Here is a 209,839-nt window from a genome sequence, read left to right on the forward strand (position 1 = left end):
ATCCTCCTCCCCCACCTCCCCCTTCTCGTCCTCACCCTCATCCTACTTCTCCTCGTCCTCCTCTTCCTCCTCCTCCTCGTCCTCCTCCTCGTCATCCTCCTCGTCCTCGTCCTCGTCCTCGTCCTCGTCCTCCTCGTCCTCGTCCTCCTCCTCCTCCTCCTCGTCCTCGTCCTCCTCCTCCTCCTTCTCCTGCTCCTCCTTCTCCTCCTCGTCCGCCTCGTCCTCCTCGTCCTTCTTGTCGTCTTCGTCCTCGTCCTAGGCCTCCTCCTCCTCATCCTCCTCCTCGTCCTCTTCCTCCTCATCCTCTTCGTCCTCGTTCTCCTCCTCGTCGTCATCGTCGTCGTCCTCCTCCTCTTCATCCTCCTCCTCGTCCTCCTCCAAATCCTCCTCATCCTCCTCGTCGTCGTCCTCCTCCTCTTCATCCTCCTCCTCGTCCTCCTCTAACTCCTCCTCATCCTCCTCCCCCACCTCCCCCTTCTCGTCCTCACCCTCATCGTGCTTCTCCTTGTCCTCCTCTTCCTCCTCGTCCTCCTACTCCTCGTCCTCCTCCTCCTCGTCCTTCTCCTCGTCCTCCTCCTCGTCCTTCTCCTCGTCCTCGTCCTCCTCCTTCTCCTCCTCCTCTTCCTCCTCGTCCTCCTCCAACTCCTCCTCATCCTCCTCCCCCACCTCCCCCTTGTCGTCCTCACCCTCATCCTACTTCTCCTCGTCCTCCTCTTCCTTCTCGTCCTCGTCCTCGTCCTCATCCTCCTCCGCCTCCTCCTCCTCCTCCTCGTCCTCGTCCTCGTCCTCGTCCTTGTCCTCCTCGTCCTCCTCGTCCTCCTCGTCCCCCTCGTCCTCCTCGTCCTCCTCCTCCTCCTCCTCCTCCTCCTCCTCGTCCTCCTCCTCCTCGTCCTCCTCCTCGTCCTCGTCCCTGTCTTCGTCCTCCTCCTCCTCCTCCTCCTCCTCCTCCTCGTCCTCGTCGTCCTCCTCCTCCTCTTCGTCCTCCTCCTCCTCCTCCTCCTCGTCCTCCTCGTCCTCCTCATCCTCTTCGTCCTATTCCTCCTCCTCCTCGTCCTCCTCCTCCTCCACCTCCTCCTCCTCGTCCTCCTCATCCTCCTCATCCTCTTCGTCCTATTCCTCCTCCTCCTCGTCCTCCTCCAACTCCTCCTCATCCTCCTCCCCCACCTCCCCCTTCTCGTCCTCCCCCTCATCCTACTTCTCCTCGTCCTCCTCGTCCTCCTCGTCCTCCTCGTCCTCGTCTTCATCCTCCTCCTCCCCCTCCTCCCCCTCCTCACGCTCCTCACCGTCCTCGTCCTCACCCTCATTCTTCTCGTCCTCCTCGTCCTCCTCCTCTTCGTCCTCGTCCTCCTCCTCCTCGTCCTCCTGCTCCTCGTCCTCCTCCACCTTGTCCTCGTCCTCCTTGTCCTCCTCCTCCTCCTTCTCGCCCTCCTCCAACTCTTCTTCGTCCTCCTCCCCCACCTCCCCCTTCTCGTCCTCACCCTCATCCTACTCCTCCTCGCCCTCCTCCGCCTCCTCGTCCTCCTCGTCCTCCTCGTCCTCGTCCTCCTCCTCCTCCTCCTCCTCGTCCTCCTCCTCCTCCTCCTCCTCCTCTGCCTCCTCCTCCTCCTCCTCCTCGTCCTCGTCCTCCTCATCCTCCTCATCCTCCTCATCCTCTTCGTCCTTGTTCTCCTCCTCGTCGTCATCGTCGTCGTCCTCCTCTTCCTCCTCCTCCTCGTCCTCCTGCAACTCCTCCTCGTCTTCCTCCCCCACCTCCTCCTTCTCGTCCTTACCCTCTTCCTACTTCTCCTCGTCCTCCTTGTTCTCCTCCTTGTCCTCCTCGTCCTCCTCCTCCTCGTCCTCCTCCTCCTCCTCGTTCTCCTCGTCCTCCTCCTCCTCCACCTCCTCCTCTTCCTCCTCCTCCTCGTCCTCTTCCTCCTCGTCCTCCTCCTTCTCGTCCTCGTCCTCGTCCTCCTCCTCCTCCTCCTCCTCCTCCTCCTCCACGTCCTCCTCGTCCTCCTCCTCCTCCTCCTACTCCTCCTCCTTTTCCTCCTTCTCCTCGTCCTTTTCCTCATGCTCCTCATCCTCCTCCTCCCCCTCCTCCCCCTCCTCACGCTCCTCACCTTCCTCGTCCTCACCCTCATACTTCTCGTCCTCGTCGTCCTCCTCCTCCTCTTCGTCCTCCTCGTCCTCCTCGTCCTCCTCGTCTTCGTCCTCATCCTCCTCGTCCTCCTCCTCCTCCTCGTCCTCCTCTTCCTCCTCCTCCTCCTCCTCGTCCTTTTCCTCCTCGTCCTCCTCCTCATCCTCCTCCTCCTCCTCCTCCTCTTCGTCCTCCTCGTCCTTGTCCTCCTCCTCCTCCTCCTCCTCCTTCTCCTCCTCCTCCTCCTCTTCATCCTCTTCCTCTTCATCCTCCTCCTCCTCCTCGTCCTCCTCCAACTCCTCCTCGTTCTCCTCCTCCCCCACCCCCCCGTTCTCCTCCTCGCCCTCTTCCTGCTCCTTCTCGTCTTCCTCTTCCTCTTCGTTCTCCTCCTCCTCCTCCTCCTCCTCCTCCTCCTCCTCCTCCTCCTCCTCCTCCTCCTCCTCCTCCTCCTCCTCCTCCTCCTCCTCCTCCTCCTCCTCCTGCTCCTCCTCCTCCTCTTCCTCCCCCTCCTCCTCCTCCTCCTCCTCCTCCTCCTTTACTTCCTCCTTCTGCTCCTCCTCCTGCTCCTTCTCCTCCTCGTCCTCCTCCTTTACTTCCTCCTCCTTCTCCTCCTCCTCCTTCTTCTTGTCCTTCTCCTCGTTATCCTCCTCCCGCTCCTCCTCCTCCTCCTCATGCTCGTCATCCTCTCCTCCTTTTCCTCGTCCTTCTCCCTGTCCTCCTCGTCCACCTCCTCCTTCTCCTCCTCATCCTCTTCTTCATCCTCTTCATCCTAGTTCTCCTCCTCCTCATTGTCGTGTTTGTCATCCCCCTCCTCCTCGTCCCCCTCCTCCGCCTCCTCCCCCTCGTCGTCCTCACCCTCCTACTCCTTCTTCTCCTCATGCTCCTCCTTGTCCTCCTCCTCCAACTCCTCGTCTTCCTCCTCCTGCTCTTCATCCTCCTCCTACTTGTCCTCCTCGTCCTCCACGTCCTCCTCCTCTCCTCCTCCTCCTCCTACTGCTCCTCCTCCTTTACCTCCACCTACTCCACCTCCTCCTCCTCCTCATCCTCGTCTTCCTTCTTCTCTTCCTCCGCGTCCCCCTCCTCCCCCTCCTCCTTCTCTTCGTCCTCACCCTCATCCTCATCCTCATCATTTTCATCTTCCTCCTCCTCCTTGTACTCCTCATCCTCCTCCTGTCCTCCTTCTCCTCCTCGTCATCATCCTCATCGTCCTCCCCGTCCTTGTCCCCCTCCTCCTCGTCCTCCTCCTTGTCTTCTTTGTCCTCATTCTCTTCCTCCTTGTTTCTATGTGCCTCCTCCTTGTCCTCCTCCTCCCCCTCCTCATCCTCCTTCTCCTCCTTTTTCTCCTTGTCCTCACCCTCATCATCGTCGTTTTCATCCTCCTCCTTCTCCTCCTCACCCTCCTCCTTATCCTCGTCCTTCTCCCCCTCCTCCTTTTCCTCCTCGTCCCTTTCCTCATCCTCCTCCTCCCCCTCCTCCCCCTCCTCACGCTCCTCACCGTCCTCGTCATCACCCTCATACTTCTCGTCCTCGTCGTCCTCCTCCTCCTCGTCCTCCTCATCCTCCTCCTCATCTTCCTCCTCCTCGTCCTCATCCTTCTCCTCGTCCTCTTTGTCCTCCTCCTCCTCCTCTTCCTCCCCCTCGTCCTCATCCTCCTCCTCATCAAAAGAAAAAAATTACCTCAGGTACCTGATTGGGAGCAGTCTTGTGATCCCATCTGGGATATGAAGCGCCTAAACCAGAGATGGGAAGACTCTGGGAGATTCCAGAAGGCGTCTCCAGTGGACCTCAGAACAGAGAGCTGTTTGCTGTCAGAGGGGTATAAAAGGCAGGATGGGCATTTTGTGGGCGAGCCTCTGGCCCCCAGCCACGCTGCCAGCGCTGCCCCTTTTGCTTTGCCATATTTTTTGAGTTCTCAGTAAATTTTAAGAACTCCTTTCCATATCGGATCTGGGTCGTTTATAACAGTTCCAGGGGCCCCGCAGTGTCACAGTGCTCCCTGCGCACCCTGAGGCCCCACATCAGCCAGCCCAGGCCATTGCCACGCTCCCAGTCACTCCCAGCATGATCCCAGTGACTCCCAGTCTCTCTCAGCATATCCCAGTTGCCCCCAGCATGCTCCTGGTCACTCCCAGTATGATCTCAGTCACCCTCAGTGTGATCCTAGTTACCTCCAGCATAGTTCCAGTCACTCCCAGTTGCCCCTAGTACAGTCCCAGTCACTGCAAGTATGACCTCAGTGGCCCACAGCACAGACACAGTCACTCCCAGTTGCTCCCAGTTTCTCCCAGCATGCTCGTTCAGTCACCCCAGTTGCCCCAGCATGGTTCCAGTTGCCCCTAGCATGATCTCATTCATTCCCAGTATATCCCAGTTGCCTCCAGCACACACCCATCATTCCCAGTTGCTCCCAGTAGCTCCCAGCAGCCCTCAGTGCGGTCCCAGTGGCTCCCAGTATTTCCATGTCCCTGGTCCCAGTGCTGCTCCCAGCCCTGATCCGTGGGGATGGGAATGTCCCGCTCCCTTCCTGGGGCAGGCTCCCACCTGAGCCAGGTGTGCAGGGCAGGACCTTGCCCTGAGCCCAAGCCCTGTCTCCCCTGCAGGATCTGCTTCCCATCGGCCTCTTCCTCCTGCGGCCCCACGCCCAGCTCGGTGCTGAACGAAGGGCGCTGGGCCGGGGTCATCCCCCGGCGGGGGCTGCGCACCCCCTCTGCCCCCTCCCCAAATTCCCTCCCGGGGCAGCAGGGGCTGGCTCAGGAGCCCTGGGGCTCCTGGGGCTCCGTGCTTTCCTTCCTAAGGAAAAGAACCGTCCTTCTCATCCAGGCTCCCATGGCCAAAACTGAGATTCTACCTCCCAAATTCTGTCTCTGTCCCAGGATTGCTCCCAGACAAAAGTTGCCATGAGAGACAGGTCTGGCTGCCCTCACCCATGGTGGCCACCTCTCATCTTCTTCCAAAACACCGGGACTTTGTGCTTTTCTTTCATGTGGAAAAACCCATCCTTCTCAGCTGTTGCTATGAGCCAGCCCACTGCTGGGCTGGGGCAGCGAGATGCCAACCAACCCCTGACCCTCCCGTGGATCAAATTTCCCTGGGACACAGACTCGCAGGGTGGGTCGATGGGCGGCTCAGAAGCTTAAGCCACATCCCCCTGGGGCTGCGCCCGGCTCCAAACTGCCTTTCCCTGTTCGGGAGAATTCCCTCTTACTCGGTTGTTCACTGGTTCTTTGTTGTATCTCCCAGTAGTTCTTGTTGAATTGTATCCTCCCCCTGGCTTGTAACTCATTGGTTGTTTTCCCCTTTCCCCACGGTTTCCAACCCCCCTCTAAAACTGAGGGAAAAGCCTCTAGACGGGATCCCGGATTAAGATCATTGCCATGTTCTGGTTGCTAAACTTCTGACAATAAACCTGTTGGAAGCCAGACCAGAACCCTCTCTCTCTTCCTTTATCTCCCAACTAACGTGAGCCGATAGCATCAGCTCCTGCCGTGTCTCCTCTGCACAGAAGCCAGCGAGCTCAGCCAGCAGCACTTTTCCTGATGCCGAAGTCGCTTCTGCGACGCACAGAAGTAACGCAGCTGGACTCTCTGTGACCGAGGGCACGCCAGAGCTCGTGCAGCGAGCACAGAACTGCGTTACTCGACAAGGTGCCCATGGCCAAAACTGGGATTCCACCTCCCAAATTCCCAATATCCAAGGGCTGCTCCCAGACAAACCTGGCAGGACAGACAGACGTGGCTGGCCTTGGCCTCTGGTGGCTGTGTCTCATCTGCCCCTGAAACCCTGGGGCTCGGTGCTGCCCTTCCTCTGGAGACCACTGTGACCTCGCGTGGCCTCGTGGAACCCAGGGGCCGTTGTGACCCTGCAGGGCTGGTGGCACCAAGGGAACCATTGTGACCCTGTGGCGTTCCATGGAGCCAAGGGGCCACTGTGGCACTGCTGGGCCCAAAGAACCGAGGGGCCTTTGTGACCCTGCAGGGCCCACGGAACCAAGGGAACATGGAACAGCTCTGGCTGCCTTGGGCTCCTGGGGCCGCCTGGCAGCTCCGGCTGACCTTGGCATGGCGAGAGCTGCTTCTCACCTGCCCTGGAGCGCTGGGGCTCCGTGCTTTCCTTCCTGTGTGTGTTGGTTTGGCACGGCCTGGTTTTTGGTAGCGGGGGGGCCACAGAGGTGGCTTCTGTGAGAAGCTGCTGGAAGCTTCCACCATGTCCAGCAGAGCTGATCCCCGATGTCTCTGAAGATGGACATGGCACTGGCCAAGGCTGGGCCACTGAGGGAGGCTGGTAACGCCTCTGTGATAACAGATTTCAGAAGGAAATGAAAACAAAGTGGGACACGGTGTTTTTGTAGTCAGAGAAGAGGAGGAGGGGAGAACATGTGAGGGAAACAACAGGGAGACACCAAGGGCAGTGGAGAAGGAGGGGGAGGAGGTGCTCCAGGAGCCAGAGCTGAGATTCCTCTGCAGGCCGTGGTGAGACCATGGTGGAGCAGCTGTGCCCCTGCAGCCCCTGGGGATCCACGGGGGATGCAGAGATCCACCCGCAGCCCCTGGGGATCCACGGGGGATGCAGAGATCCACCCGCAGCCCCTGGGGATCCACAGGGGATGCAGAGATCCACCCGCAGCCCCTGGGGATCCACGGGGGATGCAGAGATCCACCCGCAGCCCATTGGGGAGGTGCCCACGCCGGAGTGGGTGGATGCCTGCAGGAGGCTGTGATCCAGGGGCAGAGCCGGTGCAGAGGGGCCCTGCTCCCAGGCTGGAGCAGCCTGGCCTTGAAGAACTGGCCCCATGGAAGAGTGACCCACGCCGCAGCTGTTTCGGGAGGACTGCTGCTCGTCAGATTGGACCCACGTCAGAGACGCTCACGGAGAACTGTCTCCCGTGGGAAGGGACCCCACGGTCTCACAGGGGAACAACTCCTCTCCCTGAGCAGCGGGAGAAGCCACAGGAGATGAACTGACCACAGTCCCCATTCCCTGTCTCCTGCACCATCGGTGGGAAGGATGGAGGGGAGGGGAAGGTGTTTTGAAAGCTCTTCTTTCACTTCTCATTATCCTGCTCTGATTTTGTTATTAATAAATTCACTTTATATCTGTAAGTTGAGCCTGTTTTGCCTGGGACAGTGTTTGATGAGGGATCTCTCCTGGTCCTTATCTCAACCCATGAACCCTTTGCTATATTTTCTCTCTCCTGTCCAGCTGTGGACAGGAGTGAGAGAGCAGCTTTGGTGGGTGCCTGGAGTCCAGGCAGCATCAATGCACTACAGACCTGAACAAAAACTCCCTGGGCAATGATTCCCCTGGGATCTAAAGCCCCCACCCCTCACACGACAGCCCCGTCCCACAGAAATGTCAGCCACTGAGCCTCTCGCTCTCCACGGCTTCACTGCTTTGGTGCCCAGTGGTTGCCACAGGGCCACCATGGCCCCTCTGAGCTGGGTTTGGGTGGGGTTTTGGTGGGTCTGCAGTCCCTCTTGTAATGTGGCTGTCCCAGTTCACAGACCACGATCTCTGGGCTGGCCACTCTGGGGATTTATTTTTAAGTCACGTTTAAGCTGCAGCTTTGTCCATTCTATTATTCATGTTCAGGTTGGCAGCTCCAGGACTTGCTGTGATCCACCTGTGACTCACATGCCAGGGCCATAAAATTCTGAAAAACTTCACTGATCAGCCCAGCAATTCCAGCCACTGCTGTCTACTTTTAAATAACACAAATCTGTCAACCCCTCCTGTGCTCACAGGACAGCCACAGAGCAGGACAGCAGCGCAGCAGCCAGAGCTGAGGACTCCCACAAGGACAGAAGGACAGCGTGGAAGGACAAACAGAGCAGCTCTGCAAGCCCTGGCGGGGCCGGAGGCGGCTCTGGGGGCGGGGCCGGGCTGGGGGCGGGGCCCAGCGGAGCAGCGCGATGGCTCCAGCGCTGGGGCCGGGGGCGCTCCTGGGGGCGGCGAGGGGCGAGTGGGACCCCCGGCACGGGAACCCCCGAACCGCAATTCCCGGGCACGGGAACCCCCTGAGCTTCCATTTCCGGGTACTAGAACACCCTCCACTGCCATTCCCGGATACTGTGAGCCCCCTGCCTCCCCTTCCCCAGCATCAGGAACCCCCTGTTCCCCCTTGTCTGGCCCCGCGGCCTCCCTGAACCCCCCTGAACCACCATTCCTGGGTACTGTGACCCCCCTGCATCCCCCTGCCCAGCACCGGGACCCTCTGTTCCCCTTACCTGGCACGAGGACGTCCCTGAAGCCCCATTCCCGGCAAGGGGACTTCCCTGAACCCACATTCCCTGTCCCAGGACACCCCCTGAGCCACCGTTTCTGGGCCCCGGGACCCAACTGAAACTCTATTTCCGGGCCGGGGACCCACCCCGTCCCCCCCGTTCCCGGCACCGGGACCACCTGATCCCCATTCCCGGCACCGGGACCTCCTTGCACCCCCATATCCAGATCTGAACCCCCACTCCCGTGCACGGGGACCGCCCGGCACCTCCATCCCCGGCGCTGAGACCCCCCCCGAGCCCCCTTATCCCGCACCGATACCCCCTCGCACCCCCTCTTCCCCCGCCCCCGCGCTCCCTCGGGCACTTCCGCGGCTCCCAACCTGTGCCACCGGGATCCGCCCGGCGAGCGGTGACTGCCCCCGGCACCGGGACCCCCCTCCCGCCCCCGGCTCCTCCCGGGGCCTTCTGGAAACAGCAGCGGGAAGAGTTCAACAATTCATCATTATTTCAATTGATTTCGTTGGTTTCCGGGGGAGAATCGGTGGGACAGCACCTCACCACAAACCTCCGGGAGGGGAACAAAGGCTGGAGGGGAAGGGGGGGGGGGGGGGGCGGGGAATAGAGGACAAAACCGATGTAGTAGAAGGAAAAAAGAAAAACAAAACTAAAAATAGATTTTACAGTAAAATATCATAAAATAACTATGGGAAAAAAATAAAATAATAGCAGAGCTTGTTCTGTTGGGATTTTGGATTTCTTCTCCAAGCTCCGAGCTCGGTCTGAGCCAGGAGCCGGTGGGCTGGGATACTATCGCTGCTGAGGGGCTGAATATTTCCGACACTAAAGTATCAAGTGCCACCTTGAGGTTCCAGCAGTCCCCGCGCACACGTTCGATTCCCTCCTTTCAAGCTGAAAGCTCAGCTCCACTCGTGACTCTGCTTTGTAGCGATGAATGGAAACATTCCCCGCAATTCCTGTAGAAACAGCCCGGGAAGGTTCGCGTCGGGAGAGCTCCCTCGGGGAAGCCCCGGCTCCTGCCCTGCTTGAGTCCCTCTCGAGCCCGCTGTGGTTTCCAGCTGCTTCGCTCCAGCTGCCCCAAATGCCCGTGAATTGCACGGAACTGGAACAGATGCGAGTCCTCGTGGCTCGGGGTAAGGGCACGGAGAGGTCACTCAGGGATCGCCATCGCGGCCACAAGAGCCCCGACGTGGGGAATGAATTGGATTTGGGACGGAGCGGATCAGAACAGGAGAGTGAGGAGGAAAATAAACCCTGGTACAGAACCTTCCCCCGACCTCTTTCTCCTTGCCGGAGTTCACTTTATCCCCGGCTCCTCCCTGCTGTGCCCAGCGGGGCAGGGAGAAGGGATGGGAGTCGCGCTCAGTTCGCGCCGCTGCTTCCCCCTCGGGGACAGGAATCCTTCCCTGCTCCGGCGCGGGGTCCCTCCCATGGGGTCAGTCCCTGCCCTGGCCAGCGGGGGGTCCCTCCCCAGCCGTGTGGTCACTCCCCGGCCCGGCCCTGAGGCGCGGGGCAGTCGCGGGGCAGCCGCGCTCCGGCCCCGTCAGCAGCAGCGCCGCTTCGTGCCGGGCAGGAGCGGCAGAAGGAGCCGGGCGGCGGCGGGGGCTGAATCCCGGCAGCAGCGAGGAGGAAGAAGAGGAAGGGGCCGGGGCCGCCTGCGGTGTCCGATGGCCGGGGAGCAGCGGGGAGGCCTCGGGCAGCGGCGGCGGGTGGGGCCATCTGGAGCCGCCCCGAGGGCTCGGTGCCGCCCCCGGCCCGTGAAGGAGCCGCTCGGCGGGACGGGCGGGCTGGGAACGAGAGAAAACCCCGAGAAAAGAAGAAAATCCAATCAAACAGCCGCACCGAGGGGCGTCTCCGCCGGCCCGTGGCACTGAAGGAGCTGCACCGAAAGACCGGCGAGGAGCCCGGCGGTGAAAGAGCCGCAGCGGAGGGCGTGGGATGGGAGGTGCGAATGGAATAAAATAAGGAGAATGGAATAATAAATTATAGAAGAAGTGCACGGGGAGTGGCGGCTGCGCAGCGACTGAAAGAGCTGCAGCGAGGGAGCGTCGGGGCAGCAGCGCGGGGTCTCGGCCGCTCCGTGTGACCGAAAGAGCCGCAGCGAGGGACGGGCGGGGCGCGGCTCGGATCGAGCCCTCCAGCTGCGCCAAGAGCGGCGACCCCGCGGGACCGCGCCGGGGCCGGGCGGCGGCGGCAGCCGGAGCCGGGGAAGCGGCTTGGAGCGGCGGAGACGAGCGGGGTGTTCCCGTCAGCTCCGCTCAGCCCTCGGGCACCGGGGGGTTCCGGGGCTTGTTCCCGTCAGCTCCGCTCAGCCCTCGGGCACCGGGGGGTTCCGGGGCTTGTTCCCGTCAGCTCCGCTCAGCCCTCGGGCACCGGGGGGTTCCGGGGCTTGTTCCCGTCAGCTCCGCTCAGCCCTCGGGCACCGCGCTGGGGCCCCGCGCACTTTTCCAGCCCGGCCGCCCCCACGTCCTCGGCCCCGTGGAGCCCAGAAATCCCCGAAAATCGCTCCCATGCGCTAAAGAACCTTTTCGTGCGCATCCAGGGGTGCGGAGGGGGGATCCTTATGAAGTCCCCTCTCCTCAGTCCCTCCTGGGCACGGCCGGGCATTAGCGCAGCTCCCGGGGCTGTGTCCCGGCAGCGGCTGCTGCCACAGGGCACGGGGCTGCCGCGCTTGGGCATCAAACGTGACAGATTTGGGGAGCAGGGACAGCCACAGAAACCCTCGGGGAGCCCTCGGGAGCCTGGAGCTGCACGAGGGCCACAAAGGATGCCCTGGACACAGCGATGGCCCCAGCAGCGGCTCTGCCCCCAGCACGGGGCTGTGTCCCAGACCCCACGGTCCAGCCCGAGGTTTGGGGGCGGCAGCGGAGCCGCTGGACGGAGGACGGATGGAGGAGCAGAAGCGGGAGGAAGAGGAGGGATAAAGGGGGAGGGGTGGGAGGAAGAGGTGGGCCAGATGAGGCAGGAATAGGAGCCGCCACGTGCATCCATCGCTCTGTGTGTCCGCAGCTGTCGGATCCGGGAGCATCCCTCCCCCCATCCCGCAGGTGACCGGGGAGGAGCAGCTCGCCCCAAATATCTTGGGCGGTGCCTGGGCTTGTTTTGGGAGAGGGGATTTTTGGAGCTTGGAGGACTCCAGCACCGAGCCCCAAATATCTTTGTTGGTTCCTGGGGGAAGGGGTTTGGTGGGCGGGGGAGGCGGATTTTTGGATCTTGCAAGGCTCCAAATGTGAGTCGCAAATGCCCCTTGGGGGACACCGGGGAGTCCCCGGCACGCGGGGTTTCGGGGGGTCCCGGTGGCGGCTGCCGGGAGAAATGGGATGGGGCGGGATGGGGCCCGGGAAGGGTGGGATGTGGATTGGGGTGTGGGATGAAGTCTGGCGGAGGGGGATGGGCGGGATGGGGCCTGGGATGAGGCAGCCGAAGGTTGGGGATGATGAGGCCGGGGAAACTCCACTCCTTAGGGACCCGCAGGGTATCCACGAGCTCTGAGGGAGTTTTAGGGTACCCCTAATCCTGAGGGGGTGGTGCTGGCAGCGGGGGACACGTGGCTCCGGCACCTCTGGCCCCAGCTGAGCCCCCCCCGCCCCCAGCGCCCCCCGGAGCGGAATTTGGGGAGGGGGAGGTGGGGGCGGCCAGGCCGGGCCCCCCCGCGCTGTCCCGGCGGGGGCCGAGTGCGGGCGGGAGCCCCGCGGGGCCCGGCCCTGCCCGGGCACGGCTGATGCCGCCCGCCCGCGCTCCGCACTGGTCCGGACTGGTGCTCCCAGTGCCGTGCGGGGCGGGGCCGCTCTGGGGACCCCCCAGGGCACAGCGCGGCTGCTTTGGGGCTGTCGGCAGCGCCCGGCGCTGGGCATGGGGCGTGTGGGGACAGCTGGGGCCGCACTGGTGGCACTGGTGGTGCTGGGAGCCCACCCGGCCGCGGGCAAGGAGCTCTGGGGTGAGGGGAGCGGTGGAAAAGGGGGGACCCGTTGGAAGGAGGGGGAGAGCAGTGAAAAAGGGTCGGACTCCTCAAACTGAGTGGGAGAGGGGACTGAGAGCCCCAAACCAAGCGCGTGGGACACTGAGGCTTTGGGGGAAGATGAGAAAGGAGAGGGGGATAGGGGAGAGAGGGAAGAAAAAGGGAGTGGGATCCTTCCCCTTATTGGGGTCGGTTGGTGGATGAGGATTGGTGGATGATGGGAAAAGGGTGAAGGAGGGGAAAGAATAGGGGGTGGGACCTCCAGATATGTGGGAGGTTTGTGGGGAACCCCAAAGTTGCTGTCATGGCAGGGGACTGATCTCCTGTGGGAAGAGCTTTGGCCAGAGCACGGAGCTGATCTCCCAGCGCAGGATCCAAGTGGGGGAGAAGTCCTGTGTCTGCCCAAGCTTCGCCCAGAGGTCCCATCTCAGAGGAGAGAGACCCTACAGGGGCCAGGAGTGCAGGAAAAGCTTTGGTAGGAGCCCCAACCTCAGCAGGCACCCATCGATCTGCACTGGGGAGCCCCTATGGATGCCCAGACTATGAGAAGTGCTTCACCGTGAGCCCCACGTCCCTGGAACACCTGTAGGAGCCACCTGGAGGAGGGTCCTGTCACGATCCGCTAATGCAAGCGGGAGTCGTGATGGTTCGTTTATTGATCTCAGAGTGTAAAAAGGACACAAGAAATTTCAGTTTAAATCAAAACAGTGCACCTTTATTAAGTGCCCACAACACAGTAATGCAATAGAAGAGAGAAGAGAGAGAGAGAGAGAGAAAGAAACACAAAGTAGGGAGGAAGAAAAAGAGGGGGGGGCAATAGCTACCAACGGATGAGACGAAGTCCTCGTGGTCTTCCGCCAATAGATTCGTCTTCTTTCTGTGGGGGAGATCTCTCCGACTTGGTTATTTCAGAAAGTCCCTTTATAGTCCTTTTCAGAAGCGAGGGGCAACTGGCCAAGAGGTTGGGAAATTTACAGCCATTGTTGTGGAGTCCGTTGCTTTGGGAAACAGGTACAGGACAGACGCACAAGACCGGTGTGCAGGACAGGTGTACAGGACAGGTCATTCCTTTCCGCTTCAGCGCAGTCCTTCCCGCCTGGGCAGCAAGAACAGGGCAGTCCATTGCAACCTGCACTAATTTTCCTCAGGAATGCGTACCAGTTCCCAGCGGGCACACCCGTAGGCAACACTTGGCAGACATCCCACCTCAGCTAGGCCAGGACTCCTGTGCTCAGTCTCTGTTCTCGGCGATGATCGTGAGGCAGATGAGGGATCTTCGGACCGTCTCTTACAGGTCCCTACAAGTTCTTGGCTGCAGGAAGAGCCCCAAGGAGCCCAGGTCCCCCCAGAACCACCACCTGAAGCAGAAGGTGGTGACAACTCTCCATCCTGGGGCCCTGGGAACACTCTGGGGTCTCCAGGCTGACCCACCCCAACCAGGGGCTCACACCAGCCCTCATCCTGCCCCTAAAATCCCTTGGGATCTCCCGTCAATCTGTGCATTCCCCGCTCCCATCTCTATCCTGAGATGAGACCAGAGGGGTGGAAGTCCCCACCCAAGATGACCACAAACTCCAAATTTTGATTTCCACCCACCAATTTTCCCTCTTTTTCCCTATCTGGATTCCCCCCAGGGGGTGGAAGCAGCCCAGAGCCCTGCACTGCCCATCCTGACCTGTCCTGGCTCCATTCCCATTCCTCCCGTGGGGTGTGAGGGGTTTGGGGGAAGAGGGGAGGAAGAGGAGGGATGGAAGAGAAGAAGGGGGGAAGAAGGAGCGGGAGAAAGGATGGAGAGAAGAGGAGCAGAAGGTGGGATTAGGGAGGAGGAGGAGGACAGATGGAGGAAGATGAGAAGAAGGCGGAGGAAGAGGAGGAAGCTCGTGGGTCCAGCGCTCCCAGAATTTGCAGGCCCCTCACCCCAAGGAGCATCGATCCCCCCATCCCACAGGTGATGGAGGAGGGAGAGTTTGGCCCAAATATCCTGGGGACACCCTGGGCCAGTGTTTTTGAGGGGGATGTTTGGATCTTGCAGGAGTCCAGAGCTGAACTGTAGGTGCCCCTTGGGGGGACCTTGAGGAGTCCGAAGGAGGTGTTTTTGGGGGGTCCCTATGGCAGCTCCTGGCAGAGCCCTGGCGGGGGTCGGAAGCAATTGGGTCCCTCCCAAAGTGGGGATTGGGTCTGCCTGGGTCAGGCACTGCTGCCTCCGTCCGGGAGCCAGAGGCCTGTGGGACCCCCCAGTGGAGCTGGAGGGGGAAACCTTGGGACCCCCAGAGTGAGGAGAACAGAGAGGGGCAGTACCGGGACCAGGGGAGCCCCAGCAGTCTGGAGGGGCAAACCCCTGTGATCCCCAGGACCCCAAAGTGGAGAGCCCAGAGAGGGGGGAGCGCTGTGATTCTCAGGACCCTCAACAGCCTGAAGAGGGGGAGGGGGGACTCCTTGGACCCCCTGCACCCCAAAGCAGAGAATAAGGGGAGAAGGGACCTGGGGACCCCATAACCCCCAGCATCCCTAAGTGGGGAAATGGAAGAGTGGGGAACTTTTCAGATTCCTGGGACTGCCAGCAGCCTGGGGAGGGCGGGAACCAAGTAGAGAGGGCGACTCCCAATAAAAGAGGGACCCCCAGGAGCTGGGACAGGGGAGAATCCCCAAATACCAAAAGGGGAGAGACCAGAGACAGGGAACTTCTGGGTGGCTTTTTCAGGGCTGAATCTTGGTGTTTGGGAGGTTTTATGGATGGCCAGGTTTTACACGATGCCCGGTGACTTCTAGAGATGGATTTGGGCAGAGGGACCTTCAAACTCAATGTGCTCATCCCTTGTTTTCCCCCAAAACAGGATTTTCCATTCCCAACCCTTGGCCGGATGGAGGAGGAGGCTGTGAGGAAGAGGAAGATGCCCCAGGACACCCTGGCAGGTGAGGAGGAAGTCAGTGCCCCTTTCCCCCTCTCTCCTGCTCCATCTCCCAGCCCAGCATCGCCCCCGGCTGCAGGACAACCCCGCTGCCGACGCCGTCCTGCCGGGGACGGACTGGGGGGATCTCCTTCCCCTTCCCTGTGGCACCGAGGCAAATCCCATCCTCTCCTTGTCCTTCCTCCCCAGACAAGGAGCTGAGCACGGAGCCCAGGGAGGACAAATCCCTGCGGCAGAACCTGGTGGAAGAGGCCGTTTTGAGCAGCTCCATGGCGCAGGAATCCAACGGGGAGGAAAAGCCCTGGAGATCCCACACAAGGAGGGGCTGTAAACACAGCCCAGGGTGCTCTGAGGAGGAAAGACCCACCCTGTGCCGGGAAGGTGGCCGGAGATCCAGCCAGAGCTCGGACCTGGTGGTTCACGAGCAGCTTCATGATGGGAAGAAGCCCCACAAGTGCTTGGCATGTGGGAAGAGCTTCAGCTGGAGCTCCAGCCTGATCCGCCACCAGATGATCCACACTGGGGAAAGCCCCTACAAGTGTTCTGAGTGTAGGAAGAGGTTTCACACCAGCTCCAGTCTCCTCCTGCACCAGCGGATTCACACGGAGGAGAGGCCCTTCCGCTGCCCCGACTGTAGGAAGGGCTTCTGGTACAACTCCGAACTCGTCAGGCACCGGCGCATCCACACCAGGGAGAGGCCCTACGAGTGTCCTGAGTGTGGGAAGAGCTTCTCACAGAGTTCTCACTTGACCCAACACCAACGGAGGCACCGGTGAGGGAAGCCCTGCGAGTACCCTGACCCTGACAAAGCAAGAGCTTTGTCCTCTGCTCCAACTCCATCCCCCATCAGAGGACCCACATTGGGAAGAGCCCTGGTGACCCACATTCCCAGTAATCCATGTTGGGAAGACCCCTGGCTGGTGCTCTCCACGTTCTCCTGGATCCCCGTAGGCACCTGGGTGAATGCAAGGGCAGGAACATCCATTGGGACTCAGATCAGCATTGGAAATTCATTGGGAAGAGCTATTTTTTTACCTTTACACTCTAAAAAGTTTCATCTGCTCTGTCCCATTGTTTCTTCTGGTGGCATCAAGCAATCCTGGATGATCTTGGAGGTCTTTTTCAACCTAAATAGTTTCCTCCTTCATCCTGTCAAAACAACCAAACTTGGGGTAAAAATAAAGAAATTAAACAAAGGTATCTAAAGCTGCACCATTTAACCAGGATTTAGGGTTTAGGGGAATATTTGGGAGGATTTGGGTGTTGGGGCTACAAATTCGAAATTGTGCTGGCAGAACGTGTCCACCTGAGCCCGTCTGTTCTCCAGGAATTCCGGTTGTCTGTCCCAGTCCCAGCCCTGGGTCTCCCCCTTTGGGGTGTCCCCCCCAAAGTGCCCAAATCGCTGCTGAAGTGCCCAAGCTGCTCTGGGCTGTGGTTGTTCCTGTCCCCCAACCTGTCCTGGTCGGTGCCATGGGGGGTGGGAGGGGGTCTGGGGGCTCCTTGGGGGATTGGGAGGGGCTTTTGTGGCTCTTGGGGCAGTCTGTGAGGGACTTTTGGGGGTCCAGGCAGGGCTTTGTAACTTGGAGAGAATTTGGGTGGGTGTTGGGGGAGATGGAAAGGGGTTTTGGTGGCTCTTGGGGCCATTTCTATTGCAGGGAATGGTTAGGGGAGTCCTGGCTGGGAGCTGTGGGGTGTTTTGAGGGGTCTGGGAGTGGCTCTGGGGCTGGGAGGCGGTTTTAGGGCAGTTTTGACCTCTCCCCCAGACCCCAAAGCTGCCATGAGACCCCACTCCCAAAATGCTGCCGTGGGTTGGGGGTTCCATGTTGAGGTGCATCATCCTGGCACTGTGGGAGAAGGTGAGAGGGGGTCCCCAGGGGTTGTGTGTGACCCCCAGAGCGTGTGTGACCCCCCCATCCCGGTGTCACCCCCTTCTCCCTGCCCACAGGGCTCCTGAGCCAGCCCCTGCTGCCCCTGGGAGGGAATTTGGGGAGGGGGCAGAGGGGGTGTGCAGCCCAGCGCCCTTCGTTCAGCACCGAGCTGGGCGTGGGGCCGCAGGAGGAAGAGGCCAATGGGAAGCAGATCCTGCAGGGGAGACAGGGCTTGGGCTCAGGGCAAGGTCCTGCCCTGCACACCTGGCTCAGGTGTGAGCCTGCCCCGGGAAGGGAGCGGGACATTCCCATCCCCACAAAGCAGGGCTGGGAGAAGCCCTGGGACCACGGACATGGAAATACTGGGAGCCACTGGGACCGCACTAGGGGGTGAATTATTCCCCCCAGCACCTTTCCAGGCCGCCCTGCGACCTGAGAAATGCTCGCTGGGCCTCAGCCTTGGCCAAGAGCCCTCGGGCTCAGCTGCTCTGAGCTCAGGCGCTGCCGGCTCCCGCAGCCCGCCCAGGGCCGCCCTGCCCGTGCTGGGGCTGTGCTGGAATTCTCTGCTGCTGCTGGGCCACTCGGGGGGTCTGGCCCAGCAGGAAAGGTGACCTTGAGCCAGGAGCTTTCCTTGGCCGCAGCAAAGCCTCGGCATGGAAAGACCTTCCCAGCGCTGTGCCCTGGGCCGGGAGGGATTGTGCCACCAGAGCTGTCCCTCCATTTCTTCTACCAGGCAGCTTTAGCACATGAAAAGTGGAGAAGCCAGAGCTGCGTCTCAGCTTTCCGCAGTCCTGCAGAGGAATCCTGTGTGGGAAGCACCGTGGGAACAGGTTTTAGGTGCCAGGGCAGGGGAATTCAGAGCCCTTTCCTCCCCCGTGGGCTGAGACTCTGGCCCTTGCCCTTTGCAATGGCCCTGCAGCTGCCAGAGGGGCCTTTTTGGCTCAGCTGAGAGCAGTCCTGCTGCAAGGCTGTCCTCGAGCTGCTTGGGCTGCACATGTGCCCAGGAAATGCTCATTCCTTGCAGTCTCAGGTGCTGTGGGTGTGCAGGTGTAACTACTGCAGGAGGGAACAGCTCTGCTGGGGGGAGTTCTCTTTTCCTTGGTGGTTTTTATGTTGAATGAACGTTCCCTGCCAGCTCCGGGCAGAGCTCTGTAGCTGTATGTGCCACTTGTCTGTGGCACTGTGGCTCAGGAGGTGGCCAAGGGGAGCTTGGCCGAGGTGTGGGCAGAGGAATGGCCATCAGGCCAGGCTGGGGGGTCAGCGGCCGGTCAGTTGCGTTGCGTGGCCGCGGCTCTGGACGCTTGTGTGGGAGCGTGTGCAGGGCTGGAAGGCTGGGGCTGCCGCCGCTGTGTCGCAGAGCCGGGAAGGCCGGGGCTGGCCCGGCCCTGGCCCGGCCCCGCCAGCTCTGCCAGCTGCCGGCGGGGACACAAAGGGCAGCTCCGAGCTGCGGCCGCTGCGCTGCGGCCGTACAAACGCAGCGCCCGCAGAGCTCCAGGGCAAGGTGCTGGCCCTGGCTCGGGGCTGGGCCGGGGCCAGCGGCAGAAAATCAACTTGCAGCTCGGGCCCCGCAGCAGGGAGGAGCAGCAATTGCTGGGGGAGAGAGACTCTTGCCAAGGGCCTGCGGGGCCGGGCCCCAGGGAACGGCTTCCCGCTGCCCGAGGGCAGGCTGAGATGGGATGTGGGGCAGCAATGGTTCCCTGGCAGGGCGCTCAGGGCCTGGCACAGGCTGGCCCCAGAAGCTGCGGCTGCCCCCGCATCCCTGCAAGTGTCCCAGGCCGGCTCGGCCATTGGAGCTTCCTGCCCAGGAGGGCTGGGCTGGGCTGGGGCTGCTGAGGGCGGGATGGGCTCTGGCTGAGCCAGCTGAAGGCTGCGCATGATGAGGCCGGGGGGACCCCGTTGCCGAGTGGGTTCTGGGGTATCCCACATTCCTGAAGGGATGTCAGGGTATGTCCCGTTCCTAAGGCAGTTTTGGGGTCCCCCCAATGCTTCGGGAGGTGTTCTGAGAGGGTGGCTCTGGTGCTTGGAAGGGGGACCTATTGGCAGGGAGCCGGGGAGCCCATTTTGGGAAGGATGCTGCTGTTTCTGGCAATGTTGAGAGGTTCTGAATGGGCTGTGGGGCCCTGGCTCTGATTTTGGGACTTGAAGTGAGCCCATGGGCACAGCAAGGGCTGAGGAGAGGTTCCAAGCTCCCATTTGGGATGGAGGGATTGAGTGGGTGCCTCCAGTAAACTCAATGCCAGCCCCAATGTGTCGATGGCAGCCCCAAATGGCTCGATCCGTCAGCCCCAAGGCCCGGCTGTGGGGAGTCAGGAGCCACAGAAGGGGAATTGGTGTCCAGGAGGGATGGGATGGCATGGCATGGCATGGCATGGCATGGCATTGGATGGGGGTGGCATTGTGGGATGGTATAAAGTTTGGGAGGGATGGGGGTGGTTTGGGCACTTGGAGTGGGGCATTTCAGGGAGGGAAACCAGGAGCTGCTTTTGCAGAGGTTCCTGCTGCATTTTGACAATTTTGGGGCCTCTAAGTGGCTTCTGGGAGGTTGCAGTGAATTTGGGGAAGGTGCCGTAAAGCCCCCGCAATTTGAGGGGCTGAGGTGAAGTCCCACATTGTGGGAGGGGGAGGGGACCCCAGTTGAGAGGGGATCCTGCTGCTTTGCACCCCTTCAATGGGGTGGGAAGCGGCTTGTGATGGAGGGAAGGAAGGAAGGAATTATGGAAGGAAAGAAAAAAGGAAGGAAGGAAGGAAGGAAGGAGGAATTGAAAAGACAGAAATCAACAAGAAAATGAAAAAAGTGAAGACAAAGAAGAGAAGAAAGAAAGAAAAATACTCAATGACATGAAACCAACAAGAAAAATGGAAAAAGAAAGAAAGAAACAACAAGAAAAAATTTTACAAAAAGGAAAGAAAAATCATTTAAAAGTGAAGAAAGCAAGGAAGCAAAAAGATAATAAAAATGAAAGAAAAGAAGAAAGAAAGGAAGAATATCAAAAGAGAGAAATCAACAAGAAAATGAAAAAAGGGCAGGAAAAAGAAAAGAAGAAACAAAGAAGAAAGAAAGACTAAATAGCATGAAACCCACAAGGAAATAAATGTAACAAAAGACAAAAAAAAGAAGAAGGAAAGAAAGAAACAAGGAAGAAATACAAAAAAGAAGAGAAAGAAAGAAGATGAAAGAAAACAAAAAAGAAAACAAGCAAAAAGGAAAGAAAGAAAGAGAGAGAGAAAGCAACAAAGAATAAAAAGAAAAAAGAAAGCAAAAAGGAACAAAAACAGAAAAAAAGAGAAAAAACATAAAAAATGAAGCAACAAAGAAAGAAAGTAAAAAGACAGAAAAAAGGGAAGATAAAAAAAGAAAGAGAAAATAAAGAAGAAGACAAATGAACAAGAAATTTTAAAAACTGAAGAAAAAATAAGAAAGGAACAAAGAAACAAACAAAGAAAGCAAGAGCACATAACATGAAACCAAAAAGAAAATAAAAGAAGAAAAAAAAAGAAGACAGAAGGAAAAAAGGAAGAAGGAAAAAAAAAGAACAAAAAGAAAGACACAAGAAAACAAAAGAAGAAAAGAAAGAAAGCAAAAGGAGAAAGAAGGAAAAAAGACAGAAAGCAACAAAAAAAAAAACAGGAAAAAGAGAAAAGATAAAAGAATGAAGAAAGAAAGCTAAATGAAATCAACAAGAAAATGAAAAAGCAAAGAAAAGTAAAAGCTAAAAGAAAGACTCAATAACGTGAGACCAAGAAGAAAAATGAAAAATAAGGAAGAAAGCAGTAGAAGCAATTAAAAAAAACAAGAAAGTGAAAACATTCAAAAATTAAGAAAGAAAGAAAAAAGCAAAAAGAAAATAAAAAGGAAAGAAAGAAAGGAAGAAAAAAAAAGACGGAAAACGTGAAACCAACAAGAAAATAAAAGAAAGAAAGGAAATGAAATGAGAGAAATCAACCAGAAAATGGAAACAGAAAAGAAAAAAGAAAGAAAGAGAGACTAACTAACATGAAACCAACAAGAAAAGGGGAAAAAAGGGAAAAAATAAAGAAAGCAAAAAAAGAAAGAAGAAAGAAAGCAACAAAAAACAAGCAAGCAAAAAAACAAATACTAAAAAAAATGAAGAAAGAAATGCTCAATAATCCAAGAAGAAAAATGAAAAAAAAAAAGAAGAAAGCAACAGAATATAAAAAAAAGAAAAAGAAAAAAAAGAAAGAAAAAACATTCCAAAAATGAAGAAAGATAGAAAGTAAATGAAAGAAAGAAGACAGCAATAAGAAAAGGAAAATGAAAAACAGAATAAAAGAAGAAAGAAAGAAACAAGAAACAGAAAAAGAAAAAGCAAAAAGGTGAAAGAAAGAAGGAATAAAAAAAAAGGGAGAAAATCCAAGACAGAAATCAAAAAGAAGAAAAAAGAAAAGAAGAAGAAACAGAAACAGAAAAGAAAGCAAACAGATGTAAAAATGAAAGAGAGAAAGCAGGAAAGGAAGAAAGGGAGGAAATGAAAAGACAGAAATCAACAAGAAAACGAGAAATGAGAGGAGAAAAAACAACAACAAAAAAAAAAGAGAACAAAGAAACAAGAAAGAAAGAAAAAAAACCCCAGAAATAAAGACACAAGAAAAAATAAAAGGAAAATAGAAAGAAAAAAAGTAAAAAAGAAAGAAAGATGAAAAACAGGAAGCAACCAAAAAAAATACCAAAAAAAAAAAACACAGGAAAAAAAGAAAAAAGATAAAAGCACTGGTGGCCACCATCCCCCTGGTTTTGCTTGTCTGGGTTCATTGATGGCTGGGGCCCTGGGCAGAACCCTGAGAGCCTGGTGTGGCCCCAGGGAAGGAGAAGGAGCCCCTGGAGAAGCTGTAGCAGGTGGGGCTGCTGCTGCTGGAGACACCAAGGATGAGCTCAAGGACCACAACCTCTTCCTGGAGCTGGCCAGCGGCAGCTGAAGATGATGGCCTTTGATTCTGGCACCTTCTCCAAAGACACGCTCCACAGCCAGTGTGCAGGTGAGTCCAGAGCCAGGGGGATGCTCCCAGAGCTGGGCATGGCACGGCCTGGCCGGGCACCAAAGGTTCCCCCTTTGCTGGGGCGGCTGCAGCCAATTCTTCAGTGGCTGCCAAGCTGCTTTTGGGCTCTGGGCAGCTGCTGAGGAGGTGGCTGTGCCATGGCTGGCTGCAGGCTGGGCACATGTCCTGCCCTCCTGCTCTGCTCCCAAAGGCAGCAATGCTGGGCAGCTTTGGGCCCTGCTCTGAGCACGGCCAGCACGGCCTGGGCACTGCAGGCGGCTGGGACAAGGCCGTGAAATCCAACGTCTGGCCTTGTTTGGGGCTGTATGGTCAAAGTCAGCTCCCTTGGCTCCTCCTTGAGCCCTGGCCAGGCTTAGGAGGAAGCCAAGAGGAGGATGAAAGCAGATGTTCCTGCACTAGAAGTGCTGTCAGTTTGTTTCTCCAGCACTGTCAAAGCTGGGCCCTCTCCCAGCGGGGTTGGAGCCTCAGCTGTGGCTGGAGGCAGCTGCAGGAATTCCCAGTGTCCGGGAGTGGCTCTCCAGTCCTTGGCTGGGACAGCTTCCCCCAGCTGATGGGTGGCTCTGGGTGATGGTAAAGTCTGAGGCTCACTGGGGCTGGATCTTGGTTAATCACTGCAGGCAATCTTTGGCACTGATGATTGGGGGCATTGCTGAGCTGCTCCTGCTGTGATTCTTTGCTAATGATTATGTGCTTTGCTGAGCTTATGCTTTTGTGACTTTTTGCAGCTTTGCATTCTATAAATTGCACAATTCCTTCAGTTGGTGTCTGTGTCTTTGGTGCTGACCCTGCCCACTGGCAAAACAGGGCCCCATCCTGCCTGAGTGTTACCTGGGAAGATAAAAACCCTCACTCCAAATGTCCCCCCCCCTTCCTCCTTGCTCCCCCACTTTATACACTGGCCATGATGTCCTGTGGCCTGGGATATGCCTGGGGTCAGTTGGGGTCACCTGTCCTGGCTGTGACCCCTGCCAAGCTCCCCCTCACCCCCAGCCCCTCCCCAGCGTGGCCGGACGAGGGGCAGGAAAGGCCTTGGCTCTGTGCAAGCTCAGCAAGAACAAAACCATCTCCGTGTGAGCAACGCTGTGCTCAGCACAGAGCCAAACACAGCCCCAGAGAAAGGCCTGGCAAGGAAATTCCCTCTGCGCCAGCCCACAACAGCACCCCATGGCCATCCACCATCCCCACGGCTCCACAGGTTCCTTTCCATGCCCCTGGCCCTGGCCACAGGACCTTGGGCTGGTGGCCACGGCAGCCGACTGTGGCCCAGGGCTCCGTGCCCGTGTCCATGGCAGCAGTGCCCAGCCACGGGCCCTGAGTGCAGGTGAGCGTGCCAATCCCCATGGCAGCAGGGCCAAGCGTTGGTGTCCGTGGCACCAAAGTGAGGAACGGGTCCCTGTGGCCGCTGCTGTGGCACCTGAGGGCATCAGCGAGTGTCAGTGCAATTGTAGCTGGCACCAGCCCCGGCACCGCTCTGTCCTGAGGGCTGCCATGGCAGCCGAGGGCAGCCACAGGTCTGCGGGCAAGTGGCCACGGACCCTGAGTGCAGCAATGGGTCCTGGGGGGGTTTCCAAGGGAACTGGAACTGATGAGGGTTGCCATGGCATCCAACCCCCTGGGATGTCACACAGCCACCCTGGGATGTCACAACCCATTCTGTGATGTGACACCACCCATCGGTGATGTCGCACAAACACTCTGTGATGTCACACAGCTGCCCTGTGATGTCACAGCCCTATCTATGATGTCACAACTCTGCACTGTGCTGTCACACCAGCACCCTGTGATGTCACAATTGCTCTGTGATGTCACAATTGCTCTGTGATGTCATACTCTGCTGGATGATACCTGACCTCTGCCCTTTGATGACAGAGCCCACTCTGTGACATCAGAACCAACCCTATGATGTCACAGCACCACTCTGTGATGTCACAGAGCTTTTTCATGATGTCACAGTAGACTCTATGATGTCATACACCCACCCTGTGATGTCACAACCCACTCTGTGCTGTCACAGCCTCTTCTGGGACTGCTGGGACTGGGACCTCTCTGTGATGTCACACCAATAGCCTGTGATGTCACAGCCCACTCTGTGATGTCACACAGCCCCTTTCTGATATCACAGCTGCTTTGTGGTTCTGTGACACAGGAACAGAGGTGTTACCAAGACTTCAGTGAAACACTACTCCAGAGTGTGCCAAAGCCAAAAGAAGTGGCCCTGATGCCCTTATAAAGCCCATGGGTTTGGAGACTCCCCAGTTAATACAGGGACTCCATTGGCTGACCAAACAGCTCAAGAGGGTGCTGAAAAAGCTCTCCTTGCACTAATACCTGGCAAAAACTTGAATGTTCTGCAACAGAAACCAGATTCTAGATCAGGACAGGCAGTCAGCCCCATCAGCAGCAGCTACGGAAAATCCCAGCAGGTGATTGGTAACCCCGTGTGGGCAGGTAATTGTAGCTCCACAATTAATGTATAATGGAACTAAAACATCAGGAAACACATGAGGAAATGGAGAATATGGTGTCCAGTTTACAAAGACATCTAGGAAGCACAAAAATGGCAAAAAATAATAGCTCAGTTGTTGAGAAAGATGTGATTGGTCTTGAAGGAAGAAGGCTGCCTCCAGGGCTCGTTAAATGGGAATCACCAGGTGATTTTGGCCAACTGATTTTGCAGAACTGCCCAGGCAGAAGGGGGACTGGCACATTTTGGTATTGGTGGATCCTTTTTCTGGATGGCCAGAAGCTTTCCCATGTGGCACCAACAAGACAAGGGAAGTCTCAGAAGTTTTGCTGAAATGAATATTTAATAGCACTGGGACTAACTCTTGTAAGCCTTAAAAGGTGCATGGTTCTCAACAGATCACTGGGGCTGGACTCGCCTGTACATCCTTTCCAACCAGGAGATGCGGTGTGCATCAGAACCTGGAATTTTGGAACAATCCAGCCAAAGTGGAAGGGACCATCTCAAGTCCTCCTGGTAACCTACCCTGCACTCAAGGTAGAAGGAATCAAACTCGGGGTTCATCACGTGGGTAAAAGCAGTGAGCACACGTTAAACACAGCAGAAACAAGACTGACTAACACCGTGGAGTTTGGGGTTTTACATAAATCCTATTGGTTTAGGTATTGAATATGATTTTCTAAGAGGATACTATTTATTACATCTAGATGAAGATGATCAATATTGTGTATTTATAATAATAATAGAAATGATGTTCCTGACTTCTGGGAAGGGAAATGCGGTTTTCAAAGTCAGTGCAAGATGTTGGCAGATGACAGAATGTAACCCCTGTAACAGCTTGTTTGCCAACACCAACCTGTGCAGAAAATCCAGTTCTGTGGGGAGCTTCAGTCAGCAATTTGACAAAAATCTGGGAGCACATGTGGGAAGAAAATAGCACCCAGGGCACCTGGACAGGGATGGAAGGAGAATATTCCTTACCATGGACACATCAGAACAATAGTGCTGAGAACTGTAACATTTCCAAACCGGATCTGGAAATTACCTCAGGAAATATTTATCAGCTGACAGATTGCACTGATAGCCCCTGGGGCTGTCAAATTCCAGCAGTATGGAATCATCCTCAGACAGGACAATGGGAATGTTTCCAGCCAGTTCAGGGGTGTCTGGGCTGGGAAGGGAGCCCAGGCCTCCCACAGGACCCCTTACAGGTGGGTATAAAATATCCTGATTTAACAAGGTCAAGGCCAAAGGATCCCAGGACAGAGGAAAAGTGGGATTGCCCTGGGACAGACACTTGAGCTGTTTGGAATCCTGAGGTACAGCGGCTCCTGGCTGTGGCCCAGGCTCTAAGGCTGGGCTGTGTTTGTAGAAATGATTCTGCCTTTCTCAGTGACACCTGGGCTCAGCCAACAAACAGCGAGCCTTGGAGAGGCACAGAGTGTCAGCAGGACACGGTCAGATCCTTAGGAGCCACAGGATGGGTGGGAAGTGATGGAATTTGGAGCACACGTTTGCCCCTGGGAGAATCAGGAGCACCATGGACACTGGGGGTATTAACGTTCCGTCCCTCGTGCAAGGAGTCACCACCGGGAACCCGACTGTGGGGAAAGGTTAAAGGGGATGGAACTTGGAAACATCCCAGTGCGGGAACTACAGCGGGATGGATTTTAGAATCCATCTCTGCTCCACAAAGATCTGCCTTTAGGAACAGAGCAGCCACACACCATTGGGCTCTGCAGATGGAAACTTTAGTGAATGCAGCTCCTTTGGGGTTTGCTGAAATAAAGGAACAATTGCCAGCCACAGCCAAAATGACCTTACAGAGCTGATTGACTTTAGCCCTATTGCTGTTACATGGACAGGGAGTATGTGGATTCTTGAACTGAAACAGCAACACTTGTTGTGTGCACATTCCAAATGTGATGCTGGATTGGATGATCGGGTAGAGAGGATAAAATCAGTTGCTGCATCCAGCAGGGATTTAAGGGAAGGGTTAGACAGTAACTGGTTGGATAAAATATTTAAAGGACTTGGATTTTCCCTGACTGATGGTTGGCCTCACTTTTGCAAAGTCTAACAGGGATCACAGCAATACTTGTGCTTACGACACTTGCTTTGAGCTGTATAAAGAACATGGTTGTGAAAGCAGCTGAGGAACTCGTGGGATGTGAGTAAAGGAGCAGAGTGAGGCTTACGAAGGCTTGAAGGGAAGAGAAGCTTCACAACCCTCCAAGGGGGGGGAAATTTGCCAGATGAAAAACCATTTGCACCTGGTGGGTTCATACAATGCTTATTCTCCAAAAGCCACTGGCCATGGAACCGCACAAGGCTGATTCTGTAGGCAGCAACCAGCCCAGGTGTGCCAACTTTCACCAGTTCACCGGGCAGTCAGGGCTGGCTTTGGGGTCACCGACCACCAGGGACCCCCAAAGAGACCCCCAGGGCAGAAGAATGGATGTGCAAAGGGGTGGGGGAAATATGCAGGGATTTTGGGGAAATGATTATCATGTGTGTAGGAGCTTGGGTGGGTTGGATGGTCGGGACGGACGGAGACGAGAGATCTCTGAAGTCAGATCTTGGAACATGCAGTTTATTGCAAAGGGTGTGGGTACAGGGGCACTGCTCAGAGCTGCCAGCCGCAGCTCGGAGCAGGCCCAAGAGAGCAAGAATGTAAAAGTAAGAGCAAGTAGGTAAGAGCGGAGTAAGAGTGAGCGAAGAGGAAGTAAGGGGGGGAGAGAGAGAGAGAGGGCGAGAGGCCTAAGTCCTCGTTACAATACAATAAATCCTCTTCTGTACTGAATATTCTAATTCTCACTAGCCAATCTAGTACAAGATACAAATCCTATAGCATTTACATACAGCCTATAAGAGTTATTACATTACCATAGAGTGTTACATTTTAACTCGTAAAAACTACTCTTTGGACCCCTTCTGCTGAGCTAGTAGGGTCTGCTCTGACCCTTGGACTTGTCTGCAAGCAGAGGGCATTGTTCAATCAAGAGGGGATTACCTTCAGCCGGCCACACCATTGTTTTTCAGTTGTCCAGTAACTAAGACTTGGTATCTCAAAGGTGGCCTTCATTTCAATGTTGCTTATAGTTTTCATATTCCCAAAATCTTTTGTTAGGCAATCATATTTATAAGGCTTTCCTGTTTCATCTTCCCCAACAGTGTGTGTGTTTCTTGCAGGACAATCTGGGAATGTGTCTGTGAAACACAGTCTGCAAACAGGAACATTCCTGAACTCAGCACACATGACTTTGGGAGGGGCTCTCCCCTCATGCATCTGGCCCAATAAAGAATGCTGCTGCTTCGTGCTGCACTGGTGCTGAGGAGGTTTTGTTTCACTGAAGTTTTGGTAACACCTCTGTGCCTGTGTCACAGAACCACAGAGCAGCTGTGATGTCAGAAAGGGGCTGTGTGACATCACAGAGTGGGCTGGGACATCACAGGCTATTGGTGTGACATCACAGAGAGGGCTGGGCAGTCCCAGAAGAGGCTGTGACATCACAGAGTGGGTTGTGACATCACAGGGTGGGTGTATGACATCAGAGAGTCGACTGTGACATCATGGAGCAGCTCTGGGACATCACAGTGGTGCTGTGACATCACAGAGTTGGCTGTGACATCACAGCTTGGGCACTGACATCACAGGGCAGAGGCCAGACATCATCTGGCAGACTATGACATCACAGAGCAATTGTGACATCACAGAGCAGGCTGTGACATCACAGGGTGCGGGTGTGACAGCACAGTGAAGTTGGGACATCACAGATAGGGCTGTGACATCACAGGGCGCTTGTGTGACATCACAGAGCGGTTGGATGCCATGGCAACCCTCATCAGTTCCAGTTCCCTTGGAAACCCCCCCAGGAGCCATTGCTGCACTCAGGGTCCGTGGCCACTTGCCCGCAGACCTGTGGCTGCCCTCGGCTGCCATGGCAGCCCTCAGGACAGAGCGGTGCCGGGGCTGGTGCCAGCTACAATTGCACTGACACTCGCTGATGCCCTCAGGTGCCACAGCAGCGGCCACAGGGACCCGTTCCTCACTTTGGTGCCACGGACACCAACGCTTGGCCCCGCTGCCATGGGGATTGGCACGCTCACCTGCACTCAGGGCCCGTGGCTGGGCACTGCTGCCATGGACACGGGCACGGAGCCCTGGGCCACAGTCGGCTGCCGTGGCCACCAGCCCAAGGTCCTGTGGCCAGGGCCAGGGGCATGGAAAGGAACCTGTGGAGCCGTGGGGATGGTGGATGGCCATGGGATGCTGTTGTGGGCTGGCGCAGAGGGAATTTCCTTGCCAGGCCTTTCTCTGGGGCTGTGTTTGGCTCTGTGCTGAGCACAGCGTTGCTCACACGGAGATGGTTTTGTTCTTGCTGAGCTTGCACAGAGCCAAGGCCTTTCCTGCCCCTCGTCCGGCCACGCTGGGGAGGGGCTGGGGGTGAGGGGGAGCTTGGCAGGGGTCACAGCCAGGACAGGTGACCCCAACTGATCCCAGGCATATCCCAGGCCACAGGACATCATGGCCAGTGTATAAAGTGGGGGGAACAAGGAGGAAGGGGGGACATTTGGAGTGAGGGTTTCTGTCTTCCCAGGTAACACTCAGGCAGGATGGGGCCCTGTTTTGCCAGTGGGCAGGGTCAGCACCAAAGACACAGACACCAACTGAAGGAATTGTGCAATTTATAGAATGCAAAGCTGCAAAAAGTCACAAAAGCATAAGCTCAGCAAAGCACATAATCATTAGCAAAGAATCACAGCAGGAGCAGCTCAGCAATGCCCCCAATCATCAGTGCCAAAGATTGCCTGCAGTGATTAACCAAGATCCAGCCCCAGTGAGCCTCAGACTTTACCATCACCCAGAGCCACCCATCAGCTGGGGGAAGCTGTCCCAGCCAAGGACTGGAGAGCCACTCCCGGACACTGGGAATTCCTGCAGCTGCCTCCAGCCACAGCTGAGGCTCCAACCCCGCTGGGAGAGGGCCCAGCTTTGACAGTGCTGGAGAAACAAACTGGCAGCACTTCTGGTGCGGGAACATCTGCTTTCATCCTCCTCTTGGCTTCCTCCTAAGCCTGGCCAGGGCTCAAGGAGGAGCCAAGGGAGCTGACTTTGACCATACAGCCCCAAACAAGGCCAGACGTTGGATTTCACGGCCTTGTCCCAGACGCCCGCAGTGCCCAGGCCGTGCTGGCCGTGCTCAGAGCAGGGCCCAAAGCTGCCCAGCATTGCTGCCTTTGGGAGCAGAGCAGGAGGGCAGGACATGTGCCCAGCCTGCAGCCAGCCATGGCACAGCCACCTCCTCAGCAGCTGCCCAGAGCCCAAAAGCAGTTTGGCAGCCACTGAAGAATTGGCTGCAGCCGCCCCAGCAAAGGGGGAACCTTTGGTGCCCGGCCAGGCCGTGCCATGCCCAGCTCTGGGAGCATCCCCCTGGCTCTGGACTCACCTGCACACTGGCTGTGGAGCGTGTCTTTGGAGAAGGTGCCAGAATCAAAGGCCATCATCTTCAGCTGCCGCTGGCCAGCTCCAGGAAGAGGTTGTGGTCCTTGAGCTCATCCTTGGTGTCTCCAGCAGCAGCAGCCCCACCTGCTACAGCTTCTCCAGGGGCTCCTTCTCCTTCCCTGGGGCCACACCAGGCTCTCAGGGTTCTGCCCAGGGCCCTGCCCAGGGCCCCAGCCATCAATGAACCAGACAAGCAAAACCAGGGGGGATGGTGGCCACCAGTGTTTGCCAGAGCAGGCCTCCAGCTCAGCTGCAGCCCAAGAGCTGCGTGTTCCCTTCTGATGCTCCCTGCTCAGAGCTACAGGCAGGACAAAATAGTCTGCTTTGCTTTGCCACTGATTGCCAAGAGCTGTGTGGGGCTGTTACCTGCCAGGCCCCTGGATCACACTGTGCCCGTGGGTCCCTGCCATCCTCTAGGGCACATGAACACCCTGCAGCCAAGGGGCACTGAAGAGCTCTTCCAAGGACGGCCTGTCCAAGGGCTGCATGGACAAGCACCTCTTAAGAACATCCTGGCACTCTGGGCAGAGAAACCAGCAACCACCAGGCAGCTGCAGAAGGATCCCGCCCGCTTTGCCCCCCGTTCCCGTGCCCAGGCCATGCTGGCTGTGCCCAGAGCTGGGCCTAAACTTCCCCATGCATTCTGTGCTTTGGAGGGCCGCAGGAGAGCAGGACATGTGCCACCTGCTCAGAGCTGCCAGAGCAGGATGCTCCTGAGCCCGCTGCTGGCTCCCAGCACTGCTATTCCCCCCGTGCCACAGAGATGAGGGATCCACACAAAAGGAACCAGACCAGGAGCCGACACTTTCATTGCCTGCCAGAAATGTGTCTCATTTTTCTGTGCATCCCTTTGCTAGCAGGTGTTATCTATTAAAAAACAGAGAAAAAAGAAAAGAACCAGAGAAAGTATGAGAGATAAAAACAAAACCCAAATGTGGAGTGGAAAGTCTTCTGCAACTTTGGATTCAGAGGTAATTGATATTTTTTAAAAGAGAACTCAGTTATTTACCTTTTTTTTTGTTTCATTCAGTACTTACATTGTTTTCCTTCCTTCCTTCCTTCCTTCCTTCCTTCCTTCCTTCCTTCCTTCCTTCCTTCCTTCCTTCCTTCCTTCCTTCCTTCCTTCCTTCCTTCCTTCCTTCCTTCCTTCCTTCCTTCCTTCCTTCCCTCACAAACCATTTCTCACCCCATTGAAGGATTGCAAAGCAGCAGGATCCCCTCCCAGTTGGGGTGCTCTCACCCTCCCAAAAGCATGAGGGACTTCACCTCAGCCCCCCAAATCGCAGGGCGTTTATGGCACCTTCCCCAAATTCACTGCAACCTCCCAGAAGCAACTTAGAGACCCCACAACTGTCAAAAAGCAGCAGGAGCCTCCCCAAAAGAGGCTCCTGGTTTTCCTTCCCGGAGTGCTCCGCTCCAAATGCGCAAACCCCACCCCATCCCTCCCAAACTTCATCCCACGCCAACAATGCCACCCCCAATGCCATCCATGCCATGCCATGCCATGCCATGCCATGCCATGCCATGCCATGCCATGTCATGCCATGCCATCCCATCCCATGCCATCCCATCCCATCCCATCCCTCCTGGACACCAATTCCCCTTCTGTGCTTCCTGACTCCCCACAGCCGGGCCTTGGGGCTGACGGATCGAGCCATTTGGGGCTGCCATCGACACATTGGGGCTGGCATTGAGTTTATTGGAGGCACCCACTCAATCCCTCCATCCCAAATGGCAGTTTGGAACCTCTCCTCAGCCCTTGCTGTGCCCATGGGCTCACCTCAAGTCCCAAAATCAGAGCCAGGGCCCCACAGCCCATTCAGAACCTCTCAACATTGCCAGAAACAGCAGCATCCTTCCCAAAATGGGCTCCCCGGCTCCCTGCCAATAGGTCCCCCTTCCAAGCACCAGAGCCCCCCTCTCAGAACCCCTCCCGAAGCATTGGGGGGACCCCAAAACTGCCTCAGGAACAGGACATACCCTGACATCCCTTCAGGAATGTGGGATACCCCAGAACCCACTCGGCAACGGGGTCCCCCCGGCCTCATCATGCGCAGCCTTCAGCTGGCTCAGCCAGAGCCCATCCCGCCCTCAGCAGCCCCAGCCCAGCCCAGCCCTCCTGGGCAGGAAGCCCCAATGGCCGAGCCGGCCTGGGACACTTGCAGGGATGCGGGGGCAGCCGCAGCTTCTGGGGCCAGCCTGTGCCAGGCCCTGAGCGCCCTGCCAGGGAACCATTGCTGCCCCACATCCCATCTCAGCCTGCCCTCGGGCAGCGGGAAGCCGTTCCCTGGGGCCCGGCCCCGCAGGCCCTTGGCAAGAGTCTCTCTCCCCCAGCAATTGCTGCTCCTCCCTGCTGCGGGGCCCGAGCTGCAAGTTGATTTTCTGCCGCTGGCCCCGGCCCAGCCCCGAGCCAGGGCCAGCACCTTGCCCTGGAGCTCTGCGGGCGCTGCGTTTGTACGGCCGCAGCGCAGCGGCCGCAGCTCGGAGCTGCCCTTTGTGTCCCCGCCGGCAGCTGGCAGAGCTGGCGGGGCCGGGCCAGGGCCGGGCCAGCCCCGGCCTTCCCGGCTCTGCGACACAGCGGCGGCAGCCCCAGCCTTCCAGCCCTGCACACGCTCCCACACAAGCGTCCAGAGCCGCGGCCACCCAACGCAACTGACCGGCCGCTGACCCCCCAGCCTGGCCTGATGGCCATTCCTCTGCCCACACCTCGGCCAAGCTCCCCTTGGCCACCTCCTGAGCCACAGTGCCACAGACAAGTGGCACATACAGCTACAGAGCTCTGCCCGGAGCTGGCAGGGAACGTTCATTCAACATAAAAACCACCAAGGAAAAGAGAACTCCCCCCAGCAGAGCTGTTCCCTCCTGCAGTAGTTACACCTGCACACCCACAGCACCTGAGACTGCAAGGAATGAGCATTCCCTGGGCACATCTGCAGCCCAAGTGTAATAAATGGTTAAAAGTTTTTTTTTCTTTTGGTTAAAAAGAAGTTAATATTTACTTGTTATATACCGTTAATAAGTTGATGATTATTGCGACTGTGCGGGTGTAATGCTGCTATGTGATCGCTAGATGGTGACACCAATGGGGAAGAGTGGTGGGTCTATAGAAAAGAGGGGAACGTTCTGGAATGTTCTTAAGATGACTTAATGATCTATGAGGTAAACATCTTGAAGAATTATTGGTTAGGGGTGTTATAAATAAAGTATGTAATTCGTGCTGTTATATATAAAACTAGAATGTAATCAGACCATGTAGAGACAAAGTTTCAAACCCCCCCCCCCCACCGGTTTGGCTGAGAGAAAAATTTCACAACACCAAAAGAAGTTCTCTCACAATAAGTGAGGATTCGACCTAGGTGGGGTTGGATCTTATCACCGGGACATTTGCACTATGACGATTTGATCACCACCTTCTGGTATCTACATCTCATCTGAGAAGGAATCGGACATTCCGGGAACTAAAAATAACTGTTCCAGGAACCAGAGATGGCCCATCCATCAGCAGAAATGACCCACTCATCACCCAGGATGGACGATTCATCAGACCCAGGAAAGGCTTTGTGCAGCCCAACTCCGGGACAAGAAAACTTCATGAATACGAGAAGAATAGAATTAATTCGGACTTCACCCAAAAACTGTATAAGAAGGGACCAGCCAAAGCAGCAGGCGTGAACTTGGGATGTCTGGTGCGATAGAGATCAGATCTATGCGTGTTCACCCAGCTCCGACGCCGGGCTCAGAGCTGCTTTTCTCGATCGTGGCTTTTGAAACCGATATTTCAGTCGCATAATAAATGTCATTTCTTTATAAATTTTGATTGGCCATTTCATTCCTACCAGGGGGCAAACCAATCACTCGACGCCCCAAAGACTGACGGAGCAGACCACCAATGAGGACCCTAGCAACAAGCCATCAGAGGGAGGATTCCAGCTCCACCAATCAGAACATCAGAGGGACTATAATACCGCCCCGGGGCTCAGCCCCCGGGGTCTTCCTGAGGAACTTGAGTCTGAAGGAACGCCCTGTGCGTCGCACTTTTGTTTTTTCCTGGGTTGCCAAGTGGGACTCGGGCTTATCTCGAGTCTCCGCTCCTGGTTTTTCTTTTTAATAAACGAGCAGACTTTTACCCCACCCAAAAGTCCACGCCTCGTTTATAACAGCTTGGGGGGGCTCGGCTGGGATAAGCCACGCCCCCTGGGTGGTCCCGGAGCAGGACAGGTTCAGAGAAGGCACCTGGCAGAATGTTTTTTTCCTTTCTGCCGCCTGGACTTGGATTTTTTTGTGACTGTCAGGAGGACTGTCGGCTGTCCCGAGGGAAGATCAGGAGCCCGGCAATCCAGAGGATACCCCTCCGAGGAGCGGGGTGCGCAGGTGAGGTCAGTACTGCAAGTGGGGTGAGGCATTAGGGGGTACGAGTGTGCGTGAAGTGGCGACAGCGTGAGACGGGGGCTGCGTACAGCAGACCCCCGAAGCGAGTGAGGACCTCCAAGTACCGCGGTTCCGGTCCTCCGCGAGGAGCCCGGCCAGGAAAGGAGGGAAGCGAGTGGTAGTGTGTGGGTGTTGTACCCCTAGGGACCCTTAAAGGTGGGAGACGGGGGAGTACCCTCCTTCTAGCCGCCCCGTACCCGTGAAGGCTCCTACTAGAGGTGGCTTGGTCGTTGCCAGATCGGGGGTGGAATCGCTAGAAGTCCCAGAGAAGTAACGATTCCATCAGCCAAGGCCACCTGGGAGGAGGGGGTTCCTTGGGGCAGACCCCGGAGAGTCTGTGCCTGGGGAACTAGGACCCTTGTGGGCTGGAAGAAAGACTCCAAACTGGAGATTTCCAGAGTAAGGGGAACCACCAGTCTGGAGATTGCCTCCTTTCGGGCAGGGGAGGAGGGGAAGGTGCCCAGCGCAAGGGGAATTAGGACCCCGAACTAGGAACCCCAAGTGAGGTTCGTAGGGGGGGGAAGTTTCTCACAGCGCCTCAAGCTGGGTTGAGGGAGTGAGAAAAATTCCTCGCAGCGCGGTGACAAGGAGAGGCCACCGGCTGTGAGAAGCTCTTTGACTCAATAGGAGTGAGAGGGAGTATTAGAACCTGCCAGGATAGGGCTACATTTTATTCTTATTTTATAAATGTCTAAGTAATTTTTAAGTTAGAACTCAAGACTACTTGGGTGTACTTTGTTGGTCCCTTTTTTTTGTTATTCAGAAGGTTTTTTTTGGTGCATATTAATTAAGTTTAAAAGTCTTATAAAATTATTTTAATTGCATGATTGCTGCGGTAGAAGTGTATAGTGGCATTTGAAAGTCTTATATTGCTGCGGTGAGCCTGGCCGGTGAGGTTCTGGGGTGAGGATCGATCCAATAGTCCCCAGACCGCCTGTCAGGCAGAGAAGTGTCTAGTGGCGTCTGGCAAGCGCCATTTTGCGATATAAAATTGTTCTGATTATTCTTTGGTGGCATTTTTCTGTTGGCAGTTTGTGCTTTAAGTTGGAACTCAAGAGTACTTGGATGTATTTTGTTGGTCCTTTTTGGTTATTCAAATTAATTTTTAGTGCATATAAATTAAGTTTAAAAGTCTTATAAAGTTATTTTAAATTGCGTGGTTGTTGCGGTGAGCCCGGTGGTGAGGTTCTGGGGTGAGGAGGGTCCAATAGCCCCCAGGCCACCTATCAGGCAGAGAGGAGAGGGTGCCTAGTGGCGTCTGGCGAAGGCCATTTAATTTTTAACTGCCAGTGCCTCAGCCATTTTAAGATCTAGGCTGCAGAGGAGAGGTGTTCGGTGGCGTCTGGCAGGCGCCATATCAATTTTTTGGAGAACTCCCCGGAGGAGGGAGGGTTCTCCCCCCCGCTCCAGCGAGGGATGGAGTTTAGAATTGAGTCCTAGGCGGGCCGGAAGTTTCTGAGGGTTCATCCGGTTTCCGGTCGTGTCGCCATTTTAATTGTAGTTTTTTGAAAGGGTTTATCCGGCTTCCGGTCGGGCCGCCATTTAAGTTGTAGTTTTTAAAAGGGTTCATCCGGTTTCCAGCTGAGCCGCCATCTTAATTGTAGTTTTTGAGGTCTCCGGTCGGATTTCCCATGATCGGTAGATTTTCCCACAGACCACCATTTTTTTAGTTCCCACGATCCCTTTGAGGTTTCTACACATAAGTTCTCTTTTCCCTTTTCTATTTTGTATTATTGAGACGCTTTGTGTTACCATTCGAGACCAGCAATCTTATTAGATTTCCATATTAGGGGATTAATTACTTGTATTATTTTAGTAATTTATTAAATATTTAAATTATAATTCAATTTTGATTAAGGAATTAAAATTGGTACTATTTTAGTAATTTATTAAATATCTATATTATTATATTATATTAAGGAATTAATTTAAATATAAAACTTGAATTCTTTTAGTAATTTATTAAATATTTAAATTATAGCCTAATTGTGATATTAAGGGATTAATCATTTGAATTATTTTGGTAATTTATTAAATATTTAAACTATAATCCGATTATTATTATTAACTATTTAAATTATAATTCCATTATTAAATATTCAAGTTATAACCCAATTTATTATTTAATCATGGGTCAGTGTGCAGGGAAGAATTCCCAGAATACAAAGAAAGAGAAGAAAGAGATAAAAGACATTCCTCCCAACAGTCCCTTAGGGGAAATGATGCAACTTTGGGATACTGATAAAAATTTAAAGAAATTGGACAGAATTAAAATGATTAATTATAGCGTTGAAATTTGGTCAAAGGAAGTGATTCAGGAAGGGCCTGTTTATTGGCCCTGGTATGGATCTAAGGAAAAGTGGATGTGCAGGGCCTTAACAGACATGTTAACTTAAAAGAAAACCAAAATGAGGAAGAAATATTATATGCAGCCTGCTGGCTTGAAAATGAAATCTGGGATAAGAAAATAAGAATATACAAAGTGTCCAAAGAGAAGGAAGCAAATGAGAAAGAAACACAGGAAGCAGGAGAGAAAAGGAGTTCAAAAAGATGGGACCCTCTTGACTGTCTCCCACCCCCTTCTCCACCCACTCTACCTGTGGCTCACCCTCCTGCTCCTCAGGTGCTTCCCCTGCTCAGCCAGTGTCTCCCCCATCCCCTTCAACACCTGCTCCACACACGTCTCAACCCCCTCTGCTGCACCCTATTCCATCACCCCAGACCCCATCTGCTCCATCTTCTTTCCCTACCCCCGAGCCAGTTCCTCCTGCACCCCAACTAAGTATTCTTAATGTCCCAGCCATACCACAGAATCTGCCTACACCTCTTCTGGTCCCTCCTACGTCTCAAACTATACCCCTTAGTTTCTCCTCAATACATAATGCCCCTGCTGAAGGGAATACAGTGCAAAGTTGCGGCTGAGGGGGGGGAAAGGAGTCAGAAGTGAAAAAGGGCCTAGATGAGATGGAAAAACATCATAGTTATAATACTAGGCTCCAAAGCCAGAAGGGTGGGCCTCAAAAGGAAACTGTGGACCGATTATTCCCCCTGAGAGAAGTGCCCATGGGAGGTGCTAGAGGAGGAATTGGGTTCGTGAATGCACCGTTGACGGCGTCCGAAGTGAGAAATTTTAAGAAAGAGTTAAAAAGTTTGCTAGAGGATCCACTGGGTATATCCAACCAAGTTGACCAGTTTTTGGGTCCTAGCATTTACACTTGGGAAGAGTTAAACTCTATTATGGGTATACTCTTTTCCCCAGAAGAAATACAATTAATCAGGGCAGCTGGCATGTGGATCTGGGAGCGAGAAAATAGGAACGGACCTCAGGGGGAGGAGAAAATGCCGCATGTGCAGCCAGACTGGGACCCAAATGATGAATTAGGAAGAAGAAATATGAGAGACTATAGGGCACTCATAATAAAAGGTATAAGAGAGGCTGTGCCCAGAACAAATAATGCCAGATTGGCTTTTGATAGCCAGCAAGAAAAGGATGAGACCCTGAGTGCTTGGTTAGAAAGGTTAAAAAGGAACTTTCAGTTATATTCTAGCGTAGATCCAGATAGCCCAGAGGGGCAAGTATTAGTGAAGACCCCGTTTGTCACCAAGGCGTGGACAGATATTAGAAGGAAATTGGAGAAGATAGATGACTGGCAGGAAAAGAGTTTGAATGAATTGTTGAGGGAGGCACAGAAGGTATACTTGAGAAGCGAGGAGGAGAAGACAAAAACTAAGGCGAAGATCATGGTAGCAATAGCTAGAGAAAGCACTGGATTTGGAAGGGGAGATTTAAAAGGAGATGGGGAAGAGAAGGAAAAGATGTACAGGCAGAGAAAACAGAACTGGGACAAAATCATATGCTATTATTGTGGTGAAGAGGGACACACAAAGAGAAACTGCAAGAGAAGAAATCTGGATAAAGTAATTGCAAGAGAACAGGATACATTAGAAAAGATTTTAAAGGAAAATGATTAGGGGTGTCAGGGGCTCTTTGCTCTGGGGGAAGGTTTTGAAAATCACACAGAGCCCGTGGTAAATCTAGAAGTTGGCCCCCAGAGCGAAGAATATGAGTTTCTTGTTGATACTGGAGCAGACAGATCATGTATATCAAAACTTCCAGAAGGTTGTAAGTTGAGTGATAGGAGATGTAAGGTTAAGGGAGCTAAGAATGATCCATTTGATGTGGCCATGATTGAACAGGTACAAGTAAAAGGCAATTCCCGAGAAAGCTGTGTAGATTTATTATACATGCCAAAATTGGGATGCAATTTACTAGGCCGGGACCTGCAATTACAGCTGGGGATAGGGGTAGTCCCTGAGGAAGGCAGAATGGTGGCTAAAATAATGGTGCTAACAAAGGATGAGGAGGAGACTATTAACCCTGCAGTGTGGGCAGAAGGAGGAGGGCATGGATTACTAGACATCCCACCCATGGAAATAAAGATGAAGCCGAATATACCACCTATAAGAGTTAAACAATACCATATATCAGCTGAAGGAAGACAGGGATTAACCCCTGTAATTAAGGAATTAATTTTAAGTGGTATACTTGAGCCATGCATGTTCCCCCACAACACCCCAATTTTGCCAGTTAAGAAGCCAGACGGGACCTACTGCCTGGTACAAGACTTGAGGGAGGTGAACAAACAAACCATTGCACGTTATCCAGTTGTCACTAACCCATATACCTTATTGAATAAAATATCATCACAACATGCATGGTTCAGTGTAATCGATCTGAAAGATGCCTTTTGGGCGTGCCCACTTGAAAAAGAGAGCAGAGGGTGGTTTGCCTTTGAATGGCACGATGTGACTACAGGGAGGAAACAGCAATTACAATGGACTCGACTACCTCAGGGATTTACAGAATCCCCAAATCTATTTGGTCAGGCCTTAGAAGAACTGATGCGAGAATTTTTACCAATTGGACAGGTACAGATATTACAGTATGTGGACGATTTGTTAGTCTCAGGGGAACAAAAAGAAGAGGTCCAGGAAACAACAAATTATTAAATTTTCTAGCAGAAAAGGGTTTGAAAGTATCAAAAAGGAAGCTGCAATTTGTAGAACCAGAGGTGAAATATTTAGGTCATGTAATTGGGCACGGCTACAAGAAACTAGACTCAAGTAGAATACAGGGAATATTGTCATTGCCAGCACCAAAAACAAAAACGGATGTGAGAAAATTGTTAGGGTTGATTGGATACTGTAAATTATGAATAGAGGGACATATTAAATTAGTAAAATTCTTGTATGACAAATTAGTAGAGCAAGAACCCTTAACCTGGGATGAAGAAGACAATGACAGGTTGGAAGAATTGAAAAGAAAACTGATAACTGCTCCAGTATTGAGTTTGCCTGATTTAGAAAGGTTATTTGAGTTATTTGTGAATGTTGAAGAAGGAGTGGCTTATGGAGTGCTTGTGCAGGAGTGGTGTGGAGTGAAAAAACCTATCGCTTATGTGTCAAAGTTATTAGACCCAGTGATAAGGGGATGGCCAACCTGTCTCCAGGCTGTCGCAGCCACAGTAACCCTGGTGGAGGAAGGATATAAGTTAACTTTTGGTAACAAGATTAGAGTGTACACTCCACATGATTTGAAAACCATATTAAGTAAAAAAGCTAGCCAATGGATTTCTGACAGCAGGCTTTTAAAATATGAACTGATTCTAAATAATATGGAAAATTTGGAGTTAACCACAACCAGAGCAATAAACCCTGCCCAATTTTTATATGGGGAACCAGACAGGGGACTTGAGCATATCTGCATCGAAACCATTGACCTGCAAATGAAAGTCAGGGAGGACTTATTGGAACACCCCTTACTGGAAGGAGAGATCCTTTTTGTGGACGGTTCGTCCAGAGTAATAGAAGGAAAACGAGTTTCGGGGTATGCAGTGATAAATGGAAAAGACATGAATATTATAGAAAAAGGAAAACTTTCAGAACAATGGTCGGCGCAGTGCTGTGAACTCTATGCTTTATTATGAGGACTACTGTGGCTTAGTTATCAAAAAGGAACTATTTATACTGACTCAAAATATGCATATGGAGTTGTACACACTTTTGGAAAAATGTGGACTGAGAGAGGATTTGTAAATTCAAAAGGAAAAACGTTAGTGCATGAGAATTTAATAAAAGAGGTACTTGAAGCTTTAAGAGGCCCAGTGGAGATAGCCATAGTGCATGTAAGGGGACATCAAAGAGGAGACTCCCTGGAGATAAAAGGAAATAATTTGGTGACCAGATAGCAAAGAAAGCAGCCTTAGGAGATGAAGGAACCATCCTACATTTATCAAGTTTAGAAGACAAGGGCAAAGATGGAGACATCCCACACATTAGGGAGGAAGAGCTAGAAGAATTCCAGAAGCACAGGGCAATCAAAACTGAGAAGGGTGAGTGGAGGATGCCAGATGGGAGACAGGTACTGAACAAGGCCCTAGCTAGGAAAGTGTTAGAAGAGTTACACTCCTCAACACACTGGGGAACCCAAGCATTGTGTGACCACTTTCTGAGGACATACGTGTGTCTTGGAATTAGTACAATTGCAAAAGTGGTAACACAAGACTGTATAACTTGTCAGCGAGTGAATAGAAAAGTGATGCAGAAAATGCCTCTTGGGGGAAGGGAATTAGCAAGAAGACCCTTTCAGAGTATTCAAGTTGATTTCACTGAGTTGCCCCAGGTGCAAAGATTTAAATATCTGCTAGTCATAGTCGACCACCTAACCCATTGGGTAGAGGCACATCCTACAACAAGAACAACAGCTGAAGTAGTTGGGAAGATCCTGTTAGAGCAGATAATACCTCGGTATGGTATAATACACACTATAGACTCAGATAGAGGTCCTCATTTCACAGCCCAAGTGTTACAACTGCTAGTTGAGGCCCTAAACATCACATGGAAATTACACACTCCATGGAGACCACAAAGCTCTGGAAGGGTGGAAAGAGTAAATCAAACATTGAAAGTAGCCCTTACCAAGCTAGTAGAAGAGACTAAAATGAACTGGGTAAAATGTCCTCCCCTGGCCCTAATGAGGATCTGAACAAAACCTAGAGCAGACAGAGGGGTTTCGCCCTATGAAATAATGTTTGGACTACCTTTTCTCACTACTCCGGACTATCTTGGAACTTATGAAGAGGGAGAACAGAGTGTGACGAAGTATATACAAACTGTTGCAAAGACTCTCAAAGAACAGAGAGAAATGGGGTATCTTCCCCAAACTATGCCCATTGATTTCGATATTCATAAATTCCAGCCTGGCGACTGGGTATTAATTAGAACTTGGAAAGATCAGCCATTGACCCTGAAATGGGAAGGCCCTTTTCAAATTTTGCTGACCGCAGCAATGGCAGTGAGAACTCAAAAAAAGGATGGACTCATGTCTCCAGGGTGAAAGGACCTGTAAAAGCCCCAACTGAGTGGACATTAGTTGACTCGACTGACACCAAGCTGACACTAAAGAAGAAGCCATGAAAGGACAGATAAAGATGGAGTTTTTAAGATGATTTATACTTTATTAACTGCTTTAGTGATATAAGTTTTAAAAATTAGAAATTGTTTATTGCACAATTAATACTTGTTAATGTTTAAAATTTTAAAAAGTTATTTATTGAAGAATTTAAAAGAACTTTTTAAAATTTTTTTTTAATGTGTCTCATTACAGATCCAAAGAACTCTGAAGGAATAGAGCATCCTCCCACACACCTAGCAATCAGACCCTAAAAGGAAAGAAAATAAGTTGACACAAAAGGGAGATTGTCACCGCAACAAGAGGGTAACAGTAGCCAACGGGTAAGAATACTGCAAGGGGGCAAGACCGGATCAGGATACACTCTTGCCACAGACAGAGAGTCGCGGATCCTCTAATTGGGATTAGAGGGGAGATGTGCGTGGGAGAGTGCCCTGTACCGGAGCCCTGCTAATATGGGTTCTCCTCACGATTAACATCCAAGCGGGAGGAGCACCATCCTGTGATAAATGTTACTACCCTTTGTATGCGGGAGACTCTCTGACGGCCGTCCTAAGAACCCATTCGAACCCGAGCCCTAATTGTGCCAACTTTTTAGAGCTGCAAACTTGCATAGAGGATGGCCGAACCTATTGGCTTTTTGAGAATGTAGGGACTTTTAAACAGAAACTGCTGGGAGAATGCCCTATGAAGGAGAAATGGATCTGCTCTGAGAAAGACCCGGTAAAGCAAAAAAAAAAAGCAGGAAATTGGGAGCCAGACTTGATTAGAGAAAAGGAGGTAAAAGGGGTAATTAAGAAGGGACCTGAGATCAGAATGATGGGAGGAAAGAACTTGTTCCTGGATCTAGTTGAGAAAATAAGCCATGAATGGAATATAACTGATTGCTGGATTTGTGGAGATACCCGGATGGCAGAGGTTTGGCCTTGGGAGGGGATTGCTTTGACCCCACAGGAGACCCTAAAGACAATGGAGAAGGAATCACCAAGACAAGACAAGAGGGAGGAAGAAGAAACTTGGAGCTTGAGGTCAGGAGTCATTGGAGAAGAATGTCTGTGGAGGAGAGGTCCTAAATACATAGCGTATGTGGGTGAGCTTCCCTGTAAAAGGTACTTTGTAACAAATGGTACACATCAGTGGTGGATCCCTAAGGCTAAGGATTTATATTGGGCGAGAAAACAAAAACAAGGGTGTACATATGTGGAACGAGAAAAGTTATATGAATGGGAACCCAACCCCTTCCAAGATGAACCAAAAATCTCAAAATTTTGGAGTAAGATTGGCATAAACAATGTAAAATTTCATAATTATTGGCGAGCACCAAAAGGACTCTTCTGGTTATGTGGGAAAATGGCCTATGTTATGCTTCAAAAAGACTGGGCTGGAAGCTGTACCCTAGGCATAATTAGACCCTCCTTTTTCCTACTTCCACGAATCGAGGGACAAAGTCTTGGGGTTCCTCTGTATGATGAGTTGGCACGGACAAAAAGGGACATCCAGATAGGGGGAACCCAGAAGTGGGGGGAGGATGAGTGGCCACCTGAGCGGATCATAGCCACCTATGGTCCTGCAACTTGGGCCAAGGACGGATCATGGGGGTACAGGACTCCAATATATATGTTGAATAGAATTATCCGCCTTCAAGCACTGGTGGAAATAATATCTAATCAATCCACCCTAGCTCTGGATTTACTTTCTGCACAATCCAGACAAATGAGAACTATGATATACCAAAATAGGCTGGCACTGGATTACCTGTGAGCAGAGGAAGGTGGTGTGTGTGGAAAGTTTAATTCTTCAGAGTGCTGTGTAGAAATTGATGACCACAGTGAAGCTATCAAGAATATAACTACTAACATCAGAAAATTGGCCCATGTTCCTGTACAAAGGTGGACCCCGCTGTTTAAATCTAACTGGTGGGACAACCTACTAACCGGAGAGTGGTGGAAGAAGGCATTGATAATTGTTGGACTCTCGTTTGCTGGTTTCATTTTCCTGCCGTGTTTAATCCCCTGTTTTGTTAGACTTACAACTTCTGTTGTGCAGAATATGCCCCTCATTCAGGAGTTACAGACACAAAACCGGGAGAAAATTGCAAGAATTAGGGTGCTGCAAGCGGATGGATTGGAAGAGGATCAAGAAGGAAAGAAAGCCCCTGAAGTGGCGAAAGGGATTTATAAGAAATACCAAAGACTGCGAAAGATTTATAAGGGTTATGAGGACACTGCCTAATAAAAAAATGTTGTTAAACTATAAGATGGTTGATGCGGGCAAAGGCCTGATCAAAGTTTTAGAGGGGGGAGTTGTAATAAATGGTTAAAAGTTTTTTTTTTGGTTGAGAAGAAGTTAAAAGTTGCTTGTTCAAAGATTGGGGATATGTAGTTAATGAGTTGTTAGTGCGACTGTAGGGGTGTAATGTTGTTATGTGCCCACTAGATGGTGACACCAATGGGGGAAAGTAATGGGTCTGTAGAAAGGAGGAGAATGTTCTAGAATGTTCTTAAGATGACTTAATAATTATGATGTAAACATTTTGGGGAATTATTGGTTAGGGGGCAAACCAATCACTCGACGCCCCAGAGACTGACAGAATTGAACACCAATGAGGACCCTAGCAACGAGCCATCAGAGGGAGGATTCCAGCTGCACCAATCACAACATCAGAAAGACTGTAAGAATTGCCGTGGGGCTCAGCCCCCGGGGGTCTTCCTGAGGAACCTGAGTCGGAGGGTACGCCCTGCGCGTCGCACTGTTTGTTTTTTTCTGGGTTGTCGAGTGGGACTTGGGCTTACCTCGAGTCTCCGCTCCTGTTTTACTTTTTAATAAACGAGCAGACTTTTACTCCACCCAAAAAGTCCAAGCCTCGTTTATAACAAGGTAGCTGAATTGGGGGTGGGAAAAAGAGGTCGCCAATGGAGGGAAGTTGCTCCCACTGTCAGCTAAGCTCCAAGTTCCCCATCCCTTACGTCTTACTGAGGATGGGCGGTGTGAAAAACAAGGTTCACTATTTGTAAAATTTTTAAAGAGTTTAACAAAAGGGACAATTAGGAGAAAATAGCAAAAAAGGTATTATGGCCAGGTGCTTTGGCAGAGCCAAAGGCACATCTCCAGATCCAAAAGATCGTCTTTAAAAGTACATCTCTTATTGCATATTCATCACAATCATGCATGATTCATAAATTCTTTAGAGTTTCTATGTATCATCCCATCAGCCTTATCTTCCTCCTTGGCTCCATTATGTCCCTGCTCCATCCATAAATTCTCTCTGGTTTTGAGTTTTATTCTCCTCTGATAAGATACTCCAGGAATGTGAAGGTTTTCTCTGCCTATCTCTTCTAAATTGACTCCATAAACAATAGATATTCTATATCATGTATTACATTACAGAATCTGCGTAGTTTTTCTAAGGTTATGTAACATGCAAAAAGCCAACATCACAATACATTCATAACAGGCGGGAAAACGCCTCGGCGGAGCGCAGCGCTGGGCAGGAGCGGCCGGCGCGGCACCGAGCGCGCTCCCCACTCCCTCCCGCCCGCGCCGCTGCGGAGACCCCGGGTTCGCCGGAATCGGCCACATGCTGCACGGAGGGCAGCGCGGCAAAGGCGGCCTCCCCTCGTCGCCCGGGGAAGGCCGGCCTCGGATCCCCGCTCTCTCCACCGGCACGGGCAGTGCCAGCAGCCTCTCGCTGTGGCCGCCGCTGGCCGAAAGCCTCGCCGCGCACCGCCCGGCCGGCCCCGCCGCTCCGCGGGGTCACACGGCACCTGCCGTGGGCGGCCGCCGAGCGACAGGAAGCAGAAGCGCTCACCGCCGCGCCGCTCGCCGCCCCGCCCGGGCGCTCCTCTCCTCGCGCTACCACGATGGCGCCGGCCCGCCCCGCCTTCCCCGTCGCCTGCGGCGCAACGCGGCTGCTCCGAGCCACGCAGCACGCGTGCGGCCGGGCCCTGCCGAGCTGCCGGCGGAGCCGGGGCACAGCCCGGGCGGGAGAGCTTCCGGCGAGGCTGGGCGGGCGGCGAGCGCGGCCGAGCGTGAGCGCGCCAGGCGGGCGGCGGGCGGCGGCGCGATGGAGAGCTAGATGGAGGCGGCAGCACCGCGCGGCATAAAATAGCTGATCGTCCGGCAGCCGCCCGCTCCGCGGCCCCTCGGCTGCTGTCGAGAAGGGCCCCAGCCCTGGCCGCGCAGCCGTCTGTAATGTGCGGTGGGAGCCGCCAGGAACTATTTTACACCTCCCAGAGTGCTGGGGAGGAGCACGGAGACCACGCGGCAGGTCGCTGCCGTTAGGGAAAATTAATCCACGATGCCAGAGGTTTATGTCCAAACAGGAGACAGAGGAGTCCTGCAACATTCTTCAGCTACAGGGAGAGGCCATGGGGCTTTTCCCGTGGAGTTTCTCAAACGGTTGCAGGACGCAGTCCCCTTTTGATGCCAAGTTCCCGGCCACAGCACCCTCTTCCTTTTCCCCACTGGCTGAGGTACTCGGGAGGTACAGACTTCCGGAACTGCCTAGTCTATGACCCCCTCTAATATGCACCCCCCTTTTGCTATGGAAAAGAAAGAAAAAGAAACTTTTCCTAATTTTATTAAGTCTTTGTTGCCTTGCTCTAGGTTCAGGAATTTAACAGGGCCTTGATTAATGAACAGTCTCTTAACAACAGATCTATAGAACTAATAGTTTCTTCTGTTACTTCACTACCCATAAGTTCCTAGCCTTGTCTAAGGGCAGATTCACACAGTCTGTTTGTAAAGGCACATTCATCTTATTCCTTTTAATCCCTCCTCTTTTTATTTTATCTGTATTTGTCTTTACAAACCTTAATTGCCATTGATTTAATTTTTTCTTCTTGAGTCTTCTTGGGTTTTGCTGTTATTTGCAGTGACATCCTTTTCTGTCCTTTTGTAGTCATTTCTGGATCAGGTAGGCATGGCTGCTAGCGGCATCCCCTTGAGCACCTGCTGAAAGAGCTGCAGCCAGCATGGTGTCACGCATGGTAAAAAGATGAGAGTTGCTATAGCATATAAGAGGAGTTATTGTATTCATTTAGCCCATAGCTGGCCAGTTAACCACGAAAACATGTCCCATTACCATCCTTTCAACATTTGGACAGGTCCATGAGCTGACGTTATTTCCTTTGTTATTTGTTTGACCACTTTTCCGCTGTCATCTGCTTGCAAACAGCAGCTCGAGTCATTTAATTTCCCACAAACTCCTCCTTCTTTTGCTAACAGATAATCTAATACCATCCAATGTTGAAATACCGCTTTCCTCATTTAAGTGGGTTGGTCAGCAAGAAGGTCAAGAGCTGTGGCTGGCTGGTTGGTAATTATTTCTGAGACAGCTTGTAACCTAATTATCTCATTCAAATGATAAATGGGTTCCCAGGCATCTGGGATTAATTCCTTCGGTTTCCAAGGGGCTGGTCCATCGTGTTGCATAACTCATTCTGGTGGCCATTCCTCTTTTCCCCATTTTGGGGTGCTCCCTCCAGCCAGGGCTGCATCAGCTGACTGCTTTTCTCTAATTAAATCATCACAGATTTTGATTCCTAAGCGATTTCCCTGGACTTGTGGTAGCAAAAAGAACAACAGTCTAATAAATATACCATATCCCTGACCAGTTTGGAGGTAACCTGAGCTAAGCATGTTGGCCACAAATCCAATACTGTCCTTTCAAAGCCCGTGTTCCATTAGCAAAGGGGCCTTCCTACCCTTGGTCATCAATTGGTGGGTCAAAATACAGCAGGATTCCCGGGCCTAACGGTCCTCCAACCATAGTTGCCCCACCATAAGGGTCACAGTATTTGCATTTCCAAGCTCCCACACAGAGTTCCCATCTACATTTACATCTGCAAGCTGCTTGGTTGGATTTGGAGCAGAATTCACTAAAAGGGTTTGAGTTCCAATCCGGTGTTGCCATTCCCATTGATAATCACAAACAACATGTCTTATACTTGTGGAATTTTCGTGGGGACAGCTTAAAAATAGGTGGTCAAAAAAACCCCTTGTCCCTCCCCATTGCTTTACAGGCTTCCAAATATTTTTGGTAAGTGTGGTAAGAACACCTTAGGCAGCTACCATTAGTGAGCCGAACAGGTATTTGATTGCATTTGCCTTGATATATTGATTGCATTTGCCTTGAACAATTGGAAGGAGGGCAATTGGGGGTCCAAACCCAATTGTTAAACCCAGAGGGAAAGTCAATCACAAACACCTTTTCCTACACAGACACACCCTGTCCGGTTTAGGCAATAAGTGCCTGTTGGAGAAGAATGAAGTGGCCATGGACTTCCTTCTTTGGCCCAAAATCCCATCCTAGTATGGACCTCACGTTGGGTGTTGACCCACCATTTAGGTTCAGCTGCGCTAGCCAACCATGGCCACTCTTCAGATCCTCCTGGCCCTCCGCAGTTGCTAAGGTTAAAAACTTTTGCTACTTCTTCTCCTAAGGCTGCAAATTGATTCTCGCACTCCTAGCCTAAACTTAACTGACCATATAAAAGTAGAATTATTAAGGAAAATATTTTAATAGTGTAATCGAATTAGCTAGTCTAATTTTCATGTTGTCTTCTGCACTACCTGTGGCAATTGAAGACACAGAAACCACTTAATGTAAAACAATGGCTGCAAATATTAGCCCCCCAGTGAGTGGAGATTCTAGAGGAGGGATGTCCATACAGACTATTTCAGCAGATGGTCTGTGGGTAAGCACGCAGGGCTTCCTCCGATGTCGAAGCACTGGCTACTGCTCCAGCCCACTCCTGCAGAGTGTCAGTCACAGCCTCCTGGCCTTCTCCTCCAGCTGAAATGTCCAAATCTCCGAGGCTTCAGAGACCTTGACCCAAGTGTGATGGGTCCACCTGTGTTCAGCTGTCTTGATGGCTGTTTCTGTCGTCAATGACACTTGGAATGGGCCACGCCACTTCACTGCCACTGGCACTTCTTTCTACTCCTTAACTAGGACTCAATCTACCGGTTGGATATTACAAGCAGCAAAGTCCAAAGGCGGGGCTTGTGCCAGCTGAGCTTCCTGTTGAAGGGGTTTCACGAGAAGCAGTATCCTGGCCACAGATGGTTTTAAATATACATCACTTACCTCTACCCACTGACGGGGTTGAGAATTACCAGGGTAATTCCAAACGATTGAAAGGGAGATAACTGAATCTCTCTTCTGGGTCGGGCCCTCATTCTCACCAAAGCCAATGTCCAAAGCCCTACCCATGGCATCTTGGTTTCTATTACCAACTTCAAAAGGTGTTTATTTCTCGATTCATTTTTTTCTACCCGAGCCAAGCTCTGGGGGTGCCTGGGACTATGGAGGTTCCATTGTATTCCTAAAGAAGCCATAACCCCTTGAAGGATCTTTCCTGTAAAATGAGTTCCCCTATCTGAGTCTATTGCTTCTACAATGCTGTATCTTGGAGTTATTTGTTCCTGTTGGGGTTTTAGTTTAGTCCTAGTTTTTTTCTGTTAAAGGAATTTTTTCCCATAGCATGTTGCTAGGAGATAAATGGCCATACTTGAGAGGAGATAGCCGTACTTAAGAAAGACAAAAGGGCCCGTCCAGGCTTTTGTTCTCACCTGGCGGGCAGTTCAGTTCGCTCTCAGCGTCTGGAGGGAGAAGGTGCAGAGAAAGGAGCTGCTGGTTCCCGTTTTCGGCGTCTTTCCTTTCTGCTGGAAACAACACCGGGGATCCCAAAGCTGCTTTCCCTGCCCTGCTGGAGGCCGGGCTGCGGCCGCCCTGCACCGCTGCTGCTTCGAGCCTTCGCTGCATTGTAGCCGTGCTCACCCTGCCTGCCTGGAGCCCCGGGGGGTTCCCCTTTTGGATACATCTCGTCTGCCACCCGGGATTTGTGTTTGTGCCTGCCGCTCCAGCCTACCAGTCCAGCCTGCTGTTTCCGGGAACCCGGGACCAGCTGCCCACTGGTTTGTGGAGCTCCTTTGTTCCATCCTTCCCCGGGATCCCAGGGCACCAGAGCAGCCGCATGCTCCCCGAGCTCGCTCCGGAGCGCCCCCTGCAGCCGCGGGGGAACCATCGCACCTGCCCTGCTCACCGGGAGCCGCCAGCACCCCTGCCGGCTGCGAGCGGAACTGCACCCGAGGGGAAAGGGCCTGACAGCCGAGAAGGCTGGGACTGGGTTTGTGTTTGCTGTTACTGCCATAGTTGTTGTTGTTTTGTTTGACTAGTTATATATATATATATATATATATATAGTAAAGAACTGTTATTCCTATTTCCCACATCTTTGCCTAAAGACCCTTGATTTCAAAATTATAATAACTCAGAGGGAAAAGGGTTACATCTGCCACTCCAAGGGAGGCTTCTGCCTTCCTTAGCAGACACCTGTCTTTCAAACCGAGACAGTTCCAAAAATGCCTTAATAAGAGATCCTGTAGTTGCTGAAGCAGTTGGAAATGCTTCTGTGTCATGGGTTAGCAAGCATAGTCCCAGAAGTGATGTTCTTGCAAAGGGATGTTTACAGCTTCCTCTATGACCTGACAGAACCTATCAGCTGGCCAGTTTGAATATGGACAATTACTTAAGCCACTTCAAATTGTGACCGCCTCTGTGATGCACACTTAAGAATAGAAACCCCCCTCCGGAGCTCTGAGTCTCGTTCCCAGTGCTGGGACAGGTGGCTGCGGGCCCCGTGCGGGGGCCAGCAGGCCCAGCCCGGCCCGAGCAGGGCCACGGCTATCCTGGAGCTGATTGGACCTGTTCCACCCACAGAACCCCCCCACAGCAGGGCTGTGGGCAGCCGGAGCGACCTGGCTCCCCCCCCCTCCACTTCGGCCAAGATTCAGCTGAAGCTGTTCACGATTTCTGGCAGAGGTCATGTGACCGACAGTGATAAGCCACATTCCAGCTGCAAGGCTGAGGTGAGATTAACCCTTTTAGTACTGTGAAGAGCTGAAAAGCTGAGGGAAGAGAAAGAGGAGATGCTTAAAGCTGAAATTCTGTTGTAAAGCTGATATATCAGAGTATCCCCTTGTAATTTCATGAAGGCATGGGGGGTTGTTGGGGTTTTAGCTTAGTCCTAGGTTTTTTTTCTGTTAAAGGAATTTTTTCCCATATGCATGTTGCTAGGAAATAAATGGCTGTACTTAAGAAAGACAAAAACAGCTGCCCATTGGGGGCAGGGTGGGCCTGGCTACTCCTTTGTTTCACCTGGGTGTGGGGTCAGTTTGCTCTCAGCGTCTGGAGAGAGAAGCTGCAGAGAAGGCTGCTGGTTCCCGTTTTCGGCGTCTTTCTTTCTGCTGGAAACAACGCCAGGATCCCAAAGCTGCTTTCCCTGCCCTGCTGGAGGCCGGGCTGCGGCCGCCCTGCACCGCTGCTGCTTCGAGCCTTCGCTGCGTTGTAACCGTGCTCACCCTGCCTGCCTGGACCTCCAGGGGGGTTCCCCTTTTGGATACATCTCATCTGCCACCCAGGAGTTGTGTTTGTGCCTGCCGCTCCAGCCTGCCGTTCCAGCCTGCTGTTCCTGAGAGTCCAGGATCGGCTGCCCAGGGGTTTGTGAAGCCTTTGTTCCATCCTTCCCTGGGATCCCAGGGCACCGGTGCCACGTGCTCCCCAAGCTCGCTCCGGAGCGCCCCCTGCAGCCGCGGGGGAACCATCGCACCTGCCCTGCTCACCGGGAGCCGCCAGCGCCCCTGCCGGCTGCAAGCGGAACTGCACCCGAGGGGAAAGGGCCTGACAGCCGAGAAGGCTGGGACTGGGTTTGTGATTGTTTGCTGTTACTGCCACGGTTATTGCTGTTTGTTTGACTGGTTATATATCTATATATACATATATATATATAGTAAAGAACTGTTATTCCTATTTCCCACATCTTTGCCTAAAGGCCCTTGATTTCAAAATTATAATAACTCAGAGGGAAAGGGGTTATATCTGCCACTTCAAGGGAGGCTTCTGCCTTCCTTAGCAGACACCTGTCTTTCAAAACTGAGACAGGGGTGGAGCATTCAACTCGTACTTGTGAACAAAAGCACCTGCGCTGAGATAGGCAGATACTGACGCAGCTGTAATTTCATGAGAAGTTTAAACAGGGAGAGATGGAAGCGATGAGGACTTTTGTTCCAAATGGGAAAGGAGAAAACCTCAGTTCCTAGAGATGCTCCCAGAGATAGTCCTAGAGATGAAGATGAGGAAGACCCTTTGCTCCCAGGGAAGGAGAAGGGCCTCTATTCTTAGAGATGAAATGCTCCCAGAGATGGGTGAAGAGAACTTTTGTTTCTGAACAGCTCAACCTTAAAATTGTACCCCAAAAAACTTCAAGAGTGGACCCTTGAAAGCAGTTGCAGGAAAAGCTGCAAGTTGGGGGAAGGGACTCACATGCGAGCAGAGAGACCTCTTCCTAAATGGACTGAACAAAGTTATTTGGAAGTGGGCGGCTGTCTTCTTGTGATACTGTTTTCATAGCATGGGCAAGAGAGACTCCTCTTCCTAAATGGACTGAACAAGGTTATTATGGAAGTGGTAAACAGACTGAACATCTCAAGGGTTGTCTTTTTACATTGTCAGTGGGAGAAGGGAGAAAGGTGGGGGGAGGAGAAGAGTTCTGAAGGTGTGGTATGATTTTTTTTTTCTTCTTCTTTTAGGTCTGTTAATAAATTTCTTTATATTCTTTCAAGATTGGTGCCTGCTTTGCATTTCTCCTAATTCTTATCTCACAGAAGATAAACAGTAATGAGTATTTTGGACCAAACCACTACATTCTGGCCACCTTGTTAGGTGACATACAATTACCAGAAGATATTAAGCCTTGCCCTTTGGGGCATCTCAGGAAAATCCACCTGGCATCTTTGGAAGGGACATACAGCCCACCAAGGCCTCCCTCCCCTGGCAAGTTACTTTGTAACTTGGCTGTTTGCTTTTGCACAGATCAAGCAACCTTCAACGGCTCGTTTTGCCAGTCTAAAAAGACCCACAGCAACATACATCATGAGATAGGCTTCTGCCAATCCTCAGGAAGTGCAAGGACTCTCTTCACAGAGTTGTTTTAATATTGGTAGGGCCAAAGTTCTGGTATCTCTTGTTTGCCATCCCTTGTAAACCAATTATTGCCTTTTTTTCTCTGCCACACGACTTTTAACTGTATCTCAAACTGCTCTGGTAGAAAAGACAGCTTCCCGGCCAGTGATGGAGTCACTGGGAGCAAAGGGGGGATCTTGGAGAGTTCTGGCAAAAGTGTTGCTTTCTGAGTTTCTTCATCCACCAAAAAGGAGACAGAGGAGTCCGGTAACATTCTTCAACTCCAGGGAGAGGCCATGGGGCTTTTCCCATAGAGTTTCTCAAACGGTTGCAGGACGCAGCTCCCTTTTTATGCCAAGTTCCTTGCAGCACCCTCTTCCTTTTCCCCACTGGCAGAGGTACTCGGGAGGTACAGACTTCCGGAACTGCCTACTCTATGCCCCCCTCTGATATGCACCCCCCTTTTGCTATGGAAAAGGAAGAAAAAGAAACCATTCCTAATGCTATTAAGTCTTTGCTGCCTTGCTCTAGGTTCAGGAATTTAACAGGGCCTTGGCTGAGCAACAGTCTCTGTTGATTACTAACAGTTTCTAGAACTAATACTTTCTTCTGTTCCTTCCCTCCCTGTAAATTCCTAGCCTTGTCTAAGGAGAGATTGACACGGTCTCTTTGTAAAGACACATCTATCTTACTCCTTTCACTCCCACACCTTCCTTGCGGTGGAACGGCTCTCCCCGGCACAGCACCTGGGACAAAACCCCCGTATACGCACACACACACCTGCACTTACCCTGCACTCCACTGCACACACACACACACACCCCTCCCACACACTAACACCCCCCTCCACATCCCCACCATGCTACTTGCAGTGGCCCCGCCCCTGCCATCCCGGCCGGCTGGCAGCACCCACTCCTCGCATGCTTCCCCATGCCTTGCATTTCCTTGCTGCCCCCTCTGTAGCCTTCCCTCAACCTGCCTTTTCTCCCCTGCCTTGCATTGACTTGCTCACCCCTCCCCCACCTGGAATTCAGACCCCTTTTCAATGACATTTCATGACCTTGCCCTGCCCTTTCTGCTCCTCCTAGGAATCTCAAAGCTCTCAAGCATCTCCGGTGTTTCAGGATCACATGAGAGGAAGACCAGGGGAGGACGAATGTTGCCATACTTATCTCTGTGGGCAGCCTTTGTCTGGGAGCAATGCTTGCATGTCTTGAATCTTGGAAGGGAAATTCACATTTTGCCCTTGAGCTTGGGACCAGAATGAGAGTTCATTTGCATACAGAGGAAAGCAGGTAGCTCAAGTCTTTTAGGTGAGGAGAGATGACCCATGCAGGATCAAGGCCAGACAGAGCAGTCCGTCCTGGCCACTTTTGTGTACCAGCAATCCTTGAATGTACTTCTCACCTGCCTTGCCTTGCCTTGGCAACACAACAGTTTCCTTGCCTTGCCCTGCTAGCACTCCATAGCCTTGCATTCCTTTGCATGGCCATGCCCCACCCTTGACCTGCCTACTGCTTTCCTCCAGGGCCTTGGCTTGCTGAGCCCTTCCTGTTTCTGCCTGGCCTTCCCATCAGTGGACTTTCCTTCCTACAGCCAGCCTTGCCTCTACCTTCTGGGTCTTCCCTTGCCTACCACTCCATTTGCTTTCCCCTCACTGCTCTGGCCTTGCCTACCTCTCCCTTGACTTGCCTACAGTTGCCTGCACTTGGTTTGCAGTGCCTTGCCTGCATGGAAGGCAAGGTAAAGACTGGTAGGCAGGGCAAAGCAAAGCCAAGAAACTTGGAGTGCCTTTCCTTGGGAAGGCAAGGACATAGTGCCAGTGTTGCTGGAGCAGATGTTAAGGTACCATGGGGAGGAATAGTCCAGCAAGACATTTCTCTCCTGGCCCCTTCCGTATAGGGGCAGTTGTTGGACACATTCAATACTGGAGGTGGATCAGTCGCTGGATGTGTTGTATTTTGGAGGAGGGGATGCCGTTTCTTTGGAGATGGGCTTGTAGTTGCTCTCCTTGGCAAGGAAAGCAGGTTTGGATGCGCACATGAGGTCCTCTTAGGGATTTTAAAGGCTTTTCCCAACAGGCAGAGCTCTCTCTGGGTTAGAGCTGTTGAGCTGTCCGTGGGAATGCAAAGGCCAAGCTCGTGAGCCTTTTGTCCTGGTGCCTTCAGTGTGTGAGCAGTCCCTGGTGCCGTTGTCTTTGGATCCTGACTGTGGGAGAGGGAAGGCTTAGGATGGTACCTAGAGCTGAGAAGGAAAGTGCTGAGAGCAGCGTGTGTGCTCCCAGTTTGAGGGGTGCAGGTGAAGTTGTAGGCAGCAAGATCTTCCTCAGCTGGCACTGTTTTGAGCTCTGTTTTTGCCAGATGGTTTCAAGTTGGTGGGCAGAATCTGCGAGAGGGAAAATATTTATTTGGGCCAAAGAGGATTGTCTGGTTCTTGGAGTGTGGTGTAAAGAAGAGTCTGCTCTTGGAAGGGGAAGATGAGGGCAATCTTTTTGTCCTGACACCGTTGATTTGAGTGCAGGGCCGTTTGCAAGTTGCCTCTGTCTGCCCTTGGGGTGGTTTGGAGCTGCGCCAGGTGCTTGGCCTTCTTTTGCAAGTCCTCAGTGCCATCGTGTGGTTGTTTCCATGAGCGCTGACAGTGCCCGGCAAAAAGCCAAGCGCTTGGCTGGCGCGGCCCCGGTCGTGTGGAAGGAAGCAGTTGGTGGAAGAGCTCCACTGTGCATCCTGCCTCTTGGAGACATAAAAGAATGTGATCCTGCCCGTAGCGGGGAAGCAAGAGGAATCTTTTCATTGTTGGCCGTGCAGCTTCTAAGTGGCAAAAGTAAAGGCAGTTTCAGCACGGCCTCTTTCTTTCAGAACCTTTTCTGGGCCATCATGAACATGCTCAACATGTAACTCACACCCACTGAACTGCATCAAAGGCCCTGGAGATACGCACTTTCCTTCAAGCTCTATGTACCATCCTACCCTCCACCTCTCGCGGATCCCAAAGCCCTTCCAAACATCCAGCAACTGCACGCAGAGAAAAAGTCCTAGAACAAGAAGCTGGTGCTGGCCTTTATAGTCCCTCTAAAGTCTGTAAATTAGGCAAAAGACACCAGTGACCTGCGCTTTCCTTCCCAACTATATACAGAGCAGCCTCATATTCTCTCAAAGTGGCAGAGTCCACCCTTACAGCGCAGAGTTTCCAACTGCAGATCGGACTGAGAGATGTGCCAGGAGAGAAAGCATTTGTTGACTTTCCCTCTTCTCTGTAGAACTTGATACTTGCAGTGCAATCACTTTCACACACCTTCAGTATCGCCGAGTTCAAGCAGCTAGAGCTCACATACATGGGAATGTCAGGATAGGAGATGTTCCAAAAGTACCCTATTTTTATAGCAGTATTAAAATTATGCCCTGCCCAGCAGTCTGCAGCACTGTACCTTCCTTCTCCAACCATCCCATTGTTGGCTCTTGCAGCTCGGTTGCTAGCTGCTCTCATGAAGAAAAGAACTAGAAGAAAAAGCCAGTTCTGGGTTGCCCCTTCCCCTTGCCTCACGTAAAGCCACCTAAACTCCCTGCTGCACTCTCTACTTCCCTTCTCCTCGGCATCGACCACTGTGTTTTCTGCATCTCGGAGCCTAAAGGTAAGCACATGTGTTTCCAGGGAGGGCTGGAAGAGGAATAGGTACCAGCACAAGTAGCTGCCGTTGAACTTCCTCCTTCCCAATGCTAACGCGAATTCAGCAGGCAGGCGAGTGGCAGCCACGCTCCTTTCTCAGCTTGTACACTGCACACACGAGCCCGGTGCTCTGCGCCTCCGTTCCTCCTCCTTAGTACCATGTCACGCTTTTATTCAGCCAGTGTTGAACAGTCGTCTACTTATCGCACAGAGCACTGTGCCGGCAGTGAAACGCTCCAGTCTGCTGCTTCTGCTGAAACACACCTGAGCTATGCACTTTCCCTCTCAGCGCTATATAGCAGCACATTCTGCCTCTCTTGTCATCTGAATGTAAAGATTCTTGGCTACGTCTCACACAGAGAACTGTGCCAGGACAAGAAACCTACCCAGAACTTGCCCCCGACGCATGGAAACTTGTATTTGCACCACATTCCAGTGGTAGCCCTCTTCCTTTACAGCCTGCACAGCGCCGGCAGATGGCCGTGCTCTCTGCACCTTCCTTCTCAGTTCGAAGTACCACCGCGCACATTACAGCCTCGCAAGGACCAAAGATCCGGACAGACGTTGCGCACAAAAAGATGTTCTCCCTTTGTCCTCCTCATCGCCCAGATTGTGGAGCTGTGCTGAAAGTCTTGGCCAGCAAAAGTGCTTCTCTCCTGACACATTTCGTGGAGTGAGAGATACACAGACAGTTTGGACTCTCTGAAACAGAAAGAAAATGATTATACCTCGAGCTGAGGTAAATCTGTGCACAGCACACTGAGGATGCGTGCAGTATCCACGCTGAAGCACGGCAAAGCTGAATGCCATCGCTGGGCTTGAGTTCTGTCCGGCCCACAGAAGGCGAAGAACAAAGCAGCTGGGCACTGGGCTTGTGTGCTCAGTGTACCAAAATTGAGAAGTCCAGCCAAAAGTTGGTTCACAAGCAGATTCAGCTGGGAATAGTGTTCCTGCTGCTTCAGAAAGTAACGTGCAGCCATTGCACTCCATCACACAACCTGGCCAGAAGCCGTTTCTTACACCTTCAGTGTTGCAGAGTCCGTGCAGCTTGAGCGCACCCAGAAGGATGCATCCAGAAAGAAGGCGTTCTTCAAGTACCCCTTCTCCAAGCAGCCTTGAAACTGAGCACAACACACTGCGGCTCGGGAGCTTTCTTCTCAGATGGATGTGCCGTCACATTATTCACTCTCGCAGCTCTGTTGCCCACTTGCAGCAGCTGCTACCAAAGAAAAAGGCTCCAGAAGTAAAAGCCACTTCTGGGCTGCACCTTCCCCTTGCCTCACGTAAAGCAACATAAACTCCCCACTGCCCTCTGTACGTCCCATCTCCTCTGCATCCTCAACTGTGTTTACTGCATCTCGAAGCCTAAAGGTAAGAGCAATTATTTCCGGGTTGGGCTGGAAGAGGAATTGGTAGCATCACAAGTAGCTGCAATTGAGCTTTCTGTTACTGACTGGCTAACGTGAATCCGGAAACAAGCAAGTGGCAGCCTTGCTTCCTCTTGCAGCCTATGCAATGCGCACACCAGCCCAGTGCCCTGCTGCTGCGTTCTTCTCCTTACCTGCGCTGGACAGAACTGAAGCCTAGCGATGGTGTTCAACTTTGCTGCTCTTCAGCGCATGTACTGCACACATCCACTGTGTGCTGTGCACGGATTTTCCTCAGCGTAACATTCAAGCAGAGTCTTCGCAGAGTCCAAACTGTCTGTCTAGGGAGAGAAGCATTTGCTGGATTAATCTTTCAATGTCCAAGACTTTCAACACAGCACCACAGTCTGGGTGACAAGAAGGGGAAATGAACAAAATGCTTTTGTCCTGGAAGAGTTCTCTGTGTGAGACGTAGCCAAGAATCTTTCCCTTTATTCGGATGACAAGAGAGACAGAATGTGCTGGTATATACTGCTGAGAGGGAAACTGCATACCTCAGGCATGTTTCAGCAGAAGCAGTAGGCTGGAGCATTTCACTGCTGGCACAGTGCTCAGTGTGAGAACACCAGCAACTGTTTGACGCCAGCAGAATGAAAGTGTGACATGGTACGAAGAGCAGAAGAATGAAGGTGCAGAGCCCTGGGCTCATGTGAGCATCACACAGGCTGCAAGAGGAAGTCTGGCTGCCGCACGCTTGTTTGCGGATTCACATTAGCAGTCAGAAACAGAAAGTTCAACTTTCCAGCTACTTGTGTTGCTACTTCCAGCCCTCCCTGGCAACAACCGCATTTAGGTTTATGCTTTGAGATGCAGAGATCACAGTGGTAGATGTGGCGGAGAAGGGAAGTACAGAGTGCAGAGGACAGTTTATGTTGCTTTACATGAGGCAAGGGGAAGGTGCAGCCCAGAAGTGGCTTTTACTTCTGGAGCCTTTTTCTTTGGTAGCAGCTGCTGCAAGTGGGCAACAGAGCTGCGAGAGTGAATAATGTGACGGCACATCCATCTGAGAAGAAAGCTCCCGAGCCGCAGTGTGTTGTGCTCAGTTTCAAGGCTGCTTGGAGAAGGGGTACTTGAAGAACGCCTTCTTTCTGGATGCATCCTTCTGGGTGCGCTCAAGCTGCACGGACTCTGCAACACTGAAGGTGTAAGAAACGGCTTCTGGCCAGGTTGTGTGATGGAGTGCAATGGCTGCACGTTACTTTCTGAAGCAGCAGGAACACTATTCCCAGCTGAATCTGCTTGTGAACCAACTTTTGGCTGGACTTTTCAACTTCGGTACACTGAGCACACAAGCCCAGTGCCCAGCTGCTTTGTTCTTCGCCTTCTGTGGGCCAGACAGAACTCAAGCCCAGCGATGGCATTCAGCTTTGCCATGCTTCAACGTGGAATCTGCACACGTCCCCAGTGTGCTGTGCACAGATTTTCCTCAGCTCGAGGTATAATCATTTTCTTTCTGTTTCAGAGAGTCCAAACTGTCTGTGTATCTCTCGCTCCACAAGATGTGTCAGGAGAGAAGTACTTGCTGGATTAGCCTTTCGCTGGCCAAGTCTTTCAACACCGCACCACAATCTGGGCGATGAGGAGGACAAAGGGAGAACATCTTTTTGTCCTGGCACATTCTTCTGTGCGCAACGTCTGTCCGGATCTTTGGTCCTTGCGAGGCTGTAATGTGCGCGGTGGTACTTCGAACTGAGAAGGAAGGTGCAGAGAGCACGGCCATCTGCCGGCGCTGTGCAGGCTGTAAAGGAAGAGGGCTACCACTGGAATGTGGTGCAAATACAAGTTTCCATGCGTCGGGGGCAAGTTCTGGGTAGGTTTCTTGTCCTGGCACAGTTCTCTGTGTGAGACGTAGCCAAGAATCTTTACATTCAGATGACAAGAGAGGCAGAATGTGCTGCTATATAGCGCTGAGAGGGAAAGTGCATAGCTCAGGTGTGTTTCAGCAGAAGCAGCAGACTGGAGCGTTTCACTGCCGGCACAGTGCTCTGTGCGATAAGTAGACGACTGTTCAACACTGGCTGAATAAAAGCGTGACATGGTACTAAGGAGGAGGAACGGAGGCGCAGAGCACCGGGCTCGTGTGTGCAGTGTACAAGCTGAGAAAGGAGCGTGGCTGCCACTCGCCTGCCTGCTGAATTCGCGTTAGCATTGGGAAGGAGGAAGTTCAACGGCAGCTACTTGTGCTGGTACCTATTCCTCTTCCAGCCCTCCCTGGAAACACATGTGCTTACCTTTAGGCTCCGAGATGCAGAAAACACAGTGGTCGATGCCGAGGAGAAGGGAAGTAGAGAGTGCAGCAGGGAGTTTAGGTGGCTTTACGTGAGGCAAGGGGAAGGGGCAACCCAGAACTGGCTTTTTCTTCTAGTTCTTTTCTTCATGAGAGCAGCTAGCAACCGAGCTGCAAGAGCCAACAATGGGATGGTTGGAGAAGGAAGGTACAGTGCTGCAGACTGCTGGGCAGGGCATAATTTTAATACTGCTATAAAAATAGGGTACTTTTGGAACATCTCCTATCCTGACATTCCCATGTATGTGAGCTCTAGCTGCTTGAACTCGGCGATACTGAAGGTGTGTGAAAGTGATTGCACTGCAAGTATCAAGTTCTACAGAGAAGAGGGAAAGTCAACAAATGCTTTCTCTCCTGGCACATCTCTCAGTCCGATCTGCAGTTGGAAACTCTGCGCTGTAAGGGTGGACTCTGCCACTTTGAGAGAATATGAGGCTGCTCTGTATATAGTTGGGAAGGAAAGCGCAGGTCACTGGTGTCTTTTGCCTAATTTACAGACTTTAGAGGGACTATAAAGGCCAGCACCAGCTTCTTGTTCTAGGACTTTTTCTCTGCGTGCAGTTGCTGGATGTTTGGAAGGGCTTTGGGATCCGCGAGAGGTGGAGGGTAGGATGGTACATAGAGCTTGAAGGAAAGTGCGTATCTCCAGGGCCTTTGATGCAGTTCAGTGGGTGTGAGTTACATGTTGAGCATGTTCATGATGGCCCAGAAAAGGTTCTGAAAGAAAGAGGCCGTGCTGAAACTGCCTTTACTTTTGCCACTTAGAAGCTGCACGGCCAACAATGAAAAGATTCCTCTTGCTTCCCCGCTACGGGCAGGATCACATTCTTTTATGTCTCCAAGAGGCAGGATGCACAGTGGAGCTCTTCCACCAACTGCTTCCTTCCACACGACCGGGGCCGCGCCAGCCAAGCGCTTGGCTTTTTGCCGGGCACTGTCAGCGCTCATGGAAACAACCACACGATGGCACTGAGGACTTGCAAAAGAAGGCCAAGCACCTGGCGCAGCTCCAAACCACCCCAAGGGCAGACAGAGGCAACTTGCAAACGGCCCTGCACTCAAATCAACGGTGTCAGGACAAAAAGATTGCCCTCATCTTCCCCTTCCAAGAGCAGACTCTTCTTTACACCACACTCCAAGAACCAGACAATCCTCTTTGGCCCAAATAAATATTTTCCCTCTCGCAGATTCTGCCCACCAACTTGAAACCATCTGGCAAAAACAGAGCTCAAAACAGTGCCAGCTGAGGAAGATCTTGCTGCCTACAACTTCACCTGCACCCCTCAAACTGGGAGCACACACGCTGCTCTCAGCACTTTCCTTCTCAGCTCTAGGTACCATCCTAAGCCTTCCCTCTCCCACAGTCAGGATCCAAAGACAACGGCACCAGGGACTGCTCACACACTGAAGGCACCAGGACAAAAGGCTCACGAGCTTGGCCTTTGCATTCCCACGGACAGCTCAACAGCTCTAACCCAGAGAGAGCTCTGCCTGTTGGGAAAAGCCTTTAAAATCCCTAAGAGGACCTCATGTGCGCATCCAAACCTGCTTTCCTTGCCAAGGAGAGCAACTACAAGCCCATCTCCAAAGAAACGGCATCCCCTCCTCCAAAATACAACACATCCAGCGACTGATCCACCTCCAGTATTGAATGTGTCCAACAACTGCCCCTATACGGAAGGGGCCAGGAGAGAAATGTCTTGCTGGACTATTCCTCCCCATGGTACCTTAACATCTGCTCCAGCAACACTGGCACTATGTCCTTGCCTTCCCAAGGAAAGGCACTCCGAGTCTCTTGGCTTTGCCTTGCCTTCAGTACCTTGTCTATCTCTTCCTAAGCTACCCTTGCTCAGCTTCCTTTACCTATGTCTGCCTTGCCTCATACTACCTTCAACTTGCTGGCTTTGCTTTGCCCTGCCTACCACTCTTTTCCTTGCCTTCCATGCAGGGAAGGCGCTGCAAACCAAGTGCAGGCAACTGTAGGCAAGTCAAGGGAGAGGTAGGCAAGGCCAGAGCAGTGAGGGGAAAGCAAATGGAGTGGTAGGCAAGGGAAGACCCAGAAGGTAGAGGCAAGGCTGGCTGTAGGAAGGAAAGTCCACTGATGGGAAGGCCAGGCAGAAACAGGAAGGGCTCAGCAAGCCAAGGCCCTGGAGGAAAGCAGTAGGCAGGTCAAGGGTGGGGCATGGCCATGCAAAGGAATGCAAGGCTACGGTGGGCTAGCAGGGCAAGGCAAGGAAACTGTTGTGTTGACAAGGCAAGGCAAGGCAAGGCAAGGCAAGGCAAGTGAGAAGTACATTCAAGGATTGCTGGTACACAAAAGTGGCCAGGACGGACTGCTCTGTCTGGCCTTGATCCCACATGGGCCGTCTCCAATCTGCACCTAAAAGACTTGGGCTCCCTGCTTTCCTTCATATGCAAAAGAACTGTCATTCTGGTCCTAGAGCCCCAGGGCGAAATATGGATTGCCTGTCCAAAATTCAAGGACAGGTGCCAGAAAAAAGCTGTCAGGACAGACAGGTGTGCTTGTATGTGACCTCCTCTGGGCTTCCCCTCACATGCTCCTGAAACACTGGAGGCACATGAAGGCCTTGAGAGTCCTAGGAGGAGCCGGCAAGGCAAGGAGGGTTGAAGAAATTCCACCAAAAGAGGGGTCTTGAATTCCAGGTGGGGGAGTGTAATGATGCAAAACAACATGGACCCTCCAGTCAGGTGCAAAAAGGAATCAGTTTATTGCAAAAAAACAGGCTTTTTTAAGCAATTAGGTGTTTATCAGTTACATACCTTTGAAACACAACAAATATAATTCAACCAACCACTGTAAACTACTCTGTGAACATGTGATGGTTATATAACTTGTTTTCTACCTCTAATTCAGATGAGTCATTCCCAGAGTCCTTTTCTACTTAGCTGAAGTAACAGGAGTGAGCCATGATTTTACAAGGGTGACAAGGCTGTTATTCTTTAAGTTTTTGCTTATCCGCAACAGGGGATGAGTGAGCAAGGTAATGCAAGGCAAGGAATGGACTCAAGGGCACGGTTAGAGAAGTGGTAGCTTTCCAAGGCAAGACAAGGGAGGGGTAGGAAAGGAATTGAGAGTCCTAGCAGGAGAAGGAAAGGCAAGGCTGGAAGTGGACAAATGGGTAGGGAAGTCACAGTGGGGGATGGATGAGCAAGTCAAAGCAAGGTATTGGAATGGTAGGAAGGGCAAGGAAAGGACATGGATGGGTCAGGAAGGCAAAGGAAAAGAGTGGTCAGAAACCGCTAGGAAAGGCAAGGAAACACAAGGGAGGAGTAGGCAACACAGTGGGTATCTTAAGAGGATCAGTCCATGCACGCCAAGGCCAAGAGAAAAGCAGTAGAGAAGTCAAGGTGGGGAATGGGTGAATGCAGCTAAAAAACAAAGTGCACTCTGTGTGTGTGTGTGTGTGTGTGAAGTTTGCAGGACATAAAGGGAAGAAAGCTGTCATTTAATTGACATTTTTGAACATAAGTCACAAGGTCCTAGTAACTTTTCCTGCCTGGCACATCTGTGCATGCGAGATGTCGCCAGAAACCTCTCGGTTTAGATTCAGACTGCAAGCGTGACAATGTGACGTGCGAATAGCTGAGAAGGAAAGCGCGTAGCATGGGCATGTTTCAAAAGAAGCAGTTTGTCTGGGCCAGAAAGAGATGGATGTATGGGACTCTGACAATGTGACAATACACTCAGCTGAGAAGCAAAGTGCATAGCTTCAGTGCATGCTCTGAAGAGGAAAGGCTGCAACGAAAAGGCAAGGCAAGGTCAGTGAAAGCTTTCTGTCCTGGCATATTGAGCTGTTTGAAGTGGAACCACTGCTTGGTTTTGCTAAGGACTCTGTGACACTGAGAGCATGTGCTTTTACATGTGGCTGAAAAGGAAAGTGAGAATCACCCGAACGTCTGGCAGAGATTGTAGGCTGCCAAGGGGAAGGTGAAGGCCAGGCCTGGCTTTTGGCTGTGGGACTTGTTGCAAGTAAGCAGCTGCTGGATGTTTTAAGCTTTTGGGATCTGTGAGACTGAAAGATTGGTTGGTATGGCTGGTACATAATTAAACTAATGATTGTTGATCATCAGGCTGAAAACCCTCACCATAGCCCTAACCCCAATCCAAACCCAAGCCTAACCCTCACCTTCACCCCGACCCCTAACCCTCACCCTGACTCCTAACCCTGACCCTGACACCTGGTTCTGCCCCCTCCCCACAGGCTGGCAGAGGCCAAATGACACAAAGGTGTGGTGAAGGGGGGACCCTGCACCGGCTCAGCACGAGGGGGTTCCTGAGGCTCCGGATGCACAGCTGGCCGGTGATGTTGCCAGAGTGAATGCCAATGGTGGCAGACCAGCGACAAATGCAAAGGTGGCAAAAAAGAGGGGCCGGCGGAAGGGTGGTGCCGCAGGGCCCAGGAGGGGGCCGTGTTGGCACTGGGCCGAGGGCAGGGTCGGAGGACCAAGGGTGGGGCAGGCATGCAAAGTCTCTTTTGAGTGTCGATGCGAGCGGCCTGCTGGCACCACTCAGTGCGGGGCATTGCAGCCCTCGCAGGGCCGCGCGCAGGCGCAGCACCGGCCACAGGCGCGGGCTGGTCGGGGGAGGCAGCGCGCCAAGGGCCGGGCCGGGCGTGAGGGGGCCCGGGGCTTGCTGGCAGGTGATTTAGTGTGGCTGGACTTGAAGGTGCCAGTATGCCGGGGCTCGGCTTCCTGGCTGACGTGAAGCGAACCTTTGGGCTTTTAAGCTGTGCAAGAGCACAGATGGCCTCGAGGACTTTCACATTCTGCCCTCTATTGCAGGGCAGGAGTTTACTGTGGAGCTTGCTCCCGCCCACCTTCCCCCCTACCCCCTCACCCCAGATTTGCTCCCGACACAGCAGTGACTATAGGAAAGGGGCACCCCCCAGTGGGACATTTCTGGCTCAGCTCTAGATAGAAATGTCAGGGGCAAAGTCTCTGGCACTGACCTTTGGGCCTCAAAGTATCCAAAGCCGGGCCTTGCAGGGAGCTGCGGGATGCACGGCCCTGCCTGTTTCCCAGAGAGGGCTGCCTTTGCACAGGGGCTCAGTCTCAGCCGGCAAGGAAAGCTGCAGTGTGTGGGGAACTAATCCTTGCTGTCCTCCTGCCCCAGGGCATCCCCCGGGAGAAGCCGTGCTCCAGGCCGTGACGCCAGCATCACATAAAGACTCAGGGCCAGTGTTACACACCATGGCTGTGGCAGGGACAGGGTTGGTGTGGGGACATGTAGTAATGAGAAATGAAGACATAACGGCGATTGAAACACACGCAGACTAAGCATCGGTGATGCAAGGACGTTTATTGAAAAGAGGCACAGATATTTGTACTGTTTAAGTTTCTGCATAACAATTTCCATTTGTTCTGTCTGCTAATGCACAGCAAGCTATAATGTTACTTTTTCTTTCGTGCACTCGCTTATCTTGCTGCAGGATGTTCTGTGCAAAAGGATATGATTTTTGCAGTTTCTTCTACCTGCATCTTTCTCATAGCTCCTGATGTAGCATTTTTTAACAAGTTAGCCACGCTGTTCATGTTTAACTCATTCTGTTCTGCAACGAAGACACAGATCCTCTTGGTTCTTGTTCTGAAGAGAACGAGTTTAGTGCCTTCACACATGGCCTTATATACTGTATGAGTATGCTAGACTTTTATACTATGTTAAAAATACACCATGTAGTCTTTATACTGTGCTAAAAATACACTAGCTTAAATTGTACCTCTTAGCATTTTTCTTAACCAAAACAAACAATACCTGGCCACATGCCAACACCTGTGTTGCTGTCCACGTGTTCCATTAAGCAGTCAGCAGTCTGGTTACGAGGTGGTCACACAACTTATTTTTTATTCATGCCATTTCCCCAATGGCATTTTTTATTCATTCACATTTCCCAAAGTGCTTTTTGTGAATGAACAGAAGTGATCAGGTATTACCACAGGCCTGGTTCCTACGGTATAGCACCGTGTCCCGCAGCCAGAGGGAGGAGGAGGAGGAGAAGATCCAGCAGGCAGGAGTTGTGCAGCAAGATTGATCTATTTAATTATTTTACAAACTCTTTTATAGACTTTTTTCTTCATAGCCTAATTGGACAAAGGGCCAGCAACCCCTTGGGGGTGATTGGCTAAAATCCTAAACCATCCATTGTCAAAATATTTTTCTACTATACCATAAACAAGACTTTTCAAGGTTGCAGGTGTCTGGGTTGTTTACATTCCCTGCTACCTCTTCTGTGAGAGAGAAAAGTCTCTCACGGACTTAGAAAATAACAAGAAAATCCTCGCTAGCAGCATTTTTGTAACTACAATTCCCCCTTTTTGTTTTATAAGATAACAACTCTACTATTAATGCCAAATAGAAATCTACATCAGTTATTAATTCTAAATATGTCCTTAAGGCTTTAACTATCTGACTCCATAACAAGAAATTTAAAGTTCAGTCTCTGCTTGTAGAAGGACCATCCCAGTCTCTGCTTGTAGAAGGACCATCTGCCTGATGGTTGACATCCTGGTCATCATCAGAAGAGTCATTAGGCTGATGATCTACATTCTGGTCGCCATTTGGATGATTGGCGTTCTGGTCATCATTCAGAGGTTGCCTGTTCTGCCTCTGGTGCCGTAGGTCAGGGCGAACGCATTTTGAAGGTAGCCACTGTATCCCAGTATCTGTGGAAACGCAAGCATACCCATGACCCCAAACGATGAGCTCATGAGGGCCTTCCCACTGGTTAGTGAGTAAATTCCGCACCCAGACTTTTGCCCGGGGCAGTTGTCTGTCACCTGCAGACTGCAATGAGAAAAAATGATTCAGAATAACAGGATTATTTGAATTTTGTGGTACTGTAAGGTGATTAATTGTATACAAAGCTTTTGCTAGTTGGCTCTGTGGGGTTTCTCCATGCATTCCCCTTTTCTGTTTGTCCAAAACAAACTTCAAGGTACCATGAGCGCGTTCAACAATGGCTTGGCCAGTAGGAGAATGTGGGATACCAAAGGTATGGTCTACACCCCATAGGTGTAAAAACTGCCGCGTCTTCTCCGAGGCGTAGGCAGGACCATTATCGGTTTTCACAGAAGCTGGCACGCCCAGGACTGAGAAAGCCAATTTCCAATGGGCAATGACATCACGGCCCTTCTCTCCAGTGTGAGCAGTAGCCCACATAGCCGAGGAGAAAGTGTCAATAGACACGTGCACATATTTCAGCCGACCAAATTCTGGGACGTGAGTTACATCCGTTTGCCAAATCTGCAAGGCTTTTAGCCCTCTGGGGTTTACCCCCGCTGGCAAAGGCGCAGCGAGTCCATGACAGTCAGCACAAGCGCTGACAATGTCACGCGCCTCGGTTGGCATTAAATGAAACTGCTTCTGCAGGGTATGTGCACTTTGATGGAAGAAACCGTGCGATGCCTTGGCTTGTGCAATTTTGTCAGGCTGAGGCCCTACCCATGCAGGGTTGGCCAGCATGTCAGCCCTGGCATTGCCTTCCGTTAGAAAACCTGGTAAATTGGTGTGGCTTCGAATATGCAGAATGTAATACGGATGCACTCGAGCCTGAATTGCAGACCACAAGGTTTGCAACAGCGAAAACAGAGCCGCATTATTCACCTCCTTCAGAAGGGAACAATCTAAGTGTTGGGTGATATCTGCTACGTAAGCAGAGTCAGTAACCAAATTCAAAGGTTCCTGTGAGAATCGCTGAAAAGCCATGGTAACAGCCCTTAATTCAACTAACTGAGCAGAGCCTGACTCGTGTTCCTTCAGCACCTGCCATTCCGATCCCTCCTTCCAGGTAACAATGGCTTTCCCAGTTTTCCCTGAACCATCCGTAAAGACGGTGGGTCCTTGCACCGGCACTCGGCTATTTTTCGGCCGCAAGGAAAGTACGGTCGATTTTGCCAACTGCAGTAATTTATGGCTGGGCAGATGGTAAGTGATCTGCCCTGAGAAGTTTTGAAGCGCGCTTTGCAAAGGAGCACTATGGATGAGGCTCCACTCAAAGTATTCCTTTGAGATCGGAATGACAATTACTGCAGGATCTGCAGCCATCAGTTGCAAACACCGTTGACGGCATTTGATTATCAGAGAAGCGACCAATTCAAACACTGTGGTCACAGTCCTTTTTGGCTGATGAGGCAAAAAGACCCATTCTAGGATATGCAAAGGATCAGGCCATTGTGCATTCCACTGGCCAATGATACCTGTAGGATGGAGGTCTGGAATAGTAATGAAAACAGTGATAGCAATGGAGGGATCCACTCGATAAACCTGGCGAGCGGAAACAGCCCGTTGGACCTCCTGCAGTACTTGTCGCACCTCCGGAGTCAACTCCCGAGGTGAATTCAGACCAGGATCCCCTTTTAATGTATTAAAAAGTGGGGAAAGCTGCTTTGCAGTTAGACCTAAATAAGGTCGTAACCAATTGATGACACCCAACAGCTTCTGGGCATCATTCAAGGTTTTAATTGAATCTGGGAATTGCACCTCTTGGCGTTGGATAGTTTGGTCCAATATTCTAACTCCTAAATATTTCCAAGGAGGAAGCTGTTGAACTTTCTCTGGAGCTACCTCTAATCCATAGGCATGCAGAACAGCGAGCAGCTGAGGCTGTATTCTCAGCAGCTCATCCCAGGTGGACGCTGCCACCAGGATATCATCCATGTAATGGTAGCAGCGTGCATCAGGAAACTGCTTGCGAACTCTGGCTAAAGCTTGGGCGACATACCACTGACAGATAATTGGGCTGTTCCTCATCCCTTGAGGGAGGACCTTCCATTGGTATCTCTTAGCAGGTTCAGCATTGTTAATGGCAGGCACAGTAAAGGCAAATTTCGGTTTATCATCAGGATGCAAAGGAATTGTGAAAAAACAATCCTTTAAATCAATGATCAGGATGTCCCACCCCGTAGGAATCATGGTGGGAGAGGGCATGCCAGGCTGCAATGCCCCCATACCTTCCATTACTGCATTAACTTTCTGGAGGTCCTGCAATAATCTCCATTTCCCTGATTTCTTCTTAATTACGAAAACAGGAGTGTTCCAGGGGCTAGTAGAAGGCTCAAGATGCCCCTGTTGTAACTGTTCCTGAACTAGCTGATGAAGGGCGTCTAACTTCTCTTTTGGTAGGGGCCACTGCGGCTCAAAGATTGGTGTGTTAGTCAGCCACCGCAAAGGCAGTGTAGGATGATGTGCGCCCTTACACACAGTGACCCCTGCTAAAAATTTGTCCCAATCCGTACGCCCCAAGCTGCCAACACATCCCGTCCCCAAAGGTTACAGGAAGTGGTAGCAACATAAGGCCTAATTGTAGCTGTGTGTTCCTCTGAGTCCTTCGCCACCACAGGCCGTTCGCTTGAATAGCTCTATGTGGTTCCTCCTAATCCTGCGATGGCCGATCCCACCGGGGCTAAAGGCCATGAGGGAGGCCACACAGAGAAGGAGATGATAGTTACATCAGCACCCGTATCAATCAAACCTCGAAGCTGAATCCGGGGTGGTTGGACGCTTGGCAGGATCAGGGTACATGTCATCTGTGGCCTTTGGTCAGAGATGTCTGCAGTCCAGAAGGCCTGCGGAAGTCCCGTAGATCCACTGCCGTTATCTTCCTGAATTTGTTCTACCCTGGGGACACAAGACTTAAAGGCACTAATTTAGCAAGGCAGGTCTTTTCAGGAATAGTTACAGGGGGTTTTTGCGTGGAGACCATAGCACAAATCTGACCTTTAAAGTCAGCATCAATAACTCCTGAGTGCACTAAGATTCCTTGATGGGCAACATCAGATTTTCCCACCAGCATTGCACTGGATCCCTGGGCTAAGGGTCCATATGCATCCAAGGGAACCTTATAAATACCGCTAGAGTCTAAGACGACTGCGGCTGCGGTGTGGACGTCAAACCCGTCTGATCCCTGGGTGCCGTCTGATCCGTGGGTGCTGTCTCTAGGGTGGCTGGGTAGGCCTGTGCCTGTACCTGTGCCACTCTCTGGGGGAGCTACTGCATCGGAGAGCAATTCCCCCTCCTTGCACCCCGGTGGAAGTTTCCCGACAAAGGCCGACCATCAGCATGAGTCCAGGATCTACAATAGTCTGAGCAATGCCCTGGCCTGCCACACCTCTTGCACTGGGGGATCGCTGTGTTCTCTGTTTGGCTTGGCTTAGGCCGCTTCCGTTTCTTCACCTGTTTTGGTGGCTTTGGTTCATGACCAGAAGATGCGTGAACAGGCTGCAGGAACGCAGCCAAGGCAGACCTTTTCTGGTTCCCAGATCCCACCTTAGCACAGGCCTCGACCATGTCTGTTACCTCAGGGTCCCCTGGTAAGGCATCTATGATTTTTCTGCACTCCTCGTTTGTGTTATCTCTCACTAACTGCCTTAACAACATCTGTCTTAACCCATCATCCTCAACCTGCTTCTCGAGAGAAGCAGCGACTTTCTCTACAAAGGAGAGGAATGACTCTGATTTCCCTTGAACTATTTCAGTATATCGCTTTCTGGGCGCAGACAACTCTATGGTTTTCAACAGGGCAGCCATGCCGACCTGTTGAGCTTGCTGCAGGATGCTAGAGGGCAAGTTACCCTGTAGACTGGGATCAGAGAAGGGACCAGTCCCCACCAAAGCATCCACTCCTGCTGTCTGTCTAGGATCAGCAGCAGGGAGCTGCATATTTGCTAATGCAGTCTTGCCGGCCAGCTTTCTCCAGGTTTTCTCAAAAACTGTAAATTGTACAGGTTGAAATAGAATTTGACCTACGTGTCTGATATCAAATGGAGAAAGCAAATCTGTATTTATCACCCTTATTATCTGCATAACCTCAGCAGAACCTAGTCCATATTGTGCCACCTTGGATTGGAGGTCCTGGGCAACTTTCCAGGCAATTACCTCATGCTTGTCATGCTCCCCTGAATCTGGGAGAGCCTTATACACTGGGAAAGCTTGGATCTCCCCTTTAGGGGAAGCACTACCATCCTGAACTTCTCGCACCGCCTGTGGATGGAGTGTAACAGCTCCCCGGTTACCCCCAGAATCCTCAGATCTATATGGCATTCCAAGGATTTCTAATGACCTCCAGTCACCCTCCTCCAATGCTCGCATCTTAAGGGACTCTAAGAAGCGATTATAATGCATCAGACGCACTGTTACTGTGCAGTCCTGAAAGGTCCAAGGGCGAGACCGGCGCAGCCTTTTTCTTCGCCGTGCGGCTACAGCCGCCTGACGACCTGGGGCCAGCACCTCATCTGCCTCACTGCCTGACGAGGAATCATCAGGCAAAGGCAACTTTGGGGTGCTGGGAGTGAACAGAAATGTACGTGGAGGGGCACTTTGGCTAAGTTCGCTAGAGGCAGAACAGACAGGACAGACTGCAGCTGGCTGCGCGGCAGTTTTTGCACCAGTTTCTATACGGGAGGCCGTCTCGGCCAGCCCCGACCGAACTGGTACTGGAACCGCTGCCGCCATCTCTGGGGCTACAGCTGCTCTTGGCGCCGCCGCCTCTGGCACAGCAGCTGCGTTCGGCGCGGTCGTCGCTGCCGCTGCTGTTCCGCGCTCCCCAGCTGCACCCGCCGCTGGCGCCGCTGGCCCGTTCTCGGCAGTTGCTCTGGGCGCTGCTGCCCCCGTCCGCCGCTCCGCAGCCGCCGTCTCTGGCCGCGTCTCCGCAGCCGCCGCCGCTGCCGGGTTTTCCCGCGGCTGCGCCGCTGCCAGGTTCGCCGCCGGCCGCGCCGTTTCTCGGCTCGGAGCCACGTCTCCCGCAGATGGCGGGCCCGCGCTGGCTCGGGCATTCGCCGCTCTAGCAGGGTGAGGAGTTCCTCCATCCTTCGGAATAAGTTTGGCAGCTCCATCAGCAAAGGCAAATGCTGCACTAAGAGGTCGATGGCTCGGTTCTGCGACTGCGCAGAACAGTCCAGCGCCAGGGAGGGCAGCGGACCACACCCAGGGAGTCCCGGGGCAGGCACGCCCGGCGCTACGCCGGCTAAGAAGTTAGATCCAGGTCCATACGGAACCGAGCTAGGAGCCTCTCTGGGCATCCAAGTGGCTAAGCCGCTGATCTGCAGCCCTGGATAAGCCGACGCCGCTGCCCAGCCGAACGGCAAGGCAGGCTGTGCGCCCTCCTGCTGCCCTGACCCCTCCGCCTCTGGTGGCGCGGGGTTCCTGGGGGCTGTGGAGTCCTGCGATTGTGCAGGGTGAGCCATCGCAGGCTCTGCCTGTGGAGCCGGGGGGGGTTTTCTGAATCCATTATCATTTTCCCCGGAAACCGAGTCAACGGGGCCCCCCTCGGACATTCCTCCGTCACTCATCACCGAGATAGGCGAGCCAGCCCTGCTATCACAGTCAAGGTCTGTCAGCAGGATAAATAATGAACGCCAGGTTTTGTATAATTCTAACGCTGCTGAGTCCCCAGTCGGGAGCTCCTGTCGGACAGTGCATCTGAGTTCCTGCCATAAGGCAAAGTCCAGGGCACTATCTCTGTCCATGGAAATCCCTTTTAAAGTAGCCCAGTCTAATAATTCCCGAACTGAGTTTTCAGGAACGGAGGTGCGCAATATGCTAAACACACCTTTCCAGACCAGCATCGCAGCTTCGGTTTGTGAGCCGCTGTTTGCCATTTCTCAGTTCTGTCGGACCTCCCGGTCCCGGGGGGCAAAGGGGAGCAGCGTACCTCTAGAGGAATTCAGCTTGGCTCGCAGCAGCAGGACACGTCAGAGAGGGCAGATCACGTCGGGCAGCACCAAATATTACCACAGGCCTGGTTCCTACGGTATAGCACCGTGTCCCGCAGCCAGAGGGAGGAGGAGGAGGAGAAGATCCAGCAGGCAGGAGTTGTGCAGCAAGATTGATCTATTTAATTATTTTACAAACTCTTTTATAGACTTTTTTCTTCATAGCCTAATTGGACAAAGGGCCAGCCCCCCCTTGGGGGTGATTGGCTAAAATCCTAAACCATCCATTGTCAAAATATTTTTCTACTATACCATAAACAAGACTTTTCAAGGTTGCAGGTGTCTGGGTTGTTTACATTCCCTGCTACCTCTTCTGTGAGAGAGAAAAGTCTCTCACGGACTTAGAAAATAACAAGAAAATCCTCGCTAGCAGCATTTTTGTAACTACAATCAGGGGCCTATAAGGCCCTTATTCTATAACATTTTTCTTATCTGCTACAGGGACAGAAGGGACCATGGCACTGTCTGCAAGCTATCCCTGCTTCCTTTCCTCCAGCTGCCAGGGGAGGGGCAGGAGTTCCCAGCCTTTCTAGGAGGGTTCTTTTTGTCCACCAGCTTTTTTCCCCTTTTTCTCCTGGACCGCACGGTTGACTGGGGAATGCCATCTTGCACAGAGAGCTAATGCCATTTTCCCCTTGCCTTTCAAACCATGAGGTCACTTGGAGGGCACTATCTTAGCAAGAGAGTTTGCTGTCTTCTTGTCCCTTCATTTCCCCAGCCCTGTGGCTGCCCATGGTGCGCACTATCTTAGAAAAGGTCTGGTGCCATTTTCCCTTTGTCTCCCAACATGCAGTCATCGGGGTGGGCCACCATCTTGGAAGGGGGCAGTACCCCACCATTTTGGGTGTCTCTTTGCTCCTGAGGAGTTACTGAGCTTTAGCAATTTTGTGTCTAGTGATTATTCACTGGGGGGGGGGGTGGTTCCTGTTGCTGTTTTGCTTGTTAGTAAACTGTTGTTTTTTCACTTATGTCTGGTAGTATTCATTCCTTATTTGTGGAAAGGAATTGGTTGAAACTAAGGGAGGGGGGGGTAAATCAGAGTGTTCACCTCTTTAAATTTTCATAAACCAAGACAACAGGTCTGGCTGGCCTTTACCTCCCCTCAGCAGCCTCTCATCTGCACCTGAAACACTGGGTATACGTGTGTCCTGGGTTGCAGTGTATTCTATTAGCATCCTCATGAGCTGTTGAAATCAGGTGGGGCAGTGTTTCCTTGCCTCCTCCCCCCAGACTATCTTGCTGTTAATGGCCCATCATTGTCCTGCCGCATGACTCAGAGATAACTCCCTCCGGAATATCTTCTGTTAATGAGCCTAATCAACACTTGGCCTCATGACTCATTACCCCATTGTGAGATGCTCCACCCAGAGGGAGGAACCAAGCCATCCCATCGTGGATATAATCTGAGACTCTGAACACCAGAGAAAAAACCCTTCCACTGGATTTCCAGAGGACAGGAGCTACACAGCCACCACTGGACCTGAGGAAGAGCAGCCCCTTTTTCTACAGGATCACCACTTCAGAGGACTGTAGCCACCATTCTACTTGACTGCTACCACCACCCTGACTAACAGGGTGTCAGGTTGTATCTTGACTCTATCAATTTGAACCAGTGTTTTCTTTTAGTTTTTCCTCTTCTTTAATTTCTCCATTAAATTGTTATTCTGACTTGGTGCCTCCCACTGGTTTGTTTTCAAACTAGTACAGTGTGCTTTCCTTCCTATGGAAAAGAACTGTCATTCTCTTCCCAGAGCCCACCACCAAAATTTCAATTAGATTCAGTACATCCAAGGACTGCTCCCAGAGAAGAATTGCACAAAGACCAACAGTTCACAAATGGTATGCATATGCTTCAGGAGTTATGAATCAGATGGATATAACTGAAGGACTGACAAAACCTGCAGAATTATAGATGACTGTTGTTACAATTTGCTTAATCACAGAGGAGCAAAGAGAGCTCTGTGTGAATTGTGGAAAGAACTTCAGGTTCAAATATTCTCCGAAACAAGATTAAAACTCAAACAAAGTTGATCCCAAAGCCACAATATTTTACTTTATTAACTGTAAAAGAGGCAAAGAGAAAGAAAGGGAATTAAAGAATTCTTTCTTTCTTTTTCTTTCTTCCTTCCTTACTTCCTTTCCATCCTTCCATCTTCCATCCTCCCTTCCTCCCTTCTTTTCTCTCTCTCTCACTTTCTCCTTAACTTTTTTACTCTTAAATAAAATATATCAATTTTTAGGTATCAGCATCTAGCCTTGTTTAGTTTTAATCAAGTTTTTGGGTATATTTTGAATCTTTCAGTGTTTTACCCGTTTTATTCACAAAGAGTTAATTCCCTTTGCTCTTCTGTGCTTAGACCAGATTGCAACAGGCAGGCAAGGCAAGGCCAGGCAAGGGGGGGCAGGCAGGCAAGGCAAGGGAAGGAAAAAAGCACAAGGAAAGGCAAGAGAGGGGCAGGCAGGGCAGTGCGAGGAAGGCAGAAAAAGGAGAGGCAAAGCAAAGCCAAGGATCTGTAGCTTTCCCTGCCCTGCCTTTGTCTGCCCTTGGCCTTGCCCTTGCCTTACCCTCCCATTTCCCCTCCTTCCTTTTCCCTTCCCCTTCCTTTTCCCTTGCCTTTGCCTTGCCTACTCATCTCTCGTCTTGCCTTGCCTACCCTGCCCTTGTCTTGCCTGCCCCTGCCTTGCCTTGGCTACCCCTCCCTTTCTTTGTCTTGCCCACATATCTCTTATCTTGCTTGGCCTACCCCTCCCTTACTTTCCCTTGCCTTTGCTTTCCTATGTGTGAGGAGCCAATTTAATTTGATTTGCCTCAACAATGGTTGTCAGAGGCATGTGGGGGAGGGGTTGCACATGTGCCAAGTCCACGAGGCAGCTAGGAGATGCTAGAGGAAAGCCTTGTCTCTGGGGAGACTTTGCCTGGCAACCAGTTCATGTCTCGCATGGGACAGGCAGTCAGCAGGGGAACACCAGAGACACTGTACCCCATTCTCCAATTAGATGGTGAAAGGCCTCCACCAATGAACTGCCATGGAAGGTTGGACTGGGCCAATGGTCTCCTGCCAGCAGGCAGACTTTGGGAGGGGCCAGGGGGCATAAAAAGTACCCCAGGCTCTGGGAGCTTTTGGGTGTTGTGTTTTTGTCTTTTTGGGGGCTTTGGAGACTTGCTTTTTGGCTTTGGGTCTTTTGAGTCTTGTGGTTTTGCCCTTCCTGCCCTGGCCGCAGCCTGCCCTTTGGCTCTCCTGCCCTCGCTGGCTCTTGCTCGCCCTCGCATCTGTCCTGCCTCCCTTTGTGTGTCCGTGACCAACGCCCTGCCTTGCTTCATCTCTGTGTCCCTGCTTGAGCCACCTACGTCCAATCCTGCCCACCTCCAAGCCAGCGCACCACCGCGATCGTCGCTGCGACCCTGTCCAGGCTTCTGGACCTCCCCCCCCTAACCTTGTGTCTGGTTACCCATCACCACAGGAGCCATCCACAGGCAGGCAGCGTGCACACCCCCTGCCTCGTGGATGTTGATGGCGCTCCCTGACCTCTGGTGGTAATGCCCTCTTTTTCTCTCTCTCTCTCTCTTCCCCCCCCATTCCCTTCCCATTTTCTTTAGTCTTGCTCTGTCTTTTCTAGCCCTCTTTAGTAGGGTAACTCCTTTTTTTTTTGTTTTTCATTACCAATAAACAGTTCTCAGATACAATGTTTGCCTTGTTTGGCTTAATTTTGTTCCTGATCATCCATTTTTAAAAGAACTCCTCGCAGTTCCCGACAGAGGACTGTGACTCCATGCCTGTCCATCACTTGCCTTGCCTTGCTTTCCTCTGTTATGCCTTACCTTGCCTACCCTTTCCTTGCCTTGCCTGTTGCTCCCTTGCTCTACTTTGTCTTTCTTACCTCTCCATTGCCTTTCTATGCCTGCCCATGAATTGCCTTTTCTTGCATTGCCTACCTCTCCCTTGCCTTGTCCTGCAGATGATACAACTCCTAGGGGAGGTAAAGGCTGACAAGATCCTTCTGTCCTGGAACATTTTGTGTGGGTGCAATCCTTAGATGTATCCATTATTGAAAGTGGTATTCAAATATTGATGATGGGCTCCTGAAAGAGAATTACAATTCCTGTCCATGGGAGAGAAAGGATTTATCTCCAGTGTTTCCAGTACAGATGAGAGGCTGCCCAGAGGAGGTAAAGGACAGCAAGACTTCTGTGTTCTGGCACATTTTGTATGGGAACAATCCCCAGCTTTATTCGATATTGGAGTTCAGTTCCTGTTGGCAAATAGAATTATTGGGATCAATAAAAGAACTGTAGCAAGAGCCTGCAAGCAAAAGGCCTGTGTGAGAAAAACTCTCCATGACAAAATTCTTGTGTGAGAAAAGGCCTGGGGAACAAAGAGGAAGTTTGAAGACTTGCAGCTGTTCAGATAAGACCCAGAGAAGGGAGGTAAACTTTGAATTCTTTTAATCATAACATAACTAATAGAAGCTTGCCAATGTAAGTCCAATTAGGTAGAAGTAGAAATGCGCTTTGATAAGCTTTAAGCCACTTAGGAGTTAACAAGCTGGTATACTATATAAGTGCCTTTGGATTGCTAATAAACGGAGTTTTGCGCTTATCAACCAAATTGGTTTTGGACTGCTTTTCTCCCCCTGCCGGGGCCGGCCCTCTCTTCTTTTTACCATTCCAACAAGTTCCTAATGTCGGAACTGGGCTCTTGAGTGTAAATGACAAGTACCTATCCTTGAGAAGGAAACCAGACCTACTTTTGGTGCTGCAGATGATCATTTTCCCAGTGGGGGTAAAGGCCAGTAAGACCTTTCTGTCCTGGCACCATTTGTGTAGGAGCAATCCTTAGACACAATCAGTATTTGACGTGGTATCCAAATATCAGTGGTTGACTCCTGAAAGGGAAGGACAGTGATGCCTTAGGTTTTAACCTTTATATTTTTCAAATTCTGTACTGCTTCGTGTGTGACTCTGAAGTTTCTTGTAGCCTGTTAATTTCTGCTCTCTCATGCTAGGTAGACATAACAAAGCCTCTCCAGCCCCGCTTTCCAAGGACACCAAGATTGTCCTAGGCCAAAAGTATAAACCAAAGAGATGCTAAGGGGGGGGGGGGGGGGGGGGGGGGTAGGGGGGGTAAGCTGTGGGGAAAACTGAAGCTTTAATTGGAGAATTAACCCTGCTATGCAAATGAACCAAACCTAGAAAAGAGTGAAGAACTCGTGACCTGGGGTCCATCTTGGGGTCCATCTTAAGAATAGCTTCAGGCTGCCCAGGATGTACCTTTGACGGCCTTTCAAATAAATACCTCTTTTATTCCCTTACTCCTGTGTAGTCTCTGTTTCTAGGAGGCCTCTTAAGACATCAACAGTGCTTTTAAATGGGGGAGAAAGCACCAGTATTTTAGGTGTAGATGATAGGCTGCCTCACAGAGGTAAAGACTATGAAAGCCTTTTTTTCCTGGCACCTTTACTGTGGGAGCAATGCTTGGACATACTCGATCGTGGACATTGTATCCAAATTTCAGTGATGGGCTCCTATAGAGTTTTAAAGTGCTTCTCTGTGGGAACAAAAGCACCTAGCCCCAGTGTTTCAGGTGCAGATGACAGGCTGCCCAGTGGAGGTAAAAGCCAGCATGACCTTTCTGACCTGGCACCCTCCATATGGGAGCAATTTTTGAATGTATTGAATATTGGAGGTGGTATCCATATTTACATGATGGACTCCTGGAAGAGAATGACAGTCCTTTTCCATAGAAAGAAAAGCACCTAGCTCCAGTGTCGCAGGTTCAGATGAGAGGCTGTGCAGGGGAGGTCAAGAAAGGCAAGCAAGACCTTTCTGTCCCTGTTTTGTGGCAGGGAGCAATCCCCAGCCATATATACATTATTGGAGCTCGGCTCCTAATGGTGGAACTGGTCTCCTGAATATGAAGGAAAGTGCTAAGTGTGTGCCATGTACAGGCTGCAAAGGGAAGGTGACTGCCACTTCATTGTGGTGCTAATATGATTTTGCAAATGGAAGGAGAAGGTCAGGAAAACTTTCTGTTCTGGCACATTTTGTTTGCCAGTAGTGACTAGATGTTTTCAACTTATGATCACCACATTGGGTGGTTTAGAGATATATACTGCACATTCAAATGATTTTGCAAGTACACTGTCATCTTGTGGAGTTGTTTAACCATGACAGTGGGAAGGTAAAAGCCAAGAAGAGCTTTTTGTCCTGGCAACTTTACTGTGGAAGAAGTTCCATTTGGGATCATGGCTCTGAGAGAATGAAGTACAGTTTACAGACTGTGAGAAGAAGGTGATAGCCAGCACTGTGGTTTTGTTCTAAAACCTTATTTTTTGGGAGCAGTGGCTTGAAGACTTGAAATCAACAAGTTGACTTGAGTGACCATAAATAATGTCATAGTACTTATAGCTGGGAAGAAATGTGCATAATCCTAATATGTGTGGTGCATTGATACACTGCAAGGAGGATTAGTCAAGCAATTGCTTCTGTCTTGGCACATTTTTCTTTTCAAGCTGTAGTAGGAAACGTATCAGTTTAGCTTTGTAGTCTATGGGATTGAGAAAATCCTGAGAAGGAGAGTGCACAGTACTGTATGTTTGATGTAGATTATAGGCTGCAAGGGACAGGTGAAGGCAACAACTGGCTGTTTGTTCTAGCCCCCTCCCAACTACTGCAAAAACTAACCTGTCCAGAACCAGGACAAGCTGAGAAGAATTGTGCATAGCCCCAGTATGCTGTGTGTAGCTGAAAGGCTGTGAGTTATCCTGCAACGGCTTCTGTCCTGGCATGTTTTCCTGTGCGAGATGTAGAAGGACACTTTGTGAAATTGAAAGTATATGATGGTACATATAGCTGAGAAGGAAAGTGCATAGTTCCAGGGTGTGTGATGGAGTTTAAGGGGTGTGAGTTAGATGTGGCGCCAGCAAGAACTTTCTCATCTTTGCATTTTTTGTGACTGAGATTTTTGCCCAGCATTTAAAATTTTGCTCCTTAGTTTTGCAGCAGCTTGGAGAAAAACAGAGACCATTGCTTCTTCAAGCAGAGTCTATCTTTATTACACTCCTGTATTTATATGTTTCTACCATGGAGAAGTTTTAAGAAAGTTTTGGAAATGGGCAGAGCAAAAGACAAAACAGCTACACCCCCAAACACCTGGCAGGGCAGACTTTTCTGCCCTTTATCATCCGCTCACAAAAACATGCTATCTCCCAGCATTCTGGGAGATAAAGGAAAAACATTCACACCTGGTGCTTATAGCTGTGGTCATTTCCCCAGTATGCATCTTCCCAAGAGAACAAAAGGCATTTATCAAAGTTAAGATAAACAAGTAACAAGTTGCTCTCTACACGGGGCTCTGGTTAAAGGCAGGATAGCCACCGCAGGCCTCTGCACTTAGCTCTTTGAGAGCGAAAACATGTAAGAGTACATACAGCTGATCAGGAAAATGCAGAGTACCATGGGATTTGTGCAGTTTACAAGCTGCAGGTGGGAAGCTGACTGCCTCTTGATTGTGGTTCAAATACAAGTTTGCAAAAGGAAGTGGGAGGTAAGTGAAAGTTTTCTTTACTGGCACATTTTATTTGCTAGTAGTGCCTAGACATTTTCAACTTTGGATGTGCACATTGTGATGGTTTAGAGATAACCATGGAACGTTTACTTCTTTTGCAAGTACACACTGCCATCATGTGGAGCTGTTGAACAGCAACAGTGGGTGGGTAAAAACCAATCAGAGCTCTTTGTCCTGGCATCTTTACTGTTCGAGCAATTAGGTGGGTGTTTCTTTGTGATCCTAACTCTGAAAGAGTGAAAGACTGGGACATCACCTTCCCCTTTCAGTCTGTAAACTGCACAACAGACACACACTGGTGCTATGTTTTTTCTTTCCAGATGAATGTATGATCACATTTTTTTCCCTGTTGCAGAGCCCAAAGTCTGCTGCAAGGGACTGCCCCCGCCAGGGGACGGACGTACCTGGACATTGCCACCTGGCCTGAGCATATATTAACCCATCAGATTCTCTGCTTTTCAGGGGGACCATCAGCACCAAGAAGACCAGCTGGAGAGTATCAACGGAATATCATTGTGATCCATGGATGGTGATGTTTTCTTTATTCTGTCTCTGTCACTCTTTTTGTTCCCCCCTACCTCTCTTTCTCTTTCTTTCTCTTTCTCTTTCTCTTTCTCTTTCTCTTTCTCTTTTACTCTTTCTCTTTCTCTTTCTCTTTTTCTCTTTCTATTTCTCTTTCTCTCATATTTACTATCAAATAAAACCCATACTGTTGACTTTGGCATATGGTCTCTTTGCACCTTAATTTGGGCACAGGCATTTCTAAGAGGATGGATCATGACAATTGCCTACATCTTTTGTCTCTTAATGGATGTCCATTTGCCATCTCCATGACAACACATGGGAAGAAAATGCCCTGAAGAAACCTAACCCCCAACGGTATCCAAATTTCAGAGTTGAAATGCCAGCCACAGCCAGTGTTTGTTGTGCAGATCATAGAATGCCCGGGACCGTTAGGTCCAGGCACAGCTTTCCTGTCATGGCATCTTTTGTGTGGGAGTGTCTTGGAGTGAATTATTGTGATAGTGTATTCCATGATCCTCTGCTTTGTTCCCAAAAAAATGGTTGCTGTATCTTTAAGACCCAGCAGCCCGGGAGCCCGGTACAGGAGGTGTGTGGGGCCAGAGGGGGAAGAGTTTTTGCTTCTGCGTGGGCGTTTTGAAGTCTCGCCGCTCAGGTTTTCCGCAGCTCTGTGCGGCATGATTTTTCCTTGGCTGACTTGGTTTGTTGGCCCAGGCAAAAAAAACTTTTCCTTTCCCAGCCGTGCCGGGTAAGGGTCCAGAGTGGCTCCCGTGTGTCCTGCCGGGGAGAAGACACACTGAGTGACTACAACCCAGCTGCTTCGCCTGTCTGACTGTCTCGCTGAGCTCTGCCGTGCAGAGGAGATTGATGTTGGACGAGCCACCGGGCCTTCATCTGCTGCTGGAACTTGTCCTGTTTATCCTGCAGAGGGAAAGCTGGCGCCATCTGGTATCATGTGTCGAGAAGGGGTATCCTCCGGCATTTTGCGTCTTCGTTCCGGTGTGTGTGGGGGTAAGGTCTGACACTTTAATAATTAGCAGTTATTTACCTTTTTCTTTTTCCTTGCTTGTTAGTAAACTATTGGGTTTTTTTCACTTTGATCTATTAGTATTCATTTCCTATTGGTGGAAAGGGATTGTTGTGACCCTTTTAGAGGAGACAACTCATTCCAGAGGGTCCTCTTTTAAATTGTCTCCAAACCTAGACAGGAGCCATCTCTGGATGCCTTATATTTTGGAGGAGGCATAGTAATTTTTTGAGAGGGACTTCTCAAAGTGGGTGACTGTTGGAGAATAGAGTTATTGGGATCAATAAAAGAACTGTGCAAGCTATTGAGCTGGAGGTTTTTAGGCCTGTGTGTGTGAGAGACATTTTCCGTGGGAAAGTCCCTGTGTGAAACTAAACAGTTTCAGCCTGAGAAATTTCAGGGAGTAAGAACCTGCAGCTGTGTTATTTGGGAGTATACAGAGGAGTTAAACACAAAATTCTTTTGATCATAACAAGACTGTGGAAAACTGCCAATGTAGTCCAATTATGTAGAAATAGAAATGTGTCTTGATAAGCGTTAAGCCACTTAGGAGCTAACAAGCTGGTATACTATATAAGTGCCTTTAGACTGCTAATAAATTGGAGTGTATTTTTCAACCATATTGGTTGGCGTCTGTTTTTCTCCCCCCGCCGGGGATCTGGGCTCCCTCTCCCGCGCGGCTTCCAACAGGTGACCACGGCTTTCCTAAGAACAGAAAACACCTAGCCCCAGGTTTGGTACGCAGATAATTGGATACCCAGAGGAGGTAAGGGTGAGGAACACTTTTGTGTCTTTGCACCTCTTGTAGGACAGCAGTCCACACAAGTATAGAATTTTTGTCATGGATTCCAAAATTTGGAGGTGGTCTCTGGAAAGTGAAAAACAGAGCCTTTTCTTGGGAGGGAAAGTACTTAGGCCAGCTGTCAGCAGTAGAGATGATAGGTTGCCCAGGGGAAGCAAAGGCCAGTCAGAGTACTTTCCTGGCACTTCTTTTTTTTTCTTTTGTGGGAATAATTCACCCTGACATATTTTAGAACTGGTATCCAAATTTCAGAGCTGGGCTCCAAAAAATTATGGCAATACCTTTATTTTGGCAAGGCAAACAGCTAGTCCCAGTATTTGCAGTACAATGATAGGCTGCCCAGAGGAGGTAATTGTCAGAAACAGCTTTCTATGCCGGCACCTTTTATGTGGGATTAATCCCCAGACATATTCTAAACTTCAGAGGTGCATTCTTGAAAATTATAGCAGTACGATTATTTGTGCAAGAAACCTCCTAGCCCACATGGTTCAGATGATAAGATACCTCGGAAAGGTAAAGGTCAGCAGCAACTTTCTGTGCTGGTACCTTTTCTGTTGGACTAATTCCCAGATGTATTCAATTTTGAAGGTGGAATCCAAGAGCATCCAGTGTGGGTTCCATTGGGAGGGCCAACAGGTCCTTGCCACTGCAGCACAAGCTTCCCACAGGGGTCACAGATTCCACCTTGGGCTTCACCTTGCCCTGGCATAGGCTCCTTCATGGGCTGGAGGTGGAGCTCTTCACCCGCCATGGACCTCTGTGGGCTGTAGGGACTCAGCTGCCTCACCATGATCTTCACCACAGGCTGCAGGGGAATCTCAGCTCCAGCACCTGGAGAACCTCCTGCCCCTCCTTCTCCACTGACCTTGGTGTATGCAGAGCTGTTCTTCTCACATGTTCTCACCCCTCTCTTTTCTGCCTGCAATTGCTTCTGTGCAGTAACTTTTTTCCCCCTTAAATTTGTTATCCCAGAGGCACTGTCACCATTGCTGTTGGACTCAGCTTCCCATTGGTTCTATCAGATGGTATCATTGGTTTCTAGTAGCTTTGCAGGGAAGCACTCCTGTAGCCCCCCTCCCCCCTACCAAAGCCAAACACACAAACCAAATACAGATGCAGATCAAAGGGATGGAGAAATAAAAATAGCAATAGGCTGTAGGACAGAGATGGAAGAAGAAAATAAAGGGACAGGGAACAGGACAGAGTGAAAGAGAGAAACAAAAGGACAAGGAGCAAGACACTGAAAGAGAAAGAAGCAACAGGGACAGGGAGCAGGACAGAGGGATACCCAGCAGCACACTGGATAAGAGAGAGGGCCAGGAAGCAGGTTAGAGAAAAAATTAGTATTGGCCAGAGGATAGATGGAGCATTACGAAATAGGAATGGGGAGCAGGACAGAGGAAGAGAGAGACAAGAATTGTGGGCATAGAGAAAGAATGAGACAGGGAGCAGATGGGAGAGGCAGAGAGGAAAGGGACAGGAAGAACGGTGATGGAAAAGGGACAGGGAGCAGGACAGAGAACAAACTTGAAATGAAAAGAGGGCAATGGAGCAGGACAGAGATGAAGAAAGGGCAGAAGGACAGAGAAAAATAAGGGACAGAGCAAGACAGAGATGGAGAAAGAAAGAATTGTGATGGGCAGGAAGGTATGTAGCAAGAAATGACAAGTTGATGAACAGAGATAGACAAAAAATAGGGACAGGAAGGTGGACAGAGAGACAATACCAGGACAGAGAGCTGGAAAGAAAAAGCAGTGGCAGGCAATGGGACAGGAGAGAGAGAAAGAAAAAGAAGGGTAGAGAAATAAACAAAAAAGTTGAGGGACAGAATGCCAAAAAATGATCCCAGAGAGAAAGACAGTGACAAAGAAGACAGTGGGATAGAGAGAGAAATAAAGAAATGGGGAGAACAATAGAAAATTAGAGAAATAAAGGACAGGGAACAGAAGGATAGAGGTGTAAATAGAGGAATGAGGAATGGAACGGAGAGATAGAGAGAAAAAAGGAAGGGTAGGAAATGAATCAAAGGGATGAAGAAATAAAAAAGCAGTGATAGGGAGCAAGGCAGAGGGATGGAGCAAAGATAACTAGGGATGGAGAGAGGGACAGAGAGATCAACAGGGACCAGGACTGGGGGGTAGAGAAAGAGAGGGAATGGGACTGGGATGCAAAACAGAGAGAACAACTGTCGTGCAAGGAAGTTGACAAAATTACAGAAAGGGAAAAAGATGGTGGGGAATCCTGACAACAGGGAGCCAGGCAGAGAGAGATGGAGGGACAATGAACAGCACAACAGTATCTGTATCTTCCAGTACCTGATGGGGGCCTCCAGGGAAGCAGAAGGACACTTCATCAGGCACTAGAGTGATGGGACAAAAAGTAATCACAGAATCATAAAATCTTCTGAGTTGGAAGAAAGATCATCAAGTCCAGCTCTTAAGTGAATGGCCGATATAGGGACCAAACTCACAACATTATTAGCACCATGCTCTCACCAAATGAGCTTACCTCAGGTACAAATTGAAAGGCAAAATTTAGACTAGACATTAAGAAGAAGTTCTTTACTGTGAGAGTGGTGAGACACTGGGACAGGTAGCCCAGAGAAGCTGCAGCTTCCTCATGCCTGGCAACATTAAAGACAAAGTTGGGTAAGGCCTTGAGCAACCTGGTCTAGTGGGACCATATGGCAGGGGGATCAGGAACAGATGATCTTTAAGGTCTATTCCAAACCCTTAACATTCTGTGAATAGAAGAGGCAGGGACAGAGGGCAGTGATCTAGAGATCTAGGGAATACAGAGTAGGGCAAGGAGAGACTGGGGGGCAGAAGATGAGGACATGGCCCCAAGGACCTGGGACTTACTGCAGTTCCTGCTTTTAATGCCACCAGAGAATTTTACAGTTCAGATGCTTCTCCCTCCCTCTTTCTCTCCTGTAGGGTCAGATCTGAGAACCTATGAGAATACTTTGGTGTCTTACAGCTCTAGAAATACAAGGCTTTATAGATACATATTGTGACCCAGACACAGTACATGGACATACTACACTTTTGGATACACATACAGAGCCTCTTTTATATGTTGGTGATCTAGTCTGCTGAAGATACAAATGGGGAGCCAAACAGAACCAGGGAGAGAAAAAGACAGATAAGGAGCAGAAAATAGAGGGAGATCATGAGATGGAGAAAAACCCATAAGGATGAGTAGCGGGATAGAGAGATGTAGAAGAAGAGGAGCAGGGAACTGGACAGAGTTCTGGGGCATACACAGCTGGAGCACACACTTCCAGGAAATCCATGGACATGTCCTGGGGGTCCCCCACCCTCTTACCCACTAGGCCAGAAAAATGGCACTCTGCCAATCTGCACAGATACCAGAGGAAGGTGCTTCCCTGCAGGGGCCGAGAACCCAGGCAGTGAGAGAGCAAAAGGTAGGAGAAGAAAGGGACTAGGCAGGGCTCAAGGCAGGCACAGCAGCAGTGCCCAGGAGATAAGGATAGACCTTGAGGGGCCAGCATATGTGGCCAGTCCCTGCCCCAGAGCCCTGAGCAAGCATGCTCAACAGCACAGAGCTGGGAGCAGAAGACATTTTATGCAGAGCTTTAACCCTGCCAGCTTGGGGAAAACAAGTCCTACAAAGATGTCAGGGTTTGTCAGGAATCCATGTCAGCAGGGCAGCAGCCTCTCACTGACCAAGGCCAGGGTCTGTCCCAGGCAGTGTGTCAGGCAGGCACTGGTAACACCTTCTAATAAGTGGTAGCTCTGCACTGGTAACACCCACAGGCAGACATAGGGTCATAATGTGAGCCATGAACACTGGTGCCCAACACCAAGATGCTAGCCAGCTGCAGGCAGGCAGCAAGCAGGCGGTGTCCTGGGGAACAGCACCAGGAAAACCCACCCCCAGGGAGTTCCCATCTGCAAAGCCCACAGCTGGCCAGTGGCTCCCTTGCAGTCTGGGCACAGCAGCCCAGCAGGAATGAGGTGTCCAGCCCATCCCAACCATCATGAGAGCCCAGATGCTGACCCTGCACAGGTACAGTCACTGCAGCCAGAAAGTGACACTGCATCTTCTTGCCAGCATATCCCTCTTCTGTGGTCCAACAGAGAGTGGGGACACGTTGGGTCCTAGACTACCAGTGATAACTCTGTTGGTTGGAGGGCTCCGTATGGGACCACGCAATGTCCCTCTGCCTCTGTCCTGCACAGTGCAGAGCCCTGGTCTTGGCCAGGTGCTGCATGGAACCCTTTTGCTGGAGAGATCCTGTCAACTGGGGCAGGGCGGGTGTGGGCTCTTCCTGTAAGAGCTGGTTAGCTGCACTTTCCATCACCTCTAGCAGTACAGGCCTCCTGCTCCATCTCCTACTCACTTCTGAGTGAGTACAACCCTCCATCCTACCTGCCCAGAGCCAGGAAAGGGGGCTCCTGCTATACCTCATTTTGAACAGACCTTGCACCCCTCCCCAGTGGCACTATCCCTCTGGATGCTGCAGCGGCCCACAACACACCACAGCAGCCACAGAGGCAGGGAGGGAAGGCGAATAGCCATGAAAATGCCCCTCAGAAGAGGGGCTGGAAGCAGCCCTGCCATGACCCGGTGGCTGCTGAGGGTCTGAAATATGTGTTTGTGTGTGTCCTCGAGGAGCTGGGTCCTCCCTGGGCATTCTCTTAGAGCCATCCAGACTCTGCCCAGTGCTCCAGCTGCCCCTCCGGTCCCCAGGAACCCTTGGAGCTTTCCCGGGCACCAGGGACAGGAAAGCGCTGTCTGGTGCTGAGGGATATGCGTGTGGATGTGCAGGTGTGTTGTTGGGAGGTGTGTGTCAGGCTGTTCTCAGTGTCAGAGCATCCACCAGAATGCACTACCTCTGGAGCACCGTGTGAGCTCGGAGGCAGCAGTGTGTGCTGAGCACAATCTGTGTGTGGAGGCGGATGTTGCGGGGTACAGGGGTTCCTGTGCGCGCGTGTGTGAAAATGAGTGCAGGAGCAGGGACGCGGGGCCGGGGCGGAGCCATCGCCGGCACCAGGCTCAGCCCGAGCGGCACCAGCAGCGGCTCTTGGCAGCAGGGACAGAAGTGGCCCCCGTCAGCAACTCTGCCCGAGCGGTACTGGCAACGCAAGTGAGTGACACAGGCAGCAGCATTGAGCAGAGCCCCAGCTCTGCCCGGGCGGCACCAGCACCAGGCAGTGGCTCTGCTAGAAGGGCACTGGCAGCGGCAGCTGCCCTCAGCAGGGCGAGCGGTGGCACGAGATGGCCGGGTGAGTGAGGTCCCGCCGGCGCGGTGGGAGTGTGGGGTCCGGCCGGAAGCGGAGCGGGGCGCTGGGGACCCCACACCAGGGTGACCAGCTGCCTCTGGCAAGGCGGGACGGACGAAACGGGTGGTGAGCGGCTCCGGGGGCTTGGGCAGCCCCCCGGGGCACCAACATCTTTGCCCACCGCGAGATGAAGCAGTGCTCGGGCTGCCCAGGTTGGGCAGAGCGCAGCTCTGCCTGGCAGGAACCAGGTCCCAGAGCAGCTCAGAGGCCCTCCCGTGTCCCTGCAGAGCAAGTGAGGCAGCTTTACTGCACGAAGCAGAGGCACCCTCAGCCACGGCACACCCAGAACCAGCGCCAGTAACATCAGGGAGTGCAGACTGCCTGGTCCTTGTCCCCCCTCTTCTCTCCCTGCTCCTTTCTGATCAGATCAGTAGGGTCTCTGTTGTCTCCACCCAGCACTGCTGTCTGTTCCCTTACACTGCCTTTCTTGACATTTCCTTGCCAGAGGAGCTTGGCTGTACTGGCCCACAGCATGCCTGGCATGCATGATATACTGCCTGCCACTACTAGGGCTCTGTGTGGGGCTTTTTGTCAACCCCACCAGCTATGCATTTGGAACAGTTCTCCCGGCCAATCCCTATTACTAGCTAAACCAGGTCTCCTGAGCCCCAACATTGCCACCGATTGGGATCTCATCCCTGGGAATTTCTACTTCTTCCATCACATCACCTCTGCCCCTGATAGCTCAAAGTAGCAGATGTGGGAGAACCCGGCTGCCCATGCTCTCCATCATCCTTCCTGTCAGAGCAGCTGTCCCTTTCACTGTTCTTGAGGCTATTCAGAACTAAGTGAAACTCGGGAGCTTTTAAACACATCTGTTCACAAAAAGGTAAAGTTGCTGTTGTTGCTGAGAAAGTTGCAAAAGACTTCCAAGGGCAACAGAGCCACATGGGTAGGTGGCAGCTTCCTGAGAAGACACTAAACAGGGACCTGGAGACTTCCCACTCTGCCAGAGATGTTCTGAATGACTCCATGAGCTAACCCAACCCAGTCTGAGGGCCTACAGCCTCTTCCAAAACATGACTGTCAAGGCACGTTTGGAAAACTACTTCAGGTAGTGCTCAAGTATCAGATGAGCATTTGGCTGAGGCTATGCAAACAGGCCCAGCCTTTGAAGAGCTGCTCAGCTGTGCCCCCAGAAACCACTACTGTCCTCCCCCAGTAAAGCAAAAGACATAAAAAAAAGCATGCATAACCAAGAACAGCCACTCACTTGTGAGAGAGCACAGGATCTTAGATACTCATTCACAGCCCACATGAGCATTGCAGGTCTGAGGGTCTTTATTTCAGTTATCAGTGGCTAAAGGGATGAGTTACATGTTGTAGCATCCATAGGCAGCAAATCATAGTAGCAATGGGGTACTCACTTTGCGTTTAATGACAAGATGAAAGACTGCACAAGGTACACCAAGGCAACTCCAAAGGCTGGCAGTGAAAACAAGATACTAAACCTGGAAAAGACCAATTGGCCCAACTAGGGCTTAGGAAAAAAATAATTATCACATTGATGCTGGATGGGGGGAAAAAGAATTCAAACAGCAGCAAGTAAGAGCATCCCCAAAGGGGAATCAGTAACATGGGGATGGACAGAACAGCCAGGGGAGGGAGTCACTCAGGGTTAGTCATAAGCACAGCTGAACCAGATAACAGAAACATATTTCACTACATGGAGCAACATGCCCTACCTATTAAGAGGTGTGTTAAGTTAGTCTGTTTTCCCCCCTTCCAGCTACTTCACAGTCCAGGAGTTAGTTACAGCACAATGCGCAGATCTAGTTAGTGAGGGTGGTCCAGAGCACCCGTCCTTTTTAACAGACCTGTGTAACTCACCAGGCCCTTGGGAAGCATGAGCCACACAATGCACAAGAGGGACCGGTGGAAGCTCCTGCCAACCACCCAGCACTACTTAGTGCTCTGCTTATGCAGCAATTCCAGACAAGGCTACTAAAGCTGTGTCTCTAGGTACACTGACCCTGCCCTGTGGAGGGCATCTGGCAGTGAACCCCAGCATTCCTCAGGCTGACCTGGACTCAGATGGCATGAGAGAACAAAGAGAGAGACACTGGAAGTACTGTAAAGGCTTAGACCATTCCACAGAGAATTAATATGGCCTGTAGTTCCAGTAACTGGAGAAAACGGAGATCTGGAAAGCAAGAAGAAAAGCAGTTAAGTTCCTATACTCCTTGGACCACAAAAAAAAAGAGCACAAAATGTGTGAGGGAGGACTGAGCTTCACAGCATTATACACTTCAGCACAGCACTACTGAAGGGCAGGTTTGCTGCTGCTGCTGTCACTCAAGGAGCATAAAGTCACTTGCTCAAGGTGGCAGCCAGGCCAGTTGCAGAGCTGGAACTGAGCACTGGTCTACTGGAATCTAGGTTGCTCCTCTCTAGTACTTGGTGTTTCCTCTCATCCACCTCATGACTGAGAACACAGAAGTGTCTACTTGGTCCTTTCCATCTAGTCACCAGCTCAGCAGACATCTGCCACACCACTATACTTATCCTATGGCTGTCTGCTAGGCAGTGCCAGCCAGCTCCCTGGCTCCAGAACATTGACTCATCCCTTGTTTTCATCAAGTTGAACAGAATAACATCACATCAGATCCGAGGTCCTCTCAAAATCCAGAGTTGAAAACAAAGCCCCTTTTCCAAGGCCATTACCTTGTCCTTCAGTTGCTGGCAAAGCTGCAGTGAAACTGTGAAGAAGACAAGGGCATCATTTAACCACGGGACAACACATTCCACTTTATGGACATGGCTGACTTCATATCGCTGGCTGCCAAACTCACTGGAGGGGGGGAAAAGAGCACAGCTTCACACACAACAGCATAGAACACAACTCAACTGTCCTACCTTCCCATGGGAGAGATTATGATGATTTCTATCACATTTAAATCAGCACCTGGCAAAGTTACAGAATGCAAACACTCAGACCACCTCTGACCAGATTTAGAGTTAAGCTAAAGGGTGAAGGTAGGAACTTCACCTCATTCCAGACAGGCACAGGCAGGGAATGCAGACGGCAATGCCAATAACCAAAGACTCATTTTGGTTGTAAACTCTCATCTCTAGATAAACTCTAGATAAACACTGTATAGATGGGCTGAATCCTGGAAATTCACATCTTTCGGCCTTTAGGACCAAGTAACTAAAGAGACACAGGAGAGCATTCACAAGCACAGCAAGTGACTCAGTCCAGCTTCTCCACTTCAGAGATGCTACAATGGAAACTGCACACAGCTGTCTGGATTTCACCCTCAAGACATACCAACACCTGTTACCCAGGTACACCACCCTTGTAGTGACTGTACTTACAACATGGCCCCAGGGTTGTGCAAAACAGACCCTCCAGCAGGCTTGAAGTTCTAGAGAAGGAAAAGATCATTAGGATTTTGATGCAGTAAACAAACCACTTAGAAGAAAGACATTTGAGGTTTACACTTTCAGTAGCCTGACATCAAGAAATACCCACACTCTATTTTCCTGGACACTTGATCAATATGGAATCCCTTTTGTTAGAACCCTTCCTGCTCCTTCAATGAAAAGAAATTTTACACACTGGCTAAGTTCAACGTAGCTACAAATTTTATCACTACAGAAATAAGATGAGAAGATCCAGAAGAAAAACAAAATACAGATTTTTAGGAAAATCTTCCTTATGGAAGGACTGCACTTCATAAAGCTTAAGAGTTTAATGCTCTTTTTACAGGACATCAAGTTGACCCACGCAACAGGTGAAACAGAAAAGTATCCATGAAAACTACATTCAGGGAACCCAAGATGCTACTTTGATGTACACTGGATTAATATAATTATGCCCTTCCAAAATTACAAAGAATTATCAAACTATATTTAAAATACTTGGTAAAAAATGGCTTACTCCAGAGCACTGGTATGTTCTTCTGGGCTAAGCAGCCAGGCCCCAAACCAGATTTAGAGCCAGTGCTTTGTGTGTGCAGCAGACCTAAACACAGACACTTAGCACCAGCTGAACTCATTCCTGCATTATCTTATGAATGTAACATTGCACCAGGTAGCAGTGCAATCTCCTCCTCATAGTGGGATGCAAGGAGAGGAAACTAAACAAGGCTCAGGAGATAGCAGGCATCACCTTGGTTGTGCTGGGCTGCAGCACATGGAGCTGGTAGACAGTGAGGCACAGCTTGTTCAGGTTAATATAGAAATTCACAAGGATGTCTGGAGGCAGCGTAGGGGTGAACATTTTCTGGCAAGAAAATTAGTTTCTTTGTCAGTGGAAAGATCATAATTTCTAATGCTGGGAAATCATTCCCTTTTCCCAAGCCACACTACAATTACCCCATGGCAAAAAAAAACATTAGGAGAGAAACAGACTCAGAAGCTGCAGGCAATGGTTGTTGCTCCTGCTGCCCATGACAGTGACAACAGAGGATGGAGCAGTGTTCACAAGGGCAAATCATCCCTGGACAAGACTCTTGGGCAGAGAACAGAACTTAATTACCAGAGCCCTCATGCCCAAGTCACCTGCATTCCCACAGGAAGACACAAAGCAGCCAAAACCACTCAGGATTTGCCCTTGCTTCAGTTCTGCCACAGGAGATACTTCAGAAACCCACTTTCACCAGGATGCAGACCAGTACCCAAACTGTTCAGGCTGCTGGACCTGTACAGAGATCTAGACCACCACATACTTACTGTGAGACCACTGGAGGCAATTTCTGGTAGTGTCAGAGTGGCAGGAGTGGTCAGCCGATTTCGGGCTCTGGAGAGCTGCAACATCACAGCATCCATAAGCTACAAGATAATGTACAGAACCACTGCTGAGTGTGATTCCTGGACAGCTCTGGACACTGTGCTGCAGAATCCTACAGCCTTCTGCAAGCATTAAAACAACAACCGCCACCACCCTTCACCCTTCCAAGAATTCAGGAACTTATTGGGGAGGGGTGGCTCCCACATAAATGCAGTTTAACTGGTACCACTATCAGAGACTTATGAGACAGGTCAGGAGTGTTCAATACCTGTGACTGATGAGAGAACAGCTATTCATGACAAGAATACCAAGGCAACATAAGATCAATTACTGATGCCACAGAAGCATCAGCTCTTCAGAAGAGCAGGCATTAAGGAAAAAATGACAAGCTGCATTCTCGGTCTTCCCACTCCCACATCACAGGTACAACTGCTGAATGGGCTCCCCCTGTTCATAACCAGCTATGAGCAAGGCAGTAGAAAAAAGAACCAGCTCATTGTGAGGTCAATCCTGCCAGAAACCACAGTTCAAAGGCTCTATTCAGGTAGACTTCCTCTTCCAGAAAAAAAGGGGGAAGCAACATATGTCTGCTATAGAGCTCATGACTGCTAAGATGAAGGCACTTTGTATTATGACTAATATCTCCCCCTACTTCCACCTGAAAGTAAAAGGAAATAGTTTTATTACCTAGCTTCTTCCTATGAGCAACCCTTGCCCATATAGAAACTAAAAAAGTATAGTTTTCTCATGTTTGATGTTGTGATGGATTCTAATGAGCAAGCCGAAATTCTGGTGCCTTCAGAAAGCATTTCCAAGCAAAAGATTGGGCTTCACTGCCATGCAGCAGCAGGTACTCTGTATTAGACCCCAGCAAATACTACTGGCAAGAGAGAAGTCACTTTCAGATAATCACAAGTACTGTCATCTTTTGTTTGCTGATGGCTGCCTCACTGCTGCTTTCTCGCCAGCAGCACCGATCAACAAAGAGCATAAATTATGTAACAGCGTTATCCACAGAAGATCAAGGAAGATCCTCCCAGATTATCACTGGTGTGTAACAGGGCACAGACTGCTCAGATTATTGTTCACCAGGGTGTACAGCCCTGTTACTAATGCTAAACTAGTACAGATTCATATAAAATATGAGGTCACATGGATACTTCTTGACATGGGTATATATAGGTACAGCTGTGAAGTCTGTTTCCCCTAAGAGATTCAGACAGTAATGTGCATTAACTGTGTTTAAAACACAAATGGAGGGAAAAAAATGCATATTTCTACCCATGCAGCAGGGGCTTTCTCCTCACCTTGAGCACTTCCAAGCCTGTTTTGAACTGGTAATTCACATCTCTGTTCATAAGCAGGTAAATGGCTTGGTTCACATGGTTTCTAGCATCCTGGATCTGCAAAGGTACAAATGCAGCCCTATGAAAGAAACACTCTGTAATAACACATGCTGGAAAGTAAAGGTTTCCCCAGTTATCTCACTGACTTTAAGAATGGTGTCTTCTCAAATGTTAATGCCATGTCTAAATGTCAGGCACACTCTAACACAAACCTGCCACTGCTGCCCAGAAGCATTACTGGATTCTCCACTCACGGACTGGAGATGCAGAACAGTCTGACAGCTACAACATGGATTGTCAGTACAAATATTGTTGAATCAGGCACTCTCATCCTGGGAGTGCTCTGACCATGACTGCTTGGTAGGAATTCTCACTGCTAATAGCATACAGCAGTCAGTTCTAGCACCATGAACAGCGATTCCATCCTATTAGAGCTAAAACCAATGACATCAATGAGCAGCAAGCACTGACTTCTAATACAGTGTCTCTGGCAGTATCCCAGTCCTTTTAAAGTAAAATCGTTGGGATTGAGAGTTATCTCCAGCATCAAGAAGCTGTGCCATTGTGTGGGACTGGATCAGACTAAGGACACAGCTGGCTCGAATTCCTCTCAAGCAGGAGGAACACAGTTATCAAAGCAAGGTTGATAGGTGTATCCTTGCTTTCACTGAAGCAAGGACAAACCAGAGGAAGACAATAGCCCTGGGAGAAACTGACTTCTGTTCAATTTCAGGCAGCAGCACGAAAATTGAAAAACAAGCCCAAGGAGTAAATCAGAGGGTGCAAATGGAAGAGCTACGCAGAGAAGCTTGTATGAGAAGTGTCTGCTGGGAGACAGGCAACACAGCTTGGGGTATTTGTAGTTTGATAAATCTACAGTGCCCTCCAGCAATCGCAGCTCCCAGCTCTACATCCTTGTAGAAGCCTCCCTGGCATAGATCTGGCTCCGATTCTTTCTAATGCAGAGCTCAGGGAACACAGAACAACCTTGCTTTTAGAAAGCTCTTGCACTGGAGGCTACAGAGAGGAGTGAGAATGATAAGCCCAGTGTCAGACTGCAGAAAGACTCTGCAGGTACTTGGGCATCTCCAAACATCATCACCTCCAGCCTTTACATCTCCCAGAGGCTTCCTGAGCAAGCAAAACTGTTCCTGGCAGCGTTACCCAACCAAGCAATGCCAACCCTGCTGTTATGATTTGCTTCATTCATATTCCCGCTTGATTTTGCTCCGTTTTCTAATCAACTTCCTCAACATTTATGTGCCTGCACTTGTGTTCCTCAAAAACGTGCCTATGCTACAACTTCTTACCCATGACTTCACTTTGTACAGAGAAACAAAACTCCAGCTGACATCACTCACTAAGGGAAGGCAACTGTGATCCTTTGAGATGCTAATTTTTAATTTAGACAGGGCAAAGATCACCATATAACCACTTTAAATGCTTCTGCACTCATTTCTTTAGGCACTCACACTCCATATCTGAACAACGTTAGAACACATAATGCAAGTAAATAAAGGAAAGTGTTTTCCATAAAAGCTGGTAGAAGTCTATCAACCAGGCAGCAGTACAAAACAGCCACAAAAGCAGAGGCACTGCTGAGTGTTGTCACAAAAACTTCCTTGCTTTGTTGCAAGGCATAAACAAACTCAGTCAAGTTTGGCATTAGCGTCCAAGTACACAATTTTCTAGATTTCTACAAAGTTACTAGGTAGAGCTTTCACTGCCTAAAGCAGGCGTTAGGAACTGCACTCAATGCCAAATGCACTCATCAACTAGAAAAACCTGAGCTACCGCACAGGGAAGTACATTGAATACATCTCCCTTCAACCTACTCAGCTGTGACAAAGGAATTGAGGCAAACCATGTCTTCAGACGCTAGGTCAGGTCCTGAAATCAGGGTATCTCCCAGCAAAATGATGGGAAAGAGATTCTGGTTCTGGATAGCTGTGTCCTTTTAACTCCTTACCTGAGGGAACTCAGACATACTACTGGAACACAGTAATTTGTTCTCAGTGTAAACAAATGCATCTGCAAGAGAATGAGAACAAGCTACTCAAAGCCCCTGAAGCTGCTCTTTGCCCTGCTAGCCTGGGATGACATGGGACAGTCCAGCTCAGGCACCTCAGGCACTCCTTTAAAGGAGCATGATTGCTAGCAGACAGCCTTCAGATCAACTGGCGTGTCTGGAAGGAGCCCACCCAGGAACCCCAACTGAATTTAACTGATTTTAATTGCACCTGCTTCCTCCTTAGCTTTTACCACTGTAGCTCATGTGGAATGGACATAACAGGTCTCTCTCAAAGGACTAAAGTTGCTGCTCAGAGAGCACTGAGGCTATGGACGGGCAGGCATCTAGAGCCAACAGGTACCTGCTGCAATTTCCACTGCTTGTCTTCCCGGAATGCAAAATGCAGGAGCTGATTGTTTCTGGGCATTTTCAGATTAACATCCTTGAAGAAAGAAACGAACACATGAGAGTAAGAAATGCCTATATGCAGAAGATGGGGGCTGGCAGTCATATTCCATTCTTCCAGACCATCTTGGCAAACTGCCTTCTGCAGCCTCGGCAAAGCCAGAATCTCAGTGCTCCCACAGGATGATATTAATACAAAGAATAGGTTGAAAGGCATTGAGTGAATTGGGATCCAGGCAGGACACATGACCTCAGCCCAGAAGGCCCCCAAGTAAACTTGTTATTACACAACAAAGGTGGTAAAGGCAAGGAATCCCCATGGAAGTTGACTCCAGCACTTACCACCATGTGGTGGTGGTAGGAGGGGGTGTCAGATGCTGGATCTTGACAAATTTCAATGGTTGCTGAAACATCGAGGCCAATTAGGGAGGACTGACAAAGAACACTGATCATAGGTAACACATAAACAGGGTAACCTCCCTCCCTGAGGTGATGAAAGGGTGATAAGGACAACACCCACCCTTGTAGTACAAAGCAAGAAGTGTGGCAAGTACTCACAGCTTGACACAGTGCATCTCCCTGCAGCGTCATCACACCTTTCACCTGGTCTGTGCTGGAATGAGAGGAAACATCTGGGCAACATATGTCACAAGAGGCACCTATCAACTGCCAACCTAACACCTCCCCTCCTCATCCTGTGTAGCCAGCACGGTTCCTCCTACCCAGGGTCTGAACACTTCACACACTTTCAAGTCCCCAGTTCTTGGCCTGTGGTCAATTCCTGTCGTATTCTTTATGGGCCACCTCACCCTAACTGCTCTGCCTAAAACATTACCTTCATTTCTGATCCCGTTCTTATTCCTTTTATCACCTGTCAACAATTTGGTTGCTGTTACAAACAGCTCTAGCAGGCACAAGAACAAGACAGTAAATTAATTACTGACACTGGAATGTTAGGTGATTCCTACAAGAGTTGAAAGCTACAAACAACACTCCATTCCAAGAAAAAAGACCCTAAATAAGTAAAACCCCACAACCTTAAATAAATAAAAAATCCACACCCCAAACCCTTTGTAAGGTCCTGCAAGATGACTCACATCTACAATGAACCGTGTGAGAAGAAGACTGAAGCACCTGGTTGGGCTTATATCTTACATTTTCAGATCAACTTACTTTTCAGATCAACACTGCAAGATCCACCTTACAACAACAACAACAAATGAAAACTAAATTAATTTTAACTAAGATCTGAAGAAGACAACCTTCAAACTAAGTACAGAATTACTGCATGATTCTTTGCAATGCTGTGACATTCCTAAGGACTAAGGTGAACTGCTTTGTGACAAGCTTGTGGCCTCTGCCACAGCAGCTACTGAGTCCAAGGGACACACTGAAGATCAAAAAATGGATATCAATTTCAGAAGAACTGCTCGTCTATAGCACCTTCTGCAAAAGCCTCAGTTTGCTTTGTGTGAAGGAGATTTACTATTGTTATTTTAGGGAGATCAGGACAAAGGTTAAGATTTCTCCACAGTCAGGGTCAGAAACTGAGCCAAGGGTAGAGTTCGGGTCTTGTAACTGCAACTCCCTGTGTCATAGTCAGAAAAACGCCCCTTGGCAAACTGCCCACAGCACTGAGGTAACACATGAGCATATGGTCAGGAATCAGTGACTACGTTATAGCAGAAAATGGCAGAAGGCTGGCTCAGGCAGCCCTGGAACACAGCTATGGACTGTTACCTTCACCTCCCATGAGAGTTAGTTTGTTTTCCTCAAGGCAAAATCTCCTATTAAAGAAAACCCACTACACCAGGGCTTCTGCAAAGCCCTTCACCACAGATCCTCCAGGACCTGCACCCTTTGCTGCAGAGGGAAGTGACCCGCTGACCATCACCACTTACCCTGACGTGCTTAGTACATAGTTCTCCTGCTTGACAGCTCTTCCTGAGCCACTGGTGGGCAGGGCAAAGCGGTGGGAGGCCTCCTGCCCAAGAGAGGACACAGTGAGTGCTGGAGCATCTGCCTGGGCCCAGCACACCATGAGCCAGGAACAAAGATAATGTGGACACCAGCAAGTGGCTGAATATGTAGCAGTCACCTCTGCCAGCCTCCTGAAGTCCACCAAGCAGAGCACTTGGATTTCATCCTACTGCAGGACTGGTGCAGCCCAGGAGAAGGCTCAGCGCATGCAACCTATAGCGAAAGGCATTTGGAAATCCCACACCCTGGAGCTGGGCAGTGCCAGCAGGATCCCCAAGCTGCCCACAGAAGGAGCAGCACCCAATAGCTCAGCTCTGCACAACCTCAGGCACCATGGTGCTGCCCCTTATCACAGCTAGTCCTTACACATGAAGGAAGTCTGGAGTGAAAACCACCCCGCCACCTGGTTATCCTAGCTGGTGACTGCCCTTTACACAGTTCACCCTTAAAACTATAATAAATTCTTCAAAATGGGTACTATATACACAGGTATTGTCTGTTGTCACCTGCTAGTGACTCCAGTCCTGGGGATCTGAGTCAGCACTATGGCACTCTTACCTCCTCTGGCACGTGCCCCTCACCTCCACATTTTTGGCCCTGCTCTTCCATCACTCTATAACCTTCCAAAACCACTGAGTTTTAAGGGGCTGGGCCTGTTGAACACTGAGCCAGCGGACACATGGTGCATTCTCAGTGCACACAAGTCCCTTTGGCCAGATCCCCACTGTCTGCTTGTAAAGAGTCGACCCTGCAACGCATGCTCGGGCTGGAGAAAGGTCAGAAAAGTGCTGCCCATCTACTTGAGCTCAACACATTAGGCCTCTGAAAGGGGCAGGTACCAGCAGAGGAGTGGGCATGTCAAGGAAAGGATGATTATGAACAAGGAGAGTGCATGCTAGTAATTACTGCACAAGTAGCAGCTGTCAGCTAAAGGCCACGTTGCTTGCTTCCACCAGCACATGTCAGAATTACAGGCAGATCCAGATTCTCTGTTTCAGAAAATATTCATATCTCAAGCAAATGCCTGGCAGATAGGTCTGGCTGCCTCCATGTGCCTTTTCAAAGCAGCTCTTAGCAGAGGATCAAGAACAGAGCAATCTTGGGGAAATCAGCTTTACTGGGAGTCCTTAAGAGCAGAGGGCAAGCAAGCACTAGGGACAGAACTGGACATGCATGGATGACCTTTTTGTGCAGCCTCTACCAAGAATTTTTTCCTCCAGGGGAAACCTATCACCATTCCTTACATAAAAGGTCAAACAAAGCCACAACACAAAAACCAGACAAAATTAACCTCACCTTCAAAATATCCTGCAGCTGTCTCAAAACAGCATGGACCTCTTCTTGTAAAAGCCATTTAAATTCTTCTTCCTATGTCGTGGGAAGATAGCAGTGGAATCATTAGAAATCAAACACCAGAAGCAAATCTCTCAGACACATAAGAAAATTGTTTAAGTTCTAAGTCTACTGCTGTTTCCATGCTATTTAAATAAAGGAGGAGAACAAAAGATTTCTTCCTGATTTGTTGAAACACCTCAGTCTCCCCATCTCCACTCCAGTCCAATGAACTGTCCTCATTCTTGCCTTGTCTTTCTTTAAGAAAGTAACATTTACACAAATCACTGTACCAAAAAACCTAGAATTGAATGCGAATTTCAGAGCAAAGTAAAAATCCTGTTGCTTCAAAAACTGGGGCATCTTTTTAAGCTGTTGGGATGGACTCACCTGGCTGCCAGACACCCACTCAGCCTCCCTCACTTCCCCTTCATTGATGGGTCGGGGAGGAAATAAGATCATGGGCCAAGGTAAAGCTAGGGAGATCCATTACCAACTCCTGGCAAAGGCAAAACTGAATCAGCTTGCAGACAAATTTGTTGCTAATTAGGTGGTGAGAAACAAAGACAAAAACTAAAATGAGCATCCCCCACCCCCCACCCCCAGCATTTCCCCAAGCAATAACAGTCTACAACCAAACCAAGTTAAACTGAAAAGGGGGTGGGGGGGGCACAGGCTGGGGACTCCCTATCACTGGGGCAAATTCAGTAACAAACAAGCTTGGATCTGATGACTCACTGCCTTGAGCCTCCATCGGTTGCTGCCACAGAGAAGCCTGTATAAAGCAGACCCTCAAAGCACAGCTAATGTTCCTGTTAAACCATAAGACCCCATGCAGATCATCAAAGAAGTGGGGAACAGAAGTAAGCATGGGACAAAGAAAAGATTGCCACTTGTCATCCTGTAAGAAAAGAGAAATTTTCCATGGGGAGAGTTCTGAGCAGATTGCCCATAAAAATAGGAAAGGTATGGTCAACTCAGAACTTCAGGCTTGTGGTTTCTCTGCTAGATGGTTCCTGTTCACCATGAGGAACGCAACCCCCCCACTGATGTGTCATCACCTTATGCAAGAGTTATCCCAACAACCAGTAGGACTAAATCAGGTTTGGTTCAGAAAACATTTATCCAAGGCAGGCACACACAACAAAGCCAGGCAGGATTCTCTGTTATCCTTCAAAGCAGTTTGGGTGCAGGACCACTGACTTCGACCCTTTAATCCTGTTTTGGGTTTCTGGGAACTATACTGATCATAGAACATCCCTAACTGGAAGGGACCCACAAGGATCATCAAGTCCAAGTGTGGGCTCTGCACAGGACAGCTGCAGGAATTCCACCATGTGCTTGAGAGTGTTGTCAAAACACTCCTTGAACTTTGTTAGGCAGGGTGCTGTGACCACTGCCCTGGGGAGCCTATTCCAGTGCCTGACCATCCTCTGGGTGAAGACACTTTTCCAAATGTCCAGCCTAAACCTCTCCTGACAGAGCTCCATGCTGTTCCCTCAGGTCCTGTCACTGATCACCAGAGAGAAGATGGATCTGCAGCTCTTTCACTCTGTAATGTTTGCCCTCCTCCAGGTTCCCAAAGGAACAGTGATCCCATGGGTGAAGGACATGTCTTTAGTACCTCCAAAACCCACCAGCACCATGCAGGTGTTTCTACTCAAAATCCCCATTAGTGTCTTTCCTCCCTCTAGTCACAGCAAGAAATCTCCCTTCCCCTGCCCATTAATTTTGGACTAAGCCAAGTTCGTGCACATCTGTGCACTGCACAGTTGTATTTTTGGGGAGTGCTGGTCATACTCTTCTAAACCATAGGACATTAGTAAAACCTGTTTTCCTATGCCGCTTTCCACCCAGATCGATGGATCTCTGAACCCCTTCTCCAGACCGGAGATTTCACCCCTCCTCGGAGCTCCTGTCCCGGGGAGGCCGCAGTGACGACTGCTCTGCGCCGTCCCCGCTGCTACCAGGTCACTAGGGCAGCTCAGGCACCCGCCATGTGCGGGGCCGGTCAGCGGCACACCAAGGTCAAAGGGCACATTCACGGTGTGCTGGGAGCAGGGCGGCCCCGGCCTCGCCACCCCACCAGGCCCACCGGAGGAGCGGCGCCGGTGGCAGAGACCCGGGCGCCGCTGGTGAGCGAGGCGGGAGGAGGCCGCGGCCTTCGAACCACGCGGCGACGGGGCCCGGGCGCCGGTCCGAAAGCCTGGCCCGACAGCACGGCCGGAACTTCGGCAGCGCCTGCAGTCAGGGCAGCCGCCCTACGGCCGGGCCAAGGCGGACCCCGTACAGCGCTCGGCCCGGACTCGGGGGTAGGGGACGGCCTTGCTGCCATTCCACGGCTCCCCAACCGAGCAGACAGAACGAGCCTGCGGGGGCCCAGCAGTGCTGTCATAAGCGGGGAGAGGCCGCTGCCGCTCTCCCTGGCCCCGCCGATCGCCCGCCCGACTCACCAGCACCGCCCGCTCCCCCTGGCTGGCCATGGCCGCCGCCATCCCGACACCGCCGGCCCCGCCCCCGCCACCCGCGCGCACGGCCCTGCAGCGCCTGATTGGGCACCGCCGCTGCCGCCGCCGCCGCGCGGGGCGGGGCCCTGTGGCTGACGCCGAGGGCGGGGCCATCGCCCCCACACCCCCCGAGCCCGGCGCTGCTGCAAGGTGGGTCTGAGCTGCCGGCCCCCAGCCCAGCGCAGATGGGCGAGGATCAAACCGAGCTGCGTGCAAGAATACTCAGAAATGAATGAACACGTGGAAGTTTCATTACTTCTCAAAATAAATACATGTATCCTGGCAGTGAGGTCTTTGCACAGAAGTCGGTGAGTTCACTTTTACAGCGGCTGTACTGCGAGCGACACGTGCGGGCCATAGCACCTTCACCGAACCAGCCGCTGGGGGGTGGGATATGGGAATGATCCTTCACGCCCAGGGCAGGGAGATCTTCCAACAGCACCAGTTCCTGCTGCAAGCACAGCTCTCGACTTTCTATCTGTTGCTTTTAATGACATGCTCAAAAGGAGTGCTTCCTTGGGCACCTGTAACTCACTGCACCTAAAACCCACTCTCATCCACACTTCATTTCATCCTCGTGCCTCAGGGCAGAAACAGCTACTGCTGTCCAACTATCTGATTATCCACAAGCCAGAGCTTGTAAACATTTCAGTTAAGGATCATGTCTTAGAATACCCAGCTCACTACTGAGTTAGTGTTCACAGAATCATAGGATGGTTGCGGTTGAGAGGAACCTTAATGCTCATCTAGTTCCACCCTCCTGCGATGGACAGGCATCGTCCACTGCTCCTAAGACTTAGTGCTCAGAAAAACCGAAAGGCCAGAAGGATGGATACCCCAGCCCAAAACTTAACACAAGTTGTCATCAACACCAGAACATTAAAACCAAGCACCCTTCTCTCATCCCAGATGCATGCAGCCCTCTGCACACAGAGACTGGAATTTATCCACACTCATCCTCTGTAATGCCTGACAGCTCCAGCCTTCAGCAATGACCAAAGTGCTCTCAGGATTACTTGGTTTTCAGCAGCTCTGAGCTTCTAATGTTCTAAGAAACACATACTTCCTTTAATGCCCCAAGACAGCTCTGACAGGCTTTAGAAAATGCCACAAGAATGTTGTGTTACCAAGAAAGGTTTTATTCTTTTTGCCAGTAGCTTTGTTAATTGCACAAAAAAAAAAAAATCGTTGCCATTTAAACATTTTCACACATCCTATTCTGAATGACAAATGTTAATTAAAAACAAGGCAGGAAAATAAAAATTCACAATCTTAATGAACTACAGGATCTATCATTAAGGATAAAGGAAACTGCTTTTCTTACAAGCTTTTCACAAGTGTCACATTTTCTCTTTAAAAAGGAGGGAGTCAAAAAAAAGCAAATTGCTAAAACAAATCCTCATAAAAAGAAACTTTACAGAATTGCCAACAATATTAGGACAACATTGACTAGCCAGTTTTATTAGAGCATCTCTCAATCCACTGCTTCCCCCATTTCCCTCCCCCAAATCTCAGGCCTAGGAACAGACTGAAATCCACGTTCAGAGGCTACAGACATAAATACAAGAATCTGAGTGAGACTGACAGCAATCTCAACCGGCATCTGGAACAGTCCGGATTCCCCCATTTCCATCCCTCCTCTTCACAGCCACATCAGAGCTCTTGGTCTCCTCCTGCTCCTCCTGGGCACACCTGTGACTGTACAGCTGTCCAGGCAGCACTCTACAGCCACCCACATTGGCTGAAAGCTGCAACCAAACCTTCCCAGGATAAATTACAGTGTTAAACTAGTCCACATCTGCCACTCCCACAGAAATAACCACCTCCATTCTGGGAACTACAGTATTTCTAGAAACAAACTCTGCAGCAGTGAGCTGCCTAGGGAATGGTTCTTTGAATTCAGTATGGAATACCTGTCACAGGCCTTGAGACCTCCTTTGGTATTCTCTCTATATCCAGAGGCACCACAAACTAAAAAAGATCCTCCATTACCTTTGCTCACACCCATTCACCTTCACTCTGGCCCAAGAGGGCAGGGACAGGTTCAGCACAGTTCACTCTGAACTGCACATGGGACAGTACCTCCTTCTTCCTCCCAAAAGATTTTTTCCTGTAGTCTCATCTCCTGCCCTCAAACCTACAACTTCCCTCAGATGCCCTCAATGCATAATTCATATGAGAAATTTTTTTTACTGTGACATGTTTAACGAAGGACTTCAGATGTTAACAGCGGAGTTCTGGGTGGAGAACAGTGTGCAAAAGCAGGTAAATGGCTAGCTATCCTGGCAATTTTATGTGCCTTTATTGTGAATACCTACATGCAGGATGGCAGTGGCATTGCCAAAGGAACATGGGTGTAGAACTATTATCGCCCACACACAGTGGCCAAGAGGCAGTGAGGTCTGAGAGCTCTGTTGCCAGGTGTTCACCACATGACGTAAGTAATGCAGAATACAGTATTAGCCCACAAGGAACAGTCATCACAGGAGGTGAAATACTCAAAGTAACATTTACAGCATGAGGCATTAGATGTTGTGATTCAAAATGAGTATCTGACACTCTGTTTCTTAACAAGGTGCCCCTGAACCATACGTACATGCTGCACAAAGCAGAACTGGTAAGGAATCCTAACCCAGGGGCAATTTCTTTACATAGCCATTAAGTTCCTAGAAAAAAAAATAAGGTGGCAGGGGCAGATGTCAGGAACACAGCCTAATTTGAATCTGTCTTCTTTCCTTTCAGAATCCCAGCCCAAGGGAGGAAGGAGATTATACCACTGAGAAGTGATTTTAGCCAAAGTTTCTCACTGGCATTTTTCTAACACTCAAATTTAAAATGCAAGAACACTCCCAAAAGGCTAATACTGAGAATTGGAAAAGAAAAACCCAAACAGACCAAAAAACCAAGCCACACTCTGTGCATTTTTAGTGACAGGCATCCTTTGGACTCTGGGCTGCTCTGCTATCTACACTGAGAGCATCTCTGATCTCTAGCCTCGGCATCTGCAGTTCATGTCGCCCATCTCTAGACTAAAGCTCAGCAGTGGTCTTAGCCTCCCCAATTTCAGTTACTGGTCTTTCTAGAAGTTGGTATCTGGCCACAAGCAGAGTCACAGATACAGGGAGAAGGCTCATGCTGTGCTAGCTTGTACCCAAAGTAGTAACACTAAGAACATGTATGGAAAATCTGACATGTATAAAGATCACTAGTCAGTACACAAAAGTATCCCTGTGAGGTAGGTAACCATCACCCACCTTTATAGATGGGCAAACTGGCTGACAGATGTGACAACCATGCAAAGGCCAGAGAGTGTGGAAAGGAGCTCAGGAATTTCAATCTCTTGAATCATTCTTCTCTCCCCTTTCAGACTCACCACTCTGCTTGTGACACTGCTATAATCCAAGACACCTTTGTAATTATTGACTACAAGGGTCAAAAAAATAAAAGCAAGCAGTAACATAACATAAGCTAAGGCCAGGAACAAGTAAAATCTCTAGCCCAGTTTTTAGGCTCTATGTTTCTCTTGCAGTTTTCTATGCAAACATGTTACTTTCCAATCATGTTTTGGATGGGCTGTGATAAACCTTTCAGAGCCTCACTGACGTTGGCATTCTCCTACTTTCAGTACAGTTTGCGTTCCCTAAGCTATAGTTGTCTGTACAGGGGAAGACATGGATGCAATGTGTTGTCTTTAACAGTACAGGAATTCTTCCATCAAGGTGCTGGGGAAGTGGAAGTTTAAAAAGAAACAGAATCAAGACACACGAAACTCCCCTTACCCTCTGGAACTGCCCTTCTCCTCCATGGGAGGTGCTTTGTTCTCTAACAGTGGCTAATTAGCAGGAATGCTCCTCACCTTACTTGGGACCAAGTGATGTTCACAGATAGATGGGATGTATGTCACCCTGTCCCCTTGATGCAGAGAGTCCAACATTTGCATTATTTCACAGCAAAGGAGAAAAGGGATTGTTAGAAACAGCATCTTGGACTAGCAAACAAAGAGGAAAATTAAAGCAGCCAAGCAGCAGATTTCTGGCAGAGTTGCCTCAGAGCTTCTGAACAATCGCCGCTGTTCCGTCTCATGACTGTCAGTGCATGGCATGGATTTTTCTAATTAGACTGCAATAATCCGAGCCCCCTCCTCCCCCCTCCTGCCACAGTGGAAGGCTCACAGCAGCAGCTGCCTCCATGGCAGGTCTCAAAGTCTGTGTATAAAAGGAAATGGAAAGACAGAGATGGACTGGTCCAGAGTTAAAACCCAGTATAATAATATTAATCAACAATCATCGTATGAACAGTAAGAAGGGTGCAGCCTAATGGATGTAGGCCCTGTACACTGCAGACATGTCGTTGTCAGATTGGTCCAATGCTTTTGCTCGTTTATAGACCTAAAGAGAAATCAGAAAAGGATCAGAGCCTGCTCTTGTGTGAAGCCTTTTCCCAGCAGAAAAACTCCTTTGCTGACCACTGCAACCAGAGAGCTGCACAGTATGCCAAATAATTCAAGTGCAGATCAGAAAATGCCAGCTCTTTCTGTGTTTCCTGATGTAGGGTTCTAAGGGTTTCTACAATCAAAACAAATCCAATGCTACCCTAGTCAAAATATATTTCAGTCACTGTTCCCTTGTCTTAGAGATGATGTAATTCTTAGATCTGTGTCTCTGGTTGACAAATGGCTCTGCTGAATAAATGTTGAAGAACACATCTGAACACTGAACAACTCTTACCTCGTTGGCAGCAGCTGCCATGGGAGTTGGGTGGTTGACAGAATCGCCCAGTGCAATAGCTAATCTAAGATCCTTCTGTATGTATTTCAGGTAGAAATCAGGTTTAAAGTTTCCTTGCAAGATATCTGTTGAGAGGAACCCATGCAAAAAGTAAGCATGACAAAAGTAAGCCAAGCCCGTGCTGCAAGGGACTGCAATTCAACACCAATCTCCCTTTCCATTGCTGATCACTACCTTTAGCTCTCCTGTTTCTCTACTCTCTATCTTCATCTGGCCACAGCAGATGATGTCATTACTGCCACTGACAAAGTGAGCTCAGATTTCTAAGCAACTTGCCCTCCATTTTACTTGTTACCTTGCCCCAATGAAATCCTAACTTAAGCCCTAAGCAGTGCTAATTCAGATTCTCAGAAGTCCTAGCTACGAAGGGGAAGGAATGGGAACTCGGCTCTTGATTTCTAGAATGCTTAAAATAACCGTAATCCCAGACTGATGAAGATGGGACTGTTATTTTCTAACTTTTGCCACTATCTGAAAAGCTGCTAGATTGCAAAAAAAGCCCTGTGAGAAAACAATGTAAGAGAACTTTACTTTGGCACTTCTGGTCCAGAAAGATGCTGGCAAGTTGTCCCTGATTGAGGATATCCAGAAGGGTCTGCTGGGACTGGCCAGTCACTTGAGCCAAAGTCAGTCCTTCTGCTATTGTTGCCATGAAGCTGCCTTGGACCATGTTCACGATCAGCATCATCTTGGCAGCATTGCCTACTTCACCTGGGAGCGAGACACACCATTGGAATTCCTCCAGAAGAGAAATAGCAGCCCTGCTTCCCCAGCCCACACAGCAGTAACACTACTAGACTCCTGGCATCAAGCACTTGGCAGCTCTCCCTTCCTCTGAAAGACTTCACAAACTATTCCCATTTTCCAAGCACTCAAAGGAATGGAGAAATCATAAGAAAATGATTTAAAACCAAAAGCATCACAGATCCTCCAAAATGAACCAGCATTCAAAAAAGAAACTTTAGCCTGCAGGCTCTGAAACTGGCCAAGTTCCAGAGGAGCAGGCCAATTTCCCACACTGCCCAAAGAAAAAAGAAAAAGATGACATATACATCTCAGACTCCTTGCTGAAATTCCCAGTCCTTGCACTAAGAAACTGCTGTCAGGCCCTCCATCTTTCAATTACCTAGGAAAAAAGAGGTCTTCCCCATGGCTTGGAAACAGCTGCTGCAGTCCTCATATAAACCCCTGTCACCAGCTGCCAGGATCACAAGCATTCCATCATTAGAGAGCTGCTGGTTTCCTGAGACTGGTGCTTCCAGAAAGCGACCACCTCGGGACACTATCACCTGGGAGAAGAGCATCTCTGGTTAGCTGTGCATGAGCAGCAGCAGGAACATCATTTAGGGCATTCCTGCCCCTGAGGACAGAAGTTTAAAGCAGAACAAATAGCTCCAACATTTAAACAGGAGAGGAAAGCACTAATGTGATGTATCACAACTGTATCCTGCAAAGGGTGCTTAAGACCAAAAGTTGACCTCACACTCCAGCAAGACCCTCCTGCACCTATCACTGCTGTGTATGTTTTAAGCAGCTGAACTGACATGCTTTAGTCATGGCATTCTATATTCCCCAAGGGATCAATGCTGAAGGTATATATGTGGCATGGGAATTCCAGAAGATTAATCATTATATTTTCCCCTCTTTCCCAGAGAGGAAAGGCCTTTGACAGATCTCTTCAGGCAGAGGTTTACTAATATGGGTGATTTGCATTCTCCGAATTGATGTTACACAATAGTGCATCACCAACATGTCTGCTTAAAACTTCCCCAAAACCAACTCCTCTTCATCGTGCAACCACAAACGCTGCCTTAGGGCAGTGGGGAACAATCACGATGCCAAAAAGAAATCATAGATACCACAGCAGAAGTAATCAGAACACTTCTATGGAAATCGTATAATAATATTTCTACAGAATGAAATATGAAGACATTCCTTTTCCCCAACCAGAGCATTTAAACTAGGCAGATTATGCATTTTATCAGTCATTAATCCAGACAGGGTTTTACCCTCCAGTTTGCTACAGAATACCAACCTGTCTACAAATATTTCTTAAGGGATCAAAATTTGGCTGTCTGTTTGCACTGGTGCCAGGTAACAGCTCTGCCGGTATCACCAGGGAACATCTCATCCAACACTGTTTGGTAGTCAAGATCTGACACGCTATTTTGTCTTGTTTGCCTGGAACTTGAGACTCTCCCAAAAGAAGCCCAAAGATCTCTAGAAGCAGTTTTATTACCAACAGGTAATAAAGCACCTGAAGCAACACAAACTGCAGAACTGCTGCTGAATTACAGCCGTTAAGAGGCTCAGCTCAGTGATTACCTGGGCCAGCTCTGTGACTGTATCTGCATCCACGGTGGACATATCCACGTAACACTTCCCTGGGCGAATCCCCTGCAACACTCCACTTGGACCAAGCACCAGCTGTGGAGAACAGAAGAGCGGTAAAGCAATAGGGTGTCTGCAAAGAAACCCCAGTTCTGCAGGAGTCCAGCTGAGCCTGGCACTGCAGTGGCAGACCCCCAGAGAGCTATCATCATTTTTGTTGGGACATTTATTTTTACACAGCTGCACTGCTCAGGATGTAAAATGACCCAGGCTACTGTGGTTAGCAGGAATCAGAACTGGCATTCAGTGACTGCCATCTCATAGTCTAACCAGCAGAGGTAAAATAAGAGCTAATCCTTACATCCTTTGCTGCTTTTGGATCTGATACACAGGCAAAGGTGATGTCACAGGTGGAGACTACTTCAGCAGGGGTTCTTCCCAGACGTGCACCCTCCTGGATGAACAAATCACACTGCAAAAGGCACAAGTCCAAAGGTAAGACAAATTAAACACAAAGCAAATGGATTCTTTGCATTTTGCTGGAAAAACTCCACTGCTAGACACAACTCCAAAGGAGTCAGGCATGTTAATTACACAGCAATGTCATCTTCTGTTGCTTTGTCTATGCACGCACGCGCACACACACATAGCTCTTTTGCAGCTTTTCTGAAGAAGAGATGAAAAACTTTGAAAGAAAGACACAAAAAACAAAAACCCTTAGGTGAAACGATAAGAATGTTGTGGATTTGACAAGAAATTATTACAGAAAAAGGGAGATTTAGGGAAAAAAATTGGTAAAAGGACTTTGCAAAATATGTTACTGGACAGGGATATGCACAGCTGAAACGGACATGTTTCAGTGGGCTGCTGCTTCAAAATCTTAGCTCCTTCTTACCCTATCCCCTCATACCAGCCATGTTTTGCTCTTGAAAAAATAAATCTTTTCATCCCCTTTTAACACAGTAACCACAGCGCCCTACCTGCTTTGATATTCCACAGCATCTTAAAAGTACCACATCTCCCCCAGCTACCTACTTCTCCTCCTCCACTACAAAGAATAACACTCTCTAGCATATAAGTGCAATGCAACGTAAGCTTATTTTTCAATCTGAATGCCCCTATAAAGCCCTTTCTCCATCCTGGTCTCATGACACAGTAGGTCTTTGACAGAATCCTTGTTACCACAACATGACTAGCACAGTAGATGTAGACTAACCTGCGGCTGAGCAGCACATCTTACCACACCTCAATCTCCTGAGATAACTCCCCGCACCTGGCCTTTTCGGCCAGATGCACGACATACTGACATGGCTATTCACATCAGCAATATTTTCAGAAGCATGTTACATCCCATTCTTCAACACATATATATTACACAAGGGTGTAATTTTTCTGACAACTCTCTCCTCTTACACAAAAAGGCAGTGGGGAGGGACTGGTGACATAAGAGTGACCACACTAGAACAGACCACAGCTGCACCCAGTCACAAGCGCCCACCAAGCACCTAGGAAATGGGACAGAAAGAAGTGGCAAGCGTATCCTGGTGTTTCTTTGGCATCCTCTCCCAGGCACCACTGATGGATGATTCCATGAGATACAGGGGGTAACTGAATGTTTAGGAAAGGTTTAAATGCATGCCTACCTTCTCGGCAGTCCGGTTCCAGACAGTGACAGTGTGACCCATCTTCAGCAGGTTGGAGACAATGCCACTTCCCATCAGACCAAGGCCCAGAAATCCTATCCTGAGGGTATAGATAAACATTAATGCAAGAGAAAGCAATCAGTGTCAGTTTCTCATGGTGCTGGAAATGATGAAGAGCAAACTGGAGCATCACCAGCAAAAAATACCCAAACAAATGTGTTCCACTGCAGTCACAGCTACAACGGGCAAATACTGAGCTTTAAAAGCAAGCTGAAATTTATTTTGATTACCAAGCATCCCTAACAATTTCCTGAAAAAAGACTTTAGCCTACTTCAGAAGATCACCTAAATATTAAAGGTTTGGATGGTCTGGGTTCTTTTTGTTTGCTTGGGGTGGTTTGTGTGTGGCTTTTTGTTTACTAAAATTACTGTTTGTGTGCTTTCTGTTGCCAGTCATTGCCTTGCTGAAGGGAACATTTAGAAATGAGCAGGTGCTTCTCTAATTAATCTTCTGATTAACTAAGTCACACATACAACGCTTGCTTGTGTAATTGAATGATACATTACCATTTTTATTTTAATAAAGCCCAGCAAGGACTCCTGGGCTAAGCATCATGGCAGACCAAAGACCTAGTCCCGGCTCTACAGCTGCCATTTCAGACACAGGAAGAAAGGAACCATTAGGCCAGTATAGGTCACCATCAGCCCCAGAAAACAGCCTTCCCCTCCTCCCGCCAGCTGGAAAGAGCTTTGCTCCCTCCATTCAAAAAAAAGATAGTATGCCAAGAAGTCTCTACAATCACCTGCAACAGGAATTCCTTTTCAGATACTGCTGCAAGAACCCTTTTATCCATCATGCAGCTTCCCACAAAACCCAAAGTTTTCAGAGAGATTCTGAAGCCTTCAGTTACATCCAAGGTAACTTCACAACGAAATCTACCTGGCAATTCCGCAGTTAATTCTGCAGAATTAGCCACACTACAGTTGCACTGTGGCTTTCACAAGCCACCTGTCCTCCAGCATGCTGCCTTTTCTCCAAGTAAACTAATTTAGACAGGGCAGAGCAAATCACTACAGGCTCCTTACATGGCCCAAATAAGGTCTACCTATTTTCAAGTCTCTAAACCAGCAGAGATATTCCTTCCTTCCCAACCCATCTCTGAGACACACTTTCTTGAGAGACTGTTTTACCTGAACAGCTTCACTGTTATTTTTGTTCCCCTGCAGTACAGGTAAGAACTGACATCCCATGAGAACTGCCTGAACAGCAAACAGCAAGAGCGGACTGAACTCAATTTGAACAGAGCAGAAGTTACAGAGCAAAACAGGAAGCGCAAGTTAGGTGTCTCTCCTCTAGAAAGGAGAACAGGGGTGTTAGGAGAAACCAGAAAGCTCATGTGCTATGCAGCAATGTTCTTGTGATGGCAGAACACACCTCCCTCTTCCTCTTGTCTTCTGCATGCTCAGGGAGAGCAATTAAACAACCCCAGTCAACTGCCCGGCACTACTGGAGACAGATCCCCTTTTATCCTCCTACGTCATGAGACACTCCGGAATACTGCTGCTAACATCCTGCACTGGGACCTATTGAAAAGGGCAACTGCAGAAATACCCTGAATTGCAGATGTATCCAAGACAGAACTTACTCTGAATTTTGTGTTGTACAGCCCGCTTTGTTTTTAGCTGTCTCCCTCCCATCTTGCCCCCCCAAACAGTTTCACACAAGGACAGAAGGAATGTGCAGTTGAAGGGAAATGTTAGGTTTATTCATTCTCAGTGACAGGCTGGAGAGTGGCTGTATGTGTGAGCCGGGAAGGAGAGAAAGGGAAAGGGCTGAAGTATGTTGGACATCTTACTTTTTGTCTGTAGGCGTGATGTTGCCATTGACTGCTGTGCTGTCTGCTGCCTGGATGGAGGTGGATCCTGTCTCCTGAGGGAGTGGGGTGGGGGGAGGTGGGGGAAGAGAGGTGGGGGGGAGGGAATAATAAACACAATATAATGCACAGCTCTGGAAGAACTGCAATGCCTCATAACAATAAAAATCCATCAAAACCAAGATTTGCTTTACCTCTTCACAAACCTTCAGCTTCTTTGTGATGGCTTGATAGCAGACAGCTGGCTGTATGGAGAAGACAAAGCATTCAAGGGAAGGACAGTGCTGATTTACTCTGCTGAGCAAACAGACCACATCCTTGTTCCACAGAAACAGGCAGCTCACCCACCCACCACCACCTTCAAAGCAGGACAACTCTGGGGCTTCCCTCAAGGGGAGAAAATAAAACCTAAAAATATTGCAAGATATTAAGATTGTTCTTTCCCACCCTGCCCCTGCAATTCAGCCTGTCTTCTAACAGAGGCACTGCAAACTCCCTTCTGTAGTTCCAACAACAGGCTCCACTGGAGGCACTAGAACCCAGGCCATCCCTACTTCTACATTTAGCTCTCTCGAGCCTGCCATGAAGCCTCACATCTATGCTCACTATGTCTCTGCAGCTGTGGAACCAAAACCTTCTGGTTAATATGAGAAGGCATGTGGCTTTCTACAAATGCTAAGGCAAAGGCTGTTCCTCCCCATGCTGCTTACTTCCAGCTTGTCTAGATAAAACCGTTAGCAGCTCTTAATCCTTCTGGCTCTGCCCAGATCCTCAGTGAGATATATAAATCCTTTTATGTTTAATTTGATCCTTCCTTTTCCTCCTGATGTTCACTGCTGAATATAAAATCCTGCAAGGCTTCTGAGTCTCAGGAGATAAACTGGTTGTATTTTACATGGAGCTTTTCTGGTCCTGGAAGTTCTCCTGCAACATTCAGTGAATTGACAAGCCTATCCAGATAAAGAAACTGATAGGACAACCATCAAAAACAATCAAACAACAGGATTTTTGAACACAAAAAAAGCTTTTCTTGTCCATCAATGTTCATTCCAAACAACTTATTACACCAGATCTGTCAAAAACAAGTGCTAGATAATCTTGAATTACTTAAAACTATTCACTGTACTTAATGCTAAATCACTCTAAATCTTAAGGCTGGGAAGTACTTGAACTAATCTAATTGCCAGCCCCCAAAGAACAGAATTCTGGAGCTCTTTATGCATACTCCTTGTGTTCAGTTCCGGCAAAGGGCAGGATTCCAAGCTACCCACCAGCATGATGCTGTCTGCCAAATCCTTACCTTCTCTGTCTGGCTCAGCAGGAAGTGATGAAAGTGTGGATCACTGTCCTTCACAGGCTACAAAGAGAGAAAGTACAGCCTCAGAAATAAATCCAGAGAATAACTGAGCGACCACAGCACAACTCCCTTGCTCTCTTAAGCTGTATGAGAACAACAGCATAAGGGGGAAAATATAAAATGTATCAGCTGTCACAAGCAGCCTGTTTCAATTAAGTGGTTTACATTGTGTTTCATTCTCAAAACCAAAGCCATTCAAACCAAATTCCTCATTTTTGGACATCTGCAGGAAAACCAAAGAAGTATATGAGCAAGATTAACATGAGAGGAAGAAAATGAATATTCCACTTCTTCCTCTCCCAAGCAAATATAAACACTTACTTTCCAGCTTCCAAGGAATTCCATAAAACAGGATTCTGGAAATTGGCTGGAGATTGCCACATGTCAAGCAAACCCATCCTAGCAGCAACAAGGACTGCAGGCCCAGGTACCACATCTCCCCATTAAGCATCACACATACTAGCCTGGAATCACACTGCTCTTACCCTGCTTTACTGATCACTCATTTATTCAACAAAATCAAAAGGTTTTCAAAAGCTGCTTGTGAAGGAAATCAAATGAAACCATCAAACTATCACCCCATGTGATAGTATTCAGACAGGGAGAGACTATCCACATCATCTACAGTTTTGGAAAGTCAGTCTCAGAAATGCTTTTGAAATAAGAAGTGTAAAAATTAAAAGTTAAGTGTGAATCTGCAAATAGTTCCACAGAGACAGAAATCTCACTTCCCAGCATATTTCTGAACTGTCCGGGATATTGTTCAGCTTTGTTATGCTGCAGTATGTTCTGACACAAGAAAGAAGATAAGATCTCGCTGTTTTACAACCAGACAAAAGGCTCTAGATTTGCTGCCACAAACTCAGATCCTAGACTTTTTGCAAAGCTTCTCACCTCGCTCACACTCGGTGGCCATTTAAATCCAGCCACTGTTCCAGTCATCACTCTCTTCACTGTACTTGACTCTGGAATTGTGAGGTCCTGAGGAGACAGAAGGAGGATCAGAAAGAGCTTAAAACTGGCTCAGGGGCTGGTCACAGCACGATGATCATTTGAGCACACCTAGACAGCTCTGAAAGCACTATAAATGCCTTCTATTTCAAAGGCCTTTCTGTGAGCATTCATATTTAAACACAGAGTATTATCAACACAGGTGAGGTGAGGAAAACATGAACTGCCAGCGAAGGAATTCAACCAGATTTATGGCTTCTGGAGAGTCCACTCTTCATACCTAAGAAGAATCACTGCACTTGTGCACTTATGCAATGAGCAGAGAAACAAACAAACATGCTTGATCCCATATTTTCCACTGGTGGATGCAAAAAGCTTAACAAATGAGTGAAAAACATCATTATAAGCAGAGGTTTGAACTCTTTTAATCCTGCCCTGTCACAAAAGAATAAGCCTACCTGTTATCAGAACCTTCAAAGCATGAGGTTGACAGCCACATCTGCTCAAGTTTGCAGAATTCATGAGACAAACTGGTATGTGGGCTGCCCCATCTGCTTCACAGGCCCTGGTTTGTAATGTCATGATAGTACTTAACATATTGGGGCTTTTACTGTTGAGCACATTAAACTTTATCTTTTACTTCCCCAAGACATAAAGGTTAAAATAGGTCTTTCTGCTGTAGGTCATAGACACATGCTATAGACATATAGGTCTTTATGCTACATTAAGAGAATGCACAGGACTTCTGCATAATATGTGCCGTCTTCCTCTGAAATGAGGGTTCAGTAATGGGAGTCCCATTATCTCCCCTCCAAAATGCCTTCCTGAAAATGCACAATATACCTTAGCATCCACACAGAAGCACAAGAGAAGGACACTGTTTGCAAAAATGGCCAGGGCAAGACCCCTGGAGTTATCCCAGAAAGATGCAACTGAGTGCTAGCAGGACAATGCAGACATCAGTCTCCAACCTTGAAGTGTCTAGGGAGAGTCCTGCGTACTTCAGCTGGTAAAGTGTAGATAAAACCTGCTTTGATACCTATGAAGTTGTGCTGCTCCTTTGAAAATATTCATATAAGCTTAAAAATGAGAGTATGTGAAAGATCATGTAAGGCCACAGAGCCTTTTTAGACAGAGCACACCTCAGCAACAACTGAATTCTTGAATTTTATGCATCCTTATTGCTTGGAAAGCCAGAATTTGATCTGGGATGGAGAAAAAACCCCAAATCCTATCATCGTATTAATTCAGGACAACAACATAAATGTTTTCTACTGTAGGGCTAAAAACTTGAGGAATTTATGAGAACCAGGCAAGAGGACAAGATTTTAAAATTATTTCACAGGCTGAAAAACAGTATTAAGGCAGTTGTTACATTTTCATGGCAATTATTTTAATTGTTACTTTCCAGAAGCCATAAGGCTTACTTTCCTACCTTATCCTGCTTAATTTCCTATTTTGTGGCCAGGCAGTTATCACACAGCTGGCCACCAATTTGTGGCAACTTTAAAACCAGTCTGCTTGCTATGTGCCAGTAAAATAATGTCTACTACCACAATTAGCTCACTCAAAGCACTCCCATGCCCTGAGGTACTCAACACAGTAAAATCTATGCATGGAATGTGTCAGCACAATCAGAATTCTCCCAGCCATTAGTTTTGATCAACTTTGGAATGAATCCAGCTCAAAGACACAGAATCATTTTGCAAGTGAAAAAATGGTCTTGTGGCTTATTTTAACAGAAATATGTGGAGGCACAACATGCTTATAGGAAGACACTTTAAAAAGTGAGAATTATGTTGCCAATGAAGCGTTTTCCTGCATCAGTCAAGACATCAGTCACGACAATTAGCTATAATTCATAAATATGCATCCATTTCTCCCCTCCTCCAACTTCCCTCAAAAGAAGAAACTGATGGGATTTGTTGCGCAGCCTAATTTCACAGACACTGGTGCTAAAAAAGAGCCAGTATTTCCTTCAATCCCTTAGGAGTTGGACTTGATGATCCTTGTTTGTCCCTTCCAAATCAGGATATTCTATGACTCTATTCTATGATGCCTTCATGGCTAATATCTGAGATGATCAGCTTCATTTTACTACATCAAGAGAGAGTCTGCTGTTCATCCAGCGAAGGCCAATCCATTCACAATTCTGGAGAGCAAAGAACACCATCTTGACTTGCATCCTGACTGAAAGAAAAGACTGTGAAGCACAACGTGAACCCCTTGAAGCACAGGTGAGCAAGCATGTTGCTGTATGGTGTTTCAGCTGAAGTCTCCCAGTTGTCTTCAGGTGTAGTCTCCGATGGAGCACGTGCCTCGTAATAATCCACCAAAATAAATATCCATTTGGAATAGGAAGATCTAGACCACAACAGTAAGTTCCACAATAAAAAGGATGGAACTCTAAATGAGGGTAGACAAAGTGCTGCCACAACATTTAGAAATATCAGGGAAGTAGTGGGGATAAAATAATAATGCTCCTTTATAATGGAGGATATGAAGATATCCTAAAGCATAGAAGCTGAAATGAAGACAATTCTTCTGGTGGATTCCCCAGGCTACAAACTTCTTCTTTAAGCCCTAGCCCCTAAGTACAGAGGCTGAAGTTGAGCAACTACTAATCACCTGATCATATGAAGTAGATGAGATGGGAGAAGTCAGGAATCAGATGAAGACCCATATCTCTTCGCTAATCCCACACAAATTGAACTCGAGGGATGGCAAGATGAAAGATGGAGTCTCCTGATACAGCTTTCAAAGCCCTCTCAAAGATACGAACAGAGCCACTCACAGTAACTAACTGGTAAATATCACAGGAAGAATCAACGATATGCTTGCCAAGGGTATCAGGCAGCCAAATGGTCTAGAAGTAGCAACATGGAAAAGCTTAAAAAAAGGGATATTGACTGAACTGATTCCTCCTGCTGGCCTGTTAGTCAAGGTGCCAGTCAGCCCTCCAGTCCAGATGCCAAGTCCACGGGCACTGGCGGACATGCACAACACAAACCTTCTCATCCTTGGGTGGACGCCCCCGCTTTCGGGGGCTCTGATCCTGGGCTCTTTTCAAGGGTGACTTTGATCCTCTCTCTGACGAGACAGAAGAGACCCTCTTTTTTCCTTCCCCTGTGCCCTTCTTCACCTTTCCTTCAGACAAACTGGCTTTGCGTTTCTCTTCACCAGCAGATTGCTTGCCTCTTTCTTCACTGGAATTACGCCGGTTCTTCTCTTCAGTGGAGTTATGGGAAGACGCCTGAGAGATTATAGAATAGAAGATGGTAAGGAAAGAAGAGAAGAGATGGAATGATTTTCATGCAAAACCAAGGATGTGAAGGAGCCTGTGCTGATTACTATCAAGCAAAACAGCAGCACAGTAACTTGAAAACTACGTATCTGTTAGCCCTTTGGAGTTGGTGAGTGAAGTTCCTGGTTAGTTCTCCTGCAAAAACACACCAGTTTAAGCAAGCACATAACAGAACAGGCCACGTGAAGACTTGCCAGGACTGTGTGCGCTTCCAACATACTAAAGACAAGATTAGTAGATACCAAATTCTTAAGACTGATTTACCAAATTATCACAAGCAGATCAATTAGCCTCTTCAGTTTCTCCATCAGTTTAATAACACTTTTCCCCACCAACCAAGATTAGATGGGGAAGAAGAGAGGATAGGAAATAAATCCCAAAAACCAAAGGAAGGAAAACAAAATCCCTCTCAACCTGTCAGAGGCAACAAACTCCTTTCACATAACAAAGCATCTAATCATCATTCATGCCAAGACCTGTTTTGATGCACACAGTGAAAAAGAACCCACTCACCTGGTCCTTGCCTTTGGTTTTTCTAAGAAACTCCTCTACAGCATCCACAGCTTGCTGGAAGCGCTTACCCTTGTTAATCTTTATCATTTCCTCTTTGTGGGGGTGATAAGGCTTCAGCTGCTCCACTTTGATCCAAGCACTTGAAACAAAAAAAGAAGCTAGTTATATTCTCCAAACAGCAGCTTTCTCAATCATCCCCCTTTGAGAAACACACAGCTACATTTCCTCCCCCAGATCTACTGATGACAACAGCCCAAACTCGCTTACTATCTAGAAACTGAAGGACTGCCATTACTCCATTCACTGAGGATTTTGTTCTGGCACTTCTTTGGTATTTCTTAAGTTTTATCTCCTCTCATTTTAGCACTATCCCCTCTAAGCATTATTCATATTCTCTATCTGCAAAACAGCTTCTGGATGTGATCACAGGATGCATTTAAAACAATGGCGGCCCAATGACTGCTCTTGTTTCACCAGGAGGAACACCCAACAGTCCCACGCCTCCAGGTAAAGTAGCCAACATCACAAATCTGCTTGAGAGGTTGTTGAAAGCAAAGTTCACCTAACAATTCTCAGCTATCAATCCCTGGTTCAAATATACTGAGCACACGGGAGTCTAAAAACACTGTAGGAAAAAAACCCCAAAATTATGTATCTCACTATAGAGCTGACCACACAAAACAAATACAAAAGCCACAGCTTATTGCTGCACATATTTCTGATGTACCCTGGTATTCTGCATGAAAACAACAATTTTGTTTTTGAGGTAAAAGAATTATTTCCTTCACTGTTGCTATTTTAACATAACCTGACTTGTACAGTAACAAAAGCTACTTCCACCATACGGAAAACAGAACTGTGTAAGTTTTGAAAACCCTTCCCTTAGTTAGTATGGCCAGTGGTACTTCTTAGCACAGAGCAGCCCAGCACACAGCAAAAATGGGGCAATCAGATTTTCTCTTGTCCCCAGATATCTCTATGTTACATAGACTATCCACAATTACAGGTTTTAAATATTCCCCACTGCAGTCTAGCTCCTGCAAGTAGATGAAGTGATTTAATAGCTGCATTTTCAGATGCTGTAAGCACCATGTCACATAGTTAAATTGAACATGAAGATTAAAACAACAAAAAATAATAGTAATGTTTTGCTGAAGCTTGATTGTCCTTTCCTCACAAAATAAACTCTGTAACTTCATTAACCTTTCTCCTCAATGGCAATAGCAATTGTTTGTAATCAGGAATCAACCCTCTCAAAGTAGACTGAAACATTTTGGGTCTCATTTGCAGAGACAAGACCTCCTGCTAGAATTGACTGTGGAAAATGCCAGCACCCTTTCCAAAGAACCCAGTGCTCCTGCATGCAAAGCTGAATCCTTTCACTTAGTTTACACCATTTTAAGATACTACTTAATATACTAAGTCAAATCACTGCATTCAGACTAGAGTCAGCTACTCAGGGAATCTCTCCCAGCTGCCCAGACATTACTGTGAAACATACCTTAAAATTATCTTACACTGTAAAGCTTGCCTGTATGACAAACATCCCTGGGTACCACAGAGCACCAGCACATGAGAAGCTTTTTGTTATGTGTATAAAGGAAACAAAATTTTGGGCCACAATATAAAAAAAGCATGTTAAATGTTGTTGCAGGACTGAACTTTTAAATAAAAAGGAGTTCTTTTCTCTCAAGGCATTCTCTTAGGTTTCTGCACATCCTATCCCTCCTCACTACACATGTTCATTAGCTTCCTTTTTCATTCCTTTTCCTTTGGTACGGAGAAAGCCTGACACAAAGTTTTCTGGTTCCTGGCTTCACAGGTGCATCTTGGCACTTGTGATCCACCAGGACAAAGAACTAGGTATCTCAGAGACAAATTAATAAGTGAAAAACAATCTTAAACGCTGCCTCAGTTAAAAAGAAACTTTGAAAAAACAGGGAAAAAATTAAATTGTCTTTTCCTTTCCAGTTTCTTTATGCATCACCTACCTGGACAACCTTCTGTAAGAGATGAGTGTGTCTTTGACACCAATGTCCGTAAACCAATTGCATGCAGTGTTTCAAGCACTTGAAAACAAAATAACTTTTCAACAAACAAAATCATTCATGTTTATACACCAGATCTCAATGAAGGCCAGTATTTAGATAAGTCTCAAGGATATAACATATAAAAGGAGCTACTATTTCTCTCCTGATTCAGCAATGAACCAATGCCTGAGAAAAACATTAACGATGTTACTGAAGATGTCATATTTAAGATGAAATTGCGTTCATACTGCTGCACAGTCACCTGGCATCTGTACAGAATGGGCTACATGGAAAGTGAAAAGATGTAATAAAAATACCCATTAGCAATGGGTTTCTCTTTTCATTTCTCCATATTTTTCCTCATCCTCTCCAAAATACCACTCTTAAAAAAAACACTACTCATGTCAAATCCATTATAACCAAGAACAATAACCAAAACTTAGAATAAGCAGAGGCAAGTACGAAAGTGACCTGCAGCTGCAAGGAAACAGTGGCACAGAGAGATGCAGTGACACCGGATTCAAATCCCTGGCACAAGCTTGGCACAGGCAAGGAGATCTTCAAACCCTCACCATTCCAGCCACTCTCTTCCTATCTACAGATACCAACTCCTAATGAGAAACTGCAGAAATGAGATGGAAGAATATCCACTAATCCTCACTTTTTGCAAACCGTATAGCTAGGGATGGAAAACAATGGCACTGTACCTCCAAATTTCTATTTACCACAGTCTAGGAAAAAATTTATTGCTTTAGACTGTAGCACTTTAGATGCCCACACTAAATGCTAACACAACCAGTTCTGAAAGTCAAAAGAAAATTGCTTAGGTATTTACAAGGCCAGTGTGTGTGAGCACATGACAGAAATCAAGATGGATTTCCTTCTGCTAAAAGGGAGCATCCCAATCCTCATCAATTAAATAACTCAAATAACTTAAACTCCGCAACTTAGTATGTAAACTTCTAAAAAAAAAAAAAAAAACAAACTAAAATGACCACATCATACTAGAATAAAGGAAGGGATACTTAGATGAAACCAAGAAGCAGGGCAATACTGAAGGAAATTAAGCATTAGGTTTTTTAATTTGTGCAATGAAATACCTCCTCAGTAAGAGGTGGAACAGTTTTGTCTGTAGTGATTTTCAGCTGTGGTACTGTGCCTGCACGGACGTCGAACATTGCAGCTGGCTCTGCTACAGGAACACAGAGCTCTGCATGGGATAATCTGCCTCACTGAGAAGTACCAGAACACAAGCTCACCCCCTCCATCAGCTCAGCCTATCCCTCCAGCCTCTCAGACTGTTAAGGTGTATTTCCAACGGTTGGCAAACTTAAAGCAAGTGTTTTCTGATGTTAGGACCTGAAAGAACATTTCAGAAAGACTACATCCTGAAATTACTCTCTCCTTGAAAACCAGGGAAAACAGTGGCAGAAGAAAAGGGTAGGTGCTTTCATCCCAGTAGGACATGGAGGATGGAAACGTAGTGAGTGCTGTGTTAACATCACTGTGCCTGATGGAACCAGGCTGCAAATTATTACACTTATCTTAGACTGCAAGCTTCCTCCATTTTTTCCTTAATGTATCAAGTCAGGAAGTGCCCCTTGACCCCACCATATTTAGTTTCATGCTGATGCTTCAAAAGGTTGTAAGCAGGAATGGACTGCCCAGCTTCCTGTTAAGACTTTGATATACACAACTTGCAAGTCCATTTGGCCATTAGGGAGTATCAAAGGGGGAAGGAAGGTGAATGGCTGTGTTTGTACACACAGCTCTGACAGCTGGAGGACTCTCCCTAGTATTTCTATAGAATCACAGTAGAAAGATACCTTCAAAGCAATGATATTTTTAGTTTTGACAAATGTCATAATGAATTCCTAAGCAGGCCATGAAATGTAAAAATATTTTGAACTGGATGAAGCACACCAAGAAAGACTTGTGAACCTGCCAGTCTATTAGTTCTAACTACTAAAAGCAGTAAACATACACACATAATAAGTTCTTACTTGACTACTGAAATATCTACAAAGATTTTCTACAACAAGACTGCAGCATGGAATAATAATAAAAGGGGGTTTTAAATACTATCTGGGAAGTACAGTTAGAAACACAGATAAGAGGTCTAAGTTCCACTTCTAAACGAAATTAAAATTGTTGTTTAGATTCCTGTAATGGATGTTGTTACATGCTTGTCAAGTCTATGGGCAGGAAACATCAACTGTTCTTGATTTTAGATAAAGAATCCTTTTAATGTGACTTACTTTAAGAAGAGACACTTGAATAAACAACTCTTAGACAGACTAGAAAAAACCTCCTTATCAATTTGGAGAACAAGGTAATAAAGAGACATTACATGATTGCCTTAATTGTGATGCACACAATCACTTAGAATAGGACATGGGTATTACATCACTATTATGAACATCAAGGTGGCTTTCACTGTGGTAAAGCATATATGTACTTCACAGTTTAAACATAAGCAAAATCTGCTTCCATGGGAAGAGAGTACTTATCTTCCAGAAAACCAATTCCTTCAGAAGTAACAGGAGCAACTAACACCACCAACACAATTAACATAAAGAGCACAGAGCTCAGCAGAAAATTTATCAAAAGCCAGGACTTAGAGAACAGTCTGAATGCATTCATGTCCTCACTTGTATGTCTTGGACCAAAACTATTCACAGCTTTCCAGTTTATCTATTCCTTTAGTCAGTGCAGCACTGCACAGGTCCAGTACATGGTAATATTCAATTTGCAGGAAAAGGAAAATGCATTTCCTCTGTGCTGTATCCTACGCTAGCCAGAATTTCACAAATAACCAAAACCTATACACTACACCAAAACCACCGCCAAACTCATCAGTATGTTTTATGTTATTTATGTGCCTCTGCTCAGGCACATCCATTTCTACTTCTAAACATCTTTCTCCTTAACCTTTAGTATGACAAACCAAAGCCACACAAGTCAGGAGGGAACAATTTGTACCCTGCCTGGAACAGGAGCATTTCTGGCCACAGCAGGCACCTAGGAATCCTCAGAAGGAAATAAGACTAAAGGCCCGAGACTGTCTACCTCTCCACAAACTGGCTGGCAACAACCCCCAGAAGTTCGTGGGAGTGACTGTACCCAGCAAACAGCATCACCTTTGCCTTACACATACTGGACAAGAGGTGAATAGCTGATGTCCAGGTCCTCTCCTGTTCAACCTCAAAGGGTAAGGCATTGGTACAAGAGCTGCAGCAATGGATCCATGGTACAGAAATGCCATTGTACAGCGTGAACGTGGCAGAAAAAGTGAGGTGCTAAAAACCAGAAGCTACATGCACTAGACCATCAGTATGGGTAAGTGTGCTCCTCACCATCCCTTGGACAGTGACAGCTCTGCACTCTGCTATTCCTCAGGCTGATCATAAGGTGGTGACATTCTCTCAGTTACGTATTTCCAAGTATTGTTTATACACACACCTGAAAAAAGTATTTGCAAAACCCACTCATTTACTTGTACAAAATAAGTAAAGGGATTTTCTCTTCATGTTCACATTTTAAGTGAAATAATTTCTATTTTTCCTGATTTGGCTTATTGATTATGCTCAAACGTGAGAATTTTCTCAAGCAACACACTGGTTAGAACAGCACAGTTCTAACCAGCACAGCCTTTTGAAGTTCCAAATCAGAACAGAAGAGGCACACAAGCTTCTCTCTCTTTTCTCTATCAACGCTATTTGAAAGAAAGGTGATAGTATTTATTTCTATTCAATTTTCAGGTAGGGTATGCCAATCAAAACAAGCAAATTTCTAATTCATGATTATCTAGCATGATATGATTAAATTTCACAAGCTGGAGATTGGGGGAGGGGGCAACACTACAACAACCACACTACCTTACTGTGCCAGATGACTGGATTTGCCCCAGCCAGAGCTCTAGAATCCTGAAATAAATCACTATTATTTTGCAGCTGTGAACTCTTCATTTGCAGTCATGTTACTAACCTCAGCTACAGTATCCAAGACATTTGACCACTTGTCTTAATACAAAAAATGAAAAATCTGTATTTGATTCAGTAATGTGGAATACAAGAATTGAAACAAATAATCAAGACAGAAATAATCCACTTCAACTCAGACTTTATTAGCTCAAATAACCATATTTAATATCACCACCAAAAAAACATTCTCTGCCCTCAAATCAATCTTCACCTGCCTGAAGTTACTAGAGATCCAAACATTCCCATTCGTATGCAGCACTCACTACTACTCTATCAAGTTTAGACCTTACTTCTTAATGGAAAAATATTTTTAAGTATTAAGCAAAAATAATTTAGCAGTGAAAAATAATTTCCTTAAGAGACAGTCATCAAATTGCCTCAGTTCTTGTCACCTTTCTTCCAAAAAGTAAAGGGTTTTTTAGTCTTCCACACATATTCACAATTTTCTTCTTTATTGCATTACTTAATGGAAATAGCAGAAAATAAAGAGGAAAACTGAAAAATTAGCAAATTAATTTTCAGTTTCACAAAATATCCACATTCTCAGGGGTTTTTTTTGTTGGGTTTTTTCCCCTACTTTGTAATCATTTAAATCTAAGACAACCATGACTTTGTTCACATTTGAAATCATTAAATTCTGCCTTGCAAAAAAAGAAGTCTACAACAGTTTTGGCTCTCTTATACTGTAAAGTCTTCCGAAAGTACAGCAAGAATGTTTTCAGTCACCAGGTAGGATGGTATATTCTTTCACAAATGGCAATTATATAGTTAATTTTATTCCTCTGGCAGCAAAACAAGAGACTACTCTGAGCTGTACCTTTCTCACACATGATTATATGCTAAAATCTAACCCAGTCATGTCATGCCTAGAAGTGGGGAGCTATCATCACAGCAGCAACTCAAATCCTAAGCTAAATTTTTGCAGTCTTCATACACCCCAGTGAGCAGCTATAGCATGCAATAATAGTTGGATTTCTTTTGTTGTGTGGTTCAAAGGTAATCCTTTACATTGCACTGTGTTAGTAAATAATTCTTCCAGAAAAGATCCACATTATGTGGTACAATATTTTCCCCAGATGAAAACAAGCAGGTACATACTGATCTTCTGTTCCAAAAAACTTCACAAAGAAGCACTTTTTTCCTCGAGGTTTCTTCAGATCTTTAGGTGGGTTAACAATCTAAAGGTGATTAGAAATCGAAGTTAAAAAAGCACACAGTGACAAATTTTATGATTTTACCATCCAGTGTTCAGCTATTGCAGATTTTTAAAAAGTCTGATTAGGAAGATAGCTGGCATGAATAAGTTTGTTCCACTTGTGTAACCTTTAAAATTTAAATTTAAACTTTGTCTTTACTCCCAGAATAGGTTGCTTATCAAGTTTAAAATGTCAGTAAAGAGAAAAGCTATCATTCAGTTACACAGGTGACACCTGTAGAGGAGCCTGGTGTTAACTTGATCCAATAACCTAATTTTTATTAGCTGTCAGCCACATTGACAGTTCTTTTCCCTGACTCAGGCTGTTACCTCAGCATGCTTAGCCCTCATACCACATAAAAGATAAAAGAAAGGTCTTTCAGAGAAGTCAAAATAATATAAATGGCATATAAAATTTTTTTTTTTAAATCTTTCATCAGAAAAAACCCCAACCACACCAGAAGAAGGGTCAAACTACCCCAGATAATTCTCAAAAATCATAGCTCTAAAACAGTATCTTGGGAAGCCAGACTCCTTATTTCTATTATTTAAGACAGTACTGTTAACCAACTTACTATGGAAGACAAGAAACCTGTCTTGCAGAAAGTGACAGAGATTAAACTACTAAAATTGGGAAACACAATCAGTTCCAGAGCTGGCTCTCTGTTTGCTTTTTATTCCATCTGAACTACCAGCTGTTATGGACAGACTGAGCTAATAGATCAAATAAAGCCCTAAACTAGTTCACACTTTAAATTTGTGGGGTATATGCTTTTTAAAAACAAACAAACAAACACAAAAACCAGTATTAATCTACAACTGAAATGCTTTTAGGCAAAGCTTTTCCTAAACAGAAGGAAAACACAAAATCCCACCCAAGCAAAAAAACCACAAACCATGAAAAACTAAGAAAGCAACAATAAATACAAACAAACTTCACCTTTCCTGGCCACGGAGGGTAACGGCCCAGCTTCCCCCTAGAGAAAAAAGGAAGTATTAGGTACTAGAAACAGAGAAAAAAACCCAACTATTCCAGTGTCTGCCTTTTCACATGATGTCATACTTTTCATATTAAGAGAGCTACAATTTGCAGTCAAAACCTTCTGTGCAAGGTAGGATACACGGCTGACATCTGCACCTAACTCAGGTCTCTGTTTGACCTTGCAGGACTGTCAGAACTGAAGAGAAGAGCAGCAGCTATGCTGCCTGCAAGATACGAGAGTAACAGGCACTGTAGCACCCTAAGTGTGGAGATTCCTTCACATGGAACTGAAAAAAAGCACTGATGCAGGCAATCAGACCAAAGCTCAGGTTGGGAACTTCTATCCATCTGTCTAGAGCAGTTGGTGAGCAAAGCAGCCACCAACTCCCAGCTCAGAAAGCTGATGTTCTGATTCTCACAGGAAAGCATTAATGGCAGGATCCCCTCAACAGGTACTCCACTTCACTTTCTTCAGGTGCTCACCAACACACTAACTGAAAATACAAAGAGCCATAGAAGAAAGGCAGAAAAGTTTCCTTCCTACACTTGCAAATGTTTCCAATATGAAAACTATGCAATACTAGAAATAATCACAGAAGAGGAAGAGACATTAGTCAGCAGCTTTATCCTTATTTCACCCTTGTCAATGACTTGTGCTGCAGTACTCACAAGATCCCATTAGTCACTGTCTTGCAAGAGACGGGCAAAGAACCTGTGGGGCCCAACAGCTCCTGACACAAAACTTCTCAGCAAGTGGCACTGTAGCCCCTTGAGATGGCAATGCTGCACAGAGAAATCAGAAGCCATGGGCAGGCAGGAACGCTGCCAAGAGCTGTGACCATGACCATGTCTCATATCCAGTGCTCCTGTTCCTGTACTGAGCAAAAAATTCAGCAAACCCTTTCTGCTGTTGCTGTCTGATTGTTAAAGATCCCTGCGACAGCTCTAGGGACAGCATCTGGCTGTCACGTACAAAACTAAAGCAGGATAATCTGCATTCCAGCACCGAGAGCAGAACACTCCCCAAATTCTCATTTAAACGAAATATGCTAAAAGTAACTAATCTTAACTTACTTTACTATATAGACAGCTTCCCAGCACTGTCAATTTTTCAGATGAGAGCTGCAGTTGTCACAGCCTGAAGCATATGCTTCTTATCTGGGTTATCAGTATAAATGTATGCATTTGTGTGTTGGAAATTAGCTACTTCTTTGAGCCCTGGCAGGATAGCCTGGCCCATCCAGCACAGCAGAACCTATGCACTAAGTCGGTGCTTACAGGGCGCGATGGAATGCTCTCACTTCTCCCGACCAGGAAACACAAAATCACAGCTCTGACTATCTGAGGGTAAGACCGCAGTGACAAGGGGAAATGGCTTCTGGGGGCTTCCACAGGGACACCCCAACCTGTAAAGAAACGCTGGAGTATTGTGTTGCTTCATTAAAGCATTGCCAAGAAACGGTGTCGTGGCTCTCCCTAAACACCTTATATCTCTATGCCTTCTCGCATTCCTCGGGAGGTGAGCCCGTGCTTACAAGGGAACCCCGCGGAGCTCGTCCCTCCGTCCCGCTTCCCTCACCTCTCCATTTGACACAGCTTCCTTCATGCGCCGCCCCCGCCAGCCTCCAGTGCCGGCCCGGTTCACAGCCCAGCCCGCCTCCCGCCGGCCCGGTGCCCTGGCTCTGGGCCGCCTCCCGCCGCTCCTCCCACACCGCCCGAGGGACGGCGGCGGCGATACCCGCGACCCGGCAGCGGCCCCGCCACTCGTCCTACCCTGCCCTGCCAAGCCCCACCCTGTCCGCAGCCGCTCTCTGGAGTCGACCGCGGGCTGACAGCGCCCAGGGCGGCCCAGCCCGACTCGGCTCCCGCTCCCAGGGCCGGGCATAGCCCCGCCACCGCCCCGCCTGCGTCTCCGCAGCCGCAGCGTGATTCCGCTAAAGGCGTCCGGCCCGCACGCTCCGCGGCCTGTCCGCGGCCGCCGCCCGGCTCGCGCCACCACTCACCACACCAAGTCTCCGAGTCTCAGACTCACAGCCGCCATCTTACCGACACAGACCGGCCGCGCCGCGCGGGGGCTGCCGGGAACGGGAGCAGGGGGGAGGGGGCGATGGCCGCGCCCATTGGGTGGGCCCGTCACGTGGGCGAGCGGTCTGTCACGTGGGCGGGAAGGCTGTCAGCGGCCTCCCCTCGCTCCCCCCGTCGTGACGGCAGCGGCGCCCATTGGCGAGCGGGGCGGGGGCCGGGGCGAGGCAGGGCAGGGCAGGGCAGGGCAGCGCAGCGCAGCGCAGCGCAGCGCAGCGTTGGGGTCACCCGGCCCCACTGCCGGACGCTCCCCGGGCAGCCCGCCCGGTATGGGCTCGGAGGGGCACTTGCGCAGGAGCTCGTTGAGCGCATCGTGGGAATTGCCGGTGGCGGCCCGTGTTACTCTGCTGGGCCACTCTGGTGGTGGCTGCCGCCCACGCCCCTGGCGGGGCCCGTGTTTGTGCTAGGGCAGCGAAGGGCACTGTAGCACCCCCGAAGTAACAGCTTTGATAGAATTTAGCTTTGATAGAATTCGCCTTAAAAAGCACTAATCGAAGGGCTCCGCTGCTGCCGCTGCTCGCTGCCCTCGGACTCCAGGAAGCGGCGGGTTTAGAATACGATTTGCGCTCGTTCTCCCGAGCAGGGGCAGACGCCGTATGTGGTCGGCTGTTGTGGAGCTACATCGGTTTTCCAGATGACTTGGTGTGCGTGGTGATGCCTTTCATTTCTGTCCATCTAACAAAGCAAATTTCGCTTTTTTTCCAGCATTCTTGTCACCTCTTCTGCTCTTGTGTACCCGCAGAAACTTGTGTGTAGGTGCCTTAAAAGGACACGAGCTTGATCCTTGGGCTGCACAACCCCTGGGTACAAGCTCCCAATTCTGTACCCTATCACAAGTGGTTTAACTACTCTGCTATTTCCCCCAAATTTGGGTCGACTGAGATCAAGTATCTTATTCTAAATCGGTGTATTCCTATGCCACTGTCTTTTTTCAAGAGATGCACCATATTAGTCTTAAGAGCGTTGTCAGCCTTTTTAACGTGTGGTTTTCTTTTTTTGTGTGGAGCACACATGTACACACCCTCTTCTCACACATTGATCTTGCCTCCTGGAAAAACCCACTCGGTATCCTGTATGCCTTCAATATAAGACTCTGCAGCAATACTGGAATTGCTGTGCTTCCTTCAATTTAAGATACGGATTTCAAAGAAAAAAAAACCTCTCCTGTCAGATTTAATTTACCAGTCTGTAGCCAAAATCCAGGGGCTGACCTATGTAGTTGTTCCTCCTTAAACTCTACTCATTTAAAGTGTGGCCTCACCGTGCTGGCATTCCATGGCTGGAGCAGCTCAGGGGAATTTGTCTCATCCCGGTACGGAGTTCCACGACCCGGCTGCTGCTCATAGCCCAGCCTCTGACTGAACTGGGCCAGACCTGCAACGTTGCTTTAATCTTCCTGGTTTACTCAGGATTTGAACGTTCCCTGGCGTAGCTGAATCTGCTCAGATTTTTTAAAGCTGTTCAGACGCTGTTCAGATGGATCTCAGCAACCAAGCCCGGCTCCCCCGAGAGCCGCCCAGCACACAGAACCGTCAGGCCGCGCCGGGCCTGCCGGCACCGGCGAGTCCGCACCACAACGAGGGGCAGCGACCTGAGAGCTCCCACCGCGGGCGGCTGGGCCACGCGGAACGCTGCGGGCGGGGTGACTTCCGCGGGCCCGGCACGGCTTCCGGGAGGAGCGGGGGGAGCGGGTGCCGGTGCGGTGCTCGGTTCCGCTCGGCTCTGTGCTCTCGGCCGCCGCCATGACCCGCAAGAAGCTGCACCGGCCCATCGCCGCCATGGCCAAGAAGATCCGCGAGTACCGGGCGCTGAAGGATCGGCCGCGGGACTCTCAGCGCTTCGCCGTGGACTGTGAGACCATGCGGCGGCCCCTGACCCAGAAACGGCTGCCGGTGCGGGCCTGGGAGGACGTGCGGAACGAGAACCGCCTGTTGGCGCTGCTCTGCCGCCTGCCGCGCTTCGGCGTCGGCCGCACCGTCACCCGCAAGTCCTGGCTGTGGGCGCACGACGAGCCCTGCTACTGGGTTATCACCAAAGTGAAGGCGGACTACACGGCCGAGGTACCTGCCCCGTCCCGCCCGCCGCCCCGCCGCGCCCTGCGGGGCTCCCGCCCGCCGCCCCGCCGCGACCCACCCTCAACAGGTTCCTCTTTTCTTTGCAGAACATGGACCATGGAAGAGCCTGGGGCTACCTGACCTTCAAAGGTAAAACCGGCTCGTTTTCCCACACATGGGAAAGAGAGCACCGGGTGCGTGAGGGTGGCAAGGAAGCCGCGGCCTCCCTGCCTGGGAAATTTGTTTTTCTCAGATCTTCTAATGGGAAAAGAAGTTCTCCGCGTTTCAAAAGCTATGATCTAGCCCCTTCAGAATATATTTCCAAGGAATACTGTGGGAGAGCCAGTGCAGTATGACCTTGGGGAACAGCAGCACTAAAAGCGTGTTAGATGAGCTGACAGAGTATTCTGAGACTTTCAAAGCAAGACAGAGCATGAGGGTATTCCAACTAAAATTGTCACTAAAAAGGAAAAAGTGCAATGGCAAGTAAGTTGTGTTACTGGAATTTTAAATTAATGATTGGAGTTGCATGAGTGAATTTTCCTTTTTAGAGCTGCTTTATATTAAGTATACAGTTTTCCCTTACTGCAATTACTGAAGTAGTACTCATTCGAAGGTTTTTAAGTTGTTAAGCATTTTTAACACTTAGTTTTCTGGGAAGCTTTGATCAGTGTAGGGAGAAATTACTCATGTTCCTTAGCCATGGAAATGGAACTTGAGAGAAAGCAAAACTTTAAATTAAGAGAGGGAGTCACCCACAGGGCTGGAACATCTTGCCTGTAGTCCTTCCAGCCTGTTTCTGGTTTGATTCTCAAGGACTGAAGTGAGATCCCATAGTGTAACAGGGAATAATTTGTCCCGCCCTTTGAAAACTCTCTTTCCTCTTGCCTGTTGTAGTATTTTGGGTGCCAAAGAGTCAACACTTGCCGTGTTTCCTGGAGGCAGATTCTTGTGATGGTGTTGCCCACTGGTGTTCATCATCTTTTCCCAGGCAAAACTGAAGAGGAAGTGAGGGAGATTGACAAAGCCATGTACCATGACTGGCGTATGGTGCCCAAACACGAGGAGGAGGCCTTCAAGAAATTCACCCCAGTGCCTGAGGAGACTGTTCGGTTCCTGCCATACCCACCACTGCTCCGAGCCATGATCCTTGCACAGTGGCAGAAGGAGGGAAAACCAATAATGGAAGAGCCAGTTATTGATCTGGAGACGGTCCTGGCCTCTCCCCAAGAGCGAGCAAAGAAAAAAGCTACAGGGACACCAGTATAAAGACTTGTTCTGTGTCCTGAGCATCCCATGTGCTCTCACTGCCTGTTAGAAGCCCAGTGCACAGGGGTCTTACAGAGCCCCTCTGTGCCCATTGTGGTAGGATGTTTCCAGCTTTCTCCTCAGCCCCGAACAGTCACGTCATCTGAAAGGGAAGATGCAGATACATTCAGACTCTTTTTCCATAACTTTGGTTTCAGTCGGCAGAGGAATCTTCTTGGTTCCCTGGATAGTCTCTAAATACACAGCTCCAGTCAGCCAGCTGCAGTTCTTTGGAGCATAATGTTTTTTACATAACTGGGGTCCTGCATGAATCACAGAAAAAATGACTGTGAATATCACAGTATTTCACAGAGCTGTGAAAAAATGTATCTGCAAATGGAAATAAATGTTTTCTTAATTCTACTGCACAGTTCTAAGAAAACTCATGAATTTTTTTTCAATGCCTGGAGGTCATCATGATGGCCAAATGCAGAGCCATTAGCTCAGGGACAGCATCTGGTTCTCTGAACACTGCAGAATGATCTGGATTACTTGCATATGAAGGCAGTGAACAAGAAGTGAGGAGCATGACTTCAGTACTAAGCTAATCCAAAGCTATCCATCTCTTACTCCTGAAGATGGCTGTCAAGAGATAGGAGAAATTATTTTAGTTCTGGTGATGCAGAGGAGGTGGGATTGGCTCTAACCATTTGAAGCCAACTGTAAATGCCCATGTTCCAGGGCAGCATGTTGTGAACATTAAAACATGCAGCTCCTGAGCACAGTTCTGATCTTTTCTCTTGCAGTGGCTGCGGATGCTTCTGCTGTGTCAGAGGCTGTTGGAGTGTCTGGTTTGGGTGTGGTTGGAGGGGGAGCACAAGAGCTGTTCAGCTCTATTGATCAGTTCCCTGCAAAGTAACTGTTTAGTTCCTGTGTCTGCAGGTAGTTGGAGGTTGTGTTCTATTTACTGCAGCATCCTGAAATCACAAATAGCCTGAAGGGATTTAGTGAGGGAGAGCACAAACTGGACTCGATTCCACCCAGTGTGTGTGGCCTGGATGAGGCTGGGAACATGTGGCCCCAGCCAGCAGGAAATGGTTGTCATCAGGCAGGAGCACACAGATTGACATTGGCTACCTGTATTTCCATAGAGTTCCTCACTAGAGGCCCTGAAGGATTAAGATGCTATGGGATAAGAAGGAAGGCATTTCTTTTGAGTTAAAAGCTGGTCCTGCGACAAGGAGCAGAGTCTGGGAAGAACTGAGCCTGCCTTGTTGTGGCAGGAGCACTGCAGAGCATGTGCCAGATCTAGTTCCTCTGGCTTCAGAAGGAATGGGAGAATCCAGGAGAGGGACAATCAGGAGTGTTGTTAAAGGCACGGTTTGAGGCTGTGAGCCTTCCCATGGCAGCTGCTGTGGTTGGAAGGTAGTTTGTCTGATTCCCATAGCCTCCACTGCTGGGCATTGAGCTGAGCTTGCGTCTTTCTGTGACTGAGGTACTACTGAACACAAACCAAGAAGAAGGGAGATTGGGAGGGAGGTGTAGTTGTGATGGGATGGGTAGAACAGTCTAGTCTCTGTCCTGCACAGCCGGGATCTGAACAAAGCTCGAGCAGAGGAAGTGTCTCCCTGAGGGGGCAGTCTGACCACAGGGGGAAGAGCCAAGTGCTGGTCACAGCATCCCCCAGCAATCCCAGAAAGGCAAGAAACGACCCATGACTAGGGTATACCAGGGAGCCAAGCCAGGCACAAAAGCAGATAGAGTTGATAAGGCATAGACTCACCCAACAACTTGGGTGAGGAAGGATCTCTGAAGATGTTGTAGTCGAGATCCAGCCCCCTGGGTCCAAGGGGTCTATCCAGGAGCAGCTAGAGACAGACACAGTTACAGGCATGTTGAAGACCCCAGGTTGTGCTTAAATGAGGCTCCTGGGACACAGGAGGAAAGGGTACAGATGGGGGTCTAGGTGGCACCGATCAGGACAGTTATGACCTGCTGGTGAGCTCACAGTTATAACACCTGGGGGAATGGGTGTCTTCTCACAGAGCCCTGGGCAGCCTGGGAGCCTTGCCCTGATAGTGAAGGTCCCTTCTGGGAAGCTGCACAGCCTGTTTGCCATGTGCTGGACTCCATGCCCAGAACATGCTGTGAGCTCTGATGGGCCTCCCAAACTTGTATGTTACCTCACAGATTGTTTACCAACATGGGGGAATTGTTTGAAGGGTGTCAGCAGTGACCTGCTTCCTTAGCCACCCTGGTGGGTACCAGACATGGCTGTACTTCACCCAGGGCCGTGCTCAAACCGCTCCTGGCCATATCGAAGGGTGCAGCCCGAGGGGTTCAGGATGGATCCCAGCATGTGCTTCCAAACCTCATTGTTGAGGTGCCTCCATTAACTGCAGAGGCATTGCCAGTTGTACTACACCCTGGCCTGCGCCACACCACAGTGCCTGTGTTGGTCATGGAGGTGACTCGCCTTAAGAAGGCTCCCTGCTCAGGGCAGAAGATGCTCCTCTCCTGTCTTAAGGACATGGTTCCCTTGCACATTGCCATGTCCAGCCCTTGAACCAATGCAGTTCTACAAAACAACTATGAAGGTGTCTCAAGTGCTGCTGGGACTGAGGGGCTTCCTGCAGTTGAATGGTGCTGATGTCACCAATGCCTGTGAGGCTGTGAAGTGCCACCCTGTAGAGTGTTGAAAACTGATCTGATGTGTTATCCCTGGAAGTTCACCTGAAAGGGCCACCCTGACTAAAGCTGCAGCAAGCCAGCAGGTGGATGGTTCTCTGCTCCAGCTTCTATTTCTGAAGTTGTTCCACCTTATATTTCCACCTTTTATTTCTGCTGCTGGTACAAACTACAGATTGCACTGTGGCTTGCTGGACCAGCCCCTTCTGCTCCAGCCTTGTGAACCATCCACATCTCATTCCTTGCCACTGAACTGCTCAACAGAAAACACTTGAGCTGCATTTCCACCCTTGCAAGTGTCCTGTTAAAGACTGAGCAGCAATCCCAGTGCCTTCATAGGAACACAATGCGCTGCCCAAGCTGATGTTAACATGTTTATTACATACAGAACAGATACGGTTTGTTGTTGATAGCATAGGGGACAAAGCACGGGAACGTATTCATACAGCAGGCTCTTTACAGAATGCCATCTTCAGACCAAACAGCGGAGTTTACAGGCCTTAAGACACTTTTTAAAATCCTTTTGTAACATACAAGATACTTTACATACATCACAGTGGAGATATGACAGAGAAGCGTACTGAAGCCAGTCAGTTCACACCTTGATGCCCCGCAGCCACCCAAGGCCACAGGAGCTATCAGCAGAGGCTGGGTCTCCCCCCTGCAGCTGCCCCTCTGGGCCATGTGCTTCTCTTGGAGGAAAACATGGCATTGAGCTGGAAAGGAACCTGATGGGAGATTTCCTCGTATTGTTAGGGCCCAGTGGGTGACAGGAGACCGAGTGCTGTCCCTTCAACTGCTCAAACCAGATACAGAACAGTCAGCGGTACAAATGTTGCAATTCTGACTTTCCTATGAAAGACAGAGCTAAGGAACTGAACCCTACCAGGGCTTTTTTTTTTTTCCCCTTCAACTAGCCCAAATTCTGAAGTTTGCCTGGCCCTAACTGATGAACTACTACACGACAGTGGAATCTGTGCTCTAGATCTTATACTGTTAACTTGAATGCACTCTGTGTTGGGATCAAAAGAGGTCTTCCTAGCAGAAAGCATATGGCGAAAGTGAATGAGAAGCCTGGCACAGTCAGCAGTGCCCCAGTGAAATGTCCCTGGTGAAAGGTCCCCCAACATGCAGGTGGTGGCTCCAAGTATCCCTTAACCTCGTGCCAGACACAGAGCCCGGTACACAGGTATCTGGAAGATGCCCTCTAGCTGGATTCCTGCCTTGGGGAGGAGTGGTGTGGTGGGTGTGTCACCAGCACTGCTCACACGCAGCATGGGCACCACTGTGGCTGGCTGAGGCCTCTGTTCACCAAAGAGGTCTCTTGCCTTCTTGCAGGGAAAATGTATACCCCAGCCTTTCCTGAACTGTGGATACAAAAATGGTTTCGGTGCTGCTGTGTCAGGAGAGATGCCACACGTTAGAGCATCCCCTGGGTAAATATGGCATCCCTGCAGCACACCAGGACCTGCAAGCCTGGTCCATGGCAGCAAGCACATGACACAGCAGGGAGCTTTCCAGGAGATGGAGGATTGCCCAGCTGTCCCCATACTGCCATAAAGACATCTCTGTGAACCCTGGAGTGCTGCACAGGTCAGGGAAGAAACAATATGACCACCAGGAGCTTCCAAATTCATCTCTAACAAATGCAACTTGCCCTAGTCCTGCACACCCAGAAAAGAGCGTTCAAGGGACACAGATTTTGTCCTTGTGGGACAGTGTCAGAAAGGGGAACACACCATTGCCTCTACACCTGGAACTTCCATATTCTGCATCTTGAGCTCAAAACCACTCTCCCTGGCCCCATTTTCTAGTGCTTCTTTTGTAAGCAGGATGCACATCTGTAATCACTCAGCATTGCTTAGACAGAAGGGGCTATCACTGCTTTTCTTGGGGGCTGTCCATTTTTTCCAGGAGTCAGAAATTTGCAGCTTTTCAAACTCCTTACTAGCACAGTCAGTGCTTGTGATGTTAGGTAAAAGATGTCAGGAATCTAGCCTCAATTCGTTTTTCTGTGTGACATCAGGTGAGACATAGCCTTGAATGCACCTGTACAGTCTTTCCTAACCAACTGCCAAGTCTCTGTTTTCCAAGTCCTTGTGAAAAGAGATCTCCTTCCAGCAGGTCCTGGAAAAGAGACACAGCCTTGAGATAAGGCAATTTCAATGTGCTAGTGCAGAACTCAGAGCAGATCAACACCATCTGCCCTTGCCTGTGTTTTAAAAGCCACCAAATGCAATGCAGAGATAACCACCTTTCAGAATGATCTCAGGAATTCTTTACTGTCTGGCATTTTTGGAAGGGAGGGTTAAAAATATTGCCTTTTCTGGTCTTAAAAAAGTGAAGTTCCAGTACCCCTTGGCTACTATGGTTGTTTGGCCTTTACAGTCAAACACCCATCTCCCATCTGAGGCCACCAAACGATCCTCTTGGGACACACACAGGCACCCAGCACATGACTGCTGAGGCAGCAGCAGCAGAAGGGACTTTCTCCCTGCAAAGATGGAGGACGTGATCCCCACTGTAAGGATGCTGTTGCCTTCTCCAGCCCCACAGCAGAAGTGCTGCCGAAACCATGATGCTCCTTGGAGGGTTCCTTGGACCCTTGGTTGCTCTAAGTCCAGAGGATGTTATTCTGTGCTTAAGGGTGAATAAGGGTAAGATGAGGAGTCTACTGGTGAACTAGAAGGGATTTCTGCTGGGGTGCTGCAGAAGTGATTCACCATCACTGCTTTGGCAGGGAATGCCTGGGGACACACTTCTTTCTCATGCAGGTAGGAGTGAGGCAACCTGCCCAAGAACCTGAGCCACCCCCCTCCAGCTGTCCCTCCTGACAGTGGGCAAAGGTTTTGCACAGTTCTGGCTCCAAGCTCACTTCATGATGTACTGCCATTTCTCTCCTTGTAGACGCCAGTTCCAGAGCAGAACAAGAATCTAACCACGCCAAAAGCATATGGGCCCAAGATGAAAGCTGCAAGTTCAGAGGTTCAAGGGGGTCACAGTCCAAGGCAGGAGCCGTTGCAGTTGTCCAGGGTCAGTTTCCAGCAGGAGTTATAATGCAGGCGTTCTGTATGTACATCTTGGCATTCAGGCGGGAGGAGGGACACTTATTATGGGAAAAGAGGAATTCTCACTCAGGGATGTATGATACCTGCCACACAATAATGTGGCTGCGTTCAGCCTTGGAAAGTACTGGCTTCACTTGGGTGGCATCTCCTGCATTCTCTTCTGTCTCATCATCTTCCCCATCCCCTGAAGAGAGAAAACAGAGAGTAAAAATGGCAGGAAAGAAAATGCCATAGTGGCTGCTCTGGAATACTCCAAAGAGGCCAATACACCTTTTAGAGTCCCAGCAGTCTAATAACAGACACTGAGCTGAGATCTTTTTCTGTGCCTGGAGAACATTTAGAGCAACACCATTTTTTTCTGAAACTGGACTACACAGATGGGACAAACCAGCTCCAGCAGCAGCAAAGATCACCCTTCCTTTCAGGGAAGCTGATTTTTACACACAGAGCACCTTCTACAGCACCATGGGTGATCATAGTGGGGCAGCAGTGTTTGGAACCAGTGGCACAGATGAGTTTGTTCTTTCCAAAACCATTCATACTGATGCTGTGTTATGGTATTTTTCATATAATTGTAGCTTTGTAGATTGCTAATGCATGGCTGTAACTCCCAGTACTTTTCCTACCCTTTCCCCCTAAATTTTAGAACAATAACAAGCTAACCCTCTAACACATTCCTGAAATACTATTTAGTCTTGCCTCTTTAGTCAACCAAGGACATCTTGCTTTTTACCATGTATCATAAACATAATAAATACGGGGCAGAGCTCTTGAACCAACTCTAGTGGGGCAGAACCCGGGGAAAATTACCTAACCAACTGCTCTTCTAATTGGACAGTATTTGTTAAATATGCTAATTTGTTAAACTTACAAAAATGTAGAAGTCCTGTATCACGTGCGTATATTGCACCTGGAGGCCTCCAATTAAAGACCTGTTTGTATAATACTTCCTATATTAATATTGTCTTGAAAGTGTGTTGTTTTGTTTCTCGATTTTGTAGGCATCAGTACAGTCGTGTCACACTGCAGCCACAGGGCACAGGTTGACAGCCTTGTGCTGTGCAAGGAAGATCCGTATCAGCCCTCACAGCCTGACGCAGGAGAAACAGTGCAGGGTTTTTCTGCTTTGGCTCCCCACCAACAGTGATGCCTCACTCCATGACCACAGCTACGCACCTGCTGCCTTTCCAGATGCCCCCCACCAAGGGCACTCACCAATCCGGAAATCGATGTACCCTTCTCCTCCACTCAGCACCAGGACGTTCTTTAGCTTCTGCCCCTCAGTCTCAGTGGCTGCTGTGCTGGGGTTCTCCGAAGGGCTGTCCAACACACTCCCATTCAGGGTCGCAAGGACATTGCCTGGGAGAGGACAGAAGTGCTGTCAGTGCCTCTGCTCAGCCCCGACACAGTTCACACGCACACTAACACATTGGGCAGACCAATTCCTTCTGCTAGTCAAATCTGACAGTCACTCCAGTTTAAACACAGATGTGTAAACCACAGGAAGTGCCAGCCACGGCCTGGACCCTAGTCTGCTGCAGACCAGCTCCAGCCCCTACTACCAAAGGGATGGAGGCACAAGCCCCTGCAGAGGGAGGGCTGTGCACATCCTTACCAGGCACAGAGACGAAGAACTTGACAGCATCACGGTGGCCATGGAAGCAGAGTTGTGCCTGAGCCATGGAGCAGTAGGGAATGAAGCTGCTGGCGGATTTGTCACTGTTGTCATCACCATACACGTGGATGACCCCACCGGAGCGACTGCCCTCTCCAGAGGTTGGTGAAGTCTTGTTGGCTGGGGACAGGGAGCAGGAACACCATCAGTGATAGCTTTGAGTCTCCTTTACAGAAGGGACTCAGTCAAAGAGGAAACTCATGAGCCGTGAAGGAAAACCTTTAAAGGTGCAGGTCTCTTTAAAGGTCTTGTATGAGTGATGTGATGGAGGAGAGCACACCAGATTACACAGTCCCTCTCTTTCAGAATGAGGCAAGCTAGACTGGTGTCACCAGCAGTGATTCTGTCCAGCCTCCAGAAATAACCTGCTGTCCTAGGATCAACCTTGATCTTTCATAGCTGACAGGGTACCCAAAATGTCCACTGTCCCCAGAGGGCACCTGGAGAAGAATATCTGCTCTGGATTAGTGATGTTGCTCAATTTCCAAGTCAAGTCCTTTGCTCATGCCCAGTCATGAGCACACATGCTGCTGAAAGCAGTCTCTGGGTGTGGTGAAGCCTCAGCCCACTCAAAGCCATCACAGAAGTGGAGTGAGATCCTTCCTCATTTCTTGATTTAACCATGACACCAGATTGTCAGCTACTCCAGCAATGAACATCTTTCAGATGTTCACCATCCACAGCTTCCAAGGAGGGGTCAGGGGCCTGCATCCTTCATGACCAGGCTCCGAGAATGTGACAGTTTCCACTCACCAAGCAACAGAGACCAGTGCTCCAAGCTCAGGGTGGGAGATGCTTTCCTTCTGCACACACCCACATCAGTACAACAGGAACAATATTAAACCAGGCAGCTTTCACTTTTCTGTGAGAGAGGTCGATTGCTTCATTAATTATCTGTAGTTCTGTGGTTTAACTTGGGCTGAATTTCAGTTACATGACTTGGACAAAAAACTTTTCCCTATCAGGCTCAGGCCAGGATGGTGGGACAGGTACGAATACTTTGATGGAAGAATCAGAGTCAGTGTGTGTATAGTATCTGGCTTTTTTACTGCAATTAATATCAGATGCTTTAAAAGAAGGAGACGTGATGATAATGCATCTGTACAGCCACGTGAATGTCTTTGAGTGAGAAAAAAGCCCCTCTAATTTCTGACACTGGAAAAGCATGAATTTGAACTCAGACCCTGTCTTAACTGGCACAAACTTAAGCAATTCTTCACGCTTATCAAGTCCCCTTGGGTTCAACATTTTGTCTGATGACTTACAGGTGGCAGGTACCATAGCACCACCTGCCATTGGCCTGAAACTGATGAAAGTAGCATCCTTGGAAAACCAAAGGAGACCTTGGAAGAACACTCTACTCCTGCTTCCTGCTTCTGACGAATGAACCTCTCCAGTCCCCATCTCAAATTGGCCTACCACAGTAAGGAAACCACTGCTGAAGAATAATTACTCTTAACACAAAAAACCAGAGGGATCAACAAAAAGATGGAAAAAATTGTTTAGAGCCATGGGAAATGAGAATATTTACATGATTGTCTCTGGTTGGTTTTCTCTAATGCAACTTAAAACAGAAGAGTGATGAGGAAAAATGGATGGAGAGAAGTTGAATGGCAGAATGGAAGGGCGGGAGATGGGCGCAAAAGGAATGACAGCTGTGGAGGGGAGGCAATGGACTTACCCCGGAGCCCAAGGAGTTGGCCGCGGTGGAGGACTACAGCTAGGCACAGGCAGGGAGTGGGAACACAGAGGGGCACGGGAAGTGACGGGCAGGATGGGAGAGAAGAAAAAGGTGATTACTGGGAGATAATTTGGGGGCAACAAAAATAGTATAAAACCTAGAGAAACCACAACAGAAGCTCCTATGAGTTTGTACTAATACTGTTCTTGCTCACTTTGCTCTTATCTTACAGGGACAGATGAGGTATCTGAGGTGGGAGAGGGACCATGTCACAAGGATCCACTGCTACATTTTTAGTGAGATTTTCTTGCTTACCACATTTTTTATAGGAACGCAGAAAGATAAAGCAATTGGTTTACAGCAGGGAAAAAGTTTAACTCAGACCAAGGACAGCAGCCTTAAGACAGAATGGGCTTCAGAAAGGAACTCAGAAACAAGACCAAAATTGCAATCTATGAAGAGAACTGTCTCACTGCCTTCCTGGTGTCAGCCCCAGGCACTTCCAGCTTCACTGCCCTTAGAGGAGAACATTCCAAGCCTGACTTCCAGGAGGATTACAAGAGGTTTGCTTCTTTTATACAAGAGGTGTTTTGTTTCTCAGCTTTCCTGTGAGCATTGGTGAAAAAACATATATTTGGCTGCTTTCTTTTGAAAGCAATTGCAATCAGCTTCAAATCCTACTTCCCCATGGTGATCTGGATAAGACTCTTCAAAATAAGATGCTGATGGGCAGGTACAGAACAGGACTAGTAAGAGCTTCAACTAAACTTCCAGCTCCAGAGATTCAACTATTTACTCTTATTGCTGGGTCCCCTCACCAGGCTGGATTTGGTGTAGGATACCTATTTCTACTTGACTGATAAAGCTGAGCCCTAATCTGAGTAAATGGAGCTTTTCTAAGATCAGTTTCTGGAAAATACTGTTATGGAGACATTTAGATGACTATGCCAAAATGAAATTTCCAGGGAGATCTTCCTGGTGACTTCTCACCCCATGGCCTCCTTTTGAAGACTTACTACAACTCCCAAAACTTTGTGAAACTCATGTTTCACAGTAACTACTGAATCAGTTCACATCACTCTGCTCTGTCAACGTCCAGGGCTGCTCACACTCTGGGCTTTTCACCCTGAACATGGCTATGATCAAAGGGTGTCAAATGTCAGGAAGGCATTAGCCTACCTGAGCCACCTGCCATGCTGCACAAATAACACCTAAAAGCTTCTTTTTTTTAGGGGGGATGCAGGAGTACTTTCAATAAATGTCACTTACTCTCAGTCAGGGGAATGGAGATGACAACACCGTTCCCGGTGCCCACCCAAAGGCGGTTGCCAGCGATGAGCAGGGCCGTGATCCGCACGAAAGAGAAGCCCAGCTTTCCAGTGCCTAGGGAGCATGAATGAGAGTTGGAGAGTTAGTGATGACTTTGGGCAAGGTCTGCTTTGGGCAAATTCTGCCTTGAGCTCAGTGAGCAACAGACCCTCACCGAGCATCTTGCTGACGTAAGGCTCAATGTCGACATCCTGCAGATGTTGATGGCTGTGGGCATGGTAGAGCCTCAGCGTGGAGTCCAGGCGGATGGAAACCCACACTCCATCTCCAATCCATGCCAGCTGTCGCACCTGGCTCTCCCGACGAGGATGGGCATCAAAGGATTTCTGAAATAGGTGAACCAGTGTAGATACAAAAATGCTGCTAGCGAGGATTTTCTTGCTCTTTTCTAAGTCCGTGAGAGACTTTTCTCTCTCACAGAAGAGGTAACAGAGTTATGTAAACAACCAAGCCACCTGCAACCTTGAAAAGTCTTGTTTATGGTCTAGTAGAAAAATATTTTGACAATGGATGGTTTAGGATTTTAGCCAATCACCCCCAAGGGGGGGCTGATCATTTGTCCAATTAGACTATGAAGAAAAAAGTCTATAAAAGAGTTTATAAAATAATTAAATAAATCAATCTTGCTGCACAATTCCTGCCTGCTGGATCTTCTCTCCTCCTCCTCTTCCCTATGGCTGCGGGACACGGTGATATACCCTAGGGCCTAGGCCTGCGGTAATAAACCAACGTGAATTCACAGAAGGTTTGCCATTATCTATACTCCATATGTACATACATTCCATTTTCCTCAATTGAGATCCCTTGTTTGGGTTCCAAAGATCTTGGAGAAGCTGTGTTAATGCTAGCTGACCCCAGCAGTTCACTACTGTACACAATCAATCCTTTGCTTGAGCAGCTGCATGGCAGCTTTGCAGAGTTGATGGTCTTTTCAGACCGCTTCAGGAACAAGAACATTTAGAAGCCAAGAGCTTTCAATGTACTTGGTAGAAAAGGAAAACACACAACTCCAGGATAAATTCCAAAGATCAAACTGCTTTGGCTCACTAATGTGAACTTTAGATCCAGCACTTCTTCTCTCCTCAATTAGAATTATTTCAAACACTCTCAGATTTGTACCAACACCACTGTACTGATTTTCACCCAAAAGGCTCTAAAGATTGTTTTTTCCTTAGTGGAATCCCAGGGGCTTGCTAACTGTACTGTTCCTTTGTGCCATAATGCCTACAGATGGAGAAGCCTCAGATTGTAAGTGAAGAGTCACTGTAAAGCAAACACCTATGTTTGGACACTACATGGCCTCATAGACTCCCTAGTAACGGCAAAGAAAATTGTCAGTTTAGACTTACTGATAGAATTATGCTCTGGAAAGGGAGGAAGGAATAAATATCCCCTGGAAGATTAGATCATAACATGACCCAGACTGACAGTCTTGGTCTTGCAGTCAGCAATGACAACCCAAAGGTTCTGAATTTCACACACTGCAGCAGAGAACAGCTGTAAGAATAAATCCAACACAAGTGTGTGCATGCACAGACATGCATGTGCTCTCTTACCTCAATCTGCATTGTCTTTGGCTGGATAACATGGATTTTGTTCTTGTAGCCACACCAGACTCTATCATAGACCACAGCCATGCAGCGGATGGAGTGGTGAGTGTGACCAAGATCCATCAGGTGGTAATTACTGAGATCCCACTGACCATCTGAGGTGAAAAACAAGTGTGGAAAGATGTATCTCCTCCATGACATGTGAGCATACAACAGAATCCTCTACCTTTCTCTATATATCTGGGTATACAGGCTTAGCTGATACTCAAATGCTCAGTTTGCTTATGTCTGTGACCTTCCCATGGCTCCTGCTTCAGGCACAGCCTTACACTTATGAAATATGTAAAGTTTAGTTTAGATAAAGTTTAGTTTGGTGCCTGACAGTGCTCAAATCAGGCCAATTTAAACATCTTTTATTGCAATGAAGTGAACAGGCTTCTCTAATAAGTACAACAAAACCAGTGGGAGAAGAGGGAAGACAGCTGAACAAGACTATGCAGAAACTTGAAAGGAAATGGGCCATACAGTCTTTGTGGTGAGGCTTCCTCACAACACAGACCTACAACATAATTCCCCCAAAGTGTCAAATCCAAAAGAAGGAATCAGATCTCCCTTCTCTCACTCTTATTTTTAACTAACCAGGCAGATATTGTGTCCTTCACAGACAGGAAGCCTCTATGTCATGAAGCTTTATCTTATTTCTGATGGGAACAATTTTGATGTGTCAGTGGTCAGGCTTGAGCTCATGACAAAGGCTGAATCAAAACTTGAATGGCACAAGCCCAGAAATCTCTATCTTTCTGCTTGCTGAATGAACTGCTACTCAATGAATAACTAAGTTCTTTATATGCCAACATTTGTCACAGTTAGCTAATTCCCATGTGCTGTCAGGTGTGAACACAGATAAGAAACTGCTCAAGCCACAGGGAAACAAAACCCACAGCAGTGAAGAGGACCAGAAATTGAATTTACTAAGTGTACCTCAAACAACTGCACAGCATAAAACATGACCTAAAAGTGTCACGTTTACTCCACATATGCTACACAGCAACTACACACATTTTTGTTCAGAAAAGCTCAGGAAGTGGTGTTAGAGTACACCTGAGATGGTTTAGGATAGCGATTATGTGTATAACAGCTATGTGTTTTAACTCAGTGTTTGTACTCCAGCAGCCAGCAACTTCCTTTCTCACCTCGGGAGAGTGTTTAATCCACTGCTACACTTTTAGCCAAGTTTTGTTTTCTCTATTACATTGAGTCTTACCTTCTCCCCGATGGAATATGGCTAGTGTTCCATCTGCCAGAGCAACCAGGACCCTCCCTTTCACATGCCTGAAATAACGGAATAGTAAATACATAAAAACTCCAAAGAACTGAGGGACTAAAAAACACTTCCTGCCATCCACACACACCATCTTTACATAGTCTCCACAATTCCCAGTCAGTTTAGCATTGCAGGAACATCCTGCAAGAGGTCACACCTCTTACCTTCACTGCAGTAAAAAAAAAAATCACATCTGTAAATTTTCTGTTGAGGAAATTCTTCTCCTTCACAATACAAACTAATTCCCCCTAATTTACCCCTTAGTGAAATTTTGTCTTTCTCCTCCCCACTTACTTTCTCCTGATATTGCTAGTCATGTATTCACTGAATTGGGTCAGGACAGCAACTGAGCAGGAAAAGGGTTGGTATGAGGCTTTCCTATTACTTTTAAAAACCTTCAGAAACTTCTCACAAAACAATGCACTTCAGAAAGCAAAGAAAAAATTGTGGCTGCCACATCCTTGGAAGTGTTCAAGGCTGGGAACATGGATGGGGCTTGGAGCAACCTGGTCTAGTGGAAGGTATCCCTGCCCATGGCAGGGGGTTGAAACAAGAGGATATTTAAGGTCCACTCCAATCCAAAGCATTCTGTGATTCTGTAAGTCTGTGAGAAAGAGCTGCTAACCCCCTCCAAAGCATCACTTAAGCCCCAAACCTTCTCCTCCAGGACCCTTGGAACACACACTTACACCAGGCTCAGCACAGAGTCCTTCAGCTTTATTGAGTGCAGACACTTCTTCCAGTTGGACACAGCTGAGTGCACGTAAAGCCTGTGAGAGAGGACAAATTGGGGAGGGTTAGCAGCAGGGCCCACACCTTCAGCCTGCCCAGGCTTGAGTCTTCTCTTCTGGTAGGAAAGGTGGAGGTGAGGTAAGAAAGCGATGTTAAATGCCTGAGACTATGGTGAGCTGAGCAATGAAATGAGGAATGAAAACCTTCTCCAGAAACAAGCAGCGAACAAAAGGTGTGTGGACATGAAAAACAGAGCCCAGAGCAGGGAGGTGACACAGAGCTCTGCCAACCCAAGGGGAACACACCAGCCATTCTGAGCTCCCAGCCACATGGTGGGGGCGGCACTGGTGCAGGTCCCAGCCTCCCCGGTTGACTCCTGATCTGGCAGTGTTGTGCTGGGCTCCATCTTCAGCTGCCCATTCTCCCTGAAGAGGCAAAAGAACAATGTTAGAGGTTTAGCAGCAGCAGTGCACAGAATGCCCACCTAGGCCCACAGCCTGGCAGCCACAGACAGGTATGGGCCCTTGAAGACACAAGTCACTTCTTGCTCTTTGATAGTTTTTAACTGCAAATCTGCAATTTACACTATTTCCTTCCTCCTCCCCTTACAAACAACAAGTACTTCAAATCTACAGACCCTAACTGTTTAGCAGGACTATTACACAAACAATATTTTCTCTGTTCATTTCCAACTTCAACAGAAACAACTTAGAACAACATGGGCATTCAGGAACAATCTGTATCCAAAACTTCCACCTGTTCTTAAGGCCATCACATCAGCCTTGTTTGTCTTAAGAACTTTTGAGTGGTGAATATGCTTTCTTGGTTACTTTTACAGCACATCAGAGGTACTACTAGAATAAATCAATCATCATTTCTACACACATATGAGTAAGCTCCTTCAGTAAGAACATGAAGTGTACGCATACTTTGGAGGATCTGCCTTAACCACAGGTCTAAATTCATAGTGAGAGGTCAAATATTTGCATTTTAACAGCTGACCCAGTCAGTTGTAGGCTGAGCCATGTCTGTTTTCATTTCATTTTTTGCCTCCCTATTATCCCAGCTGTAATACTGCTTGGAGACAAAATGGATAGAAGTCTGACACTTTATCAGAAGATCAGGCTGGTTCTCTTATCACAAAGCTTATGAAAACAGAACTGATCAGTAACAGAACAGAACCATTACTCTGACCCCAGCCCACCTACCCATTCTGCCTTGGTGCCTGGGCTGGGACAGGGTCTGTGAACACGTGCTCGGTGAGGGGCCCGGGCCGGGCCTGCGTCGGCTCTGCCTCACCAGCACTGCTCTCCGGTACCTCTGTAGCCTCTGTTGCCTCCTCGGTCGACTGAGACTGGTTGATCTTCCCGTTGCAGACAGGAGCCACCTCACCTAGAGGACAATGAACAGTGTGAGACATGCTGGAGAATGAGTTGGTGAGTTAACTATCTAGACATCAGGCTGTCAATTCTTTATTTTATCTTTCCTTGCCAAATTCAATCAAGCCCTGAGCCTGTGCCACAGACACAGCAGCTCATCCAGCATCTTCTGCCTGGATGGGAAACAGACACTATTTTAAGGTGAGGCCTAATCTGTGACTAGCACAGCACAGCACAGCATTGGAAGGGCTCCATGGCTGTCACTGCAGTATGGAGTCAGCAAGGGCAGCAGTATGATTTGCATGTGAGCTTAATTGGCTTCCCAAGGCTCAGAAAACAAAGCAATCAGAACAGCAGCACCTGTAGCAGGGCAAACATCTCATCTGCCCAGAATACTCTCCTGTATGACTCCTGCAACCAGGCTGCAGCATGTGAATCAGAGAAAAAAGGAGGGCTCTAAGAAGAAATGTACCAAAAGGGCCTTTGGTACTCCTGTATCATAATAACAGAATTCTGGAGGCCTCTGAAGTGTTTAACTTGAGGACAGGAGGATGTGGCTGTAACACCAGGAGCTCGTACAGGACTAGCTGTAATTGAAATGTCACTAAGTTTTACATCCCAAAACTCACTCTGTCCCTTGTCCAGCACAGGTGTGTCCCCACGCGAGGAACAGTTGCTTCGTGGCACATTGCAGCGGGTTGCACAGCCCACCAGCGTGATCCCTGCCAAGACACCATCTGCTCCAGCTGACTCCTCGGGATTCACATCCCCCTCCAGGAAGATCTCGCCTGGGGGATAGTCACTCTCACTGGCCGCTGAAGATAAAAGAACAGGTACTCGCATAAATCAAGCAGTCACTGCTAAGTTAATGTAGCTGTACTCCTGAGATCGCCCTAATGATGGGAGATTCTGATCCTTGGGGTTCACCACCCTGGGGAGGCACCACAGCATCCATCAGCAGCCTGATCCATGGCAGATCCCCTCATCCCTAGTATCAGTATCCAAGGCAGGTACACAGCCCTTCCACACTGGACAAGGCTCACTCCTGCTTCCAAAAACCACTGTTTGTGTACCAAATGAATGACTTACTGAACCCTGAACAGGGAGGAATCTCCAGAGAAAGGTCCCACAGGAAGGCAAGATCTGGGTTATGATTTTGGGGAACAATTACAGAACACAAGAAGGCGCAAGGGTTAGTTCCCAAGTGAGGATGTCTGTCACTCCTCAGTGGTGCAGGTGACCCTGTGCAGACCCCAGCCTGGGCCCCACTCACCGGGGATGCTGGAGATGCAGAGCACGTGAGCGTTGCAGACAGTGAACTGGTCCACCACTGTGCCAGGCTGGTTGGCATCAATGATCACGACTTTACTGGTTGACAGCGTGCTAGTGAGGATCCAGACACGGCTGGATGTGGCATCCATCTCATGGAGCTCCTTTGCCTTTGGGAGAGCAAACACACAGGCACAATAAGCACTCCTCTTGGATCAATCTGAGCCTAACAATGCTTGGCAACATTTACACATGGTGTAATTTATTTCAAATTATACATTCTATTCTATAGTAAAATCATATAAGAATTTTTTTCTATTTTATATAGTTGTCTAATCAGTTATATTTTAATTTTTATTTTTATTAATTTGATTCCATTCATGTTGTTGCACTAGTATCCACAGCACTGGCCAAAGAGCCTGACTCCTTATGCTCCAAGAGCAATATGGCCACTAATTTCTCTGTTGACATGTCTGACAAATGTATCACTGAATATTCATTCATCCAGAATGCTGTGAGTCTGGGATGCACCCACAACTGATCAGCTTAAGCAAGCTGGTCTTAGGAGAGTATAAGGCAGCAGTGTAAAACAGGTGTGGAGAAAAACCCTACAAACCAGACAGGATAAAATATTGTATTATTATCTGCAAATTACAGCTTGGTTCTTTAAATAGGAGAAAAACAAAAAATCATTTAAGACTACTAAAAACCAGAACTGGATTAAATCTCAAGCAGCCCAAATGGACTCACAGACTCTCTGTTCTTTAAACAAAGCTTTGCCTAAATGTATTATTTTTTAAATTTACAATTATGAGGGCTATATAATCTTCCTAGCAACCTCATCAAGCATTTAATTGCCCTTATTATAAGGATTTTTTTCAAAATTCCAAACGTTTCAAAAGCAAAAGTTGGAAAACTTTATACTGGATGATTTGTCCGAAATCACACCCAAAGTTACAGAAGAGCCAGAACACCACAGCACTGCCCCACAAGTACAAGAGCATTTTATGGCACAGTACAAAGGTACTGAGAGAAGGGGTATGGTAGGAATGAAATGACAAAAAACATCGGAGGGAAAAAAATCCATTTTCTTTTCTGACCTTTTTTTTCTCGGGAGATGCATGGTTACTTTTGTTGTTCTCGCCTTCCACTTCCCTATCACAGGTGAGGGGATCACGCCCAGGATCTAGTTTCTGCCCATTCCCAGGCTCCTGTTCCAAAGGTCTCCATCCTGAGAGATTGACTCCAGCTGCACACCACAGCTAAGAAACAGAAGCAGGAATCTGAACTAAGGATTCTGCAGGCTCCGTGGTCTCTTTGAATTTAGGCACCTTTGTGGAGAACTGTCAAATGTCAAACATCTAAAACATTAAGTTGTAAACACCAGATCTTGACGATTTCTCCTAGAAGATATCCAATTTGATGCAGGTAAGACAAAGGATCTCTGTACCCAGCAATATCACTGCTTTTTGTCACTGCAAGTGACTAAAGTCACAAGCAAGCCAGGACATGGCTGATGTTTAATGTGTTCAAACTGACAGATGGCAGGTTAAATGCGACATCAGAAAGAGATTCTTCCCTGTGAGGGTGTGAGGCTGGTGAGGCCCTTGCACAGCTTGCTCAGGGAAGCCTGTGGCTGCCCCATCTCTGGAAGTGTAGAAAAACAGTCTGCTGGCTTAGCTCCCACACAAGCAGTTTTTTGAAATCAAATCCAGCAAATCTCCTATGAGTTATTTCCAGGGAGCTTTTTAAGAGAATACTTGGAACAGGGCTACAGAAACAAACACTAGATTTATCCAAAACCCTAAAGGGAAAGATGCTGCACAGAACATTATCTAAAGATCACATGTGGAACCTTCTAGAAACAACAGCATTAAAATTTTCTTACAATTTAACCATCAGGATGATTTCTAAAAATAATCTCTGAATGAATTAGTGACAAACTGGCTATTTCAAAACAACCAGTTACAGCAGATAAGTCTACCATCTGCCCACATGACCACTTATGCCCATCTGCAATTCTGCTCAAAACATTCTAATATCGATAGACATGGCTTCACAAAAATTTACTCCAGATAATACTGGCCTGTTACCAATGAATTCTGGTCAACAGTAGAATTTAAGGAGTGATGAAATGCATTTTTACTTTCACTTGATCATTTTCATGAATTTTTATATTGGTTTGCATTACACCCTGAGGAGTCTTAGCAAAAGCGTTAGAAGCATAAAATGTTGCTGTTAATAAATTGTGTCAAAAAAGCAAAAGATGTCATAGAGCAGCAGGAGACCCAGCAACCAGAACCAGCTGAGAATTGTGTCCTAAAATACTTTTTCCTACATTGACTAGAGACCACCATTCAAAAAAAGAAAGTGGAAGATAGAATTTGGAATCTATAATGTCAGAAGAATTCAGATTGTTGTAAAAACTGCAGGTTTAGTGACCCAAATTCTTTGCATATCTCATGTCCCCTTTCTGGACTGCATGGTAACCAGAAACAACATACCTTCATAGTTGGGTCCTTCTCTACTAGTGGGCGACAATACACAGGCACAGGGACATTTTTCATGCGAGTGTCTTCCTGACCACCATTGGGACTCAGCTAGGGGGAGAGAAGAAAAAAAAGACAGTATAAAGCTGCAAACACTGGGATATGGCAAGAGAGATGGAATCAGTGTGGCAGAACCAATCAGAGGTGGCTGCTGCTGAGGCTTCCTATCATGTCTTCTGTGAAACAGAGTACTTAAGGGGAGAAGAGCAGTGCACTCAAGAGACCATCTCACAGTCATCACTGCCCCAGTGATGGCCAACAGAGGCTACACATTGCCCTGCTGATAGAGAAAGGATGCTCCCTGCAAAGAGTCAGAACACTAGCATTACCTTCCATCGTGACAGCTGGACTTGATGATCTTAAAGGTCTTTTCCAAACTTAATGATTCTATGATTCTACGGCCTGAAACTTCCAAGCCATGCTGCCAGGCTCCTCCCTTTCAGGGGGTCTCTGACCAGTGAAATGCATCATAACCCAACAAGTAAGGCTGATACTGTTTGATTTTGTGTTACTGATGGGAAGAAGTGGGCACAAACTGCATTTGTTTTTCATACTAAATGATTGTTATAGTTCTCAAAGTAAAAATGAAATAACTAATGTTCCAGCCCAATTATAACAAAGGAAATTAAAAAAACAAACAAAAAAAAGGACTAGACTCTGGATAGAAAAGTTTAATTTCTTTTGGTTTAGTGTGCTTTTCAGTTTCAGTATTTTCATGCAGAGGATGTCCTTCTACTGACTTTGGTGGAGATATACAGAACATTAATTTGGTCTGTGCCTACAACTATCCTACAAACAAAACATGCACATGGTACCTCTAAATTAATGTTAATGACTAAGGTCCTTAGTTAATGACTAAAGTCACCTCCCCCTCAGCCTGTCCAGAGCATGGTCCCTACCTGCTTGTACTTGGCTGGGAGGCTCCAGCCACAGGCCTGCAACCGCCCATCATCGTTCCGCACGTGCTCCCGGACCTGCCGGTACTGCTCCCGCTTCTGCTCACGGCGTGCCGAGGATGTGCAGTCACTGAGGAGAGAAGCACAGCATCACCTTCCAACTCATGGTTAAAGAGAGAAGCTGAGGGTGAAGGGAATGGGGCCACAACAGGGAAGGTCACACACAGCAAACCAAATCCAGCTGTGAAAACAGATGTAGGCAATCAGAGACAGAAAAACTCTGTTGAGATGCAGACACAGGCAGTTCTGACCTGAGAGATGTGGCAAGCCAAGTCATTGTCATCACCACTTATGATGTTCCAAGAGCCTTTCAGAAACAGGGAATAATCCTTCTCTAAAGCCTATGAATCTAGGAGATGACAGCAATTTTTGCTGAGCTGTTACAATTTACCAATCTAATGTCTCCATCAGGAAGGCATTTTGAGTTCTTTCCCTCCTCATTATACTCAACTATGGATTTTTCTGCCCATTTTTAAGCTTTCTCTGCTGACAAGGAAAACATGCACTAACTGCTGGTTCCAACAAAACAACTCCAGCTTTGCACTGGCAAAGGTTAAACCAAAAATTTATCTGTGAGCTTTTAGACATGTTTTAATATAAACAAATGCTGTTTGTCAGCTCCAGCTCTCAGTAGGTTTTTAAAGTATCATTCTGAGGTACAAACAGCATCAGCAGAAAAATTAAATTCCGTGGGCAGCTCCATTATGTAAGCCACTGCTGGGAAGCACTCAGACACCACAGCATGACTGTGAGACGTCATAAGAGAAAAAGATGGAATAAGGGCAGTGGGTATCTATAAAGTTTAAAATTACCTTCCTACAAGCAGTGTCTTTTCAACAAATCCTTTTTATTGTAGACGTTATCCTACTTTACCACCACATTCTCCAATGTCCTTCCATAAAAACACACCCCCTGTGAAACCACACAAACTTTGCAATGGCAGAACATCTTGTGAAGTCATGTAAAGCACAAAAGAGTTTTCTCCCTTCATGTCAGGGGCACAAAGAATTGGGGTAAGACTGTAGTACCTATACCCAGAGGCTCATTTTTAGCATGGTTAAGATTAAAACCAAGTACTGGAACTTAAATGCGCTGTGGAGAGAACTTTTATCTTCACTTAAACGCCTTGACATTCTATCCCTTTGTCCTGATGCTGCCATCACATTCCACCACAAAAACCCTCCTTCATTCCACCCCAGTCTGCAAATACAAGTGCAGAACTAGAGCGAGGCCAACTCGAGCTCCAGTGGTCCCTGCTGAGATGATCCATCATGGCCTAGAAAGCCATGGCTACTGTATGTTTGGGAGGACAAGATTTGCTGAACCCATCCATATAGTAACTGATCAGTGAAAGCACAGGGAGATAAACCACATAGAACAGAGAAATACTAACATCACACAGACTGTTTCTAAAGTGGAAACCAGCTTATTTTAAACACTGCTGCTCTTTGGGAGAGCTGCAGGGGGGCCTGGCTTGGCACACAGCCCTGCAACTCACTCGTCAGGGAAGAACTCGAGGGTGCGGCTGCCGGAGGAGATCTGGCACATGGTGTGGCTGCGCCGCTGGCTGAACCCCGCCGTGGTGGGAGACTTGTAGTGGATATTCACAGAGGGGTAGGTCCTCTTTGCTGGGGGAGGACTTGAGGAAGAGCTGAACAGACGGCTGAAGCTAGGGACAGAAAAAGGCCAAAAAGTAAGAGAAAAGGTACCTGGAGAGACAGGCACCATAAGATACACAAAAGGGGAGGCAAGAGGTATGGGATCAAAAGCTGTTAAGCCCATCACAAAAACTGCTCTATTGAAACCCAGAGCTACATCCTTGGTTTGACTGACATGTTTTTAGCTTCCAGAAATAGGTACCTTCTGAAAACAGCCCTTTATTACAACTGACTGTAAGTGTATAAATGTTTCCATTCCAGGATACTCATGAACTTTTTCAGCTTGTAAAACAAAATCAATGCGCATGGTCAGATCTAATTTTAATTTCACTAAGGACAAAGGAAGCCCGTGAAGGCACAAGGGTTAAGCCAACAACACTTCTACCTGACATTAATGTCAGAGTCTACTAAGTTGCTGTCTGAAGTAGAAACGGCAACACTCCCTTTTCTTAATCTTGCACAAACCACCAAAGAACTTACAACTGCCAAATGGTGGATTTCTTCTTCTCCTGGACGGATGGGTGCTCACGGGAAGCTCTATGGACAAACACAGCAGAACCAAGTTAATTTCTGCATCTCTGCCAAGCATCAGGTCATTTCCACTAAGGAAGCCATGTCAAAAGTCAGAATTCATTCTAAGACATCAGGGAAAGGGACATGCACTGGTCTTCAATGCAAACACACCCAACCACTTTAAGTATCAACACTGACGTGAAAGGCAAGTAAGCATGTTTAACGCAAAGTTTTATCAACTCTCTGTAACACTGTCTGCCACAGAAAGTGTGGGAACTACAGACCCCAGCGTTAGAGTCACTTCAAATCATAGCCTTTAGAACTCATCAATCAGAAGCGATACTCCTCCCCAGATCTTCTCCCAGCTTAATAAGCACGCAAGAAACAAGCAAGACAAACAACTGTCCAGTGTCTCCAAATAATGGTGGCAACATGAGATTTGCAGCCCAGGTTCAGGAACAAGAGAGAAAGTATTGGTATTAGGAGAGAGGCATCTACAGTCTGGAAAACTCCCAGTATTTCTCAACCCTATGTTGGTAGGGGTTGCACTGACCACAGCTTCTGTCGTAAACAGGGATGTTACCTAACACCCAGCCTCACCTGATCATCTCTGTCCACCTGACAGCCTCCTGGAGCTCCATCAGCCTCTCCTTGTACTGGTTGCGCTCCATCAGGACCCGGGCCATCTCCACGCGGGTGAAGCGCCGGCGCTGGGCAATGGGAATGTTGTCCTGCAGAGGGGAGGAGCACTGCTTCAGCCCACAAAAGATGGAATGGGATTGAGGTTAGTACCGGGCAAGTCAGGGAACAGACACATATTTGTTAGTTCTTCTCCTGTCCTGCTTGATCTCCTCCCCATTTCCCCATACAAGAAGCTAATTCAGACAGTGAGCTCCAAACTACGGCCCATGGACCTCTGGGTATTCGGCAAACCCATGGAAATTAGAATGAGAATCACCACCAACTTGAACACATAGACCTCACACACACACACACACACACACACTAGTGTGTGGGGGACTACTGCCAGCAAGGTGCTTTGATAGTCTCAAGGAATGGTAAGAATTGACGGTGGTCCGTTGGTCCAGCAATCTGGAAACCAAAGTTTTAATTCAGTAACAAAGCCAGTCACAAGCAGCAGGGAGCACCACATAATGCCATCCTGCCCCCTCAGGAGGACTGGAAGGAGATATTCTGTTAGTACAGACGGATAAAGATAGGATACGCGAAACTAAGGAAACACCTTTTCCTCTTTGGTGACACAACTTGACCTAGCAATGAGGGCACAGGCAGCTTTGGGTTGGGAACAACAGGAGTGAAAGTCTTTGTCTCTTTTAAAGAATGGAAAATGAGAACAACATGAGTAAGTTGCAGAAAGTATCTGCCCAAAATAAAGACTGCAAGGATTTCAGGAACTCATTGCTAGGAGGTGGCACGGGGCTGTGCTAGACTGTGGCAATTCCCAAGCTCAGCCTGGCTGGTAAGTGCTGCTGAGAGCTGGAATAGCACAAATTCACCAAGGCCCTCTCTAGCCTCCTGGACTTTTAATCAAATCTGTATTACTAGTCAAAACAAGAACTGTATAAACAAAGAGGAATTTATAAATTATTTTTTAAATTAAAAAAAGAACCAGACCTCCTGTCAGTTCAGCTGAAAACAAATCCAACTCTCTTCAGTAGCTCATGAGCCCAACTTGAAAATATTCCCATCTACCTAAATTTTCAATAGGCCAAGTTCACCCCAAATAAGACAACAGATTTAGGCTAAAACTGAACCTGCTCTGATATCTTGTGTAAGAAAGAAAACAGTAACACTGACGAGCAATGTATTTAATTCCCTGTCCTAGCAGGGACATTTACAAGGAAAATCTTGTTACTGCTTGATTTGCCTTTTTTTTTTTTTTCACTTACAGTTAGTCTTTGTTGAAAAGCCGCTATCCCAGCCAAAACAGTTTCAAGAGCTGTCCTAGAAGAACAGCCCACAAGCCTTCTCTGCCTGTACCCTGTAACAGGCAGTACTAGCTTATGGAAAAGAATTAACAAGAAAAATGCAGCACTAAGACATGGTGGTAGTCACTGTTGCAAAGCTGGCTGTGTAAGCTGGATTTCGCTGCATGATGTCCTCACAGCTACATCTTCACTGCCAAGGTGGGGAGAGGCTCTTCTGGATTAGCTTGACAATCATAACACCCAGAGAGAATCCTCACTGCACACTAAACTTTAATTCTAAATTAGGATGGTGTTGAGCAGGGCAGTGCTCTAGCACCCGCCTACAGAAACTACACCCTGCACAGTGATACTGCCACTGGGTCAGCTGCTCCTCTCTGCCAGATTCTGTTTTGAAAGTTATATGAAGGGATTTCATGCTCATCAGCCACAACCCATTCACCAGCCTTGCCCTCATTGCTAACAAAGGCACATCAATCTGCATCTCAGGACTCATATACATGAAGCAACATAGGTAAGTAAATCAACCCCCTTTCCCCGCAGGCATTTTAGTAATGTCATATACCAATTCTGTACAGAGATAGCTGCTTACATCCTCCACCTCCTCTTTGGGCTCTCGTCGGGCAACAATCGCTTCAGATTTCACTCTAGGAAACAGGAAGAAAGGGATCAAAACAGCAGGTGACACCACGGCTAGCTTTGGGAAGAGAATCAGCTATGGGAAGTCTGGCTGCATCCATGACAAGGGAGCCATCTCAAACCATGTGTACCAAGTGCACAAATTCTGAGATGATTCTCTGGCATTTTCCTTCCCTCTGGCAGCACATTACTCTGAACAGCTTCACTGACCTCACCCCACTTTTTTCAAACATTTGTTGTGAGCACCAAAATATTGACCACTGGAAGAATCCAGCCAGTTTCTATTTCTGAACCAGCATCTACATTCAAATATTTGATGAGAACTGAGCCATTTTCAACAGGGAAAATGCTGGCTTAAATGCTTCTTCTGGGCTGCTTCTGGTTTCAGTAAGATTCTCTTGATTCTTTGTGATTCAATACAGTGAAAAAAGCCCCTAATGTTAAGAACAGTTTGCCAAAATGGTAAAGAACACCAAACCCTGACAAAAAATATTGGAAGTATTTAAGTGAGTGCTTTTAATTTCTTTGAACTCCTAATTTATGAGGCATTACAAAAGGCATTTAAAAAAATCTCTCTGCTTGCAAGATTACTTTCACTTCAGACATTCTGAACAATGAAGAGACCAGTCTGTGTTACTCTTGGTGATTCTGAGCTCAGACTTCAGAACCTTCTGGATTTCAGCTGGAGAACAAACCCTGTCCTCTGCCCTGAGCTCCTGCAGTCATGCGCACCCAGCCACAATGCAACAGTTCTGCTCTGAGCTCCAGGAGGCAGCTTTGTGTATATGGATGTGAAACCATTCCAGGCTTTGCTGGGCAGTTGGGCTTTAGTTTCTCTAGTTTGAGAGGAAGATAAAAAGTGGCATCTTCCTGTATCGAACTTAAGAATCCCTTCTGCCTCTTCTCGCTCTTAACATGAGCAATGAAACAATTACCAATATAGGCATTTAAATATTGCTTGGGCAACTCCATATGAGCTCTTTCAGTAAATGAATGGGCATTCACTTCTCTCAGAGCTATCCTGGCTGCTAGGAGGATCAAGCTCTTGGCAGTTTCCTTCAAAACTACTGGTTTTGAAATTCCCTTTCTTTGGGTGTTTCTGATAGCTGTTGGTGGTTGGTTGGCTTTTAATTGCAAATTTAAACCCTTAATACTTCGCTCCAGGGAGCCTGGGTTTGGAGTTGCTGCTGTAGAATCCTCATCCTGCCTTGTTGTACTCTCTAAGGTACCTTTGAACGCCAATGCTAATCCCATGAGTGAAACAGAGTAAAACAGACGAAGTGGGTTTACCACTCTTCACTCCCAGCTCCTTGGGGCAGGGGGGTAATCACTCACCTCTTTAGCTCCTCCTCCAGCTCCTTGACTCTGGTTTCTATTTTGGCTTTGGCCTGCTTTGTTGCTTCCAGTTCTCCCTTCAGCACTTCCTGCTCCCCAGACAGTTGGTCCACCTTGGCAATCAAATCATTCTTCACAACGTTCAAAGCATTTCTTGAAGGTGTGAAAGGGACAATAAGCCAAAATGCCCAATACCAGCAGCTGTCCATAAAAGAGGCCTTTAACTAAAGTCACAGACACTACAAGGGAAGGTGAGTTTAACAATTCAGCCCAGCTATGACTCATGGGAAATTAAACTTTGGGAAGATGGAGCTACAGAAGAACAGAGAAATCACCATAATGGTTCAGGATGAGGTTTGTCTGTTCCTGTATCATGACTAACAAACCGACCTCTCCTTTGGAAGATGGCAGAACACCGCAGAAGGCAGGTGTAGAGCAACCAATATCTATTTTTGACAGAACGGAAGTCTGAAACACACCTTTCAGAACTGCTGTCATCTGCAGTTGTGGGTAATTGTAGATGATGGCAATAGAAATATGCAATTCCAGTCAGCTCCAAAACATCTTAAAATTATAAAATCAGCAGCTTCCCATCAGAGTAGGTTCTCCAGCTCTCCCTGGGAGCACTCTGCCTTCCCCTTCCCAGCATCTCAGCTTTAATAGCTGGTTTGCCAGCTTTTCTCAAAAACCAACTCCATTACATTGTCTGTTTCTCCTCTATCAACTACGAAATAGTTGAGAAATCAAGAGACAACAGTTTCTTTCCTAAAAACAAACCTTGCAAATAAAACCTTATTATCATCAACATCCTCACAGAGTCTCAGACCGACACATGGATTCCCACTGAAGTTAATTTAGAGATTGCAATTGATCTCAGATGGCATCAGGCCCTACCAGCACATGCCCAGAGGCTTTACCCAAGTGCCTGCAGAAAGGAAACAGTTAGGCAACAGCTCAGGAGAGCAAATCTTCTCCTACAAGTGAAGGAACAAGTATTCAGGACAACCAATTAGATAAACAAGTGAAGCAGGAGTTCTGGCCAAGACCAAGGTGACATCTCATTTATAACCAGGCAGGTGGGTCAGAGCATGCGACAGTTCCTTACTTGGTCTCCAGCAGCTGCGAGTTCTCCAACAGCAGATTGCCCACTTCTTTGCCCATTCCTGAAAAGAAAGGCCAGGTAGTTTTCACCTGCTCTCCTAGAAACATGCAGCTTTTGTGGCACTGCCTAACTCATGCTCGAGAAAAAGAAATCACTTTTGTTAGGCTTCCCTAGATTCCTGTGTCCTGTGTGGAGAGCGGAGTGTCTCTAGCTGAATCACCAAACAGCACCAGCAAAGACACCCATGTGTCCTGTAGAGAATCCAAATTCTCACCCCAACCTTCACAGACCTCTTTGAGAGGGACAGAGGGGAAAGCTTCACTGCTACCAATCAGGGAAGTCCAGGCAGTAACTCCTGGTTCAGCCATGAGCTATTGCAAACATTTTTTATCATTCCTCTCACAGAAAGAAGGTAGAGTTTATGGGTTTTTCACAAGCATAGCAGAACACTGTCCAAGTCCTGATCTGCACACTAGTGATTTTCTTCGTTTCTTTGTATAAGCCGAATTTTCTGTTTGCATGATTTGGGATCATGGTTGTGACAAGTTTCATGCACATGAAAGGCTTCCCATTATTGACCTTCTGCTAGAGCAATTTTAACAGGACTGCAGATTGTCCCTTGCTCTATCTAGCTTTAACAGCTTTCTCACAGATGTTTTAAAATGTGAAGTCTCAGTTCCACTACTTCAGACCCACACTCAACACCAACAGCAGACACTCTGCACTTGCACTTGGGCATCCACGTACAGCTGCAATCTGCAGACTGGTTTACAAGAGCATTGACACATCTGGGGCTAAGAGTGAAGGTCGAATTCAGTATTTCATAAAACAGATAAAATTTAGGGACCAAAAGCACATCTGGGTTGTTTCCTGCTGCCAGGGACTTGCTGAGTCCCAGGGTCAGCCTCTGTCTTATAGTGGGGAACAGAGGCCACCTGAGAGCTGAAGACAGGGAGGCCTCTCCTGTTGGAGGACAGTGCTGAGGGGTGCAGCTCATATCTCACCACAGGTCCCAGAGCATGAAGAAGTCTCCCCACCATCAGTATTTGTCCTGCCCTCTGAACTCTCTCTTCCTTCACAGCAAAGACATCAACAGTTTTCATGACACATCATTTGCTGATTAATTATTATTTGCAAGAAAATAAAAACAACACAAACTTGAATTAAATGGAAGTTAGAGGAACATGGCAGCACATGAGAAGTGAGAACACACCACAACACTCCAACACACAGATCCTCTTCCCGCAGTTAAATTGGATGAATTTATGATGACAAAAGCAAATTCCCAGCAAGAATGAGTAAGAAGCAGCATTTTCAAAGAACTTTTGAAAAATTAGTGACAGATAATGAATCACTTTGATGTTTCAGGCAGTGTGTCAGAGAATATTCTAACAGCACAAAATGGGAAACACTAACTGCAGTGCAAACTACAGTGTATTTTGGGTTGGTAAGGTGAAGGATCTATAGCCCTTTTTTTTTGTGACATATGCGGCATGTAAGTCAGACGACTCAGAAGACTTCTGTTTATTAAATTATTTTCTTGCTCATTTTTAGTGATTATACAAATAATCAAATAAATATTTAGCCTGTAAGGCATTAAATTGGCACAAGGACATTAAAGGTGCTGAGGAACATCCAGGGAAAGGCTCATCCCCATATTTTTTGGACTAAGTCTTTTTTCTTCATATTCTTGAGTCATACATCCCTCTCTGGAGCTGTTTTTGGGAGAGAAAGGAATTCTGGGGAAGAGGGTGAGCTATCACGCCAGAACTAAAGGCCACACAGCATTCTGTCAGTATCCTTCACCACAGCTTCTACCTTACTTGTGTGTGATGCAGTGACAGCCCAATGCCTTAACCACACCTCTGGCAATAAAGAACATGATGAAGCCTCCCAGAGCCATGGAATGGCACTATGAGATCATCTTGCACAGGCTGTAATGGCACAGCTCTGCTCTTGGGAAGAAAACTTTCAGTGTGGAGAGACCATAAGGAGACCTCTTCAACCCTCTGGGGTGTGGAGCAAATGGAGGATAGGTCTGGGAAGAGCCCTGTCCAACAGAGCTCATCCTACACCATCTTCCTCCCACAGCCAGGCAAACAGTGTGAAGCATCAAAGCGGATCATCAACTACAATGAAACAGAAGAGAATCCCCAAACCACCTCTACAGAGCAGCTGCATCCTGCTTCTTGGAGAGGTGCTGCCACCACCACAAAAAACCAAACCAAGGTGACGCAAGACATATGGACAGATGATGAGTGAATGGAAGGAATGCAGGAAAAAATAAACATTAAAAAAAAAAAGAAAACAAAAGAAAACAAAATAAAAGAAGAGAAAAGAAAAAATTAAAAAGGCCTTCGCCTTACCAAAGAAATCATCCCGTACTATGAGAGCCATCCCATACGAGAAAGGGAACAGAAAGAGATGGGGACAAGGGGGAAGAAAGGAAGAGAAAAAAAGCAGCCATTAAGTACCAGTCTGTAAACAGCAAACAGAGCAGCTCATCAGCACACATACAGTGTGTGGTGCCAGCACATGTGATGCTTGGTAGAAAGGTATCTTGTTCTGCTGCAGCCTGACCTAACAGGGACTTCACCTTGGAGTGTCACAGAACAGTTTGAGTTGAAAGAGACCTTTAAAACACATCCAGTTCCAGCCCCCTGCCACAGGCAGGGACACCTCCCACCAGATGATGTTTCTCCAAGCCCCATCCAACCTGGCCTTCAACACTCCCAGGGATGAAGCAGCCACAGTTTCTCTGGGCAACCTGTGCCGGGGCCTCACCACCCTAATTGCAAAAGAAATTTTTCTTATATCTAATTTAAATCTCCCCTCTTTTTTTTAAAACCATCGCCCCTTGTCCTATCACAACAGATGTCAGGATAAGCTTGAGATGACCTCATCTGCTTCTTTCATCTTCATCATTTTCCCTGTATGATACATCCTTGAGTTTCCCATCACCACAACAAAGGCAGGTCAATAGACACTATGAACAGGGTGAGGGAAAGACAGTAGCAGGGGGGGAAAAAACCAGAAGTGGGGGTGAGTATCAAAGCTTTCGTCTGGCCTAAAACGGCCCAAATCCACCTCCACACGGCAACAAACTCCAACTTCAGTGGGAGGTTTTCTGAGGAATGTCCACAAAAAATGTGGCTTACAGTAAAACCAGTCTGAATGAAAAGAAGGGATGATGCCATCCCTTTCTTGGTATCATCACAGAGCCCGCACTGAGCAGTGCCGGGCACAGGGACGTGGCACAGCTTGATGGCGCATCACACTATCGCAGCTATCAGGTCACCACCTTTACTACAGGGCAAACTTCACCCAGTTTGCACTGTAATCAAGAGAGATCCCCTTGACTTCAACTAAAATTGCATCAGGGCCCAAGTGTATTTTACAAGCAGGTGCAAACCTGATGGCAGAGCATGGCCTTGGGGCAGCAAGCAGCTTCCTCCAACAAAGGACAGAGCCATCACCCAACTCCTGCCAGAAAGGCAAAGTTTCCACCAAAGACAGAGGCTTTGCCACTTTAACCCATCACGAAAGTGTCTTCACTGTCACTGCCACAATACCTGAAGGGAGTTGGTTCGCACCAGGTAACCCCTCACAGCCACTGGCACATGGAGGGACTCCTCACAGCACAGGCCGTGGGGAGGACAGTGGGACCCTTACTCAGTTTGTGCCCATCCGACCTCTGCTACAAGTACCCTTCCTGGCAGAAAAAAACCTCTCTGTTGAGTGACAGGACAGTGTGACACTGTGGAGCAAACCTGCCCACAGCCACGCAAGAGAAAGTGCGTTGAAAGGCAGCAGGAGCATGAGCAGAGCAAGGACCTCCTGCTGCAGGGACCCACCAGTGTGAGGCAACCAAGCAAGGCGAGGTGGGAGAAATCTGCAAAGCCAACCGTGTTTGGACAAGAGCAGGGGAGTATCACACGTGTATACCACATCATCCGACCTCAACCAGAAAAAAAAGAAACAAGGAGAACTGAGCAGGAGATACACACCTGAGAACTCCCCTATGCGCCATGTCCAGCGAAGCACAGAGAGACAAGGGAAAAAGGAAGTGAAAAAGGATCAATCAGTGACTGAAACCAACAAAATCAAAATTTTGTTCAAAAAAAATTAACAATGATTCAGCCATTTCAATGTCAAAAGGCATGAAATAGTAAGGACAGGACCTGCCATAGCTGTTGATGGCATGATTCTACATACAGGACAGAAAAAAAAAAAACAAGGAAAGGTAACCCGTGGTACAACTGCAACCACACACCTCAGATACCCCCAGATTTCCAGACATGAATCTGAGGCAATCAGATCTTCCTGGACTGGGTAAACCTTTATTTTGTCTTTATTTAGTCTTGTACCACTAAATGCAGAACAGCTCATTCCCACTACCTCTCACTTCCCTTCCCCTTGTGATTTTAACAGCTGGATCCTCTGACAATAACTGCTCTCCAGTGACGCTTCAGCTTGAAAAAAATAACTGGTTGCACTTAAAACCTTTTTTTTTGTTCAGTGTAATGCTGGGACTTAGTTTGATAATCCCATTTCAACTTCTGTACACAACACTGTATATAAACTTACCGCTAATAAGGCTGCATTTCTGTCTTCACCACAGACCCCTTGTTGTTTAATTTCCAAAGCAAATATGGTTGGTTATCCTAGACCTGAATCACAGAATGGCTTGGGTCGGAATGATCATCCAGTTCCACCCCCTGCCACAGGCAGGGACACCTTCCACTATCCCAAGCTGCTCCAAGCCCCATCCAACCCAGCCTTGAACACTTCCAGGGATAGGGCAAGCCACAGCTTCTCTGGGCAATCTGCTCATCACCCTCAGCAAAAGGACCTGTCCACTAAACACAACCAAACTGCTAGTGATTGTTTGTGTCTGGAAACACTTCGGATAGGGAAGAGCAGGAAGGAAGATCTGGTAGAAGGGGGGGAGCTGAGAAAAGGGGAGATGGGGTAACAGGAGCCTACCCAGGATCACCTGTGATTAACAAGTGAATATGCAGGAAAACAGACAACTAGTGTTCCTAAGTCTGTAAGAGAAATAAGGGAATTTGGTCCTCAATACCCATTAGTAAATAATTGTTCTCACTCCACATTTTCTCCAGAATACTTCCTATACAAACCCATATATGTAAAGCAGTATTAGAGGTGGGGGGAAACCTGCACTTTTTATTTAATATAATAAAACATGAAGGGTTCCAATTTTGTACCAGAAATAAATGGGATTTTCCATTCTAGAATCAGATTTGCCTGCCAGCCACTGCTCAAGGGTAATTTCTGTAAGTCCTGTTTTTAAGGTCCTCTTTAATGAGATTTCCCTTTCTTTAAGAAACTGAGACCAAAAAAAAAGAGAATATTGTTTACAGATTGCCAAGTTTTGGGAGACTGGAGGAAGTAATAAGTCTTCACTTAAGCGAGCTTATAGTCATTCATTAATATGATTTACAGAAAGAAGTGAGCTCCAAATATGGCCTAAAGAGAACTCTTTCAGCTTGTGGATCTTGTTTCTTACATCATGTTCATAAAGCACCATTTCCTCTGTGTCTCTTCAGAGTCAAAGGTACAGCACAAAGAAAGAACATTCTACCTAATAAAAAGGGCAAAACTTGGGACTGTGTTGACAGATTTTTGTCAGCCCTAAGATCTAGCTCTTTGCTTCTGTCTTTACCAGACTTTCTTTTGTGCTTTTTATTGGGCAAAGCCAAATAAAAGTACCAGTCTCATTTCTTGTTGAGACATGACCCCTGAGATCTCTCTGTGCTTCCTCCCTTTGTAGAATCAGCAATGTGTGTGTTCATTTTAAAAACACTCTTATGTGCCAGAGTCAGTAGCCAGAACTCAGCCAAAGGATTACTTAGATCCGTGTTTATCACAAAAGAAAGGCACAGAACTACCTGATTTCATCACAGTCCATCTCCCAGGTTTGAAAAGGAACCAGCCTTCCTATTTTGCTGGCCCGCCATGGGATCACCTGCAAGGTTTCTGCTCCTGTGCTCAGGCCAGAAAATGGTCCCAGCACAGAAATGTCCTCCTTGTAAGCCACGCTGCAGACTTCAGAAACTAGACTGTGATCTTCAGGGCCCACACTTACACGGCAACTGTTCAACGAAGTCTTTGTACATTTTTATTGCAAGTGGTAACTACCAAACAACAGACATCTCACCACACCGAAGTCTTTGGGCAGCCTTATAGCAGGAAGAGGTGAAGCACCTTTCACTTCATCCGATACTGTAGTGAACAACCATGCAAGATTTGGGCAACAAAAAGTTTCTGCCCTTTGAAAACAACAATCTGCATTTCTTGCTGATCACTGGGTCAGGCTACAGGGTAATCCCAAGAGGAAGTGGATTTCCAGAAGGCAGGAAAGTGGGAAGCACATTGTCTGAAGCCATTCATACGCCAAGCAAGTAAATTTCCAGAATAGTAACTCTTTCAAGCCAATAATACCTGATACCCCAGCCATTTTGGGGGGAGAAGAAAAGCAGCAGTTGGCACAGTGATTAGCAGACAGAGCTGCAGAATCAACCCAAGGCTCCTTGATAAGGAAGCACCCAAGGACCAAGATAAAACAGACAGTCAATAGCAAGATTATCCATGGTTTTAGTGCTCTGATTCTGCTAGGAAGAGAGCTCCTGATAATGTATGGAGCTGGCTAACCAAAATTCATTCCACAGCTTTAATTATCACATGTAGTTCCTACTGTCAAGCTTCCCTTTAAGCAGGAGCCCCAGCCCTTCTGCAAATGGCTACCAGCATCCAGGGGATTCTCAAACCTGGAAATCTTGCTTTTCCTTCTAAATTCTTAAATTTTGTAAATATTTGCACAGATTGGCTCCCAGTGCAGGCAGAGAAAGCCTGTGTGTTCATCCGGAGTCTTCTGCAGATTTTTTTTCTTCTGGCAATCTTGAGTTGAGTTGAAGGTGAAACAATAAACGATTTTATGCTTTAGGCAATGGCATGAGGGCTCTATTGCATGCTGCAGGGCTAGCATGATTAAAAAAAAACCCAATCCAAACATACCCATATCAAAAAGCCATTTGCAAGCATTCTGATGATAGCCTGGTTCTTGTTCTTAATTCCAGTCACACTATTGGCTGTAACAGTACAATTTCACAAATACTTGTCTTTCATCAAACAAGAAGTACTGTATTCACTCCTTTTCCAGTTTTCAGTCCACACCTTAAAGGTTAAGTTTTTGGTTAATCGGGCAAAATCTATCCCCCCTGCAGAAACATATGCTTTTTGAGGGCCCTGCCTGCTACAAGACATATCAAAGCTGATGCAAGTACCTTCCTGATTTGGGCAAAGGTGAGCTGCTGCAAGTCTGTGTGACACACTTCAGCTCATTCTTTTCTGGACACATATATAGAACCAAATTTTTAAGATTATCCATAAGCATTACTCTATATGGATTGTCTCCAGAAAGGAAGCGTTCGCTTTCAGATCAGATCTCTTGCCAGTAAGTACACATAACCCGTTGTTTCTGGAGTCCTCTTGTGTCCTAAGGCTCCTTAAAGCAAGCAGTAACATGGAAAATGAGCTACACTGTTATAAACTCTATCACCTGCCTGTATCACCTGAGTATTCAGAGACCACTTGTACTGTCCTGATGCAGGAAAACAGCAGGAATTAAGAATATGCTTAAATTCTGTCAAAAATCAAAATCTAGATACTCAAGAATCCAATACAAAAGGTACGGACAGGGCTCAGAGGGCTCCCTTGAGGCAAAGCTGCTTCTCTGACTGCTGCAGAGTCCCAGCCAGGAACACAGAACACAGCCTGGCTGCAGGTATTACAAACACCTTCAAAACCAGCCTAAAAAGTAAATTAATACATCTCTTAGGCTGACTGTAAAACAGTAAATACTGCATTACAGACCATAATTCCACATCATTTAAACATCAAAAACTTAACTAAATTAGTTACTTCCTTACAAATTTCAAACAAACTCTTTATTCTGAGTATAAAATTACTGGAGGAGGAATTTTGGGCCAGAAACAGAAGCAGCAAATTTTGTCTTCAAATTATTTGTGTGGGAGAATCCTGTAGAAAAATAACTTACGCACATAAAGACAACCCAAATAAAAGTTACCTAATAGCTGAGATTATTTTCTAAGTAATCATTACTGTACTGCAGGTACATGCTTCTGTCACATGTATCTCAATTTCCATGCATTCTTAAAAAAGCTAAACATCCAAGTTCTGAAAGAAAAAGAGAATTTAAATGTTTCTAGAAGCTTAATATAGTATCATTGTACCAGAGAAAACAGAATGGTTCTAACAAGGTTTTACCTAGCAGATCTGCTCCTTCATCAACATCTCCAATGACCTCAGACCCTGCTGTGGAAAGTTCATGGTACAGGGAATCAGTGTTGATGCCAAATGCTTTGTTCACAATCCCCTGTGTTGGGCTGTTGTTGGAAGCAAAAAAAACAGAAGGAATCTTGTTACTTAACAACATTTAAGATCAAACATTTACCTTTGAAATACTGAGCATCCCAGACTGTTGCAATCAAAAGCCTGAGAGCACATTCCATCTGTTCACCATTGGCTGAATGAGGGAACACACCGAGTAAAGAAAATAGCATGTGTTATTCCCCATATCATAGAATCATGGAATGGTTTGGGTTGGAAGGGACCTTAAAGACCATCTTGTTTCAACCCCCTGCCATGGGCAGGGACACCTTCCACTATCCCAGGTTGCTCCAAGCCCCATCCAACCTGGCCTTCGACACTTCCAGAGATGGGGCAGCCACAGCTTCTCTGGGTAACCTGTGCCAGGGCTCCAAATATGACCTAGAGAGAACTCTTTCAGCTTGTGGATCTTGTTTCTTACATCATGTTCATGAAGTACCCTTTCCTCATAGTGAAGAATTTTTTCCCAATATCCCATCTATCCCTGCCCTGTGGCAATGGTAAGCCATTCCCCCTTGTCCTGTCCCTGCAGGCCCTTGTCTCACTCAAGTCCCTCTCCAGCTCTCCTGGAGCCCCTTTAGGCCCTGGAAGGGGCTCTGAGCTCTCCCTGGAGCCTTCTCTTCTCCAGGTGAACACCCCCAGCTCTCCCAGCCTGGCTCCAGAGCAGAGGGCCTCCAGCCCTTGGAGCACCTCCGTGGCCTCCTCTGGACTTGCTCCAACAGCTTCATGTCCTTGGGCTGAGGACACGTCTACCATGCACAACCTCAAAGCTCATCCAGAGCTTGCCCAGAGATTTACTCTGAAGTCCTATAAATTAAGGACTATTGAATATTTCACAGAAAAATTTCAACTCGCAGAAGCGCTCAGCTTTGACCTGTCAGATTCTGCAAGGATTCCCATGCTCCTATCAATCTAGATAGAAACCCCAGACAGCAGTAATACCAGGTAAGAAATTCAATGCTGAAAACAGCAATGGCCATTTTACTTGGCCAACCACTAAGTGTAATCAGCCTGAAGGGTCCGTTTTCCCTTTGGGTAAGCCTATGTATTAAAATGCTTCTTCTCATGTCCCCAGATGTATTTAAATGAAGGTAAATCAAAGTTAATAGTTTTTAGTCTTATCAGATAAGGGCACATTTCCATCTCTCAGTGTCTTTGATACCATCAAGAATCTTCTCGCATTTCTTGACAGCCTCATGGCTCAAGCAGCAAACAGCTGTTACAGGATGTACAGGCGAGGCAACCTCTGGGATTGTAGCTGTCTACTCTAAAAAATTGTCTTAATGTGGGTTATAAACATTTTGCAGTTCCCTGCCTTGTATGAGTGACATCAACCAGCATGAAAAGCAGCTGCACAATTTCTCCAGCAATCTATCAGAAAGGTCAACACCAGTGGAGATGATCTCAAGTTGTATGGCTTCATTATAACTTAAATAATCTCAGTGATTACAAATGGAGTGTAGTAGCTGCCTCTGATATTGCAGTTACAGTGCACTGCAAAGAAGAGGAAAAAAAGAGTGGATTTTTCAATTACAAAAAAATTCCAGCTACCAAGACTTCTGAGAGCAATGAGGAAGTACAAATGGTGCCGCGATGGCACCGCAATTAGTCAGTTCACGCAGTCTGATGGTCAGCACAAATGGCAAGAGAAACCAGCACTCTGTCTGACCTGGAGACCTAATTCAGACTGAACTTTCCTCCAGCATCCAGCTTTCAGAGCCGTATGCATCATGAAAGCACTCTGCTTTCAGAGCAGCATACACACTGTCAGCAGTCCAAGTCAGGCTGTGTCTCCGTAGCTCTCAGTCTCACCACTTGGAGCAGATTCCTGCCTGAAGAGCTCCGGTGCATCAATCCTCTCTGTTTCCTTCCTATGCTTGGATTTGACCAATTTTTAATCTGATCTCATCAGTCACTTTTGTCTTCCCCACACAGGGCAGTTTCAACTCCCTAGATTCCTCCTGACCCTAAAAATAGTCCAGGCATCCTACATGTCCCAAGGGGAGCTTAACTGTGTGTGCCTTCCCAGCTGAGAAATGCAGATGTTATTGCTGCTCGTACCCTTCTCAGTGGGGGTGCTCAACAGGGTGGGCAAATGTAGTCCAGACTGGGACCATGAGATAATCTTGCCTTCACTCTGCCAGGGTACTGTATCTTCTGCATACCTGTAAGATTTTGGGGTTATTTTCTGGTATAGTGCCAAATTACCCACTGGACAAGGGTAAAAAGTAAACTTTAGTAAAAACAAGTCAAGGTACCTAAGCTACTAAGTCTAGACTAACACATGCCTCACAGAAATGTGGTGCCAAAATTAATACCCTTTAGGAAGCCTCCTATTTAGCATAAAATGGGGGATGGGTAGGGACTAGAGCAGCAGAGTAGTTTAGTAGAAGTCTGATGATTCTTCTGAAAACTCTGTTGAGGCTTTGTAGCCACTCTTCAGTGCACTCATGGTTCACAATTACTTTGATCAGCCTCACCTGGGAACCACACCTACCCACTGGTCCCAGGGCTCCCTTTGACCTCAGGCCTATGCCTTCAGTCCTTTGCTAAGCTGCACCTGTCTTCAGTCCTGTCTCCTGCTGCTCATGGGTAGCACTGGGACTGAATTCACACTCTTGCCTTGTCTGGAGCTGCTGACAGGGATAACTACCAGTGATCTGAGCCTCCCTGCTCAGAGCCTGTGGGACTGGGATTGCTGAGGTTACCTCTGCTTGTCCTCCCTTGGGAGGCAGCCCTGCCTCTACTCCTCAAACACTTGAAAAAAATAGAACTGAAAAAATCTTGAAGTTTTAAAATGGAGGTCAGAACTGAGCTCTTATTAGACAAATGCACCTTTTCCCACTTCCTGACAGCTTAAGCCCATGTCCTCTTTGCTTGTCTTAAACCTTCTGCTGCTCCATCATTTCTCCAAACTCCCTGACCAGCAAGGCAAACGAGCCTAGTCCTGGGTCAGCTGTACATATCCTCCTGCAGATCACCAGCAGGCATCTGCCCTTTTGGAGAACCCAAAGCAGGTCAGGACCTCTGATACTAGGCAGAATATATGGACTGTCTCAAACAGCTGCATTGTGAGCTCGCTGTGAGCCAGAGCATCCATTCCTCACTCCTTGTGAAGCCAAGTGACAGAACACAAAGGGAAAAGTCACAATCAGTACCTGCTACCCGTGCGTTCCAGGCGGGGGTCCTGACACATGTCCAGCTCTGGGGTAGAATCAATGATGTCCTGGACATCGGACCACTCATCACTGCTGCCCATCCCTAGGTAAGACAGTTTATATCACATACAGGATCAGGACTTTCAGAGAATGGCATTTCTTAAAGGTACTTTCATAGCTTTGAATATCGAGGTTTGAAAATGTCATGGTGCCATGTTCAAAATCTTAAAATCGGAACAGAAAGTGGCTGAAAGTGGCCTCTCAATTCCAGAGCAGGAACACCATAAGCATCCCCCCTCCCACCCCCATTCCAGAGCATCACCAAAGTCACTGCCCTGAATACTCACTAAAATGGGATAAGCAGAAATATTTTATCCATTTAAATAAATTCCAAAACCCCCTTTTTATCTGTCAATAAAAAACTCTTCCATCCCCATATAGCATTAGCTGAGATTGAAGGCAACACAGCGATTTTCTGTACAGCTTCACAGAAATTACTACTGTTAGGAACTGGCACTATTTAGTTTTAATAGAAACATGTTTTCAATACAAATTCTCAAGTCTACACTGGTGTAGATACCCGTTACAGTGACACTTGACTTCATAACTGATAAATGAAATTCGGTTTCTGTGTAATCTACAGCCTGAAGCCAGTATTTAAAGAATAAGGAATTTCTTCATCTTGTCAAGTCCCATTTATTGGGTACCAAACTCTTCAAAAGCTCAGACTTGCACCTATTCGGAACAAGCAACATGAACAGTGTCTGTTCACACTAGGAAATTCCTGAAGGATTAACAACCTCATTTCTGAATTACATTAATCCCTCAATGACATTAGATGTGACATTTTTGACCTTTCCAACCTATCTCAGTAGCCAAATATACAAAGTCCATGACAACTGGTGTGTTGCTTTCTTTCACTCTTGCATTGTGTACCCACTGGCAGCAAACCCAGGCTGGAAGACAAAGTGTGATGTGGATCTGTTGCCAAAGCAGGCATCCATGTCCAGCGGGTCTAACACAAACACAGCCTTCCCCAGCTTTATTTTACCAAGCTGGGAAGCTTTTCTGCAAATACCTCTAAGTACCATTTTTGGTAGCTTAGGTCTAAGGTACATGCATCACTGACAGACATTTTAATTACAGATGCATAAAATACATGATTAAAATTCAAGTATGTGCATTTCTTCTGAGCATGGAGAATCGATTTTGCATTAGGGGTGAGAAACAGTAGAAAGGTTGAATATGCAAAGCACATAAGGAAGACACAACTATCTGCTTTGAGCAAATTCCACTATATCACATTTCTACCAAGAAAGTGCAAAAAAAAAGCTTCCACCTCACAATTGCACACATATAGGATGTATGACTTTGACCCAAGAAATCTGTTGATAGTAAATGAGCTTGTAAAGCAGCAACTGTAAAATCAGGGTATTTATAGGGGATTCAAACTACTGACATCCACGCTTATTTTTCCTGATAAAGCGTTACATGGTCTTGCCTTGGCCAGGATCACAGCCAGACCACAATCTAACCGCAGGCTGTGCAGAACCCATATGCTTCCACAGACAACTACCCTAGTCTCTGACAGATGGACATCTGTGACCCTGAGGACCCCCTCAGGAAAATACAGACTGGGACTCTGTCATGGCAGTTCTCATTCAGTGCTACAGCAAAAGATGTTACATGTTGGTTTATAGTCTTACTTTGTTAGGAACCAGCCTGTGCATGTTAGGAGAGGAATTTCTGCTTTAGTAGTAACTTCTGCTTCCCATGTAATAACTTGGGTAAAAAGATGATCGGCTGGTTCAGATGCCAACCTCAGAGACTTATGTTTACCCCTAAGCTCCTGCAGATTATCCTAATGACCTTTAATAAGTCTTACAGTCCTTTTGTATTTTAAGCTCATGACCCGTAAAACAGATCACTTCTCGTTTCTGATGGCCACTGCAAGTCTCACAATCCAGGGTGAGATCTGCTCAGACACTACATGGGCACAGCTAAAGGGCCTTTTATCATGTTATTACACCATTTAATTATTAAACAGCCTGGTGCTAAAGCTTAGATGATGGCTTTCCTGACAAGAAATCATGAATTCAAATTACTGAAGGACTCTGGAAAACAGAGAGAAAACAACTGTAACTTCCAAAGATTTGGGAGTGTTCTTATGTGAGAAAAAGGCTAAAAGAAATTAGCTAATTTAGCTGAGAAAAACAGCTGGATACAATTGGTTTTTTTAAGCATATCACAGTGTGGGATAAGTGCACAGAGGGAAAATAATTATTTCATCTCACTCACGAATTTGCCATTTTAACAACTGGATATAAAACACTTACAAATAAATCTAGAGAGAAAATGAAATATAAGCTTTTAACTGTCATATTGATGAGGTCCAGACACAGCTTCCCAAAAGCTCAGCCTAACATGGGACTTGAGTGCTCGTGAAAGAGGTTCCATGACATGAATGCATGCTACTGCAGGACACTGAACTCAGTAACCTGTTCTCATCCTGTGAATTTGTGAAATTACTCATATAACTGATGTTCTCAAAAATTTGCTACCCAAAAAACTGCTAGCATCCAATTAACCCTGTCTCATTCATGTACCTTTCCAAGTCAGGCTTCCTCAGATTCCATACTTACAGTGCAGGCTCCCAGCCTCTCCCTGTAACACAGAGACACCAGCACTGGGAAGTTGACTATGTTAGTGACCAAGTACCTGAGCTCCAGTTGCCATACCTATACTGACATTCCTCATCTCCTGTGTGACCTGGACTTCCATGTTCCGGCTGTTCCTCTTTTCTCGTGCCCTCTTATTACTCTTGGTGGTGCCATTGGTGTACTCGCTGATGGGCTGGATGCTCTCGTTTAGAGGGGTGACAGCGGCAGAGGGCACGGATGATGTGGGAGTATTGGACTTGGTTCCTGTGGTGCTCGGTGTGGCAGCTGCTGAGGACTGCCCAGATTCAGACATTTCGTCTTGGGGGCACTGTGGCAATTCCAGGGTGACAGAACAGAAAGGGAAAAGCACAATTATACATTTCAGTTAATGTCCCATTTGCTGGTGTATGGATGCCTTAAAGCATTATGAGTATGGTTCTTGCTCACTGTACCAGTTACATGTCCCAGCGTTTGCTGTGACACGGGGCATTACCACCACAGCGAAGCAGCGAGTTCTCGTGCTGAACTCAGCAAGCAAATCCCACCTGTGAAAGGGCTGATAACCTTCCTCCTTCACTACTGAATACTGGTCTTCACAAATCACACTGGTATGTGATCTCAAGAAAGGTGGCCTTATCACAGGTGAAAAGCACCTGTAGCTCACATTGACTACAGTGAAAGCTGAAGGGCTTTGGCACTTGTGGCAAGCCAGGCCAGTGTTTCCCAAGGCTGGAAGGCAACATGGATATCGCTTGGGAAGGATCTGAAGTGGCCTCTTAGAAGTCTTGGCTGATGTCATTACTGTAAGCCACCAACACACCTGCATGAGAAAACAGCAAACTGGTTTTGCCACTAAACTGCAGAAGCTAAGTAGACACTTGTCTGGGATGGTCTGGCTTGTCTGGCACAGGAGACCTGTGTCCCCAAACCACCTTATGCAGAGCTAGGCAGGTATGGGTCCAGCTTGAGAACACAGCAGATGTGGTCTCCCACTTCCAAATGGCAGGATGACAATACTCAAGAATTCAGAAAGGTGAGAAATGAACACAGGATATGGATTCCCAGTGTGGAATGTGCAAAATGGCTCTTGGTTTTAACAGACATTACAGCCCCACTTCTTGTACCATCACCTCTTGAGGAGCAGGGAGTCCTCAAGGCTTTGCAGGGTTTTACACTGTGACCTGTGTTTGTCAATTAAAGCAGCACTGCTTCAGTCAGACAAGGAATGCCCTGACCAGCACTGCGACCTCTCCCAGACGCAAATGAGATTTCCCCAGTCTTAAGGGCAGCCCACTCTAATAACCGCCTGCAGGGAGGTGACATAATTAATGCTGAGAGTTATATGTGACAGTGAGTTGCAATTGGGTGCAGTGGCATTCAGCATCTGCACATCCAGACCCAGCTTTCATCTTCACCACTGGCCTCTCACCTCCTGTGGAAGTACTAGAGAGATCCTGGTTCTGCTCAGAGGCTGCCCTGAGCTCCCCAACCTTGGAGCTGTGACGCTGTTTCACTTCGCTCATCTGGAAGTCTCATTCTAATAACAGCTTCACAACATGACAGAAAAATCCAATATGGGATGAATGAGAAGACTGAAAAAAATGGTGACTTAACCCTTTGCAGCCATATTTTTGTTAAATCTGGAATCTTCCTTTAATTAGACTGGCCTCTGTATGCTTATTTAGAATGCCCTGCTGCACATTGCACCGTAGAAATCAAAGGGTTTACACTGCATCTGCGCATTCATATTGGAAACTCAGGGTTTTTTAAATGGCATTACCATTAAATGCAATCCATGTTTTGTTTATTTTCTGCATTGTCAGTCTAAACAGTATCCACATTCCCACAAGAATATCCAAACCATCTCCCTGCGCATATGCTGGTTTTAGCATCAAGACCGAGTTGAGAACTTTGCTCTTAGGCTGCTACATGTGAAAACCACACTTCCCACCTCTAGTTCATATTCCTGGTTTAGGAGCTACTTTCCTAATATGTAAAGAAAAAAAAAGAATTGAATTGGATTTTTGATAATAAATAGGATCCAGTAAGCCTTGGACTACCTCAACTGCAGTTTGTCTTCTGTGCTTTCTGATGTACAAAGGGACAAGAGTATCAAGTGTGAAATGCAACCATAAAACCTCTTTCCCCAAACAAAACTGCTGTTGGATGAAAGAATTCAGGGATGTTCTTGGACCCACCGTAAGTCTATGAGAATAACCAAAGTTCAGGAGCATCTTAGCTGTGTAAGAGACATCCAGGTGGGTCCACTCCACTTGTCATTCCTTGTTCTTATGAACCAGATGTCATTCAAAAGCCCTGGACCATCAGTATCTAAAGGTGATATTTGTATCAGAGATATCCTGTAACCTCTTGTTTATAGACATAACCTGCCCCTTACACAGAACACATGAATAAGTAACTATCCCGGTCTTTCACTGCTCTTTGGTTATAGATTTGAGTTCTGTATTTACCTAGAAACCTACTTTATCAACCTTCCAGCCTGCATTGGAGAAATTTCTCCCAAATGTAAATACTACAAGCGTGCTCTTCACAGCCCAGAAGCTGGTATCTTCCTTCTATTGTCTGAGTGCTCTGTAAATGCTAAATATTGCACTAAGAGTACAGCTCTCCTCTCCAGCACAGGAGGCTTTCTCCAAAACCCATAGCTCACCCAAAGAATACTCTCCACAGCCACCACTTACCTACAGCCATACCTGTCAACCTCCTAAACATCAACTGTGTAGTAGTGACCTCCAAAATGCATTGTAAAGGCCCAACATTCATAGCAGTCACATGTCACCATGAGAAGCCACAATTGTATGGTTATAACACTGAAAGCATAGTACATAAAAACAAAAATGTTAAGGACTTTCATCTCCAAAACACTGTATAAAATAAATGTACAACTGAATGCAAAAATAAAATAATGACAGCAACTAAAACAGAAAATAGTAATAAAAAGTAAACAAGGACACTTAAAATGTAAGTACAGTACGGCCCCATGAAGAAGGAAAACTAGTGAGAATAGTCAGGTACGTACTGGGAAGGTGAGTTGTGTGAGTGATGTCAGCAAAGTATCAGAGCTCTGAAGAAGAGGCAAGGGGAGCATGAGCCACGCCACTGAGAAGCCAGTCACACAGAGGATTTAAGAGATAGCATTTCAGTCACAAGAGTGTGCAAGAAGCTTGTGGGAGGAAAATCTGCATTCCAAACTAGCAAATCAGTCAATCCCAACTAAAGGTAACTATTCATTGATTTGCTCCATACTCATATAAGAGAAGTCTTCCACAGCACAAGCTACTTAGCTCCACTGTACCATCTAGCCTTTATCCAAGCATTCTACTCCGAGTCTGTCTAACAAGCACCAACACGAATCCCAGCACGATACATTTGGAGCAGCACACTGCTACTTCTGCACAAAGCTTTCTTGGAACCAGATTTTTTTGGCCTGATACCACCACCACCAAATAACTGAGATCCAGTCAATGCTCACAGAATGGTTTGGGTTGGAAAGGACCTTAAGCATCACCTAGTTCCAACCCCCGTGCAGGGCGTCTTCCCTGCCCAAAGCAGAACAACCTCTATGACCTGAACTTGGACACCAAAGCTTCCCATTTATCTGGGTTGCTGCTGCATTCCCCTGCAATGCAGATGCTGGGTTACTTCTTTTGCAAGTTGTCAATGGGACCACTTAAGGAATTAGACCTTAGCAAGGCTGTGGAAGATGGATCTAACCACAGTGCCCACTCAGCTCTTCTCTAAAAACGAATGCCCACTGCCCAGCCTGATCACTGCAAGGTCTATTCACAGTAAGGTGTGCAGCACTGCTTGCACAGCCTGAGGAATAACTGATTCCGAAGGTGGGCTGGGCTCTGCACATTTTGGTTGTGCTGGCACAGAACTAGTATGAAGAAACACATTCCTGCTCTGTCCTCATTTCCACCATCCATTATGTTATTGTACTGTGGCACTGCTATTCCCTAATTCCAGGCAGAGCTTTCCAGAAATGACTGTAGGACCTGAATGGCATTCTGCAAGTTGCTGTATTTCCCAAACTCTAACACTACAGTAAGGACTGGATTCCAACCCTCCATCCTAGGCAAAGATATTTTGGATTTCCAAATTCCACAGTGGCAGAGAGCTGACAAAGTGCTGATGTTTGTGCTGTGCTAGGTCTGGCTGCTTTACAGAGGTAATGTTAAAAAAATTAACTTGCTGCTTTGTTTTCTGAGTAAACTGTGAATTTATCTGTGCATCAAGAAGGCCACTGCTGTAGAGTCCTGCAGGTGAAAGCCCATTCATGGAATCTGGAGATAGGTAGAATGAGTACAACAAGCTGGGAATTTCTTTATCTCCTCTTTGACTTTACTGCCTCAGTGTATTTTACAAGGATCAGTGATTCACAACTTTTCAAAGTGACTCACAACTTTTCAAATGGAGACTAGTCCTTGTATGTGACACATAAAACAGCCGATGTTCTACAAATTCCAAGCAGAGGGAAGGTAAATTTAATCAGACACTTTTGAGTAGAGCAGAAGCTCTGTGAGATACCAGTGGACACGCTGAGCTGTGCTCAGCAGAGAAACCAGTGGCTCTCCGACCTGTCACCAGGCATTTGTGGAAAATCATTTGAAGAGAAGAATTTGGTGGGATCCTGAGCACAAAGACTTTGCAAAGTCTACACGTACAGCTCATGGGAAATGTGGGTCACCATGCATAGCCTAATCTGTAAACAGCTGCACTGAGCTGTCAGCTCAGAGCACACCACTTGGGCCTTGGGGCTCAGACCAGTCTCCGAATAGCAGAGTGGAGACCCCCGAATGGCAGAGCAGAGCACAAGACATGTCAGGCAGCACCAGGAGCTGCTCCAGTGCAGCTGCAATGCTGTGAGGATTTTGGAAGACCTGGTGCAGAATGTACTGAAGGTAGACAGTGCAAGTCTAGAGCAGTGATTAGGCATAGGAGGAACGTAATACCTTTAAGTGCAGTGCAAGACTTGGGCATCCAGACAGGATAAGAAGGAGCTCTTATTAGTGAAGATAGGAAGGCCAGGAGATCAATCAAAAATGACAAACATTTAAGGGCAAGTGCAACCCAATGCCCGGCCCCACTTGAGTTGCAGAACCATTGCTCTTACCAAAGTGGAGAGAAGGGACAGGTTCCACCATGTCCTCTCCCAAAAAAGCTACTAAGAAGTGAAGGATTTCTCTTCCCTCAATCCCTAACTGCCTCCACGAACATCCCTCTCAACTTGGGGCCAGCCAAGTAAAGGAGATTATCCCTGAGACAAGCAGCATGAGGAGCTGTGTCAAATCCTTCCTGCACCATATGCCAGGTCTGCAGAAGAATATCCTCCCACCTCCAGCACAGCTACTATGGGAGCAAACACATAGAGAGAGGCTGCAAAGGGTTACGGACACAGATTGTCTCCAGCTTAATGAAAATGTGAGATGTTATCAACAGCGAGAGAGTGGGAAACCCTTGCTCTGTGATGGTCTAGAAAACCTTGTAGCTGGAGTTGGACTGCAGCTGGCCGAGGTCACTCAGGTGCCAGTGGTCCAGTGTTGGGACGATCTTGGCCCCTATCTGCCCACGTACCATGCCATCAGCGAGGGGGAAGACATTCAGGGAGTTGGGACGTTCCTTCCTGCTAAAGAGACAAACAGGGAGAGAGAGGAAAGCTGTGTTAGCCATGTACAAGGTTCTGATAGAAAACAAACAGCAAACCTAGTGTATGTGAAATATGAGACACTAGAAACTGGACTGCAACCGTTACCCCCACATGGCAGCTGTCTGAACTCCCAATTTCCACACTTCCTTGGTGTTGGCTGCTCAGTCCCACAGTGTTACTGCTAGAGTAATACCTCCTCCTGGGGAGACTCTAAAAGGGAGGGAGTCAGTGGCCATAACAGGTACAACTGACTGCTCCGTCAGCATGAGAAATTTGGGGGAACACAAAAGTGCAGGCAAACACCAGCCAACTTAAGTCAGTGCTTCTTCTGAGAAACAAAGGTTCTGGGGGCAAATAAGCCACAGCAAACAACTCTCACAGCAAAAAAATAAAAGCTCCCATAGCTTCTAGAGATGTCATAACAGGGTGAGGAATAAGGCTTTTAAGTGTCATCTACATGAAACTTATGACATTCCACCCCAAATCTGGCAAGCTTCAACCAAAGGAACCAGATGGATTGGATCACTTCCAATTTTAAGCACGGGAGTATTTGTACTCTTTGATCCTCCCTCCATACCCATATTACAATGCACTCGCAATTCAGAAACTAAACAAAGATATAAATGAATGCATCATGCATATTGCAATGTGTCTCTAAGTGTGTTCTATTCATCTTCTCCTTTCTGGCAACTGTAGGTGACTCACTAGCTGCAGGTTTGATTCTGAACATAAAAGCTGGCACACATTTTGAGACCAAGCTTCCGTGGGAGAAAATCTAGAGCAAGCAGTGGAGGTGGAAAGGCTGTGGCAGCAGCTTGCCGAACCCAGCAATTGGTTTGGGATATCTCTAACTGACTCCATTCCCTGCAGAGCTGAACTAAATTGATTCTCTGTGTGATGTGCACCCACACTCCGACTCACTCATATTTCACCTACTCCTGCACAGGGTTTCTGCTTAATTGTGGGGGTGTGATGAAACCTGCCCTTCTGTAGCACACTGTTAGTAACAGCAGACCTCCATGTGCCTTTCTGTAATGATCATCAGCATTGGGTGTCATGCCAAGGCTGGGAAACAAGCGCAGCCACCTCACCTGTGACCATGGCAAACAACTGCACAGGGTCCCTGGGACAGAGCAAACACACTAACACAGGGGATGGTACACCAGCCAGCTCTTTTAGGAAGGACAGAGGTGGAGTGCCCAGCAGAGGAGGCAATGTTTGCTGAGAAAAAACAGTGCCTAACCTTCTCAGTCCCAGCATTGCCCAGCCACCACAGCATGCTGCATTGATGCATTAGTGCCTATCTTCAGTAGGCAAAAAGGCCTCCTGTGGCCTGTCTTGGATAGGCAAAATGCGGCAGAAAGGTGTTTACAGTGTGGCCTGCTTGGGATGCACTTTTCCTAGGAATCTGCTTTAAAATCCTCTCCTGAAGATACTAGACTCGTACATGGAAGTTTCATACACAAACCCTCTTAGAAAGGAAGCATGTAACTGGATTTTGGAAGAACACAGATCACTGACACAACATCATTAACCTTCTCACAGGTAACAAGCAATAGGACAAGAGGAAATGTCCTCAAGTTGCACCATGGTAGGTTTAGGTTGGATATTGCAGAAAATTTCTTCACTGAAAAAGTGGTTAAACATGGAAACATGTTGCCCAGGGCAGTGGTGGAGTCACAATCCTTGGAAGCATTCAAAAGGTGTGTGGATGTGGCACTTTGTGATGTGATTTAGTGGGCATGAGGGTATTCAGTTGAACGTTGGACTTGATGATCTTGGAGGTCTTCTCCAACCTTAATGATTCTATTATTCCTCCCCAGATTCAAACCCAGACTCCTATGTGATAGGAATTGTCAGTTTCCTTGCAGCTTTTCCTTTCCACTACCAAAGGCATCTTGCTGCTTGTGGCTTAAATAATCGCTGATGGTTCAGAGAAAACATTCCACTGCTGTTTGTCTAAATCTCAATTTATGACTGTAACCTGCCACTTACTCCTGCTCCTACTAGGTCATGATGCCAAAGGACAACTACCTCTGCCTGTCTGCTGGTAGGTACCTCTCTTTATCCCACTGCTATCATTCTAAGACCCTGGAAGTTTCTAACAGCTGGGTTTCAAGTTTCTAAATAACATACTAGGCAAATGTTTTCCTCCCAGGAAATCTTCACCCTGGCACTGATCCAAGCACCACAGAAAGTAGAGTCAGTTATGTGTAAGAGATTATGAAGGGATTCAAAACTAGAAATCAGAGCCACTTTATGCCACAAAATCAGAAAATTCCTAATTTTACAGTTAAAGAAATAACCCAAGGGTCCCTAAGAGTCTACTTCAAAAAAATCTCTCTTTTTAGGGAGAAAACAAAATTAGAGCATTTTTTGAGATGCTTTAACCATTAGTTTTGTATCTTTCCTTTTCTCCAGGACAGAATGGTAGTTTGAAGAGAGTCTTGCCTTCACAGGTGTTTGGAGCAGGACAAAGTTTCTTGTAACTGCAGAACAGTCCATGTCAAACCAGTGGTGCAGTGAAAGTATCTTAGTGACTATGCTGGGATGCCCTGACGTAACTCACTGACAACACTGAGACATAAAAGCTGCCCCAAACGTATGCTGAGGCATTAAATTATACTTTCTCTTTTTCTTCTTTGTTCATATGCAAACACATACACACTTAACACACAAGAAAATACAGGAGACACCAAATGGAGAGGAAATGTGTGAATTTCACAGTCTCCGTTAAAGAGACAGAGATACAGGGCCTCTGTACCATCAGAAGCTGTAGAATCTTCAGGAAAGAATTTTAGCACAGACTGTCAGGAAATTTCCTTGCTGAGTTTCTTTGGAAACACCTTCAAGCCTCTCCTAAACCTCCCAGGAACGGGGAAAGAGCAAACACCCCAGCAGAGCTAACTCCAGTTTTGCAGTCCAGGAGTTGGCTACCAAATTTTAATTCAAAGAAATTTAAAGTATCCTCAGGACTGGTCTAAATTTTGAGTGCTGTAGTTGCCCTCATATACCCAAATCTTTCCATGGCTCAGCCAGGGTGAGTTTTAAAGCTTGTTAGTTCCACCTTGAGTTACAAGGTGAACAGCACACTCCCCAATAAAGGTTTGCAGTAGCCAAAACCTGGGATCAGGATGTTTTACAAGCAACATCCTGAAGTTTACAAAACACAACAAAACTACAGTTTGTTTGCCAGCATTTAAAGAGGAGATCTAGTCTCTTTGAAGACTCTGGGCACAGTACTTCCTGCCCAACCATCAGCCAGAAGTGCCTTTTGAAAGCTGACACTGACACACTTGTTCTGCTGCACTCAGAAATCAGGCACAGCTTGTTCTCTAGAGTAAAATAAGAGAGAAGAAATTTCTTGGAACCTGAGGGAATTGCATGAACTGTGTCAGGGGAGGCTTGGGCTGGATTTCAGGAAAAGGTTCTACCCCCAGAGGGTGGTAGGACACTGGACAGGCTCCCCAGGGAATGCGCATGGCCCCGAGGCTGCCAGAGCTCCAGGAGCACTTGGACAACACTCTCAGGCACAGGATGGGACTTTGGGGTGTCTGTGCAGGGCCAGGAGTTGGATCTGATAATCCTTCAGGGTCCTTTCCAACTCAGGATATTCTATGATTCTACAGGTCTATGATTCTATGACTTTTTAAAACATTAGTGGATGTGAAGTGTAAACATCCCATTCCAGACATCCGATCCTGTTTTGGGACCAAACTTGTGTCTTCTGCATTTGCATACACAACCTTCACCCTGCTGTGTTATCCCAGCTCCACGGCTCCCTCTTCGCCCCTGAACCAGCAAGTCCAGCACAGGTGCCAGTAGACACAAAGAGCAAATATGCCAGTACAATACATTCCCAGCATCACATTGTCACCACTCCACAGCAACCTCTGACACTTGGATTAATGAAGTTAAGATGCAGCAATAGGATTTACCTTTTTCTCCAGGACTGGCGATGACTGCAGTGACAAACATAACAGCCAAACAGCAGCAATCCCACAAAAAGCGAGACAAAAAGAACAACCATTAGAGAGCAAATGTCATGCAAACATGCAACCTACCACAGACACAAGGTACACATGCACTGCAACCCACACCATGTGGAAGAGGGTACAAACTCATTACACCTCTTGGCCATTGATACACACCACTCCCACAAAAGCTGCTGCACAAACTTCTCCCTAGTCCCATTTATTTTAAATAAATGCACCCAAATTCATGTCACAGGTCATGAGAAATTATGCCTGTCCCCCCACCCAGTGCACTAAGATCCACAAACACTGGTGTTCCCTCCCCCCTCCAGCTGTGCAATGACATCAAAACACACCTGTCCCAGGTGCTTGTGCACAAGCACAACAAACAGACAGCTACACACGCATATAACGCAAACAGTGCAAAGCCGGAAATTAAGAAAAAAATTCCCATTTCCTACTGGTAGCTCCTACACACTTGGATCACAGTCTCATCACAGGCTTTTCACAGACATACAGTCCTCTCCAAGGACACTAGCAATATGCCACACTTAAAGGGTAAAAGACCAACTTCTCTGATATGAAGAGGCAGTTCTTGATGAAAATTTTGCCCTTCACCACAAAGACTGGCAGTCTTATAACCAGCAACATTTTTCACTAGGCCGCTCTTTCATGGAATGTTAACATAAAGCCACAATTAGCATCAGCTTATTTGAAAGTCAGAGAAGGAAAAGCTCATTAAAAACCACTTCTACTATGCAGTCCAGCCCGAGAGTTGGACTTTGATGACACTTGTGGCTCCCTTCCAACTCAGGATATTCTATGATTCTATGACTCAAAGTTGGCAGGTGCATACAGGACTGACCCTTTAAAAGAGAGATGTCCTAAGTTTGCTTTTGCCTACAGTACTTTTAGATTTTACTGTGTAAGCATTTCCACAGATATATTCTTACTTCCAGAAGTATAAGTGGGGAGAGAAACAAGCCTAACACACTTATCCCATTCGATCTCTAAAACCAGGATCAGATCATGTTCTGGGAGCTCACTCTGGATTTCCAGACTGTGAGGGATAGAAGAGAAGGAAGAAAAATAATCTGATAAGGGAGATTTTATGAACAGATGAGCACCTACAAACTACTGGTTCTTTTTATACCACGTCATCTCTAGTTTTCTATACCCCTCATGCCTGTCTCTTCTGCCTAGGAAAGCTGACATCTAGCTTTTTTTTTGTTTTTCTCAATTGATTCCTATATTTTAGACGATCTAATTCTAGTCAGAACCCAAACAATGCAGGAAGGGAGAAAAATCCATTTCTTGGAAATAAGTAGGATTTTTGGTGACTGACAGACAGAAAGCTTCCTCCGAAAGAACAATGGGGGAAAAAGTCCTGTAATGGCTAATGCATTTAATTGCTACGGTTTTGCTGCCTATCCCACATACAAAGACACGCACACTCATAAACACTTTATTTTGACACTTCCATCCATTCTATAGATAAACCTCTACACACTACCTAAGAATATAAACATGTTTTCCACAGGCCCCATCAACAGCAGCATGATAAAGCCTCACCTTTGTAAAACAACATACAAAGCTTCTCACCATCAAGTACCCACAACTCACCCAGAACCTATTTAAAAAGAGTTTCAGCTACAATCCATGTCCCCAGGGAAAGGTCCTGCTCTGTTTTCTCTCTCAAACACACACACTCAGTGTGTAAGTTCCCAGGTGACACATGTTACATGGAGAGGTCATGGCCCTACCTTCTCCCAGGTACACTGCCCTCAGTTTGGTTATTTCCCCCAACTTGCTGCATCTTAGATCGCTCAATGTGTTCCACGTAGGTCTGGATCATCTGTGAGGAGAGAAAAATCCATGAGGTAAATAGATGAGAAGGAAAGGTTCATTTTCTGCCTTTGTTTAATTTTCTACAGCATCCATTTCCAGTTCCCGGGGCTTTTTCTGCACATTTCCTTGTCTTTACTGTTGCCTCCTAAGCTGATGATATAAGTGAATGTATTTTCTGTCTAATCCAACAGAAAATTTGTCAGCAAATAGTGTCAGAAATTAATTCAGCTGAATCCCATAACCTAAGAGCCTTGAAAGAGGATATCCCAAAACAACATAAACATCTCCTGGAGGGTCGTTGGCAATGGGAGATGACGCAGCGGGGGATGTGCACAGCATCACAGAACAGATGAGATTGGAAGGAACGTCCTAAAGTCCATCAGTCCACTCCCTGCTGAAACAGGGCCACCCAGAGCAGGCTGCCAGGACCACATCCAGGTGGCTTATGAGTATCTCCAAGGAAGGAGACTCCAACACGCCTCTGAACAACCTGTGCCAGGGCTCATTGTCCTCGCAGTAGTTTTTACTATGTTTTTCGGAGTGAGCCTTCTGTGTCCTAGTTTGTGCCAGCTGTCTCCACTGGGCACCAGTGAATATAGCCTGGCTCCATCCTCTTTATACCCTCCAGTCAGGTATTTCTAATGTTCCCAAAGTTCAGAAGCTCTAGTCATCACCAGGATTGTAAAGTCGAATTCTTTTACGTAATGTAGTCATGTAGATATCGACAAAGTTTATTTATTTAGAAAGATGGTATCCCACCTCTGTGTGACGCTGATGCAGAGCATTATACTCCTTCTTCATTTCTGATTCACGTTCTTCCAGTCGAGAAACTGCCAAGAGAAGATCCCAACTATCAGCTAACACACACCTGACTCTCAAAATAAACTGTTTGAGCAACAAAGCCTATTTTGTTAGAAATTAATTTACACTTACTGAATAAAACAAACAGAAACAGAATTGTGGGATTTGGTCTTTGTTAGAAACTTAGTTCATGGGTACCTGCATGTTCCCAATACCAGCAATTCTGCACCACAAATGCAATAAAACCACAGAAGTTTTTCAGCAGTAACCTGGTGCCCTGTAAGCATCTTAGCTTGGCAACAATTTAAATTATCCTCTGGGACTGGCTCTTCTGGCTACTAGAGGAGAAGGAGTACTGGACAAAACACCAACAAATTCTGAGGGGAACTTCAATGGCTGCACGTATTATGGAAGTATTTGTAAAAACAAATACACAAACTAAGTGAGTAACTAACTAATTAATGTGATGATTTTTATAAGAGGAAAAAATGGAAAATTCTACAAGGAGAAATTGGAAGCCAGGTTCCAAAGGCCCAAATCTTGCACCTTGCATCTGGAGAGACTGACCACAGAAGAGAAGAAATGTAGCCTCTACTGAATTAGTGCAGGTATATCCCACCCTTTGGAAGGCTCAGAATTTTACATCAAAGTAAGGGACAACCAGGTATTTTGGGCTTTGCGCAAATTACAGTGAAACAAAAAAAGTATTAAAATTATTTTTAAAGTAGCACTGTATATCTGTGGAAGGCAATGTGTATAATGATGTCTGGTGCACAGCCTTGCTTACTCTGGTCTGCATAGTTTTTGGTCTTCAGCTCCAGCTGTCGAGTCTGAAATTCAAGGTGTTCCACTTGGATTTGTAGTTCTTTTTTCTCCTGTTCCAGTGCATCTTCAAACTCTATGAACTTCTGCATAGGGAAGAAGTAGAGAAGAAGGCACAGATGAGGATTACATGTAAAGTGGGTTTCCCCTACCATGACCCTTCCTCTCTTCACAAAAATAGAAATTTGAGAGAATATAAAATGAGGGAATATAAATTACAAAATCAGAAATAAAAATTTTTAAGTACTGTAACTAGCACAACAGCATTTAATCAAGATGAAGAGTGTATTTTATATGAGAAAAGTATTGTTATCTTTAATGCATAATAAATATATAAACCATCATCCAATATGAGTTCTGTAAACCAGCACAACTCTATCATCTTCAGCAATGCTGGTCTTCTTTGTGCCAGGCTGCATTTTGATTCCTGTTAATTTGATGTCACAGAAGTCAAATTTTATTTCTACAATCATGTATTTATAAATACCTATGTCAGAAATCTTCAGACTAACTCTTCTAATGATGCAGATGTAGAGAGCGCCACCCAAAATTCCTGTGGGGGACAAGCCTTGCAGAAATGTGCAAGTCTTTTGGAAAACTAAGCCCCAGCTCTGGTGCTGCTCACTCCCATCATCACCAACACAGAGGCAGCTGCAGGCAGAGGTGTGACTCCTGCACAGGACACTGGACCAAAGGAAAGGTTTTACAGATACACTCATTTCATGATGAAAACACAACAGGAAAATACCTGATTTCAGCGTATTCTATCTGTAAACTCTCACTTCTCACCTGTGAGCTTTAGTCACTTCCTGCTGTGGACACCAGCGCTCAAGAGCAGAGTAAAACATTTGGAACATTCTGTTCAGCTCCACTGTATTACACAACTCTTGGTAGGAACTGGAGCCACAGGGGCTCCAGATAATGAAATATCATTGAAGTATCATGTAATATCATTCAATCATATCATATAATGAAGTATCATGAAATATTTAAACTAAGCAAGATGCCTGGAAAGTGAACACATCTCCACATCTCTGTATACAGCTGGATGAGCCTGGTTCTTGTGTGATACATGGTCATCAGAGGTTTTCTGCACAATACACTATGTGCAATAACGACCAATAACCCATATGTCTAGATTTAGAAACAGCTGCTTCTAGTACCATCCCTGACACAAACCAGTGGGAAAGTCCTTAAGGCTCAGAGAACATGTGCCTCTCCCCAGCAAACCAAGCCTGAACGTTACCACCAGGCTCACAAGGGCACAGTATAGCAAAGCTATCCCACTAGCTGCAGTACACATTCTGGCCTGGCTTACAAACCCAAAAATTCAAGTCTCGTTACATTACTCCTGAATAGTTCCATCCAAGGAAGCCGTAAGTACAGCATTATCTGCACCAACCAGTCCAGTAATTAGAACACCAACCCAACAGCTGAGCAGCATGAGCACAGCTGGGGTTGGGAGCAGCCCTGGACTTGGACCTACTGAGGACAAGAGCGAGAAGGGAATTAAGCCAAGCAGGCTTTAATCCACCCTTAAAAATGTTTACGGGCCAAGAGGAGCCCACAGGAAGTAACAGGGGTCTGTGAGGAGCTCACAAGGCTCTGCTCCTAACCCTGCCTCTCTCTCCGTCTGTTTGCCAAATCCTCCTTAGGTCCAGCCCCACCAAATTCACCAGCACATTCACGTTGGCTGGTGAAACCTCCTCTGTCTAAAAGCATGGATAATGGTGAGGAAAATCCCTTCTCTCCTCTGCCCTCTGCATGGGGGAAGTGCTGCCTCCAAAAAAAAACTGCTTGGAGGCACGAGAATTTCAATTTAACAAATTAAAGCTTTGCTTTACTCCAAAAGAGACGGACACTGGGGCGAATCTTTTTTGGCAAAGACTCCAAGGGAAATGAACACATTTAAATGCTCAGTAAGATTATTTTGCTAAATTCTGCACATGAACCAACTGGCACTGCTGCACTCTCAGGGTAAACCCCATGCATACTCCCTGTTGCTTTTACTGGAATTATTAGCAGGGACACTGCAGCCATCATTATGAATCGGATCCTCTCTGCAGATGACTGAAAGCCACATTATTTATGATTCTTGCAAACTTTTAAAACTGCTCAGTAAATTCCTGGGAGCAGTGACTCAGTTTGCATTCTTACATACCTGTATTTATAGAAACAATCAAACACACTTTAGCCATGTCTTGCTTCCCTGCACTCAGTGTTCTGCAATGCCTTTATTCTCTAACTAGGCTTTTAACTTTGTTCCTCTTCCTGCCCAAATTTACTGTAATAAGGGTTTGGGTTTTTTTTCACTTATGGCTGTTTTACACAGTATTTTCTAGAACTAGCAGCAACGCCGACATCTTTCTTTTGCTATAAAGAAGTCCTCTCAGAGGCTAAACATTTACTTTTAAATTAAATTTTAAGATTGTTCAAGGGTTTCGATTTATAACTGTTTCTTCCTGAGATGTCAATTAAACACTGAAATCCCCTAGTCACTCACCCAGCAGCCTGTTTTATGGATTCTGAGAAATTTATAAAACAACCTGCTTTGTAAATTTGTGGATTTATTTTTGAAACCTTTTTCAGAACAATAATATAATTTTGGAATGAGTAAAAAAGGAAAAGAAGTCCTAACAGACACAGTGACAATGAGCAACAGAGCTGAGAAGCAGCAGTTTCACTTGCTCCATCTGGAGGCTGATGGAAACTATTCCAACAGTTTTTTCCTGGTATAATCTCCATCTCCTCATAGGGGTTTGCTGGAAGCACTCTGTGCTAAAGCTTTACTGATGAACCCTTTTAATTACAGCCAAGGGCTAAATCCCTATCACATCACAGTGACTTAGCTTTCACCACTTTCCTGCTCCCATTTCTCCACCCAGGAGCATGTAAACCCCCCAGGCAGGAATGAGGGATTTAGAAGCAATAAAAATGAATGCACGTTAAGGAAATAATTCACAGCTTTCTCAACAATAAATTATAAAGGAAAAGAAGGTACAAGCCCAATTTTATTCCAATAATGTAGGTCACCTTTAAAAGGATTCCTAGATTTGCTACTGCTGTTTTGGTTTAATTCCGAGGAAACGGATTGAAAGATTAACTCTTCTACAAATATGGCTCAGTCTTTTTCCTCAGACCTGTCTACTTTGCAACCCAAAAGTAATCAAAGAAACATAAAACTAGAAATCAATTAAGTACCTAGAAAAGAAAGAGACATGGAGACAATGATATTAAAAATGAATATTGCCCTAAGTGTTTGTAGGGCAGAACAACAATTTGGATAAAAGCACTGCAGGATGGCTCATCCTGGTGCTGAGGAGGTCAAACAATGGCATTTGTGTGCAGGGGCCCAAGGGCTTGACCCAGTTCCTGGCTCTGCAGCACCTTGTACCTGCTCCGACATCAGAACTCATTTCACCTGAGCTTCCCCCTGCACATCACAAGCTCTGAGAGCAGGAAAATTCCTAAATCCAGAGTCAAGTGAGCAGTCAACACAGCAGAATAAGGAGAGGATTCCTGCCAGGGCTTTGCCCAAGGAAGATGTTCCTAATGTCCAGATGTTAGTGCTGCTCATCCTTTATGGTACCAGTGAGCTCTCACGAGGGTATCCAGGCAGGCTTTATTTTTTCCCAGTAAGCCCACAACAGACATTCCACACAGCATCCAGGGAAACGCCTCACTAGCCACTAGAAGCAGCAGAGATTTAACTAACTTTAGTCAGACATGTGAGCACACCCACAAGTACAACTAAGCTACACCACAAGTTTGGGGGGAAAAATGGGAATTTGATGTTTGTTTGTATGAGTTACTTTTGAGAATGAGAGCCTCCAGAGACAGCAGAGGCAGCGCTTCATCTCCAGCATGATGCTGGACCACAGGCCTCATGCTGTGGCTCAAGGCCCAAGGCATGTGGCTGCAGGTGGCCCAGACAAGCAGCCAGACTGGCTCCAGCATCTGTCCTGCCTAAACTCAATCTACCAAGTGTATCCCCAGCACACAGACTGGAAATCCCCAGTCACACAGTGCTCTCTGCACCAAACTCTGCCTTCCCATGGTGCTGGAAATTCACAACAGGGCAGGGGAAACAGAGAACACAAACTGCATAAAGTGTTTTAATTTTTTTTAAACTTTTTTTGATTAACCAGGCTTCCAGAGGGAGACATACAGCAAGTACATGTTATTGAGTGAATGCAACTCAGTAAATAAATATCCATTGGTATTTCACTTTTTTCATTTCTTTCAGAGCGACGATACAAACCTGGCCCTGCTGAAGCTGTGAAATTTCTCAGGAACTTGAAGAGGAACCAGTACATCACCCCAACCCTTTAAACCACCTAAAAATAACGAGGCAGAGGGAACACTAACTTGTAAGTCTCCTTCCCATCAGAACATTTTCTGTCTGTAATATTTACAAAAAGCACCAAACCCAATTATAACAGAAGAAGATTCCTTATGATTTATTCTTCTGCTTTTCATGTTTTTCATCTCAGTCTGTGCCCAGCCAATCCTCCCTTAAACGCTGCACAGATGTTTGATGCCCAAAGATGAAATTCCAAAGTTCTGTGGACGCTAACTCACACTTGGCTAACCAGCAAGCCTTCCCAAGGGCAGGGAATACTCACAGGAATCAAATCCAGAATTCTGGCCTCAATTTCAAGTACAATTTCAATGACTTCTGAAAGCAGACACCACAAATACTGCTCTTCCATTATAAACATAAACATTTAACAGGAGCATAGAATCTCACACAACTGGTTTGGATTGGAAGGCACCTTAAAGATCACCTTGTTTCAGCACCCCCTGCCATGGGCAGGGACATCTTCCACTATCCCAGGCTGCTCCAAGCCCCATCCAACTCGGCCTTGGACACTTCCAGGGATCCAGGGGCAGCCACAGCTGCTCTGGGCAACCTGTGCCAGGGCCTCCCCACCCTCACAGGGAACAATTTCTTCCCAATATTCAATCTAATCCTGCTCTGTCAGTTTGAAGCCAAGCAGGGGAGAAAAAAAACCCAAAGAAACAACCAAACAGCATAGCCTCACGGACTTTTAAAATACATCTTAAAATAACTAAATACACTCTTTACAAAGCACTGTGCTACAATCCCAAGGCCCAGGCTACTGACTTTTAACACTGCATTGCAAGTTTGTTGACTGCATTCTTTCACTTTAGTGCTGCCAAAAGACAAGAAAAAAATCTAGTGGCGGTGAATCACCCCAGGTTGAGCCTGCTACTGCAGCTGCCCTTGATTTCAGAGGTTTCTCATTCCCAGAGCCAGGTGCTGCCACTGGTTTTCCCTGAAGTTTTCACTGACAGAGCTCAGCTCACACCCTCACCTCAGGAACTCACAGCTTCCAACACCAGCTTTATGGAGATGCAATAAAGACATTAAGAAAAGAGAAACAAAAAGGACATGAGAATTCCACTGACGGTAAAGAAAAAGTACCTTTTGTTTGGTCTCCCACCATGACAAAGCAGTGGGTACACTGGAAGCAGAAACAGCCCCCAGTCCCAGGAGTTCTCAACAGCAAGGCTGACCACAGCATTAATATGTTTACTATTTTTTATCTTTTTTTTTTTCCAGAGCCTCTACAGTTAATTTCAAAGAATAATTTCTGAATACAAACAAACAGTTAATCACCTCAGTCATCTGAGAGAAATGGAGTATGAAACTGCTATATATATAAATGTCACATGGATTTTTTTTCTGCTAGACTCTATCCCCAGATTTCAAGTAGGATCACTGATCTGTAATAATCCAGGATTATAGCAAACAACAACGGCTCACACACTTCTCTTCAGAAGGAAAATAACTAACACAAAATCATCCCAAGGCCAAATAATGACTATTCCTCTGAAGAGCAGTGGTACAATGCATTGCTTGGCTTCCTGCTTTCCTGTCTCTTTCAAAGGAAGAAAATGACTAAAAATAGTAACAGATCATCAGAAATCATCACATCACATTAGTGATAAATCAAACAGAGCCAGAGACGCACAGAGATGCAGAAATCTCATTACGCAGCCTTAATCTGTGGTGGCTGGCAGTGTGTGCAGTGGGGGCCTAGAAAAGGTAGTGCTGGGGTTCAGTCCAGACCTGAGTGGAGGTGCAGGGCTGTGGGTGAAAGATGTGTTGGGGGAGGAAACCCCTCACTCAAGGCAGCTGTGGTTTCCTTTTAGCGCGGGAAGCAGGGCGAGGGAGGGGATTCTTCCCCCTACTTCGCTCAGGTGAGACCCTACCTGCAGTGCTGCCTCCAGTTCGGGGGTCCTTACCACAAGGATGCGGAGCTGCTGGAGCAAGTCCAGAGGATGCCACAGACATGCTCAGAGGGCTTCCCACTGCCAGAGGGCAGGGTTAGATGAGATACTAGGAAGAAATTGTTCCCTGTGAGAGTGGGGAGGCCCTGGCACAGGTTGCCCAGAGAAGCTGTGGCTGCCCCATCCCTGGAAGTGTCCAAGGCCAAGATGGACAGGGCTTGGAGCAACCTGGGATAGTGGAAGGTGTCCCTGCCCATGGCAGGGGGTGGGGCGAGATGGGCTTTAAGGCCTCCTCCAATCCAAACCATTCCATGATCCCTACAGGCATTTATATGAACTCATTTATTTAGCAAAGCTGAAGTAGAAGAAATTGAGTTGTATTCTTTACACCAAAGTTACCTTGACTTTATTGCATGAAAACATTCCCAGCAGAAAGGCAGTACAGACAGACTTAGTGTTTCCCTTGGGAAAACAAGGAGTTCAAAAATATTTAAAGCTGCTCTCCCTTGCTGGTCTCCAGAGCTGAAATGGACTCTCAGAAAATAGAAAAACATGGCCATTAGCCCCCGCCCCCAGTGATAAAAACATACCTGCATTTCCATCAAGTTGTACCTAACATAAATTTTAGAAACGTTTTGGTTCCTTGAGAGCAGTGTCACTTACAAGTAAAAAAGGGCTCCCTGCATTTCACCTGATCATCACTCATCTTGCTCCTCAGTGCCTTTAGGTGACAGACTCATGGGTCTTGGTGTGCCCCAAGCAATGCTACCCTTTCTCCTGGAAGGCACCTGCCTTCAGCAGACCCTGTTGCAAGTGATCACAGTCATGGTACCTGTAGAGTGAACCCCTGATCCTGGTGCCATGAGAAAACACACCTTCAGTAAGAGTAAATTCTGGTAACAGACTCTATCTTCTCCATCTCTGAAGGATCTCAGTTACAGCAAACAGAAGACACTGTCTCCACTGTAAGTGTTACAGGACAAGGCTCAAAAGGCCAGACTCTCATCCTCAACACTGCACTGGCAAAGAGGCCATAAGCTGAACAGAGCTGCAGTTCTGGCATGAAGAACCAGCCTGCAACTAGAGCACACTTGTTAAAACTCACAAGTAACTGATTTACCAACTCAAATGTCATATTTGTTCAAAATCTTACCCTGCACTTGTCACAAAACTCAGCAAATTCCAGCTGTGCCCTCTAATGTCCCCCGCTCTGCTCTGTGTGCTCTCCAGTGTCTCCTGTTCTGCTTACTGTGGTTTCCTCCTTTTGAGTGTATTTGTGCCATCACAGCTGTGGCAACCATGAAAACTCTTACGTTTTCATTGCAGAGGTTGGCCTAAAGTTCAAACCATATTCCCAGTATGGCACACATTACATATCAGCTCTGGAGGAATTTTGTATTAGAAATGCATGATTACAATAACCTTTTTATATTGAATACTTAAGATCTGTATAACCCTGAATCACATGAAAACATACATACAAGCATTTCATACAGAAAAATAACTACCGGCCTTCCTCAGGTGAGGTCTCTGCTCTCAAATAAAGCTGACAGTGAACGCAGCCAATTATTGGCAAAATGGCCAAAACATTATAAAAGAAAACAGAATATAATGTCATTTAAACTGTACTTTTAACCTAGTTTTTAGAATTTATTAGCCCAGAAGGACACACAGCACATAGCTTCAATAACAGGCTACAGAGCTACAAATATATGTGTAAAAAATGCAGAGAATACATAAAAGCAAAAATGGCAAAAATCAATTCGGCATCAATGGAAAGATGCTCTGAGCTATGCCCTGTGTTGGAATCTTTGCTATCCTCAAGACAAATGCACTCCTGAAAGAACATTCCAATCTCCATGGAAGCATACAACCTTCTAGTGAAATAACATTTCCTTTACATCTGCAAAGCTTGGAGATAAAAGATTTCTGTTCCTGCTGCTAACTTCAAGAAGTCAAAATGATGTCTTTTATCTGCTAGATATTCAGTAATCATAGATGGGACTTTGAGTGCCTTCTGTGAAATAAATTAAAGATTACCATCTCCTATATTCCCATTCCAAGAGACCTGAGCCTTCTTCCAAAGGAGAATTACTTTTCCCTTATGGTGCTCTCCATGAAGTTGGCTTGGTCTTCCAGCTCAGCCAAGAGATACAGAGGGACCCTCCCACATCCTGGAACCTGCTCCAGCCTCTGCCCCAGACAATGTTCACCCGGTCCAGCTGCTCTCATCTCCCAGTGGGACCAATGACAAGGTTAATTAGGACAGAAGATGCAGAAGAAAGGGGTGGACAAAGAAGGGATGAGCTTCTGGCAGAGCAGCTGGCCTTGAAAACAGCCTCAACCTTATTTTCACCAGGATGGCCAACAAGAAGGGAGGTGTGACTGTGAAGTCCTGCAGATGACACTAGACCAGGAGGTGTCATCAGCACTAAAGAGAACAAGCTATCGCAGGGAAAAACTGGAAGACGCTGGAGACCAGAGCAATGCAGGGCTGAACAGCACTTGAGTGCACAGGCATGCACAAGAGAACCACCAGTTGTGCTGTGGAGGAGGAGGGTGGAGAGGAAGGAGCTGATGACAGAACCATCAGTTAATCGGCCCCATGGTGACGTGCTCTGGGCCAGGCACAACTGCAGCCAAGGAGGGCAGAGAGGAGATGGACATGCAGCCACTCCACGTCATATAGGCCACACCAGACTGTATTAATGAAGGTGAAAGCCCTCACATAAACCTCATTACTAACACTTTGAAAAAGGCTGTGGGACAGTGGGACACTCACAGAGAGCATTCACACACTACAAGGCACAGGCAAGTTTTCCCTGGAAAATCACACATTATTCCTCCGGCTTCTCAGAGAGGATCAGCCCAAGCACCAGATCTGGCTAAGGGTCAGTCAAGAAAAATATGAGGGAATCTGTAAAACAAGACTAGGCTGACCAGGTGACACAAGGTGACACAGAGGCCAGAAAACCTGCCTTCTTTGGCAAGGGAACAGAGTTTGGCTCCAGGACCCTGCAAACAGAGACCAGACAGGACAGGACCAGTTTCCCTTAACAAAATAAAGAAATAAATACTCAATAGGGCAAAAACTCACTAATAGTAAAAGACAATGACAGCACAAGAACAAACCAGGCCATGAATTAAAACCCAAAAAAGAATTCCACTGCAATTTTGAGGAAGGAAAGAGTAGAGGTGGGAGTTTTAACCAAGCTTGATATATTTATGAAACAGATTATGTGACTCAAGTTCCTGCAATACTCAGGGACTGGACATGCTAACTCAGGAAATCCCTTCCAGTGCTACTGTCCTGAATTTTTAAGGAAGACTGGATGTTTCTGAGAATGCTGGTGGCAAAACAGCTACAGAATTGGGGCAAAAATTACTAAGCAGTAAGAGGTCCCTAGGGGTAAAGTCTGAAGTAGTTAAACCAAGACAGTGCCCAGTGGTGTGGCTATACCTACTATAGCTACACACCTTTTTAATGCTAATAGCACCTTAACGTGTGTATATAAACATACAGTTTATACTATTCAGTATTAACAGGCTGAGTGGCTGCCAGACATCCATCATATCATAACATGCAGGACCTTCTGCTTCACATGCTGCTTCCACAGCAGACTGCTCTATGGAAGCTGGGCAGTTGGACAGATGCATTCCCAGTACAATTACCTGGTAAGTACTAGTTTAAGATGAGTTTCCTTATTTCAAGAGCATAGATGTGAATCTTCTCCCAAATCACAGAGCTCATCATACCTCAAGTGCAGCAAGTGTAAAGCATCCAACAATCACTGTCCAGACTTTGGCCTGCTTGTTTTTAATTTCTTCCTAAATATTTTGTATATTTTTTCATGTATGACATTGCATTATTGAAGCCACAGTTTTCTGCCTTCAGGGAGGCTTAGCACAAGCCTCCCTTCAGGGAAATAAAAGACACTGATGCACTGGTTTTAAATGCTGAGCAGGGACAGAGCATGGATAACAACAGATAATGAAACAAATATTAATGGAATAAACATTGTTAAAAGGAAAAAAATTTAAATTACACAAGCTGGTAGTGTAAACTTGTCTTCCTTTGTGAGGGCAAAATATATTTGTAGGTATTTTTGTTACCTGGAATTATAGTGCAAATTATGTGGTGACTTTGATTGAACTCAAGACTACCCACCACAAAAGCCACACAGCTGAAAGGATGGCAAGGCACACAACCAGGGAGGTGGGATGAAGGTGGGGCTACTGAAATGTGGGCAGTGAAAATAAGTGGAATTTACAAAGATGCTGCAGGTGCATTTAATTCTGATACAAGAGGTGGCTGTGATGAAAAACTGTCTTAAACCACAACACTATTCCAAGAGGCGTTAAATCACTACTTTACAAGTTTAAAAGTTTGTAACAAAGTAAGCAGAAGACCACTGAAGCCACAGTCACCTCAGAAAAAAGGAAGCTGACAGACATCACCTGACGGACAACCCCAACTCCAGTACAGGAGCAGTGGGGCAGCCCATGGAGATGGTGGAGTCACCATCCCTGGAGGTGTCCAAGAAGCGAATGCACGTGGCATTCAGTGCTCTGGTCTGGTTGACAAGGTGGCAATGGCTCAAAGGTTGGACTTGATGATCTTGGAAGTTTCTTCTAACCTAAATGATTTCGTGATGTCGCCGCAGCTGCTGAGACACTGCCCTCCCCTCCAAAGTAGAATTCTCCGGTTTTGCTAATAAATAGCAAAATTTACCACAATCAAAACACGTATTTGAGCTCTTTTCCAAAGCTATCATTGACTGGTGAAAGAAAATGGTAAAATACACTGAAATGACACCTCTCTCCATCGTGGGGAAGGGAAGGTACTTTTCCATAACCAAGTTCTTCAAAATGTATGGTACATCACATTGTACAATTCTCCCATACATGCTGTTTATAAATGTGTTGCCAGTGAGCTCTTTCAGTCCTTTCTCAAGCACATCCCAAACCCAAAGAGGGCAAAAAGCTAACATGCTTTTGGGCCATTGAAAATATCTAACCATTAACAGATTAGTAAATTTTCCTGTTTTCAACTGGTATTTACAATTATTACGTACAATTATCTTTTGGGAGAAACTCGGCATGTGTCCAATGGGAAAACCTCTCCACAAAACCTTACAGGTGGAAGGGCAGGCAACCCTCTGCTGATGCTTCCCCTCTTGAGGGGGAAAAGCAGGTCTGCTCTGGAACTGAGTAAGCAACTTGCATTCATACCACCAAGTGGGATGGACAAGACCCAGGCAGAACAGGAAAGAGAAATAAGATTGTGAAGCTGTTTTTGGCAAGACTCAGTTGAGCATCATATCCTGCTTTGAGCAGGTCCCTTCCAACCAGGGTACTTGGAGAGAAGACAGATACCAGCAGCTGTTCATGATCAGAGGACGCCATGTCACAATCCAACTCAGGAGCAAAAGGTTCCGTGCTTCCCACTGAAATCTGAACTAAAGCCACCTGTCCTGCCAGGCAAAATACAGCTTCTCTCACCTGGGACAGCCCTCGCTTCCTCCTCAGTGGCATGAAAGGATCCAGCCTGCTACAGCTTGTCAGAGGCACCAAGACAACCAAAGATGATGGGGATGTGGGCCATCTTCATCCTCCCCAGCAGGCAAGAGAAAGAATGAAGGTGGCCAAGGTGCCTTTGCTAAATGGAAGATTGCATCACTTTCAGAAAAATGAAGACTGACTGGGGATTTTTCTTGAAACTTCAGTCATCACAATCCCTCTCCAGACTTGATGGGATAAAGGGGGATGGCTTTAAACTGAAGGAGGGCAGGTTTAGGTTAGATATTACAAAGAAATTATTCCCTGTGAGGGTGGTGAGACCCTGGCACAGGTTGCCCAGAGAAGCTGTGGCTGCCCCATCCCTGGAAGTGTCCAAGGCCAGGGTTCGGACGGGGCTTGCATCACCTCCCTCCAGTGGGAGGTGTCCCTGCCCATGGCATGGCGTGGAACAAGAGGAGCTTAAAGGTCCATTCCAACACAAACCAGTCTGTGATTCTATGATTTAAATCCATCTGCAATAATAGTAAGGTCAAATCCACCCCAGACTTCTTGGCTTTTCTCTTGCAACTCTGCTTCCTGAATCTCCAGCAGTTAACTTCTGCCTTCATATACCTGGGGACATCCCAAAAGTATCACTGACAAATCAACCTGCAGAGCCATGAACAGAAAGGGACCAGCAGCTGCTTCATTGCATCAGAGGAAAGAACAGTTTCCCATCAAAGCTCACTTGGGGATCACAATTTGACTTATGCAAGTAACCCTGTTGAGGAGAAATCTGGCCATCACCTCTGATCATCATTATCAACTGATATTCAGATTATCCTGAACTGCTTTTTAAATAAATAACAGCTCATAGTGCTTGCTCACTATTTTACTTTAAAGGCAATTTTTAGTAACACACTGATATTAATAACTGCCATGAGCCTGAGTGAGGATTTGTATGAAGGATCTGTGTTTGGATACAGATTTTCTCAATCCAAGATCAGTGAGAATAAAGGTTACCAAATGGCAAGGACTGATAGGCATTACATGTGGAAAGCCTGATTCCTCATAGAGAAGTGATTTAGAAATACACATCATATGGCCAGTCTCTATTGCAAAACAGAATCACAAATTGTCTCTGTTACATTCCTTTAAATTATCAGAACTTGTAAACAGAAGAGTCACTAAATGCATTTCATCCCACCAGTGTAGAATTCATACAGTTTGTTAGAAAAAATTATAAAACTAATCATGTGTTTCTAGCAAGTGGCTTTCCAACAGCTGATGTCCTATAACATGATCTCTAACAAGCTAGAAACATGTATAGTCTTCACCAAAAAATTTTTTCTGCACACAAATTTTTGATGGGGAGAAGATCCACAAAGACGAAGGACAAGCTGCTTCTGCATCTCTTAGAGCATAAACCCAAAGCATTTGTACTTCAGCTCTCAGTCTGCATTGGGTAGCCTCCATCAGACCAGCCGGTGAGAAACCAGCAGCGGGACACACCTCACTCCATGGCTCAAAGCCAGCACTGGCTGATCCCACAAGAGCTGAAGTCCCCAGAACAGCCCAGCACATTCTACATCCTTCAGGAATGCAGCACTGCAGCCAGCCCACGTTCCACCCACAGTCACCCCACTTCACAGCCAACCATGCTGCACTGTCCTTCTCCTGTGAAGCCACGCACAAAGGAGGTGGTCAGAGAAAAGGGCAGACTGCCACAACACTGCAATCATACCAGGAAAGGGAAGAGAGTGGTCCCTGCCCTGGTGTCCTGTGGGCAGGAGGGGGGGAGGCAGCACCTGATCCAGAACAGCAGACAACACTCCTGCTGGCAGAGGCAGCTCTCCACCCTCACTCTGAGCAGAGAAAAGGCATCACTGAATTATCCCCTAACAAATCCCCCAGTCCACTGTTATTTGTACTAACATCAATCCTAGTCGTGCATCAGAAGACACATGATGGGATGGTAAATTTTTAGCTTACAATCCTATTCAGTTTTATTGCTACAGGTTTTGTAAGGAAAGGCATGCTCAGCATCCCAACATCGCCAACCTTTCACATGGGACACTTGCTGATTGTAGGCCAATGCATTGAGCTGTTGCCAGTTTTAGGAGCTCTCTAAACAAAGATACAGGGTCTAATTCAGAAATGAAACATTGTTTATTCTGTGCAGGTTGCAAGGTGTAGGCTTCCACAAATCAAGCACGCTATGGGGTAAAAAGTTACATCTTTTATCCAGTAAAATTTACGTGAATAAGACTCTAATACACATCCATGCCTACCTAATGCAAATTTATTTGTATGACAATCTTACGTAATGCTTGAAACACAAAGTTCTTTTTCTTTATTAAGCCACTTCTATTGCAGGAGTTATCAGACAACATGTTTAAAAAAGGCGAGAAAATTCAGCTTGAAGACATCAATCCCTTTCATAGAAGTTATCTGACTACATCAGTTACATTTACAAAAGGTGAGAAGATTCAGCCTGGGGAGAGATAATTCAGCTTGAAGACATCATGAGGAGGCTGTAAGGATGGCTAGTGAGCTTCTTTCAACCAGTTCAGAAGGAAGAGCAAACATGAGGATCTTCATCTAAAATAACTAACCTACTTAGATACAAATTTCAAATTCAAGGATGTCCAGAAACATTTTTTGCTGTTGGTTACTTTAATTTTACTATCTTCAGTTGCTGAGTTTTGATCATAATTACAATATTGTGATCGATTCTGAATTGTGGTCAAATGAAATCACTGAAAAAAGGCATAAGAGAAAATTGAGACACAATGGTTAACATCCCCAAAATGTGAGGTTTGCCTCACCCAGAAGACACAATGGGATCACCACAAATGCTCTCACTTGTGTTGCTTTCTACTTCTTAACAACTGAATGGATGTATTTTGGAAAAAAGGAAGAAAGCATCATAAATACGTAAGTGAACATCTGCCTGGTCAGCAGAAAATTATCTTTACAAGTATCACAGTACTTCTGATGAAAATGAAGAATCTGGTTTCTCCAGGACCAACAGCTTTTGTAAATCGAAACAATTGCAGAAGATTCAAGGTAAATTGGAATGACCCTCCAATAATTACAAAGACTGCTGCTTGTTCCGTGGGTGAAATGTGACAGTGCCTGACAGGCTCCAGGAATGGACCGAGAGGGCCTGAAGGATATGGAGACAGATCTGGTACTCACTGAACCTGCATTTCATGCTTGCCAGTTATTTTCAATTATTATTTGCCTATAGTGCAAAGGATCCAGGTAAAAGCATCTGGTCTCCGATATTCTGCAAAGCTTTCCTCCTTGGATGGTATGAGGTCACCATCAGGCTGCAGAAACTCCCATTAATCAGCTACTCGTAAGATCAGGTTTCAGGGTGGGGAAACAAAAAGCCTTCCCAGGCTGCAAGTCATTCCACAGAGAAAGCGGATACAAGGCAGGCCAAGAGAAAGCACTTACAGTGAACACCAGGGGCGGGAGCCCACAGCTGTCACTTCTGTCATCCTTCCCCCCATCTCCCTAAAGAGAAGGAGGGTACAAGGCAGGACAACATTTAAGGTATCCCTTATCCCTTAACAAGGGGGGGATTTTTACAAGCCTTTGTGCTGTTTGAGATGCAGACAGGAGCCAGCAAGCTCGCCGTATTGCCACCCAGTTGGAAAGCTCTTCAGGTACCTGTGAGCTACAGCACCCCTCACAAAGGACCAGTTCTTCCAAAATACTGCCACTGATCTTCAAACAAAACACCAGAGCCTTCTTATTACATAAAAATTACTTACTGGTAAGTGAATGTGCTTATAAGGTAAATAACAATGCAAACAGCAAGCTATAATGAGGAGTGATGGCCACAGACACACAACAGCAGGAGACAGGGACACTGCTTCTTTCAAAGTGGGAAAGGATGACACCCAGGTGTCTTTCAAGTAAGAGTCCTACACTTGGCAATGCCAGCAAAGGGCTTTCACAGTTCACATCCTGCCCCTGGGGAACACAGGGACATGCTGGGGCCACCCAGCTTGGCAGAAAACTGGGGCTGCTGGTGGACACCAGGTTAAACATGAGCCAGTGATAAGACCTTGAGGCAAATGGTGTCCTGGGCTATGGCCAGCAGGTCGAGAGTGCTATGCCCAGTGCTGGACTCTCCAGCACCAGGGAGACAGGGACAGACTGGAGAGAGCCCAGTGAAGGGCCACAAGGATGACAAAGGGATTGGAGCACCTGGAAAAGAGCAGACTCCGGGGGTCTCATCAATGTACATAAATACCTGAAGGGAAAGTGCAGAGATGAAGGAGCTAGTCTCTCTTCAGTGGTGCCCAGTGACAGAACACGAAGAAATGGACACAAACTGGAACACAGGAGATTCCCTTTCAACATCAGAAAACCATTTTTCCCTATGAGCACTGGCACAGGTTGCCCAGGGAGGTCTTGTAGTCTCCTACCATCTTGGAGATACTCAAACACTGCTTGGACATGCTTGTGGGCAGCCTGCTCAGGGTGACCCTGCTTGAGCAATGGGTTAGAGCAAATGAGCTCCAAAGGCTCCTTCCAACCTCAACCAGTCTGTGATTCTGTCAGAAGAACCATGGAAAAGCCCAAGCCCACAAGATGACAATGCCAAAGATATTGGGAATGTCACAAGAGGCAGGACACACTGCTTCAAGGGGTTACTGTGCTGCTGAAGCCCACGTCGCACCACAGGCAGCTCGAGGCAGCACTGCCCATCTCCTGGCCAAGTCCAACATCAACACAAGTCCATGAGAACTGCAGCCCAGCAGGCTCTGCCACACAGTTACATGCCGACTCCTTGCTCCAAGAGCCCAGCAGAGGCCCAGGACACTAACATGGCAGCAGCTCCTGCCCTCAAACAGCTGCAGCCTGGAAATACACTGACCACCCCAGCAGTCAGTGTATGGGAACAGCCACTGGTACTAAGACAGGTTTTCCCAACCACATTCCAATGGAAGTTGCTCCCAGCTGCTGGACTGGTGCAGCACAGAACACAAGCTACAAAAAGCCTTCAGGAGGGGTCAGACCTCCTGATCAGCACTGAGTCCTTACCTCTACACCATACCTATATGCATCTTCAATGACCACCATTTTAAACATTTTAATTAGCATGAACTGATGTTGCAAATCAAACAACATTCTTATTTTGCTTCTAATGCACTTTGTGTTCTGCAGACAGCCACCACCATTCCCTTGGGATGTGAATTTCCCTAGAAGCAGTTTCCATGCAACAAGAGGTCTGAAGGCACCTCCCATACGGCAGAAGCCCATCTGGCTTTCCTAACTCCAAGAAGCCATACTAACATACCCCAAACATCCCTGTAAAGCTTGTGCATTCACACGTGCACACTCGTCTTGGCATCAGTGCTCAGTGTGATGAACAATCACTGCAAAAATCAAGCATTTAGGGCACACAGTGATGCTTGTCTTCAAGAGAGGAAGAATACAGAATATTAGGAAAGCAAATTGCATAAATCAAAATGTCATTAAGAGTGGACCCGGTAAGGCCTATTTTCCCTGGGGATTTCTGCAGGTGTCCCTAGCCCTTTCCTCATCCCAGCTCTACCCCTACGTGTCCCCTGAGTAGACCCCAGAAAGCAAGAGCGTGTGCATGCTGGACCCACCTGCCCCAGACCCACGTGCCAACTGTCCTGCTGCCACCAATCCCTCACACACTGCCAGCTCTGTCTGTCCCTTCAACATGCAGGACCTTCACTTGGCCTTTCTCTTTCACTATTCACCAAAAAGACACCTCAAAAAATTTAAGTAACCTTTTTATTTAACAAATATCTCTGAAAGCAGCCACCAGCTTCCTAAGTTATTTGGGGCAGCTCCTAACAGAGCAATCACAACAGCTTCATTTCCTTAAGAGATCAAGCTAAACCAAATACTTAGCCAGTAAAAATAAGTAATGTCCTATGCACCAGTCCAAATACTGGGGCCAGAAAGCTGGTAAAGGGACTGGAGCATCTTGCAGAGGAGGAGGGGCTGAGGGAGCTGGGGCTGCTCAAGAAGGCTCTGGGAGATCTGACCAGTGTGCTCAAGTACCTGCTGGGAGGGAGCAAGGATGAGGGGGTCAGATTCTGCTCTGGACAAGAGGCAATGGGCACAAGGGAAACCACATGGAATTCCATCTGAACACAAGGATGCACGTTTTTCCTGCGAGGGGTCAGACACTGGGACAGGTGGGCCAGAGAGGCTGCAGAGTCTCCATCCATGGAGATGTTCAAACTCTAAGCAGGTCCTGGATAACCTGCTCCAGCTGCCCTTGACTGATTGAGCAAGGGTGTGCACTCAACCTCAGGAGGTCACAGACACACTAGAGGAGTCTGTGATTCTACAGACCACCACACCACACAAGCAATAATGACCCTACATTCACACATATGCATCCTATGTTCATATGCACCCTATGAAACAGATGGAAGAAAACAAAAACACCGAAAATCTGGTACAAGCCTGTATCTTCAGTAGCTTGGAGGACATGGAAAACTGCAATATTGTGTACTAAGCTCTGTAATCACAGCAACTGACAGCACTGCCTCATGTCAAGGAACTTCTGTTCTAAATCCACTTACCCAGATGCTTCTGCTGCCCTACTTTAGGACAAGTGAAAAACATGGAGTCTCTACAACCCAAGCATTTAGGAAAATAAAGCACTAATCTGCTTTTGGCAAAGATTGATTTAAAAGACAATATATAGAATTGTCTTAAGACAGTAATATTGAGAAGGAAAACCTTCCTTTATGGCATTTAGTGAAAAGGAAGTTGTTTCCCTGCCCACAGCAGAGGTGTTGGAACTAGATGATCTTTAAGGTCCCTTCCAACCCAAACTATTCCATGTTTCTATGATTCTACAATTGTTGGAAACAACCCTAATTTAACAAACCATACCTGTACAGTCTGTTTGTACACAACTGCTGCATAAAGATGAAGCAAGGTGCAACGGCTCTGCACAGTGGTAATCAGTCAAGACAATGCACATTTTAATGCCAGAAAAATGTCCACCTGCGGTTCCAGTTACTTTGAATTTAGTTAATTAATATAAAGTAGCTATTAGTCAGGGTCCTTTGACAGGATATTGCAAGAGAACAGATCGGTTTTTCATTTCCAACCTCTCAGTGTCAATTTAATTGTTGTAATTGTCACCCCTACACAGAGAGGAATCAAGACTGAGGTCAAATCCTTTTTCCAGGGGAGGATCTTCCCAGTTAGAAGTAAAGATGCCATCCAAGATTTGAGGTACAGCCCAGGAGGCTGATGCTGCTGGAGAGGTGGAATGGACAGTCCCTGGTCACTATGGCACCTTTTCAGAGCAGCAGTGCATGTTCTGGGAAGAAAAGAGTTTTCTGGTTTTTGATTGTGTACCATTACCTAGTAATTGTCACAGTCATACTGTATGACAGTATGACTGTGACAGTAATTCCCTGTCATACACAGATTTTCACCTCCATAACATGTAATTTACTGCAAAGTAACCAGTGCATGGGAAACAGGTGCATATAAGTAATGTACTTCGTTATATACCAAGGGAAAGAGCATCCATGTATTCCATGTATGACCTTGTAACAGGGGGTTTGTAGAGGCAGAATGCTCATTTATTCTCATAAGAAACACATTATCTATTCCTTTTTTGATAACAAGTCTCCTTGCAGACACTTTCTTCTCCCACTTACACTGAGCTGTGCGTAAGGATGACAGAGTATCTTCATCACCATCATTGGCACTTTTTAAATCTCACTTTTTTAAAATACCATCAGCAAATGGTATTCTGCCACGGTTCCCAAGTTTCCTTGCAGGAAATGTAACTGCGACCACTACATTTGCTTCCAAAAAATACATTCTGTATCTACTAAGCCCAGAACAGAAATCCACCCCAGTCCAAAGATGCAAGATGATTCCAACTGGACTGTTCCAACCCCCATTTGCAGTCCCATTTTTTCCCCATAAATAGTGGACTTTTAAAATTATTATTTCTCAGAAATGCAAAATGCTGTCTCTACACTACATTAAATAAACCTCGTATACTCAGAATAATTTTTCAATCCGTACAAGCATTAAAAAGAATTTTAGGATCATTTATCAGTCCACTAATAGATAATCAGAACTCTGGACTAAAACTTTTAACTGATTGGCTCTTGCTTTCAGTACCAACAATGGACCACAAGTGTCCTCCCCACTGAGTTACCGAGATTTTCGCACCTGATTATTAATCAACAAGAACACGTCTGTGAAAATCCTGTATTTGCTTCTCCAGTTCAGCAACTATTTCATTAATCACTTTTTTTACTTTATTAATTACCCCATATCAGATCAGAACTTGACTCCAAGGAAAGCAACTGAATCTTAAATCTTCTGCTCTTGTTTTGTCTAAAAGACAGAAAAACCCCACTTTTTAAGAAGTTTAAAGAAGATGATGTGGTGGGGATGGACTTTTTTCACCACCAATGCTCTGTCCCAGCTCACAGACTGTCACTCCAAGAGGCTGAACAGCAATCCCTTTGGCTTCCCAGCCTTCAAGGCTGAAAGAATGCTCTGTATTTCAGCAGGGACAGGCGCAGATGCAGCAAGATGACAGAGTGCAGATCACCTCCTCTCTGTCTTGTCTACATCCGAGTCCCTGTAACCCGAGAATTCTCCTTCCGCTCTATCAGAGGGGCTGGATTTCTCATGAGCCACTTCCAAACAACCTCCCGCGGCTGGGCAACCCTGCTCCGGCTCTCCCGGGAGCGCATCCACGCTCCGGGAAATGGCAGGTGCTGACTTGGGAACGATTTTATTATGACTCGAGGCATAGTTTTGGCAAAAATAAGTTTCAAAAATAATAAGTTATACTCTAACGGCAATTCCTTGCTCCAATGAAACAGCCTGCAGCTGACACTGAGTATGCTGGACGGCTGCACAATTACCCATTTTAAAACCTATTTTTTACACCGTAAATTATGCTGACCCCTCCGGATGCTGTTAGCATTGCAAAGTGAATTCCTAATTCCTCAGGAATTCCACAGGATTGCAGCTATTTTGGTTCGGGATTTTTCCCTCCCGCTGTCACGGGGCAGCTCAGCCGCAGTGGCCCCGGCCCCGCGGTGCGGCTGAGGAGCCGGGCCGGGCCTGCCGGGTCCGGAGGAGTCCCGGGGGCGGGAGCCCCGCATCCCCGCGGGAGGGGATGCGCTTCGCCGGGCCCGGGCCCGCCCCCGCGCTTCGCTTCTAGAAGGTACCGGCGGCCGCTGCCCCGCGGCTCCCGCCGCCCCTCCACGCCTCCCCTCGAGCCGGGCCCACCGCGGGGGCGCGGGCAGCAGGGACCCGCGAGTGGCGGCGATCGGGGCGACGGAGCGGAGGCCTCTGGGAGGAGGCCCCGCCGCAGCCCTGCGCCGCCCCCGCCACCCCCTGGGCCCTCCCGCTCCCCTGCATTGGGGTCCCCGCCCGGCCGCGGCCAAGATGGTCGCGGGGCGGCGGCGCTCACCTCCTCGGCCTGCTTGCGCAGCGCCTTCTCCCGCTCGTACTGCGTGAGCAGCTGCTCGTTGTCCTCCCGCAGCAGCTCCAGCTCCACCTCGTGCTCCTGGTTATCGGTGAGCACCGAGTCCAGGTTCTCCAGCACCGTCACCACCAGCGGCATCAGCTCCTTCACCACCTCCTCGTCGTAGCAGTGGATCAGCCGCTCGAACTCGCGGTAGATGCTGTTGGCGAGGCCCGAGACCCGCTCCGACATCACCGACCCCGAGCAGTAATCATCGCCCGGGTACCCCCCCACGCCGCCATCGTCCAGCTGGATCTCCAGCATCCTGCCGGCCGACAGCCCTCGGCCCCGCTCCGTTCGACTCCACTCCGCTCCGCGCCCCGCTAACGCCGCCGCCGCCGCCGGGCGCTACCCCGCCCCGCCCCGCCGCGTCACGGACCGCGGGCACCGGTCGGGGCGGAGCGCGGCGGCACCGCCCAGAGCCGCTGGATCGGGGGCGCGGGAGACCCGTGCTGAGAGCAGGCCCGGCACCGCAGTGATTCTTGCACTGGAGACGCGAGCGGCAGCGGTGACGGCGAGACGCCCGCGCAGCACACCGCGCCGGGAGCGAGCCCGCCCGCGGCCGGTCCCGTTCCCCGAGCCCCGCGGCGGACAAAGGGCGGCGCTGCGGCGTCAGCCGCACACCGGGGATCCACGCAAGGCGCGATGGGCGCGCGCGAGGCCCCACGGTGCGGCGTCACGCGCAGGGACACCGAGCGCCAGCCAGCGCGTGCCCGGGTCGCGCCGCATCTCGGACACACACTGGCTCCGAGACCCGCGTTAGAGACCGCACAGCTGCGGTCATTGTATTTCCAGCATCAGGCAGCCGTAGTTAGTACAGAGAAAGCGGACAAGGACCTGTTCAGCCAGGGATGAATTGACAGCCATAGGACCA

The 209,839-nt window shown here is 47.9% G+C and overlaps 6 protein-coding genes, 1 long non-coding RNA gene and 1 pseudogene across 25 annotated transcripts; 3 read left to right on the forward strand and 5 right to left on the reverse strand.

Moving 5' to 3' along the window:
* Positions 1-135: 135 nt before the first annotated feature.
* Positions 136-1,605, reverse strand: LOC138118911 (glutamic acid-rich protein-like; annotated as a pseudogene).
* A 402-nt stretch (positions 1,606-2,007) lies between these two features.
* Positions 2,008-4,293, reverse strand: LOC138118916 (uncharacterized protein DDB_G0283697-like). The gene is made up of 4 exons (XM_069030246.1): positions 4,285-4,293; positions 3,226-3,708; positions 2,710-2,826; positions 2,008-2,196 (listed from the first exon to the last, which is right to left on the reverse strand). Exons 1-4 carry the CDS (start codon positions 4,291-4,293, stop codon positions 2,008-2,010), a joined length of 798 nt encoding a protein of 265 aa, XP_068886347.1.
* Positions 4,294-15,174: 10,881 nt separating this feature from the next.
* On the forward strand, positions 15,175-15,998 carry LOC138118917 (zinc finger protein 22-like). The gene is made up of 2 exons (XM_069030247.1): positions 15,175-15,226; positions 15,412-15,998. Exons 1-2 carry the CDS (start codon positions 15,175-15,177, stop codon positions 15,996-15,998), a joined length of 639 nt encoding a protein of 212 aa, XP_068886348.1.
* An 11,684-nt stretch (positions 15,999-27,682) lies between these two features.
* On the forward strand, positions 27,683-89,701 carry LOC138118722 (uncharacterized). The gene is made up of 2 exons (XR_011155263.1): positions 27,683-27,743; positions 88,467-89,701. It is a non-coding gene; the product is annotated as an uncharacterized lncRNA (long non-coding RNA).
* Positions 89,533-102,605, reverse strand: ROGDI (rogdi atypical leucine zipper). 3 transcript variants are annotated; one of them, XM_069029889.1, is made up of 11 exons: positions 102,532-102,604; positions 100,043-100,114; positions 98,668-98,750; positions 97,325-97,379; positions 96,723-96,803; positions 94,312-94,407; positions 92,947-93,045; positions 92,384-92,497; positions 91,588-91,637; positions 90,934-91,060; positions 89,533-90,412 (listed from the first exon to the last, which is right to left on the reverse strand). In XM_069029889.1, the coding sequence occupies exons 1-11, from the start codon at positions 102,571-102,573 to the stop codon at positions 90,371-90,373; spliced, it is 861 nt and encodes a 286-aa protein (XP_068885990.1). In that variant the 5' UTR covers positions 102,574-102,604; the 3' UTR covers positions 89,533-90,370. The 3 variants fall into 3 exon arrangements, with proteins under 3 accessions (XP_068885990.1, XP_068885988.1, XP_068885989.1); XM_069029887.1 differs by lacking the exon at positions 102,532-102,604 and adding an exon at positions 100,469-100,581; XM_069029888.1 differs by lacking the exon at positions 94,312-94,407 and having other exon boundaries at positions 102,532-102,605.
* Positions 102,606-103,703: 1,098 nt separating this feature from the next.
* GLYR1 (glyoxylate reductase 1 homolog) lies at positions 103,704-131,185 on the reverse strand. 5 transcript variants are annotated; one of them, XM_069030234.1, is made up of 16 exons: positions 130,879-131,185; positions 127,494-127,530; positions 126,457-126,536; positions 119,346-119,484; positions 118,671-118,781; positions 115,472-115,558; positions 114,521-114,577; positions 113,415-113,465; positions 113,203-113,276; positions 111,347-111,446; positions 110,065-110,175; positions 109,698-109,799; positions 108,499-108,661; positions 107,904-108,083; positions 107,313-107,437; positions 103,704-106,973 (listed from the first exon to the last, which is right to left on the reverse strand). In XM_069030234.1, the coding sequence occupies exons 1-16, from the start codon at positions 130,959-130,961 to the stop codon at positions 106,899-106,901; spliced, it is 1,575 nt and encodes a 524-aa protein (XP_068886335.1). In that variant the 5' UTR covers positions 130,962-131,185; the 3' UTR covers positions 103,704-106,898. The 5 variants fall into 5 exon arrangements, with proteins under 5 accessions (XP_068886335.1, XP_068886333.1, XP_068886334.1 ...); XM_069030232.1 differs by having other exon boundaries at positions 118,539-118,781; XM_069030233.1 differs by lacking the exon at positions 130,879-131,185 and adding an exon at positions 129,539-129,636 and having other exon boundaries at positions 118,539-118,781.
* Positions 131,186-131,264: 79 nt separating this feature from the next.
* On the forward strand, positions 131,265-133,347 carry MRPS34 (mitochondrial ribosomal protein S34). Its single transcript, XM_069030237.1, has 3 exons — positions 131,265-131,677; positions 131,779-131,821; positions 132,663-133,347. Exons 1-3 carry the CDS (start codon positions 131,360-131,362, stop codon positions 132,938-132,940), a joined length of 639 nt encoding a protein of 212 aa, XP_068886338.1. The 5' UTR covers positions 131,265-131,359; the 3' UTR covers positions 132,941-133,347.
* A 2,621-nt stretch (positions 133,348-135,968) lies between these two features.
* Positions 135,969-209,282, reverse strand: MAPK8IP3 (mitogen-activated protein kinase 8 interacting protein 3). 13 transcript variants are annotated; one of them, XM_069030091.1, is made up of 32 exons: positions 208,912-209,282; positions 187,645-187,765; positions 186,816-186,886; positions 185,972-186,063; positions 184,173-184,196; positions 180,162-180,210; positions 174,642-174,891; positions 171,904-172,006; positions 168,623-168,741; positions 164,320-164,331; positions 160,316-160,373; positions 159,211-159,363; positions 157,802-157,883; positions 155,891-156,042; positions 155,258-155,314; positions 154,618-154,788; positions 153,063-153,189; positions 152,119-152,214; positions 150,715-150,876; positions 149,619-149,784; positions 148,975-149,160; positions 148,175-148,358; positions 147,272-147,391; positions 146,924-147,004; positions 146,175-146,242; positions 144,917-145,065; positions 143,515-143,686; positions 143,301-143,414; positions 142,032-142,070; positions 140,291-140,470; positions 139,891-140,034; positions 135,969-138,859 (listed from the first exon to the last, which is right to left on the reverse strand). In XM_069030091.1, the coding sequence occupies exons 1-32, from the start codon at positions 209,227-209,229 to the stop codon at positions 138,738-138,740; spliced, it is 3,942 nt and encodes a 1,313-aa protein (XP_068886192.1). In that variant the 5' UTR covers positions 209,230-209,282; the 3' UTR covers positions 135,969-138,737. The 13 variants fall into 13 exon arrangements, with proteins under 13 accessions (XP_068886192.1, XP_068886195.1, XP_068886191.1 ...); XM_069030094.1 differs by having other exon boundaries at positions 157,829-157,883; positions 180,162-180,213; XM_069030090.1 differs by having other exon boundaries at positions 155,891-156,039; positions 180,162-180,213.
* Positions 209,283-209,839: the final 557 nt, after the last annotated feature.

This window comes from Aphelocoma coerulescens, chromosome 14 (genome assembly GCF_041296385.1).
Source record: "Aphelocoma coerulescens isolate FSJ_1873_10779 chromosome 14, UR_Acoe_1.0, whole genome shotgun sequence".
Classification (NCBI taxonomy): Eukaryota; Metazoa; Chordata; class Aves; order Passeriformes; family Corvidae; genus Aphelocoma; species Aphelocoma coerulescens.

What these genes read in the sequence shown, in the direction of transcription:
- MRPS34 (XM_069030237.1), top strand. Translation starts at nt 131,360, where the DNA reads ATGACCCGCAAGAAGCTGCACCGGCCCATCGCCGCCATGGCCAAGAAG. An exon ending in AGGCGGACTACACGGCCGAG is followed by an intron (nt 131,678 to 131,778) that starts GTACCTGCCCCG and finishes TTTTCTTTGCAG; the next exon opens with AACATGGACCATGGAAGAGC. An exon ending in GGGCTACCTGACCTTCAAAG is followed by an intron (nt 131,822 to 132,662) that starts GTAAAACCGGCT and finishes ATCTTTTCCCAG; the next exon opens with GCAAAACTGAAGAGGAAGTG.
- ROGDI (XM_069029887.1), bottom strand. Translation starts at nt 100,540, where the DNA reads ATGATCTTATTTCCTCCCCGACCCATCAATGAAGGGGAAGTGAGGGAG. An exon ending in GAGATGCACTGTGTCAAGCT is followed by an intron (nt 96,804 to 97,324) that starts GTGAGTACTTGC and finishes TCTTTCTTCAAG; the next exon opens with GATGTTAATCTGAAAATGCC. An exon ending in GCCAGCAACTGAAGGACAAG is followed by an intron (nt 90,413 to 90,933) that starts GTAATGGCCTTG and finishes CTTGCTTTCCAG; the next exon opens with ATCTCCGTTTTCTCCAGTTA.
- MAPK8IP3 (XM_069030089.1), bottom strand. Translation starts at nt 209,229, where the DNA reads ATGCTGGAGATCCAGCTGGACGATGGCGGCGTGGGGGGGTACCCGGGC. An exon ending in AAATCCACCATTTGGCAGTT is followed by an intron (nt 154,789 to 155,257) that starts GTAAGTTCTTTG and finishes TTCTGTCCCTAG; the next exon opens with CTTCAGCCGTCTGTTCAGCT. An exon ending in TGTGCTGGACAAGGGACAGA is followed by an intron (nt 148,359 to 148,974) that starts GTGAGTTTTGGG and finishes ATTGTCCTCTAG; the next exon opens with GTGAGGTGGCTCCTGTCTGC.
- LOC138118917 (XM_069030247.1), top strand. Translation starts at nt 15,175, where the DNA reads ATGGAGGAGGAGGCTGTGAGGAAGAGGAAGATGCCCCAGGACACCCTG. An exon ending in GCCCCAGGACACCCTGGCAG is followed by an intron (nt 15,227 to 15,411) that starts GTGAGGAGGAAG and finishes CTTCCTCCCCAG; the next exon opens with ACAAGGAGCTGAGCACGGAG.
- LOC138118916 (XM_069030246.1), bottom strand. An exon ending in TGATGAGGATGAGGATGAGG is followed by an intron (nt 2,827 to 3,225) that starts GTGAGGACGAAG and finishes CGAGGAGGACAG; the next exon opens with GGAGAAGGACGAGGAAAAGG. An exon ending in AGGAGGAGAAGGAGGAGGAA is followed by an intron (nt 2,197 to 2,709) that starts GTAAAGGAGGAG and finishes GAGGACGAGGAG; the next exon opens with GATGAGGACGAAGACGAGGA.
- GLYR1 (XM_069030232.1), bottom strand. Translation starts at nt 130,961, where the DNA reads ATGAGCAGCAGCCGGGTCGTGGAACTCCGTACCGGGATGAGACAAATT. An exon ending in ACCCTCCGTGGCCAGGAAAG is followed by an intron (nt 126,537 to 127,493) that starts GTGAAGTTTGTT and finishes AATCACCTTTAG; the next exon opens with ATTGTTAACCCACCTAAAGA. An exon ending in AGCTGAAGGTTTGTGAAGAG is followed by an intron (nt 113,277 to 113,414) that starts GTAAAGCAAATC and finishes CCACTCCCTCAG; the next exon opens with GAGACAGGATCCACCTCCAT.